Here is a 243,416-nt window from a genome sequence, read left to right on the forward strand (position 1 = left end):
GAAATTATTTCTTTACACTTAGTAGATTTCTTTCCCAAATATTGGATTTTATTTCTCAAAAAAGGAATTTCACTTCGCTTTCAGATCTATTTTCAATATATTTATCTAAATTCTTCATTTTTGGACCAATTCCATTTAAATTTTAAATATAAACCTATGATAATACCATTTCAATTATTTGTTCAACAAAAAAAAAAATTAGTTGACCCGCCTTTTATTATAAATTTCAGTTTTGGGCGATTTTTGATTGAGCCATAATTAGGAAGAGCTGTTCTATAAGGGAAACGTTAGTTGATAGAGTACTGAAATATCAAATAATTATATTCCGTGTTTTTTTGTTGAAGTCTATAATTGATCGTTTATCAAGACATTTAATTGGGGCCATTTCCACACCTTTAACATTTTGGTAATTTTTCTAATAGCAGGGTAACACAAAATTGGGTGTGAAATTTCGGAAAGGAACAGCTAAAATGAAATAAGTAATAATATTTATGCTAAATTTATGAACATGTTTGGTTGAGTGCAAAATGGTAGACCGATATGTTTACTATTAAGAATTAGAACTTAAGCATTACTAATGAACATATGATGACTCGATGTAGATATGTAAATTATTATCTTTGAATACCCTTATTTATTATGTTTCATAGCCCATATGTATTTCCAAAATTGCCAATGAAACTTGAAACATAAATATTTCATTAGAAAAAGTGTTACGTTTTAACTGTCTGTAATAGTGTTTGCGATTAAAAATGGGAATAATTTTTGCTTAATATATTTCTTTCCTTTTTTTTTACACAAAAACAATATATATGACATTTCTTAACTACTAATGTAAATGAATAATCGAGTATCATATATAATTTCAATTATATAATAATGATAAAAGGAAAAAATATCCGAATTAGTTATGGAATAATTTCATTGCTACAAATGACAAACTTCGCAGCACATGTCATACCCAGTGTCATAACCTTGCCGATGGATTATTACTATCCTGCTGTGAATACGCCGCGGGGTGGGCCATAAAACCATTATCGTACAGTTGAATACACAATTTCTGGGCATTTTTTTTCTACAAATTTTACATAAATGTTCACAAAGGACCAAAAGATATTTAAAGTGCATTTGAAAGAGAAAACAATTCTGCATCGTAATCCGTTGGAAGCTAAGCGATCGGATGTCTAAAATAATTTTAAACAGCAAAACATTTTTTAGCTCCTTCTTATTTCAATGTAAATTTTAATGACCAACAAAACCCTTAAAAAGGACCAAAATGTAAAAATCATACAATTAATACAAAACCATCACCTTCAAGGGCAAGAATTATCCTAACATATATGTAGGAAGTAAGTTGATCTGTTAAAAGACTAAGTCGTGAACACTGTTTAACCATATTTTCCCTATATAACTCTATAGGCACTTTCGCTTCAGCGGATTTCTCCAAAGTTGGCAATGTTTCTTATTTTTTGATCAATTTGGATAAAATTTGAAATAAAAACCTATTATGAAGCCTATTCAATTATTTGTTTTACCAAAAAAATAATTCGTTAAAAATAACTGAGTTATGAGTGGATTTCACGTCTCAAAAAGTGGATTTCACATGTCAAAATGTGGATTTCACTTCGATTTCCAATCTTTTTTCAAAATAGGTCTACAACTTTCTTATTTTTGGATCAATTTGGATAAAATTTGAAATATAAACCCATTATGAAGCCCTTTCAATTATTTGTTTAACAAAAAAAATAATTTGTTAGAACTAACTGAGTTATGAGTGGATTTCATGTCTCAAAAAGTGGATTTCACTTGTCAAAATGTGGATTTCACTTCGATTTTCGAAAAATTGCCCTAACTTCTTCATTTTTTGATATATTTCAATAAAATTTGAAATATAAACCCTTTATGAGGCACTTTCCAAAATGTATACAAAAAATAAAAATTACTAATTGATATAACTGAGTAATGAGTGGATTTCACTTCTCGAAAACTGGATTTCAACTCGATTTCCGATCTATTTTCGAAAAATTGCTTTTACTTCTTCATTTTTTGACCAATTTCAATTAAATTTGAAATATAAATCCTTTATGAGGCACTGTCCAATATGTATACAAAAAAGAAAAAAAACTATTAATTAAAATAAATGAGTTATGAGTGGATTTCACTTCTCGAAATCTGGATTTCACCTAGATTTCCGATCTATTTTCGAAAAAAATCTAAAAATTGCTCTAGCTTCTTCATTTTTTGACCAATTTTAATAAAATTTGAAATATAAACCCTTCATGAGGCACTTTCCAATATGTATACAATAAAAAATAATTATTAATTAAAATAAATGAGTTTTGAGTGGATTTCACGTGAAATCCACTGGATTCCTGTATCACTCCGCACCGAGTGATCTCCCCTAACCAGTTTAAAATCGGGATAGTTTTATAGTCAGGGTCTTACAGGACGATATATCAAATTATAGGGGCACTGAACATGGAACCCTTTTTGCATGGACTTAAATAACGGGAAAAATACTGAATGTTTTCGAGTGAAATTTAAGCCCCTGGCTTCAATATCACGAAAATACTTAAGTCAAATCTCAATCCTAACTCGTATTACCACATAAAAGCATAGTATTTTTCAAAAATCTAGAATGTTTTTATACATTCTGAAAAAGTATTTTATCATAGAATGTGTTATTGAGAGATTTTGAAAATATTTAAAAGAAGACTATTCTAGAGCAAAAATAAAGTTGAGTAATTGTTAAAAGGCAATGAATTAAAGTACATTTTTGGCTGTAAAATATTTTTCCATTAGACCAAAGGTTTCAATCAACATATTCATGAAAGAATGTGGTTTAAACATGTGTAAAAACATATAATTTTTTCAATAAATTTTGATGTTATATAGTAAAATGAGTTTAAATTGAGTTTGAGATTTGACGTAAGTAATATATTTTCTTGATATTGCGGCCAGATCTTAAAATAAGTATGATCAGATTTATAATGAATGTAATTTCAAGAACGAATCCACGCATCAAATACACACAGTGAAATGCATTTAAATGACAATGTTATTGAACAAGTATTCTCCCATTGAAGCAAACTAAAAATTCAAATCAAATCTCAAAGTGTTTTCCCGATATTTTATTTCACATAGGTTTTGAAACTGAATGGTTTGTGATATCAAAAAGCAACAGGCTGAACATGCTGGATCTAGATCTTAATAAATATGTTTACATTTCCATCGCACTGTTTGTACTCTTACACCGGATTCACTATATCGATAGTGGCTATATATATATATATATATATATATATATATATACATATACGTACGTTGGTGGTCGTGAAGAGAATTGCGCGTATGGTTAACCGTACACGTGTAGAGATTGGTCCAATCATAGGAGCCGAACCATGCCTTTGTACGGTACTGGATATGATGTCAGCAAAGTCTAGTATAGTATTTAAATGGCATAATAAAAGTTAAGCTGCTTTCCAAAGATTTTCCCTAGTAAGCTAAAGTTATATATATATATATATATATATATATATATATATATATATATATATATATATATATATATATATATATATATATATATATATATATATATATATATATATATATATATATATATATATATGTAATGTATATCTTTATAACATTTTTTTATCAACAAAAAATATGTCATGCTGAAAGAACGTAACTTAATTAGAATTTAATAAGAAACGTAACTTTTTTCTGTTTTTTTTTTTTAATGTTTGCACAAGTGGAACGTTAATTATTCCCACATATGGTGTTTGAGTCGTCACGGACCTGGGGCGGTATTCATAAATTTCTTAAATCATTTCCTAACTTTCTTATAATTTTCATTGTCAAATCAAAAGAAACGTGTACGTTTAAAAGTGTTATTTATATATTAAAGTATGGGGTTTTTTTTCAATTAGGTCAATGAAAATTATACATGTATTTTTGCAATTCTTTATTTTTTATTTCATATGACTAAATGGATACTAAAATCAGGAAAGTGTCTTAAGTTAGGACATGACTTAAGAAGTTTTTGAATACTGCCCCAAGTTTATAGGTCCGTGGGGTCGTGTAATACTAGAAATCAATAAAATTGATCATTTGACTATAGATACGATATATATTATATAGGAAATGTATTTAGTGGTCTCTGACCTCGATACCTTTGAAAATGGACAATGCGCATGCGTGACCTGCTAAATTGTATATACTTAAAAAAAAGAAAAGAAATAAAACCACGTAATGAATATGGAAATTCCCAGAACCGACAAAATGTCTTCAACGAATGATGGCTCCGATGTTAAAAGAGGAAGAAACAAAACTTCAAAATCAAGGAGGGAGACAGCCGTGAGCATAACTTGGTTTGATGTGTTACTTTTGGATTCGTACTCATTTAATTCGACCCAATTATTATCAGCTTACACAGTATAATATGGTATAATATTTCAACTGTTTAACGGGGGCGGGGCATAGGGGTGTGGCACATGTTCGTTATTTATCATTCATGTTTGAAAAAAGGTCCTTGAGTCACGGACTTAGAAACCATGGATTGGCAACTCTCGTCTGTGGTAATGCGATTAGCTCAAACTCACGCGTGCAGTGCGATTTCATTCCGAGATCTCACCGTGTGGTCACTTTCGAAACGTTGCCAATCCATGGTATATAGGTCCGTGCTTGAGCTAATGTTTTTTTATCATTTACCCAACTTGAAATAAAGATTCTGAAATGCAATTTACTTAAAACATCTCTACCTGATACTGGTAGCTTTTCTTTTTTGTACGGGAACACGATGGACGCCATGATGATATTATGTGTGCCTGTCAACGTTGCTACTGCTACAATCCCTTTAATTATGCACCAGTGAATTGTATTTATTTAAGTATTTTATGTTTGAAATGAATAATAAAGGTTTATATTCATATTTTACCATGTAAGTGCAAAGCTATTTTGCAAACAACAAGCTTTAAATGCATTAAAACACATGATATACCTCTCCAATAAAACGAAACTTGACTGACACGGACAACAATTATGCCAAGCGGAACAACCTGACCCAATCTTAATAACTCGGCCACCTCCGACAATCTTCGAGATAGACTTTGTAAATACAATCGTAACAACTCCGCCATGGCTGAAGTGCTCTGATTGTTGTAAAACTGTGAACTGCAGCTTTGCAGGTGCCCTTCGTGTATATATCGTTATGTTTTGACAGAGTGAAATAAAGAAAAAAACATCAAACTCATAATTACACGTTTGATATTTTTTTTTTGTGTACGGAACTAAAATAAAATAACATTATCTGGTAATATTTCTTGTCTTTATGATATTTAATAGACGCAATATGCTTAAACCTAGAATCCTGATCGGAATAACTACCCACTTTTGGTACTAAACAATTTGTACGTGAAGGATTTGCCATATCAAAAATCTGTCGACGTACAATTATTTGGACTACTCGTGATACCTAGGTTAGGTCTATTCCCTGGTATTTTCAGCTTGAAAACAAAACCACCGCATTCACTCAGGACTGCGGGACCACCTAGAAGGTAAAAACATGGCCCATTTCCCCCGCTTTTCCGGTATACCCCCGGACCTGGGGTGGGCATGGTTACAATTCACTGGTGCATAAGTTTGTCCAATTTATATGTTACTGTTCCCATTGCCAAAAAATTGGGCTCCTGTCTTGTCAAATTATAAAAGAAATGGTCAGATCAATAATAGTTTTAATTATGTTCATCATATTTGATCAGTGGCTAATTTATAAGCCAAATAGCTTTCAATACTTGTGGGCCTGCTGTTTATTCTTGCTGTGTCATATGTTAAAATGCACATGAATATTCTGAACAATATCAGATAATGCATTAATGTTGACTTAAATTGCAGATGATTGTATAATAGTATTGCAAATTCACAACATCATGATACAGAAACTTGACATCAAAACCGGCTGGGGAAGGCCCTGCCACCTACTCTTGTCTATAATTTGACAAAAAAGCTCATTCATACAATTCTTGAAATAATACCAGTTGTTCACTTTAACAGCTTACTTGTCTTGTTTACATATAGAACTTAGGGGTTGTTGCCTGGTGCTGGCCGTGGTAATACATAAGTGTGCAGCATTAAGCTGTGTCATTTCGATCATAGTCAGAATGGGTCTTACTTTATCATAAATGATGTGATTGTATATACCTAATTGATATAAACCAATTCAATAACTTTTGACTTGAATGTAGCACTATATATGTAAATCTCAACTGTCATTGAAAAACAATATTAAAGAGAACAAAGTATGTTTCAGGTCCAAGGCACGAATGACTGCAGCATTGTCAGCAAGTGCTCTATGGCAGCCCAGGGTTACTTTGATGACCCATACCTGCAGGCTTTCGTCTTGAAATTGACCCGACGAGCTCCTCTCATACACAGGTATACACTCAGTTGTATCATTGCAAGTCATAAATGGTTGATATTGGTTGATAAACATTTACTTTAAAGCATAATTTTGAACATAAAAGTAGACAAATTCACACTTTCACAACACATTTCAACTTTATTGATGAAAGCAACGAAGTATGATGAATTAACATACAAACATTAAAAAATGCAAACATGTCTTGATAAGGTTTAGCGTATTGATGATCCTTTTACTTGACAATACATGTACAATATTTTGTATTGTGTTGTTAGTTTAAAGTTACAACGCATTACTTCAACAGTGGTCAAAATTAGCACAAGCCCGCAAGCCCTGCACTGGTAAAATGTCTTCCAGGCTTGCTCAAATTCTGAATTTAATATAGCAGGGCTTGTTCAAAAATATGATTCCATGCATTAGTATAAGAATTCGGGCTTGTTTATCCGAAAGTCTAATTTCAATGACTGCTTCAATATAAAAATTCTGATATCATTGATTTCAATACAATTGTTTGGCATTATTTGCCATTATGAATTGTATTATTTTATATTCTGCATGAATAGAAAATATTCATTGGTAAACAGTTAAGAATATTTTTCTCATATATTTCAGGGGCTATTATGTCAGAGCCAAGGTTTTTGAATACATGCTAGAAAAGTTTCTGTCTACAAACAAAGGGCAAAAACAGGTACAAAGAGTTTATCAAACATTCCACTTCAAAATGTTTTGAACATTATTTATTTGAGCAAGGAGCTGTTCTTTTAATATTTTCTCGCAAAATTTTCTTCTTTAATAACTGTATGTGAATATGTTTTCATCAATGTTTATGGAATGTTACATATTTTAAACTATGTTTTATGTGAAGAAAATTAAGACCTTAACTTTAATCAACAGAATCATATACCATGTCATTTTGTTTTAAATATCATGTTGAATGCATTATTTTATAGATCCTGTCCCTGGGTGCGGGGTTTGATTCTTCCTACTTCCGACTGTATTCCAAGGGGCTGCTTACTGACACAGTGCTGTATGAGGTATATACATGAAGTCATGTACTATAAATCATTTTCCAGTCAGATTAGTTCATATTCTGAGGTCAACGCCTGCTTATAATTAAAAAAAAATCAATAGTGTTTTGCATATGTTGTGACAAAGGATTGCAAAATTGTTTGAACATTTGCGTCATAGTAAAATGTGTAAAGGTCTATAAATAGTTGTAAGAGTAACTTTTTAAAGGAGTTAATTCATACTTTTGTAGACCCAGCTTGCTTGTGAATCAAACCATTTGGTTCACTGATTTAATTTTAGTGTCCCTTGTGATGCTTGTCAGCCAAATAGGGATAACTTTTTCCTGTGTCGTCATTTGCATCATATTCACACTTGTTTCCATCAATAACTTTTTGTAGTCTTAAGACATTGCATGCATATTGGTTATCTTCAGTAGTTGACCCCTATTGATTTCAGACTTAAAAGGTGAAGGTCATGGTGACCTTAAATGGTGATTTTAACTAGAAAAATGATAGGTGTGGAGTCTTTAAACTTTGTATGCATATTGGTCATGGTCAGTAAGTGACCCCTATTGATTTGTGGGTTAAGGTGAAGGTCATGGTGACCTTAACTAGAAAACTGATAGGTGCACCCATTTACAGTGTTGCTTAGCTATATTAATGAAGTCTAGTAGCTTGGAACTTGGAATATAACAAATACAATGTATTTAAAAGAAAAGAATATGAATGTTTAGTGGCCGCCATGTTTCGAGTTTCAAGTGTTGATTTATGATTGTATTCTAGATAGATTTCCCAGATCTGGTGAAAAGGAAGAGAGCCTTAATAGAAGCTCATCCTGAAATGATGGCAATGATTGGAACCCTGAATGCAGATCACTCCCAGAGATGTCCACAAATAGGTACTGTTCTTGGTTTGTACATGTATGTATGTCTGAAGTCATGCATGTAGTTATGATGGAAAAAGTTTGTTTAAGTTCTTAATTAAAATCACAGCTTTGTACATGTACACCATGCACTTTTTAGAGAAAGTCCAAAAAGCTTACATATATGCAAAGTTTAATTGCATTTAGTACAAAATACAACCTTAATTCGCTGTTTCTAAACCATTTCTCTCATATACTTTTAAAATGGAAATGTGTTGTTTGTGTTTACTGTATAGATCAGACTTTGCTGTTGCTTCTATCTGTTGTTTGTCTTTGTTTGTCTGCTTTTCTAAAAAGTAGAGTTATTGTCATAGCCTTTGTTGTTGGCATCAGCGTGCCAAAGCTTTTAAGATTAAGCTCTCATGAGTCTATTGGGTAGATTTTGACTGACCCATGCTGCTCAGATTTATGTAGTTACTAATATTCAGATATGCATCATTTCCTTGCAGAGCTCAGCGGTTCCCAGTACAAGCTACTAGGGGTTGACCTAACACTGACCAACACTCTGGATGCTGCTGTCAGCCTCTGTGGGGCAGATTTTGACCGGCCCTTACTGCTCTTTTCTTAAGTTCATCATTTCCTTGCAGAGCTCAGCGGTTCCCAGTACAAGCTACTAGGGGTTGACCTAACACTGACCAACACTCTGGATGCCGCTCTCAGTCTCTGTGGGGCAGATTTTGACCAGCCAACACTGCTATTGTCTGAATGTGTCCTTACATACATGACCCGGAGATGGTATAGTGAATTTTGATTTACAAGCTTTTCTGTTGTCATAGTATTGTCAATGTCTTGCTGTTATAGAGCTAGAAGTGGGCTTTGAGCCCTGTGAAACCCACCAAGAGGCTAGTAAAGTTCTCATTTTTAAGCATTTTGAAGCAATTTTCACAGTTCTAAGGCCTAAAAAAAAATACATTTGGTTCGGGTTACCCGACCGTACCTACGGAATAGGCGCCGACCCTACCGTTTTTTTTTTTTAATTGCTTTTCAATATGTAGTTTAAACCTTAAATGCTTATACAGAAGATAACTTTAACACCATTCTCCAATGATGAAAATGATATTCTTATATAAAGCCTAATAAAAAAAAAAATAAAAAAAATAAAAAGCCTACCTACCCTACCTATTTTTGAAAAGGATGTAACCCTAACCAAACATTATTTTTTTTTAGGCCTAAGGGTCCTGGCCCCAATAACAAAAAGGTGGAAATAAAATATATTTTTTGTTTATCAAAGTCACCTGTCACCAATAACTCTTATGTTTATTATGCCCCCCTTTGAAGAAGGGGTTAATTGCTTTGCACATGTCCGTCTTTGGTCTGTCATTAGACCAAAGCTTGTCGGAGAGATAATTCAACAATATCCTTAACGTATGGTTATCAAACTTGACATGAAGGTTGGGCCTGACCAATAGATGACCCCTATTGATTTTAAGGGTCAAAGGTCAAGGTCAAAATGACCTTAAATGGTAAAATGATTTTCAAGCTTGTCTGAGTGATAACTCAACAATGCCTAGACCTTTGGTCATCAGACTTGACATGGAGGCTGAGCCTGACGAGTAGATAACCCCTATTGATTTTGGGATCATCAGGCCAAAGGTCAACGTCAAGTGAATTTAGCATGAAAATAAAACAAAGCTTCTCCCAGTGATATCTCAACAATGCCTGGATCTATGATCATCAAACTTGACATGGAAGCTGGGCAATGATAAAACGTTGTCCGTGTGATAACTTGACAATGCCTGCACCCAAGACGCTCAAACTTAAATTGGAGGTTGGACCTGACCAGTTCATGACCCCTATTGATTTTGGGGGTCATCGGGCCAAAGGTCAAGGTCACTGACCTTGAATGATAAAAGGTTGTCCGAGTCATAACTTAACAATGCCTACACCCATAGCCCTCAAACTTGACTTGGAGTTTGGGCCTGACCAGTAGATGACCCCTATATATTTTAGGGGTCAAAGGTCATGGTGTCAGTGACCTTGAAGGGAAACTCAGCAATTGCTGGACCTATGGTCATCAAACTTGACATGAAGGTTGGGACTGACCAGTAGATGACCCCTATTGATTTTGAAGTCATCAGACCAAAAGTCAAGGTCACAGTGACCTTTCACACAAAAAATGTTAACAAAGCTTCTCCCAGTAATATCTCAACAATGCCTGGACCTATGATCATCAAACTTGACATGGAAGCTGGGCCTGACCAGTCAATGACGTCTTTTTATTTTAGGAGTCTTCAGGTCAAGGTCACAGTGACCTTGAAAGCGAAAATGTTGTTCGAGTGATAACTCGACAATGCCTGCACCAATGGCCCTCAAACTTGACTTGGGGGCTGGGCCTGACCTGTAGATGACCCCTTGTGAGTAAGAGGTCATTGAGTCAAAGGTCAAGGTCACAGTGACCTTGAATGCAAAGAGCTTGTCTGTGTGATAACTTGACAATGCCTGCATCCATGGCCCTAAAACTTGACATTTAGGTTTAGGGGTGACCAGTTGATAACCCCTATGGATTTTGAGGTTAAAGAGTCAAAGGTCATTATCATAACTCATATTCATCATTCAAATTTACGTTCTATTTACATATTCCCTTCTGTTAAGAGGATTCATTTTTATCTGCAAATATCAGTCATCCTCTGATCATGATTAAAAAATGTTCCTACTTTTCTCACACTTCGAATGGTCATTATCTTAAAACTGTCTCAAAGGCATCCAATGTTAATGACAAATGAGCGTTCATTTCGGTCCATGAATATTTCATTCAATTGTCCAAATAATCCTGACAACATGGCGCTCAGGGAGGGCATAATGGTTGACAAACATCTCTTGTTTATTCAGCTCTTCCAGTGTTATAAAGTGGGCAGCAGAGACATTCTGCAATTCCGTGTTTGTTCTGTACGAGCAGGTATGTTGACTTATTACTACTACTTACTTTTGGTCAAGTTCATTTTAAAGGAACTTGCTCATGTTTTGAAGAAGGCACTTATGATGGAACAAAATGTGGCCAATTATTGTTAAAACTAAGATACTTCAGCACATGTTGATATATGCTTGATATTGTCTTTGAAGTCCACAAATTTGAATAGGGCTTTTCAACAAAAGGCTTAATAGTTAAATTATACTTCTGGTCCTTGTGGGCAAGCGATTCTGTTGTCAGTCTTCTAATTTCTTCTTGATTGACTGTCTTCGGTTAGCTGCCAACTTAAACCAGGTTGTTGTTTTTTTATACTAAATCTTTAATTGAATTTTTTCTGCAATTATGGTATCAAAGAGTAATAATAATTACCATGAAATTTATTTTTGGCCTAAAACATTGAGTGTGTGCATTTAGTGAATTTTAATATTTCTTTATTAATATAATATAAATAATTGAACACAATGTAGATTCATTTGGATTTTTATGTTACTTCAACAATAATGTTTGTGTGAGAAAAGAAAAAAAGGAGATTACGGACCAACTGATGATGATTTTTCTTACAGATCAACCCTGATGATTCATTTGGATTGTTCATGTAAGTAAGATTGGAATATGCATAAAAATTATTTGTACAGGAGTATACTGACTTAAACTCTAAGTTTTCAGTATTAAGATAGAGTTGTCTTATAGCTATGTGATCAGTCTAAATGTCTTAATAAGCTTTTAAAAGGGATAAGAATGATTTGGTGCAGGAATGGTTTAGTTGATTTACATCCCATTTTAAAAGCAATCAGTTATAAAACATGTAAGATAAGACATGTGATAAAAGAGTAAGGAATGCAAGAAAAAGGTTTTATTTTCAGTAATACTTTTAAACAATCAATCTTGTGTTTCGCTAGTCTGTTTTTCGAGAAATTGTCATAGCCTTCACATCATTGTCATTAAAAAAACAAATGAATAAATATATATTGATGTAAAACTGAATACATATGTAACATGATAATATGTATGTACATGTCTTTGATGTTTTTGGTTCATTGCAAGTCCCATATGTCTGGCTTTGATAATTGTTGAGTTTTTCCTTTCGATTACCTGAGGGAAACAGGCGAGCATTGGCATTCACTTGCATTACTCTTGTTCATAATGTTACAGGCAGGGCCATTACAACACCATGGGTTCCCCTCTGAGATGTCTCAACCACTTCCCAATACTCCAGTCACAAGTGGACAGGTTCTATACACAGGTAAGATTTATGTTACCCCCACTTCCCTCGTCCTTCTCCCCCAAACCCTGTTTATAGGCAGGGCCATTGCAACACAATGGGCTCCCCTCTGAGTTGTCTCAAACTCTTCCCAACACTCCAGTCACAAGAGGACAGGTTCTATAAACTGGTAAGACTTACATTTCTCCTACTTACCCACCCTCTCCCCTCCCCTGTATGTAGATGGAGCCACTTTCACACCTTGGGCTCCCCTCTGAGATGTCTCAACCACTTCCCAACTCTCCAGTCACAAGTGGACAGGTTCTATACACTGATAAGATTCACATTACCCCCATTTCCCTCGTCCTTCCCTCTCCCCACCCCTGTATTTAGGCAGAGCCACTACCCCACTGTGATTTCCCCTCTGAGATGTCTCAACCACTTCCCTCACCCTTCCCATCCCTGTATTTAAACGGAGTCATTATCACCCCATGGGCTCCCCTCTGAAATGTCTCAACACCTTCCCAACTCTCCAGTCACAAATGGACAAGTTCTATACACTGGTAAGATTTGCATAGCAAAAAGTGGGATTCATGCCAAGTTTTCACATTAACTTAATGATTTTGAAGGCAGATGATCATATTGTTTTGTGATGAAAAGTACCCTATATATGCAACATTAATCTAGTTGCATAGCTGTTCTAAGAAATTAATAAAAAAAACTATAAAAAACTTTTCTGTTGTATTTCACCTAGGGTTGGGAGAATGTTGGAGCCATGGACCTGAACCAGTTTTACCTGACTGTACTTACTGGGGAGGAGAGAGAGAGGATGGAACAGCTAGAGCCCTTTGATGAATATGAGGAGCTACATCTGAAGTGCTCACATTACTTTGTTCTGTGTGGAAATAATGGGGACTGTCCCAAGCTCATACAGGGATGGAAGGATTCGAATCTTGGTAAAGATCTTGATTCAGTATTATATTAATTATTAAAAACTAGGGATGCAAACGAATGGCAAAATTGATATTCGAATATTCAGTAATTCTTTTGATCGAATATTCGATAACCAAAATGTATATTTAAGAAATGTAGTAAACTTCTGTTATTATTCGCTACAGTTATAGCCGGGGCCTTTGTAATAACCGGTACACGCGACGAAACTCTGATTTACCCGAAAATTAGACTCTGAAATTCCCCATTTACAAAAAATAAATCAAACAAAAATCAATAGATTTTGAACAAACAAAAAGCTGTGATGCACCAACAGATTGTTGTTCTGTAGGACGTGCAGCCTTGTTCTGGGATTGATCTCTACTAAATATAACTATGGAAAACCAAACCTACTTGGGAATAAGTTAAATAATAACTAGCACATATCATTTATATCATTACGGCGTTTTGAGCAATATTGCACAGCTTAATTGGCAGCAATGACACTACTTTGGTGGCTGATTCCGTTTACCCTTTATTGGCATGGTCATTAAAATTTACCGAAAATAATTAAACTTGTTTGATGTCACTTGTCTTATAGCCAATTTTCGTAAAATTACGGGTACTGTTTATAGTCCTGACGAAATGTCCCTAATTAACATATGACGTGTGTATAGTGTCATCGCGTTCACGCCTCTGGCATTTATCAGGATCGTTGTAAAAACAAGACAAGCGGATGCAGTTGTATATACAACACAGTTGTAGGCAAAAGGTTTAAAACAATATCAAACAAAAAAACATCGAATATTCGAATACCGATTTTGACATTCGAATACCAAACGTTAGATCGAATATTCGTTTGCATCCCTATTAAAAACAGAATAGAATAGAAGTCTCAATAGTGATTGATTAATTCAAAGAATTGTTTGTTTTAAGGTTACACAAATCTGAAAATAAAACATAAACATTACATTATATTATATGCTATTCCGTGGTTTATAGATTTTTTTCAGTAAAATACATTATATAATATTTGAAAACAATACTTGTTTTTCTGGCAAAGTCAAAAGTCAGTGTGCACAGAGCTGAATAAAAAACGATGACTTCATATTCGAAATGATTTGACATTAACAATAGATTTGTCACGCTTTTAAGATTATATGCAACTGCACCGCTTGTGAAAATAACACTTTCAGTGCTCAATCGTAGAAATTCATGTTATGGATTTTATGCCTTCTAGATACATAATATATGTTTTCATGTTATCAATGTTATGCCTTCTTGCTTTTTTGAGTATAGATAAAAACATAATAATGGAAATGAATACAAACTGCTTTTTATCAGCATTTTGTACTTTACAGACAAAGCTGGAGCAGAGCCTGTTTACCACAAGGACTGCATCACCTTGACCACACCCAATCTGTCCAGCTCTCCACTGCAGAGATTTGGTCATGTGACTTGTAGACTATTGCCACAAGACACTGCTGGACTGTTGCCACGAGACACCACAGAGCTATTGCCACAAAGTGTGGTGAACCTGGGAGGGTTCGGTGAACAAGGGGGCAAACATATGAGGGTCACAGAATTAGTGATCACTGACCTTACAACATTGGAGTCACAAATTGTGAATCCAAATGTGGACAACAAACTTGTTGAAGGTAGGGATGATTTTGTACCCAACCAGTTTGTCATATGAATATTCAAAGAAATTGAAATAGCTGTTTTTCTGTGTATTGCTAGGCAGCCCGAATTTATTAACATGAACACTATTTATTTAATTATCTTAGAGGTAACTTTAAAAATCTTAAATATTTGGAAATGTCACATATGGCTTCAAGTGCATTTTTTTTATAAGCACATCTTTGTTTATCCTGTAATAAAACTAAAGATCAATTAACACAAATATATACAAAAAAAGAAACGAAATGCGACACTTTAAGAACATTTCAATTAACAACCAGAACTGACTTATAAAATTCCTTTAAGTGGGCCAGTGATACAATGATATGCTGCAATATTTGGGGATTTAATTGTAATGACAATGTACTTTGATGTCACTTTATGGCACATTTTTGTATGTCACCGAGACCCTTTTTAGTGGATGCAGGTCATAATTCTCTTGCAATTTTGCTATTTTTAGTGAGCAGAATGCACGGGACAATGTCATGTTTAAAAGATGGAAGACTGCTCCTGATTGGTGGAAGAATGTCACCAATGAAATTGTGTTCTCAGATTATCGCCATAGAGATAACCAATCAGAATTGCTCTCAGTCAGATACTACATGCAATAGAGATGTTAACAAAGAATCAAAACATTCAAATAATGATGAATCAAGACACTTAAGTGCTGAGTGTAGTAGTAATTCAAATCAAGTTACGAAAGATTTCAATAATAAATGTAACTATTGTAACAAAAGTTTTGGTAAAAAAGATACATTTCAAAAAGAAGCTTTTGAGGAGAGGAATCTTTGTAACTGTGACAGCCAAATACCATCTGTGATACAAGCAACAAGTGATGAATCGAAGGGCTCGAACTTGTCAAATGACTCGGCTGTAAGCAGTGAAACTCTGGATAAACTAAATCTGAATGATACTGAAAATGATGATGGTCAACATTCCCAGCTAGCCTGTGGTCAATGTGAAAGTTTGAAGGTCGAGTGTACGGTGATAGAGGGAACCTCTGGAGAAGCACCTTGCCCTAGATGGCGCCACACAGCCGTCCAGTATCAGAATAATGGTAATAGTGCTCTGTCACCTTTTGGGCATTTAATTGAATACTTTTTTAACAGTACCTCACATGATTACATTGCAGCTGCTGTCTCGCGTCTGTAGCCGCTAAGGGAATGATGCTAGGGGCCATTTGATGGGAATCTTCATATGAAAAAAGCGATTTTGTAAAATTATACTTATTCTAAAATAGTATCAAATAGAAGTGTATTGTTATGAAATATACATGTATTGGAAAATCACAATAAGCACAAACTTGTAAGCCCTGCAATGGAAATATGCTTTTAAATTTGTTGAAATGTTTTGAAGTCAAGTACTTGTGTACCTAAGAATTTGGGGCTTGTTTATCCAAATGTCTTCTTTCTAGAACTGTCCTTGTTTTCATATAAATACCATCTGTAATGTTTCAGGGGTTGAGAGAATCCTGGTGTTTGGAGGGAGAAACCAGTCACGACTGGCCCTGGGTGATTGTTACATGTATACGCCAGAGGAAAACTTGTGGACAAAGGTCTGTGTAATATTCAGTATAATTTTATTTACTGAGATTGGTTATGATTAGTTTACATTTGTCAAAGTTAGAGAGCATATAACTTATATAACATAATGCGCTTCTTATTGCATGCAACATGTGTTGCCATAATACATCTCAGCATATGATAGAGAATAAAAAATCATTTAAGATATGGTATTCAAACGAAACTTGGTGCAAGTGTTACCAGAGACATTATGCTCGTGTTTAGCAAAGCCTGGAATTGTTGTCTAATTATGCTCTGTTGGACTGTAAAAAAACAACAAGAGACCAAAGTTTGTGTTCAATCAACGATGATCTTGTACCGTACTATAATTCATTTGAACTGCGTTCTGTCAGATTGAGACATCCGGAGATGCACCAACAGCCCGTCATTCTCACACCGCCGATATGTGGCAGGGTCACATGGTCATAGCGGGTGGTCTCCTTGGTGATAGCACCCCAAGCAGCAGTGTGCACCTCCTCAATGTGGAGTTAATGTCTTGGAAAAAAATGGACATATGCATTGAAGCCAGGTATTTCTATTATATATATAAATCTATGACATGTTGATAATTATGCCTTTCGAAAATATTTTTTTCCATTACCATTGAATGTCAACATTTGTATAACCTCATTTTAATAGTTAAGTATTGGAAATTGTACTTCCTTTGTTTGTTTTCACAGGTTTTTACCAACAAATTCATAAAACAATTGTGGGTGCCTTTGGGTATTAAATATCTTGGAAGAATATATGTAGCAGGAAGTGTACTGCAGATTCATGAGAAGTTAATGTTACATTGAATAGTTTGTGTTTTATAAATATTTAAAAAAAAATCATGTTTCAGGTATTCCCACAGCAGTCATGTGATTGGTGACTACTTGATTCTGATTGGAGGAGTGAGCCTCTCCCATTGGCTTCCTGGAGTTGCCATGGTGTATCTCCCATCATGCCACAGTGCAGAATTCTCACTACCTGTGAGTAAACTTTTGCCTTATTGCTACTAATGTTGTCAAAATTCAAGCCTCCAACTTCTAAAGAGGATTTCCTTTTAAATAGAATCTTGACTATGTAGTACTGTGGCCGTTGCCACGATAAAAATTCTTATCCAAGTTTTGTCTTGAAAGATTCTGCAATTCTAGATTGCATTCATTGTATATTGATATAAATACATTTATGAATAATATGTGATAGTAAAATAACATGAAGTCAAATCTTATGGATAACGAATGGGCGGAGTGAGTGTAACAAATGAGCCCATCTTGATTATTGAGATATTTCTTCAGGTCATTTAACTCACTTAGAATACAACCTCATTAGCTGACAAAATGTCAATACAAATCTGACGCAGGAATTTTGTATCCGATGAGTGGCAGTAGGCAGACCTTGAAACACAAGTGAAAGTTTAGTTCTTAATGATTGAGCCTAGAACTTAATGATATCTTGTTTGCATTTTCATTGGCTCGAAACATAGGTTGTATTCTAAGGAATGATGAAATTCCGAGATATATTGATTACCAAAATATATTTGATATGGTTGTAGTCTTCTATGTTATACGGATTGTTAAGAGCATTTATTCTGTCTGGGTTTTTATCAGGACATGGTGAAAGACAGCATAGTAATGCTTCATCGCCATACAAGTACTGTCCTAGATGACACCACCATCCTCATCCTTGGGGGAGGAGGCAACTGCTTCTCATTTGGCACACATCTCAACTCCTCACCAGTACTGTTGGACATCTCCAAAGCATTTGAGGTCATGGAAGGGTTGCAAAAACATTGAGCCACTTAGTCCGGTTTATCTCGGGACAGTTCTGGATAAAACAAACCTATATTGCCGTAGTGGAATACTATTTTCTCAAGGCCAGTAATGCTGGATATGAAGTATGAACATCAATAATACCTTATGTTGAAAGAGGCACAATATCCCTGTCTCTTGAACTGCTAGATATCTTTATCCTGTACCTAGGTTTCTGATGTTATGGATAGGTTGGATGAATATTTATATTTTTAATTTTTAAAGATGTTCTCTTATTCCCAAATAAGATGTACCACAATTAATACATTTGTTTTAATTTTCTGAAAAGAATGAATTTATATTGAAAACAATGGCTCTTATGAAGGATACCATGTTTATTTTGAAAGAAAGGTGCAGAAAACATGATATATCTACCTTATGAGATGATAGTTTATCACTGTAAATCTTAAAGGACTCACCAATCATTTAAAATGTGTACGTTTTCAGCTATTTTAAACAAAATAACAATCTTGTTATCAGTTATTAATATTTTCCATAAATGCATTATTAAGTAAGAAGCTAAAAGTTTATCACTTAAATTCTATGTATGTTATTCATGTAAATGTATTGATTTTAAATACTAGTGTCTCCTTAATCATTTTGGACAACTCTTAATTTTTCATGCAGAAGGGGGGGTCCAGTGTGTTGCCCTGAAATTACTAAAAGCACTCAGACATCAACAATTTGTACTAGGAACTTAAAAATGCTTTAGAAATGGAGTTTTCAAAAAAAACATTGAGATTTACATTCCTCCCAGAATAGCATTATTCTATAGTTAGTCTAAAAAAGATTTAAGGAGACATTTAGAATTACAACAAATTACATGTAAAAGTAAAGTTGGTTTTATAACACTTATGCATAGAAACAAATTTTCCCGGTGTTTTATGTAAAAGTTTCTGAGTGTTTAGCGCAAAATATCTCTGTACTAGCCCATGCATGTGGGAAACTGTTCAATAACACACATTGTAAATGCCTTGGCAAACACATGAGCGTAAACACTCATCTTTGATGGATTGTTTTGTTTTGCTATTTCATGTGCCCAGGCTCCCCAGCTGAGTATTTAACTGCTTTTGAATCTCTGTGAGGGAATGTTCACATAACTGTTTGTTGAATTGAAATAGAATAAAATGCAAATATTACCTATGGCTAAAATAAAAATTCTTGGACTGAAGTGATCATTGGAAACTTACATGTAACTCACAAATGTTTTGCCCTTAGATTTACATGCAGGTCTAAAAAGTACATTGATTGTACATAAACATATTTTACTATTATTGTTCTGTATGCATGGTTTAAAAGCCATGTCAGCTGTGCAGGACCCATCATATTCAATATCTTCTTGAGTCTGATTTATAGACTACAATTCTCAATTTCATGGCAAAATTGCTATTTGAAGTGCAATGATGAAAAATATTGCTACTTAAGGAATGAATTGCGGGGTTCATTATCGGGGTATGAAGGCAATTGGGCTGGTCTAAGTGTGTGGAGTCCGAAGGACTCCACGCGTACTTTGACCAGCCCAATTGCGTTCATATCCCCAATAATCACAATTCATTCCTTATATTTACACCAATACTTCATTTCATTGAGGATAACATTTTAGTTATCCTTTCTTACCCATTCTGTAAATAGAACGACCCGACTGTAACCAGAAACACTTTTCAAATGACGTCACAATAACGCGGGAAAAGATTTACCGTTTGAAACACTTTTGGCAACAATACGTTTAAAGTATAATAACTTAACACTTTCATAAATGTTGATTTATATTTTACGGTGCCTGCTGACACAATACAAACAATTACAAGATCAATATAGTTTTTATGTATATTGTTATGCTATGAATTGCGATCCGAACATATCTGAAGATGTTGCATACATCGATTGATAAAAGCAATTGCCAAAAGGCAGATCATTTAAGGAATGGAAGTTGAGGTGTAAATATATATGTTTAAAATAACATATTTTACAATACTTTACACATCTATGCTCAAAAATAATTTCATAAAATTACCTTTTAAAGATTCACTATTACTCCCAAATAAGACATACCATAATTAATAGAATTGTTTTAATTAACTGAAAAGGATGACAAAATTCTGACAACAATAGTTCTTGTGAAGGATACCTTGACGAATTTGAAAGAAAGGTGCAGAAAACATGGTATTTCTGCCTTATGAGACAAATAGTTGATCACTGTAAATCTTGTAGGACCCATCAGTCATTTAATATTTGTGCGTTTTCAGCTATCAAATACACAGTTACAATCTTTGATTGATATTTTCCCATAAATGCATTATTTAGTAAGTAGTTAAAAGTTTATCACTCAAACTTTTATGTTTTTTATGCATGAATATGTATTGATTTTAGATACGAGTGTCACTTTAACATCTCTTACTCAAGATAGTAATGAATATGGGTTATTGATTTTCGCTGGTTTTCTATGATTTTTGTTAAAATTATAAATGTATTACATAGTATTTTAAACTTGCTATTGCAATTGTATAAACTTAAAATACATTGTGTTAAACACTTGATATGTACATATATACATTGTTTGGGGGAGGGCCCAACTGATGTTGGCATAACTTGTGGCCCCACTCCCTTTGCATGTTTGATAACAAACTATTTGTCTCAAATACTATATAATCCTGTTTATGCTGTATTGATTATTTCATTGAAATAATATTCATGCCATAAAATACTATGAAACTAAACATGGTGTTATTTATTATTAAAATTAAAAAAGAGAGACCATGTCTCACATAGTTAACATGATGCGAAAGGTTGCTTGTCAGAGGTGTTCAAAGTAATCCATTGAATAAAACAACCTTTTGATATTATTTTATGACAAAATAATACAGTTATTATTGGTCAATTGAATGGTTGACAGTCAGTGTCATGTTAATCAAGCTTAAGAAACTGATTATCCTTTAAAAATCTTGTTTAATTTGGTTTGAATAATTTTAGGAAGAGGATCCTTCGAAATGCATCCAAAGAATATATTTGGTACTCTTTTTTTCATTGACTGATCACAGAAAATGGAATGTGATGGGGAAAATCAAAACTGCCATAAATCCTAACACAGGCTTAAGCAGAATTCTTATATAAAGAAACACCAAGTAAGAGTAGCAAATAATTCATTTTGCGTTACTATATTAAGCCGGAGCAAACCGATCTTAATGTTGGCACAGACGTCTTTACTTGCCGAAGCCCAATATGTGAACTGCTAAATAACTAACTTCATACAAAAGGGACAAGATGGCCCTATATTGCTCACCTGATCGGACAAATGGTTCTAAAGTAAGGAATCTGGAAGAGGACCACCCAAGGAACATTACTGTGAAGTTTGCTTGAAGTTGTCTCAGTGGTTTAGGAGAATAAGTTGTTAAAAGGAAAATGTTGATGATGGATAATGGACAATCACCCTATCACAATAGCTCACGCTTCGCACTTTGTTCTCAGGTTGGTTAAAAACTGATCAGTGACTTAATCATCTGAAGCTATCTAAATGATTTAATCAGAATCTGTCCGGTAATCCTATTCCAGAGATCCTATTGGCACTTATCACACTAAGTGATATTCGATCATCTTCAAGTGTATCTTTGACACGAGTTTCGTTTCAGTACAATTTAATAGGTATTTAATTACAGATGAGAATATTTGAAAAGACTACAATAATGTTTACATTTATTAGCTGAGTTCTGAGGTACATGTATATAAAATTAAAAAGACAATAGGAGACATGTTATCCATCAAAAATTAAGTCATACTGGCTACAACATTCAATTCTAGTGTGTCATAAAATTGCCCTATTCATAGATGGTGAAATAATGCATGTATCTTTAATTCTTTAATCAAACAGTATTATGCAATTATCTTCCTCAGATATAATAGAATTAAAAGCACTTTTCTTAACAATCATATTGTTGAAATATGTACATAACAAAAACATCAATACAGAACAAGGGGTTAATGCGGAAACCGCATTAAAGCTGGATTTTTTCATTTTGAAAATTTGATACAATTTTGCAGCAGAATGTATGTTTGTAGAGGAAAAAGTCAATGCTGCTTACCCATATTCACACTGGTCCAACCTTGACTTTATATTCCACCTAGTGACCTAGTTTTAGACCAAATATGACACATATTCACACTGGTCCAACCCTGACTTTATATTCGACCTAGTGACCTAGTTTTAGACCAAATATGATACATATTCACAATGGTCTTGTATATATCATGCTGACAAAAATTCCAACAATTTTTTAACAAAATGAATGCCCATCCAAATTATGACTGCTTGTCCCGCTGGCTGTCAGCCAGCTTTTCTCAAAACTATAACCCTGAATATTTCGTTGACAACTCCAGCCAAAAAAGCTTTTCTACAAGAGGTTAAACAGTAAGCATTTCTAGAAGAACAAAATAATTGTATTTACATAGTGTAAGAAAAATGAGATAATAACAAAATGTGAAATATGCAAGTCAAATATCACAACGCCTAGAAACATATTTCTCCCACCCCAGATAAGTAGATCCAAGTATTTCGCCATGCTGGAAATTCTTATCTTGCCCATGGGCAAAGAAAAAGAAACTCCCGTATGGAACTACTTTTTTGTCACCACGCAATTGCCGCCCTTGTTAAAGTGCGTCGTCTGTAGCACAATGGAAACTTCACTTCAAATGGCACCCAAAAACTTTTTCAAGCATTCAAAAAATAATGCTGCACTCTCATCTGAACTATCTAAAGAAATATTTGAATATTAACATATTTTGAATTACTGTCCGCATATCTATGATAAGCACAAATTATCACATAAACAAATTATCTATATGCAAATTATTTACACTACACACAAAAAAGTCCCAGCTAAAGAAATACATTTTTACTTCATTTTGTTTAACTGAGGTTGGAGAAGACGTACCTACCATGGCCGCTCGGGTAAGATAGGTTCATCACAACCCTAGCGCAGGGTGTTCTGTGGAAACTCGGTAAACCTTGTTTCCGCAAAACACACTATGCTTGGTTTGGGATGAACATATCTTACATAAGCAGCCATGGAAGATACTTATATTTCTTCTTCATAAAATAATGCTGACTATATTAATGATCAATTAAACAACCGATAAATGCACCAATACATAAAATACAAAGCAGACCTGCTTACAAAGATGAGAATAATATTCTATTGAACACAAACACAACTTAAGTTAACTGCGTTGATAAAATACCGTAATAGTGTACTGTTAATCAGTAAAAACTCTTGAATAACAGCGGCTGTCTATGCAAAGCAGTTAAACCTGATGGTCCCATTGTAACAAGTGCAAAGTGCAAAGCAAGGGTAATGAACAGTGATTTTCTGTGTCCAGGGCCTTATTCATGATACTTATTTTGAAAATAATCTAAAGTTTAAAAAACAAAACAAACATCTTCCACTAAGAAACTCCCTAAGTTTGATGAAACTAGTTCTATTTCAACTAACTTTTTTAAGACAACTTCATAGCTAGGGCTATTCCATTTAATCATAACCCTCGGGGGGAGGGCACTTTTAAAGTATACCACCACCCTACAGAAGCAAATTTACCCTTTCAGGATCCAAATAAGCAAAAAAAAGACACCCACCCATATACTATTTAAATAATTGCCTTTCCCCCCTGGGTTATATGTTTTACTGGAGTAGCCCCTAGCTTAAAAAGTGTGATTCTTCATGTATTAAACCCCTTATCGATATGTTACATGTAACATTGGTAAGAAAAAAAAGTATGCTGAAAGCTCTGGGCATTTCTCTTTTAATGTAACAGACTGCACAAATTGCTATGTGCCTATGCCAAGGATTGAACCCACGACCTCTCGCTCTGCAGGCAGACACTCTACCATATTGCTATAAAAAAGCTAGCTTTATAGCGAGAAAGTATAAGTATTGTTGTGTACATTTAAAATATCTGATTACATCTAGTGATAATCAATCTGCCTCAGAGGACCTTTTTCTGTGCATTTTGAAAAGAAGTCAACAAGTGTTTGCATACACAGAAATGGAAAGCTTCATGAAGGCTCATTTTTGGCCCAACAAAGTCCAAGAAAGTAATGATCACTTTTGGTGTTTGAAATCAATGCCAATGTGAAAGGTTTTCGGTTCTCTTTCCCAGTTATACTTGGTGAAAAAATACATATCAAAAAAGACAAAAATTGATCATACAATTTGGGTGCGATTTTCCCAAAAGTTATCACCCAAGTCATTGATATGGGAATGAATGTTCCTTCCCATATGTTCCAGGAGTTACTTGTCAAAACTGGGAACTTTACATGATTTTTAAGAGTTTTCCCAATAGGAATGGGTCGGAATATCTTGTACCATGAGATTACTCTTAAAGGAGAAGGAGGCGGTTTCAACAAAGAATTTTAGTCGTTACTGCAATTATATTCAATCAGTATTAACGTCACAAATGGCAATACGTTATTTTTTTATTTTCTCAACATTGTGTTTCTTTTCAAATATTGCTGAAGTTCCAATTCACACAAATATGTAGAAAAATTATGGCACCAAAATAATTTTAATTTTACACTAAAATAAAAAAAAATCTTTATTGAAACTATGTAGGGTAAAATACCAGTTGCACAATATTGGTGTATTGTTTCCTTTTTTCGTTCTTTTAAGTATGTTAATATAAATAAGTACATATCTTATATCCACAAAAAGATGAAATTAAATGGTCTTAAATGACTGAGGACAATTCAAAAAACAAAAAACATAGAAAATGTACATGAGTATTTTCAAATCAGATAAACATGTACATTTAATTTATATCAAAGAGCATATAATTAAAAGCACATTCAATAAAAAGCAAAATCTAAAAAAAAATCTAAAATAAAGAACACATTTAGCTAAAGCACTTTTTTTTAAATCTTTAACCTTGTCTAATATCCTATATATGTATTAAAAGCAAACTCAATATGTAAAGATAGATGCAAAAATAGTAAAATTCAAAAGGATATTTTTAAAATAAACCATCATAAGGATGCATAAAAGTGATGGAAACTCTATTAAACCAAAAAAAAATGGTGAGGTTAGGGTTACATCCTATTTTGAAGGTAGGGTCGGATAACCCAAACCAAATGTATTTTATTTCTAGGCCTTATAAGAATATTTGTGCAAATTTCCTTTGTAAAGCAGATTTAGTTATTAAGTAAACCTTCTTCGGAAACCTTTGTCAGAATATTTTTTAACTCTTAAATCAATCAAATTAGAAAACTAATGCATACAGATTTTGCTTTGCCTAGATTTAACACAGCTTGGTGCCTTCATTTAATGAATCAATTTAAAGATAAACACACTAAATTCACTCAAAAGTCATATCAAAACAACGCCTGAGTTTAGCCTGATTATATCAGATAAAAACACACAAAAAAACAACATTTCTGAACACAACAGCTATGGCATTTGTTATAAACTGAGCCACCTAACCTTTCATAGAATATTGGGGTAATCAATTTACTCCCCATTCAAGAACTTAGCAGCCACAAGCGCTGCTCCAAATGAGGCATCATCATTACTCCCAGGCACGACGGACAGGGGCGCGTAAATCTTCTCAACACATGTAGTAACATGCGGCTGTTTGTGGATGACCGATCCAGATAGAACGAGCCTTTGAACACCACTCTCGATCAACATGGCGACCGGCATCATCAGGTTAAGATTGTTCACAAGCCCCTTACAAATCGCCTGAAACACACTATGCAGGGAAGAATTACTTCTTTCGAGACCGCTCAGGCTGGTGGTGAGGTCCGGAGCGTGTCGCTCCCCGCAGAGGTGTGGTTGGATTACCAAATTGTGCGGATACTCTGGGATATCCACAACCATGGACAGCTCTGTCAATTTACTCCAGATCTTGTCTTCTGGTATGACGACGTCTGAAAGATGTACACCCCCAATCATAAACAGGAAAGAAAATAGTCTTGATTAAGTATTATAGTATAGTAAATAGTATTTGATAGGGATGCAAACGAATATTCGAATATTCGAATATTCGATCAAACGTTTGGTATTCGAATGTCAAAATCGGTATTCGAATATTCGAAAAAAAAATTCAATAAAGAGAACAAAACACATTTTGCCTTCATCACTGATGTTGTTTATAAAGCTCGTTTATCTTGTTTTTACAACGATTGGCCCCTAATCCCAGAGGTGTGAATGTGATGACTAGACACGCGACATGTGTCATTTAGGGACATTTCGTCGGGTACTATAAAAAGTCCCCCTACTTTTACAATAACTGGCTAGGGATCGGCTTTAACACCAATGTGTTGTCTTGGCTGCAAATTATGCTGTGCAAAATAGCGCAAAACGAGGTGATGATATAAATGCCACAATAATGTTGTTGCATATATGTGCTTTAAACTGTTTTCATCTTTCAATACAATTTTCGTGCTTTGAAATGGATTTTTGAATATAATTCCTCTATTGTTGTACAATAAATAAGTCCAATCCACTTATGTTTTCGTTTTACTATTTTACTAGTTCCCGAGTTGGTTTGAGTTTTCCATAGTTATATTTAGTCAGTTTAGAGGTCAATCTCAGAACGAGGCTGATCATCCTACGGAAAGACCTTCCATTGGCGCAAAACACTGTTTTACTAGGAATCCATCTAATTTCACATTGTTTACAAAAGGCAGCGGAATTGAATTATTCGATTTTGTTGTTTGTCTGTTTATAATGTATTGCTTTTTACTTCATGAAAATGGAGAATTTCAAAGGCTCATTTGGGGAAATCAGGGTCCGCCGCGCGTACTGGATACGACAAAATAGGGTTTAAATGCCCCGGCTATTACTTTAGCGAATAATAATAGTAGTTTACTACATCTTCTAAAATATGTATTTCGCTAATCGAATATTCGAATATTCGATCGAAAGAATTACCGAATATTCGAATATCTGTTTTGCCATTCGTTTGCATCCCTAGTATTTGATTTATTAGTATTATTTTATAATAAAGATAATAAAGACATCGAAAAAATATTTCATAATGTAATGTTTCTGAAGTATAAAATACAGTATAACCCTGAATATATACAATACACCATAAAAAGCTCAATGCAAACTGATGTAATCCAATGCTTGTATTCATTTGTACAGGATTGTTAAGGAAGTTATGATTCAAAACTAGAAGGATCATCGGATACCCCTGATCCACTTCTAAGCTACACTTCCTTGTGTACTGTGGGCAATTTGGCAAGGAAAATCTTTTTATGATGAATTATTCATGAAGCAATTTCATTGGTTCTGCAATGTACTAGATGCCTTCCCGTTAAAAAATATTCTGGCGAAAGCTTAAATCGAACCAGGTCCGCCATTTCAGTACAATTATATTTGTCAGCAGTCAAAACCACTAGTCCATGGGGGCTACTGATACTACAGGGTTAATGAAGAATATTAAATTGCATCATGCAAGTTCATTGGAAGAAGAGTTGTCTTATCTGCCTCATGCATATTCATTAAAAGGAGATTTTGTCAGTCAATTGTCCAACAGTATTAACAAAGTATAACAGAATTAAGAATCATGGTTGCCGACGATGCTACTAGTTTTGAATTATAATTATCAAAATAATGCTGCAATAAGTTCAGTGATTGTTGGTAAGGTAAGTTGACAAACTAATAAAAAATTTTTTTTAATTCTTTGTTCACCTTAACAACATTGTTAACATTATCGTTATTAATTTTCTGATCTTTACTGCTCTGAGAGTTTCATTGATACTTATGATCTGTAGTAATTTAAATAAGATTTGAGACAAATGTTTCAGCTGTTACTGTCTAATTCATAAACATATATGAGCTCAAGTTTGCTTGGGTGGTGCCAAATAAATATTAGCCCGATCCATTAAATACTTCTGTTAAAGGAATTGATGTTTACTTTCAGAATTAAATGTAAGTTTTATAATTAAAATTTAAGTTAACTCGAAACAACACAAATCAGTGCTCAAATGTTCAGCTTAAGCTTTTTAGTCGTTTAACAATCTTTGCAAAGTAAGTTTATACTACATGTTCTGTCATTGATTTGCAATTATATCTTACCAAATGTCTGAAACCACTGCTGAATCATCTTGACAAAGGCTTTCAAATTGTTCCCGCCATTAAGACTTGCAGCCATAGCGAGGAAGGTGCTGTTGAAATAGGGGAAGTAACTCACAGGGGAGGGAACTTCTGGCTTGCGTGGAACAAACCCCTCACAGTCTACCAGAAAACCTAGCTGGCTGGATGTGGAGATGTTCATCACTGGAAAAAAACAATCAGCAGGGCTTGTCTTTATAAAACATCTTAAGTCTTTTCTTAACTCGAGTCTATTTCCTAACATTTTCATAATCAAACTTAAAGAATAGTATGAGTGTTTTTAAAGCTGCACTCTCACAGATTAAACGTTTGACAACTTTTTTTTATTTTTTTGTCTTGGAAAGAGTCAATTTATGCCAAAATGCATGGAAAGCAGTGATATAAGACTTTAAGACAGATCGCAGATTTTCATATTTAAGTTCAAAAACTGATGTTTTATGCATTTTTCGTAAACTGTTGGTAATGCTTTTAACCATAAAACATTAATTTTCGAACGGAAATATAAATATCTGTGATGTGATCTTAAAACACTGGTGTGTAGATATTAACACAAAAATTGGCTCATTCCAAGACAAAAAATAAAAGAAGTTGTCAAAACTGCTAATCTGTGAGAGTGCAACTTTAACATGAAAGTATTTTTGATATAATTTCTTTATCAGTGAGATACTTTGATAAATATACTTAATGAATACCAGCCCAGGTCTGTTTACTTTGTTTAAAGTCTTAAGCAGATTTATAACCTGGCTAAACACATTCATGTAAATTTCAGCAAATAACATGTTTAAAGAAATATATTTTTTACATTGTGTAGTACATGAAGTCATTAACAATCTGACATTCTAAGACTGAATTAAAAATATGTTAAAATAAAATCATGAATGTACGGTGGTTTTAGAATAGGTGAATGATTTAAGTTAAGTAATCTCTTGAGAAAACCTGAAACATATTTTATATACTTAAATTACTTTGACACATTAATCTTAGCTATAAATGTGAAAACATTGACAAAACATGCAATTTGATTTTAGTCCCAGCTCCCAAATCTCATAAAACTGCAATATATGCAAATTGACAAATCTCTGTAAAATGGAGGCTTTAAACGAGAAACAAATTCAAGCTAAAAATGATATCTTGTTTGCAAAATATCATTAAAATACCTGGATCCCAGTAACAATCGACATTAATCTCCATGATGGATCCCAGTAACAATCGACATTAATCTCTATGATGGATCCCAGTAACAATCGACATTAATCTCTATGATGGATCCCAGTAACAATCGACATTAATCTCTATGATGGATCCCAGTAACAATCGACATTAATCTCCATGATGGATCCCAGTAACAATCGACATTAATCTCCATGATGGATCCCAGTAACAATCGACATTAATCTCCATGATGGATCCCAGTAACAATCGACATTAATCTCCATGATGGATCCCAGTAACAATCGACATTAATCTCCATGATGGATCCCAGTAACAATCGACATTAATCTCCATGATGGTACAAATATCATGAGCAATGAAAGTTGATAGAAACAAAAACTTTGCATAAGATTGCATCCATTTTATCGCAATTTACTGCTGGCAATTACACCGCTAACATAATTGTAGTGTCCAGCTGTTGTGATGATTGGAGTTTCATCACTTTACAGATATTTGTAGCCGTTTAAGGCGATTTGGGTCTCAATTAGATTGGGATCTCGATCAAATTGCATGCTTAAGATGCTGATGCTTAAGAATTTCTAGTTCTGATTTATATGTCAGGGTATATAACATATGATTTTATGTTTTTCCACGAGTACCCTAAAGGCCCTAAATCGCTCAAACCATTGGGGATGAATTTACACAAACTAAGATCAATACAATTAAATATCATCGTTAGTAACATATTCACTAAAAATATTTAGAATACAACCTACATTTATAGCCAATGAGATTGTAATAGGATATCATTTAAGCACTAGGATTAACCATTAAGAATTTCAACTTTGACAGTTGTTCCACCTACTGCCACTAATCCGATAGACACTTCCTGCATCACATTTTGCCTTGACAATGTGTAAGCCAATGAGGTTGTATTTAAAATCAGCTACATGACTTTTAAAGATTAAGACCGCTCGTTTACTACAGTATGCAGGGTTCGAATTTAACTTTGAGGAGCACTCACAAAATTTTGCGAGTGCATTTTGAGGCAACTCGCAAAATGACAAATCAACTTGCAATTTTATTATTTGCTTTATTCCCTTATAATATTGTCTAATTAAATTAGAAATTAACACCTAAGACATATTATGAATATTAAAAAGTATCAATCTTGAGTGACTCGACTCCTAGAACTTGTTGATGGCTTATTCTATTTGGGGGGTATGGAAAGACTCGTCTGATGCTGGCAGCTTTTTGATAACAAAGCTGTCCAATAATTTGACATCGTTCACTTTGTATATTTACCCTCGCCATCGGGTAATTTAATACCCATTCGACAAGCACGCTTACAGATTTCATTAAGTCTATAAGTATTAAAAACAATAAAATAATAAATTTAAAATAAAAAAAAGCAACAGTAAATGTAGCGTGGATACTTTGGACCATGAAATATATCAATCAACGAAGTCTATTCATTTTGACAGGATGATGGGGTTTACATATAGTGCGCAAAAGCGCTAAATTTAGCCAATGATTGAGCTAGGTGATTACGTCATTCGTATTTACTTTGTATTATGCACGCCTCGGAGCATCCCGGAAAGATTCGAGATAAAACTCGGCCTTTTCCGTATTTGTTCTATTTTTGAAAACCTACTAGAGCGTGACTCCGTACTGTCTTCTTTATACCGTAAGTGTAAACATGCCACTTATAGGCTGTTTACACTCGACTACATAGCGGAATTAAGTTCATGTTTATTCTACTTTCCTTTTAACATTTTGTGGTCTAGAAAAAGCCACTCGCAGAATTTTGCGAGCTTGAATAAAAGTCACTCGCAATTTCCAAATGTCACTCGCATTTTGCGAGTATGCGAGTCTAAATTCGAACCCTGGTATGCTCAATCTGCCCATTCTTAATCATTAAGATTTTACTTCATTCATAAAACTATTACATATGCTCAAACATACCAGCATCGCTTTTCTCTTTCGCAGCTGCTACAAAAGAACACTGTAGATCACCCAAGCCAGCCAGTATTGGTGTCCCCTTTGGTATTCCAAACCATTCGTAACTCAGATCCCCGATCCTGGACCCAGCTTCGATGACATTTGGTAGACAAAAGACAGGAAAGTTGTGTTCTTGCAATCTAAATTTTCAATAGAAATAGAAATGTTACATTATCTAGATTTTCAAAGAAATATATCTAGATGCATTATATGTACATGTCCTATTAAACATGCAGGGCGCGTGTCTTTTTTAGAACCCTGCACACTGAAAAGAAACATTTTCCCCAATCAGCAATTTTTTAAAATCAGCTACATTGGAGTCAAAAGCATGAAATAATGATCAGTATCTGCTACATTGTAGCTGTAAACATACCACACTGTTTAAATCATTAGCAGGTGCCCTTAAGCGGCCAAGGCATGCTTTTCTTTGGAACTTATCGCTTTTTTTGGAGATTAAGGTTAATGCGTATTCATTAATCATGTTACAGAATCAGAAAAAAGACCCCCACGTGCATCTATTAGGGAATGCATTTTTAATAGGACATTTACACTATTCAAAATAAATTTTAGTAAGTTTCACAAATAAAGATTACAAAAATGTCAATGCCTCTATAAGAACTACATTCTAGAAGTTGAGTAAGGATAGAAAATTCACTTTACAGTACCAAACAATAAATTTCAAAATCATTACATTATTACATTAATTGTTTTTGTTAAAAACATATTAAAGAAATTCTGATAAGTTAGAAAATTTGTAATTAACATTTTAAGGAAAACCTACATATCAGTATTCCAGGTATTTGTTTCGCAGTCAAAGTATCCCCAGCTGGCTGCAATTTGGTTGCTTAAAGTGGGCTTGTCAAGACCACAGAGCATGCAGGTAAAGAAATCCATAATCCCACCAACTGTGTCAAACTTGACAACCATCTCTGGGTCATTCTTAACAAGCCAAAAGAGCGTGACGAGGCCAAATCCTGATGCAAGCGGCTGATGCGAGTTTGGCTCAGGCAAAGTGGCAAGAAACTGTGATGATGCTCGTTTATCTTCCCAAGTAATCAAATTGCTTACAAATGATGGCAGCTGACTTGTGTCCTTGCATTCGAAAGTGAAACCACTGTTCCACAACATTACTCCATGCATTTGTCCTGAGACAGAAATACACTTGATTCTTGATCTTTTCTCATCAGTGATACGATTTAAACATGAAATAACAGCGTCAAATATTTTGACTACATCTTGTTCAGCACCAAGACTTCCAATCTTTGAAGGAACATAAGCATTTGTCACTTCGCTTGTTGAAAATACCAGTGTTTTTGTGCTCTTCTCAATGAGACTCAATTTCACTGATGTAGTGCCGCAGTCGATTCCAAGGCATAACTCTCCTGATTCAGCCATTTTCGTCTTCAATATATGTGAATATTACAAGCAGTGTGAACGGTCTAGTCCAACTACAAAAAATAAGTTTTATGTAGCAAATTTTCAAAGAAGCACTTCAATATTAGAACTATACTGTAATGCACCAGTCAATTGTAACCCCCCCCCCCCCCCCCCCGCCAGGTCCGGGGGTATACCGGTGATAGCCGGGGAAACAGGCTGTGTTTTTGCCCCACAGTGCCTGGTGAATGCAGTGGTTTTGTCTTCACGCCCAAAACAGCGGGAATGATCCTTACCTATGGTCCCTGGGGTGGTAGGCATTTAACCAGCAGTTCATCTCCCCAGGGCAGGGATTTTACCCGGGCTTGGCTGGACCAAAAGTCAAAGTCCCCGCTATTCCCCGGACCTGGGGGAGCAGTGGTTACAATAATGCATAACTTAAGAGATCCAACTCAGTCTTAGAGATTCACCATATTAAAGTTCACTACAATAGCTTAATATTTCTACCTTTGAGTATGGCTGTCAAATGTTTAATAATTCTGCATAAAATTTTGCACAAACAAATTCACAATGAGGAAAATATTCAAAAATATTTACTAAATCAAAAACATATGGGACTAATCAACTAAAACTATGTGTCATAAATTATATAATTAAAAAAAGTGATTACCGGAACCCTCCGACCACGTACTACAAGACTACGAGGGAAAAGGTAAGCTTACAAAGGCTTACAAATTTCCCATCTGACTTCACGGAAATAAAAACAAGTGTCCGAAAGCTTCACAATCCGAAATTACCACTACAATACTTAATTGAAAAACAACCAATTATAACATAGTATCGATAGACGTCATATGTAGAAACTAATGTATTTAAGTTTGACGCAACGATTAAAAGCATAGAATCGGAATGACAACAGACAAAAAAAAACAGAATACCCAAGTTAAATGAATGAATAGTGATCGATAAAAAATAGGAATCGACCCAATTCGCGAAATTCACAACTGAAAATAAAATCAAGAAAGAAATGGCGAGCGAGTGGCTTTTTCCGACAAATTCAGAGCCCGAAGAACGCGATAATACGTCAAGAAATGAAGAATTATTTGTGTTTGGTTACGCCTGCAAGCTTTTCAGAGATGACGAACAGGCAAAACTTGTCGACAAGGGGAAATTCCTCATTCCGTGGATGGGAGACGAAAACCTGAAGATTGACAGGTCTGTGTTCCGTTCAAGAAGGCGTGGATTACTGTCGATTGTCAAAAAAGGTTTAAATCTCGCGGAAATCGATTGATATACTAATGAGCATTTAGTTTCAACAGGTCGTCATGTCATTGTGATTGTACACTGTGACAGCTGAAGCAACTTCTTCAAGGGATGATGAATTACCTCCCCTGATACAGCATTGGAAATACCAGTGTAAAATAAGCAGCCAAAATTATGGCTGTTTAAGATATATTTCAGGTCATTACACTGGGAAAAGGTGGTATATGTGTTCAATTAATATTATAAATCATTGTCAATAATATTACTGTTCTCCAAAGTTCTCATGAACATTTTAAGAAATAAGTTTGTTCAACTTTTTAAGATATTCACAGGTATTGGTAATGGTAAGGTCTTTTGGAATTGGTTTCATTTCAAAAGAGGCATCAAGACATTTGAATTAATTTAAAGCTGATAACACATGCAAGTAAGGTTAATAAGTGTACAGCTTAACTGGTTATTTAAACATATTTCTTTGATTTGATAGTAATTAGCTTTTCTTGAATTTCTTTTTTTTTCAGATTTTGTTGGCGTTACCGGTTCATCACTGTCATTTTTACATAGAATTGTTCTCAGTTTGTATACCTATTTAGTGTATGTTGAGAACTGCTTATGGCAAGGGCATTATCCATTGGTATTACAGATTAAGCAAGCTTTGAAGTATACTTATTAAGAATTGACACATTGAATAGTATGATACAGAATATACACCTCTTGTAAAGTTTTAATGTGAATATGGGGTTCTCATTTAAATAAAAAAAGTATCAGTCCAAAAGGACAATTTCAGTAGAAAAGCTGAAGTCGTGGCTTATTTCCTTTAAAATTTAAAACTGATACGTCCCATTTAGCAAATATATATAAATGAGTCCATGGACAGTCAAATGTGAACCCTGAAACGGTAATTTTATATTAATAGCTTATTCAAATAGTCATTACTGAAGAAAACAATGCTTGCTTAACTGTATTATCGATGAATAAGATGAACAAATTGCCAAATACAGGAACTGACTGATGTTGTCTGTCTGCAGGTATGATGGAAGGGGCCATTTGTTTGACCTCCGACCTTATGATGCTGACAACAAGAAGGGCAGACTTGAACCCAAGCTGACAGACGATGAGGAGAATATGGAGAAACTGTGCGATGAGGAACGCTACCTTGAGCTTCACACTGATATCGTGGAAAAGGCTATGTATGAAGGTAAGAAGATCAAATGGGACTTCTAACTCAATAGGATTGTAACATGCGAGACCATCAATGAACAAACAATCACCAGATAGCCGAGCTTTCTGGCGTAATGAAACAAACACCAACAGATCCCTTCAGGGAAAAGCATGCTCGACCCTGAAGGGGTCCACTGGTCTTTATATACACTAACTTCTCTATTCTCACATAGCCAGGGATTTGCTATTTTGCATATTACCAACCAAGTTTACATCCGGTATGAACATACTTCCGGTTTATATGGAATATTATTATGAACGCACCTCCACCACTGTAGACCTCTGCCGCCTACAGGGGACCGTTACACTTCAACCATCAGGAAAGCAGAGCTTTAAAGATTGTTGAAGTTCCAACTTATTATGGCTCACAGGACAGCTGAACTTTCTAGCAAGTGCATAGAAGTGGAGACTATGAATGCACATCTGCCGCATACAGCGGACCGTTACAGGATTTAAAGATATTAGACTTCGTATTAATCAGCTTGAACAAGTCCAATGACAGTTGAATAACTTTACTAGTGCCATGCTTTAACGCATATGAAAACCACTGTCCTAGCTTACACTAGTGTTGGGAATAGGTTCCAGTTTGACTATCGATAATTGGTTGTGTACAATACCTTAATTGTAGTTATATTATTGTACATTTATCAGTAAACCGTAACTATGCTTATGTTATATGTATGTTTGAAGTTATTTAGTGTTGTTGTTGATTTAAGCCATTTTGTTAATAATAGCACTTCTGAATGTATAAATGAATTCAAAGGAGAAAAATGGTGGAAATTAACTGTCAGAACGCATATAACAAGAGTAAAGAAGAAAAACAACTTGCCAGTTGAATCGATGATGGATTATGACCAAATACAATCTAGTGTTGCCGTTTTCAGACCCAACAAATTTTCTATTCTAATTGTTCATTGGAACACCACTAGCTTACACATTATAAGTTCATTTCTTGCTATAAGGGTATGTGGATTTTTATGTTCATTATGCTTTGAAGTGAATGCTCAATGAGTATTTATGGTTACATGTCCAGACATGGTGTATATGTTGAATAACTAAAACATATATCTACAACCAACTTTTTTTTAAATGCTTAAGTGTTTAGCCCACCTATCCTTATAACTTTTACATACATTTTGATAAATTATGTTGTCTTTTACAGAGGAAGAGTGGAAACGATACTATGAGTCCCTAGATGAGGGGTACAAAGCTGTCGAGTTCAGCTATGACTCGTATGGTCAGCCTGTATATGCAGAACAGCAAGGTCAGTCCCTGTTGTCAGATGGAATAAACGTTTTCTTCATAGTTTATTATCTGTTTACTCTATGTTATGAGGAAAATGGTAACAGTTAAATTTTGAAATGATGTGTCAAAACAATGTCACATAATGTTAATAATCAGTCTGCATTCAATTTATATCATGATCAATTTATACATTTTATTGTTTTGGCAGTATTAAAATTACATTTATTACTTAAGTTATCATTAATTTTATAAAAGATCAATAGCCACTATTTAAAAGAACAAAATCATGATGAGTTGTTCTTTCCTGAAAAGCAAAAAAAAAAGGTCATGAAGAATTTACATGCGTACACGTCATGTATTCATCTGAAATGGCGTTAGGCAGTGAGATAATTTTCAGTATTATGTAAGGCGCAAGTCATGTTTTAAAGCTGCTATTCTGTTTTATCAGTTGCTGAGGAGAACAAGGTGAACCCAGATGATCTGCCATTCATCACACCAGCTGAGCTACAGGTGCCTGCCGGCGTACACACTGTGAGTGGTTTGATCAATCTATAAACTTGGGTTTTACAATAAAATTTTGAAAAAGCTCTGTTATACAAACCCAGAATTTGGCCTATATTTTAAAGCATTTTACCAGTGCAGGGATTGCGGTAATGTGCTACATGTACTTTCAACAGCTGTGAGATAAGTGAATAAGTGAACTTTGATTTACACAAGGGAACATAAAACATTTTATTATTATTAGCTCTGTATTAAACCAACACTGGGTACTGTATTAAACTGACAATGAATAATGTTAGTGCAAAGTTGCTTAATTATGGATGGAATTACAAATTTGAGCAAAGGTCATAATGAAAACATTAGGTCACTGGTGCCTAAACAATGTACTAGCTTTCCTATTGTGAACAACATCATTTTGCTATGAATTGTTTTGTACATTTGATTTATTGGTATTTTATTCCATATAAACAAGTTTCATTCAACACATTGAAATGCAAATATTTCAGCACATATATATATAAATTTTACAATGTATACAAAAGGGTTCGGCCACAAGTTTTTACAACTTTATATACATGTACATGATAAACATCCTAAAATATAAGATTTCTCAGCATTTATCGAAAATTCCATTTGTCGATTTAATTTTTAGTTCATCGGACTGCAAGGGTTGCATTAATGGACATTCAGATGTATATTATGTTCGCTTTTAATCTCCATACGTCCGAAAATCCAACTCAGAACGTTCAAAAACATCAAGTTAATTCAGTTTTACATCCATTTTAAACACCCGAATGTATTACCGGGGTATTCATTCCAAAAGTTGTGTATTGATTAATCCCATAAGACATTGTAACACTGTGGGTGTATACAGAAGTCACGTGTTTAGTAGACTATTTTATTGATATCGTCACTAGCAGGTGTATACAGCTTCACTGAGTTGGCTACTGATAGCTGTCATCTGTTTATTGTTCAAAAAAAGTTCATGCTTTTGCATACTTACATCAATCTTACCTATGTGAGTTAATTTACTTTTCTAGCCCACAACAAATAAGGAGAATGCCATAATTGAGAAGACAGCAAAGTTCATTGCTGAACACGGAACCCAGATGGAAATTGTGATGAAGACCAAGCAGGCCAATAACCCAGCGTTCAACTTCATGCACTTTGAGAACGAGCTGCATCCCTATTACAAACACATGATAAAGATGATCAAAACAAAGAAATATATTCCAAAGTCGCCTGTGAAAACTGAGCGACAGGATTCTCACAATGATAGTAAGCCTTTATATTTTGTGAATAAAGCATTCATTTCATCTGTTATTTGAACTTCAGAGTTTGAAAAAAATGTCAGAACTTTGCTGTACATGTCACATTTGATCATATGAATTTCTTTCACATTTTTGTAAATCTTTTACTTTTACTACAAGTGTGATCTTTGATATGAGATGTGCTTTGCAAGTTTAATTCTTGAAATTTGCTAGTGACCAGTATTCAATGACCAAATGGCTGACTGATTTACTAAATATGCATTCTGTACAACATGTGCATGCTATAATAGCTGCAGACAGATAAATTATAATTGTAACTACATAATAACAGTTTATATCATAAATGAGTAAGTTTGCCATCATGTGTTAATGTCATTCTATATTTTTGATGTATAACTAATGTAATAATTGTTGACGCCACAAAGTAGTAGCGTGTGTAAAGTGAATTGCGTTGTTTTTTGTATTAAGCTCTGTAAATCATTAAAAAGAGTATTTATGATATATATTGAATATCTCATTGGTCATAATTTAAATTATGAAACTTTTTAAACTAGTTTTCTTAAATTGATAAAAATGAGCCTAGAATTTGTTTAAAATTCCGCAATAAATGACCACGAATGTATATCTTTTATACGGTATATACACTCACGTTTTCCCCATCTACCAGGTGGTGAGGGCGATCACAATGACAGTGGCTACCTGCACCCAACTCTCGTGTCAAATAGAGACTCTCCCACACCAGAGGTAAGGCCTTAATACGATGTAGAGACTTTGCTTGGTTCAAAGTGTTTTCCATGTGTTATATAGAATATTTTAAATCATAGATGATGTCCCAAACATTAAATAATGTCATTATTTTATTTGTTGTCATACAATTTTGTAACAGTTAGATGTAGATACAATATGTCCTCAAAACAATCCTAGAACAATTGTCATTACAAGCTTGTATAATACATCGCATTACATGATTAAAAGAATATTTTTTCACCGTCTTAGCTGTGTTTACCCATTTAATATAGGGCATAACAGTTTTTGTTTTTTGACAATTTTCTTTTTTTCTTGCAATTTTAGCGTCTGGTTTCATTCGTTTGTATGAAACGGAAACAAATGCAGGTTTCTTTTTATCACATCAAAAACGGAATTTTGTCAGTTTAAAGTAATATTAGACGAGTGTAAAAACATAATGGTTGTATAACACTCAAAACCAGGAACATTTACATGTAGTTTTGATATATTATTCTATTTTCAGAAAACTTGTGAAATAAATTGAAATTCTATATTGTATGACCACTCTAGTGATATCCGCCATACATGTAGGTAGTGAAGATGTGAAAATAAGTATGACTTCTTTATGCAGCAACCATACAAGCCTCTTGTGATGCCCAAAGTGTCCATCCATGAAACATCATACGGGCAGCTTCTGCAGTCATTTGCCAAGGTCGACAAAGATGTGGAAAAGAAGAACAAGTGAGAGTTTACCATACTTAATTGAAATTAAAAATATTAGTTTAAAAAGGCTGGTTTAGAGGGCCTTTATAAGGGCTTTCCATTTAAACATACAACCAGGATAGTCCGCCTGTTAGCTCAATCGGTAGAGCGTTGGACTGTGAATCAGACAACCCGGGTTTGATTCCCGGGCAGACCAGGTCACTTCTGTTGTGATTGGTTATGATATCCTTTCTACGACCATTTGCACTGTACCACTGCCCCTGGCATGCACAGAAGTTGTCAGTTCCTTGTAGAGGTGAAGGCACCTAGTACTGGTTAACCACTTGATGGTCTGTCCAGATTAGGTGTGCAGTTGTTGAACTGTCACTCTGTGACCCTTCAGTGTGCTCACGCCAGAACCTGGAGTATACACTACTTACACCACCACATAAAACCAGGGCTTGAAGGCAAAATAAAGATATTCTATAGCTGGAAGTTCTAGGTTGTAAAGGAGAAAGTTTCATATTTAAAGTGCCCTCTTGGGGCAGACTGTATGTTTTAATGTCATAGTCTTTGCAGTAATTAGAATATGCACATGACCAAAGAATAATCATTGGAAATCAAATTTGGATCAGCAATCTTTACTCCTTACTAAATACTTCTATTTGGCTTCGTAAATTGTAAGACAAGTCTGAATTTCGAATGAAAGTGGCAATCATTTTCCCAAATCTGGATTGGGAGCTTTTATACTTTCATACATTTGTTTGTTGTGGGACATTTGCATTAAAAACAGTAAGAAGTACCTTAAAATGTCTTTTAATTGCGGTTAAAAACAAAATGGATTCAAACCCTTGCTATTAGTCTAAATCCTCTATACTAACCAGGGCTTCCATTAAGAATTTAAAACTGGACGTTTATACTTCCTTACAATAAAATTAATATTTGAAGTTTTTCCTAATGCGAAAGTTTAAGTATGAGGAAGTTTAAGTATCTCGAACACAGCAATTTGATCAACTATTTTTCAACTATTTAATATGTTAAATTTAAAAAATAAATCATCTATATCTTACCAACTTCACCATATTATAATATATAAATTCATGTTCCTTCAAGACTGACTGGAAATGTCACCATAAAAGTAACATTGACACCAGGTTTTGATTATCTTGAACTTCCAAGCCTTCAACTTAATTAGAAGTTTTTCTAAAAAAAATATGGAAGTTTTTGTACTTCTAGGGAATGAATTAGCCTATTCATGGGATAAAGTTTTAGCCGATTTCAAGGGAATAATATACTTCCAAACTTCCTTTAATGGAAGCCCTGCTAAATCTCTTATACTAACTAATATTTTCAGTAATAATGAGATTTGCAAACTTTCCTTGTTTATTTGCAGAGCTCGGGCCATTAAGTTAGAGCCCAAGCTTGAGGCTATAGAGTCAACTTTGCCGGAATTCGCAGGCCAGTCAGAGTACTCTGGTCCCCCACCCCCGGGCATTGAGCCTGTTGAGCTGCCTGTGACAAAAATAAAACAGGAACCACCAGATGAATCAGAGGCCGGGCAAAAAAAACAAGCTAAGTCAGTGATTATTTTTCATGAATTTTATTGCAATTTTCAGGCTGTTTCCCCTAACAACAAAGCCCACAGTACTTTTTGTTCATATGCAATGTGCCTCAGAATTAAATTGAAATTCATGATAACAAAAAATATCCCTCAATTTGTAATATAATTTTTTATTGCATTACCCGGTATATTAATAACTTTTACATTAATATGATCCTGATGTAATGACAAGATCCAGACTTGAAGTTAGTGGTAAAAAAATTATCTTTAAATGCATGAAAGATGTAACTTTATACATGTTATGTTTGGCATGGTCTAAATTTTCCCAAAATTGAGACTAATCAGGCCTATATACCACATAAAAAATGAGAGAGTTTCAGAATTTGCAAGAAATCCCAAAAGCAAAGAGACAGGCAATATAAAATTTTGCATGAATTTCCAATGAAAAGTGACAGGCAGTTTAAAATTTTGTAAGAAAAAAAGCAATTTTAAAATGAACAGTGGTCAAAATAAGTGCAAGTCTGCAAGCCAAGCCCAGGTAAAATGCTTTTCCCCGCTTGCTCAAATTATGGATCTTATAAGGCAGTGCTTGTAAAAAAATTACGCCAAGCACTAGGGTAAGAATTTGGATTGGTACAGAGTCTAATTTCAATGACTGCATGAAAAGACAGCAAAATACGACACAATGGGTAGATTGTTCAGGGTTTGTTAAAGGTCACAATGTTGTTAACCACAATGGCACATCATTGTTAACTTTCAAATCATTACTGTTCTGGAATTTAATGGATATACTTTTGCTCTGCAGTATTTCTGACACAATTTGAGGCGACTGTTTCAGCTGTACTTGTTTATATGTACATCTGTGAGCATATCATCAAATATTTCCTGTTTAAAAGTTAACAACAAAGATGTGGTTAGTCACAAAATTGTTAACTTTCTGAACAATCAGTCCATTGTTATTTAATGTAAAGCTTACATAATCCTGTGATAACTTAGATGATGACATCTTAAAGAGACAGTTCTAATTCCAGTGGTGAAGCAGAAGATGACTCTTCAGCGAAGATAGTCCCGCCCCCACCAGATGCCCAACCAATCATAGACAGGATGGCAATGTACGTTGCCAAGAATGGGGATGAGTTTGCCATTGTAGTAAAAAGCAAGAATGATCCTCGCTTTCAGTTCCTGGAGTCCTGGCATCCTCATCATTCATACTACGATTTCAAGAGACATTTGTTCAAAGAGGTATAAACAGCTTTGTTTTACTCATCTATTTTTTAGATAGTCTTTTTTTTCTTTTGTGATTTCCTTGGTTTTGTCAGCCTTGAAGGCGCAAAACTTTAAACCTTTGCCTTAACTAAAAACATTCAAGATATTCAAATGAAACATTGGTACTGGGGTATTCATGTTTCTAGACAAAATACGTACATATGTGGCAAGATCCATAACTCTTGCTTTAATAATTGTCAAGTTGTTCCCAACCACTTACAATAATTACTTTTGTGACTGGTCATTTGTACATGCATTTGCACTCCTGTGTTTTTTTCTCCATATTGGGAATGAGACCTTGGGGAAAAATGTGTCATTTTGACTTTTCAATTTTGAAGAAATGACTGATAAGATAAAATAATGTAATTTAGGAATTTGCCAAGTCTTTCATACGAAAATGGCTTTCCAGTCCAATTTTTTGATGAAATAATACAAAAGTTTTTTTTGTTTTTTTTCAAAACAGAAATTGGGATTTTTAGCTCTACTGGCCAAAGGCCAGAAGAGCTTAAGCGATGGTAATGTGTACGTAGTATGTGCATCCATGAGTCCGTGCGTTTGTAAACAATTTCTTGTTAATCTCGATGAAACTTGTACAGTATTGAGATATCAATTAGAGTTGGTTCCATTCGAAAACCAGCCATATCCGCCTATGCATGCATAGATTATGGGCCTTGAAAGTTTTAAAGAAATGCTAATTTTAGTTAACCTATTTTTAGCCAGGTCTGCATGTGCGAATTCTATTTTTAGCCAAGTTTACATGTCCATGTTAAAGTCTAGGATTAAGGGAGACAATTTGCTTTCTGGTTGTGCAGTTGATTTTGTGAATTGTTCTGCCTTGTACTTGTTGAAAGCCCAAAGGCCATTTTTTAGCTCTATGTGTCTGTAGTTCGCGCATTCATCTTAACAAAATTGGTTGTGAATGTTTGTTCAAGTTATGCACCTGGGCTCATTACTGGCCACGCCCAGGGTTCACAGGTTTTAACTTAAATTGGGAAAGGTTTGAAAATCTTTTTGTATGTTTGTGCATCCATCTCAGCACAATTGCTTGTGAATGGTTGTTCAAATTATGCCCCTGGGGTCATTACTGGCCATCCCCCGGGGTTCACAGGTTTGGTATACTTAAATTGGGAATGTTTTAAAATCTTTTTGTCGGAACCAGCTTTGCAAACACTTCCTATTTTAAATAAGGCACCACAAGGCTCAAAATATGCCCCTGGGGCCAAAGCTGGCCCCACCCCTTTTGACCTTCTTTTTTATTCTTAAAGCTTCAGTATTGATATTTAGACCATGTCTACAGTTTTGCAAATGAGCATCAATGTTGTCCTCAGGTGCCCTTGACTTTTGACCAACCTTTTTTTTATTTTTGAAACTACAGAAATATTTACTATGAGTACAGTTTTAAAAGCATTTTTTTTTGTCAGATGACCTTGACTTGGCACATTATATAGAATAGTTCATGCAACTAATCTGCTTACAATACTTTCTGGGCTCAGATGTTGAACATGCAACGTTTTCAGGTAACCCAAACACAAAATGTGAACTATATGTCTGTTGCCTTTTACCCATACATACATGCCCTGGATTAAAAATGACCACAAGAGCCATGCCAGTAGAGCATAGGCCCTTATGGGCCTCTTGTTATTTTAATACTTTGGGAAAAATGTATGATTAAGCTTAAGGAGTGGGGCGAAACAATTAATAAAAAAGACAACACTTCACTCACAAATTAGACCACAGCTAAACTTTATACTTTTGTAGTATACATTATAAATTCTTCTGAGGACAATGTATCATTTCTTACAGGAGATGGAACGTGAGCGTCGTGAGAAAGAGGAGGAGGAGAAGAGACGGGAGGCTGAGAGAGCAGAGCAACTGGCCCGAGGGGTCAAGTTTAAACTGAAAAACGTCAAGGAGCAGGAAGAGAAAAAGGGGCCACTGGAACGCAAAGCTGTTTTTGGTCATGACGAGTCTACTGATGAGGGTGAGTTAGGGGATGGGTAGAAGGGGTCAAGATTCAAGCAGGCTCAAGAATCAATTGAGGAAGGCTTAAGAGCAAAAAAGGGTCATTTGAACACAAAGCGTTTTTGGTCTGGAGTGTGATCCTAGAGGAGAGGGGTCCTAGGGTTTTTGGCCCACAGGGTCAATTTTAAACACGAAGCAAGATGATAAAAAGGAAATACGTTAGGGGCCATGGTTGGAATAATGGAGAGTAAGACAGGCAGAGTGGACAACACAGTTGGTTGGGATAAATTCAAACTCAAGAGAAACAGAAAATTGTCTGCTAGATTGGAAAGGAAAGAGAAGCTACTACTTAATGTCCTCAATCACAATGTTTGAAAGAAGGCTACCAGCTTTTCTAGATGATAATTAATAAAATTGATTCGTTTTCAATTCCTTAATCAATCAATTAAACCAGGGAATTTCTACATAGCAGCTTTAGACAGTCCTTAAAATGGATCTGTATTCTGTATTGTAAAGAGAAAAATGGACAAAATATTTTATTAAAGCAGCTGTGTGAATATTACCCTAGTCCAAAATGATAGAAGATTTAAAAATGTAATGTATCTTCCAGAGTCTGAGGGAATGCGACCTAGCAAGTCTCGATCAGCCACAGCGTCTGGCACGAGCACTCCAATTCCAGATGTGACAGCCATACCTGAGACCAAGAATGATGAACATATGGAGAAGAAATTAGGTAAAATTCAATATGTAACATGCTTATCCTACTGACAGTCACACTGATGTTTGTCCAGTTAGGGTTTGTAAACCTTAGCCTGCATTTACCTTTTGGGAAAACAATACTACTGATCATTCCAAGATTATTATTCTATGTTTTTATAAGGACTAAAAAATAATACAATTGGTTTGGGTGACTCAAATACATGTGGTTTAGTTTATGTTATGCTCATAAGATGAGGTTGTTTAAATAGATGAACGTATTAAGTGATGATCTATGTATGGAGGCTGAAGCCAAAAGGTTTTAGCTGCTTCTTTGTATATTGTGACTTCAGACCTTTTTGCTTTAATTGCTTGATATACAAGTATTTGGTGTGGTTGCTTAAACATCAGGCCTCAATATCTCGAAACTTCTTAAGCTTAACGGGCTTAAGTAGCTTATTTCAATTAGCCAAAATACATACTTAAATTGAATTTTGATTATTGAAAAATGGTATATTGTGATTATCATAAAGATCATTCCTATCTTAAGTATAAAAACTCTTAAAGAAGTACATATTACACAAATGATTGAAAAACAAAAAATAGTGAGCTTGGCTTAATCCTGTTATAAGGGACTTAAAAAGTTTCGAGAAATTGGGGCATGGGGTTCTCAAGTTCAAAATTAATCCTATAAAATGAGGACTCAGAGCTTTAAACTTCAGACTGTTGTACAGTTGAAAAGATTTTTTTGCTGGTACATTTGCATCAAATACAGTAGAAAGTAACTTGAAAAATGACTTTGGAAACAAAATTAAAAATGGTCTTGTTAAAATATTTGATATTATTCATTTTAAAAGTAAAGGGCTATATTAATTTTCTAATATTCCTTCTCAGCTGAGCAGAGAGTGAAGGATCGTATAGCTGCCTCGGCACGGGAAAAGCTGTCACAAGCTGATCGTGAGGCTCAGATGAAGTTGGAGAGAAAGAAAAAGGCGGCCATGTTTATCAACCTTCTCAAGAACAAAAACAGCACTGAAACCTCTGTGGAAACAACAAACGGTAAATCAATTGGCAGCCATGCCAAAATTCTTGAAAATCTTGCAGAATGCCATTTAAAAAAAATACCTTTTGAATTTTTATTCCCAATTCAAATTTTAAGTGAGAGCTATTTTCAATCAAGTTACTTGTACTAGTTCAAAAATTTCCCTGAAAAGGCCAGATTTGGGTTATGAAGTTTACAGTCCAGTAAATACACTAGACTTTTACTCTTTAGATTTTTATTTGTCTTAGCTGTTTATTGAAAATAGCAGAGTGGTTACTTAATTAAGGATTTAATTGGACATTGGAGATTTTGTCAGCAATATTTTTTTTAATTGCTAAAATTGAGTTATTTTACTTACTTTTATGAACAAAGATCAAACAGCAACTGCCAGGTCCTCATTTAAACAGAATTTAGTAAAGCCAAACCTGAAGTATAATGAATTAACTTTCAATACTGTTATTAACGCTCTGCAAAATATAGTACCTTCTGTCGCATTTACCAATAATTAAAATAGAGAAAATTTGAACTTTTGTAAATGTTTAATCATTGTTTGAAACATTTTGTTAACATTTCACTCGAAAAAAATAAAACATTAATTTTCGCTTCAAGAAAAAAATAAAATAAATGTCTGACTCTGTAAAACTTGTATGAATCCCTTTAAACAGCTCAGGTCCTTATAACAAGGTCAAAATAAGCTTACATTTATGTTATGGTATAAGTTTTTTTAATTTTCTCCTTTTAAAGAGTATTGGAACTATTACCCGAAATGAATTTATGATAAACTGTGTTTCGGTGATGATATCAAGTTTCAGCAAGTAAGATGGCTTAATGAAATATGATACTTAAATCTGTAAAGCTTATAGTATTTTGAGAAATTGGCACCAGCTGCAGGTAAATTACTAAAGGTATCTAAATCCTGATAAAAAGTAAACAGATCTTCATTTGAGATTGAAATTTGAACATTCTTTTGATTGTGATGTGTATAATTTTTTTATTATTATATTAACAGCTGAAAAAACTGCAGACACAGATGTCAAATTATCATCAAAAGCAGATGGGTCAAAATCGAGACGTAAATCTAAGTCCAAGCACAAGTCAAGTGATCGGTCAAGGTCAAGAGATGGGAAAAGGTCACGAAGGTCAAGATCAAGGTCACATGGAAGGTCAAAGAAGAAGAAACGGAAACGGTCACCAACCCCACCAAGTGCTTATAATGTATCTCGAAGGTGAAAATTATTTTTTGTCATCTTAGAGGAAAAATAAGCACTTAATCATGCATGAAATGTGAAATCTAATAGGTTTGAATTATTTTCCTTCTTTTATGTTATTTGTTCCATTGTTCCTGTTATTATTCCTTTTAGGAATTGTGTTTGCTGTTAAATATTGTTTTAAATATTAAAATATTTAGCTAAAAAATAACAAACATGTAGTCATGTCTGTTGGTATTGTTTCATATTTTTACAGGTAAAGTTGGTGCATTTATGTTCATGAAGGGTAATAAAAATGTGTTGTCATATTCCAGGTCCCCACCATCAATTTTCCCACCTCCTCCCCCACCCAGGTTTGCTGAAGGTCGTGTCCGATATTCCCGCTCCCCTAGTCACTCCTCACGTCATAGATCTAGGTCAAGGTCACACGGTCGCAGCACCAAACAAAGGTCAAGGTCACAGTCACCATCAAGGTCAAAGTCAAAGAAGAAAAAGAGGTCAAGATCTCCGAGGTCGAGGAAAGATGAATCAAAGTCAAAGAAGTCGAAGAAGAAAAAGAAGAGGCATTCAAGGTGAGAATTGCTTCTGTTTGCAAATGAACTTAGCGTTTCTACGTTTTGAAGCATTTAGTGATTGTGGCTTCTGCAGTGTGTGTATACCACGTGATAAATTATGTCATATATATAAATGCTACGTCGGAAGGCAATATTTTGCTTAAAATGAAGACTTGAAACAAAGATAACTTTTTCGTTGTATTAACAAAGTTTGATAAGGTGATTAGATTAATCAAACACTTTGACAAACCTGTTTCCAAAATTTTGTTTTGTCAGTGCTCCGTCAGATGATCATATTGTGAAAAGGTTTGTTGAAGAGTTTAAAGAAACTAAACTCTCAATCAAGGACAGAAGGCGGGGCTTTGTAAGCGGTGTAGACTGCGCTGTTTCATATAAAATGGTAAAAAAAAAGTGAAGATATCTTTGTTTAAAGTCTTCATTCAAAGCAAATTGTTGTCTACCGATGTAGCATTTATGATGCAATTTTTCACATGGTATACACACACTGTTCTGCATCACCCAAAACAATTAAGTGCAAGAACAAAGAACCAAAGAGAGTGAAATTGAATATTTGAAGCCACGGTTGAAGCTACTGTTGAAACTGTACAAATTGATTGTCTGTTTTGTGTGATTTTTTTTTTTTTGTCCAGGTGTTTTCTTGGTGCCTCTATTGAAATTAATGTTGGCTCATTCAGTTTTGGTCTTATGATATCACTGTTGCCTTATTCATATGTCTAAAGTGATCAAAATTTGCACTAGCCTGCATGTAAATCTCCTAGTGAAATGACTTTGGGGCTTGTGGTAAATTTCTAACTTGCAGTGATTTGAGTCTAAAAATCCAGCTTTTGTTTGAGAAATCTGAACTGCAAAGATTGAATGAACTTTCTTTTATATAAAAATATTATGTTTTCTGAATTCTACTTCAGGTCAAAGGAGCGTCCACCCACAGTGTCTCTTCCTTCTGTTCAAGAAGAAGCCATTCCAACAGTTCCTTCCATTGACAGACAACCTGACCCAAGAGTTATGTCCCCTGCTGGTGTTGCCATGGATACACCAGAAGAAGGAGAAACAAGGGAGAGCACTCCTGAACCAGGGCAGATAACTGACACTGCCTCAGAGCGGGATCACAGTGAAAGGTATTTGGAATGAAACGTATGCAATCGTCATAAATTTATTATATTGTTGAGTATATGTAGTAATGGTCCAATTAAAAGAAATGTTTTATTAAGTAATACAATATTAAATTCACTTAACTTCTATATTGATCTGTTTATCAAGTTTTGGGCTACAAGCCAGTTAAAGTCCTTTCAGTATGTGTTATGTAAGGTAAAATTAAATGTAACTAATAACTTGTTAATGTTATGAATTAAAATGTACATTTCCATTGGCCAGGTCAATGAAGAAAAATGCAGACATTGACTCTGATGGTGGTTCAACATTAAGTTCTCCAAAGAAAAGGGTCAGATCCCGAAGTGGAAGCAGTGGTCATTCAAGCCGTAGAAGTTCAAGGTCATCTTCATTATCATCAGCAAGGTCAAGGTCACGCTCAAAATCAAGGTCAAAGTCCAGATCTAGAAGTAGGTCGAGGTCAAAGTCCCTGGCAAGTGTTCGTAGTTCACCTGGCAAAAGCTTGGGGATTACTCCGGCAAACAGCAGTGTCACATCACGGGAAGGAACCCCGAATCCCCTGGAAGTGAATGGAGATACTGGTGGCACTCCACCACTTAGGAGAAATGTTTCAAATGTAAGTTGGTTTGAAACCATCAAATAGCCCAGAACGAATAGCAGGCATTTGTAAAGACAAGTAATAGTGTAAACTCCATGGCGCTCTTGTAAGTTTGTCAGTTTTTTAAGACAAAATTTGCTGGTTGTTGTCATACACTTGGCATTGTCAAACGTTGTTGGCCATAACATTAACACTTTTTAAGATATTGACATGACTCTTGGTACACATTTTTTATCATACCATATTAGAAGCAAGTCCTATAACTCCTATAAAGTGATAAGATATTTATTGATTTATGCCATTTTTTTATTCACTTAGAAAAAAACTGATAAACTTAGGTGCATGCCATAATGATCATGTATGAAGTCAGACTGAAATTCATATTGATGTACATTAATATTTCATGCGATACCAGTGGTCGAGATTAGCACAAGCTTGCAAGACCTTCACTGGTAAAATGATTTCCAGGCATGCTCAAATTCTGGATTTTATATAGCAGGGCTTTTTTAAAAAAAAAAAATGATGCCAAGCAATGATATAACAACTTTGGCTTGTTCATACCATAGTCTAATTGCGATGACTGTGATATATTACAATGCTTCTACATCATTCTATAATCATGAAATTCTAAAAAAAATCCTTCCAATATTTCCAGTACATGCTGGATCGAGTTCGAGCCCTGATCAAAGCCAGTCGGAAGGAAGAGGACATGTTTGCAGACGATGACACCTGATGATTGTTTAGACGAAGATGACAGAATTTAGTGCTTATGATTGACCCTAATTAGATTTGTACTTTTCTCCAACCTTTCCTTGATTGAATTATTAGGAGAGATTTTCTACCTTCTATGATTGTGGTCTTTGAAAACTGATTTATTTTCATGACCAACAAACACTTGCATTATTTATTACTTTTTTAAACATTCAAATTGGGACATATATACCTGGGGACGGTTTCAATAAAGATCTTAGTTGATTTTAGTGGTAAATTGACATTATCACAGTCAGTTTAATTGTTTTGCTAAAAATTTATATGAATTGAAATTTAGCTAGTCCTTAAAATAAAAGACAAAGTTGATTAAAGATGCGCTCTTACTCCTAAATAAGCAGTACCGCAATTAATACAATTAATTTAAATTACCAAGGATGAATAAATATCAAAAACATTGGTTCTTATGAAGGATACTGTGTTTAATTTGAAAGAAAGGTTATTGCAAATCTTTTAGGACCCACCAGTCATTTAATATTTGTGCGTTTTCAGCTGTTAAATACGCGGTTACAATCTTGTTGTCGGTAATTAATATTTTCCATAAATGCACCATTTAGTAAGTAGTTAAAGGTTTATCTCTTTTAAAAATTTATGATTGTTATACATTTTTATGTATTGATTTTTAATATGAGTATCAGTTTCAATTAAAAAAATATAATGTCTTGCCATTTGTGGTGTTAATACATATTGAGGATTATTGAAATTAAGACTAAAATCCTTTATTGAAATAGGCCCCTGAAACCTTTTAGGACTGCTAGTTGTGAAGATTGCTTTATTTTAGTGATCTACTACTGGTCAAGCATATGATTTTGTTATGGATCTGGTTTCCTTGAATTGTTATTGATGTATTTGTTAAGCCCTTTCCTGATTGAACAATGAAGCAATACCAAAGGCTGTGATTATAGCATATAAGATGAACATTTACATCCAAAGCTACTATTATTTGTTTACACGGTTAGAAATCATTTTGGATGTCTTGAAATGAAGTATTTCATAAGTCGCTGAAAAGCGCTTGCCCCAACATAGGGCTTATAAATAGACATTTTAAGTAATACATGTATTTTAAATTCAGAAAATACATAAAAAAAATATTCTTGTACATCAAGTTATTACTTTTCTATTGTGTATTGAATGCATAAATAAAAGAAACACAGCAATATATTTGTGTTTTCATTTTACTGAGTAAAAAAACATTCATCAAGTCAAAATTTCATTGCATTACCTTTCTGCTTTAAACTTCAGAGGTTAGCAAAACAACAAAAAACCTGTAAGATTGACATTGATGCAGCTCAAACCATCATTCATATGCTGCATTTATAATTCACAAAATGTGATGTCGCAGAAATGAGACTGCCTGTCGCAAGTTCCAGTATCACTTGAACCAATTTTAGCTGTTTAGAAAATCCTGCTGTTGAATAACTATGTTCATCAATATTCTCATCCTCTGTGTCATCTTCTGTCACACTGTCATCAACATCAGTCCAATTAACTAGCAGTTGCTTCATGAACACTGGAAATAAGTCATCAATGATGGCTTCACTTGGTGGTAGTGTGTCAATAGAGTGAATGTTTTGTCTCTTGAACTGATCTACATTGTTTTGAATAAGTGGTTTCAATTTCCTATACTCCATACCAAGCCAGTGGCTTACAATATACAAAAGTTTGAAGTGTTCTTCGGTTATGCCTTCTGGAGTTGAGAGTGATTTGTCCATAGGAATACTACTTATATCTTCACCGCTGAATAATTGCACAAAATTTTCAATGAACTTAAATACTCCTTTGTCAGTTTCTGAATCATAATGGCCACTGCCAGTTAACATAAAATGAAAGAAGCAAAAATACTTGGTAATTATTTCAATATCTATACCATGAAGATCCCTATTTTGTGAATACACTTCATGTAATTGAAAAATCATGGTTGTAAGTGAGTGTGCAAGTTCAACAGAAATCCCAGCACATTCAAGCATATAAAGAACACCAGTCGAAGTTAGACTTTCCTTGAAGTCGGAGCTTAGGTTTGCAGATTCTTTGGCTGTCTTGATAACATCTTCTGAATTGGCCATTCCACACGATGGTATTTCGTTTATATCCTTGGTCCGTATGTCCACGTCAAGCGGTGGATCAATGGAACCTGTATGTGTGTATTGTATTACTCCCTCCATTTCCAGCAGTGGTGCGTCGTAACGGCTGTACCAGAGTTTCTGAAAGAACCATGATAGTTGGAATATTGGGCCGATTGTTCAGAACGTTGTTAAAGATAACAACGTTGTTAACGTTACCGTTACGTTGTTAACGTTACCGTTACCTTTGTAAAGTGAATGTTTTATTATGTACTCACGTTTCCGAACTGGGACCAATAATAAACCCTACTCCAAGATCTGAAGAAAACAAGTACAGCTGAAACAGTGGTCTCAAATCTTGCTAGAAATACAGCAGATCTCAAGTGTTTTCATTAAATTTCCAGTGCAGTAAAGAGTTGAAAGTTAACGATGATGAATTTCACAACGTTGTTAATTTCAACAAATTTCTGAACAATCGGCCCATTGATTTACACTGAGAATAGTGGATTCTGAAAAGTAAAATATGTCATCAGTAATATAAAGACGTGCTTCAGAGAAACGCTGTTAATCGCGCAATTTGGTTGTCCGGTTAGCGCAGTGGTGGGCGCACTCGCGACCCGGGTTCGATCCCCGGCCTGGGCGCATGTGAGTTTAGTTTGTAAGTACCAAGCTGTCCAAGTGGGTTTCCTTCGGGTCTCCGGTTTCCCCGACAACACAAGACCACACTCTCGTGTAACATCGTGCCAACGAGAGTGATTGAATTATATAAGTTCATCGCGCAATATCGCATGAGGCCCTGACCCACATTTCTAAATTCTTATTTCATTCGACCATACACCATGAAAAGGTTTTCAAAATCGTCTTTGCATTATCAGACCGAGTGATGGTATGGTGTATATGTCCGTCGCATCAATAACATTCAAATTAAACGTGCGGGAACATGTCAAAATCTTTACCGATCTAGCACTGGTATGACTTCTAGTGTATAATTTTATAATCTTATTAAGCCAAATGGTCAAACAACTCGCATAGTTGTTTTCTTTTCCTTTACAAGTGGTGCTGGGTTCTATTTTGACAAAGGCCATACGTTCAAACGCAGTTCCTGAAATGATTGTAATAATCACTTTTCAATGCTATGTCTTCATACATTCCCCGGTAAAAGCAGCACCCCCTGGATATACAACGGCTTTTAAAATAAGAGAACTTACAGTCTCGCTTTATGCTTTACACTACGTGCTTCTCATATATCTGGGATATTTTTTCCAATTGTGAAAACATTGTTTAAAACCAACCAATTGTATATTGGCCCAGAATCAAAACAGGGATTACACGTGAAACTTCCGATATTTAGTTTTATATAATATTCATGAACGAGCTATTATAAATGTGATTGGGAAAGTTTACACAGTGCTACGTTAACTTGTGCGACGTTATACAAGTTTGCACAGGACCACGTTGGTATTGCTAGACGTTATAGTAATACGTAGTGAAAGCCACTGGCTATAGGAACCACTTTTTCGTCCTAACCAACCTTGAAAAACTATTGTTTAGCATTTCTATTATGACTGTTTTCATACGAATAAAAGTTTGTTTTCAAATAAAGCTTCAAAATAGGAGAACTTATCCTTTTTTGAAATTGAGCAATATTTCAGCAATTCTGAAATTGCACAAACGGTTGCGCCATATTTCTTCTAGCGGGGTATTATCTAATTTTTACCACTCAACAAAATGGGGAAAACCTTTCATCCTAAAATACTCGTTTAAACAGAGCAACATATTGAATTTTATACAAAATATAGATAAATAAAATATTTTGTTATCAGTCGAGAATATTTTTTTTTTTTTTTTTTTGGGGGGGGGGATTGTTTTAATGATGACAATTTTCTTAAGTGGGCGAATTATTCTGGCAGTGTATTTAGTGTATTTTGTATGTTTAGCGCGTGAACCCGTTTTTAAAATATGTATACACTATGAATCGTATCATACCTATATTTAGATCAGGGACCTAACTTACTCCCTGTGAAATTTCATGCAAAAACAAACGGTAATTCACAAGTTATTTAAGAAAAACCTCCATTTTCTAGGAAAACGGGGTCCCTAACCTGTACAGCTTTTTTATGGAGTCCTTTGATATGTCATTATATTTCTTATCAACTGAGTTGTATGCCTACCCTTAGCCTTTTCAGACAATCTCTCTGCATAGCCTTATTTCCAAACTCAAACAGAACTCGGAGGACGCCTTCGACACTATAGAACCACATCACTTTACTGTTGTTCACACCGGCGACCTTGAAACCTGCAGATAGGAGTCAATTTTTAACAGAATCACTAAACCACATATACCTAATGTATATATACACGTCCAATGAAATATAATAAAAAAATAGCAGTGAAGAAAAAGCCGCCGAAACCGGGATCGAACCAGGATCGCTGGATTGCCGGTCTATTGCCACAACCTTTATTATATCGTCATGATTTGCCGTCTGCGAAAATGAGTCTAGCAAACGACAACCTTTATATAGGATTACAAAACAAACTTATAACAATGTTTTAAAATAAAGAAAATAACTTATTCGAAATTATTGAAACGTAGCTATGATTGCCTGCGTTGGTTATATGAGGTGGTTTGAGGTATTGCAGTGCTTGATTATTCCCGGGATATTTTTTAAAAGGTAAACTTGTCACAGTAAGTTAACAGTAGTCTATTGATAAGGAAATACTATGATAATTAAATATGAAACAAAAACCAATATGAACATTGCTACCTGTAGATGTCAAAGCATTGTCTCTTTTAACATGTAAACCAAATTTCATGTGAATATTTTAACATTGCTAAACAGTCTCTTTCAGCGTGCGTACCAAATTCCATAGGAATATCTTGAAAGGATTTAAAGCCATGATCAGATATGGTCAAGGTTAAAGTTTTTCACGGCCCGGCGAAACCAAAGCTTTGAGTTACACTATTCCGGCTTTTAATTCGAAAATAACTAACCTATTATATTCCTGCGAGTAGCAAGCCCAATCTTGGCAAACCGCTGGTGGATTCTGATTTGGTTTTGCCTCAAAACACAGGTGCCCACCTCTGGCAGAACATCGCAGGCGAGGAATAAAGGCGTTCCCACAACCTTGTTTTACACAGAGTACGTTTGTAAAGTGAGCATTTATATATATATAAGCATTGATCGACAATGACTTTGATAAAAGTATAGAGCTGTCTTAGTTTTTGTTTATATAAGAATGATAGCATAATGACAGATTAAGTATGACATTTTGGTGCATCTTGCAAAATTTATACATCTTTAAATTACAAAATTCACGGTTTATCAGAAGCAAAGAGCTATTCACAGTGCACGCCACGTATATAATACATCTTTAAAGCTGCACTCTCACAGATTTACCATGTTTTCAACTTTTTTATATTTTGTCTTGGAAAGAGCATTTTTTTTGCGTTGATATCTGCAAACCAATGATTTAAGGTTGCTGACAAAAAATCAGATCGTAGATGTTCATATATCCGTTCGAAAGTTAATGTTTTATGGCTTAAAAGACCGTTACTAACGGTTTAAGAAAAATGCAAAAAAAACCTTTTTGAATTGAAATATAAAAATCTGCCATCTAACTTTTTGTCAGCAGTCTTATATAACTGGTTTCCATGGATTTTCGCAAAAAAAATGACTCGTTCCAAGACAAAAAATAAAAAAGTTGTCAAAACGTTCAATCTGTGGAAGTGCAGCTTTAAGCACAACTAGAGATATTAGTGCGTTCTTTCTATCTTTCCATTGCAGTTTTTACCGTCTTTCAAATAACAATGTACTTGCATTGTGTAAGCGAATGACTTCGACGAAGTTCGAGTTTGATGAATAAAATCAAATAGTAGTAGTATACCAGTCCAAATAATTGTACATTGACGGATTTTTTTTTACAATTTTTGATATGGCAAATCCTTCACGTATAACACGTCTATTATTTTAGACTATATAGTGGTATACAGCCTTATAACAACATCAGTCACTTACCGCTTCCAATGACTGCGGAAAATGAGCATTGTCCCGTTCATCAATGCTCAGAAATCTGACTGGGAAGCCTCCGATCGGCACAGAAGACAGCGTTTTGTATTCTTTATCTATAGATTCTTGATACATCACCTTTGATGTGTCGAGTTTCGTTATGTTGATTTAAACTAACGCACCGTTTAAGGTTATTTTGAACTAATTATATTAAGAACCAGAGTTTCAAATTCGCACGCAGTGAGCTCCCCTATCGCCACACGGAGAGTGATTTCCGTTCCTTCTCGACTCAATCCGATAGTGATGATACATCAACATAAACGATAAACTTTTCATAGCGCAGATAATTGAGTAACAAAAAACACGCCTGCTCACCAGCCGGTCCGAAGGCTGAATGGACAATACTCGAAATGCACGGAATCCTCGTGTAAAACTCATTCGCCACCTATCGGATTGACCGTAACTAAGGAATATAAGTATGTTCCATGGCCAAGAGTCTAAGATGCCCAGACAGTGTGTTCAATTGTACGATAATGGTTTTATGGCCAACCCCGCGGTGGGATAGAAATAATCCATCGGCAAGGTTATGACACTTTGGGTATGACATTGGCAACGAAGTTTGTCATTTATAGCAATAAAATTATTCCATAACTATTTCGGATTTTTTACCCTTTTATCATTTTTATCTAATTGAAATAATACTCGATTATTCATTTACATAAGTAGTTCAAGGAATCTCATATATTGTTATTATGTAAAAAAAGAAAGTAAATTAAATGTATTTTGCAAAAATTATTCCCATTTTTAATCGCAATCACTATTACAGACAGTTTAAACGTAACACTTCTCTTACAATGGCAATGTTTTTAATGTATTTGCCAAAAAAAATAATATTGACTTGACTATAAAATGTTAATGTTTCAAGTTTCATTGGCAATTTTGGAAATAAATATGGGCTATGAAACATAATAAATAAGGGTATTGAAAGATGATAATTTACATATCTAAACCGAGTCAACATGTTCATTAGTAATGCTTAAGTTCTAATTCTTAATGGTAAGCATTTTGGTCTACCATTTTGCACTGAACAAAACATGTTTATAAATAAAATTATTTTGATTTGGCAAGAAATGTGGTAAATGATTTTTGTCAGCATGTTTTTAGTAACGAGTGCACTAGGTGTTCATAACGTGTCAAAATGTCATTAAATCAACGTGTTGTTATGGAATAAACAGGGTTTACCCACTACAACATAATGACATTTTACTAGTTGCGTTAAAGACCGGTACTAAATGATAGCAATTGCAGTTAATATTTCATTTTATCTGTTCCCTTTCCGAAATTTCACACCCAATTTTGTTTTACACTGCTATTAGAAAAACATACCAAACTGTTAAAATAAAGGTGTGGAAATGGCCCCAATTCAATGTCATGATAAACGATCAATTATAGACTACAACAAAAAGACATGGGATGTAATTTGTAAAAGAAGTAAGTTTATCAGAGATGATTTGAGATTTCAGTACTTTATCAACTAACGATTCCCCTATAGAAGAGCTCTACCTTACTATGGCTAAATCTAAAATCGTCCAAAACTGAAATTTTCTATCGAAACTTATAATAAAAGGACGGGTCAACTTTTTGATCCTCATAAATTCTGTATTTCTTATCTGCCTTGATCTTACACTGCGTCCAATAGAGTGTGCTAAACTAGCGAGAGACCCCCGTTACCCTGATAAGCTCCAAAGTTGGCAATGCGTGGTTGTCATGGATTGCCAACTTTGGAGCATGGAACTTTAGCATGTATATTAACACAACGCCAATTTGATTAAGTAAGAAAAATATATATAAATGTTCTAAAGGAACAGGAAAGTGGACTTGAAGCTAATGTCTTGAATACAAATGAAATAGTTCTGATAAACTTAACCAATTTAATACAGTTGAAGTATCAGACACTACATATAAGTTTCCTGGAATTTTAAAAATATTGGATACTAGAAATGATTTTTATCTTTCTTTTTACCTTTGTACATCAAAACACATAATGAGACAGTGGAGTTCATCACCAGCATCGTTTTAAATAGCATATGATACAGTCATGTAAAATTCTATCAATATTCATAAAACGACTATATTAAAAATATATTAATTTATAAAAAAAATGAACATTTTTTTCTTTAACTATTTGTTCAATTTACGTGCAAACTGCCAACCGATTTACACCAGTTTGTATGTTTGTCACTAATTACATATAAATACAGATTACACCGTTCAGGTCACACATGTGACGATGTAGGCTTAGGTAAGACAACAATGTAAATCCTTTTATAATATTTTTATTTCAAATCAGAAGTCATATAGCACATTTATAGCACTCATATATACAAGTATATACAGCAAAAAATACGTTTCTGTTCTCTGAATGGTATGATAAGTCTCTGTGAGCACTCCCAGGTGATGGTGGTCTTGCTGCTTTTCTTCTTCGTGTACGTAAAACTATCAAAGCAAAGCTTTGGTGCGCCTCTACTACTCGTAATGAATTCCATGTTGCTTCGTGGAAGTGAATTGTGAGTTGTAATTTGTGATAGGAAATACGTCCATTATATGAGTCCCGTGTTCTTAGTTTGTATTTTGAGCAAAAGTACGTCACATTTTTCTCGTTAATTATCTCTTCTTTGATATCATGCAAACAGAGGTAAATAGCGCGATCGAGATTGCTTTAATTGTTTCTCATTAATTAACTCTTCTTTGATATCATGCAAACAGAGGTAAATAGCGCGATCGAGATTGCTTTAATTGTTTCTCATTAATTAACACTTCTTTGATATCATGCACACATAGGTAATTAGCGCGATCGGGATTGCTTTAATTGTAGTGTTGGATCGCACTTTAATACAAACACATGTTTGGTGTTGATAGTTTGTAAGATTATTAAAGTTATCGCATTATCGAGTAGTCTCCCTTCTCTTATGTCGTGGCTTTTATTTGATTGAAGACATGCAAAATACACAAATTGGAGTTATGTTGGTTAATAAGCAATTTTGGTATAGGTTTGTCTAGAATATTACTTATATAACCGGGAGGGCAAATGTCCGCCCCATCGAAAATGGAGGGGGGGGCAAATGTCCGCCCCCTCGAACATTGAGGGGGGGCAAATGTCCGCCCCCTCGAAAACGGCGGGGGGGCAAATGTCCGCCATGGTCCAAAAGGGGGGCAAACATCCGGGGGGGCAAATGTCCGGGGGGGCAAATGTCCGTATACCCAAAGTACATTTGCTTAAACATCTAAATTTCCATAACTGAGAACAAAAATTCATGACAAAGATAGCACTCCGATTTAGAATCAGGTTTAAATCACCTGGAATTCATACGTGTACATGTCACTTAACCAGGATTGCTTGAAAGTGAAATACAAACAGTATTCAATAGTATGGAAATAGCCAAATGAAATAATTTATAAAGGAAACCCAGAAAAGAAAGTATAATCGTCCCCCAAAATAGTGCCCAGGATTGATTCACACGTTACAAACACCCGGTCCCCGGCTTGAAGGGACAACAGTACACTTCCGCTCGTTGTTTCTGAGTTTGAGTCTATATCCTCAAGATGAAGTCGTACTATTGTAACAGCGTTCTTTTTTATGCTAAACCATGCGTGACTGCGTGAATGGCCGAGCTGTATCTTGATGGTGGTAGAAAACACGTAGAGGCCACTCGTTGGAGAGGTAAAAATCCCTGTTCCCGAACTGTATCCCCCACCTACGAGTGTTGTCACGCTATTGAACACTATATTCGATGGATTCACTGAAGGTGTGTAATTCGATGACAATGTTGCGAGGAAGCCATTTTTTGGGGGGGTTCCACTACCTATAATAAAAAACACCTCTAGATAACTGCTTAGTACATATCTTATAATTAAATAATTATTTTAAAAAGGTGCGATATAAGCATATGTACCATCTGAGAGTAGGTTTATTGGTCCCAGGTACCTTGCAGGATATAGTTACATTACATTTGTGAATGATTTGCAACTTAACCTTCTCAAGAGTTTTGTCATTCATTTACTTCTTAACTTATATTCATTTGCAATAAAAGCAATAAATAAAATGAACTGATTAAATTATCTTCCCATTTCCCCGTTAACAAGAAATATCCTTGGGTACATAAACGGTGTATATGAAATGATGTTTGCTGTATGTTTAAGTAGGAAATAAATTCAAAACATCACTGCGTATGTTTACTGTTTGATGAAACGGTTTATACACATGAATGATGCCTCTTCTCACCCTGAAGTTGAAGTTAAGCTTAGGACAGGCACCCTATTTGCTTTTAGTTGAACAATAACATATTGGGCAATAGGTGTAAAACAATAGTAAGAACTTGGCGGTTTCCGGCAAGCTTCGGACGACAGACCGAGGTGTTCTCGTTGGTTATAAAAAATCCGCCTTATTTCGGAATCCCGATTTTGCCAGCGATAAAGAGGTCTCTTCGCAAAGAGCTAGAGTATCACAACACATTTACTTGTATTTTACTACGTTTCGTCTAATGTCTCGGAATTACAATAACTTCCATCTTATGTCATCTATCGCATTTAAACACAATTTAAGTCGTGATTGAGCCAAGGCGAGGTCAAATCATAATGCAACCGAAAGGCGCGGGTAGACCTTGACAAACTCACATAAACAACAACCTAACATTCGGTTGGTCTATTATCTATGTCAGAATCAATCTTATTTAGCTAAGCCGAAAAACATTTAGGGATAAAATGTATACACAAGATATCAACTTACTATTGACTTTAGCAGCCAGTTGATCATACTTCTGCGTAAGGCTCGAAATCTCGTTACGGAATTTGTCGTTATCCCGCTGCAGTGATGACAAGTTCCTCTGCATTGCCGAAAGTTTGGTCTGTAACTCCGACTCAATGCCATTTATTTTACCATGTATGTCTCTCAAATCATTTTCCATGGAATGTCCAAGTTCTCTCACTCTAGTGTCCGTTTCCCTTTGCTTTAAAACAAGTGTTAGAATATCTTTTTGATAACAAGTGCGGCTATCCTGGTCCTCTGCTGCAGCATAAGCTAAAACAAAGATGATCAAATAGAAATAAGCCATGGCAATCACTGTAATAACAGAAGTAAGCTGACGAGACACATAGACAGCCTATAAGGAAGAATAGAGTCATGTGATATCACTTCATTTTCATTTTTTAAAGTAAATAAAGATCATTTTGAAATACGACTGCTCATATTACGACCATATTATAATACGCACTGCTACCAAATACGTATTAAAAGGACTCACTCACGTATTACAAAATGCACTTTTTATAACGAAATAAAACGTGACACTTTGTTAGAATTGTTAAAACTCAGATACAGACGGCTGGAACTCTTCAACAAATGTTGATATATCCGCAAATATTGTCTTTGACATCAACGATTTTGGAAAGCGTTTAGAAAGACTTTCAGGTAGTCGTCAGGCGAGCGATTTTGTTGTTATTTTTCTATTTTTTGCTTCACTATATGGACGTGGGTTCGCTCCCAACCAGTTTTTTATACATTTTTTGGTAATTTTGTTTCCAAGAGTTAAATGATCATAATATTATAAAGTGTTTTCAGATTCACTACCGTGAAAAATTGTCCTAAAACTTGAGCGAGTCCCTTTAAGAGGAAGTTATTTTGGTCTGAAGCGAACAAAAGCGTGCACAACTCGAATGGTTAGTTTCTACAATTACATATGCTAATAGCGTCCTTGTATGGTTTTTATTTTCGTACAGGTTTATTCAACTGAATTCTATGGTGGCATATTACTGCCGTAAGCTAACATGATAACGTTCGCGAATTGTTTCGTGTTAACCACTTCAAGGGACTGTACACCAGAATGGCACGATTTTTTTTCTGTAACGAATCTCAGGACAATTATCTAATATAATGTGTTACGCTTTGATATCATAATTGTAAAAAAAGTACCAAAATGTAAAAAAAATAATTGTATCCTTATACAGTAAACGGTAAAAATCCCAGTATGTACATATTGCGATTCTCTTCATTATTCCCCACTTAAAAATACAATTTGCAAGCGGTATGACTAAAATACGAAAATAGGCTTATTTATTTAGTTAGTTAGGTAAAACGTTATTCATTAAGTTATTTAGTTATTTAGTTAGTTGTAAGTTAGTAAGTCATTAAGTCATTAAGTAAATTAGTATTTATTTATTTATTTATTTATCACTCACTCACTCACTCACTCACTCACTCACTCACTCACTCACTCACTCACTCACTCACTCACTCACTCACTCACTCACTCACTCACTCACTCACTCACTCACTCACTCACTCACTCACTCACTCACTCACTCACTCACTCACTCACTCACTCACTCACTCACTCACTCACTCACTCACTCACTCACTCACTCACTCACTCACTCACTCACTCACTCACTCACTCACTCACTCACTCACTCACTCACTTCACTCACTCACTCACTCACTCACTCACTCACTCACTCACTCACTCACTCACTCACTCTTTCATTCATTCCTTCGTTCATTACTTCGTTCATTACTACCTTCGTTCCTTCGTTCGTTCGTTCCTTCCTTCGTTCCTTCCTTCGTTAGTTCGTTCCTCCCTCCCTCCCTCCCTCCCTCCCTCCATCCCTCCCTCCCTCCCTCCCTCCACAAAACACGGGCCATGGCATGAGCGCCCTCACGTAGTGTGGCCTGGATGAAGATGGATACCTTTGTACCACTTATGATTAGAAAATTAATCCATCTACAACCAAACGCTCTTATAGTATATTACATATTAATTTTAAGAAATACAATAATAATATCTTTGTCAAAAAAATCCCATTTTCGCCCAAAATAGCCTTATTTTTGATAAAAAACATTATTTATGCTAAACAACCATCATCTAACTTTAAGAATGTTATAAACTTCTAGTTTTAATCACAAAAAAATCTAACTCATTACAAACATTTCTAATCGTATTTTTGTGAAAATAACCTTATTTTCGTATTTTAGTCAAAAATGCTATTTTCCCGAAAATAGCATATTTTCGTATTTTAGTCATACCCATTTGCAAGCGTTTCCTCGAGTTATTGACAACACTTTCACAGTTTCCACTCCTCAGACCTTGATCTTGATCTTTTGAGTTTTTTTAGATTGATTCACGAGAACATCTGTGTTCTTTTTAATTTCGTGTTGTTGAACTATTGGTACATGAATATCTGTTTCATGTGGTTGGGCATTAGGTACATAACTGCTATCCCGCTGTTTCAATGGCGAATCTGTTTGCATGGGCGATATTGCTACAGCTGGTCTCGGTGATTGTTTTTTTTCTTTCTCTGGCTCTCTGGGGTAGCTAAGAGCGAAGACCCTGATGAACAGTCGAGCTCTAGTGGGTCTTTTAGCAAAATACTCTCCACCACATAATCTCTTACCAGTCTCTCTAGATCAGGTTCAGGTTCATATGTCTGCTCTTTCCTTGGTCTAATAGAAGGCCAGTGGTAAATGTAATCAGATATCAAACTACGATCTACGATTTGGAAGCAAATCGGTGAGACTATTAAGATAATGCTTGTCTTTGTGAGCAACCCGAGCTGTCTCTTAAAGCAGTTCCAGCAACACTCCTTTATTCTTCCTGTCTAACTAGATTAAGGTCCAATCTCTGTGCGAACTCTTTGGCTGGCCTGAATACTTTTCCTTCAGCAAGATCTATTGGGATCCGGCGTATAAAGCTATCATCCTTTAAACGTGAAAGTAGAAAACAACACATTACTTTCTACATGAACAACACCTGTATTTGTCAATATTTAGAGCATCACTAGACTTGTTGTTCACACACGAACCGTGGAACAATTCGTGACAGAAGTCACACTGGATCATGAACCTTCCTTCCCAAGGTTGTCTACAGATGAAAAGAGACCGGCGTTTTCAACAGAAATAGGTGATTGTAGCTGAGGATTCTCTTTGTACCGTTTTCAGACTGGGATGTCCCTATCTATACAAGGAATCATTCTGTCGTGATTTGTCACGAACAAAGCATTTCTCAGCTTAACCTGATACACATGCGCCAATAATTACTCTACAATGACTGCTGGGCCTTTCCATGGTGGGCTCAGTTTCTTGCATTTGCCCTTAACTATTACGTTATCCAACAGATACACTAAATCCCCTTCTTTACAAAGTCTCAGTAACACCATCAAATCAAAGACGTATTAAGCGTGTCACTTTCAACTTTGTCAGCTCCTTGCAACTCCCCCTGTAGCCGACTTACGTAGTTTTTGGGATCTGTCTTATTAACTACATGTGGAAACATTAGCTGAGCTGGGGTTGTAACCCCCTCCCCCCCATTAACTTCATCATATTGGGTGTATAACCTGTGCTCCGATTTATGGAAGATCAAATTACTCTTGATTGAATTTATTGGACATGTTCGTCCCATTTATTTTAACACCTAACATCATCCATGAGCATTCTGTTGTACCATTCCACCTGTCCGTTAGCCGATGGCCTATACGGTGTAGTCATGGCTTTGTGTAGTTTCAATACTGGGCAGAAAGCAGCAAAAAACTTGCTTTCAAAATAACGACCTTGATCAAAAATGATTTGAAATGAGTATCCAAAACGCGAGAAAAATTCGTCACCTGCAGCTTTAGTTGTTATTTCTGCCTTTGAGACGGCAAAGGGACACATTCAATCCACTTCGTAAACTGGTCAACCATCAAGAGACAAGATTCATTGCCTTTAGCTGTTTTAGGAAGCGGGTCTAGAAAATCGATGTGAACGCTTCCATTGGCGATCTAGCATGATATTCAGTCATTGGCACTTTATCCTAAACCTTCTTGTTCATACTGCAAGTATCGCATGTTAAAACGTATCGCTCTACATCTCTTGACAAATAAAACCAGAAGAACTTTTCCTTTATACATGTATTCGCCTTTGTGCTAGCTATACCTTGATGTGCAGCTGATGGGATATGATGGTGCTACTGAATTGCTAATTCCTGAAGCCCCTTTGGAGGTACCGGTTCAAAATCCCCCGTTTTCACAGCTTTCCGTATCAGCATTCCCTTGTTCAGAAAACATGTCCTTATTCACCCACAAGTATTTAGCTTTTTGGCGCTTAAAATAAGTCCTTTGTCATCTGGTTTTACACCTTTTGTTAAGTATTTAAGAATGAACTTAAGCGCCGTATCAGCAATTTGACTTTTGGTGATTTCTGATGCCGTAAACCCCCAATAAGACGGAGTCTCTTTCGTTGCCACAACCGTATTTGAACTGTTCCACATTGTATTTGTTATAACTCAATATCTCATCTACAGAGGTACTTGCTTGAACATCAGTAAAACCCTCCAGATTACAAAAATCTATATTTTCTCCTTGATTTAGACAACCTTTATTATCGTCAGTAACTTTAACCACCTGGGCCATTTTCTTTTTAAACATGTTCTTCCCAGTGTCTGTATTAGTGGCGAGTGATACTGTATCATTAACCGTTCTCGAAAACTTCCCCCACTTTTCATCTGCTCTGGTGCAGTATTTACAACCACCACATGGTAAACACTCAAGTGAAACCCCTGCTATAAAAGAAAGACATGAACTTAAGGCATCAGGTAGCCTTGAAAGAGCAACAGCTTTTCCATGTTTGCTTCCAGGTTTGTGTTTCACCACCATGTGATATTGGGGAACTCTTCGATCCACTTGGCTAGCTGACCTTGGGGCTCCATGAATCGTAAAAGCCAAGTCAAACTAGAATGGTCGATTCTAACTGAGAAAACACGACCAAGAATGTAGTGTTGATACAGTCTGGTCAGTCTTACCCTGATCCTTGATAAACATACCAATTTTTTTATATATAGTATGCATGCACTATGCTGCTTGTGGAGTTTTGTGCTGTTTTTCCATGTTTCTTGTTTGTGTTTTTATGTTCTAAGTCTTTGGCGTTTACCCAGTGCCATTAAACCGGGTTTATGTTTAAACGTTTTGCTACTGAGCTTGTTTCTGTAGCTTTTTGCATAAATATTGCTATAGAAAGAAGCCCCTTTCTTGTAGTGCAATAATTTCTTTGCTCGTGAGTTAATGAGTAAGTGCACGGTATAACTTTCTCGACCCCATTTTGCATCTGGCTCATAGTTTCAAACAATGACTGCATCGTATCTTTGAAAAGGTTTTGCATTAAGTGCTCTAAATTTTATTCCTCCGTCTGTAGATAGAGTTGGGATCTCTAATCATAGAAGTACTTGGGTTAACCTATAAGTTAATTATTATTTGTTTTATTGTTAAGTTTCCTCAAGTTAATGCATACTTTAATAATATTTACCTTTTGCGTTTTTTTTTCTTTATTTAGGATTGTTGGAGTAAGAGTGAGGTTCGTGCACTTAAACTGGTTTAAACCTCGAGTAAATTTACATTTTACTGACCGTTCCAAGGCGGTACCTAACAATCCTTGATAAACATACCTATTTTTTTATATATAGTATGTATGCACTGTGCTGTTTGTGGAGTTTTGTGCTGTTCTTCCATGTTTCTTGTTTGTAATTTTTTGTTTTTATGTTCTATGTCTTTGGCGTTTGCCCAGTGCCATTAATCCGGGTTTATGTTTAAACTGTTTGCCACTGAGCTTGTTTCTGTAGTTTTTCGCATACATATTAAAACACCACCAATTGCGAATTCAGACGCGTCCGTGTCTTAGATGAATTGGTCTTCATTGGTCTTCATTGTTCGGTAATGCCAACACTGGAGGGCTTGCCAATGCTGTCTTAAGACGCACAAAAGCCTCTTGCTGCTCCTCTTACCATAAAAATTTACCCTTACCAGTGACATCATAGAGTGGCTGAGCAATGCTAGCAATGTCTGAAAAAGTTTCTATGGTAATTGGCAAAATCCCATTTTGCAACGGTCTGAATATCTTTGTCTGCCATTGAAATTTGATCTTTGCTGACCATTCTTCCCAAACAATCGACTTCTGGTTGAAAGAATATGCATTTTTTGGGGTTTCAACTTCATTCCATGCAAGTGAAACCGCTGGAGAACTTTAATTTTTTAAGATGATTCTTTAAACTGCTTCCCAACACCAAAATATCCAAAAACGCAAGAACCCCACTAAATTAGACTGATCACACGAGAAAATGTAGCTAGGGCATTGGTAAGCCCAAACCCATACGTAGACGTTCGAAAATCCATACTTTGTTAGAAAAGCGGTCTTTTTTTCTTTCAGGCTCACTAATCTTAACTTGCCAATATGCTGAATTTGCTTCCAATTTTGAGAACCATAGACTACAAGATAAAGTATCTAAGCAATCGTCGACAAACGGTAGAGGAAAAATCATTGAGAGCTCGGTAATCGATACACCATCTCACTGACCCATCACGTTTGCGAATGAGGACTGGGACAGATGCCCAATCAGAAACTGATTCCTTTATAATCCATCATTTTATTAAATGAGCTTCTTTCTCCCCGGCAAAGCAAGAAGGTGTCTTTCGCATTCGTTGCTATTCTGGTTTTGCATCTCCAGTATCTATGGTGTGCTTCATTGCTGTAAAACTGCCCAGATCATATTCATATTTTGCAAACCTCCTCATGCTCCGTCAAAAGCTTTGCTAAATCTCGTCGTTGCTCACCATCTAAGTGATCAATATAATCTTTGTTAACATGTTGCAAGTGTATTGGCACATCTCCTTCTATATCTACGCCGCAAGATCTTTGATATGCTGGTCCTCTGTGATCTGGTTGCAAGAAGCATCCCCTTCCTTTGGAGCATTGCAAGAAACATTTTCCCTTAATGAAACGAGGTAAGAAACCCCGATACCTTCACTATTCGCAGAGTTGCCAGCTTGTGCCACGATTTCAATCCAATATACATTGGCCACAAATCGCCATTTCTTAAAAGTCATATACCTATCAGTTGTATTCACAAGGGACAACTGGAGTCGTACCTGCGTTTCTTACCACCTTTGGCGCTTCCATACCAAGGTCTGAATTTGGCTCAATCATATAGTCCTGATGTCGCAATCAATATTGCACGAAACTCTAACTACTGTATCGGGTGGTACAACCACGCGTTATGCAATTGTGACCCTTGCAACAACAGGCTTATCTTCTTTGAACTTATTTTTCAAAGGTATGTGCTCATCTTGAATGACTAAGGTCTCTGTTGACCAATCAATTTTTCGCCCAAGTGATGTAACAAATCATGTCCCAGTTAGAGATTATTCGTAATTGCTGCTACATACAACTGCTCTTTAAAGTTATGTGAACCAAGTTTCATTTGTACTGGCTTTGTGACAAAACCTCTCAGTGTGGCTTCTTTGTCAGCTAACGGCATGTCTACATTTTTTACTTGAGCAGGTTTCTGAGACAATTTATTATAGTAATCAGTGGATAGAATATTAATCTCTGCACCCGTGTATATGCGAGCTGTAAATTAAAGATACTTGATTCCTTTTTCAGAATTTTTACACCTATGTGTTTGTGGCTTACTTTCTTGGGCTCAGGGCTTGCACCGCCATCCCTGGCCCTCTTCCGTTTAGATCAGTGTTATTCTGCGGTATTTTATAGCCTCCCTGCTCTTTCTTTTTCAACCATTGTGCATACGAACGACACTCTCTTTTCAATGACCTTTCGCTTTACAAAGGAAACAATAATCATCCCTCGTTCGATTAACTACTCTGTTTCGAGTCATTGGACGCGGACATCCTATCAAACTTATCTATTAGTTTTTCTACCATCTTGCTCAGTCCAGCTATAGCCATGGCATTATCAGTTACTGCATTGACTGTGACCTCTTCTACTTCAACCTTCTTCTTTTTCTTTCCCTCTATTGCTAGGGACAAATATTGAAAGTTTGTTATACTGTTCAAGGCTTTTTCTATAGACCCAGGATTTTCCAAAAATGCGAGTTTACCTGGCCATGGATAATTACCCCTGGCAGAACCGTATTATTACTTATTTCCGTGTGAAGCTATCTGGCAAATCTCTTAAAACTGTTGTAGCAAACGTCATCACTCTGTCTTCTAGACTTTCATCTTGGTTTTGTGCCAGCTGTTGAAATTTCATTCCAGCTGCTGTCGTTAATTCCCGTATACCAAAACGTTTTTCCAACCTAGACATAATTTCAACAAAACTCAGGTCACTGAATATTTTTACTGTCAAAGAATAAAAATCCAGCGCTTTATCTTCAAGACACCAACCTAAGTAATCTTTACATTCTTCTTTTGACCAACGTAGTACTTTCCTATAACTCTCGATTCGTTCTTGAAATGAGAGCCAATTACTCTTACCGTCAAAACTCAGGTTTTTGGAAGACGCCATGGGTCACCCCGGTGTTTTGATGGAGTATATTCTTCTTTACTGCAGCTTTCACTTTCAGAGATAACGTGTCTTTGCCTTCGCTTCTTTTTCTTTTGTTTTTGGTCCAACAACCTATGCATCAAACTTACTACACGTTCAGTTTTAGAATCAGATGATGTTTTTGTTGTGGCGGTGTTGATTATTTTTTTCTTCATGCTGTTAGAAGGCTTCATATCAGAGTTATTTTTGTTTGTTAACTGTTTCAGTCTAATTGTCAAATCCTTATCTCCTGTGTCTGTCACATCCCTTTCATGCTCTTCTATTTTTGGCTCTTTCCTCGTCACTTTAGGTATAGCACCTGTTAAATTGAAGTGATTTGGTTCATTATCAATGACGTTTGCTGTCGCTCCTTCTTGAACCACAAAAAACGACCGTTCTTCTGCCATTAACGTTTTACCGAGTACACTTTCAACCATATCAATGGTAAGAAACCATTTTACATCTTGAAAAAGTACCAATTGTTTTGCCCTCTTCTCACCAATACCTGGCAAAAGCTGCAATTCCTTTTCAGAGGCCTCATTTAAATCAAGCTTCATTTTATATCAGTAAGTCTGAGTTTATTGGTTTTCTATTTTTATTTCTACCTTATCATTTTAACATCATTGAAAAGAAAGAGAAAAACACACAAAAACAACATCAAAAAACTAACAAATCAAACAGCAAGAAGCTATTTACATTATATACAGCAAAAGGCTATTTAGAAATTCTGGCTTTTTAATATATACTAATAAGCAATTTAGCAAAAAGCTTTTAATCACTTTGGGTTTAAGTTTGTATATATCTATGCTCTATGTAGCAAGAAGTTACTTTGAAGTGAGACCCAAAACTAATTTACTATGATGGGTGTGGGTATTATAATCACAAACCTATCTTTATGGTCTTCTTATGTTTACCTACAATCCCCAAACAGGCATGCAAGCCCTCTCTTCACCTGCTGTATGCTGTCTGGTACAGTTTTTCAAATGCAAACATTTCTTTACCCCACCACACCAACGTATATATCATGTCGACAGCCCGTTTATATTGATTATTTTATGGAAAATGTTTTATTAATTTATCGGAAATAGACGCCATTTTGGTACGATATAACTGAATGACTTAATATGGAAAAATATGTGGGCACCGCCTGACCGGTCCTGGACCAATGAAATTGCGTCATTCATGTTGGAGGTGAGATATGACAGCATATTCCCAAGCTAATAAGTAAATAATTGTATATTAATGAGAGATAAAAAACCCTCTTTTTATGTAAGAGCAATAAATATGTAAAGGGTGTTTATAAGCTATCTAGAATACCCTTAACACACTACTGTCAGACAAACTATACAGTGCATATTGAATTAGGAAGGTTTAAACAAATAGTGTCTACATGTTTATACAGAGCTCTAACCAAACTACTTGAGGAAAATACCTGAAATATGAAACAAATGGGTGTAAATATTAAGAATACTCAAACTACTTCAAATCTGATATTAAATTAATGAACCTGTATTCATATTCCCTTTACTTCAACAATGATACAATCAGTTAGTGAATCTGATAACATAACTAATCTTTAGAAAAAAGCTAAATATCTTTAGGGAAGCCATTCATCAATAATACAACATATTGCTACCAGTAAAGTTTCAATTTTAAATGACAAATGATAAGTTTGAATGTATTTAAAGTTTTCACCCGGAGCTTTTTTATATAGACATTATGCTACTTAAGAAACAAATTAATAAAAAATGATACTACCTTTCATATTGGAAAAAAGGAAAATTACACCAATTGGCAGACTTACAGTAGTCAAGTCAATTTTATTTCCATTAGTTACACACCTTTTCATATGTTTACCAAATCCACCGAATGATTTTGTTTACCAAAATATAGTGTACAGGTTTTTTCAGAACGTGGCATTAATATGATTGATGTTAAACTTTGTATTTATAGCTTTAAAACAAAATGGATAAGAAATGATATATTGCATAGTAACAATAAATGTTTTAAATTGATGACTGTATTATTTGATGTAGATACTTGTTGGTGGGAAATTTTGTCAAATCATTTGGCCTAAGATATCTAACGTATCATGGAAGTATTTAATATAAGCATAATTATATGCTATATCAGATAATCTTCTATTACTATAATGGACTTATATCTGCTATTAAGGCCTAAGTGGGGAATACGAAAACTTAAAACAAGTATCCACAATAACTTAAACTGTTTAATATGTTGTAACCCATGATTGAACAGTCTTGGGTATCCAATTTTGACAAAAGAAAATGTTAACACATTTCTATACGAACGCCAAAAGAATCAACAAAAAATGGTTGTTACTATATGAAAATGCCTTTATTTGTTGGAAAAAATACCCATAGTTCTGAGTTGAAAAGTACAAGACATTCCTATATTCAATAGTTACAATTTAGAATATTTCATAGAATATTACCAACTAATTTCTTCTTGTAAAAAATGAAACTGGATGAATACATCAAGTTCTTTTTGTTAATGGTTTAAAGAAAGTATGTAACATTTATTTTTGGATTGTAATAAAATACAGCTGGTGTTACAAGATATGATATTTAAGTTAAAAACAGTTTACTCAAGTATAGTCAAAAATGGTGTGTTTGTACTGTTAGGTTCTAGAAATAATACCTTTAAATTTGATATAATACCTTTGTTAGAAAATAAGAAATTCATTTCCCGTCGTAAAAAAAGTTTATCCCTTCAGTAATTGGGTTAAAAAACAGTCTAAGATTAGCATGGGACATACATGAAAAATACAATTTTCTAAGATAGATATTAATACAATTGGGCAACTGTAAGAAATTGCTATTTTGTAACGTTTTTGAGATTTTAAAGTCTTGTACACAAGTAAAAAACATCATGCAAATCGAGCAATCACATTAATTACATGCATGTTTATTAATATTTCTTTTCAGTTTCTTCTTCTTCTGTTTACAAGGCTTTTTACATCCATGGATATACATATACTTCTTTTATATAAATGAGTTTTATTCAAATATTTCATCTTGTAGTTTTATACACTATTTTCCATATGTATATTTTTTTAATTTTAATATGTCTTAATTATTAATGTTAAATATATATACATTTAGATATATAAAAATAATTTCTTGAAAAAAAATCATATTTCATTTTATACTTTTAATTTCATATGCATTTAAAATTCATATTCCATGCAATTATTGAATTCTCATTGCAAGAAAGAAAGAAATATTTATAAACGATGTATTTAAACATATATTTGATCATTGGTTTCTCAATTATTTGAGTCAGTGGAGCACATTGTGGTATAATTCAAACATGCATAGTAATGCTTTTATGCACTAATATTTTAAATAAATGGTATATTTTATGTTAAAAAAATAAATTATTCTTTAAGGTATCCGATGTACATCAAAGCTTGTCAACTCATTGGTGGTATTGTTAACTTTTGATCAACCCAAATAAGTTTTGTTCCAATCTAGGTTTGCATACTACTATAAATATATAATTTATCATTATATTATGATATTTTATTTAAAGTGAGCCATCCATCATTAGTTTTCAAAGATGTTTTACGGCATTTTAGATATTAACACCGAGATTACTTTATCGTGATTATCCAATATATTACTTATGCATTACAATTTTGACCAATATTAAAGGTATGTGATAAAACCTAAAATTTTACTATGATCATATATTTCTTTTCTTTTCTTATTTAAAGATCTTAGTTTTATTCATCCACTGTTATGAATGCTTTAATAGAAAAAGCATTATATATAAAGTTATTGCAGTTTGTAATTTTGTTCTTTATTTCAAAGATGGCGTGAAATTACATATTTTGCAATCTTTCAAGTAAAAAAATGCTTTTTGTTAAAGAACGTGGATGTAAACATTTTAAATAACACCAACATAATATGAGGTAACCAGGCCATGTAATTATGCACTGGATGCTTTTATTAGAATTAATTTCACGAGTGTAAAACTCCTACAAAATGAAAATATTTTAACATTTTAACACCTGTTCCATTTTAAATGATGGTATAAAAAGATTATCCATCAAAAACATATTGAAGAGTGATGTTCTAAATGTGTTCATGATTTACTTAATGATACAATGAAAACTAATGGGACAAGCGAAGTAGTCAACAATTCAAATATGAACCCTGTTTAGAGGCAAAATGCAAGGGGCCAAAACGACACTGAGTTAGAGACACACACGTACAAATACCACATACACACGTACAGAACATTATTCCAAATCATCTGTCGTATTGATTGTCGAAGTCATAGATACTTCAAAAATACTTTAGTTTCTCTTTTTCGTACTGTTTTGTCATTTCCGACCATATTGCCACTGAAACTTGCATTTTTCGAGAACCAGTAACAAGGTAATCACATTTATGCTGGTTATTCATTGTTTCGTTTCTGTAACACTTTAAAGCTTTGTTGCCGTCCAGCATGTGGTCCTTTTGTTCTAATCCGTTGTATTTAATACCTGGAACATGGCTTGGCGCAAGGCCGTACAAATACACATCATCCACCCAGAAGAAAGGCGTCACCGTTGTGGCTTTGAATAATGCTGGTATGACGTCATTAGAAAAGAGGACCAGAAACCCACTGCAATATTCAGGATAAAATTTCTGTCTCTTAAAATGTTTTTCATTCACATACCATTTGCTTTTCTTTTCTCGGATGATACGCATAGTTCCCGGTGATATATGATTGCACAGGATTTGTTTCGTTTTGTTTGAATATTTTGGTATAACTTTAGTAAATAATCTGTACATATCAACAACGATATCATCGTCAACTTTAAGGATATATTTCGCGTTCCGGCACCGCTCGGAAACCCAGCGGTACCCCATAACACCTTTATGTGTAAGGTTCCTGTAAGCATCGACGAAATCTCCCTGTAAGAAGTCTTGATGTTCTTTGAATTCCTTTTCCAACTCTATCTGAACCGTTTGGTTATGAACTGTACCAAAAAGAAACAATGTCTTAACCTTTCCTAGGGAATTATAATTCGTATCATTAGCCCAAGTTTTTCTCATTGCATTGCGCTGTTCAAAATGGTTTGGAGCGGTATGAACAATGATTAACACGGACAAATCAGGCACAGATGAACATAAGGCTGGATTCTCAATCAGATACGATCCTTTTATAGTCACAGGATATTGCACACCCGATGATGCGTTGATTTCGGCGATCAGGTCCGGGTTGGGTGATATGGCCCTCATGTCCTCGGGGGATGCTGTAAAGGTCCTTATGTCAGCCAAAATGTCGTCGGCGAGGCGGAAGGTTCGGCTAATCGTCTGATGTACGTGTAAACGTCGTACATGAACCCGGTTGATGTATTCGAACATTATCACAAAGGTTGTACTGGTCAAGAGCAAGCCAACGGAAATAAATTTCTTTAATGCGCGAATCAACGCCATTACACATTGGTCGATTAAAACACAGTGAAACCATCCAGACACAATTTTTTTTTTAACTCGAATCGTTTCTGAGTTTCAATTTAAGTATAAACTTATTTGGGTGCTCATTCAGATACTGTTCAAGAGGTACAACTTACCCAACTTTATGTGAAATGAAGTGTTTGAGCAAACGTGCCGGGTCCTGTTAATGATACTTGAGGGTTGTAAATTTTGTACAACTTTTAGACTGGATTCGGTATAAAAAAATAGCGTTATAAATATTACGCATATTTTACCTGTTACTTGTAAAAAGGGACTTTCATATTTATTTATGATAATTAAATTTGATAAACATTGGTATTCATCACATTATTTTATGTAAATATCAAACTCGCGACTAATTGTATAGAAATACACATTGATCAAGCCTAGTCGCGAATATATGCTTTTCTTCATTTTTGTCTTCTGCAGTCAAACAGAATCTGTTATGTTCCTGAAGGCATTCAACTGGCTATGATGAAATACCTACTTAATGACTGACATTAAAGCGAAGAGGACCCGAAGGACTGAAATAATTCATTTGAAAAAACAAACAAACACGTACGTGTAAGATAAGAGGTCATTTTAGACTTTTCAAGTTATGCGCTGTAAAGTGTTCGTACAAATTTGAAATTAAAAAAAGGTCATAACTACAAAAAAATAAAGCTAGAATTATACTCGCATGTAAGATATGAGCATATATTTTCTGGCAACATCTGTTCCAAGTCTCATATGGATATATTGATATGTCTTTGAGTGTGTAACGAGTCTGTCACTGGCTTGATTTTCTTCAAAAAGAAACAAGCTAAAAGTGGATAATGAATTTTCTTTTATTAACGCTAGAGTTACATGTTTTATTAGTCATAAATGTGATATGGAACCGGTATACTTAGTTAAAATTATAAAACTATATTTTTTTTTAAATGGAAAAGGAAATTAAGTAGATAATGTACAAGAACTAAAACAAAAGGAATATTAAATTATGTATATTGCAAAGCATGAACTAGCAAACAAATTCATTGCAATGCATTATTGCGATTTTCTGATTCATATGCCTGTACATGTTTGTTACCACAAGTTAAAAAATGATAATAAGACAATATGAATAAGGGGAAACTGATTGAAATAAGTACGATAAACCAAAGCTGATACAAATGCATAAATATGTATTTCAATCAATTATCGTCTTTTAAATCGTTCAACACTGTCTTGTTAATTATTTGATTTATATGAGAATGATTATAAGGGCAGTAATGTCAGGTGCATTCAGATTTACTGGTTCATTATTTGGGATATTAAACTTCCTCGATTCGATGAGTATAAACATTGTTTTCAATATGTGAAAACGATATTTTTAGAAACGACCTTGCTCACCGAAAGAAGAGCAATTGCTTGTTTACGATGACGCTTGTTTAAGCTGTTTGTATTAAAATATCTCGTGGAAACAATGCACGTTTTTACTAGGCTTGCCGACTCATTCAATGCACTTTATTCATCATTCTTCTTTAAGCCTAAATTATTTTTTCATTATCGTAACGTTCTAAGATATTGGTAAAAAGAGCTATTTCTGCCAAATTTTAAATAGTAATTAACAACAAAGCTCTTATTTGATTTTTGATGATGACCCTTAAATCGCTCACCTGAGTGAATTTTTTAAACCTGTGTTTTTTATTGTAAAAATGAATGAGTTTATTGATTAATGGCAATGCTACTAGGGATTAAACTATGATCGAATATTGTCAAAAGTTTAGTGGTAAAGGTCATGCAAGCACAAAATTGATAATTATTTTCTTAACATGATTCATATTCCATTGTTGTGGCGTCAAAAACAATAAAGTAAGTCAAAAGGTCACAATCAAGCTCATCCGAGGACAGCAATTTTGTTAAAACGTCAAAGTCAAGGTCGTCCAAGCAAAACATTAATATCTCTTTTCATAACTGAACACATGATCCAAAGTTTACTGCTGTAGCTTCAAAAAATAAGGAAGAATGTCAAAATATCACAGTATAGGTCATCCTTTGACAATATTGATATTTGTTTTCAAAACTATACACATGGTCGGTCCAAATTTCGTTGCTGTAGCTTCAAAGAGAAGAAAGAATGTCAAATAGTCATAGTCAAGGTAATCGAAGAACAACATTGTTATTTATTTTCAAAACTGTACACGTGATCCAAATTTCACTTATGTAGCTTCAAATGTAAATGATAATGTTTAGGACCCAATACCGGATTTCTTCTTAAAATACATTTGTTTCTATATTTTCTTGTCCACATGTATAGCATATATGCTGGCAATAATCTTTTAAGTCTCTGTTTCGATTTAAATAGCAACACAGAGCTTCTTTCATAGCATGACTACAATTATTATTTGAAATGACTACAGTATGCTGCATTTAAATGATGGCATACATTCTCAACGAGTTGTGTGGATCTATAAAAGAAGCTCAAAGATGGTGTCAAAAATGTCTGCCATGTAATTTCAATTCAGTTCAAATAATATGTTTAAATATGGCAAATTTCTTGACTAAGATTAGAATGAATATTCACATGGATATTTTTTCTCTCATTTTTAATTCAAATTTACATACACCACTGACCACTATAAGGTCAAGGTAATTATCATTTCAAGGTTAGAATATGAAAAAAACAACCCAACAATGTTTCCCATGTCCTTTTCCTCTCCTTTTGAATTTAAAATTATTAAGTTTTAGTTTTTGTCAAGAAATTTTGATTTAAAAATAGTATTTCCCTTCAATTAAAATAATATTTTGGGTAAAATTTTCAGATTCTTTTTTGAAAAAGCCAACGTTTCAAAGCATAACATCATGTCAAAGGTGGTCACAACGTTGTCATTGCTGAAAGAGTCTTATAGAAAATTGTGCTAGTGTCAATTAAAGGTATATCTTAATGTATGGCAGATATCTAGTTTATACTGTTCTTCATGTTAACATAAATAATTAACCACTTCAATATCAAGGTCAAGGCCAATTACATAGGCAAACAAGTCAGATTTATTTTTATTATTTGCTTACACAGGGGTATGTAGAAACTTGTAACTTTATACTGACTGTTCTTAAGTCCATGTGGCAAGAGAAGCTTTTGTCAGTCCATATTCAAACCTATTGTTGATGGAAATGTGTTGTAAATAGATTTGCCAAATTAAATTTATTCCAATCTAAGCTATTTTAAGCCATAACTTATATCAAAACCTAGATCATTGTCATGTATTACTCTTTGAAGTAGGAGACATAATTAAGTTTGAATGCCTATATTACCAAATAAGGTACGATCGATTTGATAAGATCAGTTTCATTCAAAAATGACAAATACTATACCAATTACAATAAAAAATTCCCATACTTCAGATTTTAAAATAAAAAAAAAAACACATATACTTATGTTGGCACGAAGAAAATAACAATTATATAACAACAATGTGGAAATGACAAATAATCATTATTGCAATCGGTTATCGTCTAAGTCAGCGTCTGAGGGTTTTTGTTCATATCATATCTTCTACAACATGTAAGTCTTTGGGCAAACAAAAATAAAACGCGTATTCTGCTACAAAAACATAGACTGAATGCAACATTCTTTCAAAATAGAAAGGAATCCGGAATGGGGATGCAGATACCAGATGTTAATGTCAACGTCAACCCAAGTACGAAAGGCCTTGCAGCTGTTCACTTGCGTAGCAAGGCTCATAATTTTGGATTTGATTGTTTAGTATTTCTTCGTACAGCGACAGCCAGTTGAATGCAGTGCCTTATTTCATATAATAGTAAAATAATTAGAATTTCTCAATAAAAAAAGAAATGGAGGCGAAAACATAATAAACCAACTTGTCCCTTACATTTGAATAAAAAATCAATTTTTTTTTTATTTTGTTTATGAATATAAAAATCTGATAGTTGAGGAGTCAGTGCCACGCATAGGTTTCTGCAATTTTAACGTGTATGGATGTTGGAAATAATATGTATCTAAAATTATTTGCGTATACCCAAAATAATTTATAAGGAGATAGTTAAGTTTCACTCATCATAAACATCATTGTATATTTAAAATATACAAAGTAATTTCAATTAATATTTACAAAACGACAGCTTTCAACAGCGGTAATGAAAAAATAAACATCTAGGTAACATAATTGATGAACAAGGTTCCACCAAACATTAGTCAGATAGTCCTAGTGCTCCAGCTTAAAAAGTGTTCAAATAGCAAGTAATGAAAACGTTTAACAGGGCATGAAAGCAAAATTCAAATCTTAATGTTGGTAGAGAACACATAGAGGCCTTCCCGAGTTGAAGACCCCACCCACGTGAGATACCACGTAGTAGAACACCAACCCACGTGAGATACCACGTGGTAGAATACCCACCCAAGTGAGATACCACGTGGTAGATTACCCACACAGTGAGAAACCACGTGATATAACACTATTTTCGGTGCACACCTGAAGCTTATATCAAAATGACAATGTTGTAAAGGAAAAAGTGGGGTTCATAACCTTAAAATAATAAAAAAAATATTGTTCACTGCTAAGTACAAGTTCTTAATTTAAGGATTGATTTTAAAATGTGGTCTTACCTTAATCAATAGCCAGGATTAATAGATGCCGGTGAATATTTGGTGCATGTATATACAATTATTTTTAAAAAGGGATTTGAACTACATTGATAAATTTGATTAATTAGATTTGCAACTTAACAAATTTAAAAGCTATTTAATCTATATACTTCTTTACCTACGTATACAAGACTTATTTTGACGCAAAGCACCAAGACGCAGCGAATGTTTTTGAAACATGACCTCAAGGAAGCAGATGCAATTCACCAGCATACCAAGTTCGAGGTACCTGGAAACAAGCATTCTTCAGTTGTTGAATGAATTCGGACTTTCAGCACAAGGTCACCACAACATTTACTCTTGACCAACTGATGTCAAAATAGTTAGGGTGTTGGTAATGTTTAAGGAACCTCTACCAAGTTCGAGGTCTCTAGGACTAGGCGTTTTCAATTATTGATAGGAAACTGTGTATTTTCAGCTTACCGTCACAAGGATCTTTGACCCACTAACCTCTTAAGCATTAGGGTTCATCTGCTGGTTATGACCAACCTGCCTGAGAAGTTTGATGTCCTTGGGCCATAGCGGTCTTCATATATTGATCGGAAACCGATTTGCAGCTGAAGGTAATCTTAAGGTCACCACGACATTGACCTTTGACAAACTGACCTCAAAATCAAATGGCGTTGTTTGCTGGCCATGACCAACCTGCCTCAACGCTTACAAACCCTGTGCCTAAGCGTTCTTTATATATTGATCGGAAACCGTGGGGACGGACGGACGGACGGGTGGCCGGACAGATGATCAGATAACTATATGCCACCCTTTGGGTCATAATAATCCCATGTGCTGTAATACTAACAATTACGAACTTAAGGTTTTATGTTTTTAGTTATGAATTAAGTGTAACCTTTGGGCTAATAAGGTAAAATTCTATACTATTCAGGTTTAAAAGGGGTATGATAATAAAAACTGAGCTAGTATTTATAAAACATCATAAGTCATTTCGTAGCTTAAGTCGATTTCCTAAAATGTTCATGATCACAATAAGAACCAGATTAACCAGCCAACATCATTATTTTAAAATAAAACTATGAAATATGTTTGATAATAACATTATTAACTCATTAATTCATTCATTAATTAACTGATTAATTCATCTTCCAATTTGAAGATTAACAAGAAATATCTTTAAGAAAGATAAACGGCGTTGATGGAATGTTGTTTGCGGTACGTTTATATTAAAAGAAAATCAAAACAACATAGAAGAAGTTTTTTGTTTTACAAAAAGCGTCTTTACACATGTATGTCGCATTTTTCTGCTCTACCTGCTATCTCTTTCTGCTAAGTGTAGTTAAATAAAGGATATCCTATTTGCTATAATCTTGCAGAATTTTTGTGGAACAGTGGTAAGTACTCTCGTCGGTCTTCGACAAGCTTCGGAAGAAAGGCTGAGGTGTTCCGATTGGCTTATAAAAATGATTCTTCCTTTGTCGGAATTCCCTTTTTGTCAGATAATAACTTACTGAAAATTTTGAAACTGGAAAAAAAAACATTTAAGGAGTTGGTACAACAATTTATTATCTATTTAAAACGTGTCTACTGGCATTCAGTGTAAATCAAGATTTGGTAAGAGTAAACTATATTTTCAAAGTACTCCCATTATGTGCCCCTTCGTTTAAAATATAAACCATTCAAAACGGTCAAATTCCTTGTTTTTAAGCATTTGGAGCTCCTCGGCCATTTTTATCGAAAATAACCTCGGATTTATGTCGGTACATCAGTTGAAGTAGTTCGTAAACCTATATTTATATCATTAACTTAATGTAGTGTTTAAATTGATTGCTAGTGAAGTTTATTACTAGTTTATGTGTCATAAAGTGTATCTACTAAATGAAATTTCAACGCGATCTACTTGCAGCGGACTTAAACGTACCACTCTTTGAGTATGTAAACTGTCCGAATACATCCGAACTTTCGATAGAAATGGCTGAGCTTTTCCGAATGGTATTTTAGTTCTTGAAATAAACAACATTGGACTGCGCGTCAAACCGAAATACTTTAGAATATGGTACCAGTAGCCCCCTTGCCTGGCGCTCGGCATTTAAATCGTAGTACTTGGACAATGGTACCCTCAGTACTGGTAAATCAAGTAATGGTGTATCCCGCTTTGCACCGAGCACGTTAAATAACGAAGAGGTTTCTTCAAAAAAGCTAGAGTATCGAACGCGGTTTTCTTGTATCTCACTCCGTGTTTTCAAGTCTTCCAATGCCTAGTTTTGAATGCGATGTGAATTTAAACACCAGTTAAGAGGCGTTGGCGTCTTGGTGGGGTCAAGCCATAATGCAAACAATGTGCGCGGGCACACATTGATGAACTAAAATAAACAAACAACATTTGACTGGTCTTTAATTAGGTTAAATCATCGTTATGCAGCTACGCTGATTTTGTAAGGCTTACGTTAAACAAAGGGGGAGGTGGAGAAACACAATTGGTACGGGTACGAGTAAAAGTGGGCTTTTTGTGCACTACCTCTTTAGTTTATGTACTGGATACATCGTTCACGTTTGTATGACACCTACGATAACACGAGGAAAGTGATTTATATGATAACAGCGAATCCACAAGTACTTCTTTACACATAAAATTCGCAAATGACTTATAAACTCAGCAACTGTTACATGAACTTGCAGCTAGACGTCTTCTATCGCAACCTCACTATTATATATCAACTAAGTACAGACTAGTTAACTATCGACTTTTGAAGCATGTTGATCTTGTTTTTTTGGTAAAGCTAGGAATCCCGTTACGTAATTGGTTTTCCCTCTCTGTAGTGATGACGACTCCCTCTGAGTTTCCGAAATGTGGTTCAATTCCAAACATTCTTAATTCGACTCAATGTCATATATTTTTCAATGAATGCCTCTCGAATCATTCCCCAAAGATTGTCCAAGTTCTCTCACACTATAGTGTCTGTTTCGTTTTGCTTTAAAACGAGTGTTAGAAATTCGTTTGGATAAGATGTTAGGCTATAATAAGCAACTGATGCCTCATAAACTAAGGAAGAGCTCATTGCAGACAAAAATCAAAGCGCTTAAAGCGTTGAATGGCTTTCGGCCTGCAACGTTTTGTGAGTATAGTCATGTAATTGTAAAACATAATTTTTAACATAAACATCTAAAGATAGTATATGTTCGCACATACTTTCCTTCGCGAAAACTTTTAGAGTTTAATGTTTATTGTCAATGAGATCATGAAGTATAAGCCATTTAAAATATTGAATACGCCAAATAGTTACTAATAAGGTTTGGAGTAATTCTCAATATCAAATAAAACCTTATCTGGAGCTTCGGTTTCATAAACAATGCACTGCTACGGATAAAGCATGAAGAAACTTTTAGTAAAATTTTCTCTACACTAAGGCGTATTTAATTTACTACCATGGTATGCCAGCTAAACCAAATGCATCCCAATAAATACATTGGACATATTAATAAGGTTTATGTTTAAACCTTCTTTCTACAACGCCAAACACTTTTGGATCGAATCACCCACATACTATTTATTCCCTGTATGTTTGATGTACATGTATCTTAAAAATGCTCTCAACATATGTCACTCGTGGACAAAATGAACAGATTTATATCAGTTTTTAATATGTTTTTGCGTTATGCTACATTCTCAAGATATCGGAATAAAATAACTGAGACATACTGAGAAATAATCACATAATTTCCGTTTCGGCATTACATGAATATGACACAAATTGTAGCAAGTCGATAGCCTGTCAACGCTTTACGCCTTTTGATTTGAATAGGAAAAGTGTATTATATTAATTCAGTAATGCACCAGTCAATTGTAACCACGGCTCCCCCAGGTCCGCGGAATAGCGGGGACTTTGACTTTCGGTCCAGGCAAGCCCGGGTAGAATCCCCGCCCTGCGGGGACGAACTGCTGGTTAAATCCCCGCCAAATGCCCCCGTACCCCAGGGACCTTAGGTAAGGACCATTCTCCGCTATTATTGGCGCGAAGACAAAACCACCGCATTCACCCGGCACTGCGGGGCCACCTGGAAGGTAAAAACACGGCCTCTTTCCCCGGCTATCCCCGGTACACCCCCGGACATGTGGGGGCCGTGGTTACAATTGACTGGTGCATAATGGTTAAAAAGTTAGTAAGTTAGAATGGTTTTATGCGACACATATTTTACAAACACAAGCTAAAACTAACAATCTCAATAAAAATGTCAAGTGAAAGCCGATTTATGCAATTTAAAACATACAAAATATACTTATGAATGAACTACAATGTCCAGAAAACTGATTGTAGGATAAAATTACGATTACGATTTCATTTAAAACATTATGAATTTTACGCCTAACTAGCATTTAATTGAATCATAATACGATCCATAATTTTCCGGGTTTTAACGACTTCTCAGGGAATAAACCTGTCCGAATGCGATGACCCCTATTCTATTCTTTACTACAATGTACATGAAGATGTTATCGGTCCTAGGCCAAAGCAAAATCTAAACACAGGTATATAATACATGTATTTATTTGATTCAGATGCGTTCATTTTTAAACTCTGCGGATTTCGCATTTAATATTGCGTTCTGCAACTCGCCGATATTAAAATAACTGTTTTTGTACAATTCCAAATGCGTTAAATTACGCAAAACGCAGCTAATTCGAACTATATAAACCGCATAACACAGATTGAAAACTCATTACAGCGCTATTTATAGCAACCTAATTAATATGCAGAACGCAGTCCATAGCTATTAGAGCAGGTATATTCGATGTAAATGTAAATGTAAATTAGGCCGGTGACCATCGTAGGTCTAACCGGTGGGGTGGATACGCCCGTGTGCGCATTAATTCACCGAAAGTTAAAAATGTTGTGTTGATCTTCGGATGCGATTTCTGGCGGCCTACAGCCTAATGAAATAATATATCGTTGTTTGCAGTGTTATATTCAAGAGAAACACTAACAGACTGAAGCAGATCAGGGACTTATTTTCACTTTATTATGCATGAACAAGTCATAATACAACTAATACAAGGAAAAGGTGATCTAAATAAGGATACCTCCGAAATACAATCCTAATATTTTGAACAGTTCATAATGTTTTTTATCACTTAGAGTTCTATTGTATTGTATTTCCTTTGAATTTTAGATATTTATGTTCAAACCCGGTAGAATTCGGATCCATATCGGATTTTGAGTCAAACATTTCGTGATTATAATAGATGTCGCCAACGTTATTCGAGCTATTATATTGCAGATTTCGGGTCTAACGGTGACGAAAGTAAAAACCAAACCACAACCAACAAGTCTAAGCTAGCCCATTTATCTATGTATTTGCCATGTAAATGGTTCAAATGAAGATACATATTTAACCATAATAGAAAAAAGAAAACCCACAATAAGTGTTTTATATATACCACTGAGGGTCATATGACATTATAAGGACAGTATGTATGGTGATAATTAAAGAAGTCCAACTTCAACACAAATTATTTATTTATGAAACAACGTTTCGGCCATTCGGCCTTCATCAGGTTGTATGTATATAATGAACAGGAAATGACGTCAACATCAAATGACGTCAACGTTGATAACGTCAATATAGCATACATTTTTGCGCAAAATGATGTCTTATAGGATCTAAAGAGATACAATTATACTGGTAAAATGCAATATAAATGCATAAACAAACATCAATAAATAAACCAGTATAAACTATGCAACATTAAATAAGTTAAAACAGTTATAAACCAGATTAATTTTGTGATTTTTTTTTAATTCTGCAAAAAGAATTAAAATAATATTTTTGAATTCATACCATAAGGAATGACTGTGCCAAGAATGTGCATCCATTTACTCTCCTTTAATAATCGTTTCCAATTGTTCTCAATATTATCAATTGGCATAAAAGAAAAATCATTGATACTGTGGTCAGGAGCATTAAAATGTTCAGACACATTTGTATATGAATCTGGAAAATGCTTTATATCAAACTTATGACTGTTCATTCTCTGACTACATTTTTGTTGTGTCTGACCAACATATTGCTTTTTACATTTTTTGCAATTGATAACATATATAACACCTGTAGAAGAACAGGACAATCCATGATTTATCTTAAATTCTTTGCAAAAACATGTACTTGAAAATTTGTCATTTTCAAAAATAGTACAACAATGTGAACATCTGGATCTATTACATTCAGTAACGAACCCGTTAGTGACAACATTTGTAAGTTTAGAATTCACAAGTATATCTTGAATATTTTTAGGCCGCTTATATGCAACAATTGGTTTGTAGTTAATGAGATCTTGTACAGTTTTACTTTTTGGATATCTGAGTAGTCCCCAATATTGGTTTATAATTTTACCAATGTTTGGTAATGATGGATTAAAAGTACACACAAAAGGAATAATGTCTTTTTCCGATGTTTTAACATTTGGCTGCAAGGCGTCCTCTGCACTGATGGAAAATGTTTTCGAAACAGCTTCATCTATAACAGAAATTGGATAGTTTCGTTCTTCAAAATATGTTTTTAGTTTATCACATTCCTCATGGAAACGGTCATCACTTGATGTTATTCTTCTATAGCGTTTAGCCTGGCTGTAGGGGATGCCGACCTTGCACTTTTTTGGATGACACGAAGAATATTCTATGTATTGGTGGCAATTTGTTGATTTTTCAAAAACGATTGTTTCCAAACCACCCTTTAAGTCTTTTTCGATATGGACATCCAAGAATGAAACACTTGTTTTAGAGACATTATTTGTAAATTTAATATTTTTGTGGACTTTGTTGATATCGTGAAGAAAAGCCGTTAATTCATCTTCAGAATGTTCCCATATGAAGAAAATGTCATCAAGAAAACGCAACCATAGTAACGTTTTTTTTGGAACAGTTTTAAGAAAATCTTGTTCAAACTTTCCCATAAACAAAGATGCAAAGCACGGTGCCATTTTCGTGCCCATAGCTGTTCCTAAAATCTGTAGGTAGTTTGCATCGTTGAATTGAAAATTGTTCTTTGTTAATACAAGTTTGATTAAGTTTGAGATGTCCTCAATATATCCAAGAGAGTTAGACTTGTCTTGTTCAAGGAAGGATCTGCATGCTGCTATACCATCATCATGTGGAATGTTAGTATAAAGAGAGCTGACGTCAAGTGTCACTAAAAATGCATCTTTTTTAAATCGGATAAAGATCGTAATTTCTTGATGAAGTCTGTAGTGTCCTTTACAAAAGATGGCAAATTTTCCATGTGAGATTTTAAGACTCTGTCAACATATGAAGATAATTTTCTGTTAATGATTTGCATCCCGATACTATAGGTCGGCCCGGGTATTCCAGCGGTAAAGCATTGTTGAAATCTTTGTGAATCTTAGGCAGTACGTAGAAAGCAGGCACTCTATTGTTAGTACACGGGAGTAATTTGCTTTTATTTTTTTCACTGATGTTATTGATTTTTGACACTTCATGTATAATTTCCTTGGAGAACTGTTATTGTGGGTTGTTTGAAAGTTTACAATAATGTATATCATTTTCAAGTTGTCTGTCTACTTCATTTATATAATCTGTCCGATTCATAATGACAATAGTGGCACTCTTGTCTGCCTTTTTACTATGATATTTTTATCTTCCTGGAGATCTTTTAATGCTGGAATTTCTTCAGGTGATATATTTGACTGATATTTATATTTTTTGGTTTGAAGCAAAAGTTCATTTGTAATTGCACCAATATAAAAATCCAAGGTAGTATCTCGACCTGAATGAGGAATGAATGTAGAATTATTTTGTTTCTTTTTTCCCATTTTTCAGTAGTATTCTCATGTTCTGTTGAGAGCTCATTATACTCTCGATTTCCGAAAAATTCTTTAAGCCTGAGCCTCCTTGTAAATTCAAATATGTCTTGTTTAAATTGAATTTGACTATGGGGTTTTGGAGTTACACAGTATTTCAAATCTTTTCCAAGTAAGCGGTAGTGGTTGTTATTTAAAATCTTATTTGATAGGTTTAAAACAGGTTTCTTACCCCCTTTCAATTTCTTTATTTATTTTCTTGTGTTTTTTCCATTTCCTCCTGCTTGAAAGTCTGACGAATCTCCGGTTTTTTGTTGAATTCGTAGGCACTGGATTAGTCTCTCTATTGTTGATAACAGGGTTTGCTTTTCTCGATGATTCTTGTTCTTTTTGGTAACCGTTCTCCAGTGTTGTTTTGGGATGTTGCCATTTCTCTTTTGTTTTTGTTGTTGCTGTTGATGGTTGGTTTGTTGTTGTTGTTGATTCTTTTGCTGTTGGTGTCGGTGATCTTTCTGTTGCCTTTGCTTTTTTTGCTGGAGTTGGTGTTGATGCTGCTGCTGTTGTTGATTCCCCATACTTACGGCTTCGCTGTAACTGGTGTTGTTGGTGCCCGGGGACTGCGCGTTTTTTGAATGCTGCTGCGTTGCTGTTGTTGTTTTCCCATCTTTACGGCTTCGCTGTAGCTGGTCTTGTTGGTGCCCGGGGACTGCGCGTTTTTTGAATGCTTTTCTTTATTTATAAGCATTTTTTCTGGTGCAATGTTGTAAAGGTTGAACCATTTCCTTTTTTAGTTTGAGCATTTTCCCTTCTGTTTTCACATTGTTCTCTGGAGAAGGTTGTTTTGCAATACAGTCGCGTGCTTTAACAAGTTGTTTGGGTTGTTTGAGCTTCTTCTCTTGTTTCGCAACAATTGCATTTTTCTTGGTGTCAACATGTTCATAGATTTCTTGCTGTCATAATAAGGACAGGTCAGCCAGTCCCTAAAGGTGTATATGGACGGAAGTGTTAGCCGAGATCAATATTCGTTCGTGGGCTGAATGGCCGGTCCTTACAATGCAATATGGTCGGAACTGATATGTTTTATTTCTTATATTATACCGAACATTTCATTTTACCATTTATTATTGATGATTTAATGCATATAATGAAAATAAAAACGCTTGTCTGCTAGTAAAGGAGCACACGTCAAAATATATTTTAAAAGATATAATAAATAAAAAAATAAACTCCAATGAAAAATATATTTTAACCCCAATAAACGAAGAGGAAAACAGTATAAAAAAATACCAAATACGAATAAATGACAAAAACCTGGTTAAAGAAATACCTTCATCTGTTGCTTTAGTTGATTACGAGTACGCAATACAGAGGTATGGGCGAAAACGTAAACTTTTATTAAGGGCGTGCATTGTCAATATGCAAAAAATGTTTCAACATTTTTATGAAAATTAAACGTCCGCGTAAATTGGCAAGATTTAAACGTTTAATTTCCATAAAGACATTCAAATTAAAAAAATAACCAGTACGAAATTCATGAAATGTATGAGTCGAAACATGAACAAATACATGTTTTGTAACACACTACGCATAATTTAAATATGGCACGTTAATTAAGATATAACAAATGACAAGTAACAATGATTAATGAGAGATAACAATTGAAGCCACTTTTTATGAATAGCAATAAATGTGTAAATGGGTGTTAATGTAAGCTATCTTGAATACCATTTACTGACATACGGTATAGTAAATGTTGAATGTGGAATGTTAAAATAAATAGTGTCTACATGTATGTACAGAGCTCTACGCTTAAATAATGAAAACGAAAACACTGAAATGTGAAGCAAACGGGTATATATATATATATATATATATATATATATATATATATATATATATATATATATATATATATAATAAGAATGACTATTGCAAGTATGACATGAAATTGATGAGCGTGTATTCATATTCCCTTTACATTAATAATAAAGCACTAAACTAGTGAATTTAATCAATAACTTTATTAAGAAAGCCTATACATTTACTGTCAACTTTAAAATACACAAATTGATGCCAATCTGAAAAATAATCTAAAATTAAATATGATATTAAAAAGTCATCTTTAAAGTACCTAGTGAACATATAATCTTGTCAATTCATGGTGGTCCTGTTTAGTTTTGATATCTGTTTGTATGGCATTGGCATTGGGCTTTCCGTGCAGATGACTACGACCAAGGGGGGATCATCCACAACCGCTACCGCTGGTGAAGCGAGAACATGGTTCTGCAAAGTTTCGGAGAACTCCGGTAGTCTCAACGTTTATTTTGACCAGGAAAGGGAGGTTGTCAGCTTTGACTCGTTTTAATTCAGATTTCAAGCATTTCATCGTAAAATGGGGAGTGTGATTCGATGCATGTTGGATTTATCTGCATGCTGGTATAATATGAGACCAATAAATCAAAACAACATTCAGTTATGACGAACTTTCCGGCTCTGAAATGGGTGAATTAATGCAACTGTGTATGTTATGTCTTAAACAAAAATAGTTTGAAAAGTGTAAAGCACCTAAAACTAAAGCATATGAACATTTCAACTCTAAAACAAGAGTATCGCAGGAAGAGATAAGCTCCTTCTGTTTCCCTTCATAAAAAAGCCACTTAAAACGTGAAGTTTTACGTGTTATTTCAAAAGAAAAAATAACCATTAGCCTCCTAACCCCCAAACACCGTTATGTTGGCCCGGGCAGTCGGACGACGGCCTGATGGATGGACTTACATTTTTCGGGAACCAGTAACAAGATAATTACATTTTTGATTCATGGTTTCGTTTCTATAACACTTTAAGGCTTTGTCGCCGTCCAACAGATGGTCCTTTTGTTCTATACCGTTGTATATAATACCTGGTACATTGCTTGGCACCTGGCCGTACAAATACAAGTCATCCACCCAGAAGAAAGGCGTCACCGTTGTGGCTTTGATTATTGCTGGTATGACGTCATTAGAAAAGAGGACCAGAAACCCGCTGCAATATTCAGGGTAAAATTTCTGTCCCTTAAAATGGTTTTCATTCACATACCACTTTTTTTTTCTTTTCCAGTATGATAAGCACATCATGGTGATATATGATTGCATAGGATTTGTTTCGTTTTTTTGTATATTTTGGTATAACTTTAGTAAATAATCTGTACATATCAACGACGATATCATCGTCAACTTTCAGGATACATTTTGCGTTCCGGCAACGCTCGAAAACCCATGTTTTAACATTTCCTAGGGAATTATAGTTCGTATTATTGGCCCAAGTTTTTCTCATTGCATTGCGCAATTGAAAATTGTTGGGAGCGGTATGAACAATGATTATCATGGCAAAATCAGGTACAGATAAACATAATGCTGGATTCTCAATCAGATACGTTCCGTTTATAGTCACAGGATATTGCACATCCAATGATCTGATGATTTTAGCGATCAGATTATGTGATATGGCCGTTATGTCCTGTTTATGTCCTGAGTGTTAAAGCAGACGTGCAGGGCCTTGTTAATGATACTTGAGGGTTGTAACTTTTAAACTGGATTCTGTATAAATAAATAGCGTTATAAATATAACACATAATTAAATTTGATAAGCATTGGTATTCATCACATTATTTAACGTAAATATCATCTGCGACAAATTGTTTAGTAATACTCATTGATCAAGCCTAGTCGCGAATATATGCTTTTCTTCTTTTTGTCTTCTGTTTGCAGTCAAACAGAATCTGTTATGTTCCTGAAAGGCATTCAACTGGCTACACTGAAATACCTGCTAAATGACTGACATTAAAGCGAAGAGGACCCAAAGGACTGAAATAATTCATTCACAGAAAAATGGTATATTTAAGGACTTTTACATCTCCGGTTCATTTTTCATGATCCATTTGTCACTGTTCGAGTGCATCAATCAGATATGATTTGTACTCTATGAAATAATATTTTTTCAGGACCCGTTTATTTTTTGTACAGGCAATTAGTGAAATTGAAATATGCACACCGAAGACTTCAAATAGTTTGATCTGAATGTTTAGGTGGGTCAGGTGGTAGACTTTGTATTATTTCATGGCATTTGTATATATTTAACTATCAAGGTATATGTTTTGTTTGTTCATTTGTGTTTTTATCATGTTTACATGTAAATATCTGCCGTATGGTACTGAAGAAAATAATGCTAAATATGACAACCATTTTTCTATTTTTAGCATCAAATCATTACAATATGTCTATTGATTACCTTAAAGTAGTTTGAGTATGTTATTTTTGTTTTCATTTTCCCCCATACCTTTCGAATCTCTCTATGAGAAATAAAACAAATGCGCCATAACGCCATGTTCAACAAGAGAAGTCACATACTTCACTTCTTTCTCAATGAAATCTATACGTGTAAGATATGTGAGGTCGTTTTAGACTTTTCAAGTTAGGCGCTGTAAAGAGTTCGTACACATTTCAAATTAAAAAAGGTCATAACTGCAAAAAAATAAAGCTAGAATTATACTCGCATGTAAGATATGAGCATATGTTTTCTGGCAACATGTGTTCCAAGTCTCATATGTATATTTTGATATGTCTGTCACTGGCTTGATTTTGTTAAAAAAGAAACAAGCTAAAAGTGGAGAATGAATTTTCTAATATTAACGCTAGAGTTACATGTTTTATTATTCATACATATGATATGGAACCGGTATACTTAGTTAAAATCATAAAACTATATATATTTTTTAATTTAAATGGAAAAGGAAATTAGGTAGATAATTTACATGAACTAAAACAAAAGGAATATGAAAATATGTTTATTGCAAAGCATGAACTAGCTAACTGCAGTTGCAATGCATCTTTGCGATTTTCTGTTTCATATGCCTGTACATGTATGTTATTCAGTTAAAAAATGATAACAAGACAATACGAATAAGGGGAAACTTATTGAAATAATTACCATAAACTAAAGCTGAAACAAATGCATAAATATGTATTTCAATCAATTATCATCTTTTAAATCGTTCAACACTGTCTTGTTAATTATTTGATTTATATGAGAATGATAACAAGGGCAGTAATGTCAGGTACGTCGAGGTTTCCTGGTTCATTGTTTGGGGTATTAATCTGCCTCGATTCGATGAGTATAAACATAGTTTCCAATATGTTAAAACGATATTTTCAGAAACGACCTTGCTCACCGTTTAAGCTGTCTGTATTAAAATATCTCGTGGAAACAATGCACGTTTTTACTAGGCTTACCGACTCATTCAATGCACTTTATTCATCATTCTTCTTTAAGTCTAAATTATTTTTTCATTAGCGTTACGTTCTAAGATATTGGAAAAAGAGCTATTTCTGCCAATGTTTAAATAGTAATTAACAACAAAGCTCTTATTTGAGTTTTGATGATGACCCTTAAATCGCTCACCTAAGTGAAATTTTTAAACCTTTGTTATTTTATTGTAAAAATGAATGAGTTTATTGATTAATGGCAATGCTACCAGGGATTAAAATATGAATATTGTCAAACGTTTAGTGGTAAAGGTCATGCAAGCACAAAATTGATAATTATTTTCTTAGCATGATTCATATTCCATTGATGTAGCTTCAAAAACAATAAAGTAAGTCAAAAGGTCACAATCAAGCTCATCCGAGGACAGCAATTATGTCAAAACGTCAAAGTCAAGGTCGTCCAAGCAAAACATTAATATCTCTTTTCAAAACGGAACACATGATCCAAAGAATGTCAAATAGTCATAGTCAAGGTAATCGAAGAACAACATTATTTATTTTCAAAACTGTACACGTGATCCAAATTTCACTTATGTAGCTTCAAATGTAAATGATAATGTTAAGGACCCAATACCGGTTTTTTTCTTAAAATACATTTGTTTCTATATTTTCTTGTCCACATGTATAGCATATTTGCTGGCAGTAATCTTTTAAGCCCCTGTTTCGATTTAAATAGCAACACAGAGCTTCTTTCATAGCATGACTATAATCTTTAATTGAAATAACTACAGTATGCTGCATTTAAATGATGACATACATTCTCAACGAGTTTTGTGGATGTGTAAAAGAAGATCAAAGATGGCGTCAAAAATGTCTGCCATGTAATTTCAATTCAGTTAAAATGATATGTTAAAATATGGCAAATTTCTTGACTAAGATTAGAATGAATATTCACATGGATATTTTTCTCTTATTTTTACTTCAAATTTACACACAGCACTGACCACTATAAGGTCAAGGTAATTATCATTTCAAGGTATGAAAAAATCCCAACAATGTCCCCCGTTTCCTCTCTTTTTGTAGTTTAAAATTATTTAGTTTTAGTTTTTGTCAAGAAATGTTGAGTTGAAAATATTATTTCCCTTCAATTAAAATAATATTTTAGGTAAAATTTTCAGATTTATTTTTGAAAAAGCCAACGTTTCAAAGCATAACAGCATGTCAAAGGTGGTCACAACGTTGCCATTGCTGTGAGAGTCTTATAGAAAATTGTGCTAGTGTCAATTAAAGGTATATCTTCATGTATGGCAGATATCTATTTTATACTGTTCTTCATGTTAGCATAAATAAATAACCACTTCAATATCAAGGTCAAGGCCAGTTACATAGGCAAACAAGTCAGATTTATTTTTATTATTTGCCTACACAGGGGTATGTAGAAACTTGTAACTTTATACTGACTGTTCTCAAGTCCACTATGTGTCCAGAAAACCGTTTGTCAGTCCATATCCAAACCTATTTTTGATGGAAATGTGTTGTAAATGGATCTGCCAAATTTAATTTATTCCAATCTAAGCTATTTTAAGCCAAAACTTATATCAAAACCTAGATCCTTGTCATGTATTCCTCTTTGAAGTAGGAGACATAATTAAGTTTGAATGCCTATATAACAAATAAGGTACGATCGATTTGATAAGATCAGTCTCATTCAAAAATGACAAATACGATACCAATTACAATAAAAAATTCCCATACTTCTGATTTTAAAATAAAAAAAAACACATAATTTATACTTATGTTAGCACGAAGAAAATAACAATTATATAACACAAAGTTGTGGAAATGACCAGTAATCATTATTGCAATCGGTTATCGTCTAAGTCAGCGTCTGAGGGTTTTTGTTCATAGCATATCTTCTACAACATGTAAGTCTTTGAGCAAACCAAAAAAACAAACGCGTACTCTGCTACAAAAACATCGACTGAATGCAACATTCTTTCGAAATAGAAAGGAATCCGGAAGAGAGATGCTGATACCAGATGTAAATGTCAACGTCAACCCAAGTACGAAAGGCCGTGTATAGACAACGCATAACACACTGAACGACTCATGATCGTAAGCGACTCTCAGTATAAAAAAAATGTGCGTTATATGCCTAGTAAACAAAATGGGGGAGGGGGGGGGGGGGTAAGGAAACATATCGGCTAGGAAACGTGTACGGTCGGGTGATAACCATCAAGCTTGGAAAAAAAAAGTAAATTAAAACAAGCACAGTTAAACCATGTTCAGAAATGCCATATTTGCCGATAAAGAATACGAAAACTGGATGAAATCAACACGTTTATTTGTAAACATTGCACCGTAACCCACAATCTGTCATTAAAAGTTATTCCAATCTAAGATGCCGATCTAAAAACATTTTTTCGGTACTTTCCCTTACAAATCCACCATTTGTTTGCACTGAAACATTTTTCCCACTTAATGTTTGCATGAAACGAAATAACGTCCACACCCCCTGGATACTGCAATGTGCTTCATTACTCTGTTGTTTTTTTGTTGTTGTTTTTTTGTTTTGTTTTTTTCAAAAATCTATAGTATTATCATAGACTTGGTCTCGACGTCTTGCAAAATTGGCTCAGAAAACTGTTTAAATAACTCAGATGTACAAAAGGTACCGGTGGCAGTTGTTCACTTGCGTCGCAAGGCTCATATATATTTATTTGATTGTTTATAGCCCTTTGATCGTGTGCAACAACTGTTACTTTCACCCTACGTCACAAGTAATACTTCTTTGTTTAAGGCCAAAAAAAGTTCTTGTTTCTGGTCACGGGCCTCAAAATCCTACGGGTCGGTAGGTAGGGTTTATTTTTTGTAATAAACCTTTGGATCGGAATGTTGAATGTATTGTCTGCAAGTATTAGCACATTACTATAAGCTCCCTTGAGTAGGATCAAATGACTTATGACTTGTTTGTTGTAAAAATAACCAATTTTATTTATTTAATAAACAACAATATAAATCATCTAGTTCAAAATACTACGATGTAGAACCTATAAATAGAGGGAAAATACCTTTCGTTACTAAAAATAGCAACATCCTGTACTGGCCACCAAAATATGTTAGATGTTCGTAGCAATCTGTTACGAAGACTGGCGATATATTTCAATGTTATCGAAGTTGTACCGGTAAGCGTTGAGTTAAAAAGGATGCATGTATCACTTGTTATGTAATCGGATGCATCCTTGTCAAAATACAATGTGCGATGACATTTTTCTCGCTTTTTACTTTCAGTTTTATTTTCACCTTAGGATTCTTCCGGAGGTAAACAAAAACATTCAGCATTGCCAATATCCCTTTAGTTTTCCTTTATAAAAATGGCAGAGCCATCAACAGGTTATGTAATAAAACTTAACCGTAGATAGACCAGGATTTACGTCAAATAGTTCTCCTTAAACTTTCATTAAAATTGACAGGAAGTAACCGTAAAAGCACCTGTTTCCCGCGCTTTTTGGACCATGTGCATGCGCATGAGAGCTAGACAAAAATAGTTTAATTTTTTACACATTAACAAACTTCCAAGATTTATGTTTTATTTTTAGCTAGTAGGTGAAATTGAATTAAATAACATTTCAATTCTTGATATATAGACATTGTTGTTCGTAGTTAGCTAAAACTGCCCAAGGTATCCATTTACATAATTGCGGAGTAATACACGACATTGAGTTTGACTACTGTGAATGGACTGGGTTGTTCACTTGTCACTTCGGGCGTTAGTTGCTATTGACATGTGTTTACTTTAAAGACGCTTTAATTGAATAAACAAACGTTCAGCACATGGTTTGCGGCCCCATTGATCTTCAGTTTCAGGACTAACGACTCTTGCATTGAAATTTTCTCCGGTCAAAGGTGACACTTACTTGCGAACCTCGGGTCATTGACGATATCTCACGAGAGGTAAGGTCCATTGAAAGCCCTGTTTAAATATCCTTGTCGGATAGCATGGTTTATTTTTTTGTATCAAGCACCATTCTCCCGGGACTCGGGTCTACAAAAATCGATTTTGGGGCGGAAAAACAGTACGGTCGGGGGGGGGGTGTACTAAGGTGTATTGTTATGATGCATAGAAAATACCAGAGATAGCACAAACATGTTCGCAAGGCTCATAAGATAATCATTTATGAGTTTGAGTTGTGACCTGTAGCGGAACGAAGAGGTAAAACTCCAGGTAAATAGATACAAATGCCTATGTATTTCTTCGTACAGCGACAGTCGGTTGTCTGCAGTGCCTTATTTCATATAAAAGTAAAATAATTAGAATTTCTCAATAAAAAAGGAATGGAGGCAAAAACATAATACAACCAACTTGTCCCTTACATTTGAATAAAAAATCAAAAACAATTTTTATTTTGTTTATGAATATAAAAATCTGATAATATTTGAGGAGTCAGTGACACTCGTATACCCAAAATAATTTATAAGGAGACAGTTAAATTTCACTCATCATAAACATCATTGTATATTCAAAATATACAAAGTAATTTTCAATTAATATTCACAAAACGACAGCGGTAATAAAAAAAAATAAACATCTAGTTAACATAATTGATGAACACGGTTCCACCAAACATTAGTTAGATAGTCCTAGTGCTCCAGCTTAAAATGTGTTCAAATAGCAAGTAGTGAATACTTTTAACAGGGCATGAAAGCAAAATAGAAATCTTAATGGTGGAAGGGAACACATAGAGGCCTTCCCGAGTTGAAGACCCACCCTCGTGAGATACCACGTGGTAGAACACCAACCCACGTGAGATACCACGTGGTAGAATACCCACCCACGTGAGATACCACGTTGTAGAATACCCACCCATGTGGGATACCACGTGATATAACACTATATTCGATGCACACGCTGAAGCTTTATATCAAAATGACAATTTTGTAAAGGAAGCCGTGGGGTTCATAACCTTGAAATAAAAAAAAATCTTGTTCACTGCTAAGTTCTTAATTTAAGGAATGATTTTAAAATGTGGACTTACCTTAATCAATAGTATGCCAGGATTAATAGATACCGGTGAATATTTGGTGCATTTGGTGCATGTATATATAATTATTTTTAAAAAGGGATTTGAACTACATTTATAAATTTGATTAATTAGATTTGCAACTTAACAAATTTAAGAGCTATTTAATCTATATACTTCTTTACCTATGTATACAAGACGCAAAGCACCAAGACGCCGCGAATGTTTTTGAAACATGACCTAAAGGAAGCAGATGCAATTCACTAGCATTCCAAGTTTGAGGTACCTGGATACAAGAATTCTTCAGTTATTGAATGAATTCGGACTTTCAGCTCAAGGTCACCACAACCTTTACTCTTGACAAACTGACGTCAAACTAGGTGCTGGTCATGTTTAAGGGACCTCTAACAAGTTCGAGGTCCCTGTGCCTAAGCGTTTTCAATTATTGATAGGAAACTGTGTATTTTCAGCTTACCGTCACAAGGATCTTGACCTTTGACCCACTGACCTCTTAAACATTAGGGTACATCTGCTGGTTATGACTAACCTACCTTAGAAGTTTGAGGTCCTTGGGCCATAGCGGTCTTTATATATTGATCGGAAACCGATTTGCAGCTGAAGGTAGTCTTCAGGTCGCCACGACATTGACCTTTGACAAACTGACCTCATAATCAAAAGGCATTGTTTGCTGGTCATGACCAACCTGCCTCAAAGCTTACAAACCCTGGGCCTAAGCGCTCTTTATATATCGATCGGAAAGCGTGGGGACGGACGGACGGACGGGTGGACAGACAGACGATCAGATAACTATATGCCACCCTTTTGGGTCATAACAATCCCAGGTGCTGTAATACTAACAATTACGAACTTAAGGTATTATGTTTTTAGTTATGAAACCAAAAGTATTATATTCTAAAGTTAGCGCGCACATTGTCGCTACGAAATATGCATACCATGTGACCTTCTTAATGCTAAGTATACCATATTGCTTTATATACCAATATTTTTCATATTACAACTAAGAACTTATTCGTTTAAGTATTCTTCCAAACAAATTAATCATTGTTTCACTGTTATTTTTTATTTCAATTTATTAATATTTCAATTAAAAGCTGAATCTTTTTCATTGAAGAAAAGGGACGTAATAAAACAATGATACGACCATGATGATTGCATTGTTTGGTTACGTACAGTCCCTACAATTTATCATTCATTCGTAAACCAAGCTATGAAAAACCGTAGTCTGCAAGTTATTGAAAATCCATTAGATACGTCCAAAGGTTTGTAATAACGGTATAAGGCATATGTTTTTTTGTATCTCTTTTCTTTAATCAGTTTATACAATTATTTGTTAACAAAGGTTGTTTATATATCAAACATATGTCATAGTTTTATTTAAGAATAATGATGTTGGCTGGTCGATTTTGATCACGTGACCCTCAATGGTACAACGATGAAACCTATTCCAAACTGACATGGAGTCCATGCGACGACAATAATGCACGAAAATTTACTAATATTATGGAATGTTTGTCACAAGTTTAATTTGTCACACAGTTTGTTTTCATTTATAAACGTGTATTTCAGTGCAGTTGCCAGAAGGTGTTTGAACTATTTTCAGCACACATTTAGGTGGTTAAACCAAAATAAAATTACCATAAAGCTCTTGTACAGCAAACCATTGCAAAAATATGTGTTTTTGAAACTTAAACGTCCTAAAAGTATCAAATTCTCGCTTCCCACATTTGTAAACAACAGACTGGCCGAAGGTTTTCCTTCAATAACTTTTTTATTCCTCAACCTAGACGCATGAAATAAAAAACCGAGTGAGGCATGGTCATTGTAGAGCCGAATGCGCTTCATGATATTTTTGAAATATATACTGTATACCACTTACCAGGCGAAAACAGGTTCCAAAAATCCTATTTCGTCATGGTTTCGTCGCCATCTTGCATATCAAGCTCCAAAACCTCACTTAAACCCTTGCAGATTCGGAATACGTGTACCCCCCTGTTAGTGTTGTTAAATAAAGGATATCCTGTTTGCTATAATCTTGCAGAGTCTTTGTGGAACAATGGTAATCTCGTCGGTCTTCGACAAGCTTTGTAAGAAAGACCGAGGTGTTCCGATTGGCTTATAAAAATGCTTCATCCTTTGTCGGAATTCCCTTTTTGTCAGATAACAACTTACTGAAAATTTTGAAACTGGAAAAAAACATTTCAGGAGTTGGTACAACAATTTATCATCTATCTAACACGTGTATATTGGCATTCAGTGTTAATTAAGATTTGGCAAAGGTAAACTATTTTGTCAAGGTAAACCCATTGTGTGCCTCTCCGTTTAAAATATAAACCAATCAAAACGCTATATTGCCTGTGTATTTAAGTACTGGAATTAAACAACATTGGACAGCGCGTCAAACCGAAAGACGTTCAAATATGGTACCAGTAGCTTCTATGACTGGCGCTCGGCATTTAAATTTACTTGGAAAATGGTATACTCGGTACTGGTCAATCAAGTAATGGTATATCCCGTATAACCAAGAGGGCTCTTCGGAAAGAGCCAGGGTATCGCACCCGGTTTTCTTGTATCTCACTCCGTTTTTCAAGTCTTCCAAGTCTAGATTTAACTTCGAATTTCTGTCACTTCTATCTCATATCACTTATGGCATTTAAACACAATTTAAGACGTGATGGCGGCGTTAAGCCATAATGCAACAAATGTGCGCGGGCACACCTTGATGAACTTAAATATTTAACAAACAGTTGACTGGTCTAAAACTAGGTTAAAGTCAAGGTTATGCAGCTACGCGGATTTTTAAGGCTAATGTTAAACAAAGGGAGAGGTTGAGAAATACAATTGGTACGGGTACGAGTAAAAGTGGGCTTTTTGTGCACTACGTCATTAGTGTATGTATACATTGTTCACGTTTGTGTGACACGTACGATAACACGAGGAAAGTGATTTATATGATAACAGCGAGTCCACAGGTACGTATTTACACATAAAATTCGCAAATGACTTATAAACTCAGCAACTGTTACATGAACTTGCAGCTAGACGTCTTCTATCGCAACCTCACTATTATATATCAACTAAGTACAGACTAGTAAACTATCGACTTTTGAAGCATGTTGATATTTTTTTTGGTAAAGCTAGGAATCCCGTTACGTAATTGATTTTCCCTCTCTGTAGTGATGACGACTCCCTCCGAGTTTCCGAAATGTGGTTCAATTCCAAACATTCTTAATTCGACTTAATGTCATCTATTTTTTAATGAATGCCTCTCGAATCATTCCCCCAAGATTGTCCAAGTTCTCTCACACTATAGTGTCTGTTTCGTTTTGCTTTAAAACGAGAGTTAGAAAATCGTTTGGATAAGATGTTAGGCTATAATGAGCCACTGATGCCGCATAAACTAAGGAAGAGATCATTGCAGACAAAAATCAAAACGCTTAAAGCGTTGAATGGCTTTCGGCCTGCAACGTTTTGTGAGTATAGTCATGTAATTGTAAAACATAATTTTTAACATAAACATCTAAAGATATATGTTCGCACAAACTCTCCTTCGCGAAAACTTTTAGAGTTTTATGTTTATTGTCAATGAGATCATGAAGTATAAGCCACTTGAAATGTTGAATACGCCAAATAGTTACTTATAAGGTATGGAGTAATTCTCAATATCAAATAAAACCTTATCTGGAGCTTCGGTTTCATAAACAATGCACTGCTACAGATAAAGCATGAAGGAAGTAAAATTTTCTCTACACTTAGGCGTATTTAATTTACTACCAGGGTATGCCAGCTAAACCAAATGCATCTCAACAAAATGCATTGGACATATTTATTAGGTTTATGTATAAGGCTTCTTTTTACAACGCCAAGCACTTCTGGATCGAATCACCCACATACTATTTATTCCCTGTATGTTTGATGTACATGTATCTTAAAAATGCTCTCAACATATGTAAGTCGTGGACAAAATGAACAGATTTATATCAGTTTTTAATATGTTTTTGCGTTATGCTACATGCTCAAGCTATTGGAATAAATGAGAACTGAGAAATATTCACATACTTTTCGTTTCGGCATTACATGAATATGACACAAATTGTAGCCAGTCGATAGCCTGTCAACGCTTTACGCGTTTTGATTTGAATAGGAAAAGTGTATTATATTATTTCAGCATAAATGGTTAAAAGGTTAGTATGTACATAACTTAGAGAATGGTTTTATGCGACACATATTTTACAAACACAAGTAAAAACTAACAATCTCAATAAAAAAATGTCAAGTGAAAGCCGATTTATGCAATTTAAAACATAAAAAATATACTAATGAATGAACTACAATGTCCAGAAAACTGATTGTAGTATAAAATGAAGTATAACAATTTCATTTAAAACATTATGACTTGATATTTTACACCTAACTAGCATATAATTGGATAATAATACGATCCATATATTTCCGGGTTTTAACGACTTCACAGAATTTATTTCCGGGGCATAAACCTGTCCGAATGCGATGACCCATATTCTATTCTTAACTACAATGTAGATGTAGATATAATTGGTCCTAGGCCGAAGCAAAATCTAAACACAGGTATATAATACATGTATTTATTTGATTCAGTACGCGTTCATTTTTAAACTCTGCGGATTCTGCATTTTGTATTGCGTTATGCAACTCGCCGATATTAAAATAACTGTTTTTGTACAATTCCAAATGCGTTAAATTACGCAAAACGCAGCTAATTCGAACTATATAAACCGCATAACATAGAATGAAAATCATTTATAGCAATCTTATAAATATGCAGAACGCAGTCTATAGCTATTAGAGCAGGTATATCCGATGTAAATGTAAATGTAGATTAGGCCGGTGACCATCGTAGTTCTAACCGGTGGGGTAGATACGCCCGTGTGCGCATTAATTCGCCGAAAGTTAAAAAATGTTGTGTCGATTCCCGAGATATATCAAAGCGCTTAAAGCGTTGAATGGCTGCAACGTTTTGTGAGTATAGTCATGTAAATGTTAAACATATTTATAAACATAAACATCTAAATATAGTATATGCTCGCTCATAATTTCCTTCGCATAAACTTCAAGAGAGAGAGTTTAATGTTGATTCTCAATGAGATCATGAAGTATATAAGTCACTTGAAATGTGGAATACGCCATATTGTTACTTATAAGGTATGGAGTAATACTCAATATCATATAAAACCTTATCTGGAGCTTTTGTTTCATATACAATGCACTGCCACGGATAAAGCATTAAGGAAATTTAGTAACCCTTTTCTACACTTCAAACTTGACTTGAGTCGTATTTAATTTATTAACAGGGTATGCATGCTTAACCAAATGCATCCCAACAAAATGTATTGGACATATTGATTAGGCTTATGCTTAAGACTTCTTTCTACAACGCCAAATACCTCAGGGTCGAATCACCCACATACTATTTCTTCCCTGTATGCTTATGTACATGTATCTTAATAATGCCCTAAACATATGTCACTCGTGGACACAATGAAGAGTTGTGTTTTTAAATATGCATATGCATTTTGCTACATGACTGAACTTACTGAGACAAACTAAGAACTATTCACATACTTTCCGTGTCATTCGGCATTACATGACTATGACAAAAATTGTAGCCGGTCGATAGCCTGTCAATGCTTTACGCGTATTGATTTGAATTGTAAAAGTGTATAATATTCATTTAGTAAATGGTTAAAAGGTTGTTCGTATGCACTCACACAAGATAATAGTTTTCATGCGGCACACATTTTACAAGCACAATTAAAATCTAATAATCTCAATAAAAAATGTCAAGTAAAAAAGCCGATTTAAGCAATTTAAAACAAATAGATTATACTTATGAAAAAACTGATTTTAGGATAAAATGAAGTATTATAATTTCATTTAAAACATTATGGTTTGATATCTTACGCCTAATTAGCATCTAATTGCATCATAATACAATCCATATTTTTCCGTCTTTTAAAGACTTCTCAGAGTTTATTTCCGGGGAATAAACCTCTACGAATGCGATGACCCACATTCTATTCTTAACTACAATGTATATGTAGATATTATCGGTCCTCGGCCGAAACAAAATCTAAACACAGGTATACAATACATGTATTTATTTGATTCAGTACGCGTTCATTTTGCAACTATTTGCGGATTCTGCTTATCTTTATTGTGATCTGTAATTCGCCGATATCGAAATATATATCAATTGCGTTATATTACGCAAAACGCATCTTTTTCAAACTATATTAACCGCATAACATAGACTGAAGACTCCTTACAGGGCTATTTATAGCAAGCTAATAAATATGCAGATCGCAGTCCGTAGCAATTAGAGCAGATAGCTTACTAGGCATTTTCGATGTAAATGTTATTGTAAATTAGGTCGGTGGGGTTGATACGCCCGTGCGCGCATTAATTCGCTAAAAGTTAAAAATGTTATGTCGATCTGCCGATGCAATTTCCGAGATACGGTTATAAAAGTCTACAGGCCTAGCGGCATACAGCCTAATGAAATAGTATATCGTTGTTTGCAGTGTTAAATTCAAGAGAAACACGAACAGACTGAATCAGATCAGGGACTTATTTTCACTTTATTATGCATGAACAAGTCATTATACAAATAATACAAGGAAAAGGTGTTCTAAATATGGATACCTTTGAAATACAGTTCTAATATTTCGAGCAGTTTATAATATTTTTATCACTTAGAGTTCTATTGTATTGTATTTCCTTTGAAATTTATGTTCAAACCCGGTAGAAATCGGATCCATATCAAATTTTTAGCCAAACATTTAGTGATTATAATAGATATCGCCAACGTTATTCGAGCTATTATCTTGCAGATTCGGGTCTAACGGCGACATAAGTGGAAAAAAACAACAACCACAACCAACAAGTCATAAGGTAGCCCATTTATCTATGTATTTGCCATGTAAATGGATCAAATAAAGTTATATATTTAACCATAGTAAAAACAACAAAACCCACAGTAAGTGTTTTATATTTCCTTACTGAAATAAATCTATCTGAAATAAATCTATCTATCTATCTATCTATATATACCACTGAGGGTCATATGATGTTATAAGGACAGGTCAGTCAACCCCTAAAGGTGTATATGGAGGGAGGCGTTAGCCGAGATCAACATAGGTTCGGGGGCTGACTGGCTGACTGGCTTTTCCTTATAATGCAATATGGCCGGGAGTGGTATGTTATATTTATTATATTATACCGAACATTTCATAATACCAATCATTATTTATTCAATGCATATCATGAAAAGAACAAAGCTGGTCTGCTGGTAAAGGAGCACAAGTCAACATATACTTTAAAAGTAATAATAAAAGAAAATAATATTCCAATGAAAAACATATTTTAACCCTAATGAACGAAGGCGAAAACGGTTTGAAAAATATGAATAAATAACAAAAACCTGATTAAAGAAATACCTACACATGTTGCTTCAGTTGACAACAAGTACGCAATACAGAGGTATGGGCGAATACTTCAATTTTTCTAACGGGTGTACATTGTTAATATGCAAAAAATGTTTTTTATGAAAATTAAACGTTCGCGTTAATTGGTAAGACTTAAACGTTTAATTTCCATAAATACATCCAAATTAAAAAAAAACAACACTATACGAAACTCATGATATGTATTAATCGAAACATGAACAAATACATGTTTTGTAACACACTACGCATAATTTAAATATGGCACGTTAATTAAGATATAACAAATGACAAGTAACAATGATTAATGAGAGATAACAATTGAAGCCACTTTTTATGAATAGCAATAAATGTGTAAATGGGTGTTAATGTAAGCTATCTTGAATACCATTTACTGACATACGGTATAGTAAATGTTGAATGGGGAATGTTAAAATAAATAGTGTCTACATGTATGTACAGAGCTCTACGCAAAATAATGAAAACGAAAACACTGAAATGTGAAGCGAACGGGTATATATATATATATATATATATATATATAATAAGAATAATAATAAGAATGTTCAAACTATTGCAAATATGACATGAAATTGATGATCGTGCATTCATATTCCCTTTACATTAACAATAAAACACTAAACTAGTAAATTCAATCAATAAACTTATTTTAGAAAGCCTATACATTTACTGCCAACTTTAAAATACACAAATTGATGCCAATTTAGAAAAAAAATCTAAAATTAAATAATTTTTTTTTATGATATTAAAAAAGTCATCTTTAAAGTACCCAGTGAACATATCATCTTGTCAATTCATGGTGGTCCTGTTTAGTTTTGCTATCTGTTTGTATGGCATTGGCATTGGGCTTTCCGTGCAGATGACTACGACCAGGGGAGATCACGCACAACCGCTACCACTGGTGAAGCGAGAACATGGTTCTGCAAAGTTCCGGAGAACTCCGATACTGTCAACGTTTATTTTGACCAGGAAAGGGAGGTTGTCAGCTTTGACTCGTTTTTATTAAGATTTCAAGCAAAAAACTAAACTAAAGCATATGAATATTTCAACTCTAAAACAAGAGTATCGCAGGAAGAGATAAGCTCCTTCTGTTTCCCTTCATTAAAAAGCCACTTAAAACGTGAAGTTATACGTGTTAGTTCAAAAGAAATAAATAACCATTAGCGTCCTAACCCCTAAACACCGTTATTATGGCCCGGACAGTCAGACGGACTGATGGATGGACTTACAAAGCACCGACTATATGCTCTCCTTTTGGGTAGAATTCTTTTTAAATGATGGCATTAAACGGTTACCCAACAAACCCATATCCAAGAGTTATGTTCTGAATATGTATATGATTTTTCTATAATATCATTATTCAGAATTCCCCGTCGTATTATAATTGATAGTCGAAGTGACAGCTTCTTTTATTTTCTCTAATTTCTCTTTTTCGTACTGTTTAGTCATTTCCGACCATATTTCCACTGAAACTTGCATTTTTCGAGAATCAGTAACAAGGTAATCACATTTATGCTGGTTATTCATTGTTTCGTTTCTATAACACTTTAAAGCTTTGTTGCTGTCCAGCATGTGGTCCTTTTGCTCCAAACCGTTGTATTCAATACCTGGTACATGCTTTGGCGCAAGGCCGTACAAATACACGTCATCCACCCAGAAAAATGGCGTCACCGATGCGGATTTGAATATTGCCGGTATCACGTCATTAGAAAAGAGGACTAGAAACCCGCTGCAATACTCTGGATAAAATTTATGCCCCTTAAAATGGTTTTCATTCACATACCACTTGCTTTTCTTTTCCCGGATGATAAGCATAGTTCCTGGGAAAATATGATTGCATAGGATTTGTTTCGTTTTGTTTGTATATTTTGGAAGAACTTTAGTAAATAGTCTATACATATCAACGACGATATCATCGTCAACTTTCAGGATATATTTCGCGTTCCGGCACCGCTCGGAAACCCAGCGGTATCCTAGAACACCTTTATGTGTAAGGTTCCTGTAAGCATCGACGAAATCTCCTTGCAAAAGGTCTTGATGTTCTTTGAATTCCCTTTCCAACCGTGTCTGTACCTTTGTGTTATGGACTGTACCAAGAAGGAACAATGTTCTAACCTTTCCTAGGAATTTATAATAGGTATCATTTGCCCAAGTTCGTCTCATTGCACTGCGCAATTCAAAATGGTCTGGAGCGGTATGAACAATGATTAACACGGACAAATCAGGCACAGATGAACATAAGGCTGGATTCTCAATCAGATACGATCCGTTTATAGTCACAGGATATTGGACATCCGATGATGCGTTGATTTTGGCGATCAGATCCGGGTTGGGTGCTATGGCCCTCATGTCATCGGGGGATGGTGTGAAGGCCCTCATGGTTGCCCAAATGTCGTCAGCAAGGCTAGATGGTCGCCTAGTCGTCCGATTAACCGTGAAATGCCTAATGTGAACCTGGTCGACGTATTGCAACATCATAGCGATAGCAATAATGGCCAGGAGTATGACAACGGCGATGATTTTCTTAGATGTGCGAATCACCGACATTACTCGTCGTGAAATATTTGTAATCAATGCCACCGCAGCCATGGTTCTGCATTTAAATTTTGTATCAAACACTCTTTAATTGCTTGAATTGCAGACAAAAATATCTTCCGACGTTTCATGATGCCAAAGTCTGAAAATATCAAAACGCACAAGTTTGAAAACTGGAAGTGTATCCGGCTCTCACACACAAAAACTCGCTCAAATAATAACGGAAATATCAACACTCAAGTTTTAAATTAGAACGGAATCCGGTTCGCACACAAGGAACTACAAACATACAAGCTGAAATAATGAATGAAACATGACTGCTGTATACAGCGACTGAGCTGTCAACATCTGTCAAGCCCTTACAGATAATGAGAACCTGTCTGATTGGTTGACAACTTACTTATTTCTTTATATATCGAACTATGGCCATATCGATGACGGATGGCTATTTCGAAAAAAAAGAGAATATTTACAGTTTGTTAAACATATTTATGATATTTGCCATTTCTTTAGCATTTCATACATGTTTAATATAGAAATGAGTTTGAAAAAAGGTCATTTATGCTGATTTGATATTAAAAATTAAGAAATTGTGCACATAAAAGTTCTGTGATTTTAATAATGCTATGCTTTTTTTTCAAACGAAATCTAAGCAAACATAATGAAGTAATAAAAATCACAGTCGATATTGGTGACTTTTGCATTTTAATATTCAAATGATCATTTTTCTTTGGTTTTGAATTGTGTTATATTTTCTTATTAGGAAGTTATAGATTGTTTATATTCTTTTCATTAAATTACATATTTTAAATTGAAAACAGTTACAATGTGATATTATAGACTCTTGGGAAAAACATTGAGTACCACCTTTGGCAACATGCACTGAGGTCACACATTAGGCTATAAAGCTACACTCTCACAGATTGACCATTTTAACATTTTTTTTTTATTTTTTTTTTGTCTCGGAAAGTGCAACATTTTGCGTAAAATTTCTGCAAACCAATAATATAAGATTGCTGACAAAAAATCAGATCGTAGATTATCATATTTCCGTTCGAAAATTAATGTTTTATGGCTTAAACCGTTACTAACGGTTTAAGATAAATGATGTTTTGTCAGCAGTCTTATATAACTGGTTTCTATGGATTTTCGAAAAAATTGGCTCGTTCCAAGACGAAAAATAAAAAAAGTTGTCAAAACGTTCAATCTGTGCGAGTGCAGCTTTAAAAGTGTTCACTGTACAGAAACTTAACAAAGAGAAATATAGAGAAATTAACCCTTGACCTTACTACAACAACTTTTGTAAGCAAACCTAATTCATAACAAAAAAAAATGAAGTTTTAACTTCAATAACCTTGACATTGAAGAAGTTAATAAGTGTATGCTAATATGAGACACATAATGAAATGGTAACATCCTATACTGTTGTACTTTCGAGTTTTTCACTTATTCTAGTAGCACAGTTCGCCATACGGCTGTAACATCAACGTTTGAACGACCTTTAGCACGTTGTTGTGGTATCAAACCTAAGCTTTTTAAACAAAACTAAAGCTTTACACTAATTATATTTTTTATTTGAAGAAACATTCAATGTACAATTCTGTCGCAAATATTTTTTTCTTCATTTTTTTGTGTTGTTATGTCGCAAATATTTGACACAAGCTAAACATAAATACTTTTTAATGACTTAAATGTTAGTTTAAACGTTATATATTTTACAACGATTGTAAAGAAAAATATGATAATTGATACTAAGTCACTCTCGTTGGCACGATGTTGCCTGAGAGTGTGGTCTTGTGTTGTGGGGGGAACCGGAGTACCTGGAGAAAACCAATTTGTTTGGCTTGGTGACTACTTACAAAACTCACATGCGCCCACGCCGGGAATCGAACCCAGGTCACCTTAGTGCGAAGCGAGTGCGCTAACTACAGCGCTAACCGGACAAGTAAAAATTGTTAGTGGTGGCGAGCATCAACTTGGCAATTATGTTTTTTTTTATGAATCAACATGGGGTAAAGGAAAATAGAAATACCCTTTATTTCAAATGTGTACCTGTAAATAGTATTTTGCTGTTGTTTTTTATGTTTGGTACTTATGGCTTGAATAAATGAAAATGTAAATGAAAAAAAAACAACAACAAAAAACATGGGGTGAAAAATGTTCACAGAGGGTCATCTTAAAACATCTGTGTACTCATTTTGAAGTCCGGCTTATAGTTTCTGAAGATTAATAATGCCTGTTATGTGTTTCCGGTCCGGATGGAAAAATCGACACGAGGGCACCTGCGTTGCCAGGCAAGTCTCGTTACGTGGCAACGCAGGTGCCCTCGGGTCGGATTCTTCTATCCTGACGGGGAACATATGAAAGATATTATTAGCCTGTAACAACAGTTTTGGTAAATGTTTTCCATATTCTTTTTCATCTCTTAACCCTGTTTCAAATTTATCAAAATAATGTGAGTCATCCGACATCCCGAAATTAAAATTTGCAATTAAAATGCCAGATGAATTAATCAATCTAACACCAGATTGAGACTCTATTCAAAAATATACTGAAAATTTTGAAACTGGAAAAAAACATTTCAGGAGTTGGTACAACAATTTATCATCTATCTAACACGTGTTTATTGGCATTCAGTGTTAATTAAGATTTGGCAGAGGTAAACTATTTTGTCAAGGTAAACCCATTGTGTGCCTCTCCGTTTAAAATATAAACCAATCAAAACGCTATATTGCCTGTGTATTTAAGTACTGGAATTAAACAACATTGGACTGCGCGTCAAACCGAAAGACGTTCAAATATGGTACCAGTACCTTCTATGACTGGCGCTCGGCATTTAAATGGTAGCACTTGGAAAATGGTATACTCCGTACTGGTCAATCAAGTAATGGTATATCCCGTATAACCAAGAGGGCTCTTCGGAAAGAGCCAGGGTATCGCACCCGGTTTTCTTGTATCTCACTCCGTTTTTCAAGTCTTCCAAGTCTAGGTTTAACTTCGAATTTCTGTCACTTCTATCTCATGTCACTTATGGCATTTAAACACAATTTAAGACGTGATGGCGGCGTTAAGCCATAATGCAACAAATGTGCGCGGGCACACCTTGATGAACTTAAATATTTAACAAACAGTTGACTGGTCTAAAACTAGGTTAAAATCAAGGTTATGCAGCTACGCGGATTTTTAAGGCTAAAGTTAAATAAAGGGAGAGGTTGAGAAATACAATTGGTACGGGTACGAGTAAAAGTGGGCTTTTTGTGCACTACGTCATTAGTGTATGTATACATTGTTCACGTTTTTATGACACGTACGATAACACGAGGAAAGTGATTTATATGATAACAGCGAGTCCACAGGTACGTATTTACACATAAAATTCGCAAATGACTTATAAACTCAGCAACTGTTACATGAACTTGCAGCTAGACGTCTTCTATCGCAACCTCACTATTATATATCAACTAAGTACAGACTAGTAAACTATCGACTTTTTGGTAAAGCTAGGAATCCCGTTACGTAATTGATTTTCCCTCTCTGTAGTGATGACGACTCCCTCTGAGTTTCCGAAATGTGGTTCAATTCCAAACATTCTTAATTCGACTCAATGTCATCTATTTTTCAATGAATGCCTCTCGAATCATTCCCCCAAGATTGTCCAAGTTCTCTCACACTATAGTGTCTGTTTCGTTTTGCTTTAAAACGAGAGTTAGAAATTCGTTTGGATAAGATGTTAGGCTATAATGAGCCACTGATGCCGCATAAACTAAGGAAGAGATCATTGCAGACAAAAATCAAAACGCTTAAAGCGTTGAATGGCTTTCGGCCTGCAACGTTTTGTGAGTATAGTCATGTAATTGTAAAACATAATTTTTAACATAAACATCTAAAGATATATGTTCGCACAAACTCTCCTTCGCGAAAACTTTTAGAGTTTTATGTTTATTGTCAATGAGATCATGAAGTATAAGCCACTTGAAATGTTGAATACGCCAAATAGTTACTTATAAGGTATGGAGTAATTCTCAATATCAAATAAAACTTTATCTGGAGCTTCGGTTTCATAAACAATGCACTGCTACAGATAAAGCATGAAGGAAGTAAATTTTTCTCTACACTTAGGCGTATTTAATTTACTACCATGGTATGCCAGCTAAACCAAATGCATCTCAACAAAATGCATTGGACATATTTATTAGGTTTATGTATAAGGCTTCTTTTTACAACGCCAAACACTTCTGGATCGAATCATCCACATACTATTTATTCCCTGTATGTTTGATGTACATGTATCTTAAAAATGCTCTCAACATATGTAAGTCGTGGACAAAATGAACAGATTTATATCAGTTTTTAATATGTTTTTGCGTTATGCTACATGCTCAAGATATTGGAATAAATGAGAACTGAGAAATATTCACATACTTGAACGCTTTACGCGCTTTGATTTGAATAGGAAAAGTGTATTATATTATTTCAGTATAAATGGTAAAAAGGTTAGTATGTACATAACTTAGAGAATGGTTTTATGCGACACATATTTTACAAACACAAGTAAAAACTAACAATCTCAATAAAAAATGTCAAGTGAAAGCCGATTTATGCAATTTAAAACATAGAAAATATACTAATGAATGAACTACAATGTCCAGAAAACTGATTGTAGTATAAAATGAAGTATTACAATTTCATTTAAAACATTATGACTTGATATTTTACGCCTAACTAGCATATAATTGGATAATAATACGATCCATATATTTCCGGGTTTTAACGACTTCACAGAGTTTATTTCCGGGGCATAAACCTGTCCGAATGCGATGACCCATATTCTATTCTTAACTACAATGTACATGTAGATATAATCGGTACTAGGCCGAAGCAAAATCTAAACACAGGTATATAATACATGTATTTATTTGATTCAGTACGCGTTCATTTTTAAACTCTGCGGATTCTGCATTTTGTATTGCGTTATGCAACTCGCCGATATTAAAATAACTGTTTTTGTACAATTCCAAATGCGTTAAATTACGCAAAACAAGCTAATTCGAACTATATAAACCGCATAACATAGAATGAAAACTCATTTATAGCAATCTAATAAATATGCAGAACGCAGTCCATAGCTATTAGAGCAGGTATATCAGATGTAAATGCAAATGTAGATTAGGCCGGTGACCATCGTAGTTCTATCCGGTGGGGTGGATACGCCCGTGTGCGCATTAATTCGCCGAAAGTTAAAAAATGTTGTGTCGATTCCCGAGATATATTAATGCGCTTAAAGCGTTGAATGGCTGCAACGTTTTGTGAGTATAGTCATGTAAATGTTAAACATATTTATAAACATAAACATCTAAATATAGTATATGCTCGCTCATAATTTCCTTCGCAAAAACTTCAAGAGAGAGAGTTTAATGTTGATTCTCAATGAGATCATGAAGTAAATAAGTCACTTGAAATGTGGAATACGCCATATTGTTACTTATAAGGTATGGAGTAATACTCAATATCATATAAAACCTTATCTGGAGCTTTTGTTTCATATACAATGCACTGCCACGGATAAAGCATTAAGGAATTTTAGTAACCCTTTTCTACACTTCAAACTTGACTTGAGTCGTATTTAATTTATTAACAGGGTATGCATGCTTAACCAAATGCATCCCAACAAAATGTATTGGACATATTGATTAGGCTTATGCTTAAGACTTCTTTCTACAACGCCAAATACCTCAGGGTCGAATCACCCACATACTATTTCTTCCCTGTATGCTTATGTACATGTATCTTAATAATGCCCTAAACATATGTCACTCGTGGACACAATGAAGAGTTGTGTTTTTAAATATGCATATGCATTTTGCTACATGACTGAACTTACTGAGACAAACTAAGAACTATTCACATACTTTCCGTGTCATTCGGCATTACATGACTATGACAAAAATTGTAGCCGGTCGATAGCCTGTCAATGCTTTACGCGTATTGATTTGAATTGTAAAAGTGTATAATATTCATTTAGTAAATGGTTAAAAGGTTGTTCGTATGTACTTACACAAGATAATAGTTTTTATGCAGCACACATTTTACAAGCACAATTAAAATCTAATAATCTCAATAAAATAATGTCAAGTAATAGCCGATTTAAGCAATTTAAAACATAAAGATTATACTTATGAAAAAACTGATTTTAGGATAAAATGAAGTATTATAATTTCATTTAAAACATTATGGTTCGATATCTTACGCCTAATTAGCATTTAATTGCATCATAATACAATCCATATTTTTCCGTCTTTTAAAGACTTCTCAGAGTTTATTACCGGGGAATAAACCTGTACGAATGCGATGACCCACATTCTATTCTTAACTACAATGTACATGTAGATATTATCGGTCCTCGGCCGAAACAAAATCTAAACACAGGTATACAATACATGTATTTATTTGATTCAGTACGCGTTCATTTTGCAACTATTTGCGGATTCTGCTTATCTTTATTGCGATCTGTAATTCGCCGATATCGAAATATATATCAATTGCGTTATATTACGCAAAACGCATCTTTTTCAAACTATATTAACCGCATAACATAGACTGAAGACTCCTTACAGGGCTATTTATAGCAAGCTAATAAATATGCAGATCGCAGTCCGTAGCAATTAGAGCAGATAGCTTACTAGGTATTTTCGATGTAAATGTTTTTGTAAATTAGGTCGGTGGGGTTGATACGCCCGTGCGCGCATTAATTCGCTAAAAGTTAAAAATGTTATGTCGATCTGCCGATGCAATTTCCGAGATACGGTTATAAAAGTCTACAGGCCTAGCGGCATACAGCCTAATGAAATAGTATATCGTTGTATGCAGTGTTAAATTCAAGAGAAACACGAACAGACTGAAGCAGATCAGGGACTTATTTTCACTTTATTATGCATGAACAAGTCATTATACAAATAATACAAGGAAAAGGTGTTCTAAATATGGATAACTTTGAAATACAGTTCTAATATTTCGAGCAGTTTATAATATTTTTATCACTTAGAGTTCTATTGTATTGTATTTTCTTTGAAATTTATGTTCAAACCCGGTAGAAATCGGATCCATATCAAATTTTGAGCCAAACATTTAGTGATTATGATAGATGTCGCCAACGTTATTCGAGCTATTATATTGCAGATTTCGGGTCTAACGGTGACGAAAGTAAAATCCAAACCACAACCAACAAGTCATAAGGTAGCCCATTTATCTATGTATTTGCCATGTAAATGGTTCAAATGAAGATACATATTTAACCATAATAGAAAAAAGAAAACCCACAATAAGTGTTTTATATATACCACTGAGGGTCATATGACATTATAAGGAGAGTATGTATGGTATGTAATAGATATCGCCAACGTTATTCGAGCTATTATCTTGCAGATTCGGGTCTAACGGCGACATAAGTGGAAAAAAAACAACAACCACAACCAACAAGTCATAAGGTAGCCCATTTATATATGTATTTGCCATGTAAATGGATCAAATAAAGTTACATATTTAACCATAGTAGAAACAACAAAACCCACAGTAAGTGTTTTATATTTCCTTACTGAAATAAATCTATCTATCTATATATACCACTGAGGGTCATATGATGTTATAATGACAGGTCAGTCAACCCCTAAAGGTGTATATGGAGGGAGGCGTTAGCCGAGATCAACATAGATTCGGGGGCTGACTGGCTGACTGGCTTTTCCTTATAATGCAATATGGCCGGGAGTGGTATGTTATATTTCTTATATTATACCGAACATTTCATAATACCAATCATTATTTATTCAATGCATATCATGAAAAGAACAAAGCTGGTCTGCTGGTAAAGGAGCACAAGTCAACGCATACTTTAAAAGTAATAATAAAAGAAAATAATACTCCAATGAAAAACATATTTTAACCCTGATGAACGAAGGCGAAAACGGTTTGAAAAATACGAATAAATAACAAAAACCTGATTAAAGAAATACCTACACATGTTGCTTCAGTTGATAGCAAGTACGCAATACAGAGGTATGGGCGAAAACTTCAATTTTTCTAACGGGTGTATATTGTTAATATGCAAAAAATGTTGTTTTTTTATGAAAATTAAACGTTCGCGTTAATTGGTAAGACTTAAACGTTTAATTTCCATAAATACATCCAAATTAAAAAACACTATACGAAACTCATGATATGTATTAATCGAAACATGAACAAATATATGTTTTGTAACACACTACGCATAATTTAAATATGGCACGTTAATTAAGATATAACAAATGACAAGTAACAATGATTAATGAGAGATAACAATTGAAGCCTCTTTTTATGAATAGCAATAAATGTGTAAATGGGTGTTAATGTAAGCTATCTTGAATACCATTAGCTGACATACGGTATAGTAAATGTTGAATGGGGAATGTTAAAATAAATAGTGTCTACATGTATGTACAGAGCTCTACGCAAAATAATGAAAACGAAAACACTGAAAGGTAAAGCAAACGGGTATATAAATATATAATAAGAATGTTCAAACTATTGCAAATATGACATGAAATTGATGATCGTGTATTCATATTCTTTTTACATTAACAATAAAACACTTAACTAGTAAATTCAATCAATAAACTTATTTTAGAAAGCCTATACATTTACTGCCAACTTTTAAATACACAAATTAATGCCAATTTAGAAAAAAAATCTGAAATTAAATAGAAAAAATTATGATATTAAAAAAGTCATCTTTAAAGTACCCAGTGAACATAAAATCTTGTCAATTCATGGTGGTCCTGTTTAGTTTTGCTATCTGTTTGTATGGCATTGGCATTGGGCTTTCCGTGCAGATGACTACGACCAGGGGGGGGGGGATCACGCACAACCGCTACCACAGGTGAAGCGAGAACATGGTTCTGCAAAGTTCCGGAGAACTCCGATACTGTCAACGTTTATTTTGACCAGGAAAGGGAGGTTGTCAGCTTTGACACGTTTTTATTCAGATTTCAAGCAAAAAACTAAACTAAAGCATATGAATATTTTATCTCTAAAACAAGAGTATCGCAGGAAGAGATAAGCTCCTTCTGTTCCCCTTCATTAAAAAGCCACTTAAAACGTGAAGTTATACGTGTTAGTTCAAAAGAAATAAATAACCATTAGCGTCCTAACCCCTAAACACCGTTATGTTGGCCCGGACAGTCAGACGGACTGATGGATGGACTAACAAAGCACCGACTATATGCTCTCCTTTTGGGTAGAATTCTTTTTAAATGATGGCATTAAACGGTTACCCAACAAACCCATATCCAAGAGTTATGTTCTGAATATGTATATGATTTTTCTATAATATCATTATTCAGAATTCCCCGTCGTATTATAATTGATAGTCGAAGTGACAGCTTCTTTTATTTTCTCTAATTTCTCTTTTTCGTACTGTTTAGTCATTTCCGACCATATTTCCACTGAAACTTGCATTTTTCGAGACCCAGTAACAAGGTAATCACATTTATGCTGGTTATTCATTGTTTCGTTTCTATAACACTTTAAAGCATTGTTGCTGTCCAGCATGTGGTCCTTTTGCTCCAAACCGTTGTATTCAATACCTGGTACATGCTTTGGCGCAAGGCCGTACAAATACACGTCATCCACCCAGAAAAATGGCGTCACCGATGCGGATTTGAATATTGCCGGTATCACGTCATTAGAAAAGAGGACTAGAAACCCGCTGCAATACTCTGGATAAAATTTATGTCCCTTAAAATGGTTTTCATTCACATACCACTTGCTTTTTTTTTCCCGGATGATAAGCATAGTTCCTGGGAAAATATGATTGCATAGGATTTGTTTCGTTTTGTTTGTATATTTTGGAAGAACTTTAGTAAATAGTCTATACATATCAACAACGATATCATCGTCAACTTTCAGGATATATTTCGCGTTCCGGCACCGCTCGGAAACCCAGCGGTATCCTAGAACACCTTTATGTGTAAGGTTCCTGTAAGCATCGACGAAATCTCCTTGCAAAAGGTCTTGATGTTCTTTGAATTCCCTTTCCAACTCTATCTGTACCTTTGTGTTATGGACTGTACCAAGAAGGAACAATGTTCTAACCTTTCCTAGGGATTTATAATAGGTATCATTCGCCCAAGTTCGTCTCATTGCACTGCGCAATTCAAAATGGTCTGGAGCGGTATGAACAATGATTAACACGGACAAATCAGGCACAGATGAACATAAGGCTGGATTCTCAATCAGATACGATCCGTTTATAGTCACAGGATATTGGACATCCGATGATGCGTTGATTTTGGCGATCAGATCCGGGTTGGGTGCTATGGCCCTCATGTCGTCGGGGGATGGTGTGAAGGCCCTCATGGTTGCCCAAATGTCGTCAGCAAGGCTAGATGGTCGCCTAGTCGTCCGATTAACCGTGAAATGCCTAATGCGAACCTGGTCGACGTATTGCAACATCATAGCGATGGCAATAATGGCCAGGAGTATGACAACGGCGATGATTTTCTTAGATGTGCGAATCACCGACATTACTCGTCGTGAAATATTTGTAATCAAAGCCACCGCAGCCATGGTTCTGCATTTAAGTTTTGTACCAAACACTCTTTAATTGCTTGAATTGCAGCCAAGAATATCTTCCGACGTTTCATGATGCCAAAGTCTGAAATTATCAAAACGCACAAGTTTGAAAACTGGAAGTGTATCCGGCTCTCACACACAAAAACTCGCTCAAATAATAACGGAAATATTAACACTCAAGTTTTAAATTAGAACGGAATCCGGTTCGCACACAAGGAACTACAAACATACAAGCTGAAATAATGAATGAAACATGACTGCTGTATACAGCGACTGAGCTGTCAACATCTGTCAAGCCCTTACAGATAATGAGAACCTGTCTGATTGGTTGACAACTTACTTATTTCTTTATATATCGAACTATGGCCATATCGATGACGGATGGCTATTTCGAAAAAAAAGAGAATATTTACAGTTTGTTAAACATATTTATGATATTTGCAATTTCTTTAGCATTTCATACATGTTTAATATAGAAATGAGTTTGAAAAAAGGTCATTTATGCTGATTTGATATTAAAAATTAAGAAATTGTGCACATAAAAGTTCTGTGATTTTAATAATGCTATGCTTTTTTTCAAACGAAATCTAGGCAAACATAATGAAGTAATAAAAATCACAGTCGATATTGGTGACTTTTGCATTTTAATATTTAAATGATCATTTTACTTTGGTTTTGAATTGTGTTATATTTTCTTATTAGGAATTTATAGATTGTTTATATTCTTTTCATTAAATTACATATTTTAAATTGAAAACAGTTACAATGTGATATTATAGACTCTTGGGAAAAACATTGAGTACCACCTTTGGCAACATGCACTGAGGTCACACATAAGGCTATAAAGCTACACTCTCACAGATTGACCATTTTAACATTTATTTATATTTTTTTTTGTCTTGGAAAGTGCAACTTTTTGCATAAAATTTCTGCAAACCAATGATATAAGATTGCTGACAAAAAATCAGATCGTAGATTTTCATATTTCCGTTCGAAAATTAATGTTTTATGGCTTAAACCGTTACTAACGGTTTAAGATAAATGATGTTTTGTCAGCAGTCTTATATAACTGGTTTCTATGGATTTTCGCAAAAATTCCCTCGTTCCAAGACGAAAAATAAAAAAGTTGTCAAAACGTTCAATCTGTGCGAGTGCAGCTTTAAAAGTGTTCACTGTACAGAAACTTAACAAAGAGAAATATAGAGAAATTAACCCTTGACCTTACTACAACAACTTTTGTAAGCAAACATAATTCATAACAAAAAAAAAATGAAGTTTTAACTTCAATAACCTTGACATTGAAGAAGTTAATAAGTGTATGCTAATATGAGACACATAATGAAATGGTAACATCCTATACTGTTGTACTTTCGAGTTTTTCACTTATTCTAGTAGCACAGTTCGCCATACGGCTCTAACATCAACGTTTGGACGACCTTTAGCACGTTGTTGTGGTATCAAACCTAAGCTTTTTAAACAAAACTAAAGCTTTACACTAATTATATTTTTTATTTGAAGAAACATACAATGTACAATTCTGTCGCAAATATTTTTTTCTTCATTTTTTTGTGTTGTTATGTCGCAAATATTTGACACAAGCTAAACATAAATACTTTTTAAAGACGTAAATGTTAGTTTAAACGTTATATATTTTACAACGATTGTAAAGAAAAATATGATAATTGATACTAAGTCACTCTCGTTGGCACGATGTTGCCTGAGAGTGTGGTCTTGTGTTGTGGGGGGAACCGGAGTACCTGGAGAAAACCAATTTGTTTGGCTTTGTGACTACTTACAAAACTCACATGCGCCCACGCCGGGAATCGAACCCAGGTCACCTTAGTGCGAAGCGAGTGCGGTAACTACAGCGCTAACCGGACAAGTAAAAATTGTTAGTGGTGGCGAGCATCAACTTGGCAATTATGGTTTTTTTTTTTATAAATCAACATGGGGTAAAGGAAAATAGAAATACCCTTTATTTCAAATGTGTACCTGTAAATAGTATTTTGCTGTTGTTTTTTATGTTTGGTACTTATGGCTTGAATAAATGAAAATGTAAATGAAAAAAAACAACAACAAAAAACATGGGGTGAAAAATGTTCACAGAGGGTCATCTTAAAACATCTGTGTACTCATTTTGAAGTCCGCCTTATAGTTTCTGAAGATTAATAAAGCCTGTTATGTGTTTCCGGTCCGGATGGAAAAATCGACACGAGGGCACCTGCGTTGCCAGGCAAGTCTCGTTACGTGGCAACGCAGGTGCCCTCGGGTCGGATTCTTCTATCCTGACGGGGAACATGTGAAAGATATTATTAGCCTGTAACAACAGTTTTGGTAAATGTTTTCCATATTCTTTTTCATCTCTTAACCCTGTTTCAAATTTATCAAAATAATGTGAGTCATCCGACATCCCGAAATTAAAATTTGCAATTAAAATGCCAGATGAATTAATCAATCTAACACCAGATTGAGACTCTATTCATGCCGAAAGGGTAAACGCCAAACGCACCGACTTCGAACAATTTAACTGGTTTTCAGTTTACACTTTTTGTGATGCCCATTAAAAGCATTTTGTAATCTGTGCACTTTTATCACAAACACATCAGCAAAAACTTTCGAAATATGGACCTAAAACTGTCAATATCAACTGTGCAAATCGTGTGTACATTACATAAGGTGATCCGTTCATGTTTATACGTCGAAATGAACTATGACAAACATTCCGAATTCTGGTAGTTTTTGAACGTCCAATGAAACAATTATTATTATTATTATTATTATTATTATTATTATTATTATTATTATTATTGTTAAAATAATTGCAGCAGCAGCAGTAACAGCAGCAGCAGCAGCAGTAGTAGTAGTAGCAGTAGTACGGCAGCAGCAGCAGTAGTAGTAGTAGTAGAAGTAGCAGTAGCAGCAGCAGCAGCAGTAGTAGTAGTAGTAGTAGTAGTAGTAGTAGTAGTAGTAGTAGTAGTAGTAGTAGTAGTAGTAGTAGTAGTAGTAGTAGTACAATTATTAGAAGTAGTAGTAGTCGTAGTGATCGTAGTAGTAGTAGTAGTAGTAGTAGTAGTAGTAGTAGTAGTAGTAGTAGTAGTAGTAGTAGTAGTAGTATAAATACATAAGTGTAAATAAAAGTTCCCCCCAAATTGATAAATCGATGAACATATTTAATAACACTTCGTTTTATAAAGCTGTCAACTTTAATGTGTATCTGCATAAAATGAACTCGTGACAAACATGCTTTAACCTTTTATTCTTGAAAGTCGTTACCGTACACAAAACAGTGTAAGAAGTGACTTTTGTTTGTAATTAATTGCTTTAATAAAATCCCCTTTCGGCATGAATAGAGTCAATACTTCCATTCTGAAACTTTATCCACGCATTCATCATCCCATGATTTTAAGAATGCACAGCTTGATATCGACATTCATTGTTTTAGACGTAAACAAGCACATTAATTATATCATAGTTTTTTTCATTTATTTTTCACACAGAGTATATATCATTACACAGTTTTAAGTTCTCAACTTATACAGAATTTCTATGCATTTTGTTGATACACATACATACAAAAACAATAATGTTCACGCATACACACATACACATTCAAACACAGGGCTTTTTCTATAGTACCCACGGGTCCGACTATCGGACCCATTCCCGATGCAAAATACAAGATATTTCCCCAATCTTTAGAAAAAAATCTGAATCAAAAGTAAAATAAAAAATAAAAAATTATGAAAGTCTTTTTACCTGAGCTGATACATTCAACATCCTCATAAATTATGTGATGTAAAGTTTATGAGATATTTGAATTCAGAAATCATTGATTTTCATCACATTCAGAGATTATTATGAAATATTATCGGTCATGATTTATTGGAATTGATATTTACACCCCAGGGATTGATATTTCAGCCCTTTTGGGTTTTATGAAAGGAAAAATAAACTAATATTTAATAATTTCCTCATTCGCAAAAGACTGAAAGCGTGTTTTTAACTGTAAAATCTCCCAATTTCGGCATATAGCAACGCAAATTTCCCCAAAATATCCAGGGTCTTTTTCCAAAAATGGGCAGAAAAAGCCCTGGAACACCCAGCTCAAAAAACAAATACACACATCACATCGCAAACACCTTGTTTATACGGTCGATGTCCCCTATACTAGCTAGTGTATTCAAGAAGAGGAGCTCAAATATATTTATGTATATATATTATTTAAGTCCTACCAGGGACGTAGCTAGGCCTAAAAACTTGTAGGCCCGATGCTTCTATGTGAGTTTGGGGACTTTTATATGTGCATTGCACTCATTTAATTATATTTGAACCTATTACAATGAAGTCAAGCAATACATCCTGCATGTTGTTTAAATAAACACTAAACTTTGGTTGAAAATTAACGACAAACTTTGGAGTTGTTCTAAGTGTTCGAGTAGCTATTAGTTTTATTGCATTTTTTGATTATTTAAATTTTGTAATTTTTCACAAAAGTTGTAGGCCCAGGCCTACAAGGCCTTAATGTAGCTACGCCACTGCCTACGATTGTTTTTATATGGCTTATGGTGTCTTGTATTATCAAGTTATGTTGTAAGTTTAAGCATTTCCATTTCTTATTGTGGGTTTCAAATTTATCGTTGTACAAAGCTATTTGTTCTTCTATTTTAAATCTTAAATCTGCACTCTCACAGATTGAACGTTTTGAAAACTTTTTCATTTTTTTGTCTTGGAACGAGCCAATTTTTAGCCTGTCAATGCTTTACGCGTATTGATTTGAATTGTAAAAGTGTATAATATTCATTTAGTAAATGGTTAAAAGGTTGTTCGTATGTGCTCACACAAGATAATAGTTTTTATGCGGCACACATTTTACAAGCACAATTAAAATCTAATAATCTCAATATAAAAATGTCAAGTAATAGCCGATTTAAGCAATTTAAAACAAATAGATTATACTTATGAAAAAACTGATTTTAGGATAAAATGATGTATTATAATTTCATTTAAAACATTATGGTTTGATATCTTACGCCTAATTAGCATTTAATTGCATCATAATACAATCCATATTTTTCCGTCTTTTAAAGACTTTTCAGAGTTTATTTCCGGGGAATAAACCTGTACGAATGCGATGACCCACATTCTATTCTTACCTACAATGTACATGTAGATATTATCGGTCCTCGGCCGAAACAAAATCTAAACACAGGTATACAATACATGTATTTATTTGATTCAGTACGCGTTCATTTTGCAACTATTTGCGGATTCTGCTTATCTTTATTGCGATCTGTAATTCGCCGATATCGAAATATATATCAATTGCGTTATATTACGCAAAACGCATCTTTTTCAAACTATATTAACCGCATAACATAGACTGAAGACTCCTTACAGGGCTATTTATAGCAAGCTAATTAATATGCAGATCGCAGTCCGTAGCAATTAGAGCAGATAGCTTACTAGGTATTTTCGATGTAAATGTTTTTGTAAATTATGTCGGTGGGGTTGATACGCCCGTGCGCGCATTAATTCGCTAAAAGTTAAAAATGTTATGTCGATCTGCCGATGCAATTTCCGAGATACGGTTATAAAAGTCTACAGGCCTAGCGGCATACAGCCTAATGAAATAGTATATCGTTGTTTGCAGTGTTAAATTCAAGAGAAACACGAACAGACTGAAGCAGATCAGGGACTTATTTTCACTTTATTATGCATGAACAAGTCATTATACAAATAATACAAGGAAAAGGTGTTCTAAATATGGATAACTTTGAAATACAGTTCTAATATTTCGAGCAGTTTATAATATTTTTATCACTTAGAGTTCTATTGTATTGTATTTCCTTTGAAATTTATGTTCAAACCCGGTAGAAATCGGATCCATATCAAATTTTGAGCCAAACATTTAGTGATTATAATAGATATCGCCAACGTTATTCGAGCTATTATCTTGCAGATTCGGGTCTAACGGCGACATAAGTGGAAAAAAACAACAACCACAACCAACAAGTCATAAGGTAGCCCATTTATCTATGTATTTGCCATGTAAATGGATCAAATAAAGTTACATATTGAACCATAGTAGAAACAACAAAACCCACAGTAAGTGTTTTATATTTCCTTAATGAAATAAATCTATCTATCTATATATACCACTGTGGGTCATATGATGTTATAAGGACAGGTCAGTCAACCCCTAAAGGTGTATATGGAGGGAGGCGTTAGCCGAGATCAACATAGGTTCGGGGGCTGACTGGCTGACTGGCTTTTCCTTATAATGCAATATGGCCGGGAGTGGTGTGTTATATTTCTTATATTATACCGAACATTTCATAATACCAATCATTATTTATTCAATGCATATCATGAAAAGAACAAAGCTGGTCTGCTGGTAAAGGAGCACAAGTCAACATATACTTTAAAAGTAATAATAAAAGAAAATAATACTCCAATGAAAAACATATTTTAACCCTGATGAACGAAGGCGAAAACGGTTTGAAAAATACGAATAAATAACAAAAACCTGATTAAAGAAATACCTACACATGTTGCTTCAGTTGATAACAAGTACGCAATACAGAGGTATGGGCGAATACTTCAATTTTTCTAACGGGTGTATATTGTTAATATGCAAAAAATGTTGTGGTTGTTTTTTATGAAAATTAAACGTTCGCGTTAATTGGTAAGACTTAAACGTTTAATTTCCATAAATACATCCAAATTAAAAAACACTATACGAAACTCATGATATGTATTAATCGAAACATGAACAAATACATGTTTTGTAACACACTACGCATAATTTAAATATGGCACGTTAATTAAGATATAACAAATGACAAGTAACAATGATTAATGAGAGATAACAATTGAAGCCTCTTTTTATGAATAGCAATAAATGTGTAAATGGGTGTTAATGTAAGCTATCTTGAATACCATTAGCTGACATACGGTATAGTAAATGTTGAATGGGGAATGTTAAAATAAATAGTGTCTACATGTATGTACAGAGCTCTACGCAAAATAATGAAAACGAAAACACTGAAAGGTAAAGCAAACGGGTATATATATATATAATAAGAATGTTCAAACTATTGCAAATATGACATGAAATTGATGATCGTGTATTCATATTCTTTTTACATTAACAATAAAACACTAAACTAGTAAATTCAATCAATAAACTTATTTTAGAAAGCCTATACATTTACTGCCAACTTTAAAATACACAAATTAATGCCAATTTAGAAAAAAAAATCTGAAATTAAATAAAAAATTTTTATGATATTAAAAAAGTCATCTTTAAAGTACCCAGTGAACATATAATCTTGTCAATTCATGGTGGTCCTGTTTAGTTTTGCTATCTGTTTGTATGGCATTGGCATTGGGCTTTCCGTGCAGATGACTACGACCGGGGGGGGGGGGATCACGCACAACCGCTACCACAGGTGAAGCGAGAACATGGTTCTGCAACGTTCCGGAGAACTCCGATACTGTCAACGTTTATTTTGACCAGGAAAGGGAGGTTGTCAGCTTTGACACGTTTTTATTCAGATTTCAAGCAAAAAACTAAACTAAAGCATATGAATATTTTATCTCTAAAACAAGAGTATCGCAGGAAGATATAAGCTCCTTCTGTTCCCCTTCATTAAAAAGCCACTTAAAACGTGAAGTTTTACGTGTTAGTTCAAAAGAAATAAATAACCATTAGCCTCCTAACCCCTAAACACCGTTATGTTGGCCCGGACAGTCAGACGGACTGATGGATGGACTAACAAAGCACCGACTATATGCTCTCCTTTTGGGTAGAATTCTTTTTAAATGATGGCATTAAACGGTTACCCAACAAACCCATATCCAAGAGTTATGTTCTGAATATGTATATGATTTTTCTATAATATCATTATTCAGAATTCCCCGTCGTATTATAATTGATAGTCGTAGTGACAGCTTCTTTTATTTTCTCTAATTTCTCTTTTTCGTACTGTTTAGTCATTTCCGACCATATTTCCACTGAAACTTGCATTTTTCGAGAACCAGTAACAAGGTAATCACATTTATGCTGGTTATTCATTGTTTCGTTTCTATAACACTTTAAAGCTTTGTTGCTGTCCAGCATGTGGTCCTTTTGCTCCAAACCGTTGTATTCAATACCTGGTACATGCTTTGGCGCAAGGCCGTACAAATACACGTCATCCACCCAGAAAAATGGCGTCACCGATGCGGATTTGAATATTGCCGGTATCACGTCATTAGAAAAGAGGACTAGAAACCCGCTGCAATACTCTGGATAAAATTTATGTCCCTTAAAATGGTTTTCATTCACATACCACTTGCTTTTCTTTTCCCGGATGATAAGCATAGTTCCTGGGAAAATATGATTGCATAGGATTTGTTTCGTTTTGTTTGTATATTTTGGAAGAACTTTAGTAAATAGTCTATACATATCAACGACGATATCATCGTCAACTTTCAGGATATATTTCGCGTTCCGGCACCGCTCGGAAACCCAGCGGTATCCTAGAACACCTTTATGTGTAAGGTTCCTGTAAGCATCGACGAAATCTCCTTGCAAAAGGTCTTGATGTTCTTTAAATTCCCTTTCCAGCTCTGTCTGTACCTTTGTGTTATGGACTGTACCAAGAAGGAACAATGTTCTAACCTTTCCTAGGGATTTATAATAGGTATCATTCGCCCAAGTTCGTCTCATTGCACTGCGCAATTCAAAATGGTCTGGAGCGGTATGAACAATGATTAACACGGACAAATCAGGCACAGATGAACATAAGGCTGGATTCTCAATCAGATACGATCCGTTTATAGTCACAGGATATTGGACATCCGATGATGCGTTGATTTTGGCGATCAGATCCGGGTTGGGTGCTATGGCCCTCATGTCGTCGGGGGATGGTGTGAAGGCCCTCATGGTTGCCCAAATGTCGTCAGCAAGGCTAGATGGTCGCCTAGTCGTTCGATTAACCGTGAAATGCCTAATGTGAACCTGGTCGACGTATTGCAACATCATAGCGATAGCAATAATGGCCAGGAGTATGACAACGGCGATGATTTTCTTAGATGTGCGAATCACCGACATTACTCGTCGTGAAATATTTGTAATCAATGCCACCGCAGCCATGGTTCTGCATTTAAATTTTGTATCAAACACTCTTTAATTGCTTGAATTGCAGACAAGAATATCTTCCGACGTTTCATGATGCCAAAGTCTGAAAATATCAAAACGCACAAGTTTGAAAACTGGAAGTGTATCCGGCTCTCACACACAAGAACTCGCTCAAATAATAACGGAAATATCAACACTCAAGTTTTAAATTAGAACGGAATCCGGTTCGCACACAAGGAACTACAAACATACAAGCTGAAATAATGAATGAAACATGACTGCTGTATACAGCGACTGAGCTGTCAACATCTGTCAAGCCCTTACAGATAATGAGAACCTGTCTGATTGGTTGACAACTTACTTATTTCTTTATATATCGAACTATGGCCATATCGATGACGGATGGCTATTTCGAAAAAAAAGAGAGAATATTTACAGTTTGTTAAACATATTTATGATATTTGCCATTTCTTTAGCATTTCATACATGTTTAATATAGAACTGAGTTTGAAAAAAGGTCATTTATGCTGATTTGATATTAAAAATTAAGAAATTGTGCACATAAAAGTTCTGTGATTTTAATAATGCTATGCTTTTTCACAAACGAAATCTAGGCAAACATAATGAAGTAATAAAAATCACAGTCGATATTGGTGACTTTTGCATTTTAATATTTAAATGATCATTTTACTTTGGTTTTGAATTGTGTTATATTTTCTTATTAGGAAGTTATAGATTGTTTATATTCTTTTCATTAAATTACATATTTTAAATTGAAAACAGTTACAATGTGATATTATAGACTCTTGGGAAAAACATTGAGTACCACCTTTGGCAACATGCACTGAGGTCACACATAAGGCTATAAAGCTACACTCTCACAGATTGACCATTTTTACATTTATTTTTTATTTTTTTGTCTTGGAAAGTGCAACTTTTTGCGTAAAATTTCTGCAAACCAATGATATAAGATTGCTGACAAAAAATCAGATCGTAGATTTTCATATTTCCGTTCGAAAATTAATGTTTTATGGCTTAAACCGTTACTAACGATTTAAGATAAATGATGTTTTGTCAGCAGTCTTATATAACTGGTTTCTATGGATTTTCGAAAAAATGGCTCGTTCCAAGACGAAACATAAAAAAGTTGTCAAAACGTTCAATCTGTGCGAGTGCAGCTTTAAAAGTGTTCACTGTACAGAAACTTAACAAAGAGAAATATAGAGAAATTAACCCTTGACCTTTCTACAACAACTTTTGTAAGCAAACATAATTCATAACAAAAAAAAAATGAAGTTTTAACTTCAATAACCTTGACATTGAAGAAGTTAATAAGTGTATGCTAATATGAGACACATAATGAAATGGTAACATACTATACTGTTGTACTTTCGAGTTTTTCACTTATTCTAGTAGCACAGTTCGCCATACGGCTGTAACATCAACGTTTGAACGACCTTTAGCACGTTGTTGTTGTATCAAACCTAAGCTTTTTAAACAAAACTAAAGCTTTACACTAATTATATTTTTTATTTGAAGGAACATTCAATGTACAATTCTGTCGCAAATATTTTTTTCTTCATTTTTTTGTGTTGTTATGTCGCAAATATTTGACAACTAAACATAAATACTTTTTAAAGACGTAAATGTTAGTTTAAACGTTATATATTTTACAACGATTGTAAAGAAAAAATATGATAATTGATACTAAGTCACTCTCGTTGGCACGATGTTGCCTGAGAGTGTGGTCTTGTGTTGTGGAGGGAACCGGAGTACCTGGAGAAAACCAATTTGTTTGGCTTGGTGACTACTTACAAAACTCACATGCGCCCACGCCGGGAATCGAACCCAGGTCACCTTAGTGCGAAGCGAGTGCGCTAACTACAGCGCTGACCGGACAAGTAAAAATTGTTAGTGGTGGCGAGCATCAACTTAGCAATTATGTTTTGTTTTATGAATCAACATGGGGTAAAGGAAAATAGAAATACCCTTTATTTCAAATGTGTACCTGTAAATAGTATTTTGCTGTTGTTTTTTATGTTTGGTACTTATGGCTTGAATAAATGAAAATGTAAATGAAAAAAAAACAACAACAAAAAACATGGGGTGAAAAATGTTGACAGAGGGTCATCTTAAAACATCTGTGTACTCATTTTGAAGTCCGGCTTATAGTTTCTGAAGATTAATAAAGCCTGTTATGTGTTTCCGGTCCGGATGGAAAAATCGACACGAGGGCACCTGCGTTGCCAGGCAAGTCTCGTTACGTGGCAACGCAGGTGCCCTCGGATCGGATTCTTCTATCCTGACGGGGAACATATGAAAGATATTATTAGCCTGTAACAACAGTTTTGGTAAATGTTTTCCATATTCTTTTTCATCTCTTAACCCTGTTTCAAATTTATCAAAATAATGTGAGTCATCCGACATCCCGAAATTAAAATTTGCAATTAAAATGCCAGATGAATTAATCAATCTAACACCAGATTGAGACTCTATTCATGCCGAAAGGGTAAACGCCAAACGCACCGACTTCGAACAATTTAACTGGTTTTCAGTTTACACTTTTTTGTGATGCCCATTAAAAGCATTTTGTAATCTGTGCACTTTTATCACAAACACTAAGCAAAAACTTTCGAAATATGGACCTAAAACTGTCAATATCAACTGTGCAAATCGTGTGTACATTACATAAGGTGATCCGTCCATGTTTATACGTCGAAATGAACTATGACAAACATTCCGAATTCTGGTAGTTTTTGAACGTCCAAAAACAATTATTATTATTATTAATATTATTATTATTATTAATATTATTATTATTATTATTATTATTATTATTATTATTATTATTATTATTACTATTATTATTATTATTATTATTATTGTTAAAATAATTGCAGCAGCAGCAGTAACAGCAGCAGCAGCAGCAGTAGTAGTAGTAGCAGTAGTACGGCAGCAGCAGCAGTAGTAGTAGTAGTAGAAGTAGCAGCAGCAGCAGCAGTAGTAGTAGTAGAAGTAGCAGCAGCAGCAGCAGTAGTAGTAGTAGTAGTAGTAGTAGTAGTAGTAGTAGTAGTAGTAGTAGTAGTAGTAGTAGTAGTAGTAGTAGTAGTAGTAGTAGTAGTAGTAGTAGTAGTAGTAGTACAATTATTAGAAGTAGTAGTAGTCGTATTGGTCGTAGTGGTCGTAGTAGTAGTAGTAGTAGTAGTAGTAGTAGTAGTAGTAGTAGTAGTAGTAGTAGTAGTAGTAGTAGTAGTAGTAGTAGTAGTAGTATAAATACATAAGTGTAAATAAAAGTTCCCCCCAAATTGATAAATAGATGAACATATTTAATAACACTTCGTTTTATAAAGCTGTCGACTTTAATGTGTATCTGCATAAAATGAACTCGTGACAAACATGCTTTAACCTTTTATTCTTGAAAGTCGTTACCGTACACAAAACAGTGTAAGAAGTGAAACATGGCTTTTGTTTGTAATTAATTGCTTTAATAAAATCCCCTTTCGGCATGAATAGAGTCAATACTTCCATTCTGAAACTTTATCCACGCATTCATCATCCCATGATTTTAAGAATGCACAGCTTGATATCGACGTTCGTTGTTTTAGACGTAAAGAAGCACATTAATTATATCATAGTTTTTTCTCGTTTATTTTTCACACAGAGTATATATCATTACACAGTTTTAAGTTCTCAAATTATACAGCATTTCTATGCATTTTGTTGATACACATACATACAAAAACAATAATATTCACGCATACACACATACACATTCAAACACAGGGCTTTTTCTATAGTACCCACGGGTCCGACTATCGGACCCATTCCCGATGCAAAATACAAGATATTTCCCCAATCTTTAGAAAAAAATCTGAATCAAAAGTAAAATAAAGAATAAAAAATTATGAAAGTCTTTTTACCTGAGCTGGTACATTCAACATCCTCATAAATTATGTGATGTAAAGTTTATGAGATATTTGAATTCAGAAATCATTGATTTTCATCACATTCAGAGATTATTATGAAATATTATCGGTCATGATTTATTGGAATTGATATTTACACCGCAGGGATTGATATTTCAGCCGTTTTGAGTTTTATAAAAGGGAAAATAAACTAATATTTAATAATTTCCTCATTCGCAAAAGACTGAAAGCGTGTTTTTAACTGTAAAATCTCCCAATTTCGGCATATAGCGACGCAAATTTTTCCAAAATATCCAGGGTCTTTTTCCAAAAATGGGCAGAAAAAGCCCTGGAACACCCAGCTCAAAAAACAAACACACACATCACATCGCAAACACCGTGTTTATACGGTCGATGTCCCCTATACTAGCTAGTGTAATCAAGAAGAGGAGCTCAAATATATTTATGTATATATATTATTTAAGTCCTACCAGGGACGTAGCTAGGCCTAAAAACTTGTAGGCCCGATGCTTCTATGTGAGTTTGGGGACTTTTATACGTGCATTGCACTCATTTAATTATATTTGAACCTATTACAATGAAGTCAAGCAATACATCCTGCATGTTGTTTAAATAAACACTAAACTTTGGTTGAAAATTAACGACAAACTTTGGAGTTGTTTTAAGTGTAAAGCTATTAGTTTTATTGCATTTTTTGATTATTTAAATTTTGTCATTTTTCAAAACAGTTGTAGGCCCAGGCCTACAAGGCCTTAATGTAGCTACGCCACTGCCTACGATTGTTTTTATATGGCTTATTGTGTCTTGTATTATCAAGTTATGTTGTAAGTTTAAGCATTTCCATTTCTTATTGTGGATTTCAAATTTATCATTGTACAACGCTATTTTTTCTTATATTTTAAATCTTAAATCTGCACTCTCACAGATTGAACTTTTTCATTTTTTTGTCTTGGAACGAGCCATTTTTTGGCGAAAATCCATGGCAATCAGTTAAATAAGGCTGCTGACAAAAACTTAGATCGCAGATTTTTACATTTAAGGTAAAAAAATATGTTTTATGCATTTTTCTTTAACCGTTAGTAACGGTTTAAGCCACAAAACATTAATTTTCGAACGGAAATATGAAAATCAACGATCTGATTTTTTGTCAGCAAATTTATATCATTGGTTTTGAGATATTTACGCAACAATTGGCTGTTTCCAAGACAAAAAATAAAAAAAAAAGTTGTAAAAATGGTAAATCTGTGAGAGTGAAGCTATATATATATATATGTTAAGAAAATGAATGAAGGTATATTTAAAGCTGCACTCTCATCGATTGACCGTTTTGACCACTTATTATTTTATTTTTTTGTCTAGAATGAACCAATTTTTGCGTTAATGTCTGGAAACCAGTGATATGAGACTGCTGATAAAAGATCATATCGCAAGTTAGAAATTGATGGTTTATCGCTAAAAATGAGTTAAATTAAAAATGCACTCTTACTCCCAATTAAGACTTTTAATACAATTGCTTTGATATACCAAAAAGGATTAATAAGTGTCAAAAAAAATGAATCTTATGAAAGAAATCGAGTTTAGTTTGATTGAAAGGTGCAGAAAACATGGTATTTTACCTTATGAGACTATAGGAGATCGCCGTTAAACTTTTTGCACTCACCAATTATTTATTATTTTTGCGGTTTCAGCTAATAAAAACACGGTTATAATCTTGTTATCAGTAATTAATATTATATATAAATGCATTTTTTAGTAAGTAGTCAAAGATGTATCACTCAAAAATTATGTTTGTTTTACACGTGCATGTATTGATTTTGAATAAAAGTACAACTTTAAAATGTCAGATGGATTAATCAATCTAACACCAGGTTGAGAATTTATTCATGGCGATAGGGTAAACGCCAAATGCACCGAAATCGAACAATTTAAAAGGTTTTCAGGTGTACACTTTTTGTGATGCGCATTAAAAGCATTTTGTTATCTATTCTCATTTATCACAAACACTAAGGCCTACAAAAAATACATTTGGTACGGGTAACGCGAACCTTCCTACGGAATAGGCGCCGACCCTACGGTTTTTATAGTCAATTTGAAAAAAAAAAAATATATATATATATATGTTTTTTTTAATTGCTTTTCAATATACAGTTTAAAGCCTTAAATGCTTAAACAGAGGATAACTTTAACACCATTCTTCAATGATGAAAATTACATTCTTATAAAAAGCCTGATATAAAAAAAGCCTACCCACCCTACCTATTTTTGAAAAGGATGTTACCCTAACAATTATTTTTTTTAGGCCTAAGCAAAAAAACATCAATATGCGAACCTTATACTGTCAATATCAGCTATGCAAATCATGTGTGCATTACCTAAGGTGATCTGTCAATGTTTCATGTCAAGATGAACTCATGAAAAACATGTTTTTCACCTTAAATACTTGAAAGTCGTACACGGACTCAAAAGTGTATGAAGTGAAACATGGTCTTTTGTTTGTATTCTTTTCATAATATACCAGTAAATATTCCCGTCATTAAAATTGCACTCTCATAGATTTACCGTTTTGACAACGTTTTAATGTTTTGTCTTGTAGTGAGCCATTTTTGCGTAAATATCGGCAAACCAGTGATTTAAGACTGCTGACAAAAGATCAGATTGCAGATTTTAATTTTTGCGTTCGAAAATTAATGCTTTATGGCTATAAGCGTTACTAACGGTTTTACAAAAATGCATTTAAAGCTGCACTCTCACAGATTGAACGATTTGACACCTTTTTTTATTTTTTGTCTTGGAACTAGCCAATTTTTGCGAAAATCTATGGAAACCAATTATATAAGACTGCTGACAAAAACATAGATCGCAGATTTTTATATTTAAGTTCAAAAATTGATGTTTTATGCAGTTTTCTTAAACAGTTAGTAACGGTTTAAGCCATAAAGCACTAATTTTCGAACGGAAATATGAAAACAAATTGTCAGCTATCTAAATTGATTGGTTTTCAGATATTTACGCACAAATTGGCTCTTTTCAAGAAAAAAAAGTTGTCAAAATGGTATATCTGTGAGAGTGCGGCTTAAACTTCAATTTGGTTTCCATTCATTTTCGAATAAATTGGCTCGCTCTAAGACGAAAATAAAAAAAGTTTTCAAAACGGTTAATCTGTGAGAGTGCAGCTTTAAACTTTACCTGAGCAAGCTACATTTCTTGTGCAGAATGCACAGCTTGTGAAACGATGATTTTATCTTTCCACATCGAGTTTCAAAGGCTGACAGTCTATGATTGAAAGTTTTTTTAACGTAAACAAGCACATTAATTATATCATAATTGATGGCATTATTGTGTTGTGTACACCACAAAGCTTTTAGTGATAATGATACTTTCTCAAGAACACGAAATATAGGAAGTTTGGAGCATAATTCAGATAAAAAAGAAGAAATTGAACAAATGAACACCGTCGAACTAATCAACTTCGTAAGAATAAGACTGACTTGAAGAAACAAAAAAATAAGCTGTTAGATTTCATTATGTTGCCCTTTAACAGGTATAACGGCTGGACAGTCATTTGAGAGTTTCATACTATTTTTCAACCATGTTTTACAACGAACTTCAACAGTAGCGTCGGTGATACAATTAAGACGACACATTGTAATGGTTAAGGGTTGTGAGTATATACAGGTTCTTACAAAAATAAATGTTTTGATGCGATGCATCAGCCATTCACTTTGTTTAAATACATACTAACAGCCTTTAACGTTTCTGAGTTGTTTACATACTATTGTGTGGACTACCATCTAACTGGACCACTCAATAGTTATGTGAAACACTATAAAAAAAACAAGCTCAGTAGCCAAAATTCATTGAAGCCAAATGAGTTAAACACAGTTATGTTTAAATTAGGTTTTAAGACGCTAAAATGTTTATATCTACCGCTTCACCTGATTTAAATTAATAACGGTTGACTGCTGATTTTACTTAACTAAATTAATTGGCAAATTTGAGGTCAACTGCCTCTTCACTGGACAAAATATATGTTGAACACTAAATCTTAAAAAAACATGTCCATTAAGAATGAAATGAAACAAAAAACAATATGTAAAGTAACATGATAAAATATCTTACCATTATCGATAATGATTTGGTCTCCTTATATTGCGCCATGATGTTATCCATTTCGAAATTATTGTAACAAACACACAGAAACACAAATACATGCAATTCGTACACTCATCCGAACGTTAAACGGTACACTTCGTTTTATGGTATGTTTATCATGTGCCCAAAGCGTGAAATAAAACGTTCACCGCGCATTAACCGTACACAACGTCTTCTCCGTCATCTGACGCAAAAAGCTACTTACTGCATGACTACTAATTAGGTACATAAATTATATCAACTACGAAAAAAGAGATGAAAAATAATAAATAATGAGGCGATAATGGGATATGCATAGTCGGGCTACAAAACGATGATGAGTTACTTTTTGCATGATTAATTTTTCGAATAATCTTAAAGGGAAGAAAACAGGTTGATAAAATGTTTCATTTTTTTTATTTTAATGCATTTTTATGTTTAATTATTTTGTCTTATCTGATAAAACAAAGAAAAGGAGGTGATTATGTACATAAAATTATAATACAATATCATCCTTTATAAACGGGGTTTTTAATTACTAGCTATGTGGCCACAATTTCACTAGTTAAAACACACGCAAAATATCGCTTATATTTTGTATCTGTAAACAATTGTTTTTTGGTACAATAAGCTCATTTAAGTCAAATGAGTTTAACCAAGTTATGTTCAAATTTCTAGACGCCAAAATGTGAAAACGTTAGGAATCAAGACTGTTGACGTAACACCACAAAGTGTATATATTATATAAACTTCACACGTCACAATATTTTATTGGACATGTTATAAAAGGTTACACGTAGGAATTCTGTAAACTGATAATGTCTTTTTATGAATGTTATTTAATCTTTAAGCTGCACTCTCACAGACATACCGTTTTTACAACTTTTTTATTTTTTGTCATGGAAAGAGCAAAATTTTGCGTAAATATCAGCAAACCAATGATAAAAGATTGCTGACAAAAATTCAGATCGTAGATTTTCATATTTCCGTTCGAAAATTAATGTTTTATGGCTTAAACCGTTACTAACGCCAGTAACGGTTTAAGAAAAATGCATAAAACATCAACTTTTGAACTTAAATTTAATAATCTGCGATATAAATTTTTGTCAGAAGTATTATATAACTGCTTTCCATTGATTATCGCAAAAATGGCTCGTTCCAAGACAAAAAAAGTTGTCAAAACGGTCAATCTGTGGGAGTGCAGCTTTAAGTGTTGGCAGAAAATGTACGTCTTTAAAGGACAACGGGAGACGGGATCGTATCTTGAATGAATGTTCACAAAGTACACAACCGATCACAAAGTATCCGACATATTTAAACTTTAAATCACCGTCCGCAGCGGACCCTCGTAATCAGCGGTACAGGACTGCGTAAGGCGGTTTCATAATTATGTGATTTTTTTTGCCTGGCTCATCGAAAGCTGCCACATGGAGCCCGTAAGGATCCATCGCCGATTGTTTTTACCGAGGGCCGGTATGGAATTCCGGAACGACCCCTAAAATACCTGGGCAGTCATTATTCCAAAAGAGGCCGTGCATTGAAGAAACAAACAAACAGGTTAAGTTTAGTGTAGACATGCATTTTGTAATATTTATAATACTTAATACTTCACAAATTTAACAACAATCAGGTGAACCAAGATGAATGACTTCGTGCAAAGCTGCTGTAATGTCATTTAGAAGCAAGTCTGAACTTAGATTAGTCAGACGGAAACCCTGAATTTATGTAACGTGGGCCGATTTGTCAAAACAATGTATGAATAAAACAACGCTGTTAACGTTATCGTTGTTAAATTTAAAATCGTGACTGCCCTGAACGTTTCATGGATTCACTTTTGATCTGAAATTGTTTTTTCAAGATTGAAGACGATCTGCATTATTTTTTTATCAAGATTGGAGACAACGGTTTCATCCGTATTTGTTTAAATTATAATAGTGAGTACATCATCAACATTTTTACATTTAAAAAGTTACACCGATGGCCCCTAATTACGTTGTAAACTTTAAAGCAGTTCTAAACCCTCGACCCTTTTAAGAAATGAAAAGAAACTGACAAACTTATCTATTTTTCCCTAAAAAATATTATTTTGCAGTTTCTTTTTTCCCTCAAAATAATCAATATTTGTTTCAACACGGAGTAGTCCGCCAAATTGGACTGGATCGCTATGAAATAGGGATTATCTTACAACATGGTGCGTCCTTGTAAAATAATCAAAGCGCTGAAAGCGTTGAAAGGCTGTCGGCCTGCTACGTTTTGTGAGAATAGTCATGTAATTGTAAAACAAATTAACATAAACATCCAATCAGAATATGTATGTTCACGAACTCCTTCTCAGATAAATTTAGAGTTTGATGCTGATACCAGATTAACTCAAAACCATGGAGTAACAGTCACTTGAAATACATGTACTCATTTAATACGTGGAATACCCAAATAATTACTAAATTCTGGAGTAATACTCAATTGCATATGGAACTTTATCTGGAACTTTGGTTTCATAAACAATGCACTGCAATGGAAAAGGCATTACGGATTTTTTTTAGTAAAATCTTCTTTACACAGTCTGCGTTTAGTAATGGTTAAAGTTTGTTAGTATGTACTTTCACAAGTAAATGGTTTGATGCGCCCCAGTCGTATAGCTATTGATTTTGTGTAAGTACATCAAGTAGTTGCTGAGATATTAACCTATGTGTGCTTACATGCAAAACCTTAATTAGAATTTCTAAGTCAAATAATAAAGGCCCATTATTTGCATAAATTCAAATAATGGTTATCTAACTTCATTAATTTAGTAGATTAGATAGTAGGGAATACATATCCAAAGTTTCAATGCAATAAATGTTGTATTTACTGAGATAAGGACTTAAAGGTGCTTACATGCAAAACCTTAACCAAGGTGTGACGCCGACGCCGACGCTTGGGCGAGTTGTAAAGCTCTTCTTATTTTTCGAATGGTCGAGCTAAAAACACAACAGTTTTTAGGTTTATTTAATGGATAAAACCGTTGACCTTTGCAAATGAATACATGTCTATTTTGTCAAAACTAGTGTTATCAATTCTATTGTTATTCAATTAATCATTAAGTCTGCCTTTTAATATCAAATAAACGTTATAATACAATACTATCATGCATGTATACATGTTTCAGAGTGTTATAAAATAGAAATTACAACACAGGTAGTGTTTTCAAACATATATTAGAAATCATGTGTTATGTTGTCCCAGATTACTGAAACTACATAGGATGAATAAATGGATACTTTTTTATTCTATTTTTACTTAAAACTGTAAAAAACAAACAACGCTACATATTGAAAATCCAGCTAATTGACTGGACAATACTATATGATAATATATAATAGACATATTACAGAAGAAGAACGTTTCATTACGTAAAACTCTATAAGAAATTAACATTTTTACTTATTGAAAATCCAGCTAATTGACTGGACAATACGATAGGATTACATATAACATTTTAAAGATTATATAATTTGCAACGATTGTGAAGAAAGCTATGATAGCTTAAACTAAGTCACTCTCGTTGCCACGATGTTGCACGAGACCGGGAATGTGGGGAAAACCGGAGTACCCGGAGAAAACCCACTTGTCCGGCTTGGTGACCACTAACCAAACTCACATGCGCTCAGGCCGGGAATCGAACCCGGGTCGCCCTGGTGAGAAGCGGACAACCCAATTGTCATATATTATAATAGACATATTACAAAAGAAGAACATTTCATAACGTTAAACTACAAGAAGTAAACATGTGTTACAGTCATTATCTCATTATTATTCACGTTTTGTTCATAGCATTTACAACAGAGTCAAACAAGAGAGTCGAAGAGCGAACGCCGACACTCGTCTTATTTGAAACTCCTCGGCCATTTTGATCGAAAACAACCTCGGATGTATATGGACGATTTACATACTCAGAAATCGGTTTGTTTAAGTCCGCTGCAAGTAGACCGCTTAGTCATTTATTTTAGCAGTTAAACTTAATCATTTCATTTTTGGGAATTTTAATTATGTTTGCAATAAAATAATCTATGTAAACTAAGATCAACAAATACAAGCTAAAACACTACTAATTAATGATATAATTTAAAAAAATTACGAACTACTTCTACTGATGTCCCGGCATACATCCAAGGTTGTTTTAGATAAAAATGGCCGAGTAGTTCCGAATGCACTCGTCTGTGTTTTGATCCCTATTTCATCAAGGGGCATAACTCAAAACGTATTAAAAAATACCCCCCCCCCCAAATAAAAGGAGATAAGTATAAATATAATACCTCACTAATCCTTACTTATCATGTATGTAATTTATGTCTTTGCTTCATGTTCTTATGTACAATAAATATTGTCTAAAGTGAAACTCTTATTTAAAATCAATGCATACAAATGTATAACAAACATAAATTTTGACAGATAAACCTTGAACTACTTACTAAATAATGCATACATGGAAAATATTAACTACTGATAAGATTGTAACCGTGAATGTAATAGCGGAAAGCGCTAAAATATTAAATGATTGGTGAATTCTAAAATATTAACTGTGTTCTACTATAGTCTAATAAGGTAGAAATACCGTGTTTTATGCTCATTTCTTTCAAATTAAACTCGGTATCATTCATAATAACCATTTTATTTCCTGGCATTTAATCACCTTTTTGGAATTTTAAAACAATGTTATTAATGGTGGCAAATCTTTTTAGGGAGTTAGAGTGCATTTTTAAACCACCCAATACTAATTAAAGCTGCACTCTCACAGATCAAACGTTTTGACAACTTATATATATATATATATTTTTTTTGTCTTTAAACTAGCAAATTTATGCGAAATGCATGGAAACCAGTTATTTAAGACTGCTGATAAAAAAACAGATCGCAGATTTACATATTTAAGTTCAAAAGTTGATGTTTTATGCATTTTCCTTAAACCGCTAGAAACGCTTTAAGCCATAAAACATTTTCGAACGGAAATGTGGAAATCTGCGATCTGATCTTTTGTCAGCAATCTTATATTACTGGTTGGCAGATATTTACGCACAAATTTGCTCATTCCAAGATATGACAAAACGAATAAACAAAGTTGTAAAAACGGTCAATCTGTGAGAGTGCAGCTTTTAATAAAGCCTGATTTATGAGACTTGCTATACATGCGCGTATTGTCTCTCCTACATGTGCGCCAATCATCATTTGAATATGTTAATGTAAGCCATCCATCATAAATAAAAAGGCTACTGGCCCCAATTTCTCGAAACTTCTTAAGCTTAAAAGGCTTGAGTAGCTTATTTTAATTAGCCAAAATACATACTTAAATTGAATCTTGATAAATAAAAAATGGTTTAATGTGCTTTCCGTAATGATAATTCCTACCCAGAATATAAAAAGAAGTTAATATTACGCAATTTATTGTAAACCAAAAATATTGAGCTAAGCTTAATCGTTTTATAATGGACTTAAGAAGTTTAACAAGCTTGAGTAGCTTATTTATATAAGACAAAAATATACTTATATGTGATTTTGGTAAATGAAATATTGATTATTGTGATAATCATATAGGTAATTCCTATTTAAAGTCTTATAACTCTTAAAGAAGTTAATATTACACCAATGAAAGACAAAGAAAAATAGGGAGCTTAGCTTAATCCAGTTATAAAGGACTTAAGAAGTTTCGAGAAATTTGGGCCAGGTCAAATTTCATTTTTTAAGTTGCAAAAGCTTATGTTTGATTTTTTATTTAAAATGTTCACCGAGAGTTTTTTATATAGGCATTATGTTTGTTTTTTATGAAATAGCTATATTATCTTATTATTTTTTGTTTGATTTATTACCTTCCATTTATATAATAATGTACTCTTAGCAGAAATAATATAATGGTTAATCAAGATAAGTTAAACACAGAACTAATCTCGATGTTGATATCTAAAATGCACGAACCCCTCCATGCAATCTCCTTATGATGAACGGTTTACCTAAAAACAGCTTCTGTGTTATGACCAAGATTAAAGAGTTTTGCACTTCAACGACCCAAAGGCTTTGACAAAAATGACGAACATTGTATTGAACAGGCACGTTTTCTTTATGAAAGCACGTCCGCGTCAAGCACCGCAAAACATCCCATCACATTTATGATTGAAACATCCTCGTTTTTATCAGTTTATATATTTGATTTAGCCACAGTTGTGTTTCCCTCATGTGACACAGGTAATCTTTCCGTGAGCAGTTTCCAAGCTGTTTCCACCTTAAAGATAAAAAACAAAGATAACAAGGCTACTTTTTGGAAACGATGTATGCACCTGTACATCAGGGTGGGGAATCACGTGACTTATAACGGGTTTTTCAAATTGGTCTCAAGGTTTTTAGTATTACATGTTCATGTGTATAATGATGCAATCCTTGGCCAATAATTCAATTTGACGGAATTTTGTAAGACGATCCAACGCTGGAATTTGGCCGAAAATGTCATCATTAAACTACAAGCAAATCAACCAACCATATTTCGCACGTGTAGCAGCAGAAAATAGCATGGTCATGTTTAGTCGAAGACATATTCGCTTCATCTTTTCTGTTCAGAAGTTAACGTCACCTACTTCTTTGTTTACATATTTTGTGACCCGTGGTGACCTATGTGAGAACCCTTTTAAGTCACGTGATTCCTCACCCTGTGTATGGTACAAATTCGGAAAAGAAAGCGGAAATATTGGAAAATATTACTTTCCTGTTTTAAAGCTGCACTCTCACAGATTTACCTTTATGACAAGTTTTTTGTCTTGGAATGAGCAATTTATTGCGTAAATATCTGCAAACCAGTGATATAAAACTGCTGACAAGAGATCAGATCGTAGATTTTTATATTTCTGTCCGAAAACTAATGTTTAATGGCTTAAACTCATAAAACATCATTTTTCACTTAAATATAAAAATCTGCGATCCAATTTTTTGTCAACAGTCTTATTTAACTGGTTTCCATGGACTTTCGCAAATACTGGCTCGTTCCAAGACAAAAAAGTTGCCAAACGTTTAATCTGTGAGAGTGCAGCTTTAAAACTACCTGTTATATATACATGGCTAAGGACTAAGCTGCGGGCCATGAAAGTGATTGAACTGGCAGCTGAAGGGCTGAAACCATTTTGGGTTGTTGAATGAAATTTTGGCGGGGGTGGGGGATGGGGGGCACTTTGGTGTCAAAGTGGGTGGAGTACCCTGCCGCAGAAGTAAAACTGGCTATGCAGAAGCTCCTTTGAAAGCCCTCCCTACTTCAAATCCGAAGCAAACTGGATTGTCATTTCTTACAACCAAAAAAAGTAACAACCAAAGGCAATTGGATATCTGTTTTAATCAGTGAAAAAAAACAGCAGACACAAACAATTTGGTAGGTAGAGCAATTTGGAAAATTATACTTTTTAGGATTATGTTGGGTTACACATATGGAAAATGAATTGATAGTGTACAAAGTATCAGTGTTTTGTTTTGATGTGATATCTATTTTGGAAATCACTCTATGAATGAAAAGAAAAAGGTTATTTTATTTGCATGTATTTGACTTTTGCGAACTAATGCCCAGTTGCCATGTAACAGCTTTTCTGCTTAATTGAAATACCTCCCACATCATGTGTCTTTGTTAGTGTGCATGTTGAGTAAAATTACTGCGTATGAAAATGTGAATAAATCTACACCTTTACTTCCATTCCTAAAATGAACGGCCTTTTTCGGATCAACGCAACATCTGGATCACCAATCATCGCGTATTTATATGAAAAGTGCAACTGATCTTGTTATTGTTTGTATTCCATCTGTGGTAACCTTTAATAAGCATCTTGAACAAGAGGTGTCGCAGGACAGCGCGCTCGAATAGCGAAGAAACCAGGTGTTCAATGATTGGCAGAATAACTTCAGCCTTCATCGTGAGATTCAGTTTCAACTGAGTTTTTCTCCTGTTTATAGTAATAGTGACCTCGCCCTTTATCATAGGGGCTTCAAACGCCATCCCATGAAAGGTATCTATGAACTCGTCCTATATACCAAGTTTGGTGACTACATGTCAGACCGAACTAAATTAATCGATACTATAGGTGAGTTTGACGCCTCCATTCCGCCGGCCCGCCCGAACGACAATGTGTGTCATTCTAATAACTAGGTTAAAAATATACAAATGTACCTGTCAAAAGCAATAAAAGAATAAAAAAAAATCAATCAAGGGCCGTAATTTGTAAGTCGGGTTAATTTGGAGTTATGAAACCTAATTGTGAGATGGCTACTGGGTAATGTATGAAGGCCATTGAATGAACAGTATTTGAGATCTGAGTTAAAATCAAAATTTGCCAAAATACTTGACCCGAACGTTTTAAGTGGATCAAAGGCTATAATTAGTATCTAAGGTAATATGGAGTTACGCAACCTTATTTTTTGATGACCATTAACAAATGTGCAAAGTATTAAGCCAAATGCTTGAAGGGTATTAAAGTTATCAGTAAATATCCCAACTTAACCTAAAATTTTAACCTGACACAATGTGCCCTAAAACTTCAATCAATTAGTTCCTAAGTCAATCAGGGGCCATGATTTGTATTAAGGATACTATGGAGCTGTGTAACATCATTGTGTGATGGTCTCAAACAACTGTGTGAAGTATTGAGTTAAACGAAGGGTATAATAGTAATAAGTGAAAAGCCAACCTGCCCTAAAACTTTAACCCTACCCCGACGAAGACGCCGAGTAGTATAGCCTTCTTATTCTTCGAATAGTCGAACTAAAAGTGTTAACTGATGATTCGTTAAATGTATTGTTGGCATAATCGTTTCTATTTTATGTTAAAAAGTAATTCAGCGTTTAATTTAAAATTTATTTTTTCCCGCTTCATATGATTAACTCTTTCCGGTTCCGGTCGCGTCCTGTTTATATAATGGGAGGGAAATAATTACTTTAAGGTCTTCGTAAGTGAAATTTAGTATTTTAACAACCCTGGAAAGAAATAATGAAATACTGGTGTAAATATAAGTAATAAATTGCGTAATTGGTACCGTTATCGTACATATGAGGGCAGTTGGGGTGTCAAGTACGCATGGAGTACTACATAATGATGGCGTTTGACCAAAGGGGCTTCTCCGCTGTTTTAAATGTTTACTATAATTATCCTCAATTTATATTCTTGATCGAACTAACCATATACAGTGGTATGTCAACTAGCGGAACCATGCGCTTGTGGACCGACCATTAAGCCAGGAAAACTAGTGGATGTGTTATAATCAATCTTACTTTTGTAACTGTCTGCATGAATATAAACCAGTGTGCGTATCCCATGTGAACATTGTGCCATAAATTTTACGTCGGAAGGCAATATTTTGCTTCGAATAAAGACTTTAAACAAAGATTACATCACTAATTCTTCACCATTTTAAATGAAACAAAGAGCTGTGTATGCCGTTTACGGAGCCCCGCCTTCGGTCTTTTACCAGAGATTCATTGAGAGTTTAGTTTCTTAAAACACTTCGACAAACCTTTGCAAAATACGGCCGTCTGACGGAGCACTGTCAAAACATTATTTTGGAAACAGGTTTGTCGAAGTGTTTAATGAAACTTATCACCTTATCAAACTTTGGTAATAAAACGAAGCCGGTGCTCTTTAAGCGGCATAGACAGCCCTTTGTTTTATTTAAAATGGTGTAGTAAAAGATAAGTTCTCTAAAATTTAAGTTTTCATTTTAAGCAAAATGTTGCCCTCCGACGTTGCATATATGGCGTAATTTATCACGTGGTATACACACACTGTAAACGGTTTTTGTTAATACTTTTCCCATGTGCAACCTATTTAAACCTATGATTGTATTTTCTTGTCACCAGTTCATTGTTATGTATTGCTATGTTATGTATGTTTGTTATTAATGTCGGGAAATAGTTTATTGAGGTATGGGGTTTTTTTTGGTACGAGATACCTGACTTTAAATAAAGATTTTTTTATCTTGTATCTTGTACCAATGTATCATCATGTTTATGCAGAGGTGAGCTAAAATTACAACTGCATCTGTTCAAAAGCTCTTTTTTAGATTGATTGTGGGTTAACAACATTATGGTTTCAAATGTTTTCCCTTATAATAGCTGTGACATAGTTATACATGTATCTTCTCGCAAGGGTTACCAAATATGGAACACTTCCCGTAAGGGTTACCAAATATGGAACACTCCCCGTAATGGTTACCAAATATGGAACACTTCCCGTAAGGGTTACCGAATATGGAACATTTCCCGTAAGAATTACCAAATATGGAACACTTCCCGTAAGGGTTACCGAATATGGAACATTTCCCGTAAGAATTACCAAATATGGAACACTCCCCGTAGGTGTTACCAAATATGGAACACTCCCCGTAAGAGTTACCAAATATGGAACACTTCCCGTAAGGGTTACCAAATATTGAACATTTCCCGTAAGGGTTACCAAATATGGAACATTTCCCGTAAGGGTTACCAAATATGGAACACTTCCCGTAAGGGTTACCGAATATGGAACATTTCCCGTAAGAATTACCAAATATGGAACACTCCCCGTAGGGGTTACCAAATATGGAACACTCCCCGTAAGAGTTACCAAATATGGAACACTTCCCGTAAGGGTTACCAAATATTGAACATTTCCCAAAAGGGTTACCAAATATGGAACATTTCCCGTAAGGGTTACCAAATATGGAACATTTCCCGTAAGGGTTACCAAATATTGAACATTTCCCGTAAGGGTTACCAAATATGGAACACTCCCCGTAGGGGTTACCAAATATGGAACACTTCCCGTAAGGGTTACCAAATATGGAACACTTCCCGTAAGGGTTACCAAATATGGAACACTCCCCGTAAGGGTTACCAAATATGGAACACTCCCCGTAAGGGTTACCAAATATGGAACACTCCCCGTAAGGGTTACCAAATATGGAACACTCCCCGTAAGGGTTACCAAATATGGAACATTTCCCGTAAGGGTTACCAAATATGGAACACTTCCCGTAAGGGTTACCAAATATGGAACATTTCCCGTAAGGGTTACCAAATATGGAACATTTCCCGTAAGGGTTACCAAATATGGAACACTCCCAGTAAGGGTTACCAAACATGGAACACTTCCCGTAAGGGTTACCAAATATGGAACATTTCCCGTAAGGGTTACCAAATATGGAACACTTCCCGTAAGGGTTACCAAATATGGAACATTTCCCGTAAGGGTTACCAAATATGGAACACTCCCCGTAAGGATTACCAAATATGGAACACTTCCCGTAGGGGTTACCAAATATGGAACACTCCCCGTAAGGGTTACCAAATATGGAACACTTCCCGTAAGGGTTACCAAATATAAACACTCCCCGTAAGGGTTACCAAATATGGAACACTTCCCGTAGGGGTTACCAAATATGAACACTTCCCGTAAGGGTTACCAAATATGGAACACTCCCCGTAAGGGTTACCAAATATGGAACACTCCCCGTAAGGGTTACCAAACATGGAACACTTCCCGTAAGAGTTACCAAATATGGAACACTCCCCGTAGAGGTTACCAAATATGGAACACTTCCCGTAAGGGTTACCAAATATGGAACACTTCCCGTAAGGGTTACCAAATATGGAACACTTCCCGTAAGGGTTACCAAATATGGAACATTCCCCGTAAGGGTTAACAAAATATGGAACATTTCCATGACAGTAGCTTTTAGTCAAATATAAGTCTTATTCAGAATTGAAAGTAACTTTACATAGGTTCGTACACCATGAATGTTGTAGACACGCTAATTAAAGTAGGTATTTGCCTTAGTTTAGTGCTTGAATGCTGTTTTAGTTGTGGCCAAAGCACTCTTATTCAAAATCAATACATACACATGTATAACAAATATATAATTTGAGTGATAAACCTTAACTACTTCCTAAATAATGCATGTATGTAAAACAAATAATTACTGATAGCAAGATTGTAACCGTGTATTTAATAGCTGAATATGCAAAATATTAAATGATTGGTGAGTGCTAAAAGATTTACTGCAATCTACTATCGTCTCATAACGTAGAAATACCATATTTTCTGCACCTTTCTTCCAAATTAAACTTTGTATCCCTCATAAAAACCATTGATTTCGAGATTTATCCATCCTTTTTGGTATATTAAGACAATTGTTTGAATTGTGGTTAATTTTATTTATCTTTAAGAAATTTTGAAAAACGATTTCGAAGACACAAGGACCGGTTGTTCAGAACTTTGTTGTTAACTTTAAAAGGTGAAATATTTTATGATGTGCTGATATATTTGAATAAAACAAGTACAGCTGTTCAGTTGTCTCAAGTCTCAAGAATTACTGCAGATCACAAATTTATCTTTTAAACTTCCTGTGCAGTAATGATTTGAAAGTTAACTACGATGGCGTTTTCACCGTTGTCAACTTAAACTTCTGGACACTCGGCCCCTAGACTATTTCCATAATTCGACTTTTTTGAAAAAATGGACAAAGTCCATTGACCTTCTTTAAGTTTTTTTAACCACATTTTAGCCTAAAATGTTATAATTACGGAACTACTTTTAATGCGCAGTCACCCATAGTCGCTTATGTGTTAATCCGATCTTGTTATGGTTCAGTTAAATTTCGTCCCGTCCAGTATAATACAATTTAAAATAATGACAAGATCGGATAAGCACATAAGCGACTTAGGGTGACTACGCATAAAGTTTGACTTAAAAACCCATCCCTCCCTCGCTTCCTTCTCATTAATATTATTATTATTTTATTATTATTATTATCATTATTATTATTATTATTATTATTATCATTATCATTATTATTATTAGTATTATTAGTATTATTTTTATTATTTTGTGTAGGTAAGCTTTCAACTTATATATGTTATTAAATTTTTGTTTAAATGTATTACGGGCATTGGGGCTCGACGTTTTATAATTTCTTTGTAATGACTTCCTTATGTAATGGTTAGATTACTGGCGTCGCGGGCATTTTCGGCAAACTATTATTTATTTATTAAATGTTATACAATGTATCGCCTATGCCCTTGGTATAACGATTAATTAGGGCTTTTGAATAAAAGGTATGGGACTATTTTCTGAAATCAGTATTTGAAATTCCAAGAAGATACATATACACACCTGCTTCTGTGTGTATTCATACTCCCACAATGTACACAGAATCACGTGTGCGCGCGCAACCCGGTCACTGTTTGAGATCTGAGAGTCTAGACGCTTGGCAGCTGCATCTTCAGACATCTTGTTCCGGTCTACTAGACGTTTGATTGCCTGTTAATCAAACAGATACAATTAATTATCATAGTTATAATGCCATGTTATTATAGTATATACCGGTACTCAGGACGAGCTCCATGGTGGTTGTATACTGTTTGAATTCGGTGTTCCAGACTTCGCAACTGTACTGTTCTTTACACAATTATTGATGCATCATGGTGTTTAAAGCTGCACTCACAGGTATACCATTTTTACAACTTTTTTTTGTCTTGGAGAAAAGTTTTGCGTAAATATCTGTAAGCCAGTGATATAAGATTGCTGACAAAAGATCAGATCGCAGATTTTCATATTTCCGTTCGAAAATTAATGTTTTATGAACTAAACCGTTACATCAACTTTTGAACTTAAATATAAACATATGTGATCTTATTTTTGTCAGCAGTCGTATATAACTGGTTTCGATGGATTTTCGCAAAAATTGGCTCGTTCAAGGACAAAAAAGTTGTCAAAACGTTCAAAATGTGAGAGTGCAGCTTTAATCATAATATATATACTACATCGCGATGCAAAACGTAACAACATATTCAATTGAAATAATTTTAATAATGTGACAAACTGCTTCACCGATTCCGACATTGTCCACACTTCAAGAGGTGGTAGTGTGTAAACTTATTTATAAATACTCGCACTCGGGCCTTCCCTATTCGGCGAGTGCTTCGATAAATTTTTAGTCATTTTAGGTTTTTGGAGCAAAGCAGAACATAACCCTGGCTAAAGCTACGCTGGTTCTAGTGCACTAGTGTATATCACTGTCACACGGGACCTTCATTTAACGTCCCTCCCGGAGACGATTAATATTATAAATAGTGCTGCGGCGGGGAATTGATCCTGCCACCCCTGGATTGACAGTCAAGTGTGTTACCACTAGACCACGGATTCGCCATCATACTTAAAGACAAACACGGGTTGGTGTTGTCCCTTTAAGGCTACTTGCCTCCTGCCTCGGCACCAGTGTTGTCCACACCTCGTGGCACATGTCGTCCCAGCCTGCCTCCAGTAATACGGCAGCGTCAAGGACCACTACGGCCGCACCGTCTGAAATATAGACACAAATGATAGCCTGTGGATGACGGTTTGTTATTTTCTTCTTCAGAGAAGCGAGGTCCAATGGTTTAGCATTTTAGTAGCAGTAGGTTAGTCAGTTATTGGCAGTTATTGGCAATAAACAAACTTGGAGCATACCTTTGGTATACTGTTGGATTTGTTCTTGTGCAAGGCGAGCAATTTCTGGCCAAACTAGTTGGTTTAATTTGTTGAGTTCTTCCTGCAAAACCAGATTTATCAGATTATAACGTTCGAATAGTTCTACTTGAGCAAAACTCCATTTGTTTTGATAAAGCCCTATTCGAAAAACATAATCTAAAGCAATGTTTATTTTGTCAGTAATGGGGGTAGTTTTTTTAATACAAATCTTTATAAAATTCTGATTTATTGCCATTTACTTATTCAAGAATAATGCTAACATCAAGATTTTATTTCAATGAACATATCCCAAAGCTGTCCCATGAGATAACATGATCAATGACTGACATATGTTTGACAAGTCGTAACATGGATTTATTGGTGAAACAAATTGTGAGTAGTTAACCAAGCAATAAAAATAACATGAACGGGCGTACGACAACATATCGTTATATATTGACACCTCAACGTCCATTCCTTAAATGCCTTTCGGCAATTACGAATATTTTCCTATGAGCGCAACATCTTTGGATCGCGAATCATCGCATATTAATATACATGTAAATGAAAATTAGTTATCGTTTGTATTGTGTCAGCAGGCCATAAAAAAACTGAAATCAACACGTTAGAAGACGTTAATTTATGATATGTTAAATTAATTATTGTCATTTTCGTTTAAATGTGATTTAAAGTGATTAGATTTTTTTCTCGCGTTACTGTGAAATAATACGATAAACTGTTTACGGTTACGGAATGGGTGAGAACGAATTGCTGCCAGGTTTTCTAAAATGAAATGATGTACTCTTTTTTAATAACTCTTGAAAGAAATAATAAACTTTGGGTGTACATATAAGAAAAGAATTGCGCGATTGATGTCATTATCGCGTATATGAACGCAGTTGGGCTGGTTCACTGACGCGTGGAATCCTTCTTCTTCTTCTAGTAAGTAATCCGAAGTTCCCAATGCTTTTATATTGCTATAAAATTGATTTACATACTTAACGTTGGTTCCCAAAAGAATGGAATATCTATTAATATAACTCTCTTGCCTTGTTTCCGAACACTATTGTTCCCAGAGCTCGCCTGTTGACCTCACCATCATCCCCGACAATCCCTGATCCAAATGCATCAACTATTTTGTCAAAACCGGGGGTACCCTTGACGTAAGCGCGGTGACCTGTGATTGTTGAAGGATACATATGATTACAGATTTGTTTTGCTTAAATTAGATCATAGGGTATTTACAAAAACATGTGTTTAGAAGTGACACATACTATATACATAAGTGATTTGATTTTGGCTGCATGCCGCAGGCCTACAGACTTTAGTACAGAAAATCGAAATCTGGTATCATCAGATCTACTTTTTGACATGACTTGGGAAAAGAATTAATGCGTCGGGGTTACAAAATGGGTCGTATAGTATTATGCGGAAAAATAGTGCGAATTAAAATACCACTTTATTCAAATACGTTCATAAGATTATAACGTTAATGTGAATTTGAAAGTCGAAACACCCTAGATAAATCTTGGTGAGAATGTGTGGGATATTGATAATTATATACGTGAGTACTTACGCAGAAAATGGAAATATGTTGACTAAATTATTTCCTAGTACATTGTACATACAGGTTTACCAGTACTACAGCATTATTGTATTAAAATTCATCAATTTACATTACATATTCTTCGGAAATAACAGGCACTAAATGGTAACAGTTTGGGAATACTAAAAAGAGTTTTGGATTTTATTTTTATTGCCTCTGAAAAGCATTTAAAAAAGAGTCAAATCACGCGTGTCAACAGCATTTCAACGCTTTCCTATGATACTGCCATCCTTGACCACTGGTTAATGTGATGAATGGTCGTTAGAAATTCCGATCTAACACCTCTATGATACTGCCATCCTTGACCATTGGTTAATGTGATGAATGGTCGTTAGAAATTCCGATCTAACACCTCTATGATACTGCCATCCTTGACCATTGGTTAATGTGATGAATGGTCGTTAGAAATTCCGATCTAACACCTCTATGATACTGCCATCCTTGACCACTGGTTAATGTGATGAATGGTCGTTAGAAATTCCGATCTAACACCTCTATGATACTGCCATCCTTGACCATTGGTTAATGTGATGAATGGTCGTTAGAAATTCCGATCTAACACCTCTATGATACTGCCATCCTTGACCACTGGTTAATGAGATGAATGGTCGTTAGAAATTCCGATCTAACACCTCTATGATACTGCCATTCTTGACCACTGGTTAATGTGATGAATGGTCGTTAGAAATTCCGATCTAACACCTCTATGATACTGCCATCCTTGACCACTGGTTAATGTGATGAATGGTCGTAAGAAATTCCTATCTAACACCTCTATGATACTGCCATCCTTGACCACTGGTTAATGTGATGAATGGTCGTTAGAAATTCCGATCTAACACCTCTATGATACTGCCATCCTTGACCATTGGTTAATGTGATGAATGGTCGTTAGAAATTCCGATCTAACACCTCTATGATACTGCCACCCTTGACCACTGGTTAATGTGATGAATGGTCGTTAGAAATTCCGATCTAACACCTCTATGATACTGCCATCCTTGACCATTGGTTAATGTGATGAATGGTCGTTAGAAATTCCGATCTAACACCTCTATGATACTGCCATCCTTGACCATTGGTTAATGTGATGAATGGTCGTTAGAAATTCCGATCTAACACCTCTATGATACTGCCATCCTTGACCATTGGCTAATGTGATGAATGGTCGTTAGAAATTCCTATCTAACACCTCTATGATACTGCCATCCTTGACCATTGGTTAATGTGATGAATGGTCGTTAGAAATTCCTATCTAACACCTCTATGATACTGCCATCCTTGACCACTGGTTAATGTGATGAATGGTCGTTAGAAATTCCGATCTAACACCTCTATGATACTGCCATCCTTGACCACTGGTTAATGTGATGAATGGTCGTTAGAAATTCCGATCTAACACCTCTATGATACTGCCATTCTTGACCACTGGTTAATGTGATGAATGGTCGTTAGAAATTCCGATCTAACACCTCTATGATACTGCCATCCTTGACCACTGGTTAATGTGATGAATGGTCGTTAGAAATTCCGATCTAACACCTCTATGATACTGCCATCCTTGACCACTGGTTAATGTGATGAATGGTCGTTAGAAATTCCGATCTAACACCTCTATGATACTGCCATCCTTGACCACTGGTTAATGTGATGAATGGTCGTTAGAAATTCCGATCTAACACCTCTATGATACTGCCATCCTTGACCATTGGTTAATGTGATGAATGGTCGTTAGAAATTCCGATCTAACACCTCTATGATACTGCCATCCTTGACCACTGGTTAATGTGATGAATGGTCGTTAGAAATTCCGATCTAACACCTCTATGATACTGCCATTCTTGACCACTGGTTAATGTGATGAACGGTCGTTAGAAATTCCGATCTAACACCTCTATGATACTGCCATCCTTGACCACTGGTTAATGTGATGAATGGTCGTTAGAAATTCCGATCTAACACCTCTATGATACTGCCATCCTTGACCACTGGTTAATGTGATGAATGGTCGTTAGAAATTCCGATCTAACACCTCTATGATACTGCCATCCTTGACCATTGGTTAATGTGATGAATGGTCCTTAGAAATTCCGATCTAACACCTCTATGATACTGCCATCCTTGACCATTGGTTAATGTGATGAATGGTCCTTAGAAATTCCGATCTAACACCTCTATGATACTGCCATCCTTGACCACTGGTTAATGTGATGAACGGTCGTTAGAAATTCCGATCTAACACCTCTATGATACTGCCATCCTTGACCACTGGTTAATGTGATGAATGGTCGTTAGAAATTCCGATCTAACACCTCTATGATACTGCCATCCTTGACCACTGGTTAATGTGATGAATGGTCGTTAGAAATTCCGATCTAACACCTCTATGATACTGCCATTCTTGACCACTGGTTAATGTGATGAATGGTCGTTAGAAATTCCGATCTAACACCTCTATGATACTGCCATCCTTGACCATTGGTTAATGTGATAAATGGTCGTTAGAAATTCCGATCTAACACCTCTATGATACTGCCATCCTTGACCATTGGTTAATGTGATGAATGGTCGTTAGAAATTCCGATCGAACACCTCTATGATACTGCCATCCTTGACCATTGGTTAATGTGATGAATGGTCGTTAGAAATTCCGATCTAACACCTCTATGATACTGCCATCCTTGACCATTGGTTAATGTGATGAATGGTCGTAAGAATTTCCTATCTAACACCTCTATGATACTGCCATCCTTGACCATTGGTTAATGTGATGAATGGTCGTAAGAATTTCCGATCTAACACCTCTATGATACTGCCATCCTTGACCATTGGTTAATGTGATGAATGGTCGTTAGAAATTCCGATCTAACACTTAACATACACATAGGTCTCTAGATGTTGCAATGACAAAAGGCAATAGATCACCTACAAGCATTTCAAGCTATTTATTACCCAAATGCTGGGACGAGAAACAGCAAACGCTCAAAATACCGTAACCTGTATTTTATGGGGCACAAGATAGATTATATACTATAGATAGATGCCTTAAAGAAAACATTAATTTCCTTGCATAACTAGTATTATGTTAACCTCATTTGACTAAAAAAATTATAACAAACAAAAAAGTGTATGAATTTTGTACATATAAAAAAAATCTAAGCGTTAATGAATGAGGCAAGTTATTAATAGCTACGTGGCCACAAATTATCAAGAAAAAGCGTCAAAATATCGCTATTTCTTATCTTTACACAAACAATAAGGTTCTTTTAGTTTTGATCATTAACGTGAAATGAATAATCTAGTGTTAACCAATTTTATGTCCCTTTTACGTATAATTAATTATAATAACACAAGTGTACCTCGGCATTGCATGTCAGTAACAAAGCGTCACGTTCACGATACTGTGAAATAATTATTATGAACTCGTGATAAGCGTTTGCTTATTTGAGTTTGTCAAGGTCTGCCCGCGTCCATCGGCGACGTTAAGGCTTGACCAGCCGTGGCGCCATCACTACTACTTAAATTGAGTTTAAATGCCAAAAGTGACATGAGATAGAGGTGAAAGCAAATCGCAGTCAAATGTAGACATTAGAAGCCTTGCAGAAACAAAATGAAATACAAGAGTGGATGCGATAACCTAGTTCTTTGCAAAGAGCTCCCTTGATCTTTAACATGCTAGGTGTAGAGCACCTATACACGGAAGACAACTGTCCTGATTGAACCAGTACTGAGTACACCATTTTTCCCAGTACTTCCCTTTAAATGACGAGCGCTACAAGTCATAAACATTTCTCGTTACCCAATTTATCACAGTCGACGATGCGTGCCCCCTGTCCCTCCAACCTTTTACACACTGACGATTTGCCACTGGCTATTCCTCCAGTCAAGCCAAGTATGTACGGCCTGGTCGGAATGTTAGGCTTCACCTGAAATATTAACGTTATAAATTTATTTTAAAATGTCTAAGAAGATAGAAAGTATCCTTTATAATTATTTGTTTGTATATCTTAATCAAACATAATATATTAATTTTAAATTATTTTGTTATATAAAAGTAAGAATACCATTAAATAGACAAGGGCTGGTATTCAGTTTTGGTCTTAATTGGATCTAAGAACGATGTAGCTAATCGGACTACTAGTTATTAATAACTGACCAATAGAGTGAATGAAATCAATTATGTATGACCCTAAGAATAACATAAGTTGTGTATTGAATACCACCCCAGAACTTTGTGTTTTTAAAGAAGCTTTGTGTTTAAGGCGAAACATGTCGAGTGTGGAAGATTAGCGTTGTTTCTGTTCACCCTCTTCTTATTTGATTATTATAATGCTTATAGTCATATCCTAAAGTACTACTATTTCATATTTTATAGTTAATATAACCTGTTATTTCACAACGTTGTTGGCGTACATCGGGAATTTGTTAATTTTTTGCAACTCAATGCTTCATGAAATTTGTTATAGAAATATGATTGTTGATATTCTTATATGACAAGAAAGGCAAAACTGTCGCCCAAATAGTAAATGGGATTGCATGTAGGTTTATTAATTAGTATAAATTTAATTCGACATATAACAATAGAAAACATCACAAAAACGTCAAGTAAGATGTAACATAATTTACCAATGCGCATTGTTTAGCGGCTTGGTAAATTAATAAAATTATTTTTTTCGGCCAAAAAAGAAGACTCGGTGACGTGACGTCAACTATATATGACGTAGTTTTAATCATATGCAGTTCAAGATTTCCGGTAAAAAACGGCAAGCGAAAGACATATCAAGTTGAAAAAGTAAGATTTTATGTTTTCCCGCGACCAGATTTGTTAAAACTTCTGTATTTTGTTTATCTATTGTATGTTTTCTATAATATTTATGTCGACAAAAAGTACATTAATTCAACCTTTTAATTAGTAAGTGTTTGTCCTATTTTGACTCTGATTTTAGCGTTTATTATATGTATACTTTAATCTAGCCGCGAAGTCACACGTGTCAAAAAATGCCAAAAAATAAATTAACGAAGTTGTAACTTGCCGAAATATTTAAAGAAATATGCATTTGTATATAAAGCTGCAACTGCAGTCTAAAAGTACATAAAATTGACTACAAATTGGTGTGCATTTGTCTTAAGTGGAATATAAACTGAATTTAACACTTGAAAATTGCAAAATCTAGCCACGATGTCACAGCCTTTGATATTAATGTGATGTCGACGTTACGTTTGAAAACTCAATAATGTTTACGTATACGATTATATACGAACATTACAATATAATTCACTCATAACTTATTTGTTTAGAATTAAATTAAAATGAATAATGTATAAATACTTTCATCTCCACTATTAAGATGAAGTTCGAAACTGGAGCAGAAAAAATAGCATACTATCGAAAAACACCTCAAGTAATCTATGCAACGTTAAAACGGTTAGAAATGACGATAACGTCGGTTACGCTAATGTACGCCAACATCTAGTGATTTCCAAAATAGATATCACATCAAAACGAAACACTGATACTATGTACACTATCAATTCATTTTCCATATGTGTAACCCAACATAATCCTAAAAAGTATAATTTTCCTCTATTTGCTCTACCTACCAAATTGTTTGTGTCTGCTGTTTTTTTTCACTGATTAAAACAGATATCCAATTGCCTTTGGTTGTTACTTTTTTTGGTTGTAAGAAATGACAATCCAGTTTGCTTCGGATTTGAAGTAGGGAGGGCTCTCAAATGAGTGCAGCTTTAAAACAGGAAAGTAATATTTTCCAATATTTCCGCTTTCTTTTCCGAATTTGTACCATAAACAGGGTGAGGAATCACGTGACTTAAAAGGGTTCTCACATAGGTCACCACGGGTCACAAAATATGTAAACAAAGAAGTAGGTGACGTTAACTTCTGAACAGAAAAGATGAAGCGAATATGTCTTCGACTAAACATGACCATGCTATTTTCTGCTGCTACACGTGCGAAATATGGTTGGTTGATTTGCTTGTAGTTTAATGATGACATTTTCGGCCAAATTCCAGCGTTGGATCGTCTTACAAAATTCCGTCAAATTGAATTATTGGCCAAGGATTGCATCATTATACACATGTACATGTAATACTAAAAACCTTGAGACCAATTTGAAAAACCCGTTATAAGTCACGTGATTCCCCACCCTGATGTACAGGTGCATACATCGTTTCCAAAAAGTAGCCTTGTTATCTTTGTTTTTTATCTTTAAGGTGGAAACAGCTTGGAAACTGCTCACGGAAAGATTACCTGTGTCACATGAGGGAAACACAACTGTGGCTAAATCAAATATATAAACTGATAAAAACGAGGATGTTTCAATCATAAATGTGATGGGATGTTTTGCGGTGCTTGACGCGGACGTGCTTTCATAAAGAAAACGTGCCTGTTCAATATAATGTTCGTCATTTTTGTCAAAGCCTTTGGGTCGTTGAAGTGCAAAACTCTTTAATCTTGGTCATAACACAGAAGCTGTTTTTAGGTAAACCGTTCATCATAAGGAGATTGCATGGAGGGGTTCGTGCATTTTAGATATCAACATCGAGATTAGTTCTGTGTTTAACTTATCTTGATTAACCATTATATTATTTCTGCTAAGTTTACATTATTATATAAATGGAAGGTAATAAATCAAACAAAAAATAATAAGATAATATAGCTATTTTATAAAAAAACAAACATAATGCCTATATAAAAAAACTCTCGGTGAACATTTTAAATAAAAAATTAAACATAAGTTTTTGCTTAAAAAATGAAATTTGACCTGGCCCAAATTTCTCGAAACTTCTTAAGTCCTTTATAACTGGATTAAGCTAAGCTCGCTATTTTTCTTTGTCTTTCATTGGCGTAATATTAATTTCTTTAAGAGTTATAAGACTTTAAATAGGAATTACCTATATGATTATCACAATTATCAATATTTCATTTACCAAAATCACATATAAGTATATTTTTGTCTTATTAAAATAAGCTACTCAAGCTTTTTAAACTTCTTAAGTCCATTATAAAACGATTAAGCTTAGCTCAATATTTTTGGTTTACAATAAATTGCGTAATATTAACTTCTTTTTATACTCTGGGTAGGAATTATCATTACGAAAAGCACATTAAACCATTTTTCATTTATCAAAATTCAATTTAAGTATTATTTTGGCTAATTAAAATAAGCTACTAAAGCCTTTAAAGTTTAAGAAGTTTCGAGAAATTGGGGCCAGTAGCCTTTTTATTTATGATGGATGGCTTACATTAAGATATTCAAATGCTGATTGGCGCACATGTAGGAGAGACAATACGCGCATTTATAGGAAGTCTCATAAATCAGGCTTTATTAAAAGCTGCACTCTCACAGATTGACCGTTTTTACAACTTTGTTTATTTTTTTTGTCTTGTCTTGGAATGAGCAAATTTGTGCGTAAATATCTGCAAACCAGTAATATAAGATTGCTGACAAAAGATCAGATCGCAGATTTCCATATTTCCGTTCGAAAATGTTTTATGGCTTAAAGCGTTTCTAGCGGTTTAAGGAAAATGCATAAAACATCAATTTTTGAACTTAAATATGTAAACCTGCGATCTGATTTTTTATCAGCAGTCTTAAATAACTGGTTTCCATGCATTTCGCATAAATTTGCTAGTTTAAAGACAAAAATATATATATATATATAAGTTGTCAAAACGTTTCATCTGTGAGAGTGCAGCTTTAATTAGTATTGGGTGGTTTAAAAATGCACGCTAACTCACTAAAAAGATTTACCACAATTAATAACATTGTTTTAAAATTCCAAAAAGGTGATTAAAAGTCAGGAAATAAAATGGTTATTATGAATGATACCGAGTTAAATTTGAAAGAAATGAGCATAAAACACGGTATTTCTACCTTATTAGACTATAGTAGTACACAGTTAATATTTTAGCATTCACCAATCATTTAATGTTTTAGCGCTTTCCGCTATTACATTCACGGTTACAATCTTATCAGTAGTAAATATATTCCATAAATGCATTATTTAGTATATTATATAAAGTAGTTCAAGGTTTATCAGTCAAAATTTATGTTTGTTATACTTTGTATGCATTGATTTTAAATAAGAGTTTCACTTTAAACAGTATTTATTGTATATAAGAACATTAAGCAGAGACATAAATTACATACATGATAAGAAAGGATTATTGAGGTACCTTAGAGCTTATATTTATACCTACCTCCTTTTTTTTTGGGGGGGGGGATATTTTTAATACGTTTTGAGTTATGCCCCTTGATCAAATGGGGATCAAAACACAGACGAGTGCATTCGGAACTCCTCGGCCATTTTTATCGAAAACAACCTCGGATGTATGCCGGTACATCAGAAGAAGTAGTTCGTAAAATTTTGAATTATATCATTAATTAAATGTAGTGTTTTAGCTTGTATTTATTGATCTTAGTTAACATTGATTGCCTTTAGAGCGTTTTTTTGCAAACATAATTAAGGTTCCGAAGAGTTAAGTCATTAAGTTTTCACTGCTAAATTAAATTACTACGCGATCTACTTGCAGCGGACTTAAACAAACTGATTTAAAGCGAATTCAAGATGGAAACTATTGTTCTCAAGATCATCTGTCACGAAGGTCTCAATATTTCAATGAAGAATGGCAATGTTCTTGTCTAGTTTAATATCATGCATTAATACACCTTATATCTTCCACAAGTACACCGATCAATCTTAGTCATAATTATAGAAATTGGAAATAATGATTGTTGTAAAGAAACGAATGCATCTTGAAAGGCAACGAATGCATTAATCATGTAAAACATCACTGACATTCCTAGTCCACGTTGCCTGAATGGAAGGAAACAAAGGGTCCCGTTTTGAGTAATCAATGCATGATGAAGGATAGAAAAAAGGGTCCCGTTTCTTGTAATCAATGCATGATGAAGGATAGAAAAAAGGGTCCCGTTTCGAGTGGTCAATGTGCGATGAAGGAAGAAAACAAAAGGTCCCGTTTGGAGTAATCAATGCATGGCGAAGGAAGGAAACAAAGGGTCCCGTTTTGAGTAGTCAATGCATGACGAAGGAAGGAAACAAAGGGTCTCGTTTCTTGTAATCGGTTCATGACGAAGGAAGGAAACAAAGGGTCCCGTTTCTTGTAATCAGTGCATGGCGAAGGAAGGAAACAAAGGGTCTCGTTTCTTGTAATCAGTGCATGACGAAGGAAGGAAACAAAGGGTCTCGTTTCTTGTAATCAGTGCATGACGAAGGAAGGAAACAAAGGGTCTCGTTTCTTGTAATCAGTGCATGGCGAAGGAAGGAAACAAAGGGTCTCGTTTCTTGTAATCAATGCATGGCGAAGGAAGGAAACAAAGGGTCTCGTTTCGAGTTATCAATGCATGGCGAAGGAAGGAAACAAAGGGTTCCGTTTCGAGTAGTCAATGCATGGTGAAGGAATGAAAAAAGGGTCCCGTTTTGAGTAATCAATGCATGATGAAGGATAGAAAAAAAAGGGTCTCGTTTCTTGTAATCAATGCATGATGAAGGATAGAAAAAAGGGTCTCGTTTCTTGTAATCAATGCATGATGAAGGATAGAAAAAAGGGTCCCTTTTCTTGTAATCAATGCAAGATGAAGGAAGGAAACAAAGGGTCCCGTTTGGAGTAATCAATGCATGATGTAGGATAGAAAAAAGGGTCCCGTTTCTTGTGATCAATGCATGATGAAGGATAGAAAAAAGGGTCTCGTTTCTTGTAATCAATGCATGATGAAGGAAGGAAACAAAGGGTCCCGTTTGGAGTAATCAATGCATGATGAAGGATAGAAAAAAGGGTCTCGTTTCTTGTAATCAATGCATGATGAAGGATAGAAAAAGGGTCTCGTTTCTTGTAATCAATGCATGATGAAGGATAGAAAAAGGGTCCCGTTTCTTGTAATCAATGCATGATGAAGGAAGGAAACAAAGGGTCCCGTTTGGAGTAATCAATGCATGATGAAGGATAGAAAAAGGGTCCCGTTTCTTGTAATCAATGCATGATGAAGGATAGAAAAAAGGGCCTCGTTTCTTGTAATCAATGCATGATGAAGGATAGAAAAAAGGGTCTCGTTTCTTGTAATCAATGCATGATGAAGGATAGAAAAAAAGGGTCTCGTTTCTTGTAATCAATGCATGATGAAGGATGGAAAAAAGGGTCCCTTTTCTTGTAATCAATGCATGATGAAGGATAGAAAAAAAGGGTCTCGTTTCTTGTAATCAATGCATGATGAAGGAAGGAAACAAAGGGTCCCGTTTGGAGTAATCAATGCATGATGAAGGATAGAAAAAAGGGTCCCGTTTCTTGTAATCAATGCATGATAAAGGATAGAAAAAAAGGGTCTCGTTTCATGTAATCAATGCATGATGAAGGATAGAAAAAGGGTCCCGTTTCGAGTGGTCAATGTGCGATGAAGGAAGGAAACAAAGGGTCCCGTTTGGATTAATCAATGCATGATGAAGGATAGAAAAAAGGGTCTCGTTTCTTGTAATCAATGCATGATGAAGGATAGAAAAAAGGGTCTCGTTTCTTGTAATCAATGCATGATGAAGGATAGAAAAAGGGTCCCGTTTCGAGTGGTCAATGTGCGATGAAGGAAGGAAACAAAGGGTCCCGTTTGGAGTAATCAATGCATGACGAAGGAAAGACTCAAAGGGTCCCGTTTGGAGTAATCAATGCATGATGAAGGAAAGAAACAAAGGGTCTCGTTTCTTGTAATCAATGCATGATGAAGGATAGAAAAAGGGTCCCGTTTCGAGTGGTCAATGTGCGATGAAGGAAGAAAACAAAGGGTCCCGTTTGGAGTAATCAATGCATGATGAAGGAAAGAAACAAAGGGTCCCGTTTGGAGTAATCAATGCATGATGAAGGATAGAAACAAAGGGTCCCGTTTGGAGTAATCAATGCATGATGAAGGAAAGAAACAAAGGGTCCCGTTTGGAGTAATCAATGCATGATGAAGGATAGAAACAAAGGGTCCCGTTTGGAGTAATCAATACATGATGAAGAAAAGAAACAAAAGGTCCCGTTTGGAGTAATCATTGCATGATGAAGGAAAGAAACAAAGGGTCCCGTTTGGAGTAATCAATGCATGATGAAGGAAAGAAACAAAGGGTCCCGTTTGGAGTAATCAATGCATGATGAAGGATAGAAAAAAGGGTCCCGTTTCTTGTGATCAATGCATGATGAAGGAAAGAAACAAAGGGTCCCGTTTGGAGTAATCAATGCATGATGAAGGAAAGAAACAAAGGGTACCGTTTAGAGTAATCAATGCATGACGAAGAAAGGAAAAAAGGGTCCCGTTTCGAGTAATCAATGCATGATGAAGAGTCATGACAAACCCATCAATTACAGAAACGGCAAACAAGATAATGAATGCTGTAGTGTGTCTGCAAACATAATTTCTCCGATGTTTTTAAATGGGATGACTCAATTACCAACATCTGTATAAACAAAACTTAGCTTGAACATTGCAATGTAAATAAAATGGACATGCAGATCGACTTAAAGCAATGTGGTACTGTTTAATCATGATGGATCTAACTCTAAATCAAACAACGATAACACACACACACATACGCACACACAATTGCTCTTAAGCACCTCAAACACCACATTTCAAATGAACCCTTATACGCTATACATTATTCAACTCAACTCACCTCAACTTTATTCAGCACATAAAGGCCTCCGGCCCAAAATACATACTATAATATATACATCATTAATTACAATACAGTGGTGTCATTGCTTAATACAAATTATATAAAAAATTCAATCCGCCATTTTTAACAAGCAAAAATTAATATTGCCACTTGTCTAATAACAAAACTTTTATCTGACTGTAGGAGTCTGTAAAAGGCATGTAGGTCAGATCGACCCGTGTACCAGCTATATAAAAACTGATTTCTTACAGTAGAGAACCTCGGACATATGAAAAACGCATGAAATTCATCTTCTAGTAAAAGCCTGTTCTCGTTATTCTATTATGGTCTATCGTGCACTTACCATTGAATTGTCATTCTGGTTTACTGGATACATTATTATATAATCGAACCCCGTTGCCTCGAACTCCCAGGGACCGGCGAGAATATCTCGAACTTCGGGAAATTCGAGCTTAGCGGAAATGCTTACAAACTCCCAGGGGACCGGCGAAAATACCTCGTGCTTTGGGAAATTTGAGCTTAGTGGAAATGCTTACAAACTCCCAGGGGACCGTCGAAAATACCTCGTGCTTTGGGAAATTCGAGCTTAGCGGAAATGCTTACAAACTCCCAGGGGACCGGCGAATCTACCTCGTGCTTTGGGAAATTCGAGCTTAGCGGAAATGCTTACAAACTCCCAGGGGACCGGCGAAAATACCTCGTGCTTTGGGAAATTTGAGCTGAGCGGGAATGCTTACACTCAGTAGAAAGAAATCGGTCCTTTACATCCAGTTCGAGCCATCGAGCCAAGCGAGTTCGAGTCAACAGGGCTCATTTGTATACAGTTTGATTCTTGAAAACTTTACCACTTTAACCTGTGCTCGAGTGCGTCACCAAGTTTTGTTTATCATTTCTGCCAATAAACAATCATAGAGAAATATTATTTTTCACCCTTAGAATGCATTTGCCGGATATAAAACAGCAGCTGTCGTTCTGTGAAAATTAACACCGTATTTAGCCCAAAGAGAATGTCCTTCGGGATCTTCAATCCAGAAGACCGCTTGAAATTGACAATGTTGCACTTAACAGAAGCATACTTAATTTATTGTTAATATGCAGCACCGTAAGCGATGTTGTTAATTGACATTCAAAATAAATATCAATTGTAAATGTCTTAGACGTCAATACCTTAAAATCATTTTATAATCAACAGGATTGCGTTCCATTGTCGAGAACTTTTATTTTCATAAATCATTTCTTGTTTTCTGCGATTTCCGAGCTAAGTTAAACATATTCTGTTCGCCCCATTACGCTGCCTTTCAATATTAATTGAAAAGGGAAAGAGGGTCGATCAATAGCATTCGCGACAGTGGTATTAAATTTCGTTCATATACAGTCGACCCCCGTTGGCTCGAACTCGTTTGGCTCGAGTTGGTCGGTGGCTCGAACTGGATGTAAAGGACCGGTGTCTTTAAACTGAAAGTAAATATTCCCGCCTAGCTCGAAATTTCCGATGCTGGAAGTATTATCGCCGGTCCCTGGAAGTTCGAGCCAACGGGGGTCGATTGTATTAGCACAACACCAAAAAACTTTAAAGTAATTGCTTTTGGCTTCTTTCAAAGGAATCACTGGACGTGTCAATATCGTTTACATGTTCTTTACAAGAGCAGGCAGGCACGATCCTTCTGTTTGTATTCTCAGCTATGCAAACGATATAACTGAACGAGTATCTGAGTTATAGGACTTTCTTCACGGTATTTATATAAAAACATTCAGAAAATAATTGAAACTGTTTAAGTAGATATTAAACTGCATGCAAGCGATAAACAATTTAGAATTCGTTGCTAAATCAAAGAAGTCGAAGTTTATGGCAGTATGTTCAGGTAAATGACTGCACGTTATTTTTATAACGACTCGATTTTCACTGCATGGCGACCCGTGCTAACTTGTGGACCTGAAGTGATACGCTACCCAACGCTATAGATAAATCGTCCAAAAAATATTGTATACAGCTAGCACACAAATGTAATACTTATGATTTAATGTTATCACGAATTGCACCTAGCATTAAGTTTTGTGGCATTTTTAGCGTTCACTCGGAAACGTAAACCGCCCCTCACAGCAGTAAATAACAGAAGTATGGTGAATAATTTCAATTCCGTTCCAAATCAAAGGTACCTGTCAACAGTCCCACCAGGAGATTCCGCCTCTCTGCACACTACATTAAACTCATTGCTTAAGATTAGTTTCTGAGAAGGATTAACATTGAACGCTGGTTGAACATTAATTCCGATACAGATGTACTAGTCAAAGAAATGAGAAAGGGATAAACAAGTTCTAAATTCAGTTCCTAAATCTAGATGGCGATCGTAACGTTGATTCCAAACGTATCTTATTTACTGGGTTTAGCACTGTTGCTATACATACAGAAATGCCTATGTATAACGTACATGAGAGGGAACAGTTATAACTTCCGTTACGCTACTGAACTTTATTCTACAAACCGATACATGCAGTGTGCAAGCCGATGTGATCGCGATGCAAAATGCTTCTCGTTTGCTTTTAGTAGTTCGGGTGGAGCTTGCTATTTAGGCAAATATTACGACAACAGTGATCCGCCTATGACGTTGCCAGAAGATAGTCGGGTTTACGTCGTAAATGTAAGAACTAAAATCATTTAGTTTTTCTACTACTATTTCACTTTAAAGTATAACGATGTTGTAACGAAGTGTCAGGCATTCTCTTTACTACTATTTCACTTTTAAGTATAAATATGTTGTAACGAAGTGTCAGGCATTCTCTATGTTACTATTTCGCTTTTAAGTATAACGATGTTGTAACGAAGTATAACGATGTAGTAACGAAGTGTCAGGCATTCTCTATGCTACTACTTCGCTTTTAAGTATAACGATGTTGTAACGAAGTGTCAGGCATTCTCTATGTTACTATTTCGCTTTTAAGTATAAAGATGTAGTAACGAAGTGTCAGGCATTCTCTATGTTACTATTTCGCTTTTAAGTATAACGATGTTGTAACGAAGTGTCAGGCATTCTCTATGTTACTACTTCGCTTTTAAGTATAACGATGTAGTAACGAGGTGTCAGGCATTCTCTATGTTACTACTTCGCTTTTAAGTATAACGATGTAGTAACGAGGTGTCAGGCATTCTCTATGTTACTACTTCGCTTTTAAGTATAACGATGTAGTAACGAAGTGTCAGGCATTCTCTATGTTACTATTTCGCTTTTAAGTATAACGATGTAGTAACGAAGTGTCAGGCATTCTCTATGTTACTACTTCACTTTTAAGTATAACGATGTTGTAACGAAGTGCCAGGCATTCTCTATGTTACTATTTCGCTTTCAAGTATAACGATGTTGTAACGAAGTGTCAGGCATTCTCTATGCTACTATTTCGCTTTTAAGATAAAGTATAACGATGTTGTAACGAAGTGTCAGGCATTCTCTATGCTACTATTTCGCTTTTAAGTATAACGATGTTGTAACGAAGTGAAAGGCATTATCTCTATTACGTTTTACATAAAATTTATTCACAATTGACAAAACAATTATAAGGTCATTTAAATACGCTTCCATTGCGTTATGATTGTTACAGCATTGTATTTAACAAAGTAAGCTCGGATTGTTTAGAATATGCTTGGAAAGTAACATTAAAACTGGACGCAACATTTACAAAACGGTTCGAACCTCTATACCCAAGAACTAGGTTAATAAAATAAATTGTTTAATAGTCCTATCTTCATCTTTTTAAAATCCGTTCGTGGTGGTTTGGCCTCGAATGCGATGACATGGAAGATGAAAGTACAGGTGTATTCATTTTATAAGCGTCATTTAAGACGTCGTTTGTGGTTGTTACGGATCCCATGACATGGAGCGAAGCCAAAGTGTACTGCGAAGAGAACCACTGGGGTCTTGCAGCTATCTTGGACGAGTCATACCAACCAGTACTTGAGGCAGCCATTCAGGCAAGCGGATACTCCGGGGATATGTGGATCGGGGCAAACCGAAAGGCGTCCCAAGGTAACACATTTGCTTAGTATAACCAAAAATGTTAAAGATGCACACTTACTCTTAAATAAGATGTACCATATGTTTAAATTTACCGAAAAGGATGAATAAATATCGTGGTTGTCTACCACGTAACTACCTGTAAAATTAAAAATAGCGTCGGTATGTTTACCTGTACCAATAAACAGTAGATATGATTTAAACTGGGAAACCAGTATGCGCTATTTTTAAACGGGGAAACTCAGATGAGACAGGAACATGAGCGTTGTGTTTATTCTTCTAGCTCGCATTGACAATTTTAGGCTGGTTTTGAGGAAATACTGTATTTGCCGATTGTTTTACCATCTGGTGCTTAGTCCCTTTAAATGACGAAGAGTGATTTTATGAGACTTTTGTTAAGCCTTTTGTGGTTCTAGTATTTGGAACGCTATTGAAAGCGCAATTATTTATCAACTCTAGGTTGGGAATGGAGGTTGCCTGAGGGACAAACAGAGAACATCACGTGGTTCAACTGGCAACCAATGGAGCCGTCTGAGGGTGAAAACTGCATACAAGTGTTCGGTCAGGTCCTTAACTTTACGTGGGACGATACGAGCTGCAGCAACACACTGGCGTTCGTGTGTAGCGTTTAAACTGTAGAAGCTTGACGAATTTCTACCTGAACGAGAACATATTTGGTTGAATGTTTATTGTGCTGGTTTTACAAGTTATTCTATGGTGAATCAATTCTTTTTTGCTCATTTGATGATTTTACTCTACTAATTGTAAGAAACTCACTTATCAACAAAAGAGTATCAATACAAAAAAATAGTTATTGTAACATATTCTAAATATTTTTCAAAACATGTTGTAGAGTTTATAATGTTAAAAACCATAACATTATGTTCGACATTGAATTGTAATACTTTCATTTGTTAAAAACAATTTGGTATGCAGAAAAAAAAGATAAAAAATGATCATTTCACTCTAGAAAAACTCTATTAAATCTGTTTAAATTTACTGTATTATTGCATAACTTTCTTGACTGTATCAATGTACCGTCTTTGTTTTAAAACGCTGAAGATAAATAAAATGTGCAACGAAAGCAGAAAAGCAAATGTGACCTGTTTGGTGTCAGGGTAAAATGGTCCTATTTGTGAAAATATTCAGTGACTGCACTTAACATATTTATATAAAATATTATTTTATTTGATAAAGCCTTTCAAGAGACCATTTCAATAATGTTTTTTCCGGCGTATGGGTTGTATACATCTTGGTTAAACACTTTGATACAAACATATTTTTGAATGGCTACGGTACACGCATATTTTTTAAGCTGCACTCTCACAGATTTATCATTTTTACACTGTGACTTTTTTTATTTTTTTGTCTTGGAAATAGCTATTTTTAGCGTTAATATCTGCAAACCAATGATATATCATTGCTGACAAAAAATCAGATCGTAGATTTTCATATTTACCTTCGAAAATTAATGTTTTATGGCATTAATGCCACCAAAAATGCATTAAACATCAATTTTTGAACTTAAGTATAAAAATCAGCGATCTAATTTTTTGTCAGCAGTCTTATATAACTGGTATCAATGGATTTTCGCAAAAATGGCTCGTTCCAAGACAAAAAATAAAAATGTTGTCAAAACGTTCAATCTGTGAGAGTGCAGCTTTAAATGTTTACTTAATGTTCAAATAACTGTATAAAATAAAATGTGCAACGAAAGCAAAAAAGCGAATGTGACCTGTTTTATATCACTGTAAAATGGTCCTATTTGAGTACATATTCAGTGACTGCACCGCATAAATGTAGCAGTACCGAGTACATGTACTCAGTCAAAAACTGCAATCATTCAAGGCTGGTTGATGCTGTCGTTTGACAAATACAGTGCAAAAATATTTTTCGTATTTTTATATTTTTAATTCTCGATTATGCATACAGACGCCGTGCCATGACATACGTTCTCATAATGTGCACGGGTACCTTTGCCACAAAAGATTCGGATTCTAGCAACCATTATAAGGCGTATTTTAAAGTGATAATCGTATTTATAATCAAAATTTTACACATACATTTTAAGTGATAGACCTTCAACTACTAACTAAATAATGCATTGATGGAAAATATAAATTTCCGATGGCTAGATTGTAACCGTGTATTTAATAGCTGATCACGCACAAATATTAAATGACTGGTGTGTCCTAAACGAATTACACTGATCAACGATCGTCTCTTAAGGTAGAAATACCGTGTTTTACGCACCATTCTTGTTTATTAAACACGGTATCCTTCGTAAGAACCATTGTTTTATATATATTTATCCTTTTAGGTGAATTAAAACAATTGTATTAATTGTGGTACTGCTTATTTTGGAGGTAAAGTGCATCTTTAAACTAGTACAAATTACTACAATAAGTTATTGTAAAGCCTAGAGGCCCTACCTGAACAGGGTGAAAGAGCGTGCCTAGCAGGCGTTTTCGGAGTGAAGACGAGCTGACTTTCTCCTCTTCATACTGTGAATGACAGGAGTCTTCTAGTAGGTCTATCTTGTACACTTCCAGCTCATTCAGACCCTACAGAAATGTAACAATTAACACAGGGGCAGTGTGCGTTGCTATGCAACACGCCTACCATGCGCCTCCACCCCATTAATATACAATAAAATAAAAAAAAATACTCCCAGGCTTATCAATAATGATCATTACAATTGACAAGCCGGATACTATTTTTTTATTTATTTATTTATTTATTATTTTTTTTTGGGGGGGGGGGGTCGGAGGGGGCGTGGTCATAGGGGTGTGGCATAAAAACGCATCCTGCCCTGTGACATCTTTTGTAGACAGGTGTCTACAGCTCTGCCTGGGCCATATTATAGAAGCATTTTCAGGACTTTTATAAAAAAAATGACTACAGTGTACAATTTTGGATTGTTACATTTCTTGTACAAAACGCATGCTTTAAAATGGAGTTTTCATTTTTAGGATGAACAGAATAAACATTAAGTTTACTACTTTCACCCAGTGGGATAAAACAAAAAAAAAACGTTAAATTTAAGATTTTTTTTAGCTTAAAGGCCTAGTTTTAGGAATGTTTGGCATGATAATCCCCTGCTGTGCATCTCCTGCTAATTGCACTGGTGTCACTGTAAGGGCCAATTTTCTGTGTATTGGTTTATTGCCTCAGGGCAATTTAGGGCCCATTTCTATAATAAAACATCCAAAAATGGACAGCAGGATACTCAGATTTAAGATCTGATATAAGACAATTTGGCAATAAGATTAAGATCAATTAACAGAGGTTGTCTATAAATACACGTGTTTTTGTGGGGGGGGGGCACTTATAGAAGCCTTAAACTAGGCCTTTAAGCTGCCTCTTTCATACGGCCCTTGCTGTTAAATAATAACATTAATTAGTTACATACTTATCAATGACTTGCAGCGAACGGTTTAAGCTGGGTTCAAAGTGTTCAAACTTGCATCGATTGAGACTTTCCTCCAGTAATGGATATTCTAGAACATGTTGTTCAGTGTGGGCTTTCTGCTTAATTGCACTTTCTTTAATAATTTTTTATGATTATTCAATGAAAACTAAAGGGACAAGCCTAGTTGTGTTGTTATGAGAGTGGTCTAGTGGTATAGGTGTCCGCCTCTCACCCAAGAGGTTGTGGGTTCGATCCCCACCAGGGGTACTTTCTCATAGCCTCTCAAAAAGGACACAGTGAGTACTGGTTTCTGCCCAGGAAAGGGACTCTAGAGTGATTCTATAAGCTATCAGCTTTTGTCACAATCAAGCTAAAATAAATTAGTATAAACCAAACCTAGTAGTCTAATGGCCTAGAGAAACAAACATAATTATGAACACCACATGTATACACAAACACCACAGACAGACAACACACTCATCTAAATAAATATACCAATAAATGATTGTATTACTGCCTTGTTAAAAATACCTTTGGCTTAAACCTTAAAAGAGTTTTCTTGAATTTAAATTCAAACTTAACACATTCCCGGCACAAAAAGGTAGGCGAAGGGAAAAGCAGTAACTTATACAATTCTTTTTATTTTCATAAATTAGTTTTATCAGTACCAAGAAACATACATATGTGCTTATTAATGTTCATATGATCTTATTAACCACAATGTTATACTACATATAACCATTCAGAACACCTCGGCCATTTTCCAATGAAAACATTCTCGGATGTATGCCAGTACATCAGTAGAAGTAGTTTGTAAAATTTTGAATAATAGCTGAGATTGAGATTCTCAAGAGTGAAGTCATTGAGTCTATCTGCTTTATTGAAATTACTACACGATCTACTTCCAGCGTACTTAAACTCTAAAGATTTCTGACTTTGTAAACTGTCCATATACAACCGAGGATGTTTTCGATGGAAAATGACCAAGGTATTCCGAATGTACATATAACATACCATTTTCTTTCTCTCTGCATTGATCATTTCCCCTCCCTTCACTGTCTCCTGGCTTAAAACAATCAGCTCCATTGTAGAAGAATCTTTCATGTCATCGTTAGACTCTGCCGGTACTGTGGGACCAAAGCCATCCGTAATTGCATACATTGAATATTCCAAGCTGGGTTTGACTTCTTGAAGGAACTGTTTCACTATGTCTATTCTTGTATCTGTTGGCTGAATTAATTCATTCAGTACTTTACCTGTATAAACAACATGTATATTGTTATTAAGGTACATTTTCTGGACACAGGTACATGTCAGTGAGTTAGTGTGGTGTTACTGGAAAGTTTTGAAGTCACGGTTGTTTCAAGTTTGATATGTGACTCAATGGAGTGTTTTTGTTCCAAAATTTATCTCTTGACCTCAATCACAGGGGCAGGGTGCATTGTTTTGACACAACCCTTTGATCATGCCCCCCCACCAATTTATCAAAATATAATCCCAGGCTTAATAATAATGATGGAGGAACTGTTACTAATGACTACTTATATAAATGTTATATTTTTTTGTTGAAAGTAATCATTAGTAACAATTTGTCAACCTTTAAGAAGAAGAAAGTTTATTCAAAGAAATATATCACACACTATATATTGGAAACAGGCCAACATGACCCGTGATCAAATCAATTTAATACAATGACTTATATAGTTATACATGTATGGCGGAACAGATTGATCAACTCTATTCATATATTTATATCACAGATTTAACAACTATATCTATAGAAATTAATATAATTCTCTTAAAATATCAATTAAAAGTTATACCTTAACTTTTTGTTTTATTTGAGTTTATCAAGGTCAGCCCGCGCCCATTGGCTGCATTATGGCTTGACTCCCCCATGACACCATTACAACTTAAGTTGTGTTTTAAATGCCATAAGTGACATGAGATAGAAGTGACAGCAATTCGCTGTCAAATCCAGACATTGGAAGACTTGAAAAAACAGAGTGAGATACAAGAGATTTGTGTGCGATACCCTAGCTCTTTGCAAAGAGACCTCTTTGTTCTTTAACAAGCTGGGTGTAAAGCACCAATACACGGGATACAATTTTCCTGGGTTGAACCAGTACTGATTAAACACTTTTCCAAGCACTACCCTTTAAATGCCGAGCGTCAGGCAAGGGAGCTACTTGTACCAACTTTTAACGTCTTTTGGTATGACGCAGCCCGGGATCGAACCCATGACCTCCCGCTTCATAGGCAGACACCTTAACCACTAGGCCACAGAGACGCTTATACCTTAACTATATATCTAAAAACAATATACGGTACTACAATGATGTCATGAATTTAAATAAGTAATACACGTTACTATTTTACTCTTATATACAAATATCTTCGTTGATTAATGGCTAGTTTTTAAGGTTTTAATAGATAGATAATGTATGGAATACAAAAAATAAGCCAATACATACAATTATGCATGGTTGTCATCATGCAATAGAAGCTGGTTAATGTGTGTCAACTTATTCAGAAGCAGTTCTGTATTTTTCTACATTTACAATGTTCAAGTATGTTTGGAATTCAAATCTACCGAAAGATATATAAAACTTAGCTCTAGATGATTCATTTATGCGATTATTTTTTAATAAGATTTTGAATAAAGTTGTCTTTGACACTTTGCTTTAAACTGCACTCTCACAGATATACCGTTTTTACAACTTTTTATATTTTTTTTATCTTAGAATGAGCAAAGACTGTCACAACGCCCATTCTGTGAGAGTGCAGCTTTAAACAAGCTAATAAATGCATTATTGTGACCAACACCTTGTGCTCACCATACCTCATTGAATCCAAAACTACACAGCATGTCTCTAACACAATTCATGTATTGAGAAATAGGCATTATATCATACTATTGAGAAACAGGCATTATATCATACTATTAAGATATAGGCATTATATCATACTATTGAGAAATAGTCATTATATCATACTATTGAGAAAAAGGCATTAGATCATACCATTGAGAAATAGGCATTATATCATACTATTGAGAAAAAGGCATTAGATCATACCATTGAGAAATAGGCATTATATCATACTATTGAGAAAAAGGCATTAGATCATACCATTGAGAAATAGGCATTATATCATACTATTGAGAAAAAGGCATTAGATCATACCATTGAGAAATAGGCATTATATCATACTATTGAGAAAAAGGCATTAGATCATACCATTGAGAAATAGGCATTATATCATACTTTTGAGAAACAGGCATTATATATATATTCAACTGTTGAGAAATAGGCATTAGATCATACTACATGTATTGTGAAAAAGACATTGTACCATACTTTTGAGAAACAGGCATTATATCACACCATTCAGAAGCAGGCATAAGATCATACTAATGAGAAACAGGCATTAGATAGATAGATAGATTTTATTTCAGTAAGGAATGCACATACATGGACATTCAAAATAAACAACATGTATAGTAAATAATATTATACATACATGATACTTTAATACTATTGAGAAATAGGCAAAAGATCCTACTATTGAGCATTGGTCCAGTTGTTACGCCAACCGTCAGTTTTTCTGTGGCAAGAGCACAAGCTTCAGACAGCAAGAGTTTGTGTCCTACATGTAGTCGGTCATAGGTTCCTCCGACCACTGTGTGACTGTACTGCTTCAATGGTTTTGCCTGAAATAACCTTTGAATTTAATACTCAAAAATCAAAATAACATACTATTAAGTTAACATACTAATATCATCAATATCAATAATGTAAAAATTATCTTTATATACATTTATACTTACAGATAAGTACTGAAAATTATATTTTTTTATATCAACTGATAGACAAAATGAGATAATGAAATATAAGATATGTTTAGAAAGGTAGTTAAATAAACAATAAAAGCATTTGGTGAAAATGGAAAACTTGTAACATATTTTAGAGTGCTGCATTGTATTTGTCTATACATTAACTCCATGCAATAACAATCATATGGATAAATGGATGCTTTTTAATTATACCCATGCTAGATATTGCAAATTGTTCTTAGCAACATGGTATAAAACGGTTACTTTAACCACAATATCAAAATTATTTCTTACATCTTCAGGAGTATTCGGCCGCTTTCTTTTGGAATCTGGCTCATCATCATTTGCTGCATTGTCTTCAACAGTTTTGAATGAAACATCTGATGTCAGGCTAAAGTTTGGCTGTAAACTCTTGACAAAGTCAGACACTTTGTCATCAACAATTTTTCTATCAATCAAAACTACATCACAAGGTTCCCTGAACGTGTATTTCTCAATAGCTTTGCCATCATTGGTTAAATGACCAACAAGAACTCTTACATCAATATTTGAACAAGTTTTTGAGCTGGTGGTATAAAAATCCTTGATGATATTTCTTACTTCTTTTGAGTAAGGAGCTGTCAACAGTTCAGCTTTCGAAACAGGTAAATCAAATGGGTGTATATGAACATATGCTGTTTTAGAAACAAGACTGTTTATTTGAGTCAAGTACTCTGGAATATGAGCACGAAGCTGGCTCAATGGTTTGGTGACAACCAACAAGGCCGTTTTGAACATCCTTTATCCTGAAAAGAAAGAAAAGGCTATTTGTTTACTTTATTTTTTATATACTACATCATTTTATAAATACACTAACACAAATCCAATGAGAATTTATTAAGATTTATGAATGTAAACATACATGTAAAGTACAAGAAATCAGGGCTTCCATGAAAGGAAGTTTGGAAGTATATAACTCCCTAGAAATGCTAAAACTTCCAAAAATGATGCCTTGGAAGTCCAAAAACGTCCACAATTTTAAATAAACTGTGAAAGTTTTGAAGTTCAAAGTACCAAAATCTGTTGTAACTTTTTCAGTGTTCTACTTCCTAACCGATAAGGCCTAAAAAAAATTGTTAGGTTAGGGTTACATCCTTTTCAAAAATAGGTAGGGTAGGTAGGCTTTTTTTATTTTTTTATTATTTTTTTTTATTAGGCTTTATATAAGAATGCCATTTTCATCATTGGAGAATGGTGTTAAAGTTATCTTCTATATAAGCAATTAAGGTTTTAAACTACATATTGAAAAGCAAAAAAAAAAAGAAAAAAAATAATATTTTTTTTAGTTTTTCATTTTTTAGTTTTTCATTTTTTTTTTCAAACTGACTATAAAAACGTTAGGGTCGGCGCCTATTCCGTAGGTAGGGTCGGGTAACCCGAACCAAATGTATTTTTTTTTAGGCCTAAGGATTCTGGTCTTTATAATCAAAATTTATGATTCTACTTAACCACTAGCAGACTTAGAGGGGTGCTCATCCGGAGTGCGCCCCCTCTAGAACCCTTCAAGTTTACTTTTTTATTTCTTTATGGGAGAAAAAAGTAATAAAAGATGATAAAAATGCACCATTTCCGACTACATATTGTAAAAATTTTCTTGAGGGAGTAACTCAAACCCCCATGCAATTATCTTTTTTGGATATACTTTCGGTTCTGGGGTAGGGGCCTATGTCAAAATGTTGCACCCATAAGTTAGGCCCCCTCTTATGTCCCCTGTTAACCCCATAGAGTCTAAGTGAGAAAGATAACATCAAAACATTGTGCCCCATCCTCCCCCATCCTGCTAGATCAGCAACTGACACATGCAATCAGTATCTTAATGGGATTTGTCATTTCAAAATTGTGGACTTAAAAGACAATATTCAAGCATATATCAACTTTTGTTGAAGTGTGCCAGATGTCAGTATCTTACCTTTAGCAGTCCTCATGATTTGCCACACTTTATTTTGTTTTTCTTGTACCTCTGAGGATTTATTGGTCCCAGATTTTACAAACTATGAACAAGTCCCTTTAATGATACGAAATGCTAGGTCAAGGAACAAGGGAAGGGTGTGAAGGTTAGAACCAGCTGCACGGTTTGCTTAGTTTGTTAGAGTGCCATGCGAGTGTTCCATCGGTTGTGAGTTCGAGCCCCAATCTCAGAAAAAAACTAAAATATCAATGTGTCATGTATACCCTAGGTACATAACACCACTTTCGAAACGGACATTGTTGATTTTCATCGGCAATACCACCGAACAGAGATTTTTTAAAGGAAGAAACCAAGGGTCAAAATGTAGTACTTGCAGTTGCAAACTAAGTTTGTTACTAAATACTTAATAATTATACGATTGATGAATGCAAACAACAACGTTCATTTGATTGCATACTAAGATTTACAGTTAATTCAATTATATATCGGCAAAGGAGTTTACAAACCTATTAAAACAGACTAAAAACAGTATGTTGGAAATTTAAGTTCTAGTAGTGACAAGTAAAACGTATGTAAACAAAAAAAGAATAATGGTAAAACTACAACTAAGGGAAGTAACTATTGATCACGAGATTTATTAAACGGTTAAAGACAACTATTGTTTTTAAAATAAGTATCGAAGTCGGACATCAAAGTTTAAACTTCTATACCGTATTTGTCATTTCGTATATAATGAAATAGACCCTGTATTGTGAAAAACACGTTAAAACATAGTTATTCATATTGGTAATAGTCAGAGAAGTGCGGGGGGAAGGGGCGTGGGCACAGTGGATAAACATATATATATATATACACGAAAGAAAACGTTTTGAAAATAAGATAGAGGAATAAATGAGGCTTACATAGTATATAGGTTCTTTAAATTATTATAGTAAATAAATAAGGTATATGAGTTCGAAAACATTCAAATTTCTGTTTAAGGCGCTTACTGATTTATGACGGACACAATCTACATCATATACACTGACCCTAGCAGCACTCGACAGCTGGCACATTAATAACGGGAAATGGAACATGGAAGGGTCCATTTTAAATATCGTTTGGTCACTCACTACGGGGGAGAGTATTTTATACAATTAAAGTATGAAGAAGAAGAAGAAAAAGGAAGTTTATAGTTTATTCAAAAGCAATATACAACACACTACATATTTGAAATAGGCCAATATGACCCTTGATCAAATTAACATAATACAATAGCTTATATAATTATACATGTATGGCGGAGCATATATACAACTGTATCTGTATGATTCAGTATACGTTCTAACGGTACATCAACTTTGATTTTTTTTCTCTGTTGTATACCTAATATAGCGAATACTTCAGCTTGTAAATACATATTCAATAAAAAGCAAATGGCCCGTGATCGAAATTAAGAAAAATAAATAGAATCTATTAAGTGTAGATAATTATGTGGCTGGGTAAATTTGTATGACTTGAGGTTGGGCGGGGGAGGGGCAAGGTTAATTAGTCACGTGGCTGACTAATGCCAAATCTGCCTACCCGGGGATATGCCAGTGACTTAATAAAACATTACATGTAGCTGTTTTTTTCTTAAATCGAGTCAGAAACTCAACATATCTCAGGAAAACCTATTGCTTAATTCAAGCGATTCGGGTTTTTTTTCCTAAAAATGATACCAGCCTAATAATAAACTTATTGAAACGCTTACTGGCTAAAACACAAATGATGAACCCCGTAGCAGAATTATGTTAGTACAGTGTATTCAAAATCTATATTTGAAAGTCTTTTAATTAACAGGTTGAAAAGGTTTATTGTTTAAATTGAAAGAACCTTGTAACTTGAGATGTATCTGCTAAAGACATTTAAATACTTGTACGGTATTGTCATTACGAACAAAGACAATGTGAATTTCGTGTTGACATGTATTTGAATACTTAAAAAACAAAAAAAAAACAAATCAAAGGATGATTCTTATAAAACTTATATCTATTGTTTTAATAGAGTTTGTACACAAAACCGAAGGTAAGGTTCTTGTTGCTTGTAATAACGATTACAATAATATTAATTTATGTTAACTTAGACTGGTACCCTACGTTACTTTTTCTACAAAAATATAACATTTTTGGAAAAAAGAGAAAGAGGGTACCAGTCTATGTCAACCCAAAAGTTACTGTACACAACAACACTACCTTAGGTACATGTATACATTTGGTCGATTGTTCGGTGTTGTTAAAGTTAACATCGTGAATAACGAAATCATTGTTAACTTTTAAAGGTGAAATATTTGATAATGCCAAATATATCTAATAAAATAGGATCACTCCTCAATAGGTGTCTCAAAATCTGGTTAGGAATACAAAAACTCACAACTACATATCCATTAATTTTCATTACAGTCCATATTTGAAATTTAATAACGATGACTTTAACCACGTTGTTAACTTAAACGAGTAATTTCAACTGGATCTTTCAGTTCTAAATACTTTTTAGCTCCAATATTGTTGTTTTATAATGTCGGATCATACCACAACTTTGGTGCCGCCGTCGTTGTTGGCGTCTCTGCCACGGACGTCACGTAAAAAAAACGTATACCGAGCATAATTAAGATATGTAAAAGTAAAGTATGAAGCTTATTACACTATTTAACTTTCATTGACGTTACGCAAGTAACAGTGGTACAAACTGGTCTGATGTTAATAGCTGAGCCACACTCTAGAATTTCATGACGATTACGCATTCATGTTTACAAACATTCGGTCGATTATCAAGAACTTTGTAACAGTAAGTAACGTTGTAACGTCATCGTTGTTTATTTTCAAATCTTTATTATTATGAAAGTTTAAGTGATACACTTAGTATTCCTTAGTTAGCGTTTTTACAACTTTTTTATTTTTTGTTTTGGAATGAGCCAATTTCTGCGAAAGTGCATGGAAACCAGTTATATAAGACGGCTGACAAAAACAGATGGCAGATTTTAATATTTGAGTTCAAAACTGATGTTTTATGCATTTTTGAACGGAAATATGAAAATCTGCGATCTGATCTTTTGTTAGTAATCTTTTGTCATTGGTGTGCAGATATTTACGCAGAAATTTGCTCTTTCCAAGACAAACAAAAAAAGGTTGTAAAAACGGTATATCTGTGAGAGTGCAGCTTAAAGCTGTACATGTTGTATTTAAATATTTGAGCAAAGCATTTGAACAAACTATTTCACCATTCAAATTAACGCTGACGTTAAACACATTGCTTACTTTTATTAACAAAATACTGAACAGTTGGCACATCGTTATTAAAAACTGATCTTATAATAAAGGTGCTTGTTCCTGGCCGGCAGCCTTTTCCGATACAATGTGGACGGACGGACGGAAGGGGAATCTCACGTTCACTTCCGGGGGAACTATGATTGGTTGGAATATTGCCACGTTTGTGACGTCATGGGAGTGTTTCAATACAGATTTCTACGACTCTGATAGTATACTCGTTTTTAAGTACGTTCCAAAGCCAATTAATTGTTTCAAGCTTGCAAACAAAACAACGCATGTCACATTAAAAGCTGCACTCTCACAGATTGAACGTTTTGACAACGTTTTTACTTTTTGTCTCAAGTTGGAACGAGCCATTTTTTGCGAAAATGCATGGAAACCAATTATACAAGACTTATAACAAAAAAATTAGATCGCAGTTTTTTATATTCGAGTTCAAAAATTGATGTTTTATGCATTTTTCTTAAACCGTTAGTAACGGTTTAAGCCATAAAACACTAATTTTCGAACGGCGATATGAAAGTCTGAGATCTGATCTTTTGTCAGCAGTATTATATCATTGGTTTGCAGATATCTACGCACAAATTTGCTATTTCCAAGACAAAAAATAAAAAAAGTTGTAAAAACGGTATATCTGTGGGAGTGCAGCTTTAAGTTTAATACATTGCTTTATGCCCATAGTAGAAATCCAAGCACATTTAGAATGAAAATTATCATTTGTTTTCTTTATTACATAATTTGAGAAAATTAAATTTAATAGATTGACCGTCAATATTTTTTTCAATTCTCGAATGAAAAACGTGTTTAATATTTACGCATTCCAGAATTATATTGTACAAATTATATAGTCATAAACGACTTACAATTGTATGATGAATAACTTTCCTACAGAGCCTAGAGTAAAAGCATCTTCCATGCCGAGAGTGTTAGATAGCTTCGTCCCAACCCGAGCGTAGGACGTTTTACGGAACAATGTTTACCGAATTTCCGTCCCAAGGATTGAGATGAACATTTCATACACCTCAGATAAGTAGATCCAAAAATTTAACCATGCTGGATGCTTTTTCTCCCACCTCAGTTATAAATAAAATTAAGTAAAAATGTATTTTTGCTAGAACACTTTTGTGCAAAGTGAAAATAAATGCGTATGGATATGTGATAATTCGTTTTTGTCACGGATATGCGCGCAGTGATTCAGATTATGTTAATAGTCAAATCGGTCTTTAAATTGTTCTGAGGAGAGTGAAGCCTTATTTCTTAAAAGGTGTGTGAAAACGTTTTTATGGTGACATTTAAAGCGAGAAATAATTAATTAGCATTCTAAATATTGCCACAAGACCAGTTTTCTACAGTCTACAACAAGGGGGGGGGGGTAATTACAATGTGATGACCATTAAAACGGAGTTCAATACGGGTAATTGTTCTATCTTTGCCCGTGGGCAAGTTAAGATTTTCTAGCATGGTTAAATCTTTAGATCTACTTATCTGAAGTGGGAGAAAAGGATTTCCAGCATGGCCAAATAATTGGATCTACGTATCTTGATGGTAGAAATAGTGCTAGTGGTATAAGTGTCCGTCTTTATTTCGAGAGGAACAATCTCTTTGCCTCTCATTAGGTTTCTACCCAGAAAACGTATTTAAAACTGCCCTCTCACAGATTAACCGTTTTGACAACTTTCTTTTATTTGTCTTGGAATTAGCCAATTTCTGCGTAAATATCTGAAAACCAGTGATATATGACTGCTGACAAAAGATCAGATCGCAGTTTTTTTTATGTCCGTTCGAAAATAAATGATGTATGGCTAAAAGCGTTACTTACGCTTTGAACAAATGTATGAAACATTATCATTTTTATCATAGATATGAAAACCTGCGATCTGATATTTTGTCGACACTCTTTTATCACTGGTTTCTATGCATTTTCGCTAAAAAATGGCTAGTTTCAAGACAAAACATAAACACATGTCAAAACGTTTAAATTGTGAGAGTGCATCTTTAAGCGATCTTTATATCAGTTTTCAGCTGTCTTCACTACCGAGCTAAGGTAAATTAGTATAAACCAACCTTTTCAGGTCGACAAACACTTTCAATCTATTTGGTTCTGTATATGGGGCGTACATGTGCTTTTACATCACAACTTTGACAGACTACAGTTTCCGATACTACATTTACAGCCGTAAGTGTTTTCGTCACTTTTTTTTTAAAGAAAACTGTTGTTTTCACTTGCATTGAACTGTAATATCAAGATTTTTGAAATATTTTTAACGATTGCCGAAGAAAACGTTCTTTTCTGAAATTGCAATTAAAACTGTTTTAAATTTTGAAACTGGGAAGTCATAATAAGGCTTAGCCTAGTGATTCACGAAATATGAAATTCTTGCCATTTTAATTTCTGTTTGCAAAATGCAACGCCAATTTATAAAATGTCTTGAATGTCAAATAGCAATATAATTCTCACAGAATTGTTATTTACTATTCTGTTTAAAGTTATGACTGAGTATCAAAGAATGTACACATAATTTCAGCCATCAATAATGAAGACTTGGACAAGGAGAGACTGTGGGCCCTTTCATCAACTGACCCTAAAGTCAGCGATATACTGGGCGGACTCTGTCTCGCGAATCAGCCGAGCTATAAACCATCCGTCTCTGAATACGGTGTTCTCATTAAAACTGGTGAGCACTGTTAAGCATAGTTGAAATATATTTTGTCAAATCTTAACGGGAAGGTTGGAGCGAGCGGGGCGACCGAGCGCTTCTTATGTTGCGTTTATATGACGAATTTCGCGCTTATATGACGAGATTTACCTTGGAAGCTAACTTGCAACCGTAGGCAAATTTATCTCAGGGGAAAATATGTGCACATAAACGCAAAGACGCACGAGGTGAATTTACGTTTGGCCCAAGTGTTGAGATGGGGCAAATTTATCCAAAATGGTATTTCATGTCATGTAAACGCAACAACTGATTTCCCCCGTTGTTTTCGATTTTGACAGGGTTTTACAGTAAATAAAGGAAGAAAATTGTGATATATACAATTTTACTAATACTATTAAACGTTGTTTTTCAAACATATCGGATGTATTTTTCCCCCCAAAAAACATTCATTCTTTTTAATTGCCATATACATTGCGTCCAAAAAATACCCCGTGGTTACGTCCGGGGGAGAATCTACCCCAGGGGATTTTTTTTGTCATGAACACGGTATATTATTGATTACACAATGTGTTCTTACTGACTTAGATTATCATGCAGGCGGGGAATCAAATCATGAGTTAATAATGTCTGTTAAAGGGACTATACACCAGATTGACCCGGTGTCGCCAATAATGCAGTACAGTGTTGTATCCACTGTACTAAGAAGGCTTACCCTAAACCTTTGGAATATTTTAAGCTATGTATATAACTTGGTAATATCACGTGATAACATCGACTAGCCAATCACGCATAAGAATGAATTTTACTAGGTATACATACCTAGTAAACCTTTTTAACGGAAAAATACAAACAAACTGCGAAAAATAAATTAATTGTAAACTATGTGGTACTTCAGTTAGTAAGTTTCAATGCATTGTTCACATCGATACCAAGTTTATGTCAGTTTTCGACAATTTTCTTGTTTTTTCGCTATTTCATCATACGGTGCATAGCCCCTTTATGTTGTAAAACTACATTTTTTACGATTAAGCGTGGTATCAAATGGAAGCCGAAAGGCGATCCCATTGGCTGAAAATGTAGTGTTTTTTATCTTAGATACAATAAATGAAAGAAAAAATCGTGCTTCACGTTATTATGAATATATACTTCAACTTTATCAACAACAACTTTTCTTAGTATTGCTGTATCCCTCCTTTGTACACACACATGAAAGATGGAAACATAAGTCATCTCACGTCCTATTTCAGTCACAAGATGGAATAAAGAATAGAAACACAAACTGCAAAAAAAAAATATAGTGTAATTTTGTTATACATTTTGTGAATGTATATAACCAGCAACAAATACGCTTTCAAATGGTAACAAAATGATTGAGGGTCACCAAATATAACATATTTGCTAATGTCTTGATAACAAGCTTAATTGAATACATCGGATGACTTGATTACTTTTTTGATTACAGGATTCCACGAGTCAGCCTTTATAACATGTCCCTACCATCTGTTGGCCGATTATTCATTTACGTACACAACCGACGACGGTACATTGTCCTGTTCCGAGACTGATGTCGGTGACGTCATCATGTGCACTGATGTTTCTCAAATGACGTCATCTTCACTGGCATGCTCCCAGTATCCGTTATACTCAGGTATGTAAATTGTATTATCTTAATGCATAGAATTACAATATCTGAGTGGCCACTGGCACATCTTTTTTGTTCCGACACTGATGTCGGTGACGTCATGATGTGGACTGACTTTTCTTAAATGACGTCATCTTCACTGGCATGCCCCCAGTATTCGTTATACTCAGGTATGTAAATTTAATTCTTTTAATTCAAAGAAATACAAAGTCTATATGGCCATTACCACACCATTTAGAAAAAAATAAACACATATTAACAGAAACGGACATTTAACAATGATTTTCTTCAGACTCGGGTTCAAGTCGGTGCATTGACGTCGTTACGTCTGGAGCAAATACATTCGTTACCTTGTACAATGGCGTCACTGGATCAGGGACTTACATGACGTCTTGTTTGGTGGGTTTGTATATGAGTTGGGAAATTAGTGCTTTATTACGCTCTTCGTCAAATTGTCAATTAAACTAATCAAAGTGACACTCTTATTCAAAATCAATACATATACATGTATAACAAATATAAAGTTTGACAGATAAACCTTTAACTTCTTCCTAAATAATGCGTTTATGTTAGATATTAATTACTGATAACAAGATTTTAAACGTATATTTAATAACTGGAAATGCAAAAATATTAAATGATTGATGAATGCTGAAAGATTTACTGTGATCTACTATAGTCTCATAAGGTAAAAATACCGTGTTATTACATTGCTTTCAAATTAAACTCGGTATCCTTCGTAAGAACCATTGTTTTCCAGATTTATTCATCCTTTTTGAAATATTATAAACAATAGTATTTATAGTGGTAAATCTTATGTGGGATTAAGAGTGCATCTTTAATTTACTGTTCAATGCTGGTATTTCTTCGAAAGCTCATTTATAAAACCGCGTCAAAAACATAAGGTAGATGTTATTTTCTTTCCCCTAATCAGGCCATAAATTCAGCTGGCACGTCGATGTCTGTGACGTCAAACTTCTGTAAGAATGCCCAGACACCAAGCGAAGTCCCTGTGGACAATTTCGGGAAAGCTGTTGGCGCTGTCATGTCGTTAGCTATTCAAGGAGGTGATTATCACTTAAAAATGAAGTATAAGATAAGACAAGATAAGATAAGATATTTTTTATTTCCATTCATGGGTTATGTAATATGAGTACATGTAAATAGCAGTATACAAGTTATGTAGAAAATAAATCAAATCTGCAATGATGGTTGAAATACAAAACAGCCTAATTAGCAAATAACAAAACTGGTGTTATTATTCAGATTTATGCGTGCTTATTATTTAAAGCTGCACTCTCACAGATTGAACGTTTTGACAACTTTTTCATTTTTTTTTTGTCTTGGAACGAGTCAATTTTTGCGAATATCCATGGAAACCAGTTTTAGAAAACTGCTGACAAAAAATAGATCGCAGATTTTTATATTCAAGTTTTATGTACGTGAAGTTAGCGGCTTAGCGGCCTAGTGGCCTAGCGGCGTGAAGTTAGCGGCCTAGCGGCGTGAAGTTAGCGGCCTGGCGGCCTAGCGGCCTAGTGGCTTAGCGGCCTGACGTCCTAGCGGCCTAATTTTTCCCTATTTCAAAGCAATAGTTCATGCGTTTTTTTGGAAAACAATGATAAATCAACGTTTTTTATTCATATATTAACATAGCGGCCATAAATTGTTTTCGATTCAGAGCATTTTTATATGCGTTTTCTTCTAAAACAAGGATAAATTAACTGTTTTAATGCACAAATTATCAATCTCAAGCGATTATCATTTTTTTCCAAAAAGTCGTTCAAGCAGTTCAGCGGCCTAGCGGCCTAGCGGCGTGAAGTTAGCGGCCTTGCGGCATAGTGGCCTAAAATGGTATCTTATTTCAAAGCATGTATAAATGCCTTTTTTTATCTAAAACAATGATATATTAACTGTTTTTATGCACAAAATATCATTTCGAAGCGATTTTCAAAAGTCGTTCAAGCAGTTCAGCGGCCTAGCGGCCTAACGGTATGAAGTTAGCGGCCTGGTGGCCTGGTGGCCTGGTGGCCTAGCGGCTTTAAATGGTATCCTATTTCAAAGCATGTACAAATGCTTTCTAAAACTCCACGCCGCTAGGCCGCTAGGCCGCTAACTTCACGCCGCTAGGCCGCTAACTTCACGTACATTCAAGTTTTATGCATTTTTCTTAAACTGTTAGTAACGGTTTAAGTCATAAAACATTAATTTTCGAACGAAAATATGTAACTCTGCGATCTGATCTTTTGTCAGCAATCTTTTATCATTGGTTTGCAGATATTTACGCAAAAAGTTGCTCTTTCGAAGACAAAAAATAAAAAAAAAAGTTGTAAAAATGGTAAATCTGTGAGAGTGCAGCTTTAATAAGAATCATGATGAAATAAACCCTTAAACATTATAAAACAAAACTTTGTAACAGTACACTATAACACTTTATTATATGCTTTCTGGTGGTTTATAGGGAATTATCAGTGAAATAAAAATTATATTGTTCACTGTTTTGAAATTTTAGCGTGCACACAATTCAAAATCAAAGCGTAAGCGCCCACAGGACTAGGACACAATTTCAACTACGTCATTTCCGAAATGAGGTTTATGTTCGCATACAATTTTGCGCGCTTGAAAAATAAACCTACACTAAACTGATATTTGAAATCCTTTTATGGTTTAAAATAAAAAGTGTAATATCGCAATTTCTTTCATGCTTTACGATGAAATATGGGGTATTAACAGTGAAATAACAACAGTGAAAATATCAATTTGATATTTTCACTGCAAAATAAGGAGTGAAAATATCAATTTTCAGAACTTCTTTTAAAATCCTTTGTTGTTACATGTACTTGCCTTGGTCAAAACAGAACACTGGACTTCAGTAAATTATGTCAAAAAATGTTTTAAAAAAAATAAAGAAATATTTTATAAATTTAAATAAATATATAATTGGAAATTAACAACTTACCGTTTATTACCGGTTATCCCGTTTATCAAACATTTTACTGATCTTTGAAGCTGAATGTTCGAACATTTGCTTTCATTCCAAACAAATTACAGACAAAAACAACTGTTCGAACATAAATAAATTTTTATAGCATCGTTCAAATGTATTTTGAACTGTTAACCGTTGTAGTACGTAAAATGAGCTTCCTGGAGAATTCACACAACAATTTACAGATAGATCCGATATTTTTTACCCCACCCACATCTCAAAATGTGTCAACAAACTAGCGTGGCATTTACTCTTCTGGAAAACAAACATTTTAAAGCGAAACAGACTGGTCTCTGACAGTAAGATGACTGAATATTAACTTACTATAAAAACACGCGTATATGCAGTCTTAAACTAAGAAGAATGGTTAAAATCCAATGAGTATCCATTTGTTTTGCTAACACATTTGACCTTCCAAATTTTCATTCTATAAATAGCGGCGTAGTAATTTGGTTAAAATAAAAAGTGTTTTCATTATTTTTTGGAACATTTGTGCACTAATAATACTTCATTTTTTACTGTTCATAAAGCTTTGCAATAAAAAACGAGCGAATATTAAGCTATAAGAATGAATAGCAGAGAACTATTTCTCAGCAAACCGAAAGTAGAAAAGTTGACAGCTATAATTATGCATGAGGGGCGCCCCACGGGTAGCGGCGTAAAGCCCACCCTTTTCAAAAAGGGGGTAATTTAGAAATAAATAAAAAACAAATAAAACTCCGAAAATAAGCATAAAAGAAACAGAAAATTTGTTTATTTCAGTGTAAGATCGTATTTAATTTCACTCGTGATCATAAAAAACTACATTTTCACTCGTGGCTTCGCCACTCGTGAAAATATGTTTTTCTATGACACTCGTGAAATAAAATACGATCTTACACTGAAATAAACAAATATCCTCTATATATTTCACCTCGTGAACACCTAAAGTAAATATTTAACTCGTGGCTATGCAACTCATGAAATATAGCCATTTCGTGCTCATTCTATGAAATATATTACGATCTTTCACTGAAACAAACAATCATCCTCTATATCATTATTCATCTACTGATAATTCTAGAATTATGTGAAATATCAATATTTCATTCCATTTACAGACTGACTTAGAATACCAATAACAATAAATATTCCATACTGTGTAGTCATGAATTTGTTCGAGATGAATGTATTCGTTTTTACAAACACTTTGTGTCAAAGATAAGTATTTATGTTCGATTGGCTTATCAGCCCAGCCTAAATGATCTTAATTTGTTTCAGACCCCTGTCGTGAGTAGTTTTTATATAACTATATATTAGTAATCAAGTGTTTTAAATGATGTCATGGTCATGTACCTCAAATATAATAAAATGACGTTTAGTATAGATAAAGGTATGCGTTATTTCCGGTTCCGCTTTCAGTAAAGATGTGATAAATTTTAGGAAAGAAAAACTAATATTTACAATGTGAATTGTGGATCTAAATGGTCAATTTTTGGATATTATTACTAAGATAAGTTTTTGCTACACACCGAAGAAACGTTCTTAAAAAAGGGATTAATTGGAGCAAGTTATTTGATAAAACGTTGATGGCTCATTGTGTAAATATGATAACAAAGACATATTGTTGAGCAGTTGTCATAGTAGCCTATGCTTATGTTTATACACGAAGACTTGCCTAGGGGCCACGCTCCTCGGTTCTCTTGATAGCCCCAGGGCATGATTAAATAGAGGGACATCAATCAATTGTACATCTAACATAACGGGACAATAGTGTATTCAAGATGTCAACCAATGAAACGGATCTTAAAGTACTGTTAAACGAAAGCATATTGCGCATTAAACGTGAACGCACTGCTAGCCAGTGCAACAGCATCTTCGAGGATGACGCTTCGTTCGAGGACCCTGATGTTGATTTATCACAGCCCCCGCTTCCCCAGCAGTTCTTTCAGGAACTTGATTACAAACTCGCTAGATTGTGTCGTGAGGATTATATACGTGAACTATTAAGATTATGCTGCAATGATTATACAAAGATTGATGAGTACAGGCATCGGCTTGCGGACAGAGCACGTGCACTTCCGGATTGCCCGCGCACCCGCCTTGTAAACCGTAGGAACTTGTCGCAAGCCACCAGGGAAAAGAAATACGCCAATGACTGCTATGTGATAAATGCATACTTATGCGGAGAACAAACAAAAGAAATTTCTGAGATATTTGCAAGCGCTGGAAATGACACTATAATCTTGTGTAATGACTGTCCATCGCCGAAAGAAAGCATCGTCCAACCTGACTTATTTGCACTCATTGCAAATATGAATTCTGAAATTCTCAAGATATCGGCACAACAAGCTAAAGACTCAGTGCTTGTCGCAGCTATTCAAACTGACATGGCACAGATAGCGAATAATTACAGAGTGCTTAACGGAACGTTTAGAAGTGTACTTGCGAGGCTACCGGAAGCAACCGCTACTTCCGAAATCAGTAAGCTTCAGACTGAGGTGAAGCGTCTTGGCTCTTCCATAGCGACCGTAAATCAACGACTTGTCGACGGTGCTTGGAATAAAACCGATGATACATCCGTGAGCTATAGTGGTCACGATGCAGGAGCTGACGCTGTTCAGCCAAAAACATACGCCGATGCTATTACGCTGGGAAGTGATGTGCGCTCTAGGAAGCAGGACATGCATACATGTATAACTTCAGATAACTCCAAAATGACGACACTAATCACGCAGGACAATACGAAATCATTGCCGTCAACAAAGCGACAGGGAGCAGCGCCCTTAAAAAGCTCTATACAGCCCGAATCGTACGCCGATGCCATTACGCTCGAAAGTGCCCTGCGCGTACCGGAACAGGAAACACGTAAGGGTACAACTACGTTAGACCCACAAGACTACACGAAACCGTCGTCACCCGAGAAGCACCAGGAAGCAGCGCCTGCACAACGTTCTAAAAAAGAAAACGAGCATTCAAACGTCGACGCAACAAATAGACGTGAAAAGTACAGTGCACAGTCGAGACAGGAAGAACCCGTAGAAGACGAGTGCCAGAAGGAAATGAACTTCAGTGACGAAAATATGAATAAGTTCATATCTATGCGAAGGCGGCGTAATGTGTCATATTTCATTGGTAACATTGATCGTGACGTTGTAGAAAAGGACATATACGAATACTTTAAACAAAACAATGTGTATCTTTCGTATGCCCGGGTTTTCCACGGTAAATCAGGCTCATCGACAAAGTCAAACGTACCGGAGGAACTTGAGCCAATCATAGACGATGACAGGTTTTGGCCGGACGGGATTACCTACCGGAAGTGGGTTACTAAGGAGGAGTGGGATGACCAGGGACAGTCCTCGCGAGTGACCTCTAGGCGTGAGCGCCGTGACAGACGGTACCAACACAAGAAGCGGGGCTTCGCGGCGACGCGTAACGATTACGAAAGGGATTACAGGCTCGACACGGGAAACGACGTTCGCTACCATAGTGACGACCAGCATAGCACACGGTGGGACCAGCGTAGCGAAACCCGGGAATTAGACGATAATTGGGACCCAACGGGCGATTATTGGAGGTCACAAGAAGCCCGGGACGACTGTTTTGAGAGATACCGATACTAATCGTGGTTTCTTATTTTGATGTTAACGTTGTATATCACACCTAAATACGATGGCTAAGTTTATTATTTTGTATGCAATAGTTATGATAGTTAATATGTTATGTTGGAACTGCCGTGGCATTATGTCCTCGGCATACCCGCTTTCTGAAATGTTAGACAAAAATGACATTGATATTTGTTTAATCACTGAGCATAAGTTACTTCAACGATCTGCATCTTTTTTCGACTCGATACATCACAACTATAATTCTTTCGTAACTGTTGATAAAAGTACAGATCAGTATGGACCCTTAAAATGTGGAAAATCTGGGGTTGCAATAGTGTGTAAAAAATCTCTCTCATATTGTATAGAACGAATAGAAACTATTATGAGTGATAGAATTATTGGCATAGAAGTTAAGTGTACTAATTCGACCCCATTGTATATATTTTGTGCGTATTTACCAGCATGTAACGATTTAGATCTTTATCAGTTTGAACTGAGTAATTTAGAGTCATTATTATCGCATTATACCAAGGTGGGGAACGTTATTGCCGCAGGTGACTTTAACGGACATTATCTAACGAATGGATATAAAGGGAACGGTAAATCACGGCTTCTTACAAATTTCATTGCCAAGAACAATCTTTTATCTGTTCAACTATCATGTAGCAAAGGGGATGCTTACACATTTGTGCCCAATCAGTCTACATTGGACTATATTTTCATTGAGGGAACATTCTTAGAAAATGTCAAATCATTCCAAATAACGAATAGTGCTGAGATAGTGACGTCCGACCACTTACCGATGATAATGAAATTTGCCATTAAGCTGCGACTGCAGGAGATAAGGCTTAACAGGTCGGGCATAGCATGGAACAAATGTACAAATGAAAATATTGAACGCTATAATTGTGCAATTCAAGATGGCCTTAAGTGTATCTTAGACACAGAAATCGACAATTGCAAACCGGACTTCTTAAACGCACTTATCACTGACACCTTACATACGGCATCGTCTTGTCTACCAGTCAGCAAATTTAATAAGCGTGCGAAACCGTATTGGGATCATGAAGTAAAAGCCTCTCACACCGCTGCGCGAGGATTACGAAGAATCTGGATGGCAGCAGGGCGACCAAGAGGTAACGAGTACGATACCTATCGTGAATATAAGCAGGCTAAAGCAAAGTTCAGGAACATTCAGAGACAAAAACAAAGAGAAAGTGAAAACAAATACTTAGATGAACTGAATCGCACCGCAGAGCTTGACTATAGACAGTTCTGGAAAACATTAAAGAGTAAGAGTGGGAAAAATACTGAAATTTGTAACGAACTGATATTTGATGATGTGAAATATTCTGATGAAAATGTCGTTAAAGGCTTCCAAAAATATTTTGAAAATGTGTTCGATCACAACTATCATCTTTCGCGTGAAGATGAAGCAATAAATATGCGTGTACAAGACTTTGCTAGCAATGACAGTCGCCAAGACATAATGCTGTTGTGCGAAATACTACCAGTTGAGGTCGAATCAGTTGTAAAAACGCTTAAGAAGCAAAAATCACCAGGAATCGACAATATACTAAATGAACATGTCATACACGGAGAGAAAATGTTACAAACCGCCCTCTTGAAGCTGTTTAACTCAGCCCTGCGTAACGAAACAATACCTGAGACGTGGAAGACAAGTATTATAATACCTCTTTATAAGGGAAAAGGAAAAGCAAAGAATGACCCCAACAGCTTCCGGCCAGTGTCGCTATTGCCTTGTTTTTGTAAAATCTTTGAACGAATCTTATTGAACAGAATAAATAACAACATCAAAATGCATCGCCTACAATTTCCGTCGCCACAGCAACAGGGTTTTCAGACAGGACTCAGCTGTCTCACAACCGCCTTCAACTTCCAGGAAACAGTCTTCACGCAGATAGAAACCGGAAGTAACGTGTACACGGCGTGTTTAGACCAGAAAGCCGCGTTTGATTCTGTATGGCACACCGGTTTGTTTTACAAACTCGGTCAGTTAGGACTGACTGGAAAATTTCTACGGATCATTATGAGCACGTATGACAATCTGAAATGTGTGGTACGCACAAACGGACTGAACTCAGATATCATTAACGTTCGCAGATCAGTACGCCAAGGAGGAGTACTTTCGACATTTCTCTATCTTGTTTACGTCGATCAGTTGTTATTGGACTTAGAGAATAGCAATAGCGGTTGCACGGTGATGTCCGTAAAGGCGGGAAACCCATCATTCGCAGACGACATTGCGCTAGTCGCTGTAGCCCCCCTCTTTCTTCAGATTATGATCGACATTGTTTACAAGTATTGTAAAACTTGGAAGATGGACATTAGTGTTGCCAAGTCGAATATCATCGTATTTTCAAAGCGCAGGTCCATACCTGTCGCAGGGATCATATACGGAGACAAATTATTACAACAAGTAAATAACGTGAACCACTTGGGTATAAGGCATGACTCGAATTTGAACTATACCATGAGGATACAAGATAGGATACAAAAGGCCAGAAACGCCTTCTTCTCTATGGCAGCTCAAGGTGTCAACCCGTATGGTGCAAACCCCTTAGTTTGTGTCAATTTGTTTTCAAAGATAGTAAAACCAATTGTATTATATGGATCTGAGCTATGGTGTAATTTAACTAAACACAACGTGTACTTGATTGACAAATTCCAACATTTCATTGTTAAGAAAATACAGGGATTCCATGTTCGTACAAGGTCAGATATGTGTGAATCAATGGTTGGGTTGCACAAACTTAGTTGTGATGTTACTGTAAGGAAGCTTATGTTTCTACACAAACTTCTAAGCCTAGATTGTAAATGCACCTGTCGTAACATCTTTATTCGACGATACTTGTCATTTCTATCATGTAATACAAACGTGCGGTACGGATTCGTACCCGATATATGTAACATTCTTTGCCAACTTGGCCTCCATTCTCTTATTAATAATGTTCTCATCAATCCTTCTTCGTTACCTACCAAGTTGTTGTGGAAAAGGACTGTCAGACAGCTTGTGTACTCGGTGGGAGCTCACAGTTGGAAACATAGGGTAATGACGGACTCCGACTTTGCCTACTTCAGGGTACTACAGCCTACCATCACTCCATCTATTGTATACAAAGTGTGCAACAGGGCTGATCATAGGAACATGATGCATGCGGTTGCTAAAATATGGTGCCGTGGAAATCAATGGACGGACTTGGTCGTCTGTGAACGCTGCAACCTCCAGATATCGGACACAATTGTGTATGTTATTAGCGAATGCAAATCGACAGCCTTATTGAGGTCTCAACTACTGAGCGACAGTTTGTTTTGTGGCAGTGACCTTGTATCAGGGTTATTGAACTTGAGCCAAACAATGTTTGCGTTAAGGCTCATGGGTGCTCCGATACAGCCATTACTTGAAGATGACGCGAACATGACATTCTTACTGATATCATTTCAGTACATCTCCAAATGTGTTCATGGAGTTTAAGTTGAATATGACACATATGTGACTCAATGAAGAGTACATATGGTAGACTAATCACCCTAATTGGGCACATGTTGTACATATTTGTAATGCTCCATTATAATTTTGAATATTGACTTTTCTATGTGTATATAAAATGCATATCTCCTGCAAGGAGGAAATAAAGATATTGAATTGAATTGAATTGAATTGAATTGCAGTCCCACTTATAAAGAGCTTGTGAAACACGATATTAAAAATCGCATAATCATCATCGTCTGCGACCTGAAAGACAGTAGCTGGTAATTATAACATTAAGATATGTTGTATTACATACACTACTCAGACACTACAAGAGACAATGAGTTAAACTGAATTACCTCCCTTTAACCATAAACTCTATTTACATGTATTGTTTATTATGCACCAGTCAATTGAAACCACGCCCCCAGGTCCGGAGGTATACCGGGGATAGCCGGGCCTTCCAGGTGACCCTGCAGTGCCGGGTGAATGCGGTGGTTTTGTCTTCGCGCCGAAAATCGCGGGGAATGGGCCTTACCTAGGGTCGCTGGGGTGCGGGGGCATTTTCCAGGGATTTTACCAGCAGTTCGTCTCCGCAGGGCGAGGATTTTACCCGGGCATGGCTGGACGGAAAGTCAAAGTCCCTGTTATTCCCCGGACCTGGGGGGGGGGGGGGCGTGGTTACAATTACCTGGTGCATTATATACTGTAAACTTTCATAGCACTTGTTAATTGGACTTCACACAGTAAACATGTAACCAAATCTTTGTGTCTTTGTACACCACACACCCATCCCAAGGAATACAGCAAGATCAATACACAGACGTTTGGTATTATATTATGATAAGAGGGGATTGAGGGCGGGGGGAGGGGGGGGGGGGGGGGCGAGGAGCGTCACTTATAGAAGGTTTAAACCAGGCCGTACAATTGTATACGTAGCAGCAGGTCGATAATGCATGTATACTATTAAAAGGAAGACATATATTTGACCGAACTTTTGGTTTCAAATGATAATAGTTTTACTTCTTTTTTTGTCAAATACTGTGTTTCATGTTTATATTGTAAATACTACCTAACAATCGTCATCACAGCTCCTTGTCCATCGTTGAAAGACCCGTTTCACGGAAATGTCACCATAACAACGAGCGGAGCGGTAACCATGGCAACGTATGCATGTGACGGAATTTATACCATATCCGGTAGCAACAGAAGGGAATGTCAGACAGACGGGACGTGGTCTGGATCAGAACCGGCTTGTGGTAAGGAAAAATGTTGCATGTTGCGTTTACATGACGTGAAACCACAACGGGGGCAAATTTACTCCATTTTGAGGCAAATTTGCCCTCAATGCAATGGCAAATTCACCACCGTGTATGTTGACGTTTTTATGTCCACATTTGCCACCTGGGGGTAAATTTGTCCCTTAGCGTGAATCTTTTCATATTAACGCGTCAATAGAAGTAGTGTAAAATTACATTGAAATACACATATAATTAAGAAACGGCTGTGGTATCCATATTGTTATATGTTCTGCCTTAAAATAAGAAGAAACATGTTCTTAGTTCTTAAGCGTTACATACTGTCGCTTAAAACAAGCGCCGGAAATCGGTATACTATATTATAATCTAATATCAGGAATTATAGGGCAAGTCATTTTGATAATTTAAAAAAAAATGTAATCGAAGTTAAAAGTTCGTTAAAATGTTTAAATTCACGCATAGCTGACTGTACGCAAATACGCAGTTACGTAATGCAATTGTGACAGGTCGAAGTGTTTGTTACAAAAAAATAAACGAATTTGAAAAAAGCAAAACTGAGGGGGGGGGGGGGGCTCAGTTGGTGTAGGGGTTACTAAACCCTAAGGCATCGATCTGCGTAATCCAAAATTGGCCCTAGCTACGCGCCTGAAACTTCAGTTGTAAACATGAGCAGCAAGCTGTATATAAATATTACCAAGTGTTTTTTACAATGAATGTCACGAATGAACATAAATGCAGTATGATTTCAATGGTTTAAATGAATAGAAAATAATTAATGGTGCAGTAAAAATAATGATGTCACATACATTCTGTTATAAGGATTATAACTAAAGAAGTTTCGAGAAAAAGGCGTCTCAGATTAAAGTTTTTTCTTTAAAGCTGCACTCTCATAGATTGAACGTTTTGACAACATTTTTATTTTTTTTCTTGGAACCAGCCATTTTTTTTACAAAAATCCATGGAAATAAGTGATATAAGACTGCTGACAAAAAATTAAATCACATATTTTATATTGCAGTTCAAAAAATAATGTTTTTTGCAGTTTTAAGCAATTAAACATTAATTTTCGAACGGAAATCTGCGATCGGATCTTTTGCCAGCAATCTTTTATCATTGGTTTGCAAATATTTACGCAAACATTTCGCGGGCTTAGCGCAAAACGGTTGTAACTGACTTTTTTCCAAAAGTGATATTTTCATATTTTTTAAGCTTTTTTACAAGCCTCCATAATATCCCAAAAAATTAGCTCTGTAATCTAAGGATAAATGTATATAAAGCCATATTTGTCAAAAGGTTGTATCTGAAAATGGCAATTTATTTTTGTGCAAAACGGTTGTAACTGCACTTACAACTGTTTTGCACAGAAAACTTTGAATCAATAAACCATTGGGATGGGATGTAACTCCAATATCATGATGACATCATTGATTACATCATGATTATTTAACATTGTTTTTGAGGAGAGACAGTCATATTGATGAAAAATGATTTTTTTTTTAAATAAACTCCCAACAAAATGAAAAAAATGCATGTTTAAGCATCACAATTACGAACAATATCTCATGTTTTATTCCTTTAGTCCTATTTATTCATTTATATTAATAATGTGTATGATATATTGTCCATAAGATAAAAAAAGTCATATATTTAGGAAAAAGAATTGAAAAATTTGATAGTATTTTTAGGCTCTTGCTTAAGAAAAATATGATTAGGAAAGTAAATTTAAGTTTAAAATTAAATATCCCTTTTTAGAATTTAGTTTTCTGTGTTAAGTTCGGACATGATTTTAAAACAGGAAAAGAATGTGTGTGTTTTACAAGAATATTGTTTCTCTTAGTAGTTTTTATTTGTAAACATTTATTATTTATTTATATTTCTTGGGCTTTTTATGGTAAAATGAGTTTGCATGTTAAAATTTCATATTTTGGCAATATTGACATGTTTTGTACACAGAATAAAAACTTTTATAAACTAATGAAAAACAAAGGCAATTGATCTAATGATTAAGTTACATCATAATTTGTGAAAACACAAATTAATTCCCCTACCAATTCTAGAAGAATGTTATATACTTTAACTGAATATTTCGTATCCTATAACACGCTTATTTCCAGCGGAAAACTTTATCCAATGGAAGCTATGTTGCAACCAATTTATTGCATTTCTTGTCACTCTCAGAGTAAAAAAAAGTTCCCTTTTTCTTTTTGTTCATGTGATATTCATGAGCTCTCGCTTGATTGAATGATCTTCAATAGCAAAAAAGTATATCTATTGAAGTCATTTTGACATTCGTGAGTTTGAATTCATGCTGATGGATAAAATTCTGATATTCATGAACTATATAGTTTCAAGCCATTGTGGTGTTTATGACTAGGGAAGATCTAGGGAAGTCATTTTGATATTCAAGAACTCTGGTGTTTGAAGTCATGCTGATGATTTTGACTAGGAAGAAGTAGATCTATTGATCATTTGGATATTCATGAGCTCTGTAGTCGAGTTCATGCTGGTGTTTATAAATTTCGAGAAGTACCTATGTAAAGTAATTCTGATATTCATGAGCTATACAGTTTAAAGTCATGCTTGTGTGTTCATGACTAGCGAAGAAGTAACTCAATTTAAGTCATTTTGGTATTCATAAGCCATGTCAGTTAAGCCATGCTGGTGTTTCTAACTGACTGGGTAGGCAGTATGGATAGTTGTAAAATAGTAGGTAGATGGTGTCATCAGTGTCATGGTTGTCATGCTGGTTACTACTGGTCAATACTACAAGTAACTACTGGATAAAAAATAGATAGAAATCAGATAAGATGGTAATCGTTCTTATATTCATGAACTAAGTAAATGGAAATCATGCTGGGGTTAATGATTTTTTTTTGAGTGGATGGAAGTTATTCTGAAATTCATGAGCCGATTAGATGAAAACATGCTAGGGTTAATGATTTATTTAAGAGTAGATAGAAGTTGTTCTGATATTCATGAGCCAAGTTGATTGAAATCATGCTGGGGTTAATTATTTGAGAAGATTGACAACATTCTGATATTCATGAGCCAAGTAGAAGGAAATTATTCTGATATCCATGAGCAAAGTAGATGGAAATCATGCTGGGGTTAATGATTTGTTTCGAGAAGATAGAAGACATTTTGATATTCATGAGCCAGGTAGAATGAACTTGTGTTGGGGTTAATGAATTGTTTGAGAGTAGATGGAAGTTAATCTGATATTCATGAGCCAAGTAGATGAAATCAGGCTAAGGTTAATAAATTGTTTAGAGTAGATGTAAATCATACTGGGGTTAATGACTTAAGAGGAGATGAAAGGCTTTCTGATTATCATGAGCCAAGATGATGGAAATTGTGCTAGGGTTAATGCTTTGTTTAGTTTAGAGTACCAGACTAAAGTAATTCTTATATTTATTAGCTACATGGAAATTGTGCTAGGGTTAATGCTTTGTTTAGAGTACCAGATGAAAGTAATTCTTATATTCATGAGCTACATGGAAATTATGCTAGTGTTAATGCTTTGTTTAGAGTACCAGATGGAAGTAATTCTGATATTCATGAGCTAACATGGAAATTGTACTGGGGTTGATAATATGTTTAAAAGTAGATGGAAAGTATTCTGATATTCATAAGCCAAGGTAATGGAATTCATGCTGGTGTTAATGGTTTGTTTAAAGTAAATTGAAGTCATTCTGATTATCATAAACCAAATAGATGGAAATCATGCAGGTTAATGGTGTTTAGTGTAGATGGAAAGTATTCTGATATTCATGAGCCATGCAAGTAGATGGAAATCATGCTGGTTAATGTTGTTTAGTGTAGATGGCATGTATTCTGATAGTTAGACTCCAAGTAGATGGAAATCATTCAGGTTAGTGATGTTTAGTGTAGATGGATTGTATTCAGATATTCATGATGGAAATCATGCTTGGGTTAATGAGGTTTAGTGTAGATGGAAAGTATTCATGAGCCATGCAAGTAGATGGAAATCATGCTGGGGTTAAGGATTTGTTAAGAGTAGATGGAAAGAGTCTGATATTCATGGGGGAAGGAGATGGAATTTGTGCTGAGTAAAGCCATACTGGAATATGGAAGCCTGATATTTATGAGCTTCTTACCCCTTGAATGATTTCATCAGGATGTTTTGGTACCGGATTTGGTCATTGTCACTTTTAAAATAGCTTTCATTTATTATCTATGATTTTGCTAAATGATTATATAAATTTCAAGTTCTTGTATATTTTGTACACAATGATGGTCATTATAAGAGCTGATGTCATTAGTATACTATGGTATTCGTAAAAATGTTTCTTGATGTCATTTTAACTTAAAAACTAGATATAAGAAATATACATGCATATCTTTATTAGTTAATGAAATTAACGACCCGGCGACCCGGGTTCGATTCCCGGCTTGGGCGCATGTGAGTTTGGTTTGTGGTCACCAAGCCGGACAAGTGGGTTTTCTCCGGGTTCTCCGGTTTCCCCCACAACACAAGACCACACTCTCGCGTAAAATCGTGCCAACGAGAGTAATATAATGTTGTAATAACTTGTTTCACAATCGTTGTAAAATAGATATGTTTAAACTAGTTAATGAAATTACTATTCACTTCACAATTGTATTAACAAAATGCTGTTATTCATCATTAACAGTTTAAATTAAGCTGACTATTAACTTAAAATATGATGTTCAAGATGATTACAGTATATATTGTTGTTGTTTAAATAAATAAATTATTTAATTGTCTTTCATATATAATAATTGTGGTATTAAACTAAAATTTTACCCAAACCCCTGTTTGTGATAAATATATTAACAAAAATATACATAGCATATAAGATGTTCTATACACAACTCAATTTTCAAAAAATAATGGAAAAAATCATAACTTTTATCCTCAGTTGATGTATGTAAGTATAATTTACATTGCAAGTAATAAATAGTGCTTAAAAGTTAAATATCTTAAAGCTATCAAAGAAACTTTAATAAAAAAGATTCAGTTACAACCCTTTTGCGCAAAATGTATTTAGAAATATCTTCAATTTTTCAGGCAAAACAGTTGTAACTGACTGTTACAACCCTTTTGCGCAAAAATAAATTTAGAAAATTCCTCAATTTTTTGTGCAAAACTGACTGTTTTACAAATATCTCTTTTAGAAATTGACTGCAAGGTGTTATTTTGATTTATTCACGATTTTTCTTTTGTAGACGACGACTGTCTGTGCACCCACTTCGTATCCAAACCGGTAGATACGCCAGAAATAATATTGTACGCGATCAAAGATATTGTCTATGTTGTAATTCCAACGATATTGAAGATGAATTTCATTTTGTCTGTGTGTGCCTGTCTTTTAATGATATGAGAAAGCTATATATTAAGAAATGCTATTATATAAGACCGTCTGTATTTAAATATTTACAATTGCTGCAATCAAATAATAGAACTGAGCTTATTAAACTATGTATGTTTGTTAAAGACTCTCTTAAAGTAAGATCCTCTTTAATAAATGTTAGAACTTAACATGGTAAAACTTGTTCATCCTCTGATTTAGATATATTTTAATATTACAATATTTAACCTATTTATTATAACTTTTTGTTATTTTTTGTATATATACTCGTGTGTACTATATTGTTTGTTACTATGCATTCACGTTGACATTGATAATTATAAATATATGTGTTGTTGACGATGTACATTGTGCAAGTCGAAATAAAATGTCTGTCTGTCTGTCTGTCTGTCATGAAAAGTACACAAAATTAAAACTATAATTAAAAAAAACAAAGTGAAAATGATAGGAACTAGGAAAATAAATCAGTTTTTATGCTCTCCTGAACAATTTTCAAAATGTCAGTTACAACCGTTTTGCGCTAAGCCCGCGATTTGTCCTTTCCAAGACAAAACAATAAAAAGTTGTAAAAACAGTAAATCTGTGAGAGTGCAGCTTTAAAACATTGTACGGATGTTCTTTTCCCCCAGCATGTCCTGTACTTAGCAGTCCCACAGGAGGTAACGTGGAGCTTTCTGTAGACGGACTGACGGCCACTTACTCCTGCGATGTCGGCTGGGTTCTTGTAGGCGTGACATCATTGACGTGCGTGACGTCATCTAATACGTGGAGCGGTACTGCACCCTTATGTGGTAATTAATTAAGTGTTTATATGCACGGGTGGCTTTAAGGATTCTATGTTAGAGGGGGCGTATCTTAAGGGCGTAGCCTTTTGACTTGCACGACTCTCACAGAATCGAAATGTCTCCCGTTTAAAGTGTTGCAGGGGGATTTGAAATTTTAACAATTTTAAATCCGAAAACGTTCATTTCGGACGTATTTTATTACTTTTTTCTTCTACATTTGTATATTGAAATAAAAAGTAAACTTGCACGATTTTAAGAGGGGGAAGGGGTGGGGTGCTTCACTGTTACACTCTGCGTTCGTTTGAAGTAACGTGGTGATATACGTTACCGCCCAAAAAGGTCCTGAGTATGAGCTTCAAGCCATTTTCTTTTGTTTCTTAAAATGGATGAATTGGATACAAAATTTATCCAAGAAAAAACTATCGCGCTTGATTTTATAAGCAATTACACAGAATCAACCAATCGAACTTGAATATTTTTGTATAAACCAAATCTTAGTATGTTAAAGTAGTTGATACATGGGTTCAAAAATGACCCGTTTATCCATTTTACATTTAAGTTGAGTGTCAGCCGCTGGCGTCTTTTACGAACGGTGACTACAACATAACAAGCGACGGGCTAACGTCACATGCGGAATACTTTTGTGCTGACGGCTACTACATGAACGGAGGCTCTTCGCTGACGTGTTTAACTTCGGGTGCTTGGGATGGATCGCCGCCAACCTGCTGTAATTTTTTGCACAAAGAAATCTCTTCTAGAATTCCAATGCTAACAAAATATTTTACTCCCAAATACCCCAGCTTGGAGCTTTAAATATAATGTTGTAGTTAAAGTTAGGAAACACACGGCTCTGAATATTATCGGATGTGGTAAGAGTCTAAATCGAGGCTCCGAGCATCCCTTGGGGTTGTAGATTACAAACAGACTAATGGGACGCGTAGCCTATTCGGCCTCTATTTAAGTGGGTCTGACCTCTCTTTATTTGTCTTTGGTCATTTTCCTCCTGTTTCCAGACTGTGTCGCACCCGAGGCCCCGGGCCATGGCGCTGTGTCAGTCTCCGTAGACGGCAGTACGGCCGTATACACGTGCAGCACCTGGTACAACCTGGAGGGAGCGTCCGCCCGGCAGTGCCAGGATGGAGGAATGGGGTGGTCCGATTCAAATCCTCAATGTGGTAAGAATTGACATTGCTTTCCATATGTTGCGAAAACAGTGTCCATAAACGGCTTAGCAAGTGATAATACATTGAGGAAACTTTAGGATGATGGCCTGGGATGGTAGGGTAACAGTGCTAGTAGATGTGGACGGCGACACGGCTGTGTATAACCTGGATGGCGCATCGAGTGCCAAATGTTGCCCTGGGATGGTACATTACAAATCCTCTTTGTGGTTGAAATTAACTTTGTATTATTGTGTAGCCTATGTATCATTACTGGTATATGTGGACGGCTACAAGGGTGTGTATAACCTGGATGGCGCATCGAGTGCCCAATGGTTGCCTGGAATGGTACATTACCAATCCTCTAATCCTGTCACAGTACCGGTATATTTGGGCGGTGACACGGCTGCTTATAATCTAAAGGGCCAGCTAGTACAAGAATTGAAGCGTGGGATGATCCTCTATGTGCTAAGAATTAACAATATTTAGCCGTTGTCACGATCCCAGTGGCTTAGTGAACGGCGACATCGATACCGACCCGTAAGTTGGTAGAAAAATGTATGCATTACATATATGTTCGTAAACCAATTAAGGACAGAGCAATTTGAACCTGCATTTATCATGTGCTGTTCCTTGCGTGTGTGCCCAACGTCACTAATCTCACGTTATATTACGTCACACGAAATGTATAGTGCGGAAGGACGACGTATCCTGCGTTCTCTCGGCGGATTTGTATGGATTATCACTTATTTTCAACTTTTCTTATCCTAAAATGAATAAATACCCGAATAACTATAAACTTAAAATAAGATCTCAACAAACGTCATGATTTTGGACACATTCTTTGTATGCGCGTTTCGGGATTGCTATATTCAAGTACTACTAGTATCATTTCGATTCACTTTAGTTCAATGTTCCGGCATCACAGCGCCAGAAAGTGGGGGTATTTCATTATCCACTAACGGAACCGTGACGTCAGCAACGTTTTCGTGTGACGTCGGATACACGATTTCCGGCGAAGTGACGTCAACCTGTATTGACGCCAACACGTGGAGCTCCATTGTCCCCGATTGCAGTAAGTGCAACTTATAAAGTGGAACATTATCCGTTCTGTCTAATTCATTTACAGAATAGATTGTTACGTTCGACAATTTATAGAAACGAATGAGTTGGCATGCATTCTATTAAGAGCATTTTCAAAAAGATATATCACCTCGTGCATAATGCCGAATATTTGCTTTTGTGTTGATTTTTATCCGGTATCAAATGTTTGTATTTTACTTACTGAAATAACTTTCTGAAGCCCCCCCCCCCAAAAAAAAAACAACAAAAAACAAAACAAAAAAAAACAACACAACAACTACAAAACACAACAAAACAACAACACAAAAAAACAAACAAAACAAAACAAAAAACAACAACCAAACTACCAAAAAAACAACAACCAAACTACCAAAAAAACAACAACACAACAACAAAAAAACGGGACATAATATCGGCTGAGGCATAGGTTGCGAAATAACGCTATTGGGTGATTGGAAAGATTATATGTTTTCAGTTCAATGTGTTACCCCTCCGACTCTGACGTCTGGCCAATACACTTTGACGTCTGACAACACACAGACGTCAGCGTCTGTAGAGTGTGACATCGGTTCGACATTGAGTGGAAGTGTAACACTCTCATGTGACGTCACCGGTCAATGGGAGATTACAGGGGACTCCCCTTCATGTGGTAACATATATTTGGAAATTGTTCTATTACAATAATTTTACAAAATACAGATCATTTATACTTGCACACGTACGCCCTAGCTACAATAATGCGTGACTAGGGATACTCTTTTATTATTTTGACATTTCTTATGTATCCCTGTCTCGAGTCTGCCATAGTAAAAAAACGTGAACAAACTCGTTGACAGCCATCGAGGTGGACTACCGTACGTCCTGGGATACCCGGACAAATATACTTTTCTCCTATACTCCATAAGTTTTTGAGGTATTGACTTCAAACTTCATACTTTTATTAACTGTGATGGGAGAAGTGCTCTGCATAACAAACACATGTTTGTGAATGGTATTGTAAAGTTATTGCCCTTGATTATTTGTATACTTCAACCTTACTTATCTTTATACATGTAGTTCCATATGCTTTTGCGGTAAAGAATTCAAACTTCATACACATATTGACTATGTTTATGAGAGGTGCTGTGTAAAAGAATCATTATTTAGTGTATGGTATCTGGGACCAATAGCTACACTCCCAGATTGTGATGCCCTTTGAATATTTTTTTTATATTTTTTACCTTTTTAACTCCATACTTGTTATGATATTGACTTCAAACTTTACACATATGGTATCTGGGACCAATAGCCCTACTCCCAGGGTGTATTGCCCTTTGAATGTTTTCATTCTTTTTTTTTAATTTTCTCCACAAATCACATTTTAAGATATTGACTTTAAACTTCATACACACTTGGTGGTATTTTGAAGTTATTGCCCTTTGTTTACTTTTATACTTTTGTTGTACCGAGACAAGTCTACTTTTTGTCATAACTCGTTTTTGCGGTATTGACATCGAATTTATACACACATTGACTCCGCTGAGGAAAGGTAAACTTGTTTTTTTGTATGACATTCATATTATTTAGTTATGTCCCTTTGATTATTTGTGTATAATTTCTATATCGTTTTACTTCTCGCGATTACTCTATACGTTTTTGAGATATGCGCTTTAAAGTAAAAAACAAGTTTGTACTTGGTTTTTTAGAGTTATTCCCCTTTGATTATTTTGATACTTATTTTTCACTTTTATACTGTATTCTCTATAATGCACCAGTCACTTGTAACCACGGCCCCCCAGGTCCGGGGATATACCGGGGATAGCTGGGGAAAAGGGCCGTGTTTTTACTTTCCAGGTGGACCCGCAGGGTGTCACGTAACAGAGTTACGTATAGAATGTGACGTAATACGTTATATTTAAGATATAATTAAGATTAAATTAAATGGATATGTGTCTACATACTGTATGTTTAGTAATTAATGGCATATTTGATTGTCATTTGAATATGAAAATGGTTGACAGCCGACCTGGTACAAATGTACAAAATGGTCATGTTAATTACAAAAAACGTGTATTCCTTGGGTTGTAAAGCTGTCATATTCAGACCACAAATTAGTATAAGAGAGATGATTTTGGATGTAAAAAGACAGGAGGGGTTAGGCAAGGCAAGGAGAGCGGCCTTGGGTCCTTAATGGACGGCAGTTAGGATGCGGGATTACCTTAAATGTCATGCTGTATTTAGAACTTATTATTATACTTAGAAAGAACGTGGAGCAATAAAGAACTGACATTATTGTTTAATAACTTAAAGACTTCCAACAGTTTAAGTGAACACTTAGAGAGTTCTGTGGCTGTTACGTCACAAGGGCCGGGTGACCGCGGTGGTTTTGTCATAGCGCCAAATTTAGCGGAGATTGGGCCTTATATAGAGTATCTGGGATGCGGGGGCATTTGGCCGGGGTTTAACCATCAGTTCGTCTCCGCAGGGCGGGGATTTTACCCGGGGTTGGCTGGACTGAAAGTCAAAGTCCCGGCTATTCCCCGGACCTGGGGGGCCGTGATTACAATTGACTGGTGCATAATGTCACTCACTCTCCTAACACTGACTGAACAAAGTCAATTGAAGGTCAAACTATAAAGTCAATACAGGACATATAATTATCCTGCTATTAATACAGCAACGGTAAACCAAGCAGTCAACTTAATTAAAAACTGTTGTATTGTTTTAAAAACTAAAAAGACAATTTCATGCTTTATTTCACATATGTTATTGCCATTATTTTTATTTACAATACAGCCTACATGTACAGCAAATGAAATTGCAGATAGGCAATCACTAAGTACAAGGCTTAGTTATTAAAAATTTCAGCTTCCGTGGGGGTTTGAAGTTCCACCTACTGCCACTCATCCAATACACAAGATTATGCTTTGACAATCTAACAGCCCATGAGGTTGTATTCATTGTCAGTTAGATGACCCGAAGTAACCTTTTAATGATTAAGAAGGGCTACGCTCTCTCCGCCCATTGTTAATCATTAAAAGGTTACTTTATGTCATCTAACTATTACAAAGCTGAACTGAAGACCAATTACTTAACTGATGTCTTTACACCGACACAGGGCATAACAGGAGCATCCACCACTCCCAGTGAGTGGTGTTGTGGGGTATAATTTACATCGAGTGATATCTCTCGTTTATTACTTTATTATGAGACTTCTGATATATTTTTATTTCTACACAGTTATCTGCCTTTACAAGTATATTGAAGATCAATATATCTAAGTATGCCCCCACTTTAGTGTCATATAAAAAACTTTTCAATAATGTTGTTTAAGTTTTGATCGTATAATCATTATTTTAACCATTACTATATCTTATTTACTAGCTATACAGCTTTTTAAATCTATTATTATTCACAATATTGATATACATGAACAATATCTATATTTTTCAGCTATACATGAATGGTAATTGATAAATGGTATCGGCTACCTTGTCACGATGATCACATGCATGAACGATTTGTTTACTGTATATATTTGTTTAACGCGATGCATTGTTGCATAAGTCAAATAAAACTTCTGTTCTGTTCTGTTTATTTAGTATCATGCGTTGACCCACCAACAACTACAGGAGGAGCGTATACGTTAAAATCCAACGGCACGACGACTTACGGCGAATTGACGTGTGAGATCGGTTACACGTTAGACGGTGACGTCAATTCGGTTCTACAATGCTCGAGTAACGGAACGTGGTCTTCAACATTTACGTCAACTTCATCTCAGTGCGGTAGTGGAGCATTATTTCTTTCATGCTTTACGATGAAATATGGGGTTTTAACAGCGAAATAACAACAGTGAAAATATCAATTTGATATTTTCACTGCAAAATAAGGAGTGAAAATATCAACTTTCAGAACTACTTTTAAATTCCTTTGTTGTTACATGTACTTGCCTTGATCAAAACAGAATATTGGACTTCAGTAAATTATGTCAAAAAATGTTTTAAAAAAAAGAAAGAAATATTTTATAAATTTAAATAAATATATAATTGGAAATTAACAACTTACCGTTTATTACCGGTTATCCCGTTTATCAAACATTTTACTGATCTTTGAAGCTGAATGTTCGATCATTTGCTTTCATATCAAACAAATTACAGGCAAAAACAACTGTTCGAACATAAATAAAATTTTATATCCTCGTTCAAATGTATTTTGAACTGCTAACCGTTGTACTACGTAAAATGAGCTTCCTGGAGAATTCACACATTTTACAGATAGATCCGATATTTTTTACCCCACCACACCTCAAAATGTGTCAACAAACTCTTTATCTGAAAAACAAACATTTTAAATCGAAACAGACTGGTCTCTGACAGTAAGATGACTGAATATTAACTTACTATAAACACGCGTACATGCAGTCTTAAACTAAGAAGAATGGTTAAAATCCAATGAATATCCACATTTGTTTTGCTAACACATTTGACCTTCCAAAATTTTCATTCTTTTAATAGCGGCGTAGTAATTTGGTTTTGTATTCATGCCCATCTTAAAATAAAAAGTGTTTTCATTATTTTTTGGAACATATGTGCACTAATAATACTTCATTGTTTACTGTTCATAAAGCGTTGCAATAAAAAAACCCAGCGAATATTAAGCTATAAGAATGAATAGCAGAGAACTATTTCTCAGCAGACCGAAAGTAGAAAAGTTGACAGCTATAACTATGCATGAGGGGCGCCCCACGGGTTGCGGCGTAAAGCCCACCCTTTTCAAAAAAGGGGGTAATTCAGAAATAAATAAAAAAACAAACAAATAAAACTCCGAAAATAAGCATAAAAGAAACAGAAAAAATGTTTATTTCAGTGTAAGATCGTATTTAATTTCGCTCGTGATCATAAAAAACTACATTTTCACTCGTTGCTTCGCCACTCGTGAAAATATGTTTTTCTATGACACTCGTGAAATAAAATACGATCTTACACTGAAATAAACAAATATACTCTATTTCCATCATTATTAACGTTATAATAAAACGGTTATTTATAAAACTTCAACGTTTACGTCAACTTCATCTCAGTGAGGTCGTGGAGTAGTTTTCTAAAAAATATTAAATGATTGGTGAATGCTAAAACATTTACTCTGGTCTTTTTCTCGGAATCCTTCATAAAAAAACATTTTTTTGACTTTTATTCGTCATGAAAAATACCAATTAATCTATGAGTTTTAGATGTATGATATACATGTACTGAATATACATGTATAGTTTATTAAACCACATGTATTGACTTCCATTAGGATCGGAAAAGAGTGCTAAACCAGTGATACACTTTTACCAAGTACCGATACACTTTTAGTAAGTTTATACAACAGAGTCGTTATATGAATGACAATAAACATTTTTTTGGGGTTTAAAGCTGCACTCTCACAGATTGAACGTTTTGACAACCGTTTTTATTTTTTGTCTTGGAACAAGCCAATTCTTGCGAAAATGCATAGAAACCAGTTATATAAGACTGCTGACAAAAAAATTAGATTGCAGATTTTTATATATATATGTTAAAAAATTGATAATTTATGCATATTTCTCAAACCGTTTTTAACGGTTTAAACCATAAAACCTTCATTTTTGAACGGAAATATGAAAATCTGCGATCTGATCTTTTGTCAGCAATCTTTTATTTTTGGTTTGCAGATGTTTACGCACAAATTTGTTCTTTCCAAGATATTTTTTTTTTGTAAAAACGGTATATCTGTGAGAGTGCAGCTTTAAGTATGTTCTTTTGTGCTTTAAACATGATAATATATTTTTTTACAGTATATGTGTTTTAATATGCTATACCTGTATACAAACACTTTTTCTTGGTGCATGGGGAAAAATGTTGATGAAATGAATTCATATGGTAAAATTTAAAATTAAGATTGAACAAGTTATTTAATTTTTCTTAAGAATTTTCAATAATATATAGCCTGCAGAAAACTACATATAATTAAACAACATGGTAATGAATGTTCATTTATCACAATTATGATAAGAACTTTAATAATTATATACACTGTAGAGAGAATTGTATTGGTTTTGACAAAACATCTTGATAAAAATCATTAATGTTTCCAACCTTAATTAACTTAGATTAAGATCTTTTGGATAAGCACTCTTCCACTGATAAAATAATATTTACTGATCCGTTGATATGATACATATTCTATTTTCAGTTTTAGAAAGTTCATCTCAAGCGTCAAGCGGCGGTGACGACCTTTTGACTGCGGTTATCGCGTTGTCCATTCTGTCGGCATTGCTGGCTGTCGGTTTGGTCACCTTAGCTGTGTACGCTTTCGTCATCAAGGGCATAGGTATTCTCCAATTTCTCGAACAATCTTCAGCGAGAACATTTTTCTCCTATTATAATCATATATAGTTATGATAGTCAAAATATTAAAAAAAAACACCCAGTACGGTCCATAATTGTAATGCGTTATTTTTTAAAAGTATATTTAACACCCAACTAACTTTTAAATTCCCCGGTGTATTAAACTAAGTATTGTTCTGTTTTGATTACAAAAACACAGGCAGCTTTTGTTGTATGCAAAATCCAACATTTAATTCTTGGTATTTATTTATAATGCACCAGTCAATTGTAACCACGGCCCCCAGGTCCGGGTATATACCAGGGGTAGCCGGGGAAATGGGATGTGTTTTCACCTTTCAGGTGGCCCCGCAGTACCGGATGAATGCGGTGATTTTGTCTACGCTTTAAAAATAGCGGGGAATGGGCCTTACCTAGGGTCCCTGGGGTGCGGAGACATTTGGCGGGGATTTTGACATCTGTTCGTCCCCTCAGGACGGGGATTTTAGCCGGGGTTGACTGGACCGAAAGTCAAAGTCCCCACTATTCCCCGGACCTGCGGGGGGCGTGGTAACAATTGACTGGTGCATTAGTGCAATATTAGAGGCTTACAGCCGGTTCCCAGTTTACATTTCTGTTAAATTCAGCTTCAGTAGCCGTGGCCAAAGTCTCAGAGGTACGCTCAAACCATCGTCTACCGCCATTGTTTTAACCTTTAACTTCAGCTGTATGTAGGTTATATTGACAAAAAACTACCAACACTCTTGAGCTAAGCCCGATGTTTTCACTCCTCACAGCACCCCAAACATGTTTTATAAACAAATGTATTGTTTTATTGCACGTATTCTTATGCTTTATTCAGTGTGTGTAAACCACGTGATTAATTGCGTCATAAATGCTATGTCGGAAGGCAATATTTTATTTCGAATAAAGACTTTTAAACAAAGATAACACTATTTCTTCACCATTTCAAATGAAACATAACGCAGTCTTTGCCGCTTACGGAGCCCCGCCTTCGGTCTTTTACCAGAGTTTGATTGAGAGTTTTTTAAAACATTTCGAATAATCTTTTCAATACAAGGCCGTCTGACGAAGCACTGTCAAATCATAATTTTGGAAACAGTTTTATTGAAGTGTTTTATGAAACTAATCACCTTATAAAACTCCGGTAATAAAACGAAGGCGTTGCTCTGTAAGCGGCATAGACTGCCCTGTGTTTCATTTAAAATGGTGTGTAAAAGAAGAGTTGATTTAAGTCTTCATTTTCAGCAGAACGTTGCCTTCCGACGTAGCATATGATTATGACGTTATTTATCACGTGTGGTATACACACATTGTTATTGACGGCCATTCTTTATCTTAAGATACATATACATTCCACGATCATGGCCTTCTTCTCCTCCTCCCGAGCTCCTAATGCACAACTTGTTCCCAAATTATGTGTCCATGTAGTGAATATATATTTTTATATGTGTAAATATTTTATTGACATTTTTCTTCGAAAGAGCCCACGTCATCTCTCCTCCAGCTATCCGCATTCCCTTCTCTCAAAGCACCAAAGCTACAGCCTGGATATTTTTCACGTGATTAATAGTTTGTACATGTAATTTAATTAAAGCCGGTTCCTGCAAAGTGGACAACGTTCGAGCTCCGGCCAAAGCCTCAGCCTTCCCCATCTCCAGGGCTCCAGTAGATCACTCTCAGCACGTAATGGACTCCCGGATACTTCCGACGCCCTTACACCCAGAATACACAATGACACCCAGGTAATGTTCAAGGTCTTTGATCATTGCACATACTAAAAGTATTTTGTGGTAAAAACATAAAACACGTTTAATAATAGCACGTTCTTAGAGGGCTTAAACGTATGCTTAGCTGACAAACTCTTTTAAGACCAAAACATTTATTTTTATCAAAGCCGACCAGTCCTAAATATCTATTAATATTATACAATTATTGCACTTCAGTGAGGTCGATATGGTGATTTATCGACCTGATAAAGGGACATCACCGTGTCGACCGAAACTGTAGTGCAATAATTGTTTTATTATTAAATCAATAGTCTACGATTAATAACATAAACCCAGGGAAAGTTTTTTTTTTAATTTATCATAGATTTTAAACTTTCAGTATAAACGTAGAACTTAAACATATATATCAAGATCAATCTTGCCTGATCAAAAAATTATACAATTATTAAAAAACCCAACTATATAATGTACATATAACTATGTATTACTATCAGCGAAGCAAAACGCTCGCCAGACGCCATGTTTGTTTACATCGGAAGTTGAGTTTATGACGTAACAGTTTCGTACCCAGGCGATTCGCTCGCGAAATGATTCTCGCTCAGGTCAATACGTGTTTTAAGGTTCCGCCTACGAGTCAACACAGCAATTTATCGTCGGTCATGTGACCACGTTTAATCCAATAAAAATCGCCAAAGTAATACGATTTAATAATATAGTCTTTTGTATAAACAATTATTGACTGTTCTGTTTTGGCAGAAACGGCTTTGTGACACCGCGGGAACCGTCCATGCGGTCTGCTCTCTCCACCGGAAGTTTAGAGTTTGACCTGGTCCGGGAGACGACTGCCAGCTCCATATACCAACATCCGGCCCCTTGGACCACTAAGACAAACGGTCAGATGTACAAAATCTCCGACAACGCCAACAGTGCCAAAATAAATGGACAGGCCATTTCCTCCGACAATATGTATCACAAACCTGGAAGCGATGATACTGGTTCACCACGACCTAACGGAAAAAAGAAACGTAAGAAACAATCGATGGCAAAGCGACTTCAACTGGACAACTCAGACAATTCCTTCAACAGCGATCAAGATATTTCAAATACTCATCGCTCATTGACAAGCGTACCGTCTCCAATACCGGAGTCCGCGGACGAAAACAAGACGGTCGAAGAGCAACGGAATATATGTCATATAGCTGAGAGCAGTAAAGGAAAGACACGGACAGGGCTATCTATTCCAATGCACAAACATTCAAAGGCGTCGGTGTCAAGTCATGTTATAGCCATGGAAACTGAAGATCTCCATCACACGCCACGCTCTGGTCTCATTCCATCCGTTCAGTAACTGGCGTTGTAATATATTAAAGTGTCACTCTTATTCAAAATCAATACATGTATAACAAACATAAATTTTGAGTGATTAACCTTCAACAACTTACTTAATAATTTATGGAAAGTCTTAATTACTGTTAACAAGTTTATTACCGTGTATTTAATAGCAGAAAACGCAAAAATATTAAATGATCGGTGAATGCTGAAAGATTTACTGTGATCTACTATCGTCTCATATTAAACGCAATATCCTTCACAAGAACCATTGTTTTTAGACATTAATTAATCCTTTTTGGTAAATTAAAACAATTGTTTTAAATATGGTAAATCTTATTTGGGAGTAATAGTGCATCTTTAAATCACGCGGCATATAAAATGGGAGACATGAGGGTTATTTGGTCAAATTATCTAACTGTACATCGCTGTCTATATATGCTATATAAAATCATATTTATAAATAAGGTATAAGCTCTACTTAAATAGTCATCTTAATAAAATGAAACAAGACGAAATGCTTTCACCAGACGGGTTATTGTGTCAATACCGGTATGTACAAGATACAAATAGTAATGTATATGTATTTTTTGTACATAAATGTATATGAACTCTCATAAAATAATACTCTTTTTTTTACAAAAATCAATGAGAATGGAAACAAAAAAAAACATTCAGCTGTGACTCGAATCGCCCAAGACAAAACAGAGATAAAAATGGCTTTATGAAAAAGACATGCAGGAAACGTGTGCCCGTTTCCGCCGGTAAAAGCTTTCAAGTCACCATGTCCAGTGTGTGTATACCACCTGATAAATTGCGTCATAAATGTTACGTCGGAAGAAAATATTTTTCTCTGAATGAAACCTTTAAACAAAGATAACTTTACAATTTCTTCACCATTTTAAATGAAACATTTTGCAGTCTACGCCACTTACAGAGCTCCGCCTTCGGTCTTTTACCAGACTTTGATTGTGAGTTTAATTTCTGAAAATACTTCGACAAACCTTTTCACAAAACCGCCGCCTCATGGAGCACTGTCAAACATTAGTTTGGAAATAGTTTTGTCGAAGTGTTTGAGTAAATAGTCGGGAGTCCATCAGAGGAAAATGTGACGAGCCATGGCATCGGAGAGTAGAATGTGGCATGCGTGCTATATCTTAACTTTGATATGTTAGCAATCTGAAACTGCCCCATGCCACTCGAGATTTTGCCCTATATGCTCAGAATTAGGTCAAAGGTCAACTGAGTGCACTTTATATACATGGTAATTGAAAAAACACCATATCTTTGTCAATTTTAGGTTTACAATAACCCACATGGTATCAAAATGGAGCTTAGGATTTGGCCTTCATTTACCACTTACTAAATTTTATATACCTGTGAAAAGTTAAGATATAGCATGCATGCCAAATTCTACTCTCCGATGCCATGGACCGTCAAAAATAAGCGACTTTTCCCCTTATGGACTCCCGACTAAAACTTATCATCCAATCAAACTCCGATAACGAAACGAAGGCGGGTCTCTTTAAGCAGCATAAACCTCCCTAAAATTTCATTTAAAATGGTGTAGAAAAAGAAAAGTTATCTTGGTTTGGAGTATTCGATTTAAGCAAAATGTTGCCGTCCGACGTAGTTTATATGACGTAATTTATCACGTGGTATACACACACTTATGTCGGGCCTCGCTTACTGAATATGTTAACAATATGACAGAAATAAACTAGCCGACATACGAGTTGAGTATTTATATGTAATTTATGAAAAACACATACAGTAAAATAATAATAATAAAACATATGTGCACTCCGGAATAATGTACAATAGACAATATCATACCTGCACGAAATCCTCGTGCATAAAACTTATCATTATACTAGTGTACCGCATAAGACAATATTTTCTTCGCTATTCTACAAAATTCAATTATCCGCTAGGATTGGATTTAAAAGCGGTCCAAACATTAGGGCTTGAAAAGCGGTCTGAAATCTTAATGGATCATCGGATATACTCGGTCAAGCCATTTTGATAATTGTTCTATTATGTAATCAAAATCGTAAGCTCCTTTAAACAGAACAGAACAGAACAGAACAAAATTTATTTCGTTTAAACATTTCAAACAAATCTAGACAATGAAACAGGTCAGTGTGACCCCTGATCAAAGCGATCGGTCACAAATTACTGTTTATGATTAAACAAACGTAATGCAAGAAAATAAGTTATTTAATGTGTTTTAGAAGTTTAAAGCTGCACTCTCACAGATTGTTCGTTTTGACAACTTTTTAGCTTTTTGCCTTGAAATTAGCCAATTTTTGTGTAAATATTTGGAAACCAGTGATATAAAACTGCTGACAATATACTCAGATCGCAATTTTCATATTTACGTTCGAAAATTTATGTTTTATGGCTTAAAGCGTTATCAATGCTTTAGGAAAAACATTTTTCGGCAAAAAGCAATTATTTTAACGTAAATATGAAAACTCATCTGACATTTTTCAGCAGTTTTTTCAGTAACTAGTATCAAAATAAGACAAAAGGTTGCCAAAACAGTCAATTACTTTGAACATAGATGACATAACTATCTACGTATACATTTCTTTCTAAAATCAGCATGCAGTTGGCATTCAAACATAAGCGGCACCCTTGTAATATGACTTCCATCTTCATACAATTCAACTTGAATTGTTTAATCTAGTCCAGTTTTATTGATGAAATTCATTAAAGCGACACTCTTGTTCAACATCAATACATACACATGTATAGCAAACATACATTTTGATTAATATACATATAACTACTTACTAAGTAATGCATTTATAGAAAATAAAATACTAATAAAAGAATGTAACCGTGTATTTAATAGCTAAAAACGAAAAAAATACCAAATGATTGGTGAATGCTAAAATATTTACTGCGATCTACTATAGTCTCATAAGTTAGATACACTATGTTATCTGCACCTTTCTTTCTAGTTTAGGTATCGTTTATTTAAGGATTGATTCTTATTTTTTTGTGCGTTCATGCAGTATGAACGCTCGGCCGCGATTTTGCATATGCATAAACCGCATGAACGCACAAAAAGTAAGGATCAATACTTATATTTACATTTTTCCTTCTTCTTTTTTTTCCGACCTAATAGCGATTGAGAATAAGCCTTTAATTACAACACAGGGGAACAAAACGTGAAGAGCGAATGTAAATGGTAGAGCACTTGTCACCCTTGGTGTTTTAGCTGGGCGTTCTTTTTATCCTCCGCATAATAAATAGTCCATAAGTAATTTGCAGAAAGAGATAAATAATCAAAGATTTATTTTTATTATTTGGTAGTTTCTGTAAAATATGTGGAGGTAATAATGATTTTTGTTGTAATATGTTCATTTTAATCAAGAGAACTTTCGATACATTTTAACTCATGTTTTACATATGCATGATCCATGTGAGTGGGCATAAAAAATGTGGTCATGGTGATTTCATGGATAACTTTCAGTTCAGGGTAATTATAGCGTCATAATTTCATTGTTTTGTTGTCTTTTAACATTCGTAAAGATATTGAAGTGTTGTGATGTGCTAGTCTTCTCGAATTGTCAATATTAAGATGTTTGTTCGAACGAATACATTTGTCCTAGAAAGAAATCGCCGAATTTAGAATCATCAGCCATGTTTGTTTTGACAGTTGTTACAGACGAACCGTAGTAAAAACCGTGTCAATTTTAATTTGTCTTTATTATTTGTTCAATGAGTGCTCTTTGGTTAACAAATGCAAAATAAAGCATTTTCCAAATGATACTTCTAGAAAATAATGGCTTTCATTTAAATTCTTCGTAAAACATCAAAAGAAACATGTAAACAAGCCGGCATTCAACAGAACATGTGCCATGCTATATTTAGCAATAAAGTAGATCGTAGTAAGATCACTACGCCCAATCAGAGCGTTGCTTTGTTGCCAAACTCCGCCTACATAGGTCACGAAAGGTCGACCGGTTCATGCAAAATGAACTCAATTTTTATCATTCAGAAAATCAAGTACGGATGTAAATATAAAACATTGTTTTCGACATTTATTCATTCTTTTTGGTATATCAAAACATTTCTATTAATTGTGGTAAATTATATTTGGGAGTAAGAGTGCTTCTTTAAGCTTGTGATTTCGAAACTTAAAGATGTTTGAAGGCACTGAGCACCCTCTCAAAATATCGAAAAACAATAAAATAAACAATCAAATAAAGAAAACAAATAGAAATGACAGTTTTTTGCTACAACGTTTTATGTTAATTGTATTTAAACAACTGACGATTTATGACATCATTTTCAAAATGCCACTTCGTGCTCTACTCAGAGATTTTGTGAAGGTGATAAATCTGCCTTTCGTTTTTATAGTCCCATTTGAACGAGAACCAGTCAACTTGTCCGTTGTTTTACTACTTCAAATCTTTCGATATTCACCAAAATAAGGAACGGTTCACATTCTTATATGCACAAACATATATAACAAGTATAAACACGCGATTGATGAGTTGTTCGAACCAATGACCGTCGGTTTATTAGCCAAATCACCCGTTTGAAGTGAGCTAACTATCAACTTGTTAAGGGCAAACTGCAGTTCTTTAACTTTACCTTGCACCTTAAATTATAGACATGAAAAGAAGCGTTATTGACATAGATTTTTACGACTTTTACAGAAATACAAAAAAACCCCAATCGATTTCTGCTTTGTAAGTTACCTTAAAAAATAACGAAAAAAGTTGGTACTATGGTCGAAGTTTTATTACAAATTTGAATCTAACATATCAATGTGGCTGAAGTGAAAAGGTCGAGATCGCTTTTCTAAAATCGTTCTATCTTTTTTTAATTTTGATATTAGCCTTTGAATTATCAACGTTTTGGTTAAAACCACTATTATTTTTTAATCTCAATTACCATTGGTTATCAATAAGGCATTGTTTTGTTTTGTTTCGCTAGATGGACGTCTAGTATTTATATTGCAGCGTATAAACATGCTTAGCAGCACCTGGATAAATAAAGGTGCATGAATAATTGGAGTCTTATTCTTTTTGCTGAGTATAAATAATGCTTGTTTGATTTAAATGAATTAATCGATATGACACAGTAGCGGATCTAGCGGGGTAAGAGCTCCACCCCTAGTTGGCCGGCAAATGAGCCCTTAAAGACCTAATATTGACTTAAAATAATACCTTACAAATTAAAATGTTGATATAACATTTTGTCCAGCCACTTATAGGGACGAAACACCAGACATCAATGCAAAAAAGAAACAAATTTTAAACGACGTTAAATTAAAATTGTTGTGTGCAATGCATTGAGTATTACTTACTGATGTATGACATCGCTTAGGACACAAGTATATTTCGTAGTTTTTGAGTATATTTCCAATTTACAATTTACTGAGTCAGTCTACCATATAAATCCCAGAACATTTAAAAATAGCGCCGGTATGTATATATTTATCTGTACTAATCACGTGACTTTCACATGATAAATGTACACACTATAAAACGTTATATGGCTTATTAAAATGGGTAAACTCAGCTAATTATATATCACACAGCAACAAAATATTCTATGAATATTCTTTGAAATCTTGTAAAATGATGTATTTAGTACTAGTTTATATTGACAATTGTCGGATTCTTCTGAGAAAATATTGTATTTGCTGATTTGGGGACCATCCGGTGACCAGTACCTTTATAAAAAGTATACAAGTATTCTTGAATGGAAGGTTGAAATGCTTACAATACCTACACACAAAAGCACTGCTTTCACTGCATAAAACAGTTGTGGTTATACCGAAAAACTGGAGGATTCCCCAGTCTAAAAACAATCATAATGAATTGTCTACCAGGTAAACGCGCACTTGTACCAGCAAAAGCCGAGTTTCACCACTTGACGTCGTCAGCAACCATTGATCGCAATGTTTCTTGCATTTATGCTGTATAAACGCAGTAGGGCATGCGAGTTAATTCAATGAAGCGCGCTTCATGTTCTCTAGTGCCCTTTGCGTTCATACTGCATACACGCAAAAAAATGCACTCAATACTTGTATATTTTGCGGCGTTTAAAACATGCTATACAGAACCTGGTTCAAGAATGGTGCATGCATACTTGGAGTTTATTTGAAATCAATATACGCTTTTGGTGATTATGAATAATTCTTCTGCGATGCTTATAGATTAATCTCTATACACAGATGCGGATCTAGCGGGACAGGTGCCCCTCCCCCAGTTGGCCAGCAAATGAACCCTAAACATCTAATATTAACTTAAATTGATAACTTAACAAATAAAGTGCGGATACAATATACTCGTATATATTGATTTTAAGTGTAGCCACCTAATAAGATGTTTACAAGTATTCTTGAATCAAGGGTTGAAATGCATCAACGATTTGGAACGCGTTATTTCAATACCACAGTGAAATCACAGTTTTGAGGGGCTTTGATAGTTGTTCCCAACTCTACTACCCAGTTACGAGTTCCTGGATCCGCCACTGATACATACCAATTGACAGCCACGACAGATCGCCACTGATACATATCAATTGACAGCCACGACAGATGTAACCAAGGTCTTCTATCAAACAAACGTGCATGATAAAGATGGATTTATTAAGCAAAGTTTATTCGGAATATGATAAAAACATCAGAAAAAAGCGTTTTGTCGCCGTAATAGTGATTTTGGTAAGAGCAGTGAAACACTTTTAAATTTAAAGCGTGTTTTATTGGAAAGAACAATATTTTATTAAAAAAATATTCTTATGCAAAAAGTTAAACATTATGTTAGAAGGCGTATTAGAGCTTTATCATATCATACAGAGAAAAAATAAGCAAAAACAATGTAAGCGGATGTGAACGCTCATCTTTTTTATTCGGATTATGCTGTATCTCAAGAATTATTAAATAAACACCACTTGTCCGGCTTGGTGACTACTAACCAATCACATGCGTCCAGGCCGAGAATCGAACCAGGGTAGCCTGGGTGAGAAGCGAGTGCGCTTACCACTGCGGTTATGAGATTTGCTACACATGTGCGTAATGCCACTGGAACTATGTTCACTGGGGTATTTGTGCATGTCTTTGAGTTAAGGCCAATGTTAAAGTTCTTTGCGATTGCCACGCAAATATTTAAACGATAGCTCGTATATTATTTAATCCCTCAAATTTGTAATGAAACATTAAGTCTACGTCTACGCCGCTTTCGAAGCTCCGCTTTCGGTCTTTTAACAGAGTTTGATTGAGAGTTTAGTTTCGAAAACACCTCGAAAAACCTTTTTTTATACAAAACCGCCGCCTGATGGGCCCTTCAGCATATTATTTTGGAAACAGGTTTGTCTAATTGTTTGAGGAAACCAATCACTTTATCAAAATCAGGTCATAAAACAAAGGCAGGGCTCTTTAAGCGGCATAGATAGCCCTTTGTTTAATTCAAAATGGCAAAGAAAAAGTTATCTTTGTTTAAAGTCTTCATTAAAAGCAAAACGTTCCCATCCAACGTAGAATTTGTGACGTTATTTATCACGTGGTATACACACACTGATGGCAATTACTCTTTAACCAGTGACGAAATTTTGATAGGATGTTGTGTCTTGTGGCACTAAGTGTTTTGTGATCTTGACCTTTGCGCGTTCAAACTGCAAGTCATTTATAAACAAAAAATACGTGTTTGATACATGAAAACATTAAATATTTCCATATTGAACATGTTGAACAAATAAAACTTTAGATTACCTTGCCATACAAAGACTGTAATTCATCAGCATTTTTTTCAGATGATGTTTTTTGCTATTTGGATCTCCTCCACTGATTATGCACCGCAGAGTCTCATGCTCATCAACTCCATTCCAGTAGAACGTGACGCCAAATTCATCATAAAACCCTCCAAAGAAAACCTTATTGCACCAAATGCATTGCACAATACTACCTTTTATAAAAGCATTGTCCAATATGTTCATGATCAAAGTCATGTGGAACATTGTTCAAACAGAAGGTACATTATTTACCGCTGCAATGCAGGAAAGCTTTGCGGGGGAATCGGCGACCGACAGAAAGGAATCATTACCGCATTTCTACTTGCTTTACTTACAAAGAGAACCTTCATAATCGATGTAAGTAATCCATGTAAGCTGGAGACGATTTTGAGACCCAGTTTATATGACTGGACGACTTGTAAAGACTATGCTCTAAGTGTCCCAGCCGTTGATTCAATGTCTCTGCATTTAATAGGCGATCACACATTCAGATCTAAGATTTCAAAACAAGATTTTCGCCAGTGGAATAAAACAGTAGTGTTCATTATGCTGAACTGGTTATCCTTTCCTGGAATACGACAGCATGATGTTACAAAAGTTATGAATTTGTTTACTGCTATCACGAACGAAGAAGCAATAAGAGTTGTATTGGAATCATTGTTTAAACCAAGCCATAGTATGGACACAGAAATCAATGCATTTAACAGAAACCAAAGGCAGGACCGTCATCTTGTTTGTGCGCATATAAGAACAGGAGGGAACCCTTCGATACCCCTCGATTCGAAATCAGATAGAAGGAATCCAAATGTTTCAATCATATTTTCATTCCTAGAAAAATACGATACACATGAAAATGTGATTTATATTGCAACAGACGCAGATGAAGTTAAGAACAATAGTTATTTGACTTTTAAGAACGTAATAACTCTTAAAAGAAAAATTGTGCACGTTGATAAACTAGGAAATATGCAAATGGATACAGCGTGTGAAGGATATTTTACAGCTATCTTGGAGCAATACATTCTGGCTGGTTGTGACACCTTAATTCTCACACACAGCAACCTTGGATTCATGGCTGCCTATGAAAGAGGAGTTGTCGATCAATTGTTCTTGTATAATAAGAAGATAAACGTAATTCAAAGAGCAAAGACTTTGGAAGATATATACAATGTATATGGCTATATATAGAGAAAATACCGTCGGATATATCTTCGTAAATCGGTTTAAAGCTGCACTCTCACAGATTGAAGGTTTTGACACCTTTTTTGTGGTTTTTGTCTTGCATCGAGCCATTTTTTTTTACGAAAATGCACAGAAACTAGTGATATAAGACTGCTGACACAACATCAGATCACAGGTTTTCATATTTACGTTTAAAATTATTGTTTAATACATTTTACTTAAAGTTTTAATAACGCTTTTAGCCATAAAACATTAAGTTTTGAACGGAAATATGAAAAATTGCGATCCTTTGTCAGTAGTCTTATACCACTGGTTTCAGATTGTTACGCAAAAGTTGGCTCATTCCAAGACAAAAAGTAAAAAAAAAACAAGTTGTAAATCTTTGCCTGTGCAGCTTTAAGATATTAGCAGTCAATTGTAAAACAAAACTGGTTAATTTGTTGGTTCCGTTAAAGTTAGCCAAAATGTTTATCGATTGGTCAATATTTATCCACAGAAATACTACACCACTATTAGCCAATCAAATCATTTAAATGTGAAAATCAGCCTAAAGATAACTTGTGGACAACTTTTTTTTGTATATGATTGGCTGTCGATATTTTTTTTGTAAATTTTAGATACCTGAGACGATCCATAAACTATTTTTTTGTACAATTTGAAAGAGTTTCATGTGTAGAGAAAAACAATGTTAAAATGAGGTTGCAATTAATTCGTCATATTTTGACCGTGGATAAATGCGAAAAAGAATTAATGTCACATTTTGGCCTTGAAAAAATGCGATATAGTATTAATATGTCACATTTTGGCCTTGAAAAAATGTGAGATGTTATTAATATGTCATATTTTGGCTTTTGAAAAATACGAAAAAGTATTAATATGTCACATTTTGGCCGTGAAAAAATGCGAAATAGTATTAATATGTCACATTTTGGCCTTGGAAAAAAGCGAAATAGTATTTATATGTCATATTTTGGCCTTGGAAAAATGCGAAATAGTATTAAAATGTCACATTATTGTCTTGGAAAAATGCTAAAAAATAGTATTAACAGTCATATTTTGGCCTTGTAAAAATGCGAAATAGTATTAATATGTTATATTTTGGCCTTTGAAAAATGCGAAATAGTATTAAAATGTCATATTCTGGCCTTGGAAAAATGCGAAATAGTATTAATATGTCATATTTTGGCCTTGGAAAATGCGAAATACTTTATTGATTTTACGTCCGGTAACAGTTGCAGTAAAGTGCTTATATATGAACCACAATAACTTTATGTATGGTGTTGTTAGGGAAATGTACTCAGCAACTACAATATTTTCAAATGATACCAAAGTTATAATGGATCACCAGGTTTTACGGTTAAAGATGCACTCTTACTCCCAAATAATTTTACTACAATTAAGACAGTTGTTTTAGTATACTAAAGAGGGAGAATTTATATCGAAAACAATGGTTCTTCTGTAAGATACTGAGTTTAATTTGAAAGAAAGGTGCAGAAAACACGGGGTCTCTACCTTATAAGACGATGGTAGATCACAATAAATATTTTTGCACTCACCAATCATTTAATATTTTTTTTTGCATTTTTAGCTATTAAATACACGGTTATAAACTTGTTATCGGTTGTTGACAATTTCCATAAATGGATAACTTAGTTAAAAGATAAAGGTTTATCAACATAATTTATGTTTCTTATACACGTGTTTGTGCTGATTTTGAATAAGAGTGTCACTATAAGGAAGCTAGCTATCAGAGGAAAACTGATTTGTGGGTTGGATACCTTAATACGCTTTCTTTTTCACCATGTATTTATAGTACCCGGATCACGACAATACTTGAGTCATTTCCCAATAGCAGACTGAACTCATTTGTTTCCAAATACATATACTAGAAGTCATGATTCAAAATTGTTCATTTCTCTCATTTTAAAATCGCTTTCGACTATATGTGTGCCATTGATTAAAAGCATTCCTCATTATTTGGACGAATATTCATTCTAGTGCTAAAGTACATTTGCGACTAAAAACTAAAAATAACGAGTTGCTCTCAATTATGTTAATGCATAGTCACTGGCCTTATTATCATGCATTGTCACTGATATTACAATAATGCATATTCACTGGCTCATTAGTATGCATATCCACTGGCCTTATTATAATGCATTGTCATTGATCTTATTATTATTATTATTATTATTATTATGCATATTCACTGGCTCGTTAAATATTATGCATATTCACTGGTATTATTATCATGCATTGTCACTGATCTTGTTATTATGCATATTCACTGGCTCATTATTATGCATATTCACTGGTTTGATTATTATGCATTGTCACTGGCGTATTATTATGCATAATCACTGGCTCATTATTATGCATATTCAATGGATTAATATAATGTACAGACACTGGCTTTTTATTATGATGCATAGTCACTGATCTTATTATTATGCATAGTCACTGATTTTATTATTATGTACTGGTTTATTTAATGCACAGTCACTGGTGTTATTATTATGCATAGTCACTGACCATATTATTATGCATAGTCACTGGTGTTATTATTATGCATAGTCACTGACCATATTATTATGCATAGTCACTGGTCTTAATATTATGCATAGTCACTGGTTTTATTGATATACATAGTCACTGACCTTATCATTATGCATAGTCACTGATCTTATTATTATGTACAGACACTGGTTTATTATTATGCACAGTCACTTATATTTAGAGAAAAATAACACTCGTTGGTGATGGTTTAAACTGTTTACTACTGAGCTTGTTTCTGTAATTTTTCATATAAATATTGAAATAAGATTATATTTTTAAAATATATTAATATGAAAAAATATAGGAAAGCTATGAGAATGATGTCTTTGTCGGCTGCAGAATTCCGTTGTGTTATATATAACATATACACACATTTGCTTCATTTTAATGTGTTTATGTTTCCGTTTTAGATGGATTGAACAAACTTTATAGCGAAGTTATCAATTTCGCATACAGTTTTCGCTATCAGCTTGTTATGCAATAAAAAGGTAATAAAAATGCTTAAGAGGCCTTTTTCGAATTGTTTTATTTATGATTTTATTCCTGAAAGTAAACAAACGATCTCGCACAAGCGAAACAAATCCTTTTAAATCAATCAACGTTTCACAAAGTGGATTTGGGTACAATGAAATTAGAAAAAAGTCTGACCAGTTTAATCTTAACCCTTTATTAAACTTAAAGATACTGTTTCACCGCATATCATGATTAAACTACAACACCCTGAAATGAAATATATATAACAATTTGAAGACAAATACAACAACAACACAAACTGAATAGCGGAGTTTAGGCTGTTCCTTGTATTGCGGCTACTGAGGCGAAAGAAACAAAATTAACACTTTACAGCACTTGGGAATTTTCGTTGGATTTGATACACGATGGAGAATCAAGCCGTATTTTTTACAAATTTAATGGAGCAAGGGTCGTACTCATAAAGCATCTTAAGTCATTTCCTAACTGAAGTCGATTTCTTAAAAATTTAATAGTCAAATTAAAATAAATGTAAAGGTGCTTTTAACATTAATGTTGAATACATTAATGTATTTAGAAATTATTAAGTTATGTTTTCATATGACCAGTGAGATACCGAAATTAGGAAAGTGACTTAAGGTAACGACGTAATATGGTACTGGTTTTTAAAATTAATATAACAAACATACATTTTGAGTGATAAACCTTTATCTACTTACTATCTACTATAATCGTAAAGCTTGGATCCGTTTTATCCTTCACCGCTTAATTTAAAAACTTTCTTTAATTAAGGCTGTAATTTTATTTCTTAATATTTAGTTCCTGTCGTGTTCACCATTTCTATGGTACTCGTCTCTTGCAAACATAATTGTATTTTTTTATCAGTAAACCAGTTAGTTTGAAAATAATGTTTTACTCTGTTTTGCTTAATAGGAGGATATTTAAGAAATACTTAATTTACAATAGAATAAAATACATTGAAAGCATTGTTCGGATTTACTATCTTTTCAATTAAATCAACTCCTGATGAAACAAGATCATTTTAAAATGATTGTTCATTCAACTTCTTAAAACATCGGTAAGATATCGATTTGTGATCAATTCGTTCAAGACATCTTAAATTATTTATCTTATGTCTAGTGAAACATATTGGAAAGCGATATGTTATTGACAATGCTGTCACATGAACGATAAGCACGTTTTAATAGAATTTGTATAAATATGGTCAATTATCGTTGAGGATATTTTGATACCCTAGTCGGTGTTGTAACGATATTTTTCAATCCTTATTTCACTGTAAAGTCAGACCATTTAGTGCTGTCGTATTTTTGATCACTAAAATGATTAATGTTAAAATCACCAAGAATATAATACTCTACATTACTAGTATCGGCAATATCCATTTGTGAGTCAAAAACGATTTGCACTGTTTGCCAATTATTTCTAACCAAATTGATTCAATATCAGCAGACTCTAAATCATATCCTCTTTTATATTTTAGATGTTCTTGTATATAGACTAAAAGTCCGCCGCACTTTTTATGGGAACGGTCTCTCCTCTTGAAAGTGTAATGTGTTATATGAAGCAATTAATTCTTTATATTTTTTGTTAAAAACGTTTCACATAATCCTAAAAAATGAGGGGAATTTTTATTCTGTAAATGAAATTTTATTTCATCAAATATGATAGCATATGCTGAATATTAAGGTTGGCGAAACGGAGCCCAAATCCAGTGCATTTGAGGCCTGTTTTAGCTGTTAAAGGTATACTAGCATTTCTTATCACTTTTACACGTGTTAGTTTATGAAGTGATTTATCACAATTTCGTGATTTACATATTTTGCATAATGGAAATTTTTGTTCTGTTTTAATTTTGTACAATTAAGGAATGAATTGCGGGATTTATGTCATTTTCGGGGCATGCACGCACTTGGGCTGGTCAAAGTGTGTTGTCCGAAGGACTCCACGCGTAACTTGACCAGCCAAATTGTGTTCATATCCCTGATAATGACATCAATCCCGCAATTCATTACTTATATTTACACCAAACATGCATTATTTCGTTCAAGAATTGTTAAAAAATACTTTATTTCATTTAAGAAAACCCTTCTTTAATCCTTTTTTACCCATTCTGTAAATAGTCGGACCCGACTGTAACCGGAAAAGCTTAATCAAATGACGTCACGATAACGCGGGAACAGATCAACCACTTGAAATCACTTTTAAACGTAAAATTTAAACACTTTTGGCGACGATACATTTAACATATCATATTTTAACACTTTCTAAAATACGTATTACTTTTTACAAGATCAAATTTTTCATATATATTATTATGCGATGAATTGCGATCCGAACATATCCGAAGATATTGCGTTCATCGATTGATAAACGCAATTGCCGAAAGGCAGTTCCTTTATGGAATGGAAGCTGAGCTGTAAATATTTTAAGATGTAATTAGAGCTACTGCAGTCGAATGTGTACTGTGGAATGTTAAAAGCATCCACGTGATTTTCTTGGCATGTACATTGCAGTAAATTGCAATTAAAGCATATTTTATTTAAAATAGGTAAGTTAATATTTGTAGCATACCAAAATTGTCTGTCCGAGCCCTCCTAATGGTAAATACTGTTTTGAAGTGTTCCTTGTCCGTAACAGTTTTGTTTATCTTGTTTATCTAGTTCATGGATGTTATGCAATATATGTCCATTTTGACAACGGGAAGACTGCCAAACCGCATCACTGTATCCGCCCGACTGACGACAGTTCGAAACGGATCTTTGTTGATCACTGCAGGGCATCCGCCCTGCTTTAAATCCATTTCCGCCCAAATGCCAGTTGTATTGTACAGGTGTTTTCTGGTAGCTGCCGTACATTTGCGCAGTACTGCATCCACTACCGCTCGATCGCAAATAAAACGATTCTGGATGCTGTTGGTAGTCGATTAACATCTCTCCGTCACTGAAACCTTTTCCGCCTTGTCCGCCAATTGTGATATAGTGGGTGGTGTTGGTAGTTACCGGGCATTTGCTACGCACCGTATCCCTTTCCGCTCGGCTCTCCTTGCTGCGATCCAGAACGTCGTTGTTTATCATATCCGGTCTCGTATCCTCCTCTTCCATGCTGGCTTTTACCGGAAGTCCATTTGTTCACGTTCTCACACCACGCATATTTTTAGTGTGTGGTACGAGATGCTGGTGGTAGTTACCGGTCGTTTTCTCAGTTTCCCAAATCCACTTTTGCTTGGATGTTCATTGGTTGAAATTCGATGTTGCCGGTAGTTTGCGGACGTCTTATCAGTGTCAAATTTGTCACTGGGGTTGAGATGTTGCCTGAAATTATCAGACCTCAGACCGGTTCCATATCCGTTTTCGCCCGAGTGTTTGGTGTGTGGTATTTGTTGTTGCCGTAAGTTACAGTACGTCTGGCCAGTACCATATACGTATATTCCCGGACGTCTGTCCGGTTCCAAATCTTCTATCAGAATAGTCGTTTTGAGCAATAGAATGCCCGGATGTATGACCGTTTCTGTTTCCGCTTTGCCCGGTTGTCCGTGGAACGAGACAGGAAGCTGGCTGTTGTTTTCTGTCCATAATTTCTGGCCACTCCGCGTCAATGGTTGAGCGTGAAAGCTGTTGTTCGTTTTTAAGTTGAACATTAACCAGTAAAGACTCAACGCGCAATTGTAACGGCAAAAGACAAGCTTCAGCACTTGACAACGTCAACAACAGTTGACGTAATGTTTCTTGCGTTTAAGCTTGTGTGAACGCAGCAGGGTACGCGAGTTAATTCCATGAAGCGCGCCTGTGCTTCCTAGTCAAAATGCGATCAATACTAAATTTATAATTAATTGTAGCGTTTAAAAATGCTTTACAGCGCCTGGTTCAACAATGGTGCTGGAATGATTGTAGCCTTATTTGAAATCAATATACGTTTGTCCTGATAATTGATAATACTTGATCGATGTTAACAAATTATTTGCTATACACAGGAGCGGGACATAGAGGGGCATGTGCCCCACCCCAAGTTGGCAGGCAAATGAACCTTAAAACACCTAATATTAACTTTAATAACTGATAACTTAACAATTTATGTGCACTAAATGATAACTATACATCAGTTGTATGAACATATGGAACACACTGATTAAAAAGTTGGCGGCAAAAAAAAACTCCAGTCATATACATAGACAGTATAAAATAAGTATGTAAATAGAGACATTAGACTAAAACAAAACCCCTACGTTTAAGTCGAGAAGAACAATTATTATGCATTGCAAAACAAGCGTTTATGGCAAATACAAACAGGCTGCAAATAGAGTAAATATTAAGGATTCCTTATCATCATATGAAATTTATGCTAAATTGTGGTGGAAGGGAGGCGGTGGATTATTTTTAAATATTAGTTTCACGCGATGTTCATTCGCGGAAGACAAAGAAACAATGGTAAATGATTTTCGTTGGATGTGTATAGCACGAGATGACGGTATGGCAATCTGATTGGCCAGCGCTGTCCGGTTAAAATAGACGGATACTTTCAGCCCGACAACACGACAAAAATCCAAACCAATGAAATCGTTTACCTAGCAGTCTACATAAATACTTTATATATATATATATATATATATATATATATATATATATATATATATATATATATTATGTATATATAAATATTGAATTTTAGTGTAGGCACTTAATAATATGTTAACAATTATTACTGAATCAAGGATTGAAATGCATCAACGAATTTAAACGTGTCATTTCAATACCACATTGAAATTAAAGACGCACTATTACTCCCAAATAAGATTTATCACATCTTATACGATTGTTTTAATATACCAAAGAGGATGAACAAAAATCGAAAACAATGGTGCTTTCAAAGGATATCGAGTTTAATTTTTAAAACATGTGCAGAAAACACGGTATTGCTACCTACTGAGTTGATAGTAGATCGCAGTAAATCTTTTAGCATGCACCAATCATTTAATATTTTTGTGTTTTCAGCTATTAAATACACGGTTATAATATTGTTATCGGTTATAAATATTTTCCATAAATGCATTATTTAGTAGGTAGTTGAGGAATTATCACTCAAAATGTATGTTTGTTATACATGTGTATGTATTGATTTTGAATAAGTGTGCCACTTTAAAGTGTTTAGGGGTTTTGATGGTTGTTCCCCCACTCTATTACCCACTAACGAATTCCTTGATCCGCCACTGATACATAGCAACCGACAACCACGATAGATGAAACTTAAGTATTCTCTCTATGAAACGTGCATGATAAAGATGAATTTATTCAGCAAGGTTTATCCGGAATATGACAAAATCATAAGAAAAAAGCGTTTTGTCGCCGTATTAATGATTTTGGTAAGTCGTATTAGAGCTTTAACAAAAACAATGTAAGCGGATGTGAACGCTCGTCTTTTTTATTCGGACAATGCCGTAACTCAAGAATTATTTAATATGGAGTTATCAGATTTAGTTTAAACGTTATTTATTTTTACAACGATTGGAAAGAAAGTTAAATGAAGTTACACTAAGTCACTCTCGTTGGCACGATACTGCGCGAGTGTGTGGTCATGTGTTGTATGGGAACCGGAGTACCCGGAGAAACCCCACTTGTCCGGCTTGGTGACTACTAACCAAACTCACATGCGCCCAGGCCGAGAATCGAACCAGGGTAGCCTGGGTGAGAAGCGAGTGCGCTTACCACTGCGGCTATGAGATTTGCTACACATGTGCGTAATGCCACTGGAACTATGTTCACTGGGGTATTTGTGCATGTCTTTGAGTTAAGGCCAATGTTAAAGTTCTTGGACGCAACCACCGAAGACTACGACGATTGTCACGCAAATATATAAACGATAGCTCGTATTTTTTTAATTCCTCAAATTTGTAATGAAACATTAAGTCTACGCCACTTTCGAAGCCCCGCCTTCGGTCTTTTACCAGAGTTTGATTGAGAGTTTAGTTTCTCAAAACACTTTGAAAAACCTTTTCACGAAACCGCCGCCTGATGGGCTCTTTCAGACTATTATTTTGGAAACAGGTTTGTCGAAGTGTTTGAGGAAATCTATCACTTATCAAACTCCGGTAATAAAACGAAGGCGGGGCTCGTTAAGCGGCATAGATTGCCATTTGTTTCATTCCAAATGGCAAAGAAAAAGAAAAAGTTATCTTTGTTTAACTTAAACTTATCATATAACAAGAAACAATATGTTTACGTTACTTAATAAATATATTTGAATCTTGAATCTTGAATCTTTGTTTAAAGTCTTCATTAACAGCAAAACGTTCCCATCCAACGTAGCATTTGTGACGTAATTCATCACGTGGTATACACACACTGATGGCAATTACTCTTTAACTGATGACAAAATTTGAAACTTTTATAAGATGTTGTGTCTTTTTGCGCAAGTGTTTTGAAACCTTGACCGTTGCACCTTCAAACAGGGGCCTGATTATTGTTTGGGTTTCCAGAAACCTACAGAGATATCGTATTAATGGAACTGCATGTCATTTATAAAGACAAAACACGTGTAGGATTTGTTTGATACATAAAACAAGAAATATTTAGATATTGAACATGTTAAATAAAAAACCTTACAAAAACCTTGCCATATAAGCACTGTAATGCATCAGCATTTTTTTCAGATGATGTGTTTTGCTTTTTGGATCTTCTCGCCCGATTATGAACCGCGGAGTGTCATGCTCATCAACTCCGTTCCAGTCGAAAGTGACACCAAATTCACCATGAAACCCTCTAAAGAAAACCTTATTGCACCAAATGCATTGCACAATACTACTTTTTATAAAAGCATTGTCCAATATGTTCAAGATCAAAGTCATTAGGAAAATTGTTCAAACAGAAGGTACATTATTTACCGCTGCAACGCAGGCAAGCTTTGCGGGGGAATCGGCGACCGACAGAAAGAAATCATTACCGCATTTATACTTGCTTTACTTACAAAGAGAACCCTCATAATCGATGTAAGTAATCCATGTAAGCTGGAGACGATTTTGAGACCCAGTTTATATGACTGGACGACTTGTAAAGACTATGCTCTAAGTGTCCCAGCCGTTGATTCAATTTCTCTTCATTTAGTAGACGATCACACATTCAGATCTAAGATTTCAAAACAGGATTTTCGACAGTGGAATAAAACAGTAGTGTTCATTATGCTGAATTGTTATCATTTCCTGGAATACGACAGCATAATATTACAAAAGCTATCAATTTATTAACTAATATCACGAACGAAGAATCAATAAGAGTTGTTTTGGAATCATTGTTTAAACCAAGCCATAGTATGGACACAGAAATCAATGCATTTAACAGAAACCAAAGGCTGGGCCGACACCTAGTGTGTGCGCATATAAAAACAGGTGGGAATCCTTCGATACCCCTCGATTCGAAATCAGACAGAAGGAATCCAAATGTTTCAATCATATTTGCATTCCTAGAACAATACGATACACATGAAAATGTGATTTATATAAACAACAGACGCAGATGAAGTTAAGGACAATAGTTATTTGACTTTTAAGAACGTAATAACTCTTAAAAGAAAAATTGTGCACGTTGATAAACTAGGAAATATGCAAATGGATACATCGTGTAAAGGATATTTTACAGCTATTTTGGAGCAATACATTTTTGCTGGTTGTGACACCTTAATTCTCACACACAGCAACCTTGGATTTATGGCTGCCTATGAAAGGGGAGTTGTCGATCAATTGTTCTTGTATAATAAGAAGAAAAACTTAATCCAAAGAGCAAATACTCTGGAAGATATATACAATGTATTTGGCTATATATAGATAATATACCGCCGGATATTTCTTCGTAAATCGGTTTAAAGCTGCACTCTCACAGATTGAACGTTTTGAAAAAAATGTAGATTTTGACACCGAGCCATTTTTTCGAAAATGCATGAACACTAGTGATATAAGACTGCTGACAAAACATCATATCGCAGGTTTTCATATTTATGTTTAAGATAATTGTTCATTTTTCTTTAAGTGTTAATAAAGCTTTTAGCCATAAAACATTAAGTTTTGAACGGAAATATGAAAAAAACTGCGATCTGATGTTTTGTCAGCAGTCTTATATCACTGGGTTTCGGATTGTTACTCAAAAATTGGCTCATTCCAAAACAAAATATTAAAAAAGTTGTCACAATTGTAAATCTGCTGGAGTGTAGCTGTTAGGTATGAGCAGCTAATTATAAAAACAAAACTGGTTAATGCGTTGGTTCCGGTAAAGTAAGTCAAAATGTTTATTGATTGGTCAATGTTCATAAAAAATCACTTTATCACTATTAGCCAAACAAATGATTTAAATGTGATTTTTTTCAAGTTGTATATGATTGACTGTCGAGTTGATCCATGTACTATTTCTTGTATACTTTGAAAGTGTTTCATGTGTAGAGAAAAACAATGTAAAAATGATAATGAAACCAATATAACATACAAATATTTTGGCCTTGGAAAATAACGAAATAGTTGATTTCACGTCCCATAAGAGTTGCAGTAAAGTGCTTTTATATGAACCACAATAACTTTATGTATGATGTAGTTTGGGTAATGTATTCAGCAACTACAATCTTTACAAATGATACAGTTATAATCGATCAACAGGTATTACGGTTAAAGATGCACTCTTACTCCCAAATAATTTTATCGCAATTAATACAATTGTTTTAGTATACTAAAGAGGGTGAATATATATATCGAAAACAATGGTTCTTACGAAAGACATTGAGTTTAATTTAAAAGAAAGGTGCAGAAAACACGGGGTTTCTGCCTTATAAGACGATCACAGTAAATATTTTTGTACTCACCAATCATTAATTTTTTTTTGCGTTTTAAGCTATTAAATACACGGTTATAATCTTGTAAACAGTTACTAATTATTCCCATAAATGCATTATTTAGTAAGAAGAAAAAGGTTTATCACCTAAAACTTATGTTTATTATACATGTGTTTGTATTGATTTTGAATGAGAATTTCCCATTATGGAGCTAGCTATCAGAGGAAAAAATGATTTGTGGGATGGATACCTTAGTACGCTTTGTTTTTCACCATGCATTTATAGAACCTGGATCACAAAAATACTTGAGTTATTTCCCAATAGCAGACTGAACTCATTTATTTCCAAATACATATATTAGAAGTCATGATTCAAAATTGTTTATTTTCGCTCATTTTAAAAGCGCATTCGACTATATGTGTGCCATTGGTTAAAAGCATTCCTCATTATTTGGACGAATATTCTAATGGTAAAGTTCATTTGCGAACAAACTAAAAATAACAAATTGCTCTCAATTATGTTAATGCTTAGTCACTGGCCTTATCATAATGCATTGTCACTGGCTTATTATTATGCATTGTCACTGGCTTATTATTATGCATTGTCACTGGCTTATTATTATGCATTGTCACTGGCTTATTATTATGCAATTGTCACTGGCTTATTATTATGCATAGACACTGGCTTATTATTATGCATAGTCACTGGCTTATTATTGTGCAATTGCCACTGGCTTATTATTATGCATTGTCAGTGGCTTATTATTATGCAATTGTCACTGGCTTATTATAATGTACTGTCACTGGCCTTATTATTATGCAATTGTCACTGGCTTATTATTATGCATTGTCACTGGTTTATTATTTTGCATTGTCACTGGCTTATTATTATGCATTGTCACTGGCCTTATTATTATGCAATTGTCACTGGCTTATTATTATGCAATTGTCACTGGTTTATGATTATGCATTGTCAGTGGCTTATTATAATGCAATTGTCACTGGCTTATTATTATGCATTGTCAGTGGCTTATTATTTTGCATTGTCAGTGGCTTATTATTATGCAATTGTCACTGGCTTATTATTATGCATTGTCAGTGGCTTATTATTATGCAATTGTCACTGGCTTATTATTATGTACTGTCACTGGCCTTATTATTATGCAATTGTCACTGGCTTATTATTATGCATTGTCACTGGTTTATTATTTTGCATTGTCACTGGCTTATTATTATGCATTGTCACTGGCCTTATTATTATGCAATTGTCACTGGCTTATTATTATGCAATTGTCACTGGTTTATGATTATGCATTGTCAGTGGCTTATTATAATGCAATTGTCACTGGCTTATTATTATGCATTGTCAGTGGCTTATTATTTTGCATTGTCAGTGGCTTATTATTATGCAATTGTCACTGGCTTATTATTATGCATTGTCATTGACTTATTATTATGCATTGTCACTGGCTTATTATTATGCATTGTCACTGGCTTATTATTATGCATTGTCATTGGCTTATTATTATGCAATTGTCACTGGCTTATTATTATGCAATTGTCACTGGCTTATTATTATGCAATTGTCACTGGCTTATTATAATGCAATTGTCACTGGCTTATTATTATGCATTGTCACTGGCTTATTATTATGCATTGTCACTGGCTTATTATTATGCATTTTCACTGGCTTATTATTATGCATTTTCACTGGCTTATTATTATGCATTGTCACTGGCTTATTATTATGCATTGTCACTGGCTTATTATTTTGCATTATCACTGGCTTAATATTATGCAATTGTCACTGGCTTATCATTATTCATTTTTACTGGCTTATTATTATGCAATTGTCACTGGCTTATTATTATGCATTGTCACTGGCTTATTATTATGCATTGTCACTGGCTTATTATTATGCATTGTCACTGGCTTATTATTATGCATTGTCACTGGCTTATTATTTTGCATTGTCACTGGCTTTTTATTATTATTAATTGTCACTGGCTTATTATTTTGCAATTGTCACTAGCTTATTATTATGCATTGTCACTGGCTTATCAATAGTATGCATAGCCATGGGCTTATTTATATGCATAGTCACTCGTATTATTATTATTATTATTATTATTATTATTATTATTATTATTATTATTATTATGCACAGTCACTGGCTTATTAGTATGCAATTTTGTCACTGGTATTACTATCATTGTTATGCATAGTCACTGGCTTATTAGTTTGCATAATCACTGGTCTTATTTTTAATGCATATTCACTGACTGATTATTATGCATAGTCACTGTGAGCATTAGAATATCTATAGTATATATATAAATTAGAATTTATATCAACCATAATTTATTTCCTTTTCCTTTACATTATATAAAAGGACCGATTTAACCACTGCATGTTAGCCTTCCAACTTGGCAAGAACTTTCCGAGGTCCAATGGAGTTCGAGTTAACGGGGTTCGACTGTACAGTATTTAAATATTGTTCTCTGTTAAGACCAGACCTAAGTATTTTCGTGATACTTTTGGGCCTTATTTTTTTCTGCATTGTATTCGAAGGCGCGGGAGAAATATGTAAATATGTAAGTTTAACCTTAAATGCAATTAAACGTTTATTATTATTGAATATTTAGAGAAAAATAAACATTGTAGGTGATGGTTTGGTATAAGATTATATTTTTAAATATATTGATATTACAAAATATAAACACAAGAATGACGTCTTTGTCGCCAGCAGGACTCCGTCTTTATGACTGAGCCCTGCGGACATTTACTCAGTTGGGTTATATATAACTTATACACACATTTCCTTCATTTTGATTCGTTTTAGATAGATTTAACAAACTTTATATCGAATATATCAATTTTGCTATCAGCTTATTAGGCAATAAAAATTGTAATAAAAAGTGCTTAAGAGGCATTTTTCAAATTGTTTTATTTTTGTTTTTATTCCTGTAAATAAACAAACGATCTCGCACAAGCCAAGAATATCTCTTTAAATCAATCAACGTTACACAAAGTGGATTCGAGTACATGAAAATAGATAGAAGTCTGACAAATATAATCTAAACCCTTTATGAAACTCAAAGCTATTGTTTCACAATATCATGATTAAACTACACCCTGAAATGAAATATATAGAACCATTTGAAGACAAATACAAAAACAGCACAAACCGAATAGCGAAGTTGAGGCTGTTTCTTGTATTGCGACTACTGAGGCGAAAAAAAGACAATTAACAACAGTACTTGGGAATTTTCGTCGGATTTGATACACGATGGAGAATCAAGCCGTTTTATTTACGAATTTAATGGAACAAGGGTCGTATTCATAAAGCATCTAAGTAATTTCTGAACTTAAATCGATTTCTTAAGAATTTAATTGTCAAATGAAACCAGCTCTTTACAACATCATTGATAAGTATGACCTGCTGGATACCTAACTGTATACACGGATACCTCGTCTATCGTGCCCAAATTAGCCTGGAAACGTCTCGTCAATAGCCGTGTGGTTGAATGTTACCCGCATTGATTGCGATCCATACTTTGATTGGTTTAAAGTGGTTCATCTCCTTATATTTACACCTCAACCTCCATTCCTTAAATGAACTACCTTTCGACAATTTCGTTCATCAATCGATGAACGCAACATCTTCGGATATGTTCGGATCGCAATTCATCGCATAACAATATACATGAAAAATATTGATCTTGTTATTGTTTGTATTGTCTCAGCTGGTCCCGTTAAATATAATTCAACAATTTAGAAAGTGCTAAGTTATAATATGTTTAACGTTTTGTTGCCAAGTGTTTCAATATTACGTTTAAAAGTGATTTCAAGTGGTTGATTTTTTCCCGCGTTATTGTGACGTCATTTGAATAAAAATGTTTCCGGTAACAGCCGGGTCGACCTATTTACAGAATGAGTAAGAAAGGATTACTGAAAGGTAATCCGAAATTTCTTATTTTTTTAACGTTTCTTGAATAAAATAATGAACTATTGGTGTAAATATAAGAATGAATTGCGGGGTTGATGTCATTATCGTGGCTATGAACGCAATTGGTCTGGTCAAAGTACGCGTGGAGTCCTTCGGACTCCACACACTTAGACCAGTCCAATTGCGTTGATACCCCGATAATGACATCAAGCCCGCAATTAATTCCTTAAATACGCAAATCTGCCACAACGCCACAGTTGTTGTGCGGTTGACGGACATACGTGTCCAGAATCGAACTATTTGCAGACATTGTGAAACAGGGACAGAAGACATTCGAGTTCACTATATTGTCATGGGTTCCATTTCTAATGAGGCCAGTAACAAAATTTCTCTCATTACGCCCATCAACAACGCATGACTTTTTTACGCATCTATTATGTGAACAGACATTCAATTGACATACATTGGCACATAGCGAAGAAAAAAAACATACATCAATGGTATATGCAAGTTTGTAGCTGCATCTCTTTGTGAAATAATTGAGTGACGCAACCCTAAGCAACCCTAAGCAATTCAATCTTAGGGCATAATTATTTTCTGCTCATTCAAATAACTGTAACCACGTTATAACGTTACTCTGTTATTCTATCATTCAAATGTATGGATGGTCGACTAATTTATTTCGTGTTAGGGAATCTTCAATTGTCATTGATATCCTATTTTGTGTTCAGAATAAAACAACAACAACATTCCAACTGTTCTCTCCAGTGGTTATCAATAACATAACTCGCCTGGCTTAGTTCTTTTAAACAGCTTAAGTCTATTATATGACGTTATTGTATATGTAACATTTATTATGTTGAAAGTCAACCAGTCAAGACTTGATTTCTCCTTGGAACAATATCTTGCTCTGACGTTATACCAAGTGCGTCAACTATCCATAATCGGCGAACCAGCTGGTGTGAAAAGTGTCATAATGAATTGACTTCCAGTTGAACGCGTACATGTACCGGCAAAAGCCGTTTTCACTACTTGGCTTCGTCAGCAACAGTTATTGATTGATAGCAAGGTTTCTTGCGTTTATGCTATATGAACGCAGTAGGGCACGCGAGGTAATTTCATGGAGGGCAGCGTAGCTTCTAATCATTTTCTCCCATGCCTACTGCATTCATACAGCATAAACGCAAGAAAAATGTGATCAATACCTTAATGTTATTAATTAGGTGATTTCATATTGGCCCAGTACTGCTGACCGAGGACTAATATGACATCATCTTATTAATATAAGTATTTAGACATAAATACGATAATTTTGAAGCGCCCTCTGACGTCCCGCGTTTCCCATAATTCTTAGGTGATAGATGACGCTGTTTTTTTGCGAACACGTATGAATAAAGCACTGTACGGTCTTTCGTCTTTATTTCGTAAATTGTTTGCCAAAAGTTCAAAATGTTCACCTTTTCTAGGCCGTCTTGCCGGTTTTCAAATAGATAATTATCGTAAAATCCACCAACAGGTTAAATACAACTCTAATATCAAGTGGTTGAAGTATTTAATAGGCTAGTAATTCCGAATAGGTTTAAACGAAGCTCAAAACTTTCCTAACAGTCAAGAACGATAAACAACTGTCGTTTTGTTGGTAAATCTCCATTTGTTTTAATAACACTGTCGACTTGAAATCTTCCATTTAATAAATGCTGAAGCTCGTAATTCGGTTTGTATTCATGTGCTCTTTAATTGTATTTGTTTATTACTAATAAACTGTTATAGTTTTGAAACATATGCATAAATGAAAGTTTATTGATGAATATTTTTAAAGGTTGCACTGAAAAATGAGAAATTACGAAACTACAACATAATGACTTGGAAAACTACTTTTTCGGCGAACCGTAAATAGTAATGCGGTAACACAATTTGCATGAGGGGCGTCCCACTCGTAGCGTCGTAAAGACATTCTTTTAAAAAAAGAGGATAATTAAGAAATAAATTAAACCACTAATAAAACTCAGAAAACAAGTATAAAAGAAACAGAAAATTTGTGTATTTTCAATGTAAGATCGTATTTACTCGTGATCATAGAAAAACTATATTTTCTATGACAATTGTGAAATAAAATATGATCTTACATTGAAATAAACAAATGTCCTCTATACATCCTAGGTAATGAAATGAAGTAAGCGTCACGATATGATTTTATCGAGATTGTATACAATATAAACGTTAAGTTTTATCTATAAAATGGACTAGGCAAATGTAAATATTAAAAAAAATGGCGTACGACTAAGCAATTTGTTTCGTTGAACAGGTGTTTATTTTTGAACAACAGTTCGAACAGAACCATACAAAGTCGTGCTCATATTTATGCTCAGGTGAACAAACGAAAACGATTTTAACCTTATATCCAATCCAAATAAGAAAAATTAAACTCAGATGAAACTAGTTTTTTGTTTAAATCAATCATTCCTTGCTACTGTTATTTGGATAGATTTAAGATTCAAACATATTTGTTAAGTAATGCAAACATATTGTTTCTTGTTACATGATAAGTTTAATTAACATTATATATCATGTTACATAATCATTTTTAATCAACTAATTGCATATTAAATATATAAATAAAAAGAAAATTAATACACATATGTATGTATAAATAACAAGTTGTATTTAACCATAATCCCAATTGCGTTCATACCCCGATAATGACATCAATCCCGCAATTCATTCCTTAAATAAATTGTCGGATTGACCCCTATGAGCCAGCCATGGATCCGAAAGTGCTTGTAGTAAGAATTCACGTGTCGCATAGGTTGTTTACCTATCACACATCATATGGGGATAGACACACGGCGATAGCTAATTGGAACGCATAACAGTTAAGGATGAAACTGTTTTCTTTTTCGCATAAAGATTATTAAGTTTTACTTTTTTAACAGCGTTTGGACCTTTCATATAACGATATAAACTGTCAGATCGACCTCTTTGAACAGCAGTCATGGACCCAAAGTTGTTTGTAATAATAATTAAAGTATTGCATTGTGCAAGTATCTGTTGTTCAAGGATTGCCGTGTAATATCCTTCACACGAAACGTTTCTTTGCATACTTCCTATTCTGTCAATGTGTACAATTTTCTTTTGGAGTGTTACCATGTTTTTAAAGAAAACAGTGCTAGCATTTTTTATTTCATCCGAGTCCGAGGCAATGTAGATAATGTATCCTGGTTTGTCAAATTGTGCAAGAAAAGAAAACATTGTTGTAATGTTTGGATGTCTGAGGCTTTTGGCAGTATCTGTTGGTATCGATGGGTTTGTACCTACTCTTATGTGAGCACCGACCACGTGGCCTGCATGCGATGTGTTCATAAAGAATGCATCTAAAGCTTTTGTCATGCGATCGACTGGTTTAAAAAGTACGTCTAAAACTATTCTGATAACGTCCTCATCACTTACGTCTTTCAACAATGAGAGGTCCTTTGTCGAGTTATTCTGCCGTATCTGAGAAAACGCCAACCAATTCAGACTTATGTTAACGACGGTTTGTTTCCAGTCACTAAAGTTAAGATCAGGAAGCGTCCTTCTAAACTTGCGGCCGTCCATAAGTTGAAGCTTCATTTTCTTATCGTGACGGACGTTTGATGCACTCTTCTTACAATGCAACCAGTTGTACATATTTGGTTCCATGATAGTTTCAAGTTCACACGGATGAGTACTATCAATAATGAAAGTCCTGTTGGAAAGCAAGGCAAAGAGAAAAGCTGTGACAATACCCCTCTGTCTGTCTCCGAGTCCACCACACGTCCCCTTACAGCTGTAGATAAGGTAACGCCGTTTAGCACAAGATTTGGAAACACCGTGTTCCTGTATGTAATTACGTAGACATTTTTCAAATCTCGAGGTTAAAGTATGTATATATAAAGATTGGTCGAAAACTTTTTTTTCGGGGCCGTACGTCGCATTTTTGCCGCTGAATTTCCATCGTGATAGCGAACTGACGTCGAAATTCCATAGTTTAGATGTGAGCATAAGTATCATCACATTCAAGATTCCCTGAAATGATAAATGAACAAAGTTTGAAACAACTGCAATACTTACGATACACATGAAAATGTGATTTATATATACAACAGATATATAATTTATTTCTTAATTATCCTCTTTTTTTTAAAAGAATGTCTTTACGACGCTACGAGTGGGACGCCCCTCATGCAATTTTGTGTTACCGCATTACTATTTACGGTTCGCCGAAAAAGTAGTTTTCCAAGTCATTATGTTGTAGTTTCGTAATTTCTCATTTTTCAGTGCAACCTTTAAAAATATTCATCAATAAACTTTCATTTATGCATATGTTTCAAAACTATAACAGTTTATTAGTAATAAACAAATACAATTAAAGAGCACATGAATACAAACCGAATTACGAGCTTCAGCATTTATTAAATGGAAGATTTCAAGTCGACAGTGTTATTAAAACAAATGGAGATTTACCAACAAAACGACAGTTGTTTATCGTTCTCGACTGTTAGGAAAGTTTTGAGCTTCGTTTAAACCTATTCGGAATTACTAGCCTATTAAATACTTCAACCACTTGATATTAGAGTTGTATTTAACCTGTTGGTGGATTTTACGATAATTATCTATTTGAAAACCGGCAAGACGGCCTAGAAAAGGTGAACATTTTGAACTTTTGGCAAACAATTTACGAAATAAAGACGAAAGACCGTACAGTGCTTTATTCATACGTGTTCGCAAAAAAACAGCGTCATCTATCACCTAAGAATTATGGGAAACGCGGGACGTCAGAGGGCGCTTCAAAATTATCGTATTTATGTCTAAATACTTATATTAATAAGATGATGTCATATTAGTCCTCGGTCAG

General features: G+C 34.8%; 12 protein-coding genes and 1 pseudogene across 15 annotated transcripts; 5 read left to right on the plus strand and 8 right to left on the minus strand.

Moving 5' to 3' along the window:
* The first annotated feature begins 4,200 nt into the window (after positions 1-4,200).
* Positions 4,201-21,138, plus strand: LOC128232589 (tRNA wybutosine-synthesizing protein 4-like). Of its 2 annotated transcripts, none has more exons than XM_052946239.1 (16): positions 4,201-4,376; positions 6,314-6,438; positions 7,037-7,112; positions 7,375-7,458; positions 8,215-8,329; positions 8,941-9,088; positions 11,183-11,249; positions 11,825-11,856; positions 12,414-12,504; positions 13,217-13,418; positions 14,754-15,050; positions 15,533-16,129; positions 16,530-16,627; positions 16,988-17,163; positions 17,476-17,605; positions 18,227-21,138. In XM_052946239.1, exons 2-16 carry the CDS (start codon positions 6,356-6,358, stop codon positions 18,410-18,412), a joined length of 2,382 nt encoding a protein of 793 aa, XP_052802199.1. In that variant the 5' UTR covers positions 4,201-4,376; positions 6,314-6,355; the 3' UTR covers positions 18,413-21,138. The 2 variants fall into 2 exon arrangements, with proteins under 2 accessions (XP_052802199.1, XP_052802198.1); XM_052946238.1 differs by having other exon boundaries at positions 4,201-4,362.
* A 967-nt stretch (positions 21,139-22,105) lies between these two features.
* On the minus strand, positions 22,106-33,861 carry LOC128229723 (sedoheptulokinase-like). Its single transcript, XM_052941530.1, has 5 exons — positions 33,728-33,861; positions 32,465-33,131; positions 31,648-31,823; positions 28,495-28,695; positions 22,106-26,336 (listed from the first exon to the last, which is right to left on the minus strand). Exons 2-5 carry the CDS (start codon positions 33,076-33,078, stop codon positions 25,918-25,920), a joined length of 1,410 nt encoding a protein of 469 aa, XP_052797490.1. The 5' UTR covers positions 33,079-33,131; positions 33,728-33,861; the 3' UTR covers positions 22,106-25,917.
* Positions 33,862-33,965: 104 nt separating this feature from the next.
* On the plus strand, positions 33,966-51,925 carry LOC128229722 (splicing factor, suppressor of white-apricot homolog). Of its 2 annotated transcripts, none has more exons than XM_052941528.1 (17): positions 33,966-34,272; positions 35,346-35,515; positions 36,701-36,802; positions 37,232-37,314; positions 38,325-38,562; positions 39,223-39,299; positions 39,913-40,022; positions 41,377-41,559; positions 42,576-42,786; positions 44,614-44,791; positions 45,383-45,505; positions 46,363-46,527; positions 47,520-47,736; positions 48,033-48,290; positions 49,199-49,408; positions 49,665-50,016; positions 50,654-51,925. In XM_052941528.1, the coding sequence occupies exons 1-17, from the start codon at positions 34,085-34,087 to the stop codon at positions 50,729-50,731; spliced, it is 2,943 nt and encodes a 980-aa protein (XP_052797488.1). In that variant the 5' UTR covers positions 33,966-34,084; the 3' UTR covers positions 50,732-51,925. The 2 variants fall into 2 exon arrangements, with proteins under 2 accessions (XP_052797488.1, XP_052797489.1); XM_052941529.1 differs by having other exon boundaries at positions 34,133-34,322.
* On the minus strand, positions 51,918-56,995 carry LOC128229724 (uncharacterized). The gene is made up of 4 exons (XM_052941531.1): positions 56,843-56,995; positions 55,819-55,951; positions 54,998-55,122; positions 51,918-52,967 (listed from the first exon to the last, which is right to left on the minus strand). Exons 1-4 carry the CDS (start codon positions 56,966-56,968, stop codon positions 52,068-52,070), a joined length of 1,284 nt encoding a protein of 427 aa, XP_052797491.1. The 5' UTR covers positions 56,969-56,995; the 3' UTR covers positions 51,918-52,067.
* Positions 56,996-59,153: 2,158 nt separating this feature from the next.
* LOC128229725 (complement C1q-like protein 4) lies at positions 59,154-62,033 on the minus strand. Its single transcript, XM_052941533.1, has 2 exons — positions 61,620-62,033; positions 59,154-60,696 (listed from the first exon to the last, which is right to left on the minus strand). Exons 1-2 carry the CDS (start codon positions 61,942-61,944, stop codon positions 60,287-60,289), a joined length of 735 nt encoding a protein of 244 aa, XP_052797493.1. The 5' UTR covers positions 61,945-62,033; the 3' UTR covers positions 59,154-60,286.
* Positions 62,034-69,499: 7,466 nt separating this feature from the next.
* LOC128230778 (lactosylceramide 1,3-N-acetyl-beta-D-glucosaminyltransferase-like) lies at positions 69,500-75,550 on the minus strand. Its single transcript, XM_052943220.1, has 5 exons — positions 74,503-75,550; positions 74,160-74,185; positions 71,589-71,601; positions 70,192-70,488; positions 69,500-69,663 (listed from the first exon to the last, which is right to left on the minus strand). Exons 1-5 carry the CDS (start codon positions 75,548-75,550, stop codon positions 69,500-69,502), a joined length of 1,548 nt encoding a protein of 515 aa, XP_052799180.1.
* Positions 75,551-90,803: 15,253 nt separating this feature from the next.
* Positions 90,804-98,140, minus strand: LOC128230779 (uncharacterized; annotated as a pseudogene).
* An 8,246-nt stretch (positions 98,141-106,386) lies between these two features.
* On the minus strand, positions 106,387-108,601 carry LOC128232499 (lactosylceramide 1,3-N-acetyl-beta-D-glucosaminyltransferase-like). Its single transcript, XM_052946071.1, has one exon. The coding sequence runs from the start codon at positions 108,400-108,402 to the stop codon at positions 107,170-107,172; it is 1,233 nt and encodes a 410-aa protein (XP_052802031.1). The 5' UTR covers positions 108,403-108,601; the 3' UTR covers positions 106,387-107,169.
* Positions 108,602-115,712: 7,111 nt separating this feature from the next.
* LOC128232272 (lactosylceramide 1,3-N-acetyl-beta-D-glucosaminyltransferase-like) lies at positions 115,713-136,307 on the minus strand. Of its 2 annotated transcripts, none has more exons than XM_052945743.1 (2): positions 136,120-136,307; positions 115,713-119,032 (listed from the first exon to the last, which is right to left on the minus strand). In XM_052945743.1, exon 2 carries the CDS (start codon positions 118,942-118,944, stop codon positions 117,712-117,714), a length of 1,233 nt encoding a protein of 410 aa, XP_052801703.1. In that variant the 5' UTR covers positions 118,945-119,032; positions 136,120-136,307; the 3' UTR covers positions 115,713-117,711. The 2 variants fall into 2 exon arrangements, with proteins under 2 accessions (XP_052801703.1, XP_052801702.1); XM_052945742.1 differs by lacking the exon at positions 115,713-119,032 and adding an exon at positions 124,642-128,177 and having other exon boundaries at positions 136,120-136,304.
* Positions 136,308-139,311: 3,004 nt separating this feature from the next.
* On the minus strand, positions 139,312-177,696 carry LOC128229711 (bifunctional coenzyme A synthase-like). The gene is made up of 11 exons (XM_052941517.1): positions 177,610-177,696; positions 175,450-175,940; positions 174,885-175,032; positions 172,335-172,576; positions 170,341-170,472; positions 156,016-156,142; positions 151,660-151,787; positions 150,611-150,692; positions 150,363-150,463; positions 149,276-149,422; positions 139,312-142,384 (listed from the first exon to the last, which is right to left on the minus strand). Exons 2-11 carry the CDS (start codon positions 175,930-175,932, stop codon positions 142,301-142,303), a joined length of 1,674 nt encoding a protein of 557 aa, XP_052797477.1. The 5' UTR covers positions 175,933-175,940; positions 177,610-177,696; the 3' UTR covers positions 139,312-142,300.
* Positions 177,697-179,011: 1,315 nt separating this feature from the next.
* Positions 179,012-188,949, plus strand: LOC128230781 (uncharacterized). Its single transcript, XM_052943221.1, has 8 exons — positions 179,012-179,149; positions 180,441-180,615; positions 182,463-182,566; positions 182,916-183,065; positions 184,510-184,695; positions 184,982-185,088; positions 185,624-185,756; positions 188,933-188,949. The coding sequence occupies exons 1-8, from the start codon at positions 179,092-179,094 to the stop codon at positions 188,947-188,949; spliced, it is 930 nt and encodes a 309-aa protein (XP_052799181.1). The 5' UTR covers positions 179,012-179,091.
* Positions 188,950-195,837: 6,888 nt separating this feature from the next.
* Positions 195,838-214,670, plus strand: LOC128230438 (CUB and sushi domain-containing protein 1-like). The gene is made up of 10 exons (XM_052942701.1): positions 195,838-196,014; positions 201,998-202,159; positions 202,713-202,880; positions 203,167-203,328; positions 204,221-204,388; positions 204,872-205,045; positions 207,978-208,163; positions 210,595-210,732; positions 212,344-212,491; positions 213,233-214,670. The coding sequence occupies exons 1-10, from the start codon at positions 195,915-195,917 to the stop codon at positions 213,822-213,824; spliced, it is 1,998 nt and encodes a 665-aa protein (XP_052798661.1). The 5' UTR covers positions 195,838-195,914; the 3' UTR covers positions 213,825-214,670.
* A 5,693-nt stretch (positions 214,671-220,363) lies between these two features.
* On the plus strand, positions 220,364-222,895 carry LOC128229603 (uncharacterized). The gene is made up of 2 exons (XM_052941360.1): positions 220,364-220,496; positions 221,585-222,895. Exons 1-2 carry the CDS (start codon positions 220,407-220,409, stop codon positions 222,749-222,751), a joined length of 1,257 nt encoding a protein of 418 aa, XP_052797320.1. The 5' UTR covers positions 220,364-220,406; the 3' UTR covers positions 222,752-222,895.
* The last annotated feature ends 20,521 nt before the right edge of the window (positions 222,896-243,416 follow it).

The sequence above is a fragment of the Mya arenaria genome, chromosome 4 (genome assembly GCF_026914265.1).
Source record: "Mya arenaria isolate MELC-2E11 chromosome 4, ASM2691426v1".
In the NCBI taxonomy this organism is placed as follows: Eukaryota; Metazoa; Mollusca; class Bivalvia; order Myida; family Myidae; genus Mya; species Mya arenaria.

Excerpts from the sequence above, each read along its gene's own strand:
- LOC128232589 (XM_052946238.1), top strand. The coding sequence starts at position 4,258 with ATGAATATGGAAATTCCCAGAACCGACAAAATGTCTTCAACGAATGAT. Across the intron at positions 11,857-12,413 it reads GATTCATTTGGATTGTTCAT|GCAGGGCCATTACAACACCA; the intron begins GTAAGTAAGATT and ends ATAATGTTACAG. Across the intron at positions 17,164-17,475 it reads GACATATGCATTGAAGCCAG|GTATTCCCACAGCAGTCATG; the intron begins GTATTTCTATTA and ends ATCATGTTTCAG.
- LOC128229723 (XM_052941530.1), bottom strand. The coding sequence starts at position 33,078 with ATGGCTGAATCAGGAGAGTTATGCCTTGGAATCGACTGCGGCACTACA. Across the intron at positions 31,824-32,464 it reads AATACCTGGAATACTGATAT|ATTGCAAGAACACAACTTTC; the intron begins GTAGGTTTTCCT and ends TTGAAAATTTAG. Across the intron at positions 26,337-28,494 it reads GCAGTGGTTTCAGACATTTG|ACGTCGTCATACCAGAAGAC; the intron begins GTAAGATATAAT and ends TACATCTTTCAG.
- LOC128229722 (XM_052941528.1), top strand. The coding sequence starts at position 34,085 with ATGGCGAGCGAGTGGCTTTTTCCGACAAATTCAGAGCCCGAAGAACGC. Across the intron at positions 47,737-48,032 it reads GCTTATAATGTATCTCGAAG|GTCCCCACCATCAATTTTCC; the intron begins GTGAAAATTATT and ends GTCATATTCCAG. Across the intron at positions 49,409-49,664 it reads GAGCGGGATCACAGTGAAAG|GTCAATGAAGAAAAATGCAG; the intron begins GTATTTGGAATG and ends TCCATTGGCCAG.
- LOC128229724 (XM_052941531.1), bottom strand. The coding sequence starts at position 56,968 with ATGTATCAAGAATCTATAGATAAAGAATACAAAACGCTGTCTTCTGTG. Across the intron at positions 55,123-55,818 it reads TACTCGCAGGAATATAATAG|GTTTCAAGGTCGCCGGTGTG; the intron begins GTTAGTTATTTT and ends TCCTATCTGCAG. Across the intron at positions 52,968-54,997 it reads ATTGTCTGAAAAGGCTAAGG|AAACTCTGGTACAGCCGTTA; the intron begins GTAGGCATACAA and ends TGGTTCTTTCAG.
- LOC128229725 (XM_052941533.1), bottom strand. The coding sequence starts at position 61,944 with ATGGCTTATTTCTATTTGATCATCTTTGTTTTAGCTTATGCTGCAGCA. Across the intron at positions 60,697-61,619 it reads ACTGGCTGCTAAAGTCAATA|GTAGTGGAACCCCCCCAAAA; the intron begins GTAAGTTGATAT and ends TTTTTATTATAG.
- LOC128230778 (XM_052943220.1), bottom strand. The coding sequence starts at position 75,550 with ATGTTCGAATACATCAACCGGGTTCATGTACGACGTTTACACGTACAT. Across the intron at positions 74,186-74,502 it reads GACAAAACAGTACGAAAAAG|TTTCATTTTGTAGGAGTTTT; the intron begins AGAAACTAAAGT and ends ATGTTAAAATAT. Across the intron at positions 69,664-70,191 it reads CTCTGAAAGTGAAAGCTGCA|CAATAGAGGGAAAGAAAAAG; the intron begins GTAAAGAAGAAT and ends ATTTGTCCCTAG.
- LOC128232499 (XM_052946071.1), bottom strand. The coding sequence starts at position 108,402 with ATGGCTGCGGTGGCATTGATTACAAATATTTCACGACGAGTAATGTCG.
- LOC128232272 (XM_052945743.1), bottom strand. The coding sequence starts at position 118,944 with ATGGCTGCGGTGGCTTTGATTACAAATATTTCACGACGAGTAATGTCG.
- LOC128229711 (XM_052941517.1), bottom strand. The coding sequence starts at position 175,932 with ATGTTCAAAACGGCCTTGTTGGTTGTCACCAAACCATTGAGCCAGCTT. Across the intron at positions 172,577-174,884 it reads AACTGGACCAATGCTCAATA|GTAAAGTACTGAATGAATTA; the intron begins GTAGGATCTTTT and ends TTGTTTATACAG. Across the intron at positions 149,423-150,362 it reads CACTGGTGCCGAGGCAGGAG|GCAATCAAACGTCTAGTAGA; the intron begins GCAAGTAGCCTT and ends TTTGATTAACAG.
- LOC128230781 (XM_052943221.1), top strand. The coding sequence starts at position 179,092 with ATGATTCTTATAAAACTTATATCTATTGTTTTAATAGAGTTTGTACAC. Across the intron at positions 179,150-180,440 it reads GTTTGTACACAAAACCGAAG|GTGCTTGTTCCTGGCCGGCA; the intron begins GTAAGGTTCTTG and ends CTTATAATAAAG. Across the intron at positions 184,696-184,981 it reads CCAGTATCCGTTATACTCAG|ACTCGGGTTCAAGTCGGTGC; the intron begins GTATGTAAATTG and ends GATTTTCTTCAG.
- LOC128230438 (XM_052942701.1), top strand. The coding sequence starts at position 195,915 with ATGGCAACGTATGCATGTGACGGAATTTATACCATATCCGGTAGCAAC. Across the intron at positions 204,389-204,871 it reads CTCCATTGTCCCCGATTGCA|TTCAATGTGTTACCCCTCCG; the intron begins GTAAGTGCAACT and ends ATATGTTTTCAG. Across the intron at positions 212,492-213,232 it reads GAATACACAATGACACCCAG|AAACGGCTTTGTGACACCGC; the intron begins GTAATGTTCAAG and ends CTGTTTTGGCAG.
- LOC128229603 (XM_052941360.1), top strand. The coding sequence starts at position 220,407 with ATGATAAAGATGGATTTATTAAGCAAAGTTTATTCGGAATATGATAAA. Across the intron at positions 220,497-221,584 it reads TCGCCGTAATAGTGATTTTG|ATGATGTTTTTTGCTATTTG; the intron begins GTAAGAGCAGTG and ends CATTTTTTTCAG.